The sequence below is a fragment of the Peromyscus californicus genome, unplaced genomic scaffold (genome assembly GCF_007827085.1).
Source record: "Peromyscus californicus insignis strain IS unplaced genomic scaffold, ASM782708v3 Scaffold_20__1_contigs__length_68692818, whole genome shotgun sequence".
In the NCBI taxonomy this organism is placed as follows: Eukaryota; Metazoa; Chordata; class Mammalia; order Rodentia; family Cricetidae; genus Peromyscus; species Peromyscus californicus.
In genome coordinates, this window is record NW_026294503.1 from 38,582,401 (window position 1) to 38,850,789 (window position 268,389).

Consider the following 268,389-nt stretch of genomic DNA (forward strand, 5'->3'; position numbering starts at 1 on the left):
ATGGTGTTCACTTGTGGTGGCAGAGGCAGGCAGATCTCTGTGAGTTCTAGGCCAGCCTGGTCTACATATCAAGTTCTAAACCAGCTAGGGTGACATAGAGATCCTTTGTCAAAATGCTATTTTACTATCACATGATAGAACTGATGATCCCTGTAAGGTGTCCCCTGACCACACATGACATAGAATGTACACACACAGTGTCAAGTATTTTTAATTTTCAAGTAAATAAAAGGACTGAGGGGTAGTTGAGCAGTAGAATGTTACCCTAATACACCCAAGGCCCTGGCTTTGTCCTTCAAAGCACAACCAAACCCAACCAAACCCAACCAAAACCAAACCCACTCCAAGTACAGAGGCACATACCAGAGGCAGAGGCAGGCACACACCCTCATCCTAGCATGTAGGAGGCAGAGGCTGACAGAGCTCTGTGAGTTCCAGGCTGGCCTGGTCCACATAGTGAGTTCCAGGACAGTGTGGTCTACATAGTGAGTCACTGTCCTAAAAGGGGTTAGGGGCCTGGAAAAATGGCTCAGTGGTTAGGAGTACTTGATGTTCTTGCAGAAGACCCAGCTTTGATTCTCAGTACCTAGACAGTGGCTCACAACCATCTCTACCTCCAGTTGTAGGGGACTCAATGCCGCTTTCTTACCTCCATGGGAACCAGGCTGACAGGCGGTACACATCACTTCCAGGCAGACAGAACCGTCATGCACATAAAGTACAGTAACTTGTAAAAAAGAACTAACACAAACTAAGACCTCAACATAGCTTTCCCTAAGAGCTGGGACACCAGGCAGGCACGATGATGGTTCAGCTGGTAAGGGCATGGCTGGCGACCTGAGTTTGATCCCCAGAACCAACATGGCTGACACCATGAAGTTGTCCTCTGACCCCCACAGATCATGTACATATACTTACATACTCAAAGATTTTTTAAAAAGATTTAAAAACAAACATCTCAAAAAAAAAGACACAAGAATTTCACGTATTTTATTTTAAAAATGTATTTTAAAGATGCTTGTTCTCTTCCAGCTGAATAAGTGCAATGAAACCCCATGTGTTCATCAATTCCTCTGCCAGCTTTTCAGGTAAGAGATGGCTCAGAGGTTAAGAGCACTGGCTGCTCTTCCAGAGGTCCTGAATTCAATTCCCAGGAACAACATGGTAGCTCTCAGCCATCTGTAAAGAGATCTGGCGCCCTCTTCTGGCGTGCAGGGACAAATGGAGACAGAACACTACATACATAACAAAGAAATCATAATACATATATACATAATAATATGTACATAATGTATATACACATAATAAATAAATAAATCTTTAAAAATAATACACTGAAGCCATAGGTCACTCTGACCAGGGAAACAGGTAGACTAATTGCAGATCTTCACCTCTCCCTCAGGTCTTCCAAATCCAATCCCCCAGTCTCATCCCCAGCTCTGCAGCAGAACTGCTTCGAAGGCCTCCATTACCGCCCCCATCCCCTGTCAGTCACAAGGATCTTCTCCTCCTAACCTCCCTGCCTGCACTCACTGATTTATCCCAGCCCCCAACTGCAGCAGACACTCTCTGGGAACCTGCAGGCTACTCTGACCACAGAAGCAAACAGGCTAACTGCAGATCTTTGCCTCTCCCTCCATTCCTCCAAGTCCAATCTCCTCTCATTCCCAGCTCTAAAGCAGACCTTCTGCTGTGGCCTCTCCTCACTCTGCCCCCATCCCCAGGGAAATAAGCAGATCCTGGTGAATACCCTGCTTTCTTCTCTCCTGTGGACCCACTCGGGCCCCTGCCCCAACCCATCCCCATTCCTAAGTATCAGCTCCCAGTACTCAGAAACACATTTTACCTGGAACTGTGTTAGTGGCCACACCTAACAGGATCCCTGAAGAATTCTCTACCAGGTATCACACAGCTATCACTCTCTCCTAAGAACCAGAGAGGGCAACAGAAACCAAGGAACAAAACACCCACACAACAAAGACAAGACCAGGTATCAGCACCTAGAATTACAATCTTCCTAAAACCAGATGCCTAGATGACAGCATAAAAACACTAACAACCAGGACAATATGTCTCTACTAGAGTCCAGCAACCCTACCACAGCAGGACCTGAGTCCCTCAGCACAGCTGAAGCACACGACAGTGACCTTAAAATAGCCTTTGTGGATATGATAGAGGTCCTAAAGAGGAAGTGAATAAATCCCTTAAATCTATCAAAACACAAACAGTGGAAGAATATTAATAAAACAGTTCAAGACCTGAAAGTGGGAATAAACTCAATAAAGAAAGCACACACTGAGGGAAATCTGGAAATGAAAAATCTAGGAACTCAAACAAGACCTCAGGCAAACTTCGACAAAAGAATACACGAGATGGAAGAGAAACTCTCAGGCACTGAAGACACAACTGAAGTGGATGCCTTGGTCAAAGAAAATGTTAAATCTAAAAAAAGTCTCCTGGCACAAAACGTCAAGGAAATCTGGGACACTATGAAAAGATCAAATCTAAGAATAGTAGGAATAGAGGAAGAAGAAACCCTGGTCAAAGGCACAGAAAACATTTTCAACAAAATCATAGACGAAACTTCTGTAACCTAAAGAAGGAAATGTCTATCAAGGTACAAGAAGCATACAGAACACCAGATAGACAGGACCAGAAAAGAAAGTTCCCTTAGCACACGTGGTGGTTTGAATAAGAATACCCCCCCCCCCAGGCTCATAGATTTGAATGCTTGATCACCAGGGAGAGAGGCACTATTTGAAAGAATTAGGATATGTGGCCTTGTTGGAGAAAGTGTGTCAATGCGGGCTGGCTATGAGGTTTCAAGGGCCCAAGCGAGGCCCGTGGGTCCCTCTCTTCCTGCTACCTGCAGATCCAGACCTGATGTAGAACTCTCAGCTACCATGTCTGCCTGTGTGCCGCCATGCTCCCCATCAGGAAGATAATGGACTAGACCTCTGAAGTGTAAGCAAGCTCCAACTAAATGCTTTCTTTTAAAAGAGTTCCTGTTGTCATGGTGTCTCTTCACAGCAGTAGAACACTGACTAAGACAGCACACAAAAATAAAAACACTAAACATACAGAACAAAGAAAAAATATTAAAAGCTGCAAAGGAAAAAGACCAAGTAATATGTAAAGGTAGACCTATTAGAATTCCACCTGACTTCTCAATGGAGATCCTAAAGGCCAGAAGGGCCTTGAGAGATGTGCTATGGATTCTAAGAGATCACAGATGCCAGCCTAGACTACTATACCCAGCAAAACTTTCAATCACAATAGATGGAGAAAATAAGACATTCCATAATAAGACCAAATTTAAGCAATATCTATTTACAAATCCAGCCCTACAGAAGGTACTAGAAAGAAAACTCCAACCTAACGAAGTTAACAATACTCAAGAAAACACAGGAAATAAATAATCCCAGACCAGCAAACCAAAAGAGGGGAAACACACACACACACACACACACACACACACACACACACACACACACACTCCGCCACCACCATCAAACAAAATAACAGGAATCCACAACACTGCTCATTGGTAATTCTCAACATCAATGGTCTCAATTTTCCAATAAAAAGACACAGTCTAACAGAATGGATGTAAAAATAGAATCCATTTTTCTACTCATCCAAGAAACACACCTTAACATCAAGGACAGACATCACTTCAGGGTAAAAGGATGGAAAAAGAAATTCCAAGCAAATGGACCTAAGAAGCAAAGCAAACCCTTATCCAAATTAACTAAAAGCTGAAAAGAGCATATCCAAATTAACAAAATTAGAAATGAACAGTGGGCTGGGCAGCGGTGGCTCACGCCTTTAATCCCAGCACTCCAGAGGCAGAGGCAGATGGATCTCTTCCGAGTTCAAGGCCAACCTGGTCTACAAAGTGAGTTCTGGGACAGCCAGGACTATTATACAGAGAAACCCTATCTTCAAAAAAACCCAACCAACCAAAGACACAAACAAATTTTTTTAAAAAAGGGTACAGATCTAAACACAGAATTCTCTCTCGTTTTTTTGAGATGTGTTCTCTGTGTAGCCCCAGCTGCACAGCCACTTGGCTCAACAGAGAATTCTCAAAAGAGGAAACTCAAATGACTGAGAAACACTTGAAGGAATGTTCAACATCCTTAGCCAGCAGGGTAATGCACATCAAAGCTGCTTTACTTACACCTGTCAGAATGGCTAAGATGGATGAAACAAGAGACAAGCCTGGTGGTGGTGCTCACACCTTTAATCCCAGAACCCAGGAGGCAGAAGCAGGTGGAGCTCTCTGAGTTAGAGGTCAGTCTGCTTTGCAGAGTGAGTTCCAGGACAGCCTGGGCCACACAGAGAAACTCTGTCTCAAAAAACCAAAACAACCAACCAACCAACCAAACAAACAAGTGACATCTCATGCTGTAAACACTTATCCATTGCTGGTGGGAGTACAAACTCGTATGACCTTAGGATTCAGCTATACCAAGGCTGAAGAGATGGCTCAGTGGTTGAGAGCACTGGCTGCTCTTCCAGAGAACCAGGTTCAATTCCCAGCACCCACATGGCAGCTCATACCTGTCTGTAACTCCACTTCCAGGGGATCTGACACCTTCACACCAATGCACATAAAATAAAGTTAAATTATAAAAAAAAAAAAGATTCAACTATACCACTCTTGGGTATATATCCAATGGATGCTTCATCCTACTACAGAGACATTCGCTCAACCATGTTCATAACTGCTCTACTTACAATAGCCAGAAACTGGAAACAACCTAGATATCCCTCAACAGGAGAATGTGGGGGAAAGTGGTAAATTTATACAATGGACTATTACTTGGCCATTAAAACAATGTCATCATGAAATTTTCTAGTAAATGGACGGAACTAGAAAACAATCATCCTAAGTGAGGTATCCCAGAATCAGAGAGACAAGTATGGTATGTATTCACTTATATGTGGATATTAGCTGTTACGTCAATGATAATCAAGCTACAATCTGTAGAACCAGAGAGGTTAGGTACAGAGTAAGGGACTAGGGGTTACAGACAGATCTCATTAGAAAAGGGAAATACAACAGAAAGCTATGGATGGATGGAAGGATCAAATAGGTAGTGGAGAGGAGGATGAGGGAAGGAATACAGGGAGAGACAGCTAAAATTAAGGACCATTTGAGGGGTAGTATGGAAACCTAATACAGTAGACGCTTCCTGAAATATATACCTATATGAAGGTGAATTAAATGAAATCGCCAAATAACGGGAGAGACAGAGCCCCACCTGGCCATCTCTTGTTAGCAAATGAAGCTTCCAGCACTGGGACTGGGTAACATCTAATTGAGCTGTTGGCCAAAGGGGTCCCATGGGAATTCTCAAACTACCCAGGATGTTGCCAATAGGTTGCTTTCTGCAAACTGACCGCAAGACCCCATTGCTGAAGATAACACCTGCACAACTCACCGAACATGGGAGAAGTCGAGCTGGTGCCTGCCTAGAGTCTTTACCCCTATATTCTAGCATCTCTGGTATGAGAAGATACTCTGCATTCTACCCAAGGAGAATTGCAAAGACCAACCCTGCCATGAAAAACCCTATGATCAGCAATGGTATCCTGCCTGCAAGATATGCTAGGGCATGGTAGCACAAAGCTTAAGGGAGTTGATTTGACTTAAGGCCCACTCTATAAGATGGAACCCATACCCAACAGTGCTTGGGTGACCAAGAACCACTGAAGCCAGGGGTGGTGGCTCATACCTGTAAGGCTCACCACTTGGGAGGCGAAAGGAGGAGGATTACTGTAAGTATGAGGACAGCCTGTGCTACATAGCAAGAGCTTGTCTTAAAAAAAAAAAAAAAGCTAAAAAAAAGAAGAAAACCCCCTCACTTCATAGGAGACCCTGTGGAACAAGCCAGCAAACAAAACAATACAGCCACCATTCATGAAGGCAGCAAAGGCCGCAGGCTGGGAGAAAGTAAGAAAATAAATGCCTCACCAAAGACTGGCATGCTGATGCTGACACCCAGCACCCTCCCTCTTCTTGGTGCTAGGGAATTGAACCAGGGGCCTCCCACAGGCTAGACAGTGCTTTACTACAGGGCTACACCCTCATCTCAGAGTCCAGCTTCAAAGAGAACAAACGAAGTGAGGCATGATGCACCTGCATGCCTGAAATCCTAACACTTGTGCTAGAGGCAGGAGGACCAGATCAAGGTCACTGGATAGCCTCAGCTATATACTGAGTTTGAGGCCAGCTGGACTACATGAGACTGTCTCAGTTCCTATTCCCCTCCCTACCTCCCCCCCACTTGCCAAAACAAAACAAACCACCACCCACCTGGAAATGGTAAAACAACAGGCACAGTAGCTCATGCCTGTTACCCCAAGATTTGGGAGGCTAAGACAGGAGGACTGTGGCATGCTTGAGACCAGCTGGTTCCAGTTTTAACTGACTCACCAACAGGTCTATTAGGTAAGCTTGTGGTGACATTTGAGCCACGGAATATTTCCACGAGGAGGAATGATTTCCGGTACACGAAGTAAATAGGCATTCAAAGCTAGTATTCTGAGGGAAAGAAGCCAGAAATGGAATAGCATAAGAGAGCAACACACAGTCAAAGCGCTCTTGTGGAATACTCCTTTACACTGTGCGAAGATGTGTCACTGTGACTGGTTTAATAAAGAGCAGACTGGCCATTAGCTAGGCAAGAAGAGGCTAGGAGGGACTTCCGGACACAGAGAGCTCTGGGAAGAATAAAGGCGGAGTTGCCAGCTGGACTACAAGGAGCAAGACATGCAGAAGTAAAAGCCATGAGTCACATGGCAACACATAGATAAAAAGAAATGGGTTAACTTAACTTATACGAGCTAATGGGACAAGCCTAAGCTATAGGCTGAGCTTCCATGATTAATAATAAGTCTCTGTCATTTTTTGTGAGCTGAGGGCCCAAATAAATACCTGTCTACAAAGTGTCCAGTCAGAATGGATCTACCTTGGTGGAAAAGGAGCATCCTAGGGCCTGTCTTATTCTCTTCCTTCTCACATTGGCGCTAGCTGGGTATGCCCATCTGAAAAAACATTCTTGCAAACATTCACCCAGGTGGTCCTCAGGTCTTTTTGTGTAGTCTAGGCTACTCTTAAACTTGGGATCCTCCAAACTCAGTCTCCTTGACAGCTGAGATTAGCTTGTACTACCATACATGGCTACTTAAACGTTCCAACTCCTCAAAGTTACATCCCAGGCATTGGTAAGGACACCCAGAATGTTGGCTGTCTCCTGGGAAGTGGTACTGGGGGCACAGGACTACTGGGGTTCCACTGTTTGATCTGTTGTGATCTGTTGTGTAGGGAATTCCTTTGTGAAGGCTTCGGTGAGCATTGCATTTACATGCTCTTTTATACTTACTTCTTAATTTAAGCAATATAAATTGGAGAGCTCTGAGGTCTGTGAAGAAGCCTCCATCTCTCCTGACTAGGCCACTAGGCATGTGGCTTGCCTCCATAGGTAGTTGTATGGATAGGCAGGCAGGATCAAGTGGAGTCACTTAAGACCTGAGTGTCAGATGAGTCTTTAAACTTGACCTCCCCATCATGTTCAGACCCCAAGGCTGTTCAATGAGGGCTGTGAATGGCTTCCACATGGCCCTGTCAGGTCCATGCACCACATCTGTCCTCTGGCCACACACTGCTTCAGCACCTGCCTCCACCTGTTCTCATTGCCAAGGTGTCTTTATCTTCAGGGCACAAGGTGTGAGACTCACCTGTGACCCTGCCTTAGAGGAAAAGCAAGGTGAACATTAGAAAATCAGTCAGAAGCAAAGGTGCCAAGCACGGTGAGCCCTCTCCTGCTGCATCATGAGAGCTCAGGTCAACTCTGTCTCCTGGCACATCTGGCAGAATCTGGAGATTTGATGGTCATAGCAGAAAGGGCTGGCCTCTGATGGGTGAGGGGCAGAGACACCCTCTTTTATACATGTTATGCAAATACTCCCACAGAGCTACACCCCTATCTCATACTTGCTGTCTTAAAGATAAAGATGAACTCTGGATACGCCACAGCTCAAGAGGCTGACAATCCTTGATCCTTTTTTTCAGATGACCTATATGTCACATGTCCAAAGAAGGAACTGAGTTTGCTCTTGGGAGTTTCATGTTTACCTGGGCATTTGCTCCACACTCCCTGGGGACCTCTGTCACTAGTCTTCTCCCAGAGTCCTTCTTCTGTTTGTGGCTCCTATCAGGAAGAGCCTGGGAGACCAGAGTTAGCAATTCCCTTACAGAGTGACCCATGTACAGGCAGCTTCCTAGAGTCTAGATGGACTATTACATACTGAAGACATCCAAAGGGAAGTCTTCCTCAAGTTCATGGCCTTTTTTCTTTGTATTCCTAAATATATAATACAACCTGCTCAGTCTTTAAGTTACTTGTATGATGAATGTTTTCGGAGCTGGCCATTTGGTGTTAGACAACCAATTAGTGTGCTTCCCTGGGGGAAGACTTTCTCCTGATCTCAGCATTTCTTAGTTGCCTGTAGTTCTTTGTGTAGAGTTGGGGCCTGCGGTCTTTTCCCACCTATGTTGGCATATCCACTGATGTCATCCATGTTCAGGTCTTGGTGAGGCTTCATGTGTATAGCTTCTGACATTCCTAGGAGACACAATCTGACAAAAAAAATTCCTGTTCTTCTGGCTCTCAGTCTTTCCACCCCCATTCTGTAACGACCCGAGCCTTCCATGCAAGAGTTGTTACATTTACCCATGGACTGCACCCTCAACTCTGCATTTTCATCAGCCATGGTTTTCTGTGATGGTCTCAGTCTGTTGCATACAGAAGTTTCCTTCATGAGGGGTGAGGACTACCTTCCCTATGTATATAAGGACAAAAGCTTAAGAGTATAGTTAGGGATTATATTGGCTTAACAAAGTGGCAATTTTAGGTTCTCCTCCAAGATCCATGACTTCACTAGCCAAGGTGTTTTTCCCCACTCCTTCCTTTCCTAGACAAGGTCTTTATATATATATATATATATATATATATATATATATATATATATATATATATATATATATTTCCCCTTGGCTAGCCTAGAACTTGCTATGCAGACCAGACTGGTCTTGAATTTACAGTGATCCACCTGCTTCTGCCTTCCAAATGCTGGGAGTTCTGCATTTTTGAATCAAGACAGAATGAAAGCAAGACATAGTGACTCATGCCTATTACCTACACACTGGAGAGGCTGAGGCATGAGGACTGCCATGAGTTCCACACTATCCTGGGCTACAAGAAAGACCAAATTGAGGCTAGTGAGCAGGCTCAGCAGGTCAAAGCATTTGCAACAGTCTGACCTGAGATTAGTCTTTGGAAGCTATCATAGAGGGGGAGAACTGAGTCCTGAAAGTTGTGTTCTACACTTCTGTATGAGCACCATCACACACACACACACACACACACACACACACACACACACACACACACACACACCCCCACAAATGAATGAAAAATTAATAAAGTAACAAATACGTTCTAAAAACCAAACCAAGCCAGGCATAGTGGTAACACACTTTTAATCCCAGCACTTGGGATGCAAAGGCAGGCAGATTTCTGTGAGTTCAAGGCCAGCCTGGTCTACATAGTGAATTCCAGGACAGTCAGAACTACATAATGAGACTGTTTTGGAAAACAAACAAAACAAAATAATAACAACAAAAAAAACCTAATCCACTCCCCCCCCCAAACCAAAACCAACCAAACAAAAAACTAACCCTCTTTAAAAAAAAAAAAAAAAAAAAAAAAAATCAAGGCCAGGTGGTGGTGGCACACGCATTTAATCCCAGCACTCGGGAGGTAGAGCCAGGTGGATCTTTGTGAGTTCGAGGCCAGTTTGGTATACAGAGCAAGTTCCAGGACAGCTAAGACTTGTTTCAAAAAAACCCCAAAAAAAGGGGCTGGAGAGATGGCTCAGTGGTTAAGAGCACTGACTGCTCTTCCAGAGGTCCTGAGTTCAATTCCCAGCATGGTGGCTCACAACTACCTGTAATGAGATCTGGCGCCCTCTTCTGGCCTGAAGGGACATGTGCAGGCAGAACACTGTATACATAATAAATACATAAATCTTAAAAAAAAAAAAAAAAATCAAAACCAAACAAAACTCCCTAAGCCCCTGACAGAGTGGAACGGCATGTTAGGCTGGTCTGTTGTCTATGGTGGAGTCCTCCACTTTCGGACAAGAAAAAGGAAGAGACCAGTGATGCATAAAAGCTCCTGCAAGTGACAGTTTCTCACAGATTCCCTCATCAATTTTAAATGAAAAGACCTCCCCCACAAAAAAACATGCGACAGCAACACAAACTTTACTGGCGCCACCTTTTTAATAGGTCAGAGTAACTGTACAATTCATTATATTCTTCCTGAGAATAATTTATATCCCCCGACAAACTAAAGGGAAGGTATGCTTTCAAAACCATCTAACAGAACGCATGGTGTGACAAGCGGACATCTAAAGAGAACCACACCCCTGTCTGTCCTGCGGGGTCCTCCCTGGGAAGACAGACGCAATGAAGATCAGTTAGCTCCAGTGGCTGTAAGAGTCAACATGGCTTTAATCATTCTTATAAATTATATAAAAATGGAGAACAGGGATGGTTCCGGAACCTCGATGCAGCTGGGAGTGCTCTGGTACAAAGCATTTCTGCTCCCAAGAAAAATTACATTGCTACAAAAAACTGGCACAGAATTCTGGTGAGGAAAGACAAGAGTTATCATCAGTTCTACAGAGAGTTCGCAACTCAATGCTTCAGTATCCACGGGAAAGAAAAGACAGGGAGAGCAGAAGTTTTCTTCTGAAACCACTGAGTCTTCAAAATATAGCTTTTATGCACTTTCTCTGTAAATGAGATTAGCATACTGGAACCCAGGAACTCTGGCAGGAAGGATGGCCAGCCTCCGTGGTCTTGGGGAGCCCTCCCTCCTCAGACACTCCTCTTCCATCTTGAAGCCATGGTCAGTAGGAATTACCACTTCTAGGAGCACACGTCCCAATTCCAACACCAAGTCTATTTTAAAAGCTTCTTAATGTACAATCTTCATTCTCAGAAAAATGCTGCATTTTTGGATCCAGACTTTTCTGAACATTATTTAGAAAAATAACAAAATCAAAACCACACATAAGTGGTTAAACTTATACGAGAGACTTTCAGCTAGCTGTCATTCATTGGAGTTGTGAGTGCGGGCGTCCGAGGACACGGTTACTTCCTTGTTGCTGGTGGAATGCTAGAGAAGATCTCCCAAAGGGCAGAAAGCCGTGTTCGATGGTCAGTGGCTCAATGTGGCCGTGTCTGCCCTAGCATTTTCAGTCTTGCTTGATCAATAACATCAAGGAGGTTCTTGGCGTCCACAGCCAGGGCATGAGCAGCTGTCAGCATCTGCTTCTTATACTCCTGCTGCAAGCTGGTCATGACGTACTGCTGGGCCAGCTTCATCTTGCTGATGAGCTCACCCAAGTCGGAGTTCAGCAGCTTCTGCGCCATCTCGATCTGGGAAGACAAGAGAGGGTCAGGAGATCAACTCCCAGGCATCCATTCTGAGTCTTTCTTTGGGCCTCCAAGACAAAATAAAACTTTATTTCCCTCGAATAAACTTTTTTTTCCTTTGAAGTAACAGGATAAGTTGGTCACGGTGGTGCAAGCCTTTAATCCCAGCACTCAGAAGGTAGAGGTAGGAGGATCTCTGAGTTCCAGGCCAGCTTGGTCTATTATAGTAAATTCCAGGCCAATCTGTCTGTCCACTTCGGAAATTCAGTGACTGCAGTGTGGTCTCGTGTGCCTGCATGCCTGCATATGTGCATACATGCGCCAGCAGCCTTTCCAGCTCTCATGCCTCCATGACTGACTCCCCTGTTCTCTGAGCTTGCTGCTTGGTCTCTAACTTCAGTGTGTGGTAGACTTTGCTTCATTTTATAGTCACAGAATGTGACAGAACCTGAGGTGATCTATTCCAAGCATGCACACTCTAATGTAAATATCTTAATACCAAGTGACCTGATGGGGGCCACGCAGGATAAAGATCAAGGTCATGCTTTCTTACTATGCTGACTCTTTCCAGACCTTTTCTTGTGTTTTAATATTTAAAAAAAATTATGTGTGTGTGCATGTCATGTGTGTGCAGGTGACTAATGAGGCCAGAAGAGGGCTTCAGATCCCACAGAGCTGGAGTTACATTTGGTTGTGAGCTAGCATGTGGGTGTTAGAAATTAAGTGAGGATCCTATGCAAGAGCAGCAAGTGCTCTAAACCACTGAGCCATCTCTGTAGGCTTTCTATATCTTGTCTTAGTAGTCTAACTATAGGCTTCCTATATCTATTGCTTCCTATTGCCAGAGTCAGGGGACATCCTCAAGCCACACTCTGCTGGGCTAGCTGGGGCCGTGGAGCATATGCTGCCCTGCAGGGCTCACAACTCTTCCTGCTTGTTTGAGACAGAGTCTCTTTATGTCATCCTGACTGGCCTCAAACTCACAGATTCACCTGCCTTGGCCTATGGAGTACTGGGATCAAAGGTTTGCGCCACCACACCCAGCCCTTCCTGCTTATTCAATAAATAGTGACTAGGACTGAGACATCTGCTCTTTAATGATCCCAGGGCAATGACTAATTTGTGCTGTGGATGAAGGAGGGAATTAGACTTGGTGGGAGAGGCCTGCAGGGAGCTCCTGAAGCTCAATGGATAATGGCCACAATAAGTAGCACACAGAGAGCTAGTCCTCTGCCTCAGAAAGGCAGAGAACAGCTGGATTTGGACTAGACTGCACAAGTAGAGCAGCTTCGACTACAAGGACCATGCCAAGCTGAACTCCATCTTACTCAAGGTGATATGAACCACTGGGGAAGGAAAATGACATAATCTAGAGGACTGTTCTAGAAAGATGGCTTTGATAGCAGGGTGAAGGTTGAATGTAAGGATGGGACATGAGAAGCTATCAGTTCAGGGGAAATGACAGGGCTGTGAGAATGAGATGACCTAGAATTGACACATGTGTGCGAAGTAACTCACAACCAATAGGGGGTTGCCTACTTCACTGGGCCGGGAGTGTTTTCTATAACAAGATGGGGCATGAGGGCTGGGTGTGTCAGGTGATGCCACTGCTTGGGGAAGGAAATGGGGAAAAGCATGCAGCACCCATTGGCTGTGGCAATCAGAACCTGGGCAGTGCTCCCAAGAAGAAATTAAGAAAACAAAAACAAAAACAGAAGAGGAGAAGGAGGAGGAAGAGGAGAAGGAGGAGGAGGAGGAGGAGGAGGAGGAGGAGGAGGAGGAGGAGGAGGAGGAAGAGGAGGGGAAAGAGAAAAGATGACAAGGGGTTGGCCGTGCTCAAGAGCAGCAGAAGAGCCAGTGAGAGGCCTGGCAGGAGTGAGTGAGGAAGACTATAACCTGAGTGGCCACTGATACTTCTAGAGCAAGTCATTGCAGAGAACTGGGCTGAGCATAGCTGTCTGGCAGGTGGGAGAGGAGGCAGTGGAGAAGGGAAGCAGGATCAAAGAAAGGCTCTTTTAATGTCACACAGTAGGGATGAACCAGCAGCATTTGCAATGTGAATTGCTCCAGCTCAGCAGAGCACCTCAAGTAGGACTCAACATGGCACATTCAGAGCTGCTGGCTAGAGCTATGGGGCTATCACTTAGCAGGACACACATTTATACAATCCTTTAGCCTGGGCTACCAAAAAATGCCAATGTCAACTGGGTATGGCATTGCACACCTGTAATCCTGGCTCTGGAGAGGCTGGGGAGGAGGGTTTCAAGTTCAAGTCAACCTAGACCATATAGCCTGGACCTGCCTCAAAAAGCTCTCCTATGCTAGTGAGACTATGGATGTAGCTTCTAACATTCCTAGGAGACAGTCTCACAGCAAATTCCTTGTTCTCTAGCTTTTACTGCTGCCTAAACAGGAGCTAAACAAGGATAATACCAATAGATGTGCTAATGTGGGAGGGTGAAAGCCCATGAGGCCTCATCCCTACACGAAGAACTATAAGCAACTGAGGAATGCTGAGAGTGGAACAAATAGTCTTCCCCAGAAAAGGGCAGACCAACTGGCTATTCAATGCCAACTGGTCAGCCTTGAAAACATATATACAAGTAACATATAGACTGAGCAGGTCATATTTATGTATTTAGGTGTACACACACACACACACACACACACACACACACGCAACAACAGTTAAAGAAAAAAATGAGGCAAAAAAAAAAAGTTTTCCACACTCCAAAATGTGATGCCATACAAGAGAAGGAGAAAGGAGCCTAACACCTTCCAGGGGAGCAGAGGTTGCACAGAGACGGGGGTGGACAGTACCATTCAACACACAACCCAAGGATCAGAGCTTAAGGCTGCAGGGTGGGTATACAGTAGGCCATCGCCGGTGTCAGGAAAGACCCACCGGTGTTCATGGTTAGGGTGCACACACAAGTGGACAGCTTGGAGAAGGGCTGACGTGGACAATGCACTTCAAGGGATGCTTGAACGTTTTCATTACTAATCTGGCAAGTTTTGTAAGTGGAGACACGGGTCAGCAGTTACCGCACCGATGGCTCACAGCCATCGCTAACTCAGGAGGTCTGACTCTCTCTGCTGGCCTCCAAGGGGACTGCACAAGTGCAGGCAAAGCAGCACGCAACATAAAAACATTCTGTTGTTTTATTATAGAAAAAGAAAGAAGAACAACCCAACCAAACAAAAAGCCCAGGCAGGACAGGTTGAAGGATAGCACATAGTACCTAGAAAGAGGAAAGGGAGCCAGGGGATGGTGGCACACGCCTTTAATCCCAGCACTGGTGAGGCAGAGCAGTCTGTTCTACAGAGTGGGCCCCAGGATAACCAGGGCTACACAGTGAAACCCTGTCTCCAAAAACCAAAGGAGGGAAAACGGAAAGGAAAGGAGAGGAGAGGAAAGGAGAGGAGAGGAAAGGAAAGGAGAGGAAAGGAAAGATAGAGAGAAAAGGGACGAGTGGAGGAGGGTTGTGGCTCCTTTCATTTAGAAGTCATACAAATGAGACCACTACTAAAAGGCAGCCAGAGGTGGGCATGGTGGCAGTTGCCTGTAATCCAGCACTTTGGCCAGTGGAGCAGGAAAGAAGTTTCCATGTGTAGCCAGTCCAGGCTACATGTACCTGTTGCCAGGGGCAGTATCTTGGGTGAATTTTTGGGTCCCTAAAGCAACTGGAGACACATTAAGAGGACTTTTATATCTCCTTTACAGGGAATATCAACACTACTTGGGAAGCTGAGACTTATGGGTAAGGAGGTGGGGCCTGGTGGGATGAAGGTGATCACCCAGAGTTCCAACTCAAAGGTGTGTTTTGGCCTAAGACTTGCTTTCTCCCTCTCCTTCAGACTATCAAGTTGTTCCTTCATGCCATCCGCCTCTCAACAGTACAGAAATACTGGAGCCAGGTACTCACAGGTTGAAACCTCTGAAACTGAAGTTGTTTATCTTGGGCACTTGGCTGACTAAGCCAGCATCACAACTGTCCTCTAGCATGACCCCACCCCCAGCACTGTGGCCTACCTCTCGATGCGTGCTGGCTGGGAGGACAGGAATGGTCTCATCCACGGTGGCCAGTAAGGTCCGCAGAGCCAGGCCGACTTCCTAAGACAAGAACCACAGAAGGATTAGGACATACGAAGATGTCAGGCCAACACTGATATTTTCTCTCGGGCACATACTTTACTGTTTTCTTTTCTGCCAGTTGTAAGGAAAATTTCTTTTTATTTTAGATAGGGTTATCACTCTGTAGCCAAGGCTGGCCTAAACTTACTGTAATTTCCACTCTTCAGCCTCCCAAATTCTGAGATTACCACCATGAGCCACCATACACAGGTCATATATAAGGAACACATAAATCTGTGTTTGCTTGAGTACTGATTGGTGTTACATGTTTGCTAGGTTCCCGTCCCTGAAGATTCACATCTGACTATCCTTTGTGCTCATGCCCAGAGCAGATGCTCACATCAGCAGCTCCCACAGGCAATGTGAAAAGTAACTCTTTTCCTTTTTTCCCCCACCTGGCTTCCAAGAAGATTGTGGCACCCTCACAGTTCAGACAAGCTGACAAAGGGTGCATTGAATCTGGCTAAAGAGAAGTTCCCATTGCCTGAAGGCAAGGTGGGCCTTATTTGGGAGCCCATTTTGAATTTTGCACACCACCCAAAACTAAGCAGAAGTTGTAAAGAAAAGAGCCTAGGTGCGGGGACATTCTCTTGTAATTCCAATACTTCTGAGGCTGAGGAAGGAGGATTGCTCAGAGTGTGAGACTAGCCTGGGTTATATGAGACACTTTTAGAGAGAGGAAAAGGGGTTGGGGATTTAGCTCAGTGGTAGAGCGCTTGCCTAACAAGCGCAAGGCCCTGTTTGGTCCTCAGTTCCCGAAATAAAAAAAAAAAAAAGAGAGAGGGACAGAGAGAGAGAGACAGAGACAGAGACAGGGAGAGGGAGAGGGAGAGGGGGAGAGGGAGAGGGAGAGGGGGAGAGGGGGAGAGGGAGAGAGAGAGAGAGAGAGGGAGAGGGAGAGGGAGAGAGAGAGAGGAAAAGAGGATAGAGTGAGGGAGAGGAAGAGAGGAGAGTAGGGAAGAGATCTGAAGATCTAGTACGTCAAAACAGTGAGCCAGGCATGATGGCTCACACTTGTACTCCCATAACCTCAGTACTTGGAGGATAAGAAGGATCTATGATGTTCATGCCCAACCAGAATGGGTTATAGAGTGAGACACTATCAAGAAATGAGTCTCCTGCCTCTGCCTCCAGAGTGCTAGGACAGTAGGCACATGTCACCATGCTGTTTACAGGACTAGGGATGGAGCCAATAACTTTGTGCATGGTAGGCCAACTACCAGAGCTATATTTCTACTTTTTTTTTTTTTTCTGAGTTATAGATGGTTGTGATCCACCATGTGGGTGCTAGGAATCGAATCTGGACCCTCTAAAAGAGCACCCAGTGTTCTTAACTGCTGAGCCATATACATAGTTCTTTACTTTTCAAGCTTGGCTGTGGGTTCACATAGGAACTTCAGCCAGGCCTTTTAATGAAGCACAGTGGATTAAGTGGCAGTGTATCTCGTCATCAGCTTGGCTAGCACTGTAAAGAACATCTGCACCTACACTGAGATTGTGTTCCATCCCACAGCTCCACCAAAAAAACAAAAAGATATTATTAAGATAAACACAGGCAAAAAGTGAGCATTTCTCCAGATAAATCTATCCAAATGACCAAAAAAGCACATGGAAAGATGTTCCTTTACATTTGCTGGGCAAATCAAAACCAGTGAGACAAGATCTCATACAGCAGGATAGCCAAGTCAACAACATCAACGATAGTACCTAAGACAGAAATGACACCCTTGAGTACTGTGGTAGAAAGTACAACGGTGCAGCTGCTGTGGAGAGGCTGCTCCCCAAAAATGAAGTGCAGGTGGAGGAGATGGCTCAGCCAGTAAAGTGTGCGCTGTGAAAGCATCCCATCTCCAACAGCCAAGGTAGAAGGAAGCTGTGCACAGTAGCATGTGCTTGTAATCTGAGTGCTAGGAGGCAGTGCAAAGGGCTCACTTGGCCAGCTAGCCTGGCCTATTCTGTGAACTTCAGGCCATGAAGGATGGCTCCTAAGGAATAACACCTGAAAACCACACTCTCTCCTTTCCCAGGATCCAGTATCACTGTACACCACCTGGGAAATTGTTACTGTCACATACCTTTGTTTCCTTATTCTTTTTTTTTTTCTTTCTTTCTCCTCTCAACACAGGGTTTCCAAGTGTAGCCCTGGCTGTCCTGGAACTCACTGAGATCCACCCACCTCTGCCTCTGGAGAGCTGGGAATTAAAGGTGTATGCTACCATGCCCATCTTCCCTCTTCCTTATTTTATTTTATTTTTCCATGGTTTTTCGAGACAGGGATTCTCTTGAACAGTCCTGGCTGTCCTGGAACTCACTCTGTAGACCAGGCTGGCCTTGAACGCACAGAGATCCACCTGCCTCTGCCTCTGGAGTGCTGGGATTAAAGGCGTGCGCCACCACCACCCGGCCCTTATTTATATTTATTTTTCTTGAGAAGGGGCTTTCCATATTTTCCAGGCTGGTCTAGAATTTTCAGGATTCAAGAAGTTGTTCTGCCTCAGATGAGTAGATGGGACCACCAGGACAGGCTTATTATTACTTTTACTCACATAAAAGTCCACTGTTCAGCTTAAGAAAACCACCACAGGAGTAGGGCAGATAGATCAGGCAGAAAGTACTTGATTTGCAAGTAAAAGGACTTGAATTCAATTCCCAGAACATATTTACAAAACAAGGTGGTGGCACCTGTATAAAGACAGCTGAAGATGTCCCCTGGCTTTCCTGAAGCACTATCAACACTACTTCCTTAGTCAGACACTGAACAGTAACTTTATATAACATTCCACACAACCTATGTTCTAAATTTAAAAGCAACAGTAATCAGAAGATTCTACTGCTTCAGTGTGTATTCCCAGACTAGTGCTTGCGGATAGGAGCAAGTGAGAGCTACGGCAATTTCTAACGATGCTTCTCAGGGGCACTGTCACCATCTGGTGGTGCCTTTATACCCGAAACATCAGCTCTGGCTTCCCTGGGAAAGGCGGCCATCCTCACCATACAGTGACTGCATTTTACCTTCACCATAGGGACGTACTCCTCTGGAGGAGCTGGCTGGATTTTGCTGGACATCTCGATGACAGCTTTCACTAGACCCGTCACGTTCTCATACACCTTGTCATTGGACCGGTCCAGGTTGGCAGTGGGAGGAGGGCTGATTTCCTGGGGCTGAAGCTGATAACACAGAAGCTGGTCATTTCCTGCTCCCCAGAAGATAGTGAGGTATCACCACAATTAAGTTAGAGGGTCTTTAAAAGAGATCAAAGTAGATGCAGAAGGTAATGAATTTTCTTGTTTGTTCAGGACATAGTTCAGTTTGAGGATGACAGTAAAGCAAGTCATCCAAGAGACAACACCTGAGACAGTGATGTTCTCCAACTTTGAGCTCAGTTAAAGGAAATGAGACGAAATCACATACATTAAAGTCTCCAGATTCAAAGAGGCAATTAAGTGTCCCAGACTCCCAAGTCATTCACAAGGGAAATAACCCACAGCATTTATAACCAAGGAATTACTGGATTTTAAGGAAAGTGACTGATACATCAGTCACTAAATGATCAAACACTCAGCACCTACACTAAGGATCTCTGCTGGTTTTAAGTTCTGCTCAGCTTTGCTGCCTTCACATACTAACAGCAAAGGGCTCTTTTCACAATAAATGTGGACTCACATGCATTTGCTTTAGGCAGACACCATCTGCTTGCATAAAGCTACTCACATTCAAGTAACAGAGAAGGGACTTCCTGCCAGTCCTATGCTGACTGTTGGGTAAACCAAAGCCAGCAGGGCTCGGCTCCTTGAGTAGTAATAAGCATATTAAACCATAGACTGCAAACATGACACAGGACCTGGGCACAGAGATGCCACAGATATTACCCATGATATCCTATGTGCTGAGGGCAGAAGGACTCGGGGCCCCTAGGAAAGGCTGAGTAGTATTTTAAAATTCAAGTTGTGTGGGTACATTTTAGAAAGACTAACTTGTATAGTATCTATCCAATTATGGGTCTGCTATGGTCCTCAGGCTACGCTAGATTTCTGGATGCCTTGGCAAGGCACACTGGAGCAGATAGTTGCATCTGAGTTCACTGCAAAGCTGGTCATGTACCAGTCTCTGGAAAATATGAACACACTTTTTGGCATCTGTCTGTCATGAGAGGTGACAAACAAAGCAAGTGTGCCCTCCCACAGGGCTATCCACATGCTAGTCCAGAGTCACATGCAGAGAGCTAGGTGTGATAAAGCGATCCAGACAGACACACAGATATGATGTGCTTACCCTCCACGGCTATTGTCGAACAGAGGTGAGGAAAAGTTAAAGGAATTTATCAGAGAAAGGGAAAAAAGAAAAACAATATTAATAAGGCAGCAGAAAACTCCCATATAACATATGAGCAGAACACCCAGGCACTAGCTACAAGCCTGCTGGGTGGTCTCTGCTCACTGGCTGTCAGAGGGCCTGTGCCTGCCATCAGCTCTTTGCATAGCACATTACTAGAGCCCTGCTATGCAACATTCATTCCCATGAGATAAATAAGGGCAGCATGCAAAGCCTGTGAGTGGCAATGGGCAGTCGTGCAAGAGTCTAGAGAGCAAGATTCTTTGTGAGCGAGGAGAAGGGCATGTGTAACCAGTGATCTGCCATCTGACTTCTAGGAGATTGGCAAGAAACCTCTCCACCCTCAGTCACCGCACATGGTCTCTCAGCCTTCAAGTCCTTGATGTCTAAGATGGACTTATAGGTAGGGGCTATGTCTAACTACTTCAGAAGCTAATTTTTAACTCTCCTTCCCACACATTTCTGTGGTTGTTGTTTTGTACATATTCGTTTTTAAATCTTTTAAAGATAGGATTTTATTACATAGCCCAGGCTAGTCTCAAACTCTCGACTCTTCTGCCTCAGTGTCTCAAAATGCTTGGATTATAGATGCTGATCAGGCTGGCATTTTTGTTCTGTAGACTGAGTGGCTTTGCTGTTTTGTCTCCTTAGTTCAACCCCTAGCTATCTTACTGTGAACAGACTGGCATGGGAAATGCAGCAGCCTGCCACCTATACACCTGTCTAAAAGTCACCATGCCACTCTAAGTTTCACAGAGCCTTCAGATCAGAGCTGTATACACCCAGAGGTTTCCAGGGCACTGAGGATCACAGTGTCGTTAGTTATCTGTCTCTTCACAGGAAGTGCATAGGAAGGTGTGTGGGCTTCCTGGAGGGGATATCTAAAGAGCATTAGCATCAAGATATAAAATAACTGTTTAGTGTCAGCAGGCCAATGGAAACTTAGTCTATGCTGCTTAAAGCTTCTTCTCCTTCTGCATGACACAAACCTTTGCTCAAGCAGTCAAAGGAGAGCACTGTCATAGTGCCTCTAGGACCCTTTATGGGAGCACAGAAGTCAGAGCTTGGCTGGAGAGATACCTATTATAGCTTTTTTTATTGTTCAAAGATTTGATAACTTAGAAACTCCTGGGTTGGCAGTTAAAAATCCATTACCTACTATAGATAGTCAATTCCTACTCTGCTTAAAACTCAGAGAAAGAAAAATAGGACATGTGAGCTCAGGGTGAACTGCCTGCCTAGCATGAATAGTAGGAAACAACAGAACTACAAAAAGAAAAGCCTACGAAGAAAATTGGAGACTATTTCTGGATAAATGTTATTTGGGTGAATTATTTGAGTTATAAATAGTTCAAGGCAAACTTCTTCATATAAAAATATTCTTAAAAAATAACAAAAAAGCCTAATATTATTCCTTTAGGATGGGTTTAACTACCTATACTAAGCAGATAATGAAAAAAGAGATACAGGGGCTGGAGAGATGGCTCAGAGGTTAAGAACATTGGCTGTTCTTCCAGAGGTCCTGAGTTCAATTCCTAGCAACTACATAGTGGCTCACAACCATCTATAATGAGATGGTGCCTTCTTCTGGTACGCAGGCATGTGTGTAGGCAGAACACTGTATACATAATAAATAAATCTTAAAAAAAAAAAAGAAAAAAGATACACACATCATCTTCATCTAGATGAAATAAGTCTATTTCTCTCACACAAGATTTTTCCCTATGCAACATCCTATATTACGGGTATTCTCAAATATACTTCCTCATGAGTACTTGATGGAGTAAGATGGAAAATGTCAGGACTCCAGGCCAGCTATTCATTATAACACAAGGCAGTTCTAAGGTCTGCTCTTGTCTGCTTTTGAAATGAGAATAGTTCATTGCTCTAACTTTTTCTTTCTCTTTTCAGATTTAAAGACACGGTATTAGGAAGATTTCTGTCTTTACCAGTTTCTTCTCCAAGAATACCCAGTGTTGCTGACAGCTGCTGAGAAGTTGCCTGGTTTCATGGAGCTGACAACAGCTAGCATGTGTTCTAGGACTGATCCCCTTAGCAGGGGCACCCTAGTCCAGCTGTGTTTACTCAACATAACTGCACGAGTATGCTAATCTGTGCCACAGTAAATCCATGCTGTTCTTGTCATTGGGGAATGAACAAGGCAATGGTGCCCTCAGAGCCACAGACCAACTTGCCCTGAGCATGGTGAAGATGTGCCCTCTTGCCTCTCTCTCTGAGATGACATCACATCACTCTGATCACTCCAGAAGAGGGACTTTCAGTGTGCAGTATAGTACCCACAGTGACATGCTGGTCCAATCATTGGCTCTTAGTGACCTTGAACAAACTGTTCCACTTCTGTGAACCATGATTATCTAGTATGAAAAATGTAACCACTACCAATGTGACCACTACCAACCTTGTGAGACTGATAGCAAGGATCAAATAATATGGAAGTCTGTCACTGCAAGTAGCAGAGGCAGCACTAGAAAACTACCCATACTCATCAGATTTAAGGTTTCATCCATTATAACAGGCACTTTTTTTTTTTTTAAATAAAGACAGTCATGTTATGTAGCCCAGGCTGGCCTTGAATTCAACCTTCCTGTTTGTTTCCTGAGTGCTGGAATTACAGGAACATACCACCACATGAATGATGCATCATTTTGTATGTTTGCATGATTTCATGCATATGCATGGAGGCCAGAGGTCAACCTCAGCTATTGCTCCTCAGCTGCCACCAATCTGGTTTTTATTTTACTATTTTGAGACAAGGTCTCACTTTATATATAAAGTGCTGGCTGTCTGGAACTCACTTTGTAGATTAGGCTGGCCTTGTACTCACAGATACTTGCAGCTTCTGACTCCAGAGTACTGGAATCAAGGGCTTGCAACACCATGCCTGTCTATCTTGTTGGTTTTTGTTCTCCCCTAGATAGTATCTCTTATTGGGATGATTGTGCTAGGGTAGATGGCCAGTGAAGCCTAAGGATCTGTCTGTCTCTGCCTCCCCAGTACTGAGATTTTGAGATGATACCACACCTAATATTTTGACATGGGTTCTGGGGACTAAACTCAGGATCTCATGCTTATGTGGCAAGCACCTTACTAACTAACCCACCCCTCAGTCCCTTATTAAAAAGGCAAAGCAAAGCAAGCAAACAAAAAACCCAAGACAAAAATCTAAACCACTAAGAAATAAATTCCGCCCTTATTCTAGAGCTATTAAAATGCAAAACAATGTATATAAGATTGAAAAATGGGACACAGGGAGAGGGAGCCTGTCACCGAGTGGGGTGGGGTGGTAGGGTGGGCACTTTCTCCTGTCCTCAGGAGACAAGGGAACCAAGAGAACCAGACAGTCATGTTTGGTGACACAACCCTAGGGAGAGACTAAGGAGTCCCTTCAAGAGGAAGCTCGCAGGTGTGTCTGAGTCAAAGGCTGCCCTTGGTTTGAGCAAGACTCCAGCAGTCCTTTTCTGAGCTGAAATGGAAAATACTTTTCCACAAAGCTGTATTTATAAATATGTGTAGACAACAGCAAGTACCCACTTACCCCAGGCATCCTGGTTTCATGTTTAAAACAAGATGCATCTACCTCATTTATTCCTATCTGGCAAGGGGATGCTGGTATAAAGTCCCTCAAGTCTAGCATGCTTAGTCAACAATAGCAAAGAGTCCAGTTAATACTTTTCTGAATCTTGAGAGGTTCAGAACAAGGGGTGCTAAATCCTGGGGCTTCTTACAGTCTCCTTGTCAACATCCCTGACCACTACAACATGAGTGCCACATGCTGAGGACTCAGTGACCTCCCCCAACTTGGAACAAACTATGCTGCACAGGCTTAGATGCCCACCTTGACACCCTCATTGTAGCTGTCTGCAGGGCTGCTAATGCTTGCCAGGTTGCTTAGGTGGCCAGGGGCTCCAGGGCGTGGTGGTTTCTTTGGTGGAGCTGCAGGATCTGGAAAAGCAAAAAGGTTCCCATTACACATTCTTGGGCAGACTTCCAGGCACCCCCAATCCTATCACTACTAGCATTGCTATAGCATACAGGAGGCCCGTGTTCTAAGAAGGGCCTCTGATGATTTCTGTCAGTAAGCTCAGCTTTCCAGTACTCGAGGTGCAGACCTAATGTCAACACCACACGTGTGCAGAGGAAGACTGAGCATTACAGGACATTTCACTTAAATCCTACTCCTAACAAACCATACATACTTCCTCACACACAATGCGTTTCTTCACTTACCTGGTTTCCCCACAGGCTGATAGATGTGTTGGTTTCCAGTCTGTGGAGAAGAAAAGTTCAGTCAGTGTACTGCTGTGTGCCAGATGTAACAGCCCACTTCCTCTTTCCCTGTTCTTCACCTTCAACTCTGTGCTGGAATCTCAAGATGCCTGACAGCCTTAGTTGAGTGTAAGAGAGCAAGTAACCAATCTATTTGGGATACCCTGAGATTAAACGCAGTGGTCTCAAATTCTCATTGTTCACCATTAAAGGTCTAAAATTCGAGGCCTTCAGAGTGTGTGTTCATCCTGCTGGCTGCTTAGGATTCCCACCTGTCCTCTGGCTGATCACTCAGATCATAGTAAGGATATAGTCAGAACAAGTATAGTAGTAGACCTGGTCGTACTAGTTGCTAGCCCCAGAGGTACCCAATATCACTGACTCCGAGACACTGTGTTGTCGGGACCCAGTGTTATCTAGGCTATTGCACAGGCCCACTTAGGAAATCCAGTTCACAGACAGTTCTGAGTCTTTTTAATCCATCAGTGGATAAAAAGTTACCTAAGACAAGTTTTTCGCTAGCTGTACTGTCTAAAACTGTATAAATGTATGCCGTCTAGGCTGTTTTTTTCTGTTTTGATTTTTTAAGATTTATTTATTATGTATACAGTGTTCTGTCTGAACGTATCCCTGCAGGCCAGAAGAGGGCGACAGATCTCATTTGTAGATAGACGGTTGTGAGCCACCATGTGGTTGTTGGGAATTAAACTCAGGACCTTTGGAAGAGCAGTCAGTGCTCTTAACTACTGAGCCATCTCTCCAGCCTGTTCCCCCTTACTCCTTCCCCCCAAGACAGGGTTTCTCTGTGTAGCTTTGGAGCCTGTCCTGGAATTTGCTCTGTAGACCAGGCTGGCCTTGATCTTAGAGGGATCCCCCTGCCTCTGCTTCTCGTTAAAGGGGTGTGACACCACCAATCTAGGGTGTTTTTAAACTTGACCCTCCTGCTTCTACATTCCAAGACCTGGGATAATAGGTACATGCTACTACACCCAACTTCTGAAACTGCACCTGCATTAATCTATTTGCTAGGGTTATAGCCAAATCTATAGCTAGGGGTATGCCTGCTAGCATGTGTGAGCATCTGGGCTGAATGCCCACCACTGGAGAACAACAAAACTACACCCAAGTCTAAATGTGATGAAGCTCTTATCCTAATGTACATATACAGCTGTGGTGATATTTTATTTGTGCTGAAATGTGATTTTATTTGTATGTTAATAAATAAAGTTTGCCTGGAGATCAGAGGTCACATAGCGAGCCATAATCCAATCACATGGCAGGCAGAGTCTCTGTGTGGTCAAGGACACACCCAGTACCAACCATAGAGACCTGGAGGTCTGTACAGACAGGCAGTGACGAGGAACTGATGTGGTTGGGCTTAAAGCCAATGAGAAGGCAGAACAGGAAGGCAATAAAAGCACAGTTTAGATAGGAAAAAGCTCTCTCTCAGGGAGCGATGGCGAGGTGGTAAGCTAAGGCTAGTCGTGGCTATTCGATATTTCTCTGATCTCTTTGGCTATTACCCCTGTATTTGGCTCTGTGATTCTTATTTAATAAGACTGTTTAGAAATTCGTCTACATACAGCCACACATACATATATACTGTTTTATTTCAACTGGAATAAGCACTTCTTTAAAACACCAGAGCCACAGAGTAGCACACACAATTAAAATTATTTCGTGGCTAGGAATGTAGCTCAGTTGGTAGCATACTTCCTCAGTATCCTATCAACCACGGTGACACATACCTGTAATCCCAGCAGATAGAAGCAAAAGATAAGAAATTTAAGGTCATCCTTGCCTACACAGCAAGTCTGAGGCAAATGTAGGCTAGCTTAGAGACACTCTCCCCCCCCCCCCCCCCGCCCCCCGGGGAAAAAAAAAAGATGAAATACAAGACTATTTCTACCTAAAATTAGTACAGTTTAATCCCTGGCCCACTCTCAAAACTGTTTTATAACCTTGTCTCAGAATCACAGTTGTTTTTTTTTTTAAATGCTATTTATCTTGACTTAAAAAAAAATCATTTATTTGAGTATTTAAATTATTTAAATTGAAGGTATAGTTGTCTAAGTGCGCATCTCCCTCACAGGCTACAACATGTCTCAACACTTGGCCCTTATCTGGTGGCACTGTTTGGGGACAGTTCAGGCCTTGTTATAAGTGTGGCCAGGTGGTGGTGGCACATGCTTTTAATCCCAGCACTTGGGAGGCAGAGGCAGCTGGATCTCTGTGAGTTCGAGGCCAGCCTGGTCTACACAGAGAAACCCTGTCTCAAAAAAAAACAAAACAAAAAAAAGAAAGAAAGAAAGAAAGAAAGAGAGAGAGAGAGAGAGAGAGAGAGAGAGAGAGAGAGAGAAGAAAGAAAGAAAGAAAGAAAGAGAGAAAGAGAGAGAGAGAGAGAGAGAGAGAGAGAGAGAGAAGAAAGAAAGAAAGAGAAAGAAAGAAAGAAAGAAAGAAAGAAAGAAAGAAAGAAAGAAAGAAAGAAAGAAAGAAAGAAAGAAAGAAAGAAAGAAAGAGAAAGAAGAGAGAGAGACAGAAGTGTGTCATGTGTTGCAGTTGTGGTGTGGCTTGGTCCTCTTGTGGGAACTCCTGGGGTGGGGGTGGGGGGCTGTCTCTGACTCTGTTGCCTCCTCTGAGACCCTTTTCTCCTGCTGGGTTGCCTCATCCAGCCTTAATAGAGGAAGAGGTGCCTAGTCTCGCTTCAACTAGATATGACGTTGCTGGCTGATATACATGTGAGGCCTGCACTTTTCTGAAGGGAAGAGAGAGGAAGTGGATAGGAGGTGGGGAGGTTGGGGAGAGGGATTGGGAGGAGAGGAGGGAGGGATAGAGAAGGGAAACTGTGGTTGGGCTGCGAAAAAATTGACTAATTAATAAAAAAAAAAAAAGTGTGTCACTGGAGACTGGCTCTGAGAATTTACAGACATCACATCATTTCTAATTTGCTTTCTCTGCTTGATGCTTGCTGTTTTAGCTGCCTGATGCCATGTTGTCCCTACCATTATGGACTCTAACCCTCTGGAACCATTAAACCCCAAATAAACTTTTTCTTCTATAAATTGCCTTGGTCATGGTGTTTTATCATAACAAAAAAGTTAACATGGTCCCCATGGGACTCATGGGCACATTAATACCCACGAGGCACTGATTTGCTAATTTGTTTTCCCATAGAGCATAACGTTCCCCCAGGGTGTCAGTGATTTCTGGAGTAAGTTTAAATGGGTCATGCTTTATTCTTTTCTTCCTTCCTTCCTTTCTTTGACATGGAATCACTATGTAGCTCTGGCTGTCTTGGAACTCACAGAGATCTGCCTGACTCTGCCTCCAGAGTGCTTGGATTAAAGGCGTGAACCACCACAGCTGGCCCCCTTATTCTTTCTTAACCCACTCACAATCCATATTTCAGAGAGTCCTCACAGCAAATCTTCCAGATGCCTCAGTCCTTATAGTACAGATGAGATGAAACAAGTCGGGTGATGTATCCAAGGTTATATAGTGAATAAATAGTGAAGGTGTCATATCTAAGTTTGGATCTGATTGAACATTTTTTTAAGTGTTCTTACATTATACTTTTTCTTGAATCTAGCTATGGATATTTATTTATGCTTTAGGAGAATAAGGGGCATAGAATAGAAATAAAGTTGTAAAAAAATAAAAAAAAATTAAAAAAAAAGTTAACTAATATGGTTGGTTTTTAAGATAGATTCTACTACACTGCCTAGACAGGGCAGGAAATCCTGAGCTTAACTGATCTTCCCTCCTGCCTCACATCATTTTTTTTTAAAAAGATGTTTAAATTTTACAGTGTGTATGTATCTCTGTACATAAGTGTATACACACACGTGTGACAGGTACCTGAAGATACCCGAAGAGATCCATTGGAACTGGAGTTACAGCATTTGTGAGCTGCCTGACATGAGTGCTGGGAACTGAACTTGAGTCCTTACAACAGAACGGTAAACACTCTTAACCACTGAGCCATCTGCTCAGCATCTTAAGACTGAGACTACAGCTATGTGTCACCACACCTAGAGAAACCCTCTTATTTTGGGTGGTTCTGGGGAACCACCCAGGACACCTCCTGCATTAAAAGGGCATACCCTACCACTAAGCTGGGTCCCAGACTTGCAAACTCCTCAGTGCGGAGGGTATGAAGAATGATTTTCTAACCACTTGCTTTTGCACAGTGCTTTTTATTTCACAGCCATCCACTTACTGAATGTCAGAGAAGTTACTAAGCCCCTGCTCTGCTCTTGGCACTGTTGTGGGCACAAAACCGATTCTTTGTCTTATGTGGCTGAAGCCAAGTGAAAAGAGACAGTGGACACATGGAGCACACCATGAATTCTGAGCTGAGCCCTGAGGTGAGGACATGCACCACTTTGGAAACAGAAGTGCCTGGGGAATATCCAGGTGTCTTGTATGAGAGGAGCCACAAAAACAAGGCCAATGTGGACAGACATTTAATGACAGTGTTTGTGGGCTGCACTGTACTCACAGGCCCAGTAGTAAAATTCACGCACAGTATGAAAGCCTCTGGGTTGGGAGTTCAATGAAACTAGGAGCACTGTGGTATCATCTAACAAGGTACACCCATGTAGAACAGCACTGGTAGGTAGTTGTTTGGATTCTAGCTGTTTAAAGAGAATTCAGGTGTTTCTGTCCTAACACCCAGAAAAAAGATATCTTGCTTGAACAAGTTTTCTATGACTTTAGGAAAATTTGTGGTCATGTCCAGCATGATGTGGCACACCTGTCATCCCAGAAAATGGAGGCAGAAGGGAGTTTAAGGCCAACCTCAACTATTTGGCAACTTTGAGGCCTGTCTTGGCTACATGAGACCCTACTTTAGGAACCCCAACCAAACCAGAAAACCGATAAAAAGCTGGCAAATCGCCGGGTGTGGTGGCGCACGCCTTCAAGCCCAGCACTCGGGAGGCAGAGGTAGGCAGATTTCTGTGAGTTCAAGGCCAGCTTGATCTACAGAGCAAGATCCAGGACACGCACCAAAACAAGAGAAACCCTGTCTCAAAAAAAAAAAAAAAAAAAAAAAAAAAAAAAAAAAGCAAATCACAACTGTGTAGCTGTTACTCTAATCCTTACAGTACACAAGTTCAGGGTAATGCTAAAAGTCTGCATCAGCAATGGAGCAGTAATGAAAGAATCTGGTACACGGCATAGTGACAGTCTTAGATAACATTCATGCTGGGCAGTGGTGGTGCACACCTTTAATCCCGGTAATTTGGGAGGCAGAGGCAGGCGGATCTCTGTGAGTTCAAGGCCAGCCTGGGCTACAGAGTAAATTCCAGGAAAGGCACAAAGCTACACAGAGAGACCCTGTCTCTAAAAACAAAACAAACACACACCACATTATTTACAGAAGGGCCATTCTATCCTATATCATGAACGATCGTCAACATGCCTGGATGTCTTACAATTCTTACAATAAATACAATCTGTAAGGCTCCAGCCCAGCAGAATTTGAGACCAAGCTCTGGGGAAAAGTACAGGTGGGTGCTTACCGGACCCTGAAAACTCCCGTCCTCCCTGTCGATGCTGCCTCGAGAGAGCCTCACGTCAGGTTTCTAGAGATTAAAACAAAGGCCAAGATAATTTCATTTGGTATGTGTATGTTATTGTCAGATATCTAGACTTACGTCTGTCGTTTTATACCCAACTCTCAAATAATGCGGCCCTAACCCCACTACAGTAGCAGTGTCCAGCTGGTCTTCTTGCCTCTGCCCAGCACCATGTCTAGGAGAAACACCATGTCATTGTGCTGTTTGTGTTCCCAAGTGGTAATTATTTCTTGGGTCTGTGACAACAAGCTCATAATTCTTTTCCTTTTTGGTGTTGGGAATATAACTGAGGTCCTTGAACATGTTAGACATGTGCTCTACCAGTAAGCTTATGCCTAACCAAGCCACAGTGTCAAAATTTAGGTGCACCTTGGGTGATTTCTATCTCCTTAAATAGTATCTTTAATTTTATATATTTAGTGTATATGTGAACATGTGCATATGTCCATACCATGGTACATGAGTGGAAGTCAGAGGACAACCTGCAGGAGTTGATTTTCTCCTTCAACCATGTGAGTCTCAGGGATCAAATTCAGGTTTCCAGGCTTGGTATCAAGTGCCTTTATCCACTGAGCCATTTTTGTGCCCCGTCTTTTTAATTTTTGGGGTAAGGCCCTGCATTTATTTCTTCTTCCAGTACCATACGCCTGGTCAGAGCGGCCCTCTGATGACTGGAAGGGGATCTTCTGTACAGTTTGGGGTCTTGCACTGTTTCTGTTTGTTGCTCCCACCTGTGTGGCACTGAATCAGGTTCTAGGGACACAGTAACAAACAGGTCAGCTCCTGACTCTACACTTGTGTTGCTAAAAAATGCCCAAGGCTTTCAACACAGAGGCCCTTTCCCAGGAAGTCTGTAGGGAGGCCAACGGCTGTCGGAGCAGGCTGTTCTCTGGCAGGCAGCCCTTTGTTACTGTGCCCCAGCTCCCTCTTTGGTTTTCTTTCATCAGGACTGCCTGGGTCCACTGTGTGAGAGGAACACATAATAGGCTTTATGTAGACAGGACTTCCACATTTTAAACTTTATAAAAAGTCCCTTTTTTAGTACAGTACTGTGCACAGTAGTAAGAAGCCAAGTCACTATTTTAAGCAGTGCTCAGAAGGAAAACAAGATTTCTCATCAGACTGTAGCTCTGCTCTGGCTGCCAGCATTCTAGAAAAGGAGTTTATTAGCAAGAGCTTTACAACAGTGATTCACATGCACAGACCATCTAAGAAAGGTCACAATCTTGAGCTGGGGATAGGAAAGGGGGCACAGCACAATGGAGAGCATTTGCTGTCAAGAGGGCATGTGACCTCAGGCAGGAGCTATGGTCACTGAAATTATTCTGTGCAGGACTATGATCTGAAGAAAGACCTCTGACACACCCAAACACCTGATAAATGACTCAGTGGATGACAGTAGCAGCTAACTGCAACCTCAAAACCTAGCTTGAGTTCTGGAAACCTAAGTCTTTCAAGCAATAGTTATTGTGATCCAGTGGGAAAAAAAAATTGGATAGTATTATGGACAGAACCAGTCAACTTTCAAGTAACAGAGTCTGCCTGCTCATAGTGGGGAGTGCAACCCACAAATGGGGCCCAGTAAAACCACAGGGGACATGGTGGATGCTTTCTGAAGCTTCCACAGCCAGGAACTTTTTTTAGGATGCCAGAGTTTATAAGGCAGCCTGGGCCAGTGAGACGGTTCAGGAAGTGAAAGTGCTTGCTGTGACAAACCTGAACCTGAGTTTGGTCCTTGCATTCCATGGTGGAAGGAGAAAACCAGCTTCTCAAAGTTATCTACATACACATCCATAGTACGCACAAACATGTCCGAATTCACACGCACACACAGGTACACACATGACAACATTTAAAAGAAATAAGGAGGTTTGGCTTGCATATTGTATTTCTTTAGAAATATCATTTTTCTATTAATTGATTTTTATTTCAAGAGAGTATTGATATATAATGGTCTACACACTTGATTAAGACTCTCATTTCCTGCAGACACAGCACTCTGAGAGAAACACACTCCATTTAGAGTGCTGAAGCCTTGAGGATCCAACAGAGGGCAACTCCTGTACTGTCTTTTAGCATGGTCTCTGAAGTGGCTGCAAACCCTCACTAGTGCCTCTGGTTCAACAGATGTTCAGGGACTGGACACAGGTGCAATGTGCTCCAAGAAGGTACATGGCTCTGTGGTGCAGGAGTCTACAGAATGCAGTCTCATTCCACTCTCAGGTCATGTCTGCTCAAGGGCGGGTGTATGGACCCAAATCTCAGCGGTGGCCTTCCAGACTGTATCTCTGCCCAGACACATGGACAGTAGGAACAATCTGCCAATTCAGATGCAGAAGCACAAGAAAAGGCGTGAGGTAAGCACTGCTTACTGACTCCAGGGATTGGTACCTTCTATACTAAGTACAGGGCCTGAATGGTGATGGGAGGGACACTGACTGTTCCCAGGAGCCCTCAGTTTAGCAGGGAAAACATGGAGCAAGAGTACAGCATTTCAGAGACCATTTTATTACAATTAAAATGGGCCAGTAGAGCTTACTTGTCACTCATCTCACAGTTTCTCACCACCACCTACTTGGAGCTCAAGAGGGAAGCCCTTAGGCTTGCCTGCTTCCTCCTTCTACCCTGTATGCTCTGCTCTTCCTCCTTCAAGGGCTCTACACAGAAATGGGTGCAACTGCAGCCAGCATTCTGAAGATAGCAAGTGGAGATACTTGGATGTTTTATGGTTGTTGTTGTTTTTTTCTTTTACTAGATTAGGATAAGACAGTGTCCATTCTGTGCCCTACCCTGCAGGTTTACCCTGGGCTCTGCATCTGTTCTCTCTCTGGGGTTGAAAGGCACCCTTCTCCAGATTCTTTTCAAAGCACGTAACTCTCCTCTGTCCACTGCTTCATTAGCTGGATGCTTTCTCCTCACCACAGGCAATGGGCACAGCATCTGCCTTACTGTTGTGCACAAAGTTGCTCATCAGCACATGCTGAGAGACTGGATGGGCCTGTGAGGCACCTGATATGGCTAGGGAAGGTGTGAGGGTGGCAGGACTCAAAACTAAGAGGATCTGGTGACAGTGAGTATGGGAGAAGGCAAAGAAGGGACAACACCTCAGCTTTACAGGCTAAATGTATAAGGGGAACGTTAGGAAAACCAAACAGAAAGCTAATAGAGTTAGTTCAGGATCTGGTGACTTTGATGTTCTGGTAAAACAGCCAGGAAGGTGGGGGGGGGGGGATGAGAGGAGAAGGAGGGATGGAAGAGGAGGGTGCCTTGAAAACACCCCCACCAGGATATAATCACTCAACTGATGAGCATCAATCAAAGCTCTGAATGAACTAGTACAAAGCCCAGCTCAGCAGCCGCAAACATGCAGATTTGTCTGCAGAGGGCACCCAAGCCTATGAGACGCTTCCACTGGATTTGGAAGGCCTGTCCAAAGCTTCCTCTTACGATGAGAATGTTTAACACATACAGTCATGCTTCATGGAGAACAGACATCTTTAAATGAAAGCAGACAAAGCACACAAGGCACAAGCAGGCAATTCTTCAGAAGAAAAGTACTGTAACAAGAACTGAAAATGAAGAAAGAAAACTTAAGGAGGTTTGACACTGGGTCCCAGATTATAGCCCTGGTTGGCCAGGAACTCAAAGCAACACTGTCTCAGCCCAGCTGAGTACTAGGATTATAGGTATGTGATTTTTTTTTTCTTCCCTATACCAAGGACTGAACTCAGCACCTTACACATACTAGTCAAGCATTCTTACCATTGAGATACATCCCCAACCTAATTTAAAAAAAAAAAAAAAAAAAAACTGAAAAAGCAACTCAGTTGGGCATCTAGAAAATCTAAGTGGACAGTCAAAGAAAGCCTTCACAAGGTGACTGTTAGAAGGCAGAGGGCAAGCTGGGGGTATGCTGGCTTAGGCCTGTGATCTCAGTTACTCTGAGGGAGGAGGGTTGCAGTCTTGGAACCTTCTAAGCTACACAATGAGTAAATCCAAGGCTATCTTGGACAATTTAGTGAGGTCCTGTAACAGCAGCAGCTAAAGTCCTAAGTAACAACAGAGTGCATCACACAGAAATGCACAACTGGGAAGTTCAGTGCCAAGGAGGAGCTGAGAGAGGTGAGGCTCTTCACAGATAGACAGCACTTTATTCAGGCAGCAAAGGCAGGGACCTCCTCAGAGATTACAGAACCTATACCGGATAAATTAGAATTGAATTGTAAAGACACTCCAGCAGGCCCTGCTGCTGCACATGGAGGGAGACTCATCAAGGTGGACATTATAGTCAGAGGCTTGGGGATGTGTCATTTAGCTCTGTAGATGGGCTATGCACACACACTTGAGCTACTCAGAGGCTGGAGATACTCCGCACAGAGTTAGGCCTTCACCAGAACTCACCATGGGCTTCAGAATGAGAGGTGCAGTACATGCACATATACTCAAAGAAAACCAAGCTTGCAGAATGCAGGCACCCCGAGACTTCGGATGAGAATTCCCCAACTCCCTCAGGAGATCAGCTTGGGTCACATCTGGCTAAGCCAGTCCCATGACCCCACGTCAGTACCCACGCTCTTCCCACTGCCTGGAATGTGTTTCCTGTGCCTGTTTGCTCTGCAAATTCCAGTCTCTCTTTTAAGCCTTAGTTCACACATCATCTGGACTCTGCTGTCTCCTCAGCACCACAGGAGGCCCAGGGCTCCTCTTTTCTTCTGACCTCAGTTGACACAGAAACCTGGTGATAGCATTCCACAGTGACCAGCAGCAAACCTCTGCTCAGTGGAGCCACATACACCAAACCTGCACTGAAACCTATCAGCAAATTCAAGTAATTTCTTTTTAAAATGCAACATATGGGATTGGGGATTTAGCTCAGTGGTAGAGGGCTGGCCTAGCAAGTGCAAGACCCTGGGTTTGGTCCTCAGCTCTGAAAAACAAACAAACAAATAAATAAATAAATAAATGAATGAATGCAGCATATGCTGTGTATGTGTGTGTACACGGTGGGGAGGCTTTCTGAACAAAAAAAGCTGAAGATATAGGTCAGGGAACAATGAGTGTATTCTTAGATTCACTCCCAAATTGACTACTCAGATTAGGAGAATTAAACCACAACTACCATTACTATTATTTTGTGACATGACTTAAAATCTAGATCTGCCTTAACTAACTGAAGATCCTGAAAATATAGGATACTCTTTTTCTCCAAAGGGATATAAAATGTAAATCCATGTGATAAGGGACGTGACAGCTCACCATGGTAAACCCCAGTCCCACAGAGAAGAATATGCAGCAATACTGGAGGGCCACTCTGCATGGAGCATAGGTTCCCAGTGCTGACACACCACTGCTCTGTATCTGCACCTTACCTCAATGAAGAGACACAAGTCCATTTATTCAGCCTTACTCCCAAAATCTAAACTTTTTTAGTTTAAAGGTATCTGATTTAGTAGTAAGACCTGACCAAAAAAAAATAAATTATCTTTATTTCCCTGTAATGTATTTGTATTTTGTGTAGAAATGTTAATGGTTGACTCTGGTATTTTAATGGAGAATTAAAACAATAACTTGTGTCACACATTAAGTTTCTTAGTGGTTGAAAAAAACCAGTGAATTCTGAGGCACACATGGCACCCAAGGGGTTGGACAAAAGATTAAGATTAACATGTCCTAATTGTACAGGGTACCTGTGAAAATTGAATGACTTATACAGGAACATTATATAGAAAATGCCATATGAATATAAGCAATATTGCTACTGTTTACTGTCCTATTTCTCACTGTTAACTTTGCTAAGAACATGTGTTAAGAGACGATATACTGTTCTGAAGGGGCAGACATTTGAAATATGACATGCCAGAGCACACTCAAGCCATGCCCTCCCCCACAAATGTAATAAAAAAAAAAAATAAAAACAAATACTGAAAAACAGAATCTTCCCAGTGTGATCTGGCTCTCATGCCCGCAACTGCTGGCTGTTCCCTTAGTTGGCCCTAGGACTTCTCCAAGAGTACACTCAATGCACTAGCTGTCTGCACAGGCTAAAGCACATTCCACCAGCTTAAGTGTAAAAGCTTTCATTGTTTTAACTTTACTTTAAACAGAGCAGCCTTTGCATTCAAGCTGGTGGAATGTACTTTAACCTGTGTAGATCAGTGTTAGAGCAATTAGCTAGGATGCATGAGACTCTCGATTCAATTGTCAACACAGTGCAGACACACCCCCCCTCTCAAAAAGAGAAAGCTATATCCAACGAATGAAGTTAGAATCACACCTTGATGAAGTCTGCAGAGTACAGCTTGAAACCACTACCTTACAATACCACCACTGGTTGATTTAAGTACTTCCTGCCATAGACCTCAAAGAGTTTAGGACAAGAATTGGCTCCTGCCCTCTCTGTACCTTGTCTCTTAGCATAAAGGGCAACACTAAGGTGGTATCTTAGGTTTCTATTTAAGATAAAACACCATGACCAAAAGAAACTTGGGGAGGAAAGGGTTTATTTCAGCTTTTAACTCTCAGGTCAGGCTCCATGTGGAGGCAGGAACTGAGGCAGAGGCCATGGAGGAGTGCTACTTTTTCTCTATAGATTGCTCAGCCTGCTTTCTTACACGATTGGAGACCACCTCCTGGGTGTGGCACTGCGCCCAGTGAGCTGGGCCCACTCACATCAATCATTATTAAGAAATGCTCTACAGAATTGTCTACAGATTCATGAAGAAATTTTCTTAACTGAGAGTCCCTCTTCCCAAGTAACTCTAGCCTGTATCAAACTGACAAAATCTAATCAATTGGTGAATAATGACTCAGCCAAAGCATGAGAAGCCAGGTTTGGGTTCCCCAGGTAAAACTACTAAGAAAGACTTTGTGGAAGTAAGGAATCCTGGTTCTTTCTAGCTACATTTTTTTCTAGGGCTGGAGAGGAGAAAGAACAAGTCTCACAAACCCCAGTGCTGAGGCAAGGACTCAGCAATCCAGAAGGATCAGACAGAGAGCTCTCTGTCCCTGAGGGACTTCTGAATGAGGCTGTCAGCAAGAGCTGCCTGAAAGATCATTCTCTTCAAGGTCCAGATACGTCTGTCAGACATGCTACAGCAGGGGCAGTAGGCAGACAGGACGTGCAGCTATGTTAGCACACGTCTAGAGGGCTGAGATCAAAGTTTTACCTTCACACTAACATTTTCTGTGTAAACAATGTGGCAATGGAAAAAAAAAAACCCAGAGAAATCTCTGAGCCATAATACACTACAAAATTCTGGAACTGGATTCCTAAAATATCATAAAAAATAACAAACAGCCCATGATGGCAAGGGTTGGGACCAGATGTAAAGTAAGCCTTTTGCTTTAGAAACAGAGTTCTGCAGTAGTGTGTGAGGTAGACCTGGATGGGGCTGAGTGCTCTGCAGCGTGGTTACCAGAAATCGCTCTTCCTTCTCCAGCCAGCGCTGGTCCTCTTCCATTTCCTGCTGCTGTCGGATTAGCCGCTCTTCCATCAGGTGAGGGGGAAGCACCTGACCCATCCCTCGAAGGTCCAAAGCTGCTGAGTCCTGGAAAAGACATTGTCGACAGAACACTGAGTTTCCTGAGTCCGTTCTCATATTCCTACTTTGTGCTGTGGGTCTTTCAAAACTGTTAAGTCAAAGAGCAGTGGACATACTTCAGCCATCTCTCTGAAGGCTGAGATTTACTGTGTCTAATATTCATGTGTATGGGCTGCTTCTAAGAAACTGTTCAACACACAAAAGAATACATTAGCACTTAGGGTAGAAACATAAAACTGGAAAAGACTGAGTAGATGGGGCATCTCTCTCTCTTTAAATTTTAAAGATTAATTAAGATTTATTTATTTTTATGTGTATTGGTGTTTTGCCTGCATGTATGTCTATGTGCAGGTATCAGGTCCTCTGGAACTGGAGTTACAGACAGTTATGCACTGTCACGTGGGTGCTGGGAATTGAACCCAGGTCCTCTGGAAGGGCAGCGAGTTCTCTTAACCCCTAAGCCATCTCTCCAGCCCCCTACATTTGCCTTTATTATTACTATATATGTGTACCCATACATGTGGATAGAGTTAGATGAAAACTTTCAGGACTTGGTCCTCTTCTTCCACAGTGTATACTGGAGATCAACTCAGGTTGTCAGGCTTGCTCTGATAAAGTGCTTTTATTTGCTGAATCATCTCTTCAGCCTTTGTTTTGTTTGAGACAAGGCCTGGCTATGCAGCTCAGGTTGGCCTGGAACTCACTCCTCCTGCCTCATCTGGAATTCCTGGTATGGACTGATATAACTGGCTAAATGGGGTATCTAGATTTTAGAATTAAATAATCACAATTAAGCAATTTCAGATTTATAAATAACAGGTGACTTAAACCACACTTTGTCTGTTAACTGGTCATAGCAAGAACACTCTGTTTACCTCCACACTGGGCTGCCACATGGACATCTCCTGAGGTCTGTGATTCCACAATTCTGTCTGGTCCAGAAGAGATGCCTGACCCGGGTAAATGCTGCCAGCCATGGCTGGGATTCCATGGGAAGCCGGGTAGCCAGAGACCTGTGAGTGATTCAGGAGGCAGTGTAAGCTTCTGATAGAACAGAGCTTCTGCTAGATGCCCAAAACCAAACAACTCCTAATAAGGAGAACACACACACAGTAGGCAGAAAAGGCCCCAGATTCAAGCTCTGATCCTCTGAACATGTCTATTCTCTGATTTGACAAAAAGGACCTTATAGATGGGCCTCTAAATCATGGACACAACTGGAGACTCAAATTATCTGGATGGGTCCAATATAATCACAAGGGTCCTCAAGTGCAGGATAGAAACAGAATACTGAGATATGATCAACTATGAACTCGGAATAAACATGGAAGAAGGTGACCAGGAGCTCAGGAATGCAGGTAGCTGATAGGGCACATAAACGAAGTTGTTTGTTTGTTTGTTTGTTTTGAGACAGGATTTCTCTGTGAAGCCCTGGCTGACTTCAAATTCAGAGATCCACCTGCCTCTACCTCCTGAGTGCTGGGACTAAAGGCGTGTGTGTGTCACCAATGCCCTGATGAGTTTTTTTTTTTTAAAGCTGAATTTTTTTTTACTTTTATTATTTTAAAATTATATATGCTTCTGTGTGGTTATGTACATCAGAATACAGGTGCACACAGGCCAAAGGCATCAGACAGGCAGTTGTGAGCTGCCTGATGTAGATGTTGGGAACTGAACTAGAGTCTTCTGCAAGAGCACCATGCTTTGAGGCATCTCTCCAGTCCAGAAACGGGTGCTTAAAGAAACTTTCAGGTAAGACAATTTTCTGCTTCTGCATTCGACAATGAATCTGAGCATATCCCAGGACATAAGGAGTTAGTTACTTCTGATGCTAGAATGCTAACTCAGTTGGTGAAGGTTGCCTTACAAGCATGAAGACCTAAGTTTGACTCCCAAAACACAAGTAAAAATGCAGGGCATCGTGACACACACTTGTAATGCCAGTGATGGGGATCCCTGAGGCTTAGTGGCCAGGCAGTCTATGCTAATTGGTGAATTCTGGGCCAATGAAAGGAGGAGGTATATGGCATTCCTGAAGGTGACACTCAAAGTTGTCCTCTGACCTCCACATAAACCTGCATACACAAGGACTGGTGTGCATGGACACACACCCACACACCCACACCCACACCACACCAAACTCTTTTTTGTTTGTTTGTTTTTCAAGACAGGATTCTTTGTGTAGCTCTGGCTGTTCTAGAACTCGTTCAGTAGACCAGATTGGCCTCAAACACAGACATCCACCTGCCTCTGCCTTCCAAGTGCTGGGACTAAAGGCGTGTGCCACCACCACCCAGTTCCACACCATATGCTCTTAAAAGAAGAAATTATTTTATTTTGGAATCTGTACATCATAGAAGTACTCAAGGTCACTGGATATGAAGGTAATAGGAGCCACAATACAGTTGTTTTATGTTCAGCTCCAGAATTTGCCTTTCCCCCCCAACTCAACACCATGCCCCAGCAAGAGCTACAGCAACCATGAAATACCTGCTGGGCATCGTGGTGAAAGCATGTAATTCTAGCACGTGGAAGCTAAGGCAAGTGGCCAAGACTTTGAGGCCAGCCTGGGCTTCAAAGTAAGCGCCTGTCTAAAAAAACAAACAAATAAACAAACAAAACACAACCCCACCAAACAGTAGAGCTGAACATGGTGGTATATGGCCTATATTCCTGGCACTTGTAAGTCAGAGGCAGGAGATCCTAAGTTTGAGGTCAGCTTGATCTACACAGTGAGTCCCAGGCTAGCTTACAATCACATATTGAGATCCTGTCCCCAAACTTCCAAACATGCCAGGTGTGGTGATGCACATCTTTGATCTTAGCACTTGGGGGGAAGAAGCAGGCAAATCTCTAGGAGTGTACATTATGAGTTCCAGGCCAGCCATGGCAACATAGTGAGATCTTTTCAAAAACCCCCAAAGTTACAAACTCACTCCAAACAAGGATAAAAACCACAACAAAAATCCAAAATGATTTTCTCCGGTGAACAAGAGGCTGATGGTGGTGGGAGAGGCCATGTCTTCTATTTCAGAGAGAATGTTCAGGGGGACATGATGACAAAACCCAGACACAAGGAAAGCAGAAGGTCTCCTGAAATGGCTTCTCTTCAACTGAGAGAACAGGGAGCAGACTCAGGATGTCATATGGCCAGAGCTGCCAGTCACTTGGTGAGATGAGATAAATGCATGTTGAAATTCACATTCCCAAACATCAACATGTCTGTCCTTCAGCAAAGGTTTGTCCACATTTAGGTCCCTGAGCACTGGTAAATGCTCAAACTTCCCAGGGACAGTATCTAATAAATTAAAAAAACCTACTGGATACTAGTGCAACACCACTGTTTTTTTGTACTTTTATATATATTTATGTGTGTGTATGTGCCTGCTTGTCTGTATGTGCATCACTTGCGTGCAGGTGCTAGATGCCAGAAGAGAGGGTTAGATTCCCTGAAATTACAGTTACCAGCAGTTGTGAGCACCTGATGTGGGTGCTGGGGACCAAACCTAGGTCCTCTGCAAGAGCAGTAAGTGCTTTTAACTGTTGAGCCATCTCTCGAGCCCCACACCACTATTTTTTTTTTTTTGATTAAAAAGTCCTACATTATTAATAGAACTTTCAAAATTTTTTAGAAAGAAGAGGTTCTCTGTAACTTATTGCAGTTTTCTAAATAATCCTCAGGGGCTTCCAAAGTAGTGGGATCAGACCCTTGCAAACATGTCCTCAAGCCTGTCCAGTTTCCTGCATGCCTGTGAGGACACACAGAACTGTTAGCTACCCCAGAAAGCAGATGCTGCTGCTGCTGCTGTCTGTCTGTCTATCTCCCTGTCAGGGTCAGGGTCAGCTGAGCACTGACCTCCAGAAGAGCCAGGTAGGTAGGCCCTGGCTCTTCTGCAGGGTGGCTGTGCGTATGCCAGCACCTGGTCTCTCATTAGTCAGAAGTGAGTCTGTCTGCCTTCTTTAGCCTATCCACACACCTCCCACTGCTCTCATCTTTGTTCTGATCAGAGATTCAGCTCTTCTGCTGAGCTGGAACATACTCCACTATGCATCCTTCCTGGAGGAGTGGGAGACTTCCTTTTCATGTTCTAAGTGCCTACATAGTAGATGAATACACTTGGGGACCTATTCTCCTTGCTCCAGAGGGTGACTATCATTAAGGAGTGTCTCCCAGAACACAGGCCTGACTGATCACCCCTCAACTAGTTCCTAGTGATGGGAATCTTCTTTGGCTCTACATGAGTGTGTAGAGAGTGACACATTGTATACAGAGTCTGAAACTTACCCAGTAACCCATTTTCCTAGACTACCACTTATGGCCTTTTGTTTTCTATTAAGAAGCAGTGCCTACCTTCTCCCCTAGGACCTTAGTACTGGCTAAGCATTTTTTCTTCATATTGGCCCAAGAGTCCTTTATGTAAACCTGCTCTCAGGAACCCTTGGAATGTCCTCAGTAAACCCTGTCACAGACAAAAACCTGACCCCTCAAGCACACACCCCACTCCACTTACATCAGACTCCGTAACAGGCAAAACACACCTCTGCTAGCCAGGTAACAGAAATCAAAAGGGTGGTGACCTCTAGGACTAGGTTGACTGGCTGGGAAGGGCACAAAGACGCCTTCTAAAGAATGGGGCCACGGTATGAACATTGACACTATGGTGTTAGCATTCTTTAGCAATGGGGCCTATCCAGGGATTACAGTTCAATGTTAATGTTCTTCCCTTGACTAACTATTCTGCTCCTGGATGGCTGCTTCAAACCCAGCACTCCTCCACACACTCATCTGCAGGCCATCTATCTCATCTGCCTTCATTTACAGCGACAGTGCTTTATATTTCATTTTTGTCTTCTGAAAAAACTACAGTTCAGTATTAGTTCTTCCTTGCCCCTAAGAGGCAGGCGGGAAGAGAATGGATCTAAGTACTGCCACAGATGCTGGCCTGCCTGCTTTAAGATGTGACTGATGAATGTTGTAGGCCTGTGTAAGGTTGGAAGGGCATGAAAGTCAAGGCAAAGACCAAGGCGACTAGCTTCTTAGCTTCCACTCACCAAAATAAATAGACAAACCAGAGAACAGAAATGAATTCAGCTTCTTCCCACCACATAAGTGCTGACCAGTCAAGTAACATGTTGTATATCTGCTACAACTCATATACCTGGTAGTGATTGGTCTGGACCATGTGCTGTGGGCTGGGATAAAATCCTTCACTGGACCTTGGGCTAGGATAACCAGGTCTGCTGGGCTGTGAACAAATCAACAAAGCATCATAAGGATGAGTCTTCTGATTCTGAAAAAACAATGTCTCACAGTAAAGATATTGCTAATACTACTTGAACAATCAAAGGAAGCCAAGACACTTCAGCAAGGGAAGAGTCTTCAACAACTGACCCTTCCCCACAACTTACCTGACAGTTAACTCAAAATGATTCACAGCCTAAATCTAAGAGGTCAAACTGTAACAGCATTAGAAGGGAACAGGAGCAAATCTTTTCAATCACCTGATGGGGAGTGGGAGGGGCATGACACCAAAAACTCAATGGACAAAAGGGAAATCATATATAAAATTTATATCACCAAAATGAAAAACTTGTGTTACAAGTGGCACCATAGGAGGTAGGCCAAACTGAAGATTAAAAGTACTCAGCAAGACAAGAGTTCCCACGGGTGAGCACTAAAATAACAGCCATCTGATTAAGAGTGGACAGAGCTGGCAACACAGAATAGACCCCGAAAGAAAACAGACTGATCCAAAAAAGATGCCTAACACCTTTGGGCAATTTCCAAACCACAATGAGTGACTGTATTATGACCTCTAGGATAGTAAGAAAGAAGACACAAATAAAAGTGAGGTGAGCAGTGGAGGAATCAGCCTAGTGTACTGCTGCTGGGAACATAAAATGGAGCAGCTGATATGTAGAGTACTAGGCTGATCCCTGAGAAAACAAAACATAGAATTACCATAAGACCCAGCAAACCCACCTGAGAAATGAGGATTTAAGCCCACATAACACATACATGTTCTTAAGAACACTGCTCATAAAAATTAGAAAGGGCAAGCAATATCTTCTGCCAACTAATGAGTGGCTAAACAGAATCAAACAGCTCAGGAAGGTGGTGATTAAGAAAATGATGTAGTGCATTAACTGTATGGGATAGGCTTCTAAAGTCAAGATGGGACAACAGTTGTATGATAGTTATCCACTTAAATGTAGAAAGTGGCATGTAAAACACTCGGAAAAACACACACTTGTGGCTTACGCAGTGTATCCTGTATACACTGAATGGATCGTTCTGTCAACAATGCTGTAAAGTCGTATCACCATCCTTACACTGAACTTTAAACAGGCTCAGAATAGTCAGGTGCAGCAGAAAGGCTCACACAGTTGACATTAGTGGGAACTCCAAATCTTCTGTGCCACAATTCTACTCTTCTAGCAAATACATTTATGCTTCACCAAATAAAAAATAACATGAAAGAAATCAACCTGAACAAGGCAAAACCTCTACTAAACATCACACAGTGAGTCATTCTTTTAAACAATTTTTGGATTTACTTTATGCATATGAATGTTTTGCCTGCATATATGCATGTGCACCATGTGTGTGTGCCTTTGTGGGTAAGAAGGGGGTGCTGTGGGATGTTCTGTATGGCAAATGTGTTGCTGATTAGTTGATAAATAAAACACTGATTGGCCATTGGCTAGGCAGGAAGTGTAGGCGGGACAAGGAAGAGAATAAAGCTGGGAAGTGGAAGGTTGAGTCAGAGAGACACTGCCAGCCGCCATGATGAGGAACAGCATGTGAAGATGCCGGTAAGCCACGAGCCATGTGGCAAGGTATAGATTAATAGAAATGGATTAATTTAAGCTGTAAGAACAGTTAGCAAGAAGCCTGCCACTGCCATACAGTTTGAAACCAATATAAGTCTCTGTGTTTACTTGGTTGGGTCTGAGCGGCTGTGGGACTGGCAGGTGAGAGAGATTTGTCCTGACTGTGGGCCAGGCAGGAAAACTCTAGCTACAAGGGGGTATCAGATCCCCTGGGGCTGGAGTTGTCAATGGATGTGAGCTGCCATATAGGTGCTAAGAATCAAACCCAGGTCCTTTCCAAAAGCACTAAGTGCTCTTAACTCCTGAGCCATCCATCCAGCATGAGTCACATTCTTAAATCAAGTAAGCTAGGATAGCTCTGCCTCAGGCCTCTGCACGAACCAGCTCCCTTCTTATGCCTTGCGCTCCTCACAGTTAGGTGAGGACAGTGGCAGTTTTGTAAGAACAAGAAGACATCACCTGGTCTAGCAAGCTGAACTTGATCATTGAAGCCCTCTCTGGAGTGAACAGATGTCTATCTGTATCTCCCAGGAAGTTAACACAATAACTTCTAACAATCACATGTTAATGTTGCTGTGACACCTCCAAAACAGCCTATCAACCTGGAAATTATCATGGTCAAGGCGCTAAGTTACTCACAATTAAGAATTTTTGCTTGAAAATTAAAGTTTTAGGAATGGTTTTCATTGAAGTGAGGGCTTTTACTCCCTTTATTTTATGAGAAAATGTCCATCAAGTTCACCAATCTAAATAGCGTGCTGGGCAGGCCTTCACTCGACATGGCACCACTTCATCAGGGCTGCTCTTCCATGAACTGTGAGTTTTTCTCAGGGTATGAGCGTGGTGATGGTGGTGGGGATATAGTGTTCACTGGCGAAGTTTGTTGACACTGACTAATAGTCCCACTCATTCAACTGTCAAAGTAGTAAAGCAGGACTAGGAGACCATCTTTGGTCCGAAGGCCTACACAATGGCCACATGAGTGCGTGAAGCTGTGTTCCAACAAAAGTGCAATGAACTGGATCAGGCAGCATTTAACTGACCTCTGCTTTAAACAAATAAATGGGTGGGGGTGGGGGTCGGGTGGGGGTGAGAAGAATCCTGAAGAATGCCTCAGAATGTGAATTTGGAAGCACCACCAGTGGGGGAATTGAGTACACACAGGAAGGATACTTAAAAACTTATGAGCTAGTCTTTTTACTTATGATCCAGAAGAAGCCAAACCACCTCTACCACATGAGCCTAATTTAAAATAAATCTGTCAAAATGAAAAATTTAAAACCCAACATAGCTGGGCAGTGGTGGCGCATACCTTTAATCCCAGCACTCGGGAGGCAGAGGCAGGCGGATCTCTGTGAGTTCGAGGCCAGCCTGGTCTACAGATAGAGTTCCAGGACAGGGCTGTTACATAGAGAAACTCTGTCTCAAAAAAACAAAAACAAAAACAAAAAACAAAAACAAGAAACCAACAACCCCAAAACCCAACCAAAAAAAACCCCCAAAACCCAACAGAGTATTAGGAAAAGTTAAAGATACCTAGACACTGGCAGTTTGAACTCTGTGGCAGAGCTACTCTTAGCTTAGAGAAGTGCCACCGGGTGCATTTCCAACAAGGTCTCCAAGAGGCAGGAGTACTAACATCTCCGTCCTATAAACTAAGAGAATGAGGTTTAGAATAATGCACCCTGTCATTAGACTGTTACCAGCCAAGCCTCAAATGAAGAGATTTGCTTGACCTCAGGCCTGAGAACTAAGTGATGAGATTCCTCTTGCCTCCCAATATGGGACTACTTTGCAGTTGTCACAGGAAATCGGGAGGCTGAGGCAGGAGGCAAAAGACAAAAATCCCCAAATCAAATTAAGACAAAAGAAAACAAAAACTCACACACAAATGGTAAACAGCCCATACGGAGGGTCATTAGTTCTGGGATGAAATGTTGGTGTCTTTTCTGTAGGTAAGGAAAAAGTTTGTTGTTGCAGTTGTTAAACTGGGAACAACATCTGGTTCTTCAATGCCTGTCTCAAAGTATCACTCCCTCAGGCGGTGGGTTTTTGCCGTCTGTGAAGAACTAGGTTGATGAGGCTTTTTTAGACTGATCTGAGCTCCGCATCTATGCTCACTTCCAGGGAGTGCCAGGTTCACTACTTCACAGCTCAACACGGGATTGCCATATGATTTCAGACACCATGATAAAACACCTGGTACAATACTCACGCAGTTTCTGTGTTACCAGATTCCTACTTTTCAAAACAAAATAATTTTTTAGCTAACAAAGTATATCATATAGCAGGGAACAACTTTAAAAAAAAAAGCCTGTTATCCTTTTACTTTTCAGAAAAAGGTCTGAATTAGATTATTTATTCAAGTTGGTGTATAAAGAGTCTACCCCATCCAAAATCAAAGGGAAGTGAAGACTTTTTTACGGTGTGCAAAGTGGCAAAGGCCATCTGGGTCCCAAACCCTCACCTACTGGCCGGCTATTGGAAAAGGCAGCAGCCTTCCTCCCTAGGTTAAAGGACATGACAAGAGAAGGCCAGGTGTCGTGTCATGCCGAACGTGACAAAGCTTGAGAGCAAATGCAGTGTCCCTCCACCACCTAGCCAGCAGCCACAACTCAGGAGCAGCACATAAGGCTCCGGCAAAATCAAAGCAAAAGGGGTGCAGGTGGGTGAAAGCGTGCTTATTTGAAATACCACAGACCCTAGTGCTCATGGTCTAGTCTGGTGTTTTAACCCTGACTGACCGGGAGAGCTCTAATTCTCTTGCCAACAAGAGAAGGTTAAGTCCCACCTAAACCTCCTGGGAGCACCACGAGGAAGGAAAGGCAGTTTCACATCAAGTCTCTCATAGCTGCTGGCTTACCCAGCTTCTACAGGGTGAGCTGCACACTGAGCAATTTACAGAGAAGAGGGTAAGTATGTTACAGTGCCTACTCCTCCAATGACTTAGGGGCTGGTCGCAGAGACAAGTCTACTCCCAGAGACTGCAGTTCTAGAGGACTTAGTTCAAGAGGACTCTCAAAGCTGGGGCAGGAGTGTCAGCTACCTTGGGTGGTGCTTCATCATTCCCTCCAGATTCCCAGGACACGGTCGCCTGTCTTCTGGACTCCATCCTCATCCGTTCTTCTTGCTGAACCTTCTCTTCCTCCAGGATTGTGCTGGAGAAACAACACATTTTGTGTTAAGGGGAGCTGACAGTCAAATCACCCGCCCTTACTCATCTATGGGACACCAGTTACTCCCAGTAGAAGACAGTCACAGAGAAAGGAGCCTATATACACGAAGTGATCAGGTTTCTAGCCCTACACAAAAGGATTCTAGAACAGCCATGGTATCAACTGGCAAGTGTACTTAAATAACAGCCATAGGTAAGAAAGACAGTTGGTAAGAAAAAGATCCTGATGAAACAAAGGCCAAACAAGATGAACTGTATGCACGCTGGAGTTTATCCTGCGCAGAACAGAAGGACCCTGAGAGATCCCAAGCACCTCTGTATCAAGTAGCTACATGTCTCTGGCAGATTGCATGAAAGCAGACTCCCACATAGCTCCAACTCACCAGCACATGATGATCAACTCACAAGGGGCCAAAATCTCCCCACTAGTTCAGTGCAATAGTATACTAACTCTCGCATCAAGAAAACAAGGAAAACTGCAACAGTACTTACAGGTGCTTCTAAAGCACTGCCTGCTCTAAGCTAGAAATGCCCCACTTACCACCACCAGGCTGCACAGCGGCCTCCGTGGCAATGCGGGCGGTGTCTCAGTCCTGGCTGTGTGCCATCCTGTATACGCCTTAGAATGCAGCCCAGGGAGCGTGGCCAGCCCCCCTACTCCTCACCGCCTCCTTGGGGCTCGGTAGGCGGCAGGTCTTTGAAATCTTCGCTTTAACTGTGGCAACAATCGGCTCTTCCCTCCATGCCTGCAACCTGGAGTCCTAATAATGAGGCTCATTCACAGATTCTGGCCCTTGGCAGCCAGATACAGTAAATAACCACCCAGAATTACTCAGGAAATAGTGACATCAGCTGCATAGACTCCTTCTAATCTGGGAAGCTGCCTGACTGTTTAAAAAGACATTCCTGCCGGCTAGAGGCTGGAGCCTGCTCCTCTCAGTCACTTCCCGAATCAGGAACAGACAGACAAAATTCATTCCATAGCTGGCCTTGAGTCAGCAAGCCACCACTGCAGCATGTTAAAGAAGGTTTTCTCTCAAAGGAAAAGGGACTATTTTCAAAGAAAATCCACTGTCTCTTTAAAAAAGTTACAGTCATGAGGCCCATCCTTCCTCCAAGACGATTCTAGTTTCCTTTTGCACCAATTAGGAGGAGCAGTAGAACAAACACATATACACCAAGTTACCTTAAAATTTAAAAATTCCTCAGCAGCACAGGATGCAGCTTAGTGGAAGAGCACTTGCTTAACAAATGTACAAGGCCCTGGGTTCAATCTTTATTATTCCTTTCTCTTTACAGGTTCTGAAACCTGAGAAACTTTTTAAAGTGGATAAAACTATCACAACTTCTCATCAAGTAACGTCCCCAGCAGCCATTGGCTACCTTGCCCACAAGGGTCAAAATACAATAAGACTTCTAAGTATAAAAGGGCAACTATGTCTTGGCAAATTCACCCGCACTCCTATCTCCAAGTCTGCAGTCAATTTTCACAGGCCTTCGATGCAGCCATTGACATGTGCCTTTTAATGCACTGCCACACTCAGAACATGCATCATTTCAACAAGAGCTAGTAAGGCTTCACTGGGCTTCATGAGCTCATCAGTGGGAACATGGGCAGTTCAACTTAGATCATAGCTTTCCCAAGGCTAAGGGAGGGCGTGTGTAGGGATGAGTGGAGACCTGTGTAGAGTAGGTCACTGTCTGGGAAAGGGGGCACTGACCTGGGCTCACAGCTGGTTAGAGACCACTTTCTTGAGGATAGCCAATGAGATGGAGGTCCAGTTTGAAACCAGAGAGGAGCACATTTAGGTAAGATCTCCAGAGCCCTGCTCTCTTTCACCAACACTAGATAACAGATCCTGACACTTCACAGCTTTGTTTGTTTGTTTGTTTGTTTGTTTTTCGAGACAGGGTTTCTCTGTGTAGTTTTGATGCCTGTCCTGGATCTTGCTCTGTAGACCAGGCTGGCCTCGAACTCAAAGAGATCCGCCTGCCTCTGCCTCCCAAGTGCTGGGATTAAAGGTGTGCACCACCACCGCCCAGCTGCACTTTACAGCTGTAAAATACCAAAAAGCCCAACAAAATCAAGGTAAAAAATTTAAAGTCCTTTTTTGAACCAAACTAAAATATAGGTAGGCAGCAGGAAGGCTAAGTGGGACCTTTCTTTCAAGCAATGAAAGTCCCCAAGGCTTTCTACTTTACATGCTTTATGAAATAGATTACCTACTGTCCACCTATCCGCTGAGACCTCACACAGGTGCTGTGAGGGGCTTTGCTATCAGGATGTTCTCAGACTCCACCAGGCCAGTCTCTTCTGTCTACAGTTACTGCTCCCTTTCTCTGATCACCTTGAACGTATTGCCTGAATCTTCCTTTCAGTGCCTAATCATAGAGGGTAAGCTTTCTGTGTTGTTCCTACAGGGCCTAAGCCCTCCTGGACAACTAAAGAGCATCTGCACACCAGTGAGGCTCCAATGTGTGATCAAGCACGCCAGACTTTTGTCTCAAAGAGTGCAAAGATAACTGAGAAGCTATTCCTTCCAGCACAACATTCACTCTCACCCCAGAAATAGCCCTATCAAATGCTCCTGAGAATCCATAACTTGTTGTTCAGAGAAGCCAGGAATATAAATAAACCCTAAAGATCTATTTGACATTGGGTGGCTAGCCCACAGATGGGGCCCCTACAGAGTCACTCTCTGCAGCTGCTAAGAGTCAAGGCAGCAAAAGAGGACGTGTAGGGTCATGGAGGTCAAACTGCAGCATATTTTCCCAAACTCACAATATTTTTAATAGTGATACATTCCACTGGAAAGCTTTCAGCTGCCTAATGTACATGGGCAATGAGCCCATGGTTTTTCCTGGATGGAGGTTTACAAGTTGTTAACTTGCAAATGGATGGAACAAGAAAAACTTGTCACTTAAAAAACCTGATGATTATGCCTACTTATTTGCAGACCACAGCTAGGAAAAGAGTCCTGAAAGGGGAAAGGAGAATTTTATTTAATATTAAATTTATTTCTTGTTTTCCTCATTTGAGAAGAAAAAAGTCACCAAAGCAGCCAACACACTGTCAAAGCCACAGAGACTTTAAGAACTATTCTGACTTTCTTCTTTGGCCTCACAACCCCACTGGCAGGCAAGTCCAGGAATCTTCTCATTTCATCTTCGAGAGCAACCAAATGGATGCAGAACAATGAAGTGGTCTGCTATGCTATGCCCGTGTTTCCAGGAGAAGGACAAGTCCCTAGCCAAGGATGTTTCATAAATGCTGAAGGCCACACGGTCTTGTTGGCTGGGGTTCAAATTCCTTTGCTTCCCCAAAGGAAAAGGTAACACTGGGGAGCTATTCTCCCTAGCAAGTTGTTCTATCATTCACAATCAACAAGAGCACCGTGGCGGTGGTGGCGCACGCCTTTAATCCCAGCACTCGGGAGGCAGAAGCAGGCGGATCTCAGTGAGTTCAAGGCCAGCCTGGGCTACAGAGTGAGTTCCAGGAAAGGCGCAAAGCTACACAGAGAAACCTTGTCTCAAAAAACCAAAAAAAAAAAAAAAAAAAAAAAAAAAAAGAGCACCATGATGGAGAAACACAAAGGTGAAAGATGAACATCCAAGTAAATCCAAATTGGTTCCATGCTCTTCCTGCCTTAAAGCCACTAGAAAAGAAGGAACTTTTACACATCCCTTTCACTCTTTTGTGGTACTGGGGATAGACCCCAAGGCCTCACATGTGCCATCCCTGACCCCATTTCATCTCTGAAGTACCTAGGCAATGGGTCGCTATGGGTTACTAGGGTACAAACTTTTCTCTTAGAAATTATAAAACATTTATTTTTAAAGATAATACACACTTTGCTTTATCTGACATGGGGAAAACTTTTTTAAAAAAGGATTAAACTCTAATCACCAAAACAAAGGGTTGGGATCACAACATTTGCTTTGGATACAAACTCAGTCTGGGTTTTTTAAGTGGGTCTGGAAAATACCCAGAGAAAGAGCAACAGTAAATCCAAAGGGAAAGGTTAAGGGAAGGGCTTGCTCTGGCAAGTTCACAGGAACAGCAGCTCTGAAACATGATCTCTTACAGTTACTAAACACTGCCTCACCACAAAGGAATGGACTTGACCTTTCTACAACCTGGGGGTGTCCTTGCAGGAAACAAGTCTACAGCTTGAGCTGGGCGTGTGAGAGCAGACAGACAGCTCCAGCGGTGCTGGCACCCGGTAACTGTCTCTTCTCTGATGACGGAACTTAAACAGTGGGAAACAGGCTCTGCTGTTCGCTTGCTATATTAACCACCTCAAGGTTGTTTTTCTAATTAAAATACTTTAACTCTTTTATGTGTATGGGCATTTTGTCTGCATGAAGGTCTGTTTACCATGTGTGTGCCTATGGAGGCCAGAAGAGGATGTCAGATGAATTGGAATTAGAGTTACAGACGGTTGTGTGGGTACTGAGAATTGCACTTGGGTCTTCTGAAAGACCAGACAGTGCTCTTAGCGGCTGAGCCACCTCTTTAGCCCCAATACTATTATTAATTAATTAAAAAAGAAAAGCACTTCTATTAGTGTCTTATTTGGCACAGTGTCCTCCTAGTTTTAGGTGCATCTAAAAGCCTTCTTGGATCCAGATCACTGCACTGGAACTCTGGACAGACACACAACCATGTGGTGGCTCAGAACAGCCAGCAGTGGCAAGGAGCTGACAAGCAGCTGGGTAGACCCCAGTTTTTCATGGCGACAGCTAGAAGGTGGATCTGGGTCCTCTGGGCTTAAAGAACAGAGAGCTGAATTTGGAACAAACGCAGGTGATCGAAAATGAAGGAAGAATCTCAGAAAGAAGAAAGCTGGAAAGTCATGCTCAACTTCTGAGTAGAAATTTTGCTAATATCTCTGACAGACCTTAGAGCTATCCATGTACACAGACTCCAAGCAGCCCAGTAAGGGCTGAAGAACAAGAGAACTGACCTGGGACACTCTCACTCATAGGGAGAGTTGGTAATATGAGGTCAGTCATGGAAATACTTTTGAATATAATCTAAGCATTCATAAGAGGAATGTAACTGAATCTAGAATTTCCACAGCCAGTTAGTCATAATGTCCAGGATGTAATTAATCTAGAGTAAACATGAAGATGTGACTCACAAACACACCTTTTTTTTGGCACATATAAGTATATGTAGTGTATGTGTGTACTGAAATGCATGCAGAGGCCAGAGATTGATAGTGAGTATCTTCCTCAGTGACTCCCCACCTATAGTGCGGCAGGGTCTCTTGAACCCAGAGCTTGCTGGTTCAGCTAGTCAGCTTGTTTGTTCTGGAATCTTGTCTCCCTCTTGTGTACTTATCTGGGCCTGGGGCTCCAAACCCTGGTCCTCACATTTACACAACAAGTACCAGCCCTGTGACCCATTTTAAGGAGAAAAACCAAATAGAAACCTTCAAAAAATTGAAGGAAGTGGACTTTAAAGAGAACTCAAATGTAATTAGTAGATAATGATTCCAAAGAAGCTCAAGGGTATAAGAGAAAAATTGTTAAGAGTTTTAAAATGAAATAACAGGAAATGTGAGAAGAGTTAAGTGATAATTCTGCAACTGGAAGATACAATATCTGAGATAGAATCTCAACAGGAGGTGAAGATTGGTAGGATAGAAATGACAGGAGTTAGGGAACTTGAAGAAATGACAAGCTGAAAGACAGGAAAAAAAAGAATGGAGGAGAGGAAGGGAGAAGAGGAAACCACTGACAGCAGGAGAGGTGCTGGACCTGGACCTGAGGACACTATCAAGAGGTTTAGCCATCTGTGATGAGTCAGGCCTATAATCTCAGCACTTGGGAGGCTAAGGCAGGCAGGAAGAGCTCTTTGAGTTCAGGACCCTATAGTGAAGTCTATCTTATCTTAAAAGCAAAACCCACAAACAAGTGAGCAAAACAAATTAACCCAAATAACATGTAACTGGAATTTACAAAGGAGATGAGAGTGAAATGATACAGAAAAACATCCTTAGAAGATTTTCCATATTATTTGTATGTACATGATGTTATCTGTGGGCATGTGTGAAGGCTAGAGGCAAATTCTGTGGAGTTGGTCCACTCCTCCTACCTTTATATGGGTTCCAAGATCGAATTCGGGTCTCTAGGCTTGCATGACAAGTTCCTACACTGGCTGAGGTATCCTGCCTGACCTAAAACAATGTATCTTAAGAAACAATGTGGGGGTAGGGGGAGAGATGGCTCAGTGAATAAAGAACTAGTGACACCTCTCTCTCTCTCTCTCTCTCTCTCTCTCTCTCTCTCTCTCTCTCACACACACACACACACACACACACACACACACACAAATACATACACATATATAAATGAATAACAGAGCATAATAGATTAAGGTGGTGGTAAACTAGCGTCTGCATTTCCTTTTTTCCTTTTGGTTTTTCGAGACAGGGTTTCTCTGTGCAGCCCAGGCTGGTCTCCAACTCACAGAGATCCACCTGCCTCTGCCTCCCAAGTGCCGGGATTAAAAGTGTGAGTCACCACTACCTGGCCTGGCCTCTGCATTTTCATGAAGTCTGATTATTAACTCCATATAGACAATGAGATGTTAAAGATGCATGTTACAATTCCCAGAGTGAGCACTAGAAGCAAAACATAAATTTGAGAGAGGAGAGTGAAGGAGATGATGGCTTCAGAGGGCCCTATCTACTCTGGCCACAGAGAATTTCTTTTCTGGTCAGGCTTCAGGATTTCCTTCTCCCTCCACACACCCTCACAGGTTCTCACCATGCAGACCAGGCAGGCCTCAAACTTGCAACCTTTTTGCCTCTACCCCAATGTGCTCAAATTACATGCTTGATTTTTCATATTTCTACATTCCTGTACTTGTACCATCTCTCCATCTAATTTAATTTCTCTACCCTGTTGGCAAGCTCAAGTATAGGAGAAATCACCTAGAGAAGACTCCAGTACTTCACTTTCCAGAAAGGAAGAAACACTAACTCTCGAGACAAAATCCAGTATATTTTATCAAGGCAAACTAAATAGTATGAGGAGAACGAAAACTATGAAAGAACTATGGCAGCCACAGGAGATCAGTTTGATGGCTTCGATGGGGTTCACAAGATGGCTCAGGTGGTAGACAGCAAATGCAAGTCACAGCTGAGATCCCACTCCATCAGCCAGAGGTCTCCTGCTGCAAATCAGACAGGCAGCGGGTAGTGATCAGAGCAGAGATAAATATAGGAGAGATGGGGAAACTTGAGGATGGGTGCACTGTGGACGGGGCAATAAAACAGAGTTTTTGGAAGGTAAAGAAGGGCGAACCTTGATTCTGCCCTTTGGGAGTTGTGTAGGCTAAGACAGGTCACATGACTTCGAGGCCTCAGGCTCTTAAATGAGGGGTGAAAGTGTCTATCCTTTAGATGATTTGTGCAATCCAAGAAAGCAGTACCTGCAACATGGTCTGGAGTAGCGGTTCTCAACCTGTGGGTTATGAACCCTTTGGGAGTAGCATATCAGATATTCACATTATGATTCATAATAGCAGCAAAATTACAATTACAAAGTAACAACAAAATAATTCTATGGTGTGGGAGGGGTCCCCACAACATGAGGAACTGTATTAAAGGGTCGAAGGCTTAGAAAGGTGAGAACCGCTCATCTGGAGCTATGGAAGTACTCAGAATTAAATACTATGAAATCCAAGTCTTATTGTCCTCAAACCACACACTAAGCCACAATAAGGGCAAATAACCAGGAAGAGAAACACTGTGACTATTTAGGTGTGGCAGAACCAATGGAGGGAAACAATTAGGTAAGATACATAATTTTTAGAGGAAACAATTTAAACTTTGCATGAAATTGCTGCTAAATCCAGATGGACTATTTACATTTCATTTCTGGGAAGGCTGAGGATGCTGCAGGCATCTGAGGAGATAAGAAGGGCTCAATGGGAAACAGACGACAGACTTTTCTTTTGGATAGTAACTGGCCCCCAGATGATGGTACCAAGGAAGAACCTACTGGCATGAAGACTAAGGAAATGTTGGTGAGACACTGTCTTTGAAACTGGGAATTACTTTAAAAAGTGCACAGTACTTTCTACCATTAAGTCAATACAAGCACTAGATTCAAAGCTTGCCAAGTGGAACAAGTGGAGTACCACAAAGGGCTAGAACACTGCTTTAAGACATTGTGTATCTGGGCAGTGGTGGGGCACATCTTTAATCACAGCACTTGTGAGGCAGAGGCAGGTGGATCTCTGAGTTCGAGGCCAGCCTGGTCTACAGAGCAAGTTCTAGGACAGCCAGGGCTACACACAGAAACCCTATCTCAACCTGCCCCCTTCATACAAAAAAAAAAAAAAAAAAGACATTGTGTAGCTGTTCCAGTACCAGTAGCAAGAAAGGCTTGCCTTAAAATTATATTAAATTCTAACATGTGTACCTCGTAACTTTGGATCTGAAAAAAACTTTGCTGTTACTACTGCCTACCAGGCTGACACCATGTTGTCTACACTTGCACAAGGAAGGTTTTGATAAGCTGTCTTATTTCATCCTAAAAAAAAAGTATCTGTGATCCTGCTCCTACAGAAAAACTAAGTGACTTGTCACAGCTTAAGTATTTATTGAAAATTTGCACCCTCACCCCTCTACCTTACCTCAATTAAGCTAGCACTATGCAGCAGCCTCTCAGGCCAAGTGAAGTTGGCAGTGAATTTCTGAGGTGTCTTGTGGGCATGACACCAAGACACAATATGGGAAAAACTTAAGAACTTTTTGCCTGCAGCCATCAGGCTAAGTTGCAGTCCAGACCAAAAAGACTCTTCCAAAAGAGCTGATAAAGCTGAGCGCAGAGTTGTACAACATAAAGCTACACAAAGACTCCAAAGCCCAACCGTAAGTCATAGACACAGCCCAAATTCCCAGTAGCCTCAAGCTGGAACCAAGGCTCTGGACAAAGCATGCCTTTAGAGTAGGCTCCCAGCCTGCATGAAGTCACTTCTGTAGACTCTACTTTGTCATCAACATCCACATCTGTGCCCCATTGTCTGAGATTAATGGGGCTGGAGAAAGAAAATGTAGCATACTTAAGACTGCCAAGAAAACAAATAGCACACAGCAAACACCCTGAAAGTGGGGGATGCTGTCGTGCCTTCTAACACTCACTATGCAAGACACGAGGAGTTCTGCAACATCTGCCTTCCTTTAACCTCAACATCAACTGAGTGCTCTCTGGTCTGAAAAGAAAGCACCTTAGCACCTGCTAGCCATGCGATATCAAGGTAGTAGGACTGCTTACACCAGTGGCCTCTGATGGCCTCCTAGTTGCAGGCTATGCTCAGGTCAAGTTCCTAACTACAGTTTTCTGTTTGTTTGCGGGGAGGGGAGAAGTTGAGACAGGGTTTCTCTGTATAGTTCTGGCTGTCCTAGAACTCATTCTGTAGACCAGGCTGGCCTTGAACTCAGAGATCTACCTCCCTCTGCTTCCTGAGTGCTGGGATTAAAGTCTTAAGCCACTACCGCCCAGCCTAATTACAGTTTTAATCTTTTGGTTTACAAACTATCTGGACAATGCTGACTCCCTCGGCAAGGGCAGCAAGAACAGCTTGTGGCACAATGTTAAGGTAACACAAAGTGCTCAATAAGTGTCACTTTTTTGTTTGTTTGTTTGTTTTTCAAGACAGGGTTTCTCTGTGTAGCTTTGCGCCTTTCCTGGAACTCACTTGGTAGCCCAGGCTGGCCTCGAACTCACAGAGATCCGCCTGCCTCTGCCTCCCGAGTGCTGGGATTAAAGGCGTGCGCCACCACCGCCCGGCCAAGTGTCACTTTTTGATGTTGTGACTATGAAGTTCACTACAGATGCTCTTTTTGAAGAGCTCGGTGACAGACAGCGGCTCAGAACACACACACCTCCTTACTCAATGGGTACTTGGTCTTCACAACACAGACGTCCTGGTAAATTGTTTTACACATCACTTACAACCTCTTACTTTGTGTGAATAGGGATTGCTCAAATAAGTGACAGTTTCCAAAGATTAAAAAACAGAACAAAACCTGAAAGAACAACTAATGCCACTAAAATCAAGTTCTGCTCACTGCTGGGAGCAGTACAGGTGGTATGTTCATTTTGAAAACTGTCAATATCAACCTGTGCAGAGCACACGTACATCCTCAAGCTTGTGAGCATACACAGCATAGCCTCCTGTTCAAACACTGCTGCGTTCATGAGGTACTAGTCTTTCAGCCCCTAAATGAAAAGCACCCCAACTTCCACCATCAACAAGATGCTCAAATTAACAATGGTGCATTCATCATTCAAAAACAGGGCTCTACACACCAGTAACAATGGCATGGGGGAGGGGACAAGACTACCAGAATACCACAGATGACCACACAGCTAAGCTTTAAGCACAAGAGACCACCCATACACCTTATGTGCTTATTGATTCCCTGAATATGAAGGTTAAAGCAGGCAGAAGCAGCCACTGCTAGAACAGTGGCAGGGAAGGGCAGCTCTGGTGGCGCTCTAGACTGTGAATCTTTGGACACTTGTTCCCAGTCATGTCCAATTGTGAAAATGTACTGATCACTGTTGAACTCAGTGTTGGTGTGTTTACTCTATCAATAAAACCCAAGGGGTGCATAGGAGCTATGGTACAAAGCTAGACTGGTAGTTTCGCTTGTCTATTGCCCTCACTATCTACAAAGGACTTGAGGAACTGGTTATGAGTCTAGCACACTCACAGATGCTGTTTATTATGTGGAACAGATGCTTCATTCCAAGATGTCATTGCTAGGAAATACTCATTTTGAGCAGAAGCTCCAAAAGCTATTTATTATGGTTCCTTGGCACAGGAAGGATTTTTCCAATACAAATGTTTAACGCATATTATATCTGCCAGTCACAAAACAACAACAAAATGCTGGGAGCAAGCACATGAGAAATTTTACTGACCACGTTAAAACACTGCCATTGAGGAACTGCTCATACCTTATAGAAATGCCAACAACAGCTAATCTCATTCTGCATCTCCATGGGTTCACCCCATGAGCATGGAAAAGGACACAAGAGGATAGCTTCCTTGGATCTCAGGGGCCCACTCAAGAAAGTCTTGCTAAGCCTTGGGCTAACAAGCACCCGCAGGTACCCTTTCTTAGCTCTCACAGTCACAGTGAATACACAGGTCAGTTATGGACAATGCAGTGATGAATCTGCTCAAAGGGTTGCTTGAAAGTATTTGAGGGGCTAGATTTGGGCAACATGTTTGATTTCTCAGTGTAGCGAAGGGCTACCTGCTTCTTTAATAAAGCCTTGGATGTAATAAAAATGAAGCAAACTTCAACAACAGAACTTATTTAATTATTGTGGCACATTGCTCATGGAAAATACAAGCAATAAACTGTATTATAAAGTACACACTATAAATGCTTTATGTTGGCCATACTATAAATGTTCCAAAGGTGAAGTCCAACTCGATCGCAGATGTGCTCACTGCATACAAGATAGCCATGGCTACAGTAGAAGCACGTGTGCACTGTGCTCCTGGCGGAAGGTGAGTATGACGATCCCTGTCCTCAAGGAGCCTCAGTCTAGTAGGAAGGAGACATACTAGACTGTGAGCTCCTCGAGGGCAGGAAAGCGCTCCATCATCTGTGCCCCATGCCCAGCATCTGAGCAGTGCAGGTGCAGCTGGCTGGAGCACGGCTAACCCAAGAGAGCTATGAGGACTTGAAGAACAGGCTGAGAAGTCACAGAAGGGCCAGGGACAGAAGCCAAGAAAAAAGAGAGGGTTCTGCAGGTAGAGGAGACATTTCATGTGTATAGAGAATTTGGCCTTGGTGAGAGGAAGGGATCAAGAAAGATATTCTCAGGCCCTAAATGTATCCTTTCAGCTTTTGCCTGGATACAAAAGGTCACAAGAAGTCAGTGGAAGGTGCTTGAGCAGCAGTATTACTTTCTTAGAAAGCTATACTAAGCCCGTTAGTACCAGATAGATGAAAAGGAGCTGAGGGCATGGGACAGAAGCTGGCTTAAAGAAGGCACAGCTCTGTTTCTTGGACAGTATGATGTCTTGTAGGCAACTTACAGTGGAAATTTGGGACTTGTGAGAAGCAGGACAAGCCCAAAGCTATAGACAGAGGGGGAGGCAGTCTATGAGTAGAGCAGACAGTTGGAAATAGTACAGACAGCACAGAGGAGGTGGGGCAGGGAACTGGCCAGGCTAAGTACAGGAGGTGGAATATCATATCTGTAAGGAAAGGAGACAGTGGGTAGTCAGAAGGCAGAAACATCAGGCTAGTAAAGTCAGCAAAGAAGTGGGTACAGAGAGGGCAATGGATCTCCCACCAGAAAGTGGAAGATTTCAAGACCAGGATCTGTCAAGATTGAAGAGAAGTTGAGCAAAAAGCAACAAGCCACACAAACACAACTGTTGAGCAAAGCAGCTGTAACAGTGACAACATAGACTACAAAACAGTTACTCAGGGTTTAGGTGGGAGAAAACTCAGAAAGGCAATATAGAGCTGTCACAGGGTGGGGAACCATACCCAGGGCTGTGAGTTGAGGGGACCAAGACAGTAAGTGGTCTTGTGGAATGGGGCCTCACTGCACTAAATGAGCACAACTGCCACTATTTCTTCAGTGGGCTATTGAGCTCTCTAGGTTGAGGATAAAAATGCTCTTGGCAAACATTGCTCACTGTATTAACTGCCTACTTCTCCTATGGGGCCTGACCTCCTTGACACACTCCCACAAGGAGCCTCCCTCAAAGACTGAACTTCTAAGGACCTACAGCAGTGGCAAAGAAGGTAGTTAGATGAACATTCTGGCCTATGATAGTTGGAGATGTTTTTGAAAAAATACAGCAAGTAAATAAAGAACTCAAACTCAGGGAAGTCCCCTAAATGTGAGAGAAGGTGACAGCACATACTAAGCCAAAGTGTTATTTGTGTGGTCAAGCTGCACATACTTGCAAATTATATTAAACCACAGTCTTATCAAAGTGCTAGCTCCATCCAAACAGACTCAACAAACTTCTTTTTCAGTCACTCAGTGCCCAGTTCTAACCCCAGCACCGAGCTGTAGAAATGAGTAGGACATGGTGAGTCATGCTAGGGACACAGACACGCCATCAGGTAGTCAGTCTGCAGATGCTTCTTTGAGGTGGTCTCAGCACAAATCTGGTTACTGTGTGAGTTTCCAGGGGCCTGGAAACTCCTAGAGACCTGATGCCTACCAGCTCCTGGCACAGAATTCCTGAACAAACAATAGATGTTTTAAATACAGCAGCAGAAGATCTCAAAGGTGTCAAAGTAAGAGCTCTCTCTTGGGGAGGTGGGGTTGGTGACGGAGGTTTATTGGAGGAAGGAACATCTCAGCTAGATTCTGAAGACTGAACAGGAGGTAATCAAGTAGCAAAGGGAGACCAAGAATACAGCATGTGAAAAGGTCTTGAGCCACAGCAGGAGAATTATAAAACAGTCAGATGTAGCTGGTGCACAAAGTGCCAGGGAGGGATTGTGTGAGAAGAGATTGGAGATGCAAGTTGGGTCAAAATAATGACAGGTTTGATAAAGCCTTGCTAAGTCAGAAGCTAGGGGATAGAATTGAACTGTAATCAGAGCTTCAGTAAGAACTGAAGATCTAATTCACTAACAGCTCTAGTAAATTAACAAGACATACAAATCAAATCCCAAAGTATCTGTATCCAGAAGAAGCAGTTCCAACTTAGATACAACCATCTCAGAGCTATGATGCAGAGGAGGAGAAGCAACAACCTGCCCCCGCCCCGGCCCTTGCTGCCCCACTCCTACCTGAGCTGAGCTTTAAGTTCAGTAAACCTGGGCCGCCTGCTGGGGTCATAGGCCCAGCATTTCGTCATAAGGCTGTAGAGGGTGGGAGGACAATTTGGAGGCATTGGTAATCTTTCCCCATTCTCAATTCGACCGATCACATCATTGTTCTTCACTCCTTGAAAAGGCTTCACGCCATGCATCAGTATCTCCCACATACACACACCTGTGGAGTGGGAACGAAAACAGTGCAGTGAGCTCAGCACCCAAAGAGAAAGGTCCAGGCTAAGGGGACCAGTTAGGCAGCTCGCAGATCTGGGCAACCCACCTAAAAGACGGTGGCATTCAGTCAGTGCCCAAACATAGGAGGATAGCAACTAGTTCATATGGCATGAAGAACAACGTAAGAGTCAGAACTTTCTCAGTGGCTTATTTCTGAAAATTCTGGATTAGCAAGTAGCCCACCAGCTACTGTACTATAAAAACCAACCAACCAAACGAACAAAAAACAAAACAAAAAACCCCACAGAAAACAAAAAACAAACCTCAGTGATTTTTTTAGACCTGCCTCACCACCAACTTAGGACCATACTGATTATAACTACAGTCACTTAACAAAGAAGTCCTATGTTTAAGCCTTGAGCTCAAGAAAGCTTAGATTCCTCACCAAGGTGCAAATGGGTATTATCATCTTGTTTATACAACACCATCTCATCTAAAGGCCATGACTAGACCTCAGAAGGTGCACCTACTCTCTAACCCTGGGAATCAAGATGATGGTCTTTTTATTCACCAAAGAATTTATCTTCTAAACAAGTGAACAAACCTAACAGCACTGACACTAACAATGGTGGCATGAGATATCGACATAATACAGGGGAGAGGGGTGCAGGTCTTTTCTTAGCATCCCACCAATGTCACTCTGTATTCTAGCCCTCCTGATATCTTGTACCTTCTGGATAGGCCAATTCTAAGGCGCCTTCCCTGTGTCTCACCCAGGGAAGTTATGATTCTTTTACATCTACTTCTATGCTCAAGCACATGTTTATAAATGATGCCCTGGGAGGAGGGTACAGACTGGGCAGTGTGAAGTTGGTCTCTAAGGAGGCAAGTAATATTATGTGTTCACTGTAACCAGATTCTGAAATTGGCCCCAAATTTAGTTCACAGAAATAAAGTTCTAAAGAGTCCCTGACAAAAATAACATGCTGCTACAGAGTTGTTCCTCACTGGGGACCAAGACAATATTATCAGCAAGTTCCAGAAGAGCCGGGGCTATACACTCGAAAAACCAAAATCCAAAATAGCTAAAAAACAAATCTATGGGGGCTGGAGAGATGGCTCAGAGGTTAAGAGCACCGACTGCTCTTTCAGAGGTCCTGAGTTCAATTCCCAACACCCACATGGTGGCTCACAACCATCTGTAATGAGATCTGGCTCCCTCTTCTGTGTACGTAATAAATAAATAGATCTTTAAAAAACAAAAAAAACAAATCTATGATGCCACTGATTATAAATAGTAAACACTACTCTTTTATATGACAAAATGGAAAAACACTGCCAGTGTAGCTATGCAATAATCTTTTCTTACTATTTAGATTTTATTCTTACCAAAAGAACACTTTAAAAACAATCATACATTGAAAGTAACAATACAACTTAAACTGACAAAGTCTACATGAAGACAGAAAGTATAGCTGCATTAAAATGTCCTGCCGGGCAGTGGTGGTGCACACCTTTAATCCCAGCATGTGGGAGGCAGAGCCAGGCAGATCTCTATGAGTTTGAGGCCAGCCTGATCTACAGAGCGAGATCCAGGATAGGCACCAAAACTACACAGAGAAACCCTGTCTTGAAAAACTAAAAACTTAAAAAGTCCCAATGAATACCAACTCTAAAATCTTAAGATATTCCAAAAATGCTAAAATGTGCAGTTAAATTATGAAGCAGAGTGCCCTGAGAAGATGAGCATCTTGCCTTGTGGTTTGCATAGCCAAGTCCAACTTGTACCTGCACTGACTGGACCCAGAGCCTTGCTAACCCTGCCGAAGAACTAAATGGATTCACAGCAATAGCATTGAGACAGAAGAAGTAAGAACGCTTATTTGATATCTATGACTTTAATTTTCTTTATAGAAGTTTAATAAACTTAATTACATTTCTCCTCTAGAGCAGTTTCACACTTTACAGACTACCCACAAGAGCCACAGGGGAGTACCAGTGACAAAAGGAAAAGTAGAGTACAGAGAGACACCTGCTATGTGAAGCTTCCTGAAAAGGGGTACATTAAGTTAGATGGGGTCCAGCTGGAGAAGAGGGTGCAAGAATGAGGTGTTTCTGGCAGAAAGACCAACATCAGGAAAGATGGTTCTGGAGACAGTAAGAAGAGTCAGTCACTAAAATCACAGACAGTGGTAAGCAGACCACACTTTCAATACAATACAGCCCACAGAGCAAGGAGGGAGGGGGTGTGTTTAAAGGCCAAGTCACAGGAGATGAAGGGCCAGCTCCTAAGCCTGGAGACAGGCAGCTTCAGGGCAAGAGACAGAAGTACAGATGCTCTGGGCCAGCAGTGTCTCACAGAGCCAGAAGAACCTATGTGCTGGGAACAGTAGAAGAGCATGACAGAGAATAAGAAGAGGAAACAAGCAGCTGTTCCTTCTGAGGAAGGCAGAGAAGAGAAGGAGCATGACAAGAGACCATACTGATCAGAGGATGCTGCAACAGCATCCGACGAAAGAGATGCTCATTTTGAAGAGATGATGCTAGCTTTATTTTGCACAATATAGCAAAGTTTATTTAAAAAAAAAATACTCACCAAACATCCACACGTCACTAGCTGAGGTAAAACGTCGAAAATTGATTGACTCTGGAGCCATCCATTTAATAGGCAATTTTCCTTTGGAAGCTAGAAGATTAATTTTAGAAAATGAATTTTCTTTGTTAGCTGCTTGAGTACCTAACAGAGCTAGCCAAGATTTTCAGCATCAAAATAAAAAAGCATCAGCTCTGACCCATAGGCATCCATTTCTTTGGGAGACTGACTCATTTACTTGGTGCTTTGAGAGTTGACAAGTGGCTAGCATGGGGTAGGGACAGAAAACTTGAATGCCTTTCCCCTCTTCATTTGAGGAAGAATCTGTGAATGGTGGTAACAACACACAGTCCATTACACAGGGCTTCATAGTATACTGGAGTTCATTCATCTGCAGTTGGGATCCTTGCTCTACAAATGCCCCATGTAAAGAATATACATTCCACTCCTGCTGGGCAAGTTGTGCTCTTCCAAGCTAGCCCAGATACAGACCCTGTGCTCCCAGGAAATACATAAAAACACATGTTGTAGAGATTAAACCTTAAATCCTAAAATAAATCATGTTCAGGGGTTCTATTCTTTATAAAGAGGGCTCAAACCCACAGCCTGAGGTTACTCTACTAATAGAAGCTGGAGTTATGCTCTGCCTCCTGACCAAGTCCTCTAACTCAGAAAGAACTCAGACCTCAGATGGAAATGTACAGCCTGGGAAAGCTCAAAGGTTTTACTGTCCTGTGCATGCCACGAATGCCTACAAAATCATCTCAAGAACTAATGTGGAGTTATAAACTTTAGCAAAGAGCTGAATGAACAAAGCTGGAATCAATGGAGGATCAGGATTGATGACACCTTCATCAATATGTGCAGAGCAGGAAGAAGCAATGGATGAAAAACAAATGTATCAAAGCAACCCTGAAAAAATTCTTTCCTATGAGAGGTGAGGCACAACCTCACTAATTCTCCAGTTGCTGAGTTGAACACACAGTACCTTTCCTCAAGGGACTCTCACTCCTGAAGGCAGGCAAAGAAGCATAGTCAGATGTGGTACCAGCAGGAGTAACAGATAAAGAATAGGCCAACTGTCCCATAAAGTGAGGAGAAACATGGTGGGGAGCACAGGACGGGCAGGGCACAGAGCAGGTAGGAACAAGCACAAGCTCTAAAGGCCTTCCTCTGTAAGTAGCAAGCCTCTCTGTAGACCTTCAATTCTCAGAAAGGGAACATTTTGAGAAGTCCCAAATCTTTAGGGGTTATATACACTGACCATTCTAAGAAATTTATATGAATTTGACAGCTAACTATCTTAAATGTTCAAATGATGTAAAATCTTGGTCCTCATACAAAGGAACTTGGAATTTAGTTTTATAGTGAAATTTTAGGATTCAGACTAGTTAAGACTTGAACTGGACATGAAACGTATTTCAAAATAGTGAAAAATGTAGTTTAAAATCACCAAACTACTTTCTTATGTTAAAGGATCACTGTCAAAATACAAACAGTTCATGATGTGCCAGGTCTACTTAGTAGAGAACTCTAATCTGAACTGAAGGGAGCTGGGGTTAGTGAGAGCTGGGAATCAGACCAGGGCCTCCCATATGCTAGGGAGGCAGCCCATCACTGAGCTGCATTAGCATTTGAGGTTTGGTGTGAACCCAGGTCTTATTTCTCTGGCATCACTGCCCATGAGGCAACTGCTGTGTCATACTGGGAGCTGTGTGATCAGTTCTACACCTTTTCATTCTTGTCAGCAAGTTATGAATGATGAGTTTCTCTACATCTGTGTCCCCACTAGGTATTGATACTACTTTTTCTTTTAGCAATTCTGATGAGTGTGCAGTCCTATCTCATGGGGCTTGAACTTTCATTTTTCTAGTGGTTAAGACCACGAACAATCTTTGTGTACTCACCTGCCACCCATCTAGTCTCTCCAGTCTACTATGTATACTCAGAGTTTTGATCAGGTTCGAAATGCCTTGTTTACATTTTAGAGCTCTTCCTATTTTCTGGAGACTAGTATTTGTCACACATATGCACAGCAAATATTTTTTCCTGCTCTGTACTTTGTCATTCATCCTTTACAGAACAAATATGGTAAATTTCAACATGGTTTGATCTACCAAGTTTATCTTTTAATACACCTTGTTTTTGATGGCATGTCTATAGGCCTCAGCTTAACTCCAGATCCCAGAGGGTTACTAGGTTGTTTCTTCTAAATTTTATAGTTGCATGCCTTCATAACTAAGTCTTAGGCTGTTTTGAGTTTTTTTTTGTTTGTTTGTTTTTGTTTTTGTTTTTTGTTTTTCGAGACAGGGTTTCTCTGTGTAGCTTTGCGCCTTTCCTGGGACTCGCTTGGTAGCCCAGGCTGGCCTCGAACTCACAGAGATCCACCTGGCTCTGCCTCCCGAGTGCTGGGATTAAAGGCGTGCGCCACCACCGCCCGGCCTGTTTTGAGTTATTTTGAGGTGAGGTCTGGGTTAAGATTGTCCAAAAGTTCCAAGCCCCACTGTCTGACAAGGTCATCCTTCCTCTACTAAACTGGCCTTGGACTTCAGGAAAACACATTCTGACACACCTTGCATTAGAATCTTGGTGTGTTTGTTTATACCCGTAATTAAAGCTGAAGCACAGGATTACAATGTGAGACCAGTCCATGCTACAAAATGAGACCCTGTCAAAAAACCAACTCTCCCCAAAACAAAATCCAAAAATTAACGATTCATAGCTTATTTCCCAGTAGTTACCCTTGTCTCTCACCTTTATAGTAAGTACTGTCTTCCATATATCGGGATAATCCAAAGTCTCCTAATTTTACACAATCATTTGAGGATACCAGAACATTTCGAGCAGCAATGTCCCTAATAAAGAAAAATTGGGGACAGTAAGCACAGCAACAACAAATGCCATCAACTCATGATTATTACATACAGATATATAGGTAGGTTATTTGGAAAGAAGGCTTATACACAACATGAAGAGATTCATAAATTGTTGCACTTCTTATGTATTTCTTCTAGAGGATATTTATAAGAATGAGTTGATGATCCTTATGAATAACGACAAAAATATTCTCTCAAACACTGAAAATACTCATCACTTTGATAAAACTCACACAGTGATGGCATTATACTGACAAGCAGTAGATACATGGTCAGCATAACTGAAGATCTCCATAAACAGAATTCCCTGCAAGCATTTTTTCTGAATAATTTTTATGATGCAATCTGCTGTAATAGTCGACATCAAAACAGTAACTCTGCTGTGATCCTTAGAAAACACATTATAGGGACTTTCACTTGTGTTCCAACCCAAAGCTGCAAATTCTAAGTAGCATTCTGAAGAATGATAACAAATGTCACAATATTTAAGCATTCTGCAAAGTCTCAGGTCTGCTTTGGGGCCACTTCCAGACATTTACTGTTTCATAAGCACAGGCTCTGGATTATGTTTGGGGAAGGAACATATATCTTGAAAGCATAATACAAGAAAAGGGACAGAGGGAATGCTTGCAGGGGCAGGCTGAGACAGTCTCACTGCAGCCTGGGCTGGCCTAGAATCCACTCAACTCCCCTAGCATCAACCTCTCAGGTGCTGGGATTAAATGTGAGAGCCACCATGCCTGGCTAATGAAAATCTTTTGTCTGCTAACAAGCCATGGCCCTTCCCCTGTGAAAGGACATAATATACCTTGACTCCCCCTCCACCATCCCTTCAAAACAGTTTCACTAAGTAGATTAGTCTGGCCTTGAACTCACAGAGGTAGAGGCTCCCAAGTACTCAGATTAAAGGCATGCAGCACCCAGGCTGACTCAACATCATCACTTTTTTATGGGGGGTGGAGGTGGGGTTTGAGACAGGGTTTCTTTGTGTAGCCTTGGTTGACCTAGAACTAGCTCTGCAGACCAGGTTGGCCTCAAATTCATAAGAGATTTGCCTGCTTTTGCCTCCCAAGTGCTGGGATAAAGGCATATGCCACCACCACCCAGCAGCACCATGACTTTTTAATGACTCAAGAGTAGGCGTAAATGATATACAAACATCTTGTATGGGGTGCAGAAAGTAACTTCCTTCCTTGTTTCTCACTGTTAACCATTTGGTGCTGAAATGGCCTCCACTGGCACATGTGTTTGAACACCTGGTTCCCAGCTGATGGTGGTATTGTTTGGGGAGTTTGGAACTTTTGGAGATGGGACCTAACTGGCAGAAGATCACTAAGGCAGGCCTTGGTTGGTTGGTTCCAGGCTAGTTCCTGACACTACAGACAATGGCTTCTACTGCCATTCCTTCCCCACAACAATGGCCAGAATTCCCCAAAACCAGGAGCCCAAATAAATCCTTCCTTCCTGAAGCTGTTTCTGTCAGAGATAAGAAAAGTTAATACACTCTAGAACTGCTTACCCCCATTAGTAGGCAATGCAGCAGCTTCATGAATGCCTTACCTGTGAACAAATCTTTTGCTCTCCAGATACGCGAGTGCTGTACTAAGCTGATAGGCATATAGGATCAAAGATGCCAGATCCAAGCTGTATTTTCTTACTTGCAAAAATGACCTTAGCTTTTGAAACAATGGCCAAGACAAAAAAGAAGTAATCAGAGACAGAGTATAGCTATTAAGAGCACAAAAGATACACTCAACTACACTGTGAAGGTTCCCAAATAAATTTTTTTTTTTTTTTTAAATGAGACAGGGTCTTACTATGTATGTAACCCTGGCTAGCCTGGAATTCTATGGGTAAACCTGGCTGGCCTCCAACTCATAGACATCACCCCGCCTCTGCCTCCTGAGTAGGATTAAAGGCATGTACCAACATGCCCAACTCTCTAAATGGATTGTATTATACTTTAGTTTTTCTTTGGTAATGATAAAACAATTATTATTCATTTGAAATCCATTTAGAATTTAGAATCTTTGTGACTACAGACAAATTTCTAAAACATGTAAAAGATGGGCCTGAGGAAAAGAAAAAAGTATGCTGTAAAACACTGCTAAGCAGTAATACCCAGATAATGAAAGGACAGTTACTACTGCAAGCACACGGTGGCTCCATCTGCCCCACTGCTTCGTGCTGTGCTTCAGGGAGTGTTTTAGGGTAAGACAGGCGGAGGAGGAGTCCACTTTCATTCCTCACCCATGGTTTTGATACAGAAACCTAAAATGGTGACACACTGGGTGTTTCTCCCACTGGGAGTCAGTCTCATCACTGACACCACTCATGAAGCTAGATGCTGTAATACAGGATTTTATCAATTTCTAAAAAAAAAAAAAAATCAATAAATAAAAGGGAAGCATTTAGCAACAGTATTAGCAAACTCCTCAAAAGCAAAAGCATGAAAAAATACCTGTAAACCAAAACCATACATTACCCTCCATCTGATTTGGAACTACAGACAGAGAGAAGGGAAGGGGAAGATGTAAAATGAATGCTGGTTACCTCTCTGCCCAGTTAAGAGTTTGACTCAGGGGTTGGAGGGATGGCTCAGAGGTTAAGAACATTGCCTGCTCTTCCAGAGGTCCTGAGTTCAATCCCAGCAACTACATGGTGGCTCACAACCATCTATAATGAGATCTGGTGCCCTCTTCTGGCATGCAGGTAGAACATTGTATACTTAATAAATAAATCTTAGAGAGAGTGAGAGAGTGTTTGACTCAGGCCAAGTGGTGGTGGCATATGGTTTTAATCCCAGCACTTGGGAGGCAGAGGCAGACAGATCTCTGTGAGTTCGAGGCCATTGAGGCCAGGCTGATCTACAGGATGACCCAGGGCTCCACAAACAAACCCCGACTCAAATCCAAAAAAAAAAAAAAAAAAAGTCTGACTCAGCAACCCAGGTGGAGCTCAGGATCTGAGGATCTGCTTTTCTAACAAGCTTTCCATCCCACTGTGTTCCAGGTGAAGGTGATGACTAATTAGTTTCCATGTTTTGGAGAATGTCAAACAGGGCCAATGACACTCTGTTACTCATAGTTTTCACAGAAACTGAGTAGTAATAGGTGAGTCTGAAAAACTACAAGTGAATTCTCAAAAGGATTAGGAAGCTGATTAGATGCAGCACTGTCTCTTTCATCCTCAAGTTACTGGGCTAGTTCTTCAGGCAAAGCCGTAAGAGGAAAACTACCTGGTTATCTGCTGCCACCTGTTCCAATAACACACCTAGATGGGAAAGAAACTGTTGAGGAGGGAACCTTCTGGGATGTAAAGGTGAAGATTTTATTTCATTTTATGCTCAAGATGGGGGTCTCATACTATATTGTCCGGATTGGCCTCAAATTCCTGGGGTCATGTGATCAACCCTCTTCAAAAAGGGGAGACTACAGATGTATTCCACCTGGCTCAGTTCAATAAAGAAGACATTTATACCACAGCTTCTGAATGAAAAGCATATATAATCCTCAATGATGTAACCTGTATATTTGTGTTATGCAACTGAGGGATATCACACAGCAGGTACAAGGCTGTTACCACCATGGCTAGACAGCCTGGGGTCTTGGTACCTCTCCAAGCGTGCACAACTCCATGATTATCCAGACAGGATTCTCTGTAATGACTCCAATCAGCTTCACGATGTGAGGATGGTCAAACTGACGCATTGTTACTGGGGGGAAAGTGGTCTCCAGTTAATCTCCTAGCTCACTTCATACACAAGACTGAATCCATAAAAACTTTGTGCTCAATACCACAGTCAATCCCGGTTGTATGTCAATGAAAGTTTGCATGAAAAAGGCATATGGCACTATCAGGGCACAAGATAAAACCCATTCATGGGAGAAAATAAGGTAAAAGGGGGTTCTAAAGCTACACCCAACAGGCAACCACAGGGACTTCTATCTTGTGGTCTTGTTTACCAGAGTGTAAATGGCTGCTCTCAGGGCCCTAAGACCACCAGTTCCCACACAGCAGTGAGGAATTGTGTGAAAGAGAAACACTAAATGCTATCTGGCTGCAGCACTTTTATCAGGAGGGACCCATGCCAAGTGATGTTCACAGAAATCATAGGGCTTGACCACCTGACTGAGCCCAAGACCCAAAATGTACCGCACACACACACATACCTATGTATGGCCCATAACCATTCAGAATTTCTACTACTCTCTAGCATCATAAAAAAAGCTAACCTTAAGAGTTACAGAACTTCAAAACAACCTCCAAATACAACCAGTTAAAGGCAACCAGTTCAGTGGCCATAGAAACAAAGGACTTCAGACTGCTAAAATGGAAAAAAAACAAAAGTAAAAACAAAAGGATGTCAAGCAAGGAAATATTGTAACAGCAAATTTATCTGTCTATGAGTCAGCATGCACATGTGAGTGCAGTTGTCCATAAAGGCCAGAAGAGGAAGACAGAGTCTCTGGAGCTGGACCTGCAGGTGGTTATGAACCATCTGATGTGGGTGCTGGGACTGAACCCAAGTCCTTTACAAGAACAGTAGTACACGTGTTTAACTGCTGAGCCATCTCACCAGGTCCTGCTTGTTTATTTTTAAAATGGAGAATGAAAACCTAAAGTATATCATTAAATTCTGTATTGTTAAATTCAGGTCACTGCTTAATCGCCCTGTCATCTTGTGATAAATCTCCAGGTACCAGGGTATCTGCTGTCACCTCTGGTTTGACATGATCATTACACACAGTTATCATGACTTTTGATTTCCTTTGAAATAATTAGTGCAGATAATATAGAGCACAGAATGAGAGGGTCTTGTAGTCACAGGGAAACTGTCACACTGCACTAGACATCACAGGTTAAGTCTAGCTTGTCATTTATCTATTGGGCAGTAGATGAAGGACCAAGGGCTTCCACCTGCTTACAAAATAAACTCATTGCAAACTTGCCTGTCTGTGAATTCCTGTATGTACCTGTGTTTCTGCAGCATAGTGTTAGGGCTGGAGAGTTTGGATGGAAGCTTCATTGTCATCAAGGCTGAAATCTTTACTATCTGGCTCACAACTAAAGTTTAACTATTCCTGGCCTGGGCCATGTTGCCCATCTCACTTACAGCCTGTTACAGTCTGAGTCAGTTATACTGCATCTGTCACATTCCCTGAAGAAGCAGTGAGCAACCCTTTCAAAGAAGGAAACAGTCTTACTCTAATGTGGCTATTTCTATAGAAATATACAACTGAGTCCTACAGTGGTTTTCTCCAAAATCACAGCACAGTAACTGCTTAGATACATGCACTTGTGAAAAAGAGATAATGCACAAAACCCTCTCCAAGGTAAGGCAGACAGGAAGCTAGGTCTGAAGACTGGCTGGTCTGTCATTCCCTGGCTTAGGTACTTGAGATAAAAGCCACTGGCCAGATCTCTTTTTATTCTCAAATCAGGGATTAAGGAATATGACTAAAGATACAGTGAACAGATGATATTACAGTGTGAATTACTCTGTGGTGACTGATTAGATAGTTAGGTGGCATGAAATGTAAAGAGGAAGAGATCCATCGAATGTTTGTGTACTGACCATCACTGGAGTTCTGCCCTATGCTGATTGCCTTCCCCAGGCCAAGCCCTACAATGGTCCCTGTGCAGAGTGATGAGTATATGGCCTTTGTCCCCAGAGAGCTTAAAGTCTAGAGGGAGAGACAGATAATAAGCACATGTGATCATTGTATGTATTTAATTATGATCTCTGAAGAGGAGCAGAATGCGGTCCTGTGGGTGACAGTAGTGGGCAGGAGGAAGGAACTTGAACAGAGAAACCCCATGAGGAGAGAATGAATATCAGTGTGCTTGATGTGTACAAGCTAGACAAGATCCTAATCTCCACCACTGTCCTTTCAGGAGAGAGGGTCCATAACGCACAGCTCATCTGAGACAGCCTCACAACCAGAATGTACACACCTAGGCCAGAGGGCTGGGGGTGGTAGGGAGAATCACTTTTAGATAAAGTCACCCAGGAAGCTGTCACAGGAAGCCTCTCCTAGGGCTTCTGTCTGACTCTGTAGGGCAGGAAGCTAGTCATGATCCTGACTCATCTGTAGCTTATGGGCTCCATCAGGACAAAACTGTGTTGTCTTGGTTACCACTGTACTCATGGGGCCTGGCAGGATCTGGGTTAGAGATATTTATGCAAGCACCAACTCCAGCACAATGATGCTGAATGCTACAGGAAGCAAACAATAAAGAGAATGTACCATCTTCCTCTACATGAAAACATGTCTGTCTGCCTATGGAAATCTGTCAGATTTGAACATTAATTTGCAAGGTGAGTAATAATGTCCTGTGAAAGTATCTTTCTTGCAAAGACAGCTGGATTCAGGCAAAAAGTCAACAGGAGTTCCACAAAAGTTTCAATGAACTTACAGGCTTCTTGAAGGAACTTCTCTCTCACGCTGTCCGAAGTACAGTTTTTACATGTTTTGATTGCAACAGCCAAAGCTGGATTCTCCTGTGTCAGGGAAATTATAGAATCACACATACATGCAAAAAGTTCTCTGTATTAGTATACATCACACACACACACACACACACACACACACACACACACACACACACACACACACAGAGTTAGTTTTCTAACTGTGGATTTGTGGTCAGACAGAACGGGAACTATAAAATCAGAGTTAAAAATATTCTGTATGAAATTCCAGAGTAAAATGGACATGTATGTGAAATGCCACAGGCAATCTCTTAGGCATGTACCAAATGCTAAGTATGTGTGCACTATGGTAGTAATGTTCTAGGTTCTTGAAGCACATCAGTGAAAAACAGATGCAAGGGGCCCTGCTTTGGGTCAGCTGGCATTCCAGTGTGAAACACCAACGATAAAGTCAGTCATTTCACAATGTGTTAGAACAGCATTTTAGAAGACAGGAATAGATTAGGCAGGACAAGGGGGACAAAGTAGTGGCAGCTGTACAAGGAACACTTCACTGAACAGATGAGAGGAAGACAAAGATCCTGAGAAGAGGGAGCTAGTCATGGTGAAATGGGGAAGTGACATGTTATTGAAGGAATGGTGAACATGCAGCTCAAAGGAACTGGGGGTGGGGGTGGTGCACCAAGGTTACAGCAGCAGAGTGTGTAAGGACAGAAACAATGAGACGGGAACCTAGGATGGAGTGGGGCGGGATTGGGGAGGGTAGTCTCAAATTAGCAGCACTCCTGCAGCAGCCTCTCCAATGCTGAGATTGTAAGCATGAGCCACCATGTCTAACTAAACCTGTGGCTCTGATCATTTGGGTTTAGAAGGGGCACTCTGGCTCCATCTGCTGCTGAGAGATGATATAGAAGGTGAGGTCAGGCATGGAGAACAGCATAGGTGGTTACTGGTGCAAACCGGGTGACTAGCTATGGTGGCCTGTGCAGTGGGCAGCAGTGGAGAGGGGAGGAGGACTCGGCATCTGGGTTTTTTTTCTCACGGCTGGGCAAAGGTGCCCCTTGATGTGCTAGGCGAGAGTGAATTCAGGTGTTGACCAGAGAAACTAATAATGTGGAAGGAGAAATCAGAAGTTGAAGGTCTCTAAAAGTGATAAGCTGGGACGCTGTTGAGACACCAGAGGCTTCAGGACAGTTCAATCTTTGGGACTATGCATCACTAGAAGAGACTACAGGTCAGGACTGTGCTTTATACCTCCACAGCAATGGGAAAGTAAGAGAAAGAAGGGAAAATGGTAAAGGAAACTACGAAGGTATGACCCACAGAACAGGAGAAAACCAAGAAAATGTGTAGTTCTGAAAGTCAAAGTTTGTCTTCAACAGGTTCAAAGGAAAGAGCTTAAGAGATAAAAGGAACACAAGGGAAGAAATGGTCTGTAATTTTAAGATAATCAAGGACACAGTATGGATGACAATGGGCAGACATTGTATTTGCCAAAATTATTTGTTCACCTTACTGTAATATGCCTCACCCCTGTTACTAAGCAAAGCAGAAAAGAGAGGAGGAAAGTAGAGCAGAAGGAGCTTTACAAACGCCAAGTCACCTCAGTCCCATTGTCTCTACTGCTTAACTCCTGTCATCATCCTATGAAATGTGGATTAATAACCCAGGCAAAGGCACACCTCAGGACAAAGACCATGGTATAACGCGTCTGTGAATCCTTCTTTGAATTCTTCTACAACCCCTTGCTTCCTAAAAGCAGCTAGATGTGAAGAGAACTGTGCTATCTGGTCTCCTCTGGGGCTGTGTGGTCTGTGTTTGGTTTCCTCAGCCAGCTCTGAGCACTTCTGTGATCTCTGTAGGTTTCCCATTGGGCTATGCTATCTTCTTCTTGAGAATGGACTAGTGAGACCCAGGACCTGTATGCTGAACATGAGTCAACAGCTGTCAGAGGGCATAGTAGGTGCCAAGCCATGCTGGTAGAAGGGCAGCTGCTTAAAAAGTCAATTGGGGCAATTCAGAGTCACCAAAAGCATCAGTTACAAGCAGCAAGGACTGTACTCAGAGAGCTGAGGAAAAAAGATGGCTTCATGCCTTTTCAGTGTTGGGACATGCTGGAAGACAGGTTAAAGCCACGAGCCACGTGGCAATACACAGATTAATAGAAATGGGTTAATTTAAGTTGTAAGAGCTAGTTAGTAATAAGCCTGAGCTATCAACCGAGCATTTATAGTTAATATAAGCCTCAATGTGTTTATTTGGGAACTGCTGGCAGGATAGAAACTTCCTCCTACAAATGGTGTTCCAATGTGGGGTTGGAATTTCCACATAAGACCTGACAAAACTTAAAAAAGGATTCTAAACACACAAAAATGGAGTCAAACTCATCTTCTTGGTAACTGATTTTTCTTGTGTAGACACTGTTTGTTAGCAGCAAGCATAGGCGCAGCTCCTTTAAGAGACTGCTTCCTGACTTAGTGCTAGTGGCAAAAACTGCTCAGCTCCTTTAACAGGTCTTGCTACCAAACACTTAAATGGGATTTATGAACAGCAGGTAGCAGTGTGAACCACCAAACACTCCAGAATTGGGGTGATAAACGTGGTTCTCGAGCTGGTACTTCTGCCATGAAGTTCATCTCTTAGAGAGCCAAATGGGGCAGAGCCAGCCATCAAAACAGAGACTTTGGTTCTAGCCACACCACTTCACAGCTTAAAGACTCATGTGGTCAGAAAAAGATGACAGATACACAATAAAGATAGAGTCAGATGGAAAAAAACTCTAAATAGGTTACTGTGTGTTTAAAAATATACACAGGCTTGGGAGAGAAAAGAGCAGGTATGAACAGTCACAGAAAAAATACAGTTTAAAAATAGTAAAGTCCTTAAAAAAAGATATAGGGTAATAAAAATATAATAAGCCATGTAAAGATGGGAAATACACAGAGTCTGGATCCTATGTTATTGTGCTGTCTTTGAAATTTTTGACTGCTAATAAACAAACGATAACTGCAAAGACACACTAGATTATGAAAAGTGCTGGATTAAACCAATCTATATATTTAAAAAAGCCTTAACTTCAAAATGGAAGTCAAAGGATATGTTGCTTTGGGAAAGAGGTTATGCTTTTATCTCCACTGGAAACGAGAAGCTGTAGATTCATTGTTGGTTAAAGAAAATCAGGTATGATCAGGGAAGACCCCCTGAAATCCTGCCTACAGACATTAAAAAAATATTAAACCTAGAAGAACTACAAGACGCGAAACATATATTTTACCTGCTCAAATATAAAACAAAAAATCATCTGTAACTGATTTGTGCATACCACATTTTCATACTTGTAATGTATGTTACCTTTAAAGGTTTATGTATTTTCAGAACAAGGGGACTAAACACCAATGAAAATGGATGGCCCAAGTGATCCAGCCTCTCAAAATGCTTCTGTTACAGTTTTCTCAGAGTTCTGCAGCCAGAACAGCTTCAAGGATGCTGCCTGAGATAGTCCAGCCTCACAAACTATTCCAGCCAAGACTTAGTCATTATCCTGAATTTTCTCAGGGTCCTCCAAAGATGCCAATGCCCCCAAACAACAGGAAGTAGTCTAGAAAACGACACTCACATTCCCAAAAGATGGGTTTTGGACGTTTATTATCATTTAAGGGGGGTTGGTTACAAGTTGTTATTGGTAATGGTCAGTAAAAAAGCTAAACAAGGGAGGTTAGATTCAAACAATTTTTTTTCTGAAAAGAAAAGCGGGGAGGTATAGAAATGTTAGGCTAAAAGGGTAGATTACTGAATCTACTTCAATCCAAAAAACAACTATTAATCTTAAATATTTTACATTGGTATGGATTTTAGTTTATTGATACAAATTTAAAGTGAATTTTGTTATGCTGTATGTATATTTCTACTCTTAAGTATTGTGCTTACACAGCTCATTTAAAAATATAACATATAATTAAGAAATACAAATTAATAGTCATCTATAATAGTCAAACTTATAGTCATGTTAGGTATGTTTTCAAGGTCATCCACAGATATATTTAAATAGATAGATGGTCTTCAAACACTTCAAAGACCTACATAATATGGCATTTAATATGTTTAATAACCTAAGTCTTTTCATGACAGTGAGACTGCTCCTGGCAGCACCAATCTACTTTAGAGAAGATGATGGGCAGAGAAGAAATTCTGTATAGAGTTTGCTTTCTTTATGGCAAAAGCTACCATATGAGCAAAGAAACTGTCCTTGCCTCAATTGCTGACAGTTATTGTCCAAATTGGACCAGCAGGACACAAGAAAGGTGACTGCCAAACTTTGTCAAGACAAGGTAGGACAGTCCTGCAAAATTCCCTGCTTCACAGTAAAGTCTGTCAGATATGCTAGATCTGTAGCCCAGAGTTGGATGCCCCAACATTGCAGAGGAACTTTGGGTGACTGTCTAGGCAGCCCAATGTCCCTGCCATTAGGTAACATTTCATTCTTTTGGGGTCTTTGATGGAGTTAGAGACTAAATAGTTACGTATAGTTTTTCTTTAGTTATGATAGAAAGCAAATTAGATATAAAACTTTAGACTCACCAAGATAGAAAATAGAGTATTTTCTCTAATTTTGCCAAATACAAAAGACTGAATATTGTAACTACAATTCTTACATGATAACTGTTTTTACTGTATATAATCTTACTATGTTAAAGTTAAAACCTTCCTTTTTAATTACACAAAAAGGGGGAAATGCTATGGAATAATGCTTTTGTACACTGTGAAGATTTGTCACTGTGCTTGGTTTAAGAAAGCTGACTGGCCAACAGCTGAACAGGATAAAGTTAGGCAGGAAAGCCAAACTGAGAATGATGGGAAGAAGGGCAGAGTCAGAGGTGTCGCCAGGGTCACAGAGGGAGCAAGACATGCTGGAGGACAGGCAAAGCCACGGGTCAAGTGGCAACATATAAATTAATAGAAATTGGTTAATTTAAGTTGTAAGAGCTAGTTAGTAATAAGTCTGAGCTATCAGCCCAGCATTTGTAATTAATAATAAGACTCTTCTGTGGTTATTTGGGAAGTGGCTGCCCAGATAGGAAAACTCTACCTACAGGGACACCAGGATTCAGCCCTCAGTTAACTATTCTCAAGCACTTAACTATTTACTGTGTGCCTTAGGACTTTATGATACTGACAAGCTGACCTTCAACTGGCACCTTTTGTCCTTACTTTTCCTGTGAGCCTAGACTCACAGAGCAGAGCCACTCACTTCCTGAGTCTACTTGAAGGCACAAAGTTATTTTTAAGGTGGCATGATCTAAACAGAACATTAGACAGCACACGATGAGGGTGAATTTTATGTGCCCTTTCAAATAGGGCATGAAGGAGTGAGACATGAGCCAGTATTTTTTGGTTGAGAGAGAGAGAGAGAGAGAGAGAGAGAGAGAAGAAGGAGGAGGAGGAGGAGGAGGAGGAGGAGGAGGAGGAGGAGGAGGCGGCGGCGGCGGCGGCAAGGTTTCATTTTGTTATGTGACTAGGCTGACTTGATCTCACAATCCTGTCTTGCTTCCTTGGGGCTGGGATGGCAGGTGTGTGCCTCCATACCTGGTTCACCAATGAGTTAACATTCAGGTTGTGAGCTGCCCTTTCCAATGTGTGGGCCTCAGACTGAAGATGCCCACAAAGAAGTGGGAACTGAGATATTTATTGTTTTCTGGACTTAGACCCACTAGTCTCTACTTTCTCCACTTTTGGACTTTGGACCACACCATCAGTTCTTCTGAGTTTGCTAACCTGAGGTCTTGGGACTTGACAGCTTCCATCATTACAGAAGCTAATTCCTAAACTTGTATCTCTCTACACAGACCCTATGCTGTGTCTCTAGAGAAGATTGTCAAAGCTGTGTGTTCCACAGTCTTTTTCATCTCTGAGATGAAACCATAGTCACAGCTGTTTAAGGAAGACATCTTAATGAAGCTTTTGAACTTTTGTTTCCCTTACCCTTATATCCAACAGTTTAGGAGCAGGTCCTGCTGTGCCAATACACAGCACACATCCCACTAAAGTTGTTCACTAGAGCACCCCAGGTAGCCACTGCCACCTTGCTACAACACTCTCTGCCACAACTCTGAATAAAGTAGGAAGACATTTTTTAAATGCAAGATGGGATCTCACAATGTCCAATTCTCTTTCCTGCAGGCTTCAGGTCCAGCTTTCCACTTGGATCTCTGGTGCCCAGTCCCATCTGCTACACTCAAGCTCTCTTTCCTGTTGCAACATACATCAGAAAGGGATTCAAAAGAAGGTGGCTCTTGCTATTGTTCTGAACACAGCAATTCACATTGCAATTACAGTAAATGCTAGACTGAGGACATAGGATTGTCATATCCAAGACAGACTGATTTGTGAAAAGAAAATTATGGCTGGGGATGTAGCTCAGGAGTATTGCATTTCCCTAACATGCACAAGTCACTAGGTCCAAACTCTGACAGCACAGAAAGGAAAAAAAAAAAGGGACTTGGGGGATGACAGGGAGGGAGTTCACCAACTCTGTGTGAGACTGATGAATAACAAGTCTGGAAATTTACTTATCAGAAGCTGTAAAAGGAAAAGGCAGACGACCTGATTTAGTAACAGAAATCCATGAGCCTCATTTCCTATCATCTCAGTCAGGCAGAGCCATGTCTAAACTTAGGTCTTCTACCCAATTAAGACCCAGGCTCCCTTTTGCGTATTTTACCCTCAAAAGGCAGTTAAGACAATGAAAAAAATATACATATATACATACATATACATATTCATAATTTATATGCATTTTATATGAAACTGAAGAAAGAAAAAAGGAAAATTGTATAATATAATGTTGGGACACAGTCCAAGAACAGTTATGTGAGAATTCTGCATGCTTGTGAGAAAACTCCAAGAAAACAAGACAAATCTTGTGACCTGTTTCTTCAAATCATAGAATTGTTCTTGAAATGTGTTTTCGTGTTCCTCCCAGGTGTAGTGGATAGGAGTGAGTTTACTTCAGCTGTTGTTATTCATGTGCCTCTATGGAAAAACATGTTTTTGCCACATGTAGCTTATCCTTGTGACTGAACACCTTACTTGTGTGATTCTTCTTAACTCTCAGAGGAAAGGCATCAGAAGTGGAACCTCCAATGACATGATGTAACAAGCAAGGAGCACTCCCTTATATCTGGGTAAGAAGTACTGAAAAGGGCAGCTAAGGAGAAGCATCTCTCAAGTTCCCACACCAAGGGGTGTCACAACAGCCAATTTCCTGTGCTGTCATGATATTATCATAGCCATCTCTGTGTATCTATCAATATTCATTTTTAAAAGTTTCTTCGACAGGCAGTAGTGGCACACAGTTTTAATCCAAGCACATGGGAGGCAGAGGCAGGCTGATCTCTGTGAGTTCAAGGACAGTCTGGACTACAAAGTAAGTTCCAGGACAACCAGGACTGTTACATAACAAAACTCCATCTCAAAAAACCAAAAAAAAAAAAGTTTCCTTAGCTACTATATGAGGAAGCTCCACATATCAATGTTCAATAGCAGCACTTAATAACCAAGCAGTATAAACAACCTAGATGTTCATTAAGTGGAGAATAGATAAATGGAACATGGAGTGATGGCTCACTGGCTAATAGCACTTGCTGCTTTCCCAGAGGACCCAGCCTCGATTTCCAGCTCCCACATGGCAGCTCACAACTGCCTGAAATTCCAGTTCTAGGGGATTCAACACCCTCTTTTGACTTCCTTAGACACCAGTAAAGTACATGGTGCACACACATGCAGGCAAAGCATTCATACACATAAAATAAATAATTTTTAAAAAGTTTAAGTAAAAGGTGGTATATCTATACAAAGGAATATTATAAGGCAACGAAGAGGAAGAAGACAGCATACTGTATGATTCCATTTATATGAAACAGTTCCCTCAACAGGGAAAGTGAGAGGCAACCGAGAAGCAGAAAGGAAACAAGAGGCTGCCACAAGGCTACCAGAGGCTAGGGAGGGATGTGTAGAATGAACTGTATCTGCTGATGGGAATTAAGTTTTTGAGGTGAACAAAGAGTTCTAAAACTAACTGTGGTAAACACTAGCTTTATACACTTAAACAAAAATCAGTCTTGATTTCTGATAGTCATAAGGACTTACTGGGCTCAGGTACACGCCTTGATGTACATCTCCAAACTGACCTTCTCCAATACAGCGTCCAAGTTCTATTCTTTCCCTCTGAATCTCATAATCCCTGGCTGCAAAACAGGATCCACACATAGATAAACTGGCACAGAATTCCAAATGTGGGTACAGCAGGATACATACATTTATCTAATTATTATTCATGAATACTTTTTCATTTGCAAAATATCAACATTAAAAAAAAGTTTGAAAGAGTGGAACTCTCTTAAACATCTTGCAGATTATCAGCAATCAGTTATGGTATTAGCATAACTACTAAACAATGAGTTTGGCTGAAGGTAGGTTTTTTTTTTTTAGCCCATAACGGGCTTAGGAATCTCTGATTTATTTGGTATCATATAATTTTCTAAATAATTGCTCTAAATACTGAATTATATGCTTAATTAATAATTGCTATTGGTTTAGGTATTAATATATGAAGGCTATAAAAATTATTTAAAGCAATTATTTTTAAATAACTGAAACTTTAAGTATTCAAGCAATATTAAACTGTTACGAGTAAACTACATCTTAAAAGTTTAAGAGTTTTCCACTTCATTATGATCCTATCTCTAGATTATTTATGGAGCTAAAAGAGTTTAAAGAGGCAGTTTCTAGAAACTAATTTCAAAATTAGATGACTTTGAATTGAATATACCAGCACAAATGTTTGAGAGTATGTGTTCCAAAATCATGAGTTATACTGAGTTATTTAGTAGGCTGGTGAGGCACATGGAAATAAAATATCCGCTAGGAACACAGAAAAACCAAACTCAGTTGGATTAGTTACTCAGTCTTCAAGCATGAGAATCACCCCATGCCACCCTGCATGTGTTCCAACTGTGGCATCACCAACACAACAGCCAACAGATTTCTGGGTCAGACAACTAAATCCGACAGATCACCCAAGTTTTAGAGAGCTGTTTTCCTTCCTCTTTAAAATCGATTTAGCTAATAATTCCACTGATTTAACAGTATGAGTAAACCAATGACAAGTTTGAAAACATATTAACTGAAACGGAAACACCCGCATCACTCCATGGTGGCAATTGCAAGCAAATGCAGTTATGTCAAAGGATCCTGTTACCTTCATCTATTCCATAGCTTTCTGTATTGCAATTAAGAGAGGAAAAAAAAGTGGAAGACCTTAGAAATTGCTAATAGCAATTAGGTTAACAACAACAAACTTGGAGAGTACATTTCAATAGTATTTACTTAATTATTTTAAGCATGATGAATAAAAAAGGAACAAAACACACATAACAACTAAACATCTTTGAGTTAACTCAAAGGCATTTAAATCTGTAAATCGTAAATTCTGGATAAGAGATGTTTGCATTTCCTCATCTACTGTAAGTAACAAAAACACAAATGTAGATTCTCTGAAGAAATGACTAAAGGCTAGTCAAAATGGCAAACCCAAGTTGAACTGATTTTCCAAGTTGCTATTGGCAACCCAAATCTATGTACCGCATCTCAGCTCCTGCCCAGATGTTAAAGGGACTTTTGAAAGGCAGGTAGACATGCACAGGGACGAACAAGCCTCAGAGGCTTGCCTGTTTTCTCTTTATTTTGGTAATGTCTCCTGATTGCATACAGAAAATCCAAAGGAGAACACTTTAAAAATATTCCACAAGAGTATAGAATCTACTTCTTCTGAAATACATGAAATCAGGTCATTTGGACTTCAAGTTAATTTTTAAGGCCTAGATGTGGAATTTAATTAATTAATCATTGATTTGTACACTAAAGTGAAAATTCAAGGACTTATCCAATTCAAGACATAGGGAAAATATACTCTCAGGCAGGGTCTGGGATATGCAGATTTTCTTCCACCAATAAGGTGCACAGTCACTGGGAAAAAGAATATGTTGGTATTTCCAAGCTGGAATAGGTCATCAAGGGTTCTGTGCTGTGCTGTCCTGCTCTCTGCAAGCTCCTCCCAGTGTGCTGCTTGGATGGAGGGCTAGTATCCACTAGTGAATGGCAATAAGGAAAATTGAAGGAGAAAAGCAAGCCACTCAATGTGTGCAAATGTACATTCGAGCTCAAAATAATAATACTCATTTTCTATAAAGGCAAAATAATCAATGAAGGCTATATTATCATAGAACCAGAAAATGGGATCACAAAAATTCTACAATTAATTGAATGAAATTATTTCTGGTATCTACATTTTAGGCTCCTGACTTTAAAAAAAAATAATTTATATATTTTTATTCTATGTGCATTGGTGTTTTGCCTGCATATATGTCTATGTGAGGATGCCAGATCTCCTGGAACTAGAGTTACAGACAGTTGTAAGCTGCCATGTGGGTGTTGGGAATTGAACCCAGGTCCTCTGGAAGAGCAGCGAGTGCTATAATCGCTGAGCCATCTTTCCAGCCCCCAGGCTTCTGACTTTAACCTAGGCATACAGACTTCTACCTAAAAGTTGAAAGAACATTTCTGTTAGGTGCTCAGATGAAAGATGTGCTCTAAAACTTCTCATTGTGAGAAGCAGCCTACTCACTCGAGGGCATGGTGTATGTATCTTCCTCATCGATGATCTCGGCATAGTCATCTGTCTCTGGAAGAAAACAGAGAGGTTGGGCGAATTCAAATGCTTGACCACTTGGCCTTCAACATAATTTCAAACAGCAGGATTCTGTGCCCCAAACCCACACTGTGCAAATGTTCTCCTCAGAATACTAGGATTCAGATTTTGCTCACATGTAATTATGAAAAGAAAAGGGTCATTGTAGCCAAATATGTCATCATATACACTTGTTTATATCATCACACACACTTGTTTATCAGAAGGCAAACAGGCTAATAGTTCTCATGAAAACCAGGAAGATGTGAATTAAGCACTACAGAATTCAAAGGAGATGTCTGTTTAGCCTAGAGCTCTCCCTCGACTGCACCAAATGCACATCTGAACCACGCTGTGGCCTGATGGGAGTTCACAAGTGAGACAGGTGTCTTCAAAGTCCAATTTGCTCCATTTATCCTACAAGACAACTGTGAGCTTCTCCTCAGAGAACATACAGTGATCCAATTTCTGAGGAGACTATACTGGGCTGATTGATTGCATTTATTCTGGGTTAAGAAACACACATTCCAGCAATTTATCTTTTGGTGCCTTTTTACCCAGGCAAAAGATCTGATAAAAAGAATAAGAATAAACAAACAGCATACTAAATTAAGTTATTATTTAGATAAGGTGGATAAGTTCATACTTTCACTAATTCCTTTTGATAAATGCAGCAACTTAACCCACTATGATAATACTGGGAAAGTTAAAAGAACACTCATGTGGAGAAAACTGCCACTGCTGAGCAACACCAGTGCTGTGAAGGCCGTTGAGTGGATCTGCCAAGCTGCTGATAAAGCTCTCAGAGAGCTGGCTTGACACCTACCCCAAACCCCAGGGGCTACAAGTGCACTACTCTTGTTCCCCATTGAGATCAAAAGTCAAGGGAACTCCAGAAAGCACACCCTTTCCAGTGGTGAGGACGTTAGCCACTGCATGCACTACAACAGAAAATCACTGCCACCAAACCTCTAAAGCAGTGGTTCTCAACCTGTGGGTCACCACCCCCACAGGGGTCACATATCAGATATTTATATTACAATTCATAACAGTAACAAAATTACATTATGAAGTAGCAAGGAAATAATTTTATGGTTGGAGTCACCAAAACATGAGGAATTGTATTAAAGGGTTGCAGCATTTGGAAGACTGAGAACCACTTCTCTAAAGGGAAGAATGCAGTTTTTTAAATTCAGTTTAGTATAGTAAGCACCAAAAGGGATTAAAAATTAAAAAAAGAAAAGAAAAAAAAGTCTAGCTGGGGGAAAAAAACACCATCAAAAAATCAACTCTCCTAAGTCCTAGATGCTAGGTGAATATACTATTTTCATATGTTTATAAGCATTGTGTGTACAGAATTAAAGACAAAGTTTTTGTTTTGTTTGGCTTTCTGAGACAGGGTTTTTCTATGTAGCCCTGGCTGTACTGGATCTTGCTTTGTAGACCAGGCTGGCCTCAAACTCATGTAGATCCACCTGCCTCTGCTGGAATTAATGGCGTGCACCACCACACTCAGCTTTTCCTTAAAAAAAAAAAAAAAAAATTCACTATTTGTTTGTTTGTTTATTTTGAGACAGGGTTTCTCTGTGTAGCCTTGGCTGTCCTGAAACTTGCTCTCTAGACCAGGCTGGCATCAAACTTACAGAGCTCTGCCTGCCTCTGCCTCGAGAATGCTAGGATTAAAGGCATGTGCCACCACAGCCCAGCTTAATTTTTACAAATGTTATGTGTATGTCTGCATACCATATACATGCCTAGTGCCCACAGAGGTCAGAAAAGGGCATCAGATCCTGGAGTTGCAGTTACAAATGATTGTGAGCCACATGTAGGTCCTGGGAATCGAAGCTGTCCTCTGGAAGAGCAGCCAGTGTTATTCTCTGAGCCATCTATACAGCCTCTAAAACAAAGTTTTAATGAATCTGAAATGTCACCTTCTCCTCTTGCCTCCCTTACTAGGTTCTCAGAGATTTGGCACCCTGCAGGCCTGCCACTTGGCGTTTGTGTAAGACAGCCTATAAAAGAAAAAAACAAGAGGGTGGAGGGAGCTACTCAGGCATCTCTAACAATAATTGGAGTCCACTCCAATAGTTGAGACTTTGGAAGCAATACACCACTCAGACTGGTCTCTGCCAATTGCTTTCTTTTCACTCAAAATGCGGTAGACTTAATCACCACATCACCCTATAAACTGAATGAACCAAGGCCACTGCAGTACAACTTCCTGGGTAGCAGAAGACCACAGCAAGCTCATCCCAAAGTCAATCCTCTCAGGTAACTGGAGTCTACTGTCTGAATGAAGGATGTGAAACAGAAGATGACACCAACAGCAATGACCTCAACTGAGTCTTATACTATATCCTAAAGCTCACATGGGCTCACAGCCAGTTTTGGTTTCTGCTACCATGCCTTGCTTCAAAATTTTCCTCAAATTAATTATCCCTATTCCTTGTTCTTAATTCCCTAATGCTGTCCTTTAACTACCTCACTAGTTTGCTTCTTCAATACTGATCTGCACACCTATCCAGAGTAGGGTCTATGGAGTAGTGTCCTCATGTGTCCTTTTCTCCTCAGTGTCCTCAGCATCTAGCACAGTGAATGCCAGGTACAAAGCAGGTGCTCGGGAGCTATGTGCTAAGCAATGAGGATGAAGGCATGGTGGCAACACAGTGAGGACAGTAGCTACCCAGGACCTGGGAAACTTCTTCAGGGAAGCACAGATAGCATGCAGCAGAGCATTCTGTACCTACTGGTTTCCCTGCCTATGCCACAGCCATGCATTCATTTGTACAAGAGAGCAGCATTGCACCCATGGGGTTATGACAGGAGATGATGGTCCAGGCATTGAGAAATGGCAGGCACTCCTGATGCTGCTGTTCACGAGGGCTACCTAAGGACCTGAAGGCAAGGAGTTCTTGTCTGCAGACCCTTTCAGTCAGTCCTCATTCAACTCAAGTGCCTCCAAAACAAGCTCATAAAACCCCAGGAGATGTCAACCTTGAAACAATTCAGAGAGAAGAAACGGAAATGACTTATATTTGAGTGAGTCCTCATCTCAAAACCCCCAAAACAAAAAGTATTTATAAATTCCCCAGAAAGTTATTTGAGTTCTACATAAAATCTATGGGGACTTATGAGAGCTGTGTGTTGCTTTATGGACTGATTCACACAGAGCATACAGTGGAAGGAACAGAAACCAGGCAAAGTCTGTATCTTTAGGAATTGTGGGACAAGTATGATACTGGTAACACAGGTGATTTACATGTTCAAGATCCCTGGGCAGCTGTGGAGAAGAGTCAGAAAATGCCGAAAATGCCGCTCCCCTGCCGCCGCCGCCGCCCCCCCCACCCCGTCAAAAAAAAAAAAAAAACCGGCAATACAAGAATAACAAAGGAAGGGGGAAAAAAAAGAAAGGCTTGGAGATCTGGACACCAAATTAAGAAAAGAAAAGGGGGGGGGGGGGGAGCTGGATCCATATTCTCCACTGGAGGTGATTGGGACAAGGTGCCTGAGCTGACAAACGTTGGGTAGTATGTGAGTAGTCATGCACCACCAGCCTTCAGCAGAACCCTTGTTCATACACACAAACTGAGGGGAAAAGTGGGTCTCAGCATGGCTCTCCTACATCAGCTTTTATTGTCTTTCAAAATGTTTGGAGCCGGGCTGGAGAGATGGCTCAGTGGTTAAGAGCACTGACTGCTCTTCCAGAGGTCCTGAGTTCAATTCCCAGCAACCACATGGTGGCTCACAACCACTTGTAATGAGATCTGGTGCCCTCTTCTGGCCTGCAGGGACACATGCAGGCATACTGTATACATAATAAATAAATAAATGTTAAAAAAAAAAAATGTTTGGAGCCAGGTGTGGTGGCATACACCTCTAATTTCAGCATTTGGGAAGAGGGTGGTGGATCTTGGTCTACAAAGTGAGTTCCAGGACAGTCAGAGCCACATAAAACAGAGACCTTGTTTCAAAAAGACAAGATAGAAACAACAACAAAAGTGTTTGGAACTATACTTGTGAGATCAGACAAACCTCTGCTTTAAGGCTATTAAAATACCTATTTTGGGGCACGATTCTGCTCCAGGGACACTCAAATTCATCAGATCTGTGAACTGGCAGACAATTTTGGGATCATCAGTCCGTTCAAGGTTCACAAGTCAGGTACATACACTTGTCATCCTAGCTATGCATGAGGCTGAGGTGAGAGGATCACTGGGTCCAGGAGTTTGAGGTCAACATGGGCAACACAGCAAGCTCTTGTTTCAAATAAATAAAAATACAGAGAGGGTTGCGAATGTAGCTCAGTTGGTATACCTAGCATACGTAAGGACCCAAGTTTAGTTCTCAGCACTACATGAAACTGGGCAGTGGCACACACTCACAACTCCAGCATTCAGAAGATGAAGGCAGAAGGATTAGAAGTTCAATGTTCATGTTATCTGTGGTTACAAAGCAAGTAGGACACCAGTATGGGCCAGACAAGACCCTATCTCAAAAATAAGATGAAATAAAATAATTTTGAAAAATAAGTATTGTAAAAAGAGGAACTTCTAAATTTGGGCATTTATTGTAGTTTATATGTTTCAGTATCACAATCTGAATGGGAAGGTCATAGCTCAGAAAATGAGAGACAAGTTCTCATGTGACAGCCCAGTAAAAGGAGACAAAGCCACTACTGAAACTGCCAATATTCATCAGTGGCATCACAGGCTCACACCCTGGCACACATGCCCCTGGAGCTGCATGACTAAGCTTGCCTGGTGTTTATAAGGGATGCAGTGGTGCAGCATGGATACTGTCCTTGGGTCTGCAGAACTGAAACTGACTCCTGGTGTGTGGGACAGGACATACAGCTCTCCCCCTATCTCTTCCTAAGCCCCAGCAGACATGTCTGCTGGAGCAGGCAGACACCCAAAACTCCAACACCTGTTCTCTTGATTGGCTTTCCTGCTGCCCCTAGCCCTTGGGAAGTGGTTCCTACGTGTGTGTGTGTGTGTGTGTGTGTGTGTGTGTGTGTGTGTGTGTGTGTGTGTGTGTGTGTGTGTGTGTATGCGTATGCTGAGCCATGTACTAACATTGCCACAGGGCTGGTTTATTTAGGTAATTTGGGAGGACTAATCAACCTCAGGCTCTCATTCTGCCAGGTCAACACACATGTCACGAACTCCGAAGAAACCATGTAACAGTGCAAAGAGGTCTTTTTCTTGGAGCCACAAGGCCACTTTACTCAAAATCTTAACCAACTACGTGACCTAGACCAAGAAGTGGAATACCTTTTCTGTAAGGAGCCAGGAAAGAAGTGTTTTACAACTGTACTCCTGTGGCAAGGACTTGGCTTTGCTGTTCAAACCACACCTTGGGCAGACAGGTACCATGCCAACAAATAGGAGAGGCTGTGTTCTAAAAGAACTTTAATTATGGACACACTCTAGTTTGAGTTTCATGTAATTCTGATATCATAAGTGCTAGTTTTCTTTTGAAAAATTTCCCTCAACTATCAAGGCATAGAAACATTGTTACCTAAAGTGGCAGTACTAGAACGGGTGGGCCTTAGTATCTTATAGATGTCAGTCAAGACCACAACTCTGCTACTCCCTGTAAGATGGGGTATAGCTTTGCTCTGGCTAACTCAGTACCAGGAAATTTAAGTATGAGGAAAGTACACATAAATGCTTGCAATGCGCCCATCTTGGTAACCACTGCTTATCTATATAGTTGTCTGCATCTGTGCCTAGCAGTAATCCTCACAATGACTACTAGGGCCTTTTCTCCTGGGGAGGCAGGGTAGGCAAGCTTGTGACAGAATGGGAAAGTGGAGAAGGCCAATGGAGCCCAAGGCCCAACTCTGGTCTCTCTCTGCTGGTTAATGTCTCCATCTGTGAAGTGTGTGGGCTGATAAGGCACAGGAGGGCTGGCAGGTAGTCTAAAACCACAGGAAACACTCAAGAGTAGCAAGTAGGTGCTAGTACCTGACTATCATAGAGCACCCAGAAGTGAAGCTCCACAATGGCTTCAAAGTCTATAAGGAACATACTCTTTTCTGGAATTATGCTAGTTACAAACTCTCTGAAGACTGTTCGCTTACTCTCTGTAGGTTTACATCTCCATCTCAAAACACATAGGAGTAAAAATCTCCACTGAAGGTATTCTGTCATTCAACCATAAGGAAAACTACAAATTTCCCTCTATTTTAGCTTATAAAACTTAATCTTCTGGAATAAATATACCACTTTTTGTGTAGGAGCACGAGAATCTTGACACTAAATGTAATTTTAAAATATCACCCTGACACTAAATGTAATTTTAAAATATCATCAAATGTGGAGAAAACAGTAATAATTACTATTGCTAGTATTTCCCTAATTATCTCTGTTGAACGATTGTTAAAGATCACTCTTTCCTTTTGAATACCTCACTTATAATTAAGTTTTATACATGCACTACATGATTATCTCACAGCAGCAACACAAATGTGAAAATAAATATTACCGTCCCCACTAATTTCATCTGCAGATCCAGGTGGCATGCAAAGAAAGGAGAAGTAGGGAACAGAGGGTAGGAGAGACAGGAAGGAAGGAGAGAAGAGAAGGAAACACACTATTAAAATGACAAATAAATCAAAGCTTAAGAAAATAACAAACTCATCCCAAGGTTCATTCACAAGATAACAAAAATTGTACTAGTATGTTTACTGGAGTTGAAGACCATTAAGCCAAATTTTAAGCTGCCAACAGATTGTACACAGTTACACAGGAGAACAGCAAAGCTTAATTACTTTCTACCACACTAGGCAAAAGCAATTTGACTGCCTTTCATTGTTAAATGCTAAACAAGCTTCTACTTTCCTTAAGGACCATTTGCATCTTTTAGATACAAGTGACAAGAATCTCATCATTATCATGTAAATAAAGGGTCACCAGGAGATAAGCCTGTGACTCATCTCTCAATGAGGTGATAGATTTAAACTCCATGATAGATGCAGGCCATGTCCACATTACCATGAAGGGCAAGTGTAGTTCTCAAGGCTCTGATAACAATTCAGCCTCCCATTTGAATTCATACAAAACTACTAATTTTCAGACATTAAAAAAAAAAGTTTTAATAATTACAACAACAACAAAATCACTGCTTTACTAGAAACCCTCCAAATGGCACAGGCAGTGCCTTATCTATGCTGCATTCCTGAACATCTGCCTCCCAGAATACAGAATGCAGACACCCAGGGCTTATATGGACCATGTCCCACATGCTACATTAGAAAATTCACAAGGCCAGAAACATGTCTTGACAACCCTTGTAGGAAAACAAGACAACAGAAATGCCACCAAGAAGCTACTTCTTGCCCTGTCATGCATTTGAAAGTCAGCAAATGGGCAACAAAAGATCATCTAAGTAAGGACAGTGGCCCAACTGTGTCAATTACAAGACATAAAACCTGCCCCCCAAGTTATCACTTCTGGACAGTGAACAGCACATACACTGATATCAGTATGGCTCTGAACTGCTTGGGACAATCTAGAAGCATCTAGCTAAAGTTAGTTTCGGGAGGTGCCTTGGCTGACAGGAAAGCCTGTGCAAGTGCAGTGCAGTACCGGTTGGAGGAGGTTCAAGGGAACAGAAGACCAAAGGGAGAAAGCGCCTAGCTTTCTTAACTTTATGTTGATTGACTCCTTTACAAAGAGGCAAGAGAAGAAAGAGAAAAACAGAAACAAATTATTTCAATACAAAAAAAAAACCCAACCAGTTAATTTTAAAACTATATCTATAAGAACAAATACAAAATTGAAATGCTTTTATTAGACCATTGGTATACTTTATTTTTTACTATCATTGATTTGTAGTTTAAAAGAATTATTTGTTTTTACTAAAGATTAACACTAGATACAGAAAGAACAAACGATGAACAGCTAGGAGTTCTTCCAGGCCAGTCAAGTAACAAATAACACAACTAAAACAAAGGAAAAAAAACAAACAAAAACAGTAACAAAAAACAAAGACTGGTATTAACTTAAGGATCAAGAACAGTCTATGTGTTTGTGAACATTTAACATTTGTCCATAAAGAAAGAAATCTTAGAAAACTGTAAGAGTTTTATGAGCAATTACAGTACTCATGATTTAGTGTATCTTAGCATAAACTGGGGATGAGGATATCCAACTACAGAAGCCACAAAGATGCATCATACATTCATTCATTTGCCCATCCCAGTGCTTAAAATTTACTGGAGGAACTCACCCTCTATGTAAAGCAGTGAGGACACAGAGTACCTACAGTATAGCAATGGTAGTAGAGCACACACATCAGACTGAGCCTTTAAGATGTATCAGACAGCCTGGCGGGGGTGGTGCACGCCTTTAATCCCAGAATTTGGGAGGCAGAGCCAGGAGGATCTCTGTGAGTTCGAGGCCAGCCTAGTCTACAGTGTGAGATGCAGGACAGGCACCAAAACTACACGGACAAACCCTGTCTCAAAACATTAAAAAACAAAGTATCAGCCATAGTATGACAGTATACAGAGGCACAGGGTGCCATCAGTAACAGTCTCGACTTGAAGTGTGGGCCCATGGAGAATGAAGGTCAAGATAGTTTGGTCGTCAAGAAAGCAATAATCTCAGTATCCACACATAAAGAAGAGAAATGAGAAGAACTGAAATGTACAAATTAGCAGCATTTTTCAAAAGGCATGATTTTGTTTCAGTGACAGTGACTAGTTCATCTTAGAGCTTGATCTGAAAAGCCACTCTCAGTTTCTGGACTACTTACATGATGGCTCTAGCCAGACAATAAAATGCTCCATTTGATGTTGGATGGATTATGGACTGAGGTGGGATGGGGAGGATCAGAATCGAAGAGCTGTGCAGGACATTACTGCAATGAAATAGTATGGACTGTGGATGATAATATCTGTCAGTATTAACTCCCTGGTTTTAAGAATTATGCTCTGACTTCATAAGATGACGTCTGAAGCCAGGTATGGAGGTGCATGCTTATAATCCCACAGCTTTGGAGGTGGAGGCACTAGAGGCAGAAGGACCAGGACTTGAAGCCCTGTCTGGGCTATATAGGATGCTATGCCAAAAAACAAAATAAAGCAAAATATAAAAAACAAACAAACAAAACTAACATGAAATAAACTAGATTTGAGTAAAAATACCTAAGTGTTCAACTCACAATTCTTAGAACCATTCTCTAAGAATGTATGGTGAAAATGAGAAACATAAGAAGCTTTGGCAGTCTGAATTCAGACACCAACTCCACTACTCTAACACCGACAATTTCCACTTCTTGGAGAGAAGCCAAAGCTCCCTCCAGTGAAGAGCTGAGGGAAGAGGCGCTGGCCAGCTGGCACAGTGACCACTACCCATGTCTAGCTGTTCTTAGTTCTCTCTTACTTTATTTCTAAACAGGTAATATTGTTTATCTTGACTTAAAACAAGCAGCTTTTAAAATGTGTTCCTTGAGTAATACGGAGACTAACCTGCTTCATAAAAACACAGAGTTTTAAGGCTTCTTAATTTACGGATGATAATAATTTTTGTTACATATTTTGAACATCTGCCATGAGTAAGGCACACTATGTAGGAGATAGTGTTAAGCAAAATAGAGTTCTGGACTTGGGTCTTTAAACAGGGAAAGATAAGTAAACTACCAATATGCACACAAGCACCATGAGGGCAAACCCAGCAGAAGTGATATGGGGGGATGTTTGTGTAGATCTGAAACTTTCAATAGAGCTATTTGAAAGTTTGCAAAGACATCCAAAAGAACAGGAAGTGGGCATGCCCGTAGCAGCAGGCACAGGCAGGGAAGAGCAGACATTCAGGCCACATCTCTGCACAGACCAAGAGGACATTGGCAAGGAGCAATGAAGAGTAAGAACAAGTTGACACAGACTTCCGAGGATGTGAAAGATGGTAGTTAGTGAGCACCAGAGAGTGTGGCTCTGATAGCTAATGCTCAGGCTCTGTCTTTTACTCTGAGTGACATAAAGAAGGTAAGGAATGGCGGTAAGGACTATACCACAGCTATCTCACTTTAACAGGCTACCTGGGAGCAGACAAAGGGAGCAGGCAGAACAGCAACAATCCAGGAGAATGAGGCAGTGAACAGGGGAAGTATGGGAGGTGGAGACAATCAGGATCTGCAATGCACTGAACTGGAAGGAGAGGCAGAGGGCCAATAGAAAGAGGGAAGTCACTTAGGGAATTGTGGAGGCCCAGGATTCAACTCCAATGTGCTAGGCATGAGGTGCTCATTGAATTTCTAAGAGCAGGTGGTAAACAGGCAGGCTACACACTGAATTTGGGCTTAAGAGAACAGCAGAGGCCAGGTCACATGGTATCCCAGCACTTGGGAGGCAGAGGTAGGCGGATCTCTGTGAGGCTGAGGTAGGCCAGCCTGATCTACAGAGTGAGTTCCAGGACAGCCAGGGCTATCACACAGAGAAACCCTGACTCAAAAAACAAACACACACACACCCAAAAAAAAAAACGAGTGGGGGGGAGGGAGGGAAGGAGAGAAAAAGGGAGGGAACAGTAAAGAGGCACAAGTTTAACTATAAAAAATTTAACTTATAACTATAAGCCATAAAAGGACACAGATCCCACAGGGGAGGTACAAAGACTGACAGCAAGTAACCCAAAGACTCAGCATTAGGTCCTTGGCGTGCAGAGTGGCCAGCACGTGAGGCATCTAGTAGCCAAAATGTACTGAGTTCTCAAGAGGTTGGAGAAAGGAAGAGTTTGGAAGGGATGTCATACTGTCCTAGTTTCACTTCTGTTGTTGGGATAAAATATCCCTATAAAAGGCAATTTAGGGGAAGAGGTTTATTTCATCTTACAATTCCAGGTTACAGTTCATCACTGTGGGAAGTCAAGGCAGGAACTGCTTGAAGCAATACTTTTATCCACAGTCAAGAGCAAAGATACAACAAATTTGTATATGCTCATACTGCTTAGCTCCCTTTCTCCATTTCTGTCCATTCAAGACTCAAATCTAGGAAATGTTGCTGCCCACAATGGGCACTTCAATGAACATAATTCAGAAAGTTTCCCACAGGCCTTCAAGACTTTCTTTCCAGGTGATTCTATATTGTGTCAAGCTGACAATTGAAACTATCACAGCCAGGGTGTGGTGGTGCGTGCTTTCAATCCCAGCACTCTGGAGACAGTCAGGAGGGTATCTGAATTCAAGGTCAGCCTGGTTTACATAGTTAGCTCCAGGACAGCCAGAACTATATAGTGAAACCCTGTCTCTAAAAACAACAAATCAAACTGGGAAATGTATGAAAAGCTGTTTTCCTATCTCTCAAGCAGGAAAACTCCCTGAGTTTGTAATGCAAAGTATTCAAACCAAATAAAGGAAGGAGTGACAATAAAATTTACATGTTGTCCCTTTGTGGCCAAGGTATGCATGTCAAAAGCTTCCAACATCAGGTGAGCCATTCACAGAGAACATTACAGAGGACATGTTTGAGAGTAGCTAGGCCCCAACCCACTGATCAATTCCTCCCTCCCTCCCTCCCTTCTATTCATCCATTTATTTATTTTTGGTGACAAGGTCTCTCATATATAGCACTTCATAGGTGGCCTATAACCTGCTTTGTAGTAAAGTGAACATGAACATGAGCAAGCCAGCAGGCAGCACATAATTTACAACAATGAACTTTTCTCCGGTAGTACCTAGGATTGAACATAAGGCCTTGTACATGCCAGGTAAGTGTTCTACTACTAAGATACATATCCAGCTTAAAACAAACAACAAATATACAGCCTCACTTAAGCTTCTTGCAGAGGCTGGCCTCAAATTTGTAATCCTACCTCAACCCCCTGAGAAACTGCGATTGTAGATGTGTGTAACACATCTGGCTCCCAAATAAACTTCTTGTACTTCTTTTTTTTTTTTGCTTGTTTCCATTTTTTCGAGATAGGGGTTGTCTGTGTAGCCCTGGCTGTCCTGGAACTCACTCTGTAGACCAGGCTTGCATTAAACTCAGAGATCCACCTGCCTTTGCCTCCCAAGTACTGGGATTAAAAGCATGTGCCACCAGGCTTAGCCCAAATGAACTTATGTACTAATTTGCAATACTCAGTTAGGGAACGGCCCCCCCACTCTACACCTATAAATTCTGAATAGTCTTTAAATCAAGCATTCAGAATCATGGTGGTACATGCCTTGTAATTCCAACACATAGGAGGCTTAGGTAGGAGGATCCCAGTGAGTTCTAAGCCAAGCTGCGCTATAGTAAATTCTATCCAGACTAGGCTTCAGAATGACACCCTATCTCAAAGTGTGGGGGGAGCATTTGGCAGCAGAACAGGCAACTTTGGAAAGCGTGGCACTGTCACAATGGAAACTAGATGGTAAAATTAGGCATAAGTAGCTCTTTCAAACTGAATAAAAGGCAGACTTTTGAAATCGAACAGAAAAGCCAGTACTTTATTATTCCTGCTAAATGGGAAGAATTTCTATAATGGAATCACATGCTAAAATATTACTCCCCTACACACATCAAGATTCTGCAATGATAAATGGTGTCTAATGAAAAGAGAAGGAGTTCTTGGAGTTCAAGGTCTAGGCTTCCAGCGGACTCTATTACTCACTGCTACATGAACCTGACCAAGCCACTTAAATTCCCTAAGCTTGTAAATAAGTACTTGAATTTGCTAAGCAGCAGCACAGCGATCAATGAACAACAGACCCAGTCTACAAGAGCGGACATGGAGAGAGATGAAGGGATGATTACAGACTCCCAGTCTGGCACTCCTCAGACCTGTGCAGATCACAAACCACTCAAACATATATGAAATGTTCTAGGATCTGAAATGAAGCGGGCTGATACAAACATTTATTTTGTTAAATGTTTTCTTGGTAGTTAGAATAAGTTTCAGACACTAACTCAATATACCTAAAAGTAATCCTATATAATTATGTGTAATGAAATAATCTGTTACAAATTTTTTACATGTGCAATAAGACTTTAAAAAAAAAAAACTCATCTCAAAGTAGTACAGAAGGATCAACAGAAATAAATAAATACTTCTGCCAGATAAAAAAGACCACTGCAGCCATTTCCATAGAGAAACAAAAGAGAAAGAGTGTAATCTATAGTCTGATTTTGCATGGTCCAAATATCACATGAGGGCCACAGAGTAACAGAATAGCAACCATCACGGACTTCTATTCACACTTGAGGTTTGGGGGCTCAATCAAGAGCCTGCTTATTCTTAGAAAATTCAAAAAACAAAACAACAACAACCCACCAAACACAGTTAAGTCTTTAAAACACTTAAAATCAGCTTTACTCTATGATCTGGGAATGTCCTCACATCAACACTGTTCCAACAGCAAGCCAAGACCAAGGGCCACAGTCACTCAGGGCATACTTGTAGATCCCTGAGGATAACCTGGGACACTGGTCTCATAGAGAGGGCTGATGTTCTTCTACCTGAGCTCACAAAAGGCATAAAAACCAATGATTAGTCTTTAAAAAAAAATCTGCTTAATTCTAAGAATAATATGCCTAGGGAAAAATATTATTCTAGTAGGTATCTTTGTGAAACTCTGTAAATCTCATTTATATATAGAAATAGTTGAAATTTCAAAGGTTAACCCCCTCCCCCAAAGATGCTGGAGAAGGTCTAACCTAGGGCACCTGACACAGCAAGCATCTGCTGAATGCATTCAGTCCACCTGGTAGAGTGTGTCATGTAAGTGAGGCAGGGTGTAGCAGGAAAGTGAGCACACAGACCACAACCCACTCCACTGGCCTACACAAAGCAGGGTCACTGTGGCAACAGAAATGGAAGGCCACAGGCCCAGCAACAATAGGATTTTAGTATAGAGAGTCAGCATCTCACTCCACATGGAAAACAAATAGTAAAGTCAAGAAATAATCTTGGGATCTGCTTATAGCACAGCACTGTCAGCTAGGTATCACATTAACAAAAACATTCCCAGGGAGTCTGTGCACAGGCTCCAGGAGAGGTGGGTTCTGCTTTACAGCCTGTGAAGACAGGATTTACAAACCTGAATTTGCCTAGGAGCAAGCAGTAGATGGTGTGATCAACAGGGCTAAAAACACCAGCTCTGTCACTGATCACTTGTGTCTGCCTGGGTTTGGGAACTGAGCAGGGATGGTCAACAACCAAAGCACTGCCTATCAGTTTTTAGGGATGGAAAGAAAGATTGTTGTGTAAAGAAGGACAGAACAAGATAATGGAATAGTTCTGAAGAGAGTGACCACAATCCCTAGCATAATGTAAATGAGAAGCAACATGGCTGAGGAAAAAGTCGAGAGTAGAAAGGCAGGCTGAGACTAAGGGATGGCATGAACAGCTGAGCCAGGCAGAGGCTGATAGAGTCTCAGTGTTATCTGGTAGACACAAAATTTTTACTGATAATTTTTTTCTGAAAAACATAACTCAGAGAAGGGAACACGATTCCTCCTTAGACACCCCAGGAGAATAAAACAAAGGCAGAATCCTAAGAAATTAAAATGGAGTTTGAGGCTGATACCCAAGTTTGCATAGTGATTCTATTTTTGCTCACATGTATAACTTCAGCACATTTTGTAACATCTTGGGCTTTAGTTCCCTCATCTGTAACTAAGAAAGATGATCTCAGCAGTCTGTTAGAGGGATTTCATGAGTTAATTCATAGAAAAACAACATAGAACATAAAGCAAAATAGAACACAACAGTGCTCACTAAATTCCAGCCACTCAGGCAACACACATACCAATAATCCTAGGATTTAGGGGACTCAGTAGGAACATCAAGAACTTCAAGACAGCCTGGGCTACAAAGTAAGATTTAGTTTCAAAACAACAACAACAAAAACTGGCCAACTTTTTCTTTCTTGGGGGCAGGGTGTCAAAAAAGAGGGGCTGGCTGTGAGGTAAAATGCAGAGCTTTGATGCTGATCAACTGTTGAAAGAAAGTGAGGCTCTAACCTGAAGAATGAGGATATAAGAGCTGTAGGGCCTAGGACTTCTATAATACCCAGAGGTAAACAGCAGAATGATGTTCTCTAGCCCAAGAGGAAGTCTGAGCTCACTCCTGTGTCTGGGCAACTGTGGGGATGTGGCAAACACAGTCACCAGTACCTGAGCTTCTCCTGCAGCCTTTCTACAAGGCACACATATTTCAGTGTCTGATGATTAAGTGGAACTCAAACCTCACCTATCTATCCTACAGACCACACTGAAGATTCAGCCTCAGAGGCTTAGGGGCTGCTTCTTTCCTCTGGACTCCTACTAAGGCATGTGAGCCTTTCTCCTTCTACAACATTAAAAACTGTGAGGGCCTGATGAGTCCACAGAATCAATCACCATAAACTGAACAAGAACTGTATAAAAGGCTGATGACACCCAGTAACCCTTCTAGAAGTCTGGGTTTGTTCCCAAGTCATGATTTAGGCTCTCAAATGACTGACATGTCCTGGAAAACATGCAGTAGTCCTGACACTGTCCAATGAGACCAAATCCAGAACCAAGAGCTTCTCTGTACTCTGCCAGGAAGTAGCTATTGGCTCTAGGCCATCAGAGCACGACAGTGTTGTGCACTAACAGAGTGACTCTGCCTAAGTGTATCACAAACGAAAACACCTGTGGAGTAAGGGGCTGTGGGATGTTTGTGGTCAAGGAAGAGAGTAAATAGATACATTCGTATGTTGTGCACCAAAAGGGAATCCAGAAACAACTGGGCAAAAATACAAAACTAAACTTCAAGAAAAACTGACTCAAACCAAACAAACAGGAATCCAGTCTCATCTGTCACATACTGAATGTACCAGAAGGTATTATTTTAGAACTATACCCTTTATGTTCACAGGCATAGCTGAGAACAGATGGTATGTGGTAACGTATACACAAGAGGACATTATGTGCATGTATGACAGTAGGGTATATGTATGTTAACATGAACAGCTGGGGCCCTTGGAAAGTGTCTTTTTCTGTCCCTCCCTAAAATTCTTCTATCCTCCACATTTTTAGATGAGGGGAAAAGGGCACAAACACTTTGAAAACATAACAAAAACATCACCACACAAATAGTTAAGATAATGCTTATGCAGTACCTTGACTGTATTAAATAACCATTATGTTAACCGTGAAAGACGAAAACCATTTAAAAATCACAGATTTTAAACTTCAAACACACAATACAAAGTATATTCTGTTAAATCCTGCTGAAATGTAAAGATAAATTATAATGACAATTTCAAAAGTGAAGGTTTTCACTCTAAACAGAGCATGGCATTGAAACAATCTGAAGCCCTACATACCCTGGTGAGTAACATGGTAGGGTCACATGCAGCATCTCCAATAAAATCTATATGGACAGCTACTTCATGACCGTAAAACCACACAGGTGCTTCATGTTCTAAGCAGATGAACTGAACGGAGTGCCATCCACACCTTCCACCCTGCACTTTGCCCTTCTAGGTCTCTACCTGAAGATCCTTACCTGACACAGAGACTGCATGTGTCCGCATGCCTTGCTTTTCGCTGTTGGCCAACCTGCAACAGAGCAGACAAAGTGTAAGTGCTGTCCTTCCCAGGACCCAACACCTGTCCCTGTCAAACAGGCATCTGTTCCTAAGACTCGAAATTAAAACAGACAACTGGGGTAGGGAAGGTAGCTCAATGACAGAGCACTTGTTTAATACATTTGAGACTCTGGGACTCATCCTCAGCATCTCAAAAAAAGCAGATTAATTAATTTAATCAATCGAAAGAAAGAAAGAAAGAAAGAAAGAAAGAAAGAAAGAAAGAAAGAAAGAAAGAAAGAAAGAAAGAAAGACCGACCACAGAAGTGCCTGGAGAAAGCTGCTCACAAAGGTGACTTAGAGCTATATAATACTATGTAATATGTAATGTAAAGGCTATGTAAGTTTTCTGCTTAAATGTCAGATTGTAAAAAACTGCCCAAAAGTTATAAAGAACCACGCAACTAGAACTGAGTTTTGCTCTTTAAAGCCTAAATTGAGGGCCAGGAAGATAGTTCAGCAAGTAAAGGCTCTTGCCACCAAACCTGATGATCTGAGTTTGCTTCCTGGGACCCACATGGTGGAAGGACAGAATGAATTCTTACATGCTGTCCTCTGATTGATACAAGTGCACTGGGGCACGTGTGTGCTCACAGATGTACACACACACACACACACACACACACACACACACACACACACACATACACACGAATATAAAAAATAAAAACTAATTTAAAACATGGTAGCATTTGAACCTTTTGAAATGTATAGCATATAAAAAAGTTTAAGTACATGCATATATTGCTATTATTGACAGATTGAGATAAAAAAATATTTAATGACATTAAAAAAATATAAACATAGTTTAAAATTCTTGGAAAGCACCAAACAGGAAAAAAAGGACTCCCACATGCTGGGGAGATGGTTCAGCAGGTAAAAGTGATAGCATTGCAAGCCTGGCAGCCATGTTTGGTCCCTGGAACCTATGTAAAGTGAAAGGAGAGAGAAATGACTTCACAAAGTTCTTTGATCTCCATGCTGGTGTTGTGTGACACGTGCCCAGACATACACATCATGTGGGGACATGCACTCACACACAAATAATAGTACATCTTTTAAAAATAGGAATTCTACATTTGTCAGCTGTTTCCTTGGTTTTTATTCATAAAGAACACTCCTCTTCCTACTCCTTAAGCAATTACTATACAAGACCAAATGTGAGGAACAACAAAACTAAGGCTAGAGGTGTCAGCAAGTCAGAGAAGAGCTTTATTTAGGACAGTCTGGTGAGTCAGGGGCTGAAGTAAACAGGAGGGCTCAGTAGGTGTACAGGACAGAGCTGACAGGAGGTATATACCTGACCAGCTCCTCAAACACCCTAGCACGAAGTCATCATGGACAAGCCTTTATACATGCTTAGGATCTCAGTGTATCCTGTGGGACTCTTGGAGATTTTCCTTGATTTCCTTGGACTCTGACTAGACCCTTTCCTTTCTTCGGTAGTAAGTCATGCTTTTCTGACTCCAATACAACTCTGGGCCTGAGTGGGCTTGGGGTCCCCAATACAGCACCTACTGGGATAGCCTGGATAGGTGATGCTAACTATGAGGGATAGGGGAGGAATGCTAGGAGGCAGACAAAGCACATTATTGGATGCATTTAGCAAGGAGAAGAGGAGGATGTGGCTAAAAAGAGAGCACAAAACAGTACAAAGACAAGGCCAGGTTTAACCCTCCTTGTCCTAGGCTTCCACGTCTCCATTGCTTCCTAAGTATCTGAGATTTAACAGCCTTCTACTGTTCAGCTGCCTGTTTGTCTAAATGTATAGAATTTTTTACCTTCATACCTTGGCCCCAGTTCCTAGCACGCTAAGAATTCAGAAGTAACAATGTAATTTTTTTGCATTGCTATTTGATTTAATTATATTATAGATCAACATACCTTATGGAATTTGTAATGAACAGCAAACTATCAGTTATGTCTTTCATTTTCCTAGTTGTAAGAGGATAATGCCTATTTTCACATTTTTAAAAAGGTGATGACACCATGAAGTGAATGGTGTCTAAGCCTCTTTCATAACCATCTTTAGATCCCTTATTACTAAGTTTGAAACTTCTTGATTAAATCTACATTCCAGGCCGGGCGGTGGTGGCGCACGCCTTTAATCCCAGCACTTGGGAGGCAGAGCCAGGTGGATCTTTGTGAGTTCGAGGCCAGCCTGGTCTACAGAGCGAGATCCAGGAAAGGCGCAAAGCTACACAGAGAAACTCTGTCTCAAAAAAACAAAAAAACAAAAAAACAAAAAAAAAATCCACATTCCATATCTAACTTACAACTTATGTGATTCATGTTTGGAAATGTTTTATAGGTCCTTGCATATAAGTAGAAATTTAATTTTTCAGGAAAATATAATAAAGCCTAATGATTTTTTTAAAGTTTCTAACAAAACCAAGTAAGGAAATGCACAAATGAGCACTTACTTTGGTATCGATGGCAACGCCCGTTCACCTTCTGGGAGGAAAAAGGAAAGATACATGAGTGGCATCTTGGAATCCATTAGAAGAAGAGTATGCATGTCAGTCCAGGAAGGAGAAGCCTTATTCTGGTGTTTAGTGACAGTCCTTTATAGCCAAGCCATTACACGATTCTATTTTAGGTTTTTATGGTTTTCCATCCAAAACTCACAACAAACATAAGTGAGTTTGAATTTGCATTGTTTAAAGATATACCAACTCCTAATAAAGAGATATGACAAGTTAATAAAAAATAGTCTTTCCAATTGATTAAGGGATTAAGGAACTCTTAAAATCAAAGTCTAGGTACCTTGCCAAAAGCCTGAACATTCTGCTTTGAGAAAATGATTTACGAGTACATTTGGAATCTACAAAAGAAGTACAATGTGTGCACCTGCAGAAGAATTCAGAGATGAGAAGGGAAGTCCCTAGAGCAGCGGAAAACACACATTTCCAATGGTCTTAAGAACCCCCAACCGCCGGGTAGTGGTGGCGCACGCCTTTAATCCCAGCACTCGGGAGGCAGAGCCAGGCGGATCTCTGTGAGTTCGAGGCCAGCCTGGGCTACCAAGCGAGTCCCAGGAAAGGTGCAAAGCTACACAGAGAAACCCTGTCTCGAAAAATAAAAAAAATAAAAAAAAATAAAAAAAAAGAACCCCCAACCATAAACTTATTTTCGTTGCTACTTCATAACTATAATTTTGCTACTGAGCAGTGTCTCAGTTCCTAAGCCCATCAGAAATGTGTGTTTTCTGATGGCTGTGACCCACAGGTTGAGAACTAATACCCTATAGGACACCAGAAGTAGCATGTCCACAAAGGCAATTGAGACCCTCCCATCTATCCCTACTGGATGCCAGCTCCCATAAGTGTCGTGGTCCTCTTAATGATGGTCTGCCTTCAGTGGAAACCTTTTTTCCTTATAATCCAGTTTCATCCTCAACCCTTACAGGAACTTTCCTGGGAACTCTGTACGCTGCTTAGCCCTCTCATGTTTCTGAGCCCCTCAGAGCACACTGTCACAGACTGTTTACCCTTCCCTGATCATCTCCAGGGTACCTGGCCGTGAGGCAGCTCTCCAAGAGCTGTATGGTAACTAGCCTGGGGTCTACAGAGTAAACACAGTTCATGGCAGGACACACAGTACATGGCATGAGCTAGTATGCCGCCAAAGCCCAGGCTCTCCTTACATTCCACTGATCCACTTGGACTGTTTTCAAAGACTGCTTCAGAAATCCACATCCTCAGGATACCCTCATCCTTTGCACTACACTTACAAAGTTTTCCTTCATTCTGAGGTGATGGAGCCTCGTTTCTAAGGACACATTTTTATTCACTCATATCTTTGATTGCATATATTCACATAGAATTTATTTTGTATGTCACCTACTCTAAGCTTTTCAAATGTACAGAAAAACCAAACCAAAACGAAAAAAAAAAGGATAGAAACTTCAACATGAATTACAAGGGACACTTGAAAAAGAACTGAGGAAGACAATCTCCAGAGCTGACAGAACCAATGGTAACTCAGGAGCTATTCTAAGGGTTAATCAAAGCCCTATACTGTCACAGTGCACTCCAGTTCAGTTTCAAGTCTGTGGGCTCTGACTTGGACCACTGTCCCTAGAAAAACAAGCACTCAGGTCACAACAACCCCTCTGGCCTTCACGTTTGCAGTGAGAACCTGGCTGCTGGGGTGAGCTTGTCTTACCAGTGCAGCAGGAATGAAAACAGAAACTCACCTTTCTGTGGTCTGATGATGAAGGACTGTGTGGCTCCGTTTACCAGCCGGCAGTATCCGTCAATCAGGTCGGCCATGTTCTCTGCAATGGTTAGGGATGGTGCCGTCACTGTCAGAGGCTAATGGGAAAGAAAAAGAAAGAGACATTATTGTTCTTCCCAGTAATCAAAGGGACAGCTGCACTATGACATCACAACTCTGCATACACTTGAATACAGAGGAGTAGGAATGAAACATTTGCCAGATTTAAGTGAAGAAAGGAAGTTTGGTACTTAAGGACATCATTCCTGGGATGTGTGACAGGAGACACACTCAGAGCATAAGATAAAAAGCACTGACACTGAGGCTCACTTTTACAAAAGGAGGCAGAAAAGAATACTTTTCTTTAGAATGTCTGGCTCCTTGGGCACACTCTAAGAGAAGAATTCAAGTAATAAGCTAAAGTACAACTTATTTTAGAGACTAACATACAATAAACCTTTAATCAATCATCTTATTTTTCTATCATTAGAGGAAATTGATAAAATTTCAGTCTTTCTGCATTTATAGCATGTTTGCCCAGAGGCTTAAAAATCATTTTCACATGAGGCAGGCTGTACTGGGTAAACTGCCTAAAGACCTATTTCTAAGTGTTATGTGAAGACAACAAAAACTGTATTTTATTTTCACATCCAAGCATGTCCTGGTTCACATGGTTGTTCCAGTCATTCCAAATGAATGGCTTGCTTCAGAGAGCAGCTTCAGTGTGCACTGGGATCTCTGTAGGAAACTGATTTGCAACAAGTTTTCTATACGCCATGCTAGGATTTGCTAATCTGATAAACAATTTCTAGATGTCAACTTCAGATGTCAGTGACTTGGGATCACAGGGCAGGACACTGGTGAAGTAGCCTGGCGAGGAGAGTTGAGCCACAGGCAAAGTTGCGTGCACAACAGCCCCAACTGCTTTTCAACATGCTCTGTCTGGAGCTCAGAGTCTTGTGTAGCAGAACAGTACTTTCTTCTATCACTTACTACTTTGTTTCTATTTTGTTTTCTTTTTTCTTCATTGGTGGTTTTGAGATAGGGTCTTGCTATGTGGTCCATGCTGAGAGCTGTCCTGGAATCCAGAGGGCTGGAATTATAGCAGTGAGCCACTGTGCGCTGCTGCCTATTTTATCACATCGCCCAGAGAGTCTTGCAACACTGTCTGGAACAGCAACACTCACAGTGCACACAATTCTAACTGACTTCCTTCTCACTTCACAGTGGTCTCTGATTATGGCAGTATTCCTGATCTTTAAAATCTACTCCTCTCCTATCTTGGAGACGTTTAACCACTTTTTCAAATCTTTATACATGAAGAAATTGTGAGTCTGATTACCCATGAACACTTCATCCTTACCCCAGATAAGTCATTTCTATACTACCCCCGGATCAGTTGTTTTGTTTTGTTTTTTAAATTAAATAAATAAGTTCTTTTCAGACAATATATTTTGATCATGATTTTCCCTTTCCTCCAACCCCTCTCAGATCCTCTTCACCTCTCTACTCATCCAACTTCTCTTCTGGGTCAGATTCTTAAGGACAAGAATCCCTTACCTCAGGGGCGCCAGCAATTTTGAGTTGTAGCATTCCTTTCCTGTCTTTGTCTTCACTATTTGAATACTGAATGGTCTGCACTTGGTTGAAGTCGGCTAGGTGTGTGGGCTTTGGGAAGGAAAAGAAAAACTCTTAGGTCATAGAGGAAATCTCGGTGTCTGGGGTCTGCTAGTTGTTACATGATTCTTTCTGGACCCAACCATCAACCTGTTCTCCTCAAGACAGCCTTCCCAAGTCAGAGACACTTTCCTTTGGTGAACAGTCATGCAAGGGCCCTCTGGGCTTCCTTCCAGGTTTGGGCATGCCTGACTGTAGTAACATCTTAAGGAGACCCAGATAAATGAGGGGGCAAGAGAAAATTCATTCCACAGAAAGGAATGAAGAACTATAAACCACTTGTCCACTTCAAGAAACAGGATAGAATTCTCGATAGGTGCAGATACTTTAAAAGTTGAAAAAAAATATACAAGTTACAAATATAGTAAGCATTTACAAAACAATGCAGTACTATAAAGGAGTGGCTTGTGCATTTATATAATTTACAATAGGAGCTGTAAGCAGATAATGGAAGAACAGGATATAAGGTCCTTAACATAATAATAGGAGCTACTCACAATGAAATCTAATCAGAAGACCAAAGAGTTTTTTGCTTGTTTGTTTGTTTGTTTGTTGACATTTAGCCCAGGCTGGCCTAGAACTTCCTCTAAGAGCCCAACCTGGCCTCTAACAGTCTTTATACCTGCCTTCATTTTCCAAGTGCTACTATTATAGAAATAATATGCCTTCCCAGTAAGAATTCACTCCACACGCTCAGGAAAAGTTCTTTAATAATAGCATACATCTGGTTCTAGCTAATGCCCAAAGGGAAACTGGCCTCAAGCAGAAAAATTAACCAACTTATATAGGCCTTAGGCTTATGCATTCCACATATGCTGTCATCCTTAAATGTTTTTCAGGTCACAGCACCAAGTTATACTTTAAACAATTTACAGACAGGAGGGTATGAGAGCAGGAGAACTGGTCCCACTTCTTGTTGTCTGCTACACTGGGTGAGCTAGCCGGGGTAATGCTAGAGAGCTTACCTGGGGGTTGATGATGAGGGAAAGCGGGCAGGCTGACCAACCCAGCCACCACCCAGGCCCAGAACCAAGACTGAGAGGTAGCCAACCCCAACACCCACCTATGAACTGCTAGAACATGTTAAGGAGCTATACCTACGGATCCAAAACTACAGGATCTCCATTACACAAGGCAACAATAAGATATCTAAGAGGAGTCCCCATGAGGACCCAGTATCAAGGGCATAGCAGAAGCCAGAGGCCTCGAACCAGACCAATGCCTCATTGCAAGGAATACTTACAAGTAAAGATGTATGGACTAAAGGGTATATTGTGAGACTCACTGAACCACACTACAGCTTCATGCTGATATTTTTGTTTTTGTTTATTTTGTTTTGTTTTGGTTTGGTTTTACTTTTCAATTTTGTTTTGGGGGGAGGTTGCAAGGGCAGTGGGTGGAAGCAAGGGGATGGAGAGATGAGTGGGACAGGGATGCATGATGTGAAATCCACAAAGAATGGATGAAGGAAAAGGGGGGGGGGGGGTGCGCAGAGGCAGAGATACAAGAGATTGCAAGAGTGGCCATGGCCACTTGGGCACATAGGAGATTTACACAGCAAAGATATTCTTAAGTACACTGGTGTTGTCTTTTTCAAATAGTTGGTACCCAGGGTCATCTTGCCCACCTGGCAGAATTATGATTTTCCTGATAAGATACAGGGGACTTAAAGATAGACTAGGACTTAATGGTGGCTGTGACCCTGTGTTGCCTCTCTGAGGCAGATTATTTGATATGGAGATGAGTCTAATGGCTGGTTATAAATCAGGGTTGTATCCTTTTGTTTTTGGAATTGGGCCTAATCAGAAGGTCAATCTCTGATAACTGAATAAAGTGAGTAAACATTAGCAGACACTTTCTCAGCAAGCCTAAACTTCAATAATGGCACAAACTTTCTTTCTTACAGTTTCTAAGTCTGGCAAGTGCACTACTTACCTTCCAATTAGATTGGAGGCAGTGCTCCTTTAACCAAATTCTACATTGTACAACTTCATCTTTCCTAAGCAAGTTTATTAGTAAATCCTTTATAGCAATTTTACTGCTTCAAGTCTCTCTTGTATGACTGGGATTACAAGTGTGTACCATCACATTCAGTTTAGAGGGTAGAACTTAAAAATATTAAAGGCATGTTATTAAAACTTAACAAGAACTGTCCTATAAAGTCACACTGTGTGTGTACAGTGCTGGAACTGCAGTGTTAGGTAAGGCACTGATCCACAAGCCGAGCTCTAATGACATACTTTCCATTAGTGAATTAAGATTTGGTTCTAAAACATCCAAGGAAAAGGACCTACAGAGAATGCCATACAGAAATCTATCAAAAGAGTATCTCTGAGCCAAACACCAAACCACAGCAATCACTTGGGACAGTGTGTTATCAGGAAGAGATACTGGCATCAGTAGGGCAGAACAGGAGAATAAGAAGCAGAGAACAAAAGTAATGGCCCATTCAGAGGTAAACAGGTTAGATCACTTATAAATGTCTGTGCTGCATACTTAGCTGCTCACCTGCAATATGCACAACAATGGCTGAAACCTATCAACAAAGGTGAGCATTTTCCATAGGCTTATACTGTACAAGGACAGGAGATAAGTACCTCAGAAACTGCTAAAGAGAAAGGAATGTAGGGCAGAAGCAGAGCAGAGTGGAAATGGACAGCAAGGAGTACATGTACAAAGTCATACCAAGCACAGATAACAAACTTGTGATCAGAAATCCATACCAGTGAAAAGGCACACCTGCTAGTATGAGCCCACAAGGAAGACCTCAGAACAAAACTGCCTGACCAACTGTCCACACCACAGGCTTACACCCTCAATACCATAACCCTGGCAGGCCTTGCAACTTGTACTCATCATACCGCACAGATTCCATACATACTTTCCTCCAATGCCTGACTGTAAACTCCATCAAAGAGCTCCAGTCTGTTTGGCCTTCTTTGCAAGCCCCTGGCCAGCACCTGGAACAAGCAAGTGCTCAGCAGCTTTTATGCTGGAGCACAAAACAGGAGGACACAGCAGTGAGACAAACTGAGGATTTCTCTCTCCATTATTTTTCCTCAATGAGGTAGTAAGGGCAACAAGGATTCAGAATTTAACATTATGATTTTTAAAATTAACACATAAAGATTAAAGAGTAGGATATCAGTACAAATATACTAAAATCACATCCAGAAGTTAGTTATAAGGCCTCATAAGGTAAGCTGGAACAGCCCCATCAGTTTTCACTCACCACCTAATTTGCCTTATTCATTTCCCTTCAAGGCTATGGAATTCCAAAGGCAATACACTTAAGTTTAAGTGTCTCCCATACCCGACCTGAGCAAGAAGACCATGCAATGATCAAGTTTCCGTGCAGAATGGAGTCTTTCATGGGAGTACCCTGTCCAGTCCTTAACTTCATTCCTCTGTGCCCACAACCAAATCCATGAGTCCTCCCCAAGAACAGACTTACATTGCAGCCCTTGTCTGTCAGGTAACTGATCCCTTCTTCTGGGCCAATCGCCAGTTCCACGGAAATAATCCAACTTGACTTTGGAAGATCAAACAGGTGGGAACAGGAGAGCCAGAAGAAAAAAATGATTTTAGAACTGGAGTCATGAATATATCAAAAGACTTGGGTTGGGAGAAGACTTGGTTTGCTGTTAATCTATCTAATCAAATAAGATAAAATATTTATAACTTCACTGACCCAAGATGTACTGAGTCTGGACAAGATTAATTACGGTCATTCTTCAATCTGGGAAGCCACTGCTTTCTCTAGGAAGATTATCTCAACAGGCAAACTAGTCCTTGGAGAACAGCTAATCAAACTGCAGGCCAGAATAAAAACACCTACTTATGAACAGACACACTATTATGATTTTATTATCTAACTAATATATTTTCTTCCTGCTTTTTCCTTATGCTTAGTGTTAAAAATAGTATTTTTGTTTATTAAGAACTATGACAAATTAGTTTTCCTTCAATAGATACACATGGATAAAAAAAAAGCAGGAGAAATTCAACTAGTCCCCATCTTCCAAGGTTCCACACACTTACCCCAAGGGCACACTTGAAGCATTCTTTGTCAAATCTGTACACCGGAGAGAGAATCTCAAAGAATTTCAGGATGCTTTCTTCTCTATTAAGGTTGGCAAACTGCCTAAACGTTTGCTGGATCAGTTTTCTTAGTGTTTTGGCCTGAATAATGAAGTGACAGAAAAATATGTTTTCACATCAACCAAGAGAAAAAAAACTCCAATCATACTCATACCATTTACATTACTACAAAAATTCACTTGCCAAATAACTAGCAGAGCATTAACTGCTGTAAAATCCACATTAACAAACATTGCCCTGTGACCAGTTTGAAAGGTATAGTTGAGCAACACAGGACTTCACTCCTTCAACAGAAGCTTAAGGCAACAGCATGCATATTACACATGCAACACAGAGTCATTAAACCATGCACCACAGGGGCATGTGGCCCAGAAGCAAAAAGGGTAAATGCGCACACAGCACTCACATGTTCCAATACCATTTCTGAAAGTGCATTAAATAATTAACTCTAAAAGGCCCTTGTTCTTGTACCTAAAAAGTGAAATTTCAGGACACTATTCTTTGTAAAGATTCAGCAATAAGGAGGATCTTCAAAATCGTTCATTCACCATATGGAATAATTTTACAAACTGTGGTGTGTACTTTAACAACCAATATTCTATGCAGTGTATAACCCATTTTATGGAACTAGTTTAGGGAGGTTGAAATCCTATCTTATTGTTATACAACAAAGAGAACAAACAATCCGTATGTGCAGAAGAATAGACATTTATAGAAGAGAGCTCATTTACAGGCTTCATATACATGTGTGTAGGAGGGAGAAAAACCACTACCTACAGGGCCTTTTTACCTTGCATGGACAACCATTGGCTTCTGCTTCTTTTAAATTTGAATGCTGTCCTCACACATGAATACCTGGGAATGGAGCAAGAGCTTCCCAGGGAGCAAGCTCCTGATTTTCAGTATGTGAGACAACAGGGAGGCAAGGAAACAGTAACCTCCACCTTGAGGTCTGAGGAGGACCAATGTAGGCATGAACTTAGCTTCTATGCTGCTAACACTGATTCTACTTCCTTGGTTAACCTTGAGTGAAGAAGTGGTGCTTTCTGAAGTAGGTTTTTCGCAGGAAAGCCAACAGCAGGGGGGGAAAAAAAAGCTAAGTTGGAGATTTCCCACTAATTCAGGCAGGAAGCAACAGTTTATGTAGATAGAGAAGTAGAAATGAAATTAGAGATGGTCATACTCTGATTGTATCTTGGAATGTAAGATGCTACAGGCAAGAACTGGTACTAAATTGACAAAGCAAAAAATGGGAGGAAACACTTGGCAGGCAAAGTTGGAAGAATACCAGGGGCTATCAGGAATCCAAGTGGACCCATCACACAAGCTGCTGGACCTGGAAGTAGGGATGGGCAGTGGCCAACACAGCCCACAGAGGAAATACAAGTCAGGATTCTGGTGTATCAAGGTCAGTAAGACAGGCTAAGTGATCTGCTGAATCTTGACAGTAAGGAGGAAATAGAATAGCTGAGGCGCAGACAGAGTGTAGTTGCTAAGGCAGGTAGGGGTAAGGAAACCAGGAGAACACAGCCTGCTCTAGTAGGGTAACAAGCGAAGCCTGCTGAAGTGACTGGGAAGACTCTGGAGTCAGAGGAGATATTGCAGAAAATGAGCTAGGACAACAGGAAACGTGGTTACATGATGAAGAGTGCAGTTATTTAAATGAAAATCAGAGTGGGAGGCTGAGGAAGGAAAAGAACAAGATACCAGAAGAAAAGTGATCATGAGCTGAGAGAACAGGTCGCTAAAACGTCACAGAGGACATGTGACCTACTTTAGATGCCCATACTGCTTTTGTGTATACGGGGTGGTGAGCAGGAAGAGAAGAAGCAGACAAACCACATCTGGTTACACTCCAGCAGGCCAAGCAGGCAACCAAAGGACTGGTGAAAAGGCTGACAACTGTGCACAGCAATGGTTGAAAAAGAGGCTTGAATGACTTGGGGCATGGACAGGACAAACTCAGGTAGTTACAGACACAGCATCTGCCAATCAAGTGGACAGGAAGGAAAGAAGAGACAGCCAGGAGTTGACAGTTAGCTAGTTTAAAAACACTGGAGTTCGGATGGAAGTGAAGCAGAAGGGGAACAAGAAAATTCCAGTTCATCTGAGCAGAATTAGTTCTGGCTTTGGATCAGGCTTGAACTAAAGAGAATTAAATATGTGCAATGTCAATAGGACCCAACTATAAAACGCACTGTACAGATAATCATCTCCGAACATAGGGTGCTTTTAAGGAAAAAGTCGTTCTGGGAATACCCAGCAAATGCTGGCCTTGACTAAGACAATGACAAAGCCCACTTCTTGTCAGACTTAGAAATCAAGTCATCTACCTAAGAGCACTTCATTATGATACCAGTTCACACGAAGAGAGCAATTATTTTGAATGTGTAAGAGTATAATTAAGATACACCATGCCGGGCGGTGGTGGCGCACGCCTTTAATCCCAGCACTCGGGAGGCAGAGCCAGGCGGATCTCTGTGAGTTCGAGGCCAGCCTGGACTACCAAGTGAGTTCCATGAAAGGCGCAAAGCTACACAGAGAAACCCTGTCTCGAAAAACCAAAAAAAAAAAAAAAATTAAGATACACCACCAAGAACTGTTGCTCTTTAGTCATAGTAATCTAACAAATCATTTCTCATTAGTCAACTTAATGATTATCAGATGCTGCTAGTCACATGGATGACTAGAGTTTCTCATATAAATGTGTATGTTAGGCTAAAAAAAACTGCTATAAAACAATGAAAGGCTGAAGACATATTAAAGAATCACATGGCACCCTTCTATCTTTAGGGCCTGGACTCAAGGGTAAGTGCCTCAAGCTTTCACTCATTATTTGCTTGTTTGCATGGTTTTAAGATAATCTTGATATGTGCCTGGACTGGCTTTGAACTTGAGATCCTCCTACCTCAGCCTTCCAATTACCTAGGTCATTGGTATGAGTCACTGTGCCTCATGCCAACTCACATCTCCTAATGGTGTTCTAGGAAGCCATGTTATTGTATCACTTGGGAACAGAATAGATCCTTAAGACCTCTCAACATTTGTAGTTTTAAAACTGGATTTCTGTTGTGAGTAATACAGAAATACATTAAGGTTTGACTGTTTTGACTTGCTATCTAGGTTCAGGTCTACTGAAGAGCTGCTGAGATGGTAGGCAGAATTTTATCAGTTCTGCACCTTGTACAGTCAAGAAATAAACATCGGCCGGGCGGTGGTGGTGCACGCCTTTAATCCCAGCACTTGGGAGGCAGAGCCAGGTGGATCTTTGTGAGTTTGAGGCCAGCCTGGTCTACAGAGTGAGATCCAGGAAAGGCAAAAAGCTACACAGAGAAACATGTCTCGAAAAACCAAAAAAAAAAAAAAAGAAAAAAAAAAAGAAAAAGAAATAAACATCACTATGACACAATTCACTGAACCCGAGTTAACACAGAACTCACCAGTATCCATAACCCATTCCCCTCCTACCCAGAGCCTATACACATTTATGTTGCTAGTTTCCTTAACTGAGAGAGTGCTGGCCTATTCATCACTCATGACCTTGGTACCTTTGAGGAGGAATGATGAGAACTGTAGACTACCCCACCCTTTATTAGTGTTACTGGAGTAGTGACTTTAATCAAGCATCTGAAAAGTAAGGCACCTTGCCTGTTATTCTCAGCATTCAAGGCATGTACAATCTATTCTCTGTTCTTGGCACCATCACAGCTCAGTCAAATTCTACCAGGATATGATAATCTCTCAACCATGCAATGATGTTAACTACAAACAATCTTCTAGAAATTTAAATCTAAGGCAAGTAAAACAAAGTGACTTTGAGAACAAATACACAGACATAGCCTGTTTATGGGAAAACTAACATCAATAGACCTAGCCATTCAATATGGCTATCTCCAGAACAAACAGGAGCTCAGGTATATATTTCTTGTTGGTGCTGTTTCTGAAGGTGGGACTGGCTACAGCTACTATGTATAAACAGGGCTTTACAGCAGCACCAGAATCTAGAGAAGTCTGATGGAGCTGTCAAGGGGATTTATGTAGCATGGGGAGAAATCTTGGCCTAAGGCTACAATCTCTCCTGATTAAGCTATTTAAGAAATCAAACAATATTTAAATTAAAAAATTAAGCAATTCCCTTTTCAATTAAAAGGGGTGAGGCTGGAGAGATGACTCAGAGGTTAAGAGCACTGGCTGCTCTTCTGAAGGTTCTTAGTTCAATTCCCAGCAACCACATGGTGGCTCACAACCATCTGTAATGAGATCTGGTGCTCTCCTCTGGCCTGCAGCACACTGTACACATAATAAAATAAATAAATATTTAAAAGGTGGGGCATGTGAAAGTTTCAGTTGGTAAAGAGAAATATTATGCTGGCTAGTTTTATGTCAACTTGACAGAGGTAAGTCATCTGAGAAGAGGAAATCTCAACTGAAAAAATACTTCCACATGATCAGGCTGTAGGCAAGCCTGTAAAGCATTTTCTTAATCGGTGATTGATATAGGAAGACCCAGCCCATTCGAGTATTATCACCCTGGACTGGATTCTGTAAGAAAGCACACTGAGCAAGCCACAAGGAACAATCAAGTAAACAATACCCCTCCATGGCCTCTGCATCAGCTCCTGCTTCCTTCCAGGTTCCTTCCCAGTTTGACTGCTGCCTTGGCTTCCCTCAATGGACTGTATCAGGATCCATAAGTCAAATAAACCCTTTCTTTCTCAAGTTGCTTTTGGTTGTGGTGTTTCATCACAACAATAACTCTCTAAGATATAAACAAGCCTGACAACTTGACAACTTGAGTTTAATGCCCAGGTCTCATATGGTAAAAGGAGAGAGTTGTACTGTGATATCCATGTGTATTCTGTGGAATGTACAAGTATACACAAGCATGTGTGCATGTATGCACACATATACAAATGCACGCATGCAGCACATACTAATAAATGTAAAAGAATTTTGGAAGACAGCATATAAGAAAATTGTTCTCAAAACCTTCATAAGAGAATCTAGTAATGGTAGCTAAAAATTACCTCTCCTTATATCCAAATGTCCAACAGCAAAAAAACACAACTGCTCTGATTCAGCTTTCTATGCATCCCTAAGTCTTTCAGTCATCTCCAGCCATCTAAGCATGACCACTGCTCTTCAAATCTCCCTTGATCCTCTTTCTGCTTGTTTCTTGGCTTCCAATCTGTCTTGCAGAGTGCTGTCTGGTCCTCCTGATCCCCCACTATAAAAGCTGCAGACCTCTTGCCTCAACACTTAAGCCCACAGAGAGCACTGGCTGTAGTGATCATACATTGACTTTAATCAACTCAAACTGTAATCAGGGCTGAATCCTCACCATACTGCCAGATGCAGCTCAAGATCCCAAAGAAAAGCATGCTGGAGTAGATCAGGACAAAAGAAGCCAAGAAGGGTAGAGCTGGGAAAGGCCTGCAGAATGTGACAGCAGAGAGCAGGCATTCCTGGGGTGGCATGCAATCCCATTATCTTCTCAAAGTCATACTTAACCCTGTGTTTATGCCCATGTCACATGTCCCCCTCTCTGGATTCTTCTCCAGTATTTTGGATTTTGTTTGTTTGTTTTTCAGATTGCTGTCCATTTTTCATTCTTTCATTTAAATAAGATCTATCATATAAGCTATGTACCTGGTGCTAGTCAAACTCATTGTGTGAATATATAGTATATGAAGACAAATACAAACAAGTCAGTAGCTGCAAAATTACAAATTCAGAAAGAAAAACAAGCCCCTTAAATGCTGAGCAGGGTCTAAGATAGGAGAGATGTTTTCCATTTCTGCACGGATATGGAAGAGGGAGGCCAGGGCAGGAGAACCCAGGCATGGAGAGGCTCTACTGAGCTTCTATCAGCATCTGCCTAATAGAGGCACTCGCCCATGGCCTATACCCAAGTCCCTGTTTTGAGTACAATGATTGTTTGCAAACCTAAAACAGTGTCTTAGACTCCCAAAGACAGCAGTGACATTCATGCTGTTTTTTACACAGGAAAATCTGAGGAGATAGCAGTTTTCAGAGGCCACCAAAGGCCTCATCATTTGAGAATCACTGATACATGAAACACAGCCATTAAGTGAATGTTGGCTAAGAACATCTTCCAACCAATAGCAATACCAAGTTGTAGGTGCTATGGCTTACACTGTTTCAATGTCTCCACAGTCCTCCTATTCCTGGGTTGTATCAGGTTGGGGTAGGGGAACCTTTGCTTCATGTCTTTGTGGTCTTCATACTCAACAATCCAGATAAACTGAGGCTCTTCCTAATCCAGGAGACTGCCAACACTCCCAAGGAACACAACTGCCATTCTCCCTGATTTAAAGTTCTGTTCTCTATCCAAATCTACACCAACTTTTGAAGAGTACAACATCTTCTACATTTGTACTCCCAGCCTCTGAATCACTTACAGGATTGGGTTCTGTAACACAGAGGCACTGGAAAGAGTTGGATTCCCAACAACCTGTTCCAGTGCTTCACTAACACAACAGAAACTCAATGGAAAATTTAAAAGTGCAATAGCATCCCCAAATGCTACAAAGGGTACACTTTCTTATTGCTCTCATTAAGACCTGCTGCATTTTGCAGAACCCTCTGAATTTATTTTCCCTGTGATATCACATAGAAGCTGTGTAGAAGGAAGCATGCTATCAACCCCAGAAAGGGGGAGGAGGCTAGACCTCAAGGCACCAGTGATAGGCCTGAAAGTGGGCAGCACCCAGGTATAGACATAGGGCTTTGTCACAGACTGCACTTGACAAATGGCACCAACACAGTGACCTGCCAGACCACTGGCCAGCACTGACTACATTCAAAGAACAGAATGCAGCTCTACTGGCAAAAAGTGTATGCCATTGAGTTCAGCCCTACACTAAGAGACGTAGCACTCAGTCTTTCACCATGCTTGGTAACAGGATGCTACCACTCCTCTCATTCTAGACACATCTGCATAGATCATCTTCTGAGAATGCAGACATTGACTAACTGGCTCTTCACATAAACATTATGTGTCAGAAGCTGGTTTTATGTTGAGATGTGAAAACTGAAAAAGATTCAGTCACTTATCCAAAGTTATGTGTGATTTACACTGAATCCAGGGCTATTACGTTGCAGTTTAGCTGTGGGGCCAATTTTCTGAACCAGAATATGATATTATTTCATATGCATGCCTTATTCTGTGTGAGTCTCAGGTAAGAGAATGTAAAAAAGAAATATTTTTGTAATAATAATAAAAAAATAAAACAACAATAACTGTTGTTTATGAATTGCTACCTGACAGGTATTGTGTTGATATATACATGTACTTATCTGTTACATGTTAGTGTCATCCGTACATAACACTCTTCACTGTGGAAATAAGAGGCCATGCCCCATACTGTGAGGCTGGCAAATGGAACCCTTCTTGGACCAAACTCTGTTTTTTCCCACTGTAACTGGATATCTGGAGGTGTGCTCTGGATTGGATGGGAAACAGGACTCAGAGCTCTTCTCTCTGTCTTCAATGATAATCCTGCTGGAGTAGGACTACATGGAACCTACTTCCAAAGTTACCAACAGGAAAACCACATGGTAGAGACAGAGAGTACCATTAGGAATATGTACACATAGAGTGCAATGATGCATATTGTGCACACAGGAGAGAATGACATAGACAATGCAGCAATATACACAAACAACAAATAACACACACACACACACACACACACACACACACACACACACACACACACCCCAATGTGCACCCACACACATATCCCACAGAACTCAGTGATGTGTGCATACTCTCTCTCACTCTCAGACACACACCCCCATAGGACTCAGTGATGTGCATGTGCACACACAAACACACACAGAGGACCCAGTGATGTGTGCATGCACACACAGACACAGGATGCAATGATACATAGAGGACCAACAATGTAAATGCACGTACACACAGTGCTCATGATTCGCCATGATCCTTTAAAACAGTATTCCTTTTGTTCCATGTATCAAAACATTCCAGACTTTAAGAACCTTGGCTGCAGGGCTGCAGCATGAACTATTTCTAGTTTTGCACTTAGGTGGTTATTACTCACAATCATCAAGTAAAGCTATGGTTCTATGAAGAAAGGCTGAATCTGTGAAAATTTACTTGCCTAAAGTTAACATGACTCACACAGTCAGCTTTTGCCATTGCAGTTTTACCAAGTAAGGGGGAAATGTACCATTTCACTTTATCAAAGGCAAGTTTTCAGTAGGAAAGGGATACAGGCAGAGCTTCATATCTGATTATGATAAAGGAGACTCTAATTACCTTGACAGAATCCAGTAAACTCTTAGGAAAAAATCGCTTTAAACCAACATCTTTTCTGAAATATAAAAAGAAGCATATTAACAAATAACAGCATCAATCAATAATAACATACTTGAAAGAACACAAAAGTAGTTTATTTATTCTTCTGTTTGTTCAGGAAAGAACGAACTATAATCAAGCTCCAACTGACCAGCATATTCATGGGAGAGGATAAACTATTTTGTAGTTATATACAAAAACATGCTTACAATTTATTTCAGTGGAATCTTTATTTCTTTCTCCTTTATCATGGAGGCCCCATTGCATCCATGAAATACTGCCACATTGCAAATGGCAGCATGTAATAAAACTGTTCTTCTTCAGGTGTGGCACAGAAGTTATCCTTAGACACATTAGTTCCTCCTAGGTAACTGTATTTTAGAGATAGCAACTGGCCTAATTAAGACACAAACTGTCGAAACACAGTCCAAAGAATGAGTTGTACAAGGGGAATTCTGAGAAAACGCCAAGCAAACAAGACGAGTCTTGTGACCTCAGTTTCTTCAAAAACAGGCGACTGTTCTTGGAAAGTGCTTTTGTGCCCCTCCCAGTGGAGCAGATAGGAGTAAGTAGCTATTGTTATTGGTTTTTATGCCTCTATGGAAAAACTTGTTTTGCCATATGCACCTTGTCTGCCACATATAGCTTATCCTTGTGATTGGACACTTTACTCATGTGACTCTTAACCCTCAGAGTATAAACTGTCGCTGCTCTAAATAAAGTTGGCTATTGCATGAGACTTTAGTCCACCTCATTTTTAGGTTCCACTCTCCTATGTTCACACCACATGTAGCGCAGTAAACAACAGACTCTTCAAATTTATCTGAAAAGATGACTGCTTCTTCTCCTTGACTTTTTTAATTTAGGAAGTCATTCCCTAATCATATTTCATCTTCTCTATTTCACAAAATGGGGGGAAAGGGGTGGGGGGACCTCAAGTTATTTGTCTTGGTTCAAAATGTGATAAATTCCAGAAATTTGCTAAGTTGGGCCATAAACTCGGGGCAGCCATTATTATTATTAAAAACCTTGGAACACTCAAGAAACAGACTGGAAAAAACAGTTGGACTTGCTTTTGAAATTTACCTCCCACTTTGGGTACTGAACTAGAAGTTTGTCCACTAGATGGCACTGTGTTCCAGGATGATGAAATGTACCTTTGAAGACAAAGGATCATGGAAAAAGAGAAAGGGATCAAGGAGAAAAATGAAGTTCAGGTAATGTATAGGTATCTTTTTCAGAGTCAAATGGGGGTGGGGGTAGGAACTAACTGAATATAAAGTATAAATAAAAAGGAGTTGTTTCACAATCACTATAATCAAAACCCCAGGAATCATGTCAGTTTGTATGGTTGACCCTCCATGCAATTATGTTCATTAACCTATAACCTGAACAGGCAGCACCTAAATCAATGGACTCCTCGATAAACCCATTTATTACACCGAAAAGTCAGTGTCTTGGCTCTGGTGTGCTGTCTTCTGACTGTACCTGCTCTAACCCCTGAGGTGCTGCTTCTCTCTAGTCACATATAAGTCTCCTTCTTTCCCTTTTCAGAACTCCTGTGTCTAATATGATTGATTAGTGGCTACGATCAGTGGCTATGAAAAGGAAAATGTCTACCAAAGCCCTCCCTTTTCTTGTTTTCTCCTTAAAAGCAGAGTCTCTTCATATGAAGAACTTTGACACTAAACTTCAGCAGTACTACTGCTGGCATACTTCAGGGGCCAAGCCATCCTCCGATACTTGTAAAGGAGAAAATAAGTGCTGCATATAAAAACAAATACTGTGCGATCTTGAAGGCATTCTTGGTTGCTGTGATTCTAAGCCAAGAGTCCCTAACAGAAAGCCTGTACATTCACAGAAGAGCTCTGGGTCTGATCTTACTGATGTAGGGCAGCCTGCTAGGAGGAAGTAAGTCTGCCCATTCCCATCACACACACTGGTTAAGTGAGTGTGTTCATTAAAAACTCTGAAGGGCAGCTTTTTTCCCTCTGAAAATACCCTGGAAGCCCTTCCAGTCAAGAGAGCTTTGGCCACTAGTACACCTGTTTGGTGCAGGAGGTGTGACTGATCAAGAGCAGGCTACAAGTGACCCAGGAGACTCAGGACACAGTGGAGTACCTGGATAGGTAAGAAGTGCATGGGAGAGAATGCTGATACCCTGGCATAGGCAGTGAAGGCAGAGGATGCCAACAGTCCCATTTTGGATGAGTTCGGCTGAGCTAGGCAACTGGTTAGGTCCAGCTAATGGGGTGAGGAAAACCAGAGCAAGGGTAGTCTATGACCTCCAGTGAGTCACATATTGATGCTTCTCAGAGACAGGGATATAAGAACTCATCAAAAATGGAAGAGTTATCCTGAGTGAGGTAACCCAGACTCAGAAAGACAAACATGGTATGTACTCACTCATAGCAGGATACTAGACATGAAACAAGGATGACTTGTCTGCTACTCACATCACCAGGGAGGCTACCTGGAAAACAGGACCCCAAGAAAGACACAGGGATCGCCCAATGACAGAGAAATGGAATGAGATCTACATGAACAGCCTGGACATGAGTGGGGGTAATGAAAGGCGAGGGTTGAGGGAAAGAGAGCTTGGGGGAGCGGGAGATCCCAGCTGGATCAACAACAGAGAGGGAGAACAAGGAATAGGAGACCATGGTAAATGAAGACCACATGAGAATAGGAAGAAGCAAAGTGCTAGAGAGGCCCACAGAAATCCACAAAGATACCCACACAACAGACTGCTGGCAATGGTCAAGAGACAGCCCGAACTGACCTACTCTGGTGATGGGATGGCCAAACACCCTAATTGTTGTGCTAGAAAACTCATCCAACTACTGAGGGATCTGGATGCAGAGATCCATGACTAGGCCCCGGGTGGATCTCTGGGAGTCCAATTAGCGAGAATAAGGAGGGTTTATATGAGCGAGAATTGTTGAGACCAAGGTTGGATAAAGCACAGGGACAAATAGCCAAATGAATGGAAACACATGAACTATGAACCAATGGCTGAGGGGTCCCCACTGGATCAGGCCCTCCGAAGGGGTGAGACAGTGATTGGCTTGATCTGTTTGGGAGGCATCCAGGCAGTGGGACCAGATCTTGTGCTCATTGCATGAGTTGGCTGTTTGAAACCTGGGGCCTATGTAGGATTGTTTGGCTCGGCCTGGGAGGAGGGGACTAGACCTACCTAGACTGAGTCTACCAGGTTGACCTCAGTCTGTGGGGAAGGCTTTGCCCTGGAGGAGATGGGAATGGGGGGGGGGGGGGGGGGGTTGAGGGTAAGGTGAGGGGGACGGGAGGGGGAGAACAAGGGAATCTGTGGCTGATATGTAGAACTGAATTGTATTGCAAAATAAATTAAAAAAAAATGGAAGAGTTAAAGAGGAATAAGGAGAGATATAGATTTAAAAAAAAAACAACTTGGGAGCGTTTTTTTTTGTGTGTGTGCAAAAATAATCAGTAAGTTACCTTCTACTCAAGGTAAAGAAAACTCCATTATTTGTTTAAATATTACTTTAATAACATTGTATACGTGTGTATGTTTGTGTGTGTTTAGAGTGTGTGCTCTCAAGCACGTGTATGAACTTGCAATTCTCTCCTTCCACCAGGTGCATCTCAGTGGCTGACCCTGAGCCTCAGGCTTGGTGGCAAGGCCCTTTATGCAGTGAGCCACTTCACCACCACCTTCTTTAAATTTCGAAGTGTAAAGACAAGGTTTAAGGTGTACCCAGGTTTTCTGTCCAACTAGTTTTGAATAATAATGAATTTGTAACACTGATTTGTACATTAGAACTCAGTTTACTATTTAGCAATAAAATAAAAAACGAGCTGGGCAGTGGTAGCACAAGCCTTTAATCTCAGAAGTCGGGATGCAGAAGCAGGTGGATCTCTGTGAGTTCAAGGCCAGCCCTGTCTACAGAGCTAGTTCCAGGACACCCAGGGCTACACAGAGAAACTCTGTCTCAAAAAACAATAAATAAATGAATGAATGAATGAATAAATGAGCCTAAAAAGTAGTGGGAAAACCTCAACAGCATTACCTCTGGCACACTTCGGGTGCCGAGCCAGCCTCTGGTCTGCAGCTCCCCTGTCTGAGAAGCACCAAAGGCAAAGACAGACTATTACAGCTATCTAAATTTTAACTCTCTCTCATGAAACCAGGCAGGGATATGTATATCATCCACCTTCAATGAGAAGTTGGTTCTCTCTGAGCTGTATTTGGCCATAGCTTAGACATGACAAACTGTTCTGTAACAGCTTCACTTCATGTCTTGTGCCCAAATCCTATCTAATTGTCCCATATGTAAACAAACATACACAACATAAACAAAACCACTGGCTTTTACTATAACTCAACTATATTAGTAGTTACCAAAAAAATATATCCAGAAGGCATCTAAACTCATCAGATTAAAAAACAAAACCACAGCAACAAAACAAACAAAAACCTAACTCAAAGGACAATTTGAGGATACTGCTGAACTCCAATTCCTTGGGCAAACCATTAGGGTATTAGGCTCCTTCTTTGCTTCAGTGTGACTATGGAGGACACACACACACAGATGATAGGCTAATAATATCAGAGTTAGAGTGGGGCTGTACAACACTGTAGCAAATGGCTACATATAAATTACCTAAACTAAAAGTTCTGGTCCTGGTTTTAGCAGCTCTATCTCCAGGGCTCAAAATTCCCACATGTGGATAATGCCTACTGACTGGACAGAGCAGGGCAGACCCAGAATGGTTCCACCACCCTCAGCAGAAGGCCAAGGCACATGGCTGTGTCAAAGTGGTGACCGCAGAATTTTCAGCACCCTTCCTGTCCTGTGCACCTGAAGGCTTCTCAGTAAGGGCAGAGATGAGTAAGAATAATACTGGGCATGGAGACAGTTACCATGGGGTCAACCACATAAGTGCTAGGGTTCCTCAAATAGGGGAGCAGGCATAGAGGGATGTGGCAAGCTGGCCCACAGTGCTGAAACAGCATCAAGACAGAGAGCCCACAGAACTGTCCTCAGCCTAGAGCCTTTTCCTGAAAGCACTTACAAGTGTTTGACCCTGGTAGCAAAAAGGGTTCCTACTGACCTGTGTTCTACATTCACATTATTTTCACTTAAGCTACAGGGAACCTGTGCACATCTGGTTTCTCCCGACAGATGGCCTCATTTTGGTTATTGGTCTTTTTAAAAGATTTCTTGGTTTGTTTTTCTTTCTTTCTTTTTTCTTTTCTTTTCTTTTTCTTTTTTAAGACAGTCTTATGTAGCTTATGATCCTTCCTCCTAGGCCTTCCAAGTGCTGGTAAGACACCTGTGTGCCTGGCTTATACTTTTTCTTTCCTTAGGTGACACACCAAGATAAACAAACAACTAACCTGCTAGGGTGTGAAAAGTTCTAAAAGCTAACATTGCTCCAAACCATGATTCTGTTCTCTCTGCCTCTGTCAACCTCGAAGCCCTTTCACTTCTGCACAAATTGTCCTGCCACTCAGCAAGTGTGCTCATGCTTGGGGAGTTGTAGTCACTGTGTCAACAACTCAAAGCCTTGCCTTCCTCACTGACACCACACTGGCATCCAGAATGAAACAGACAGGAAAGCAATGTGTGCAGGAGGACTCTTTTCTAGCCACAATACTCACAGTGTTCCAGACTTATGGAGCTATTCAAAGCCTGAGGTCTCATTCTGCACATATATGTTCAGGTCCACAAATCACAGCACAGTAGGCCTTTGGTAACCTCAGATTAGACTAAGCACTACTTACATATTAAAGAGGAACTAAGTGTGAAAATGAATCCTGCATCCATGTAAACCCCACTCCTCTTTCATCAGTGTTTCTGAGGAGTCTAGCCTTGTCTGGTGACTTCAATACTTGTGCAGTATTGAGTGCCCCATCCCCAAGCCCTTACCTCAGCTAACTTTAAGTCACAAACTTATTCATGGGATACAGAATATCTAGTAAGAGTTGGATGCTCTGTTAAGTATAAGGAATTCAGGCAGATCCCTATGTTGATGCTGCTCACATTCTCCTAGGGAAAGAAACAACAACAAAAACAACATAGCAAAATAAACTACATGCAAAGATGATTAAAATGGTTTAAAAGGCAGAAGTAAAATGTTGCAGAGGGAAGAGACATTTTTCTCAGTGGTGCAGCCACTGGGAAGTTGCCATGTTCTTCCTGTAAGTAACTCCTTACCCAAGTGCTTATAAGTATCCCTGACTGGTTAAATTCTCCCTCTCCTCAAAAACAGCAAAGTGAGAAGTTAAGGGTTCCAGTTGGTAGGAGTCCACCCTCACAAACACCACCTCAGAAGTCTGCATTTTAACAGTGCATTACACTTGCAGTGTGATCCATTTCTCTAAGCCTGTGGCCTCCTGCTGCAGCCACCTTCTACTTATTGGCTCTCATTTTCAGATGTACATGGAAGTCTCATCTAACTTCTACCCAGTCGGTTCCCCAGGAATATGAAGAGGCAAGTGAGGCTGGACCCTCACTGCCACATTACTGTCTACCTGCCAAAAGAAAAGGTACCCATTCTGTCATGCTTAGGATGACAAGAGAAAGCAGTGAAATCTTTAGTTTGTAGAACACACACACACACACACACACACACACACACACACGAAGTATTCAAATAGTGTGTTCCTACAATTAGAGGCTCATCTTTTTTTTTCCCCAAGACAGGGTTTCTCTGTGTTATTTCAGTGCCTGTCCTGGATCTCACTCTGTAGACCAGGCTGGCCTCGAACTCACAGAGCTCCGCCTGGCTCTGTGCTGAGTGGTGTGCACCACCACTGCCTGGCTTCACCTTATTATTTTAAACATAATCAAAACTATTCTTTTGAAATGTGGTAAAACTGAGGGGCATTCTGTATTAGGCTGTAAATCACCACACATATCTTTAAATTTTCTTCTAGTAGTATCTGATGAAGTATATGGACTATTTAATGACTTTTCTTTTTTGTTTGTTTGTTTTTGTTCTGTGTTTTTTTTTTTAAATGCCAAATACTGTTTATCGAAGGAGGGAAGAGGTCTTAAACATAGGCTTACAGCACAATGGGAGAACCCCGGAGGGCAGAAGTTTGCTACCGATGTTTTACAATCTTGCATCTAAGCTGTTAACGCCATTTATGCAGGATACACAGACAAGGAACTTCCCTTAAGCATTCAGGAGGGTGGAACCCGGCAAGGAATTAGCATCAAGGTCAAGGTCAGTAAGCAAGGCAACAGTTACCCAAAACGGGGGCCAGGGCCCTACAGGTCCCCCTTTTACTAAAAAAATGAGCTTCTGACTAAGGTTGTGTAGGAAGTCAGCAGGTCACCTTACCCATCATGGAAACGCCTGCCCAGGCCACACAGGCACTCTGTCTTAGGTTGGTGAGCACCCCTCAGGCATTACCCGTCTCTGAATACTCTTAATGACTTCTCTTATGGAAAAAGAAAGAGAATCTTGAAGCTGGTAATGAATAGGCAATATTCCAAATCTGCAGGGTTTGGCTTTTTTGTTTTTGTAATGAAAAAGTATATAAATTGTAAATGGCTCTGAGGTACCTACCAGCAAAAAAAAAAGTGGAGAAAGCAATGCTGAGCCTGACCTGGATGGAGGAGAGGTCAATTCCTAGGCACAGTACAAGCCAGGCATGGCAAATAAAAGTCACAAGCATCCCGTTAGCCAACAGACCAGCTTATGCAATACATATGAACAATGGAAGATAAGAACTAAACAAGGTGTCTGTAAATATCCATGAAGCACTGAGGAAATTAACTATTAATCTAGAAATATTAACAATATTCCTTTCAAGAAACGAGGGGAGGAAAAGATTCCAAAATGACTGAAAGAATTTTGCCACCAAACATTGCGTATAAAATAACTTCTACGGCTGGGCATAATGACCTTGTAACCCCAGCACCTGGGAGATGGAATGGATCAAGGTCATTCTAGGCTACACATCAAATCCAACATCAGCTTGAGACTAGCTCAAAAAGCCAAAACTAACAAGTAAACAAATTAAAATACACATACTTATAAGTAACCTACTTTATGAAAAAGGAAGACAGGAATGGTGGAACATGTCTACAATCCTGGCGTCTTTGAAGCTGAAGCAGGAGGATCCCAAGCTCTAGGCCAGTCTGGATTCTGGAAGTGAAACCCTGACTTAAACACACACACACACACATACACACAAGTAATGAATAATGTCTACAAGCAGACTGAGATACTGTAAAGATGGTTTGGTTGGTAGAGTTACTACAATGTGCAGGTCTGCAGGATGCCCTGACTGTATACATAAAGCCCCGTGGGACCCTCTACTGAGATTCGTGGCTAAAGCTATGTGTATTGAGATGAGTAAGTCTGAAATTTGGACACTGAACTGGGAACTGAGGGTTGCAGAAGTGGTGCCATTCCTGGCTCTGCTCAGAAGTCACCACTGCAGTGTTCAGAAATGAAGCCCCTGCAGCCAAACTCACGGTCTAGGATTAGTTGGGGGCCTAAATGGGAGTCAAGAGTAGCAGAAGACTTAAATAGCCCTAGCATGACAAGACTAGTACTAAGTACAAAACCCAAATCAGCTATGCAAAAAAAAAAAAAAGGTGAGGAAATAAAACTGAACATGCACATATGGACACAGAGGTTACTGAGAATGAAGGAAAAGCTAGCACCACAGAGCCTGGACTTGCAGTGGGAAGGCTCACAACCATCTGTAACTGCCGCTTCAGAGCATCTGACACCCTCTTTAGATTTCTTCAGGCACCAAGCATGCATATGGTATACATATATCCATACAGGGAAAGTATTCCTGCATATGAATTTCTTTTAAAAATCTAAAACAATGGATAAAATAGACTCAGGCAAAAAATATCAAAACTAAAAAATTATTAGACAGAGAGATCACTATATAGAATTTTTAAAAAAGACTTATACATTATGTTTTTATGACTGAACACAGAGCCTCCAAACAGAAAGCTAACATTTAGACCCATGAGAGTAAACCAACAAGGCCATTATGATAATCGTGTATTTTACTTTGCTTCTTTTAATGTTCTGTAAAGACACAACACACAGTACATGTAGTAAGAAGGCTGAGTACAAAATAAACACACCCATGCACATTTATATGTGTGCAGTAAATACTGTGCATGGAATACAAGCCTTGGAGAGTGTTGGGCTCTGAGACAGATCCCTAGTCAAAAAATGAACTTTTTAATCCAGGCTAAAACACTTATAAATGTTGATGATATGAAACAAATAGAGAATTATGTTAAGTGGAGATTGTGTGGAGAAACATGAGTGAGCAATCACTGTACAATTCTCTCCATTCTGTCATGTATTTCATGCATTTAGATAACAAAACATGGTGGGGGTGGTCTTAACCTATCCATTAAGATACATTCACTACATCAAGGGCACTTCTCAGACCATGCTCTGACCAGATACCATTAGGATAACAGGGAACCTTTAAAAAACAAATAAACAAAAAAATAAGCCAGATCTGGTACATATACTGTAACTTGAGTTGCCTCATGAGACTGATGCAAAAGGATCATGAATCAGTCTGGGCTATATAGTAAGACTTTTTTTTTTTTTTTTTTTCAAAAAACTAAACATAACACGAAGTAAGCAAACACACACATTAGAAAGGTAAGAACAGAAATCAATTTGCTGATTTAATTTTTCTTTAAGAATTTTTTTTTTTTAATTTTATGGGTATGGGTGTTTTGTGTGTATGTATTTCTGTACATATGTGTGCCTGGTATCCAAGAAGCCCAGAAGGTGTCAGATCCCTTGGTACTAGAGTTACAGATAATTGTGAACTACTGTGTGGGTGCTGGGAATCAAACCAACATCCTCCGAGGAACAACAAGTGCTCTTAACCACCAAACAATCTCTTCAGTCCCAATTAATAAACATTTTAAAACAAACATTTAACAATCTTTTCTTTAAAGTTTTTTTTTATGTATATATCTGTGCGGGTATCCATCTAAGCGTATGCCACATGTACGTTTGTGCCCATGGAAGCCAGAAGAGGGTGTCTTCTAGAGTTAGAGTTTTAAGTGGTTGTGAGGCCTTTCACCAAATGGGTACTGGGAACCAAACTTGGGTCTTCTGAAGAGCAAGAAGTACCCTTAACAGCTCAGCCATCTTTCTAGCTTCCACATTTAACAATCTTAAGTCACTGAACATCTTAAAAACAAAGATACAAGCAAGCCCACCTCATTTCCATCCCTTGCCACAAAAAGTACAATAGGAGACAGGTCTCAAGATGAGAAAAAAATAACCAGACTACTAGATTAAGAAACATAAACCCAGCAATTGAGGCACAGGCAGGCAAGGCCAGCCTGGTCTAGTAAGATTCAGGACAGCCAGGGCTACAAAGAGATGCTGTCTCAAAAAACTATTTAAAAAAACGAAAACAAGCCGGGCGGTGGTGGCGCACGCCTTTAATCCCAGCACTCGGGAGGCAGAGCCAGGCGGATCTCTGTGAGTTCGAGGCCAGCCTGGTCTCCAAAGCGAGTTCCAGGAAAGGCGCAAAGCTACACAGAGAAACCCTGTCTCGAAAAAACCAAAAAAAAAAAAAAAAAAACGAAAACAAACAAACAAAAAAAAAACAGACAGACAAGTATCTGTATGATGAGTGTCACATATACAAAGGGGACAGGGAACATGCACAACTGACACCGCAGACACAGGGCTAAAGTGGCAAAGATTCAAGACTAATAAAGAAAAGCAGATGTATTAGAAATGTCAGCAAAGCATTGGAGCACACACCTGTACTCCCAGAACTTGACGGGCCAGGCAAAAGGACAGAGTGCTGAAGGTCAGCCTACGATACAAACAAGACCAAGCTCACCCAAAAAGAAAGCAAAAGACATAGTCCCTATGTAAGAGTAAGATAAAATAGGTACAAGTGAGAGGTATTTAATTTCATCAGTAATCAACATATCAAAAACAAGCTATTGCTACAGATGGTTGCTATCCTATAGAAAATAATGAACAGCCCAATACCTTGACAGGCATTACATGTTACTATCAGAACTAGTGTGTGATCAGATGAAAAACAGCATACCAGCCTGATGAGTCCTGCACTAACACATTTCCACTTGGCAACATGGAAAGACTGGTCTCTTATTTTTTTTAAGCAAAACTGGAGTTTATTAAGGTCTTAGTTTTTACACAGATTAATACAGGTTAGTTAAGGGGTTGGTCAGGAAGCAAGGGAAGGGGGAGAAAAGCAGGGGAAGAAGGAGGAAAAGAGGAACAAGCTTAAGAAAAGGACAGGTGTATACACTCAAGGATGGATGTGGGCTTCTTCAGAGAGGATGCCCTAGAAAGACACCTTCAACATAAGGCTGGATGAAATGGCAGGGTTCACCCATTTTGAAAGAATTAAGTTCTTTATTAAGACTGAGAAGGTGTTAAGGTAAGTCCTGGGATATAAAGGATTGTTTTTCCCACTATTTGACAATGTAATTTAAATTTTCTCTAACTAGAGAACATTTCATTACCTTTGAAAAAAACTAGATCCATTCAAAGGTGCTCCTAATTAACCCAACTGATGAGCCCTACACTCTTACTCATTTTTGCCTGTGTTCTTTGGAAAAGCTCTACACGGTTAGGTTTTATGTTGGCTGATCATCTCCCCTCTGCACAGAGGTGAATACAGTCAACTCACACTCAGTGCTGGGATCATGATATACAATTCCCTGCTGATATCAATAGGTAGGCACCAGCATGACCACCACGTATACCTCTCAAAGGGCTTCTGGAAGTAGCAGGGAAAGAGCAAGGCCTGGAGCCAAGCACTCTGCACATGCAGCCACCACTCAGCCATCACCAATCCTTGGAGGTGGAAGTGACATCAGACACATGATTTAACTGCTTAGCCACTGTGGCAGGAGGGCAAAAGCTCAGGTGTTTAGAGGTGAAGCACAAACAAAGGAGCAGCGCAAACTTACAGTCATAGGATGTGAGACTCCCTTTGTTGCAGTAGCCACGTTTACCTGGGTGATCACCACACATTTACACAAACTGATCACTTCAAACTGTCATTCAGCCATGTCCTCTACATGGGATCTGATTTACATGCTTGTTCTGTCTCTCCTGTGTTCAAGTAGTAATAAATACAAGCCCTGACCCCTGTAATCTCCACAGTCCATTTTTTGATTTCTCACAAAAACACCACACCACAATTTTCAAGGTGCCAGGTAAGACCCCAATTCTTCCTCTTTTGTTACTTTATTCTCCTGTGACCTGATTTTCTCTCATTTCTAGAAGCCAATTTTACATCAACTGTAGTACAAATCTTGGTTCATTTCTAATTTAGGAACTTGAACCTAAAACTTTCTCCAAATATTTCACCCAGATGAAAACCTGTAATCCCAGTACTTGGGTGTGAAGACAGGAGGATCAGAAGTTCAAGGCCAGCAGGCAAAAGGAAACCCTATCTCTTACAACCATGACCACCAAAAAACAAAACAAAAAACCTACTGACAAGCAACCTTTAATGATTTCTCTAATTCTGGAAATATGCGTTTTAAGCATTAAGGAGTCTTTTAAGGCTGAAGAATGTAGCTATTTTAAATAAAATACAAACTACAGTGAATGCTAGACCTAAACTATCCAATAAAGGGCAGTAAAAACTCTAAGTGACTTCTTTTGTACTCCTCTCATCAGTTAGTGGACACAATGCATGTGACATACCTTTATAACCTATGTATTGTCTGCTATGCATACACTGTCATGAACCGAAGGAAAGGTATCTTTAGGCTCGTAAAGTAGAAGCTGCATGAGCTGTGGGCACTTTGAAACATGATGGACAGCTTGGACCTGAGGAGGCTTACCAAGAGCCAAAATGACCCTGTTCTATCTATTACTAACAGTGAGTGATTGCTTTGCAAAATATTTCTACTTTTCTTTTTCTGTGGTCATATCTGCCTTGCAACCTCCTTGGGGGAATATTAAACTCTCATACTATAAAGACCTAGAAAGTCTAAATAAATCTAAAACCATTACAGTCTTCATTACAACAGAGGAGCTCTGGATGACCTTTGATATTAGTTTAGCAAATTTCTCAAAATATCACAAAAACTTCAATCAAATACAGTCAGAAACAATAGTGGTAAATGATAGTAAAATGGAGCTTCACTCAGACACAATAAATATCAATTGCCTTGCTGATTTCATTATCAACAAGATAAAGTGTAGAATTTCTATCAAGACACAAGGTCCAGTTTCCCTTAGACATATTTAAAACAACCAAATACAATACACTAATATACAAATTAATATCATTACCAGAAATTTTTTTAATATTCTTTTATTCTCTGATACATGAGTAGTAAATAACTCTCATTTCTCCATTTGTTAAAAAAGAATCTTTAAATGAACTGCAGAGAAAGTGAATGATTAATAACCAATTTATGGGCAATTCTTTTTTGGGAGGTGAGGGTTGGGGGTTTGAGACAAGTTTTCTCTGTGTAGCAGCTCTGACCATCCTGGAACTCGATTTGTAGACCAGGCTGGCCTCAAACTCACAGAGATCCACCTGCCTCTGCCTCCCAAGTGCTGGGATTGAAAGCGTGTGGTGCCGCCGCCACCACCACCACCACCAGGCTTTATGGGCATTTCTTAATTTCAATATAAAACAGAAGCAAAGTATCATCTCAGTGAAATTATTGTATACTTTAAAAAAAAATACATTTGTGTATGCATACATGTATGTATGTTGGTACACATTAGGGCACACACATTATTAGCCATAAGGCATTTATATCAATATATTTAAATGTTTGTGAATAAAATTAAGGCCATCAAGATTTTTTTCTTAAAAGTCCTTTCTCCTCCAAATATAGACTGGGAAGTCCATCATTTCAGGCAATTTCTAAATAGAGATGAGCTGGGAAGGGGTGCATTCAGAGTCTGAATGGACAGTTCAAGAATGCAGTACTTACTCTAACACTTCATAGTTGGACTTCTTCTCTAGGGCATTGCCCCGCATCTCCCAGTAGGATCTCCTGAAATCAGGGAACACAAAAACTGACATGTGTATATAAGGAATGCTTAGGCTGTTGAATAATAAACAATTGAGAAAGACAGATCCAAATAATATTTAAGTAATATGGAAACCTCTCTCAATTTAATCACAATTTTACTGGTAATTTTATAAAGAAGAAAGTACCTAGAAAACAAAACACAGAATCAATGTACTGTTACCACCTACCTAATTTCCAGACAACCCAACTTCAAAGCTATTTCTTGGTCTACTTGATCGGCTATCTCTAGCATGTAGTCACTCTTCACCTGAAATAAAGGAATGGGGAACATGAATGTTTGCAATATGATCAGTCTCTAAATATTTGCTGAATGCTTTTTATATATTTGTCCACATTCTGTCAATAATTGTGCTGAATTCTGGATATAAAATAAGTAATGTCAAAAATAACTAAAGACCTAAGTCTTCTATGCACATGCACATGCATATTCTAAGGTACAAGTGTGCAGGTCAGAGGAGAACTCTGTGGAACTGCTTGTCTCCGTCTACCTTTACATGGGTTCCAGGAACTTAACTCAGGTTGCCAGGCTTACATGGCAAGCATCTTTACCAACCGAGCCTTTTACCAAAGCAGACTTTGTACAGTTTAAGACTGTTTACCTGTGTGTAGCTTTGAATAAGTGACACATCACACTACAACAATGCTCTACTGCAGAAATGAGCACCAAGAGCTACATTTCTACTAAACTGCTGCACAATTTTTCTCTGAGCAATAACCCCAGTTCTCAAAGCATTTGGGGGGCTCAAAGCAAGGGCCACAAAAATTCATGTACTTCAAAACACACCGTGCAACCTCGAAGTCCCCACCAAACTGTCCACTCTATGTTATTGATTTGCAAAGCAACACACATGTATTCTAACATAAAAGAACACTGGAGATGCCTCTGACAATAAACACACGCAATTAAACACAGAGCCAGATGTAGTAACACAATCCTGCCATCCCACAGTGAGTCTTTATCTCAAAACACTAAAAAGCAGACCAGCAAGACGGCTGAGCAAATAAAAGCGCCTGTTGCACAGGCCCAATTACCTGATTTGGATCCCAGGAATCCACAGTAGAGAGAGAAAAGGGACTTCTGAAAGTTGTCCTCTGTCTTTCACACACACATTGTGGCACGTGATGCCAACATTCACACATATAAACCACACACATGCAAATAATAAATTTAAACACACACACAGCACTCATGAATGACATCAGTACATCTGAATACCTGTCAGCATGAAGACATTTGCAAAGCTGTAATGCACACAATCTCCTCACAGATTTGCATTTAAGACACCAAAATCTGCAGTTGATTTTGAAGACAGGAGTCATGTACTCTGAACCTAGAGTGGAACACTGTCTGCCCTCCCTCACAACGTATCTGTATTACCAAAATCTATAATCAATTACATTATGAGCAACACCAACACAAATACTTGTCAAAACTGGTTTCTTCTCTTGCTATACACCTACTTTTTCATTGTCTTCAATTTTGTTTTTTGGTCTTCAAAGCCTAAATATTCACTTTCTGGCTCCTTGCAGGAAAAGCACATTGACTACTGCCCCAAAAAACTTTCAACTATTATCTCCCAGTCTACCAGATTCTAGCTCAAGGATCTTGATCCCATTCATCACACAGCCATCACTGTGATCTTTCCTTGCAAAACCTCCAAGTCCCATGTCTGCCACTGCTTACCTACTTTAATTGCTTGGGCAAACCAACCTGTATTGAGTTCGAACGCCCTTTCTCTAAGCTTACTGCTGAGCTGCTAGAATAATGCAGTATAAGCTTCACTTATTCACAACTCCCACAGGGACTTCCTACTTTCATAGAGAGAGGAAAGCCAAAAGACAGTTCAGTGGCTTTCAGTCACCCAGGGCAGGTTTCAGAGGCACCAGTGCAGACTTTCAGTGCCATAATGATGATAAACAGAACATTAACCGAATGTCCAGTGGATCAATTACTGCAATTTCTAAGCACATTCACAGGCAGGAAAATCAATCCAGTGTACTAAGTCACTCATTAAAGCCAAGTGTATATTTAGTTGCAGAGGGAGGGGGAGCACGAGAGCGCAAAGGAGATAATGTTAACAATCTTCAGGGGAAACACCCTCACATATCAGTTTTACTCCAAAATTCAGAGCAGTCAGTTCACAGCCTGAAACCACTTGTGGTCTGAAAACACCCATGTATTCTTCAAATAGCTTAAGAGACTTTGTGCAATGTCCCTCCACTGGCACCCTACGTCACAGCACTGCCTGCCTTCTGCTCCAGTGTTCTCTGCAGCCACTGAGCACAGTCACATCCCGAGGTTGTGCTGTAGACTCAGGATTCTTACCTTCACTGTTAATTTAAAAACTACAACTCTATTAATCCCATCAGAATGAATTGCTTTCATTTGTGAAATAAAGCAGATTGATCAAGCACTTCAGTAAATTATATATATAAATTATATATATATACACACACACACACACACACACATATACACATACATATAGTCATATATCACAAAATGACATTCCAGCCAATAAAATGACCACAAAAACAGTGTTTGTTCCTTAAGACCTGCACGGTGATACACCCATCTTACTTTGTGCAAATATTCTGTGATGTTTGCACAATGACAAAATTGCCCAAAGATGAATTTTTCAGAATATATCCCCATTATTAAATGATGTAGACTGTACCATACTTCAAACAGTATCTATACATACAGCTATCCATTCTCACACTGAGTTAATCCATTAAAATGTTCATTCAGTCTGGACACCAGCATCTTCATAATCCTATCTTACTGCCTCAGAGAAAGCCTGAAGGTTACAGATGATCACAGAAAACTCACTAACTATTTAAGGAACATCTACTAACAGTAGTGTTTTATATAAATCACTTCTGAATCTTGCAATTATTCAGGGCAGACTTTATTAGTCCTGTTCTATATACAAAAAGCTCACAAGACAATTTACAAAGGGTCTCAAAAACAATTAAAAGAGACAGAGCTTAAAATCTAGATTTATCAATCTCCAAAACTCAAGTTTTGATCGCACTTTCATTTTCTTGTGCACTTACACAATGTACCTGCGACTCTGAATAATCAAGGACACTGGCAAAACATACAGGAAAGGGGGTGACTGCAACAACATCTGTCACTTTTGTTTCTTTTAAAGTGTTAGGTACTTGGTGAGCTATCATAAAAGCAGACACACACATAACAAGATAGTTTACTGGACTTTCTAAAGGTATGCTAATGATTTAGCAATTTTTAAAAATAAAAAGGGGTGAATAAGAGAACTGCAGACAAGTGTTGACAACAGACTGGAAGGGTCATAGAAACACAGAGATGATGTGTCATCTCAGAGCACCAACTCACACCTGCTGTGTGGTTAGCAAATGGGAATGCTTGATCTTCAGTGGCCTGGCACTGTCTCCAGTCAGTGTTTAGAATGAACAGCAGGCACATGGTGAGGCCATCTAAACCTCCAGACATCAGACATGGCATTACAGGTTTTTGAGTTTGCCCTGCTGAATTTCCATCTTGCTTTGGTCCAGTATTTCACCACTATGTCCCCTTCCCCACTTTTGGAATGGTAATGTATATTCTGTGTCACTGTTGTGCTGGAAGTGTGTAATATGCTTTATGAGTTTACAGGGGTTACAATTAAGAGGCTGCCTTGAGTCTCTGAAGAGACTGAGCTTTTAAACTGCACCTACACTAAAAGATGATGGAGACTTTTGAAGGTAGACTAAATGCATTTTGCATTATGATATGACTATAAGCCTATGGGGGCCAGGGAATGGAATGTGGTAGCAGGAATGAGAATGGCCTCCAGAGACTCATTATGTTTGAATTCTTGGCCCCTAGTTTGTGGAAGTATTTGGGAAGGATTAGGAGGTGTGGCCTTGTTGGAGGAGGTGTATCACTGGGGGTGGGCTTTGAGGTTTCAAAAGCTCATACCATTACCAGTTAGCTCTCTCTGCCTTGTACTTGCAGATCAAGATATAAACTCCCAGCTATTGCTCCAGAGTCAGGCATATCTGTTTGCTGCCATGTTCCCCACCAATGGTCACTTAGTCACCCTCTGAAACTGTGAGCCCCAAATAAACTCTCCCTTCTATACATTGCATTGGTCATGGTGTCTTATCACAGAAAAAGTAAAGTAACTAGGACATGCCACAAGTAATTGCCTTTGGCTTTTTTAATGAGAAGTCTCATCTTCCTTTATTATGAAACTTGGCACGAAAAATTATCCAAGTTCACTGATAGCAATTTCTACATGACAAACTGACTGATGTTCAGGCACAATCACTGAACAGTGGTCAAGGGCCTACTGTCCACATACAATACAAGTATCTTTCAAGACGTGCCCAAGCATACAAAAATTCAAGAAGTGGAAAAAACAAGTTTTCAGGAGCTAACACCCTCTTTTAACACTGAACTACTCCATATTTATAGTCTCTCAAATACAAGGTTTAATATTATTCTAAAATAAAAACACAAAATAAAGATGATTCAAAGAAACAAAGCAGCATATGAAAGTTTTTAATACCTGTTGATAGAAGAAATTCAGTGTTGGTTTATCTTCAGTAAACTGGTTTAGAAATCCTTTTGGCAAGTAACGAATTCTTAACTCATATCTGAAAGATGATTCACAAAATACAATGATTAGAAACAAATGATTTTCTCAATTTATAGTCTACAACTACCTTATTATTTTGAGTACCTCACTGCCAACTAACTTAGAAATACAATTTTGAAAATAAGATCACAAACAATATTTCAACGGACAAACCTCGTGTGCCTATGCAGCAGGTGCTACAATTCAGTCACTCTGTGATAAGGCAGAGCATGAGAACAATGAAGGCCTGCACCACAGCTCACAGTCACAGCTCACAGGTCACAGGTCAGGTGCCCCAACTCTGTCCCATGCTCAAACACCCCCACAGCTAATTTACACCAGGGACTGCATACTATGTTTGTAGTGTCTGGTGTTTCATTCAGCAACATGCAAATAAGAGTATATGCAGCTAATAGCAGCAGTTCCATCCTCTTTGGAGGGCATACAAAAAAAGGTACGACACATTATTTATCCTCAAAATTGATTGTGGCCATGGGAACTGTTTCAACCTTTTGACTGCTAGAATAATGCTACTATGAAAACTCACTTTTATTTTGTTTGTTTGTTTTAAGATCTGACTGGAGCTCACTATGTAGAGCAGGTTGGCCTCAAACTCACAAAGATCCGTATCTGCCTCTGTGAAGTCCTGGAATAAAAGGTATGTACCACCACATCCAGATGATTTCTAAAATTTTTGTATTGGTTTTTTTTTCTGTGTGTGTGGTTTTATGAGACAGGGTTTCTCTGTGTAACAGCTCTGACTGTCCTAGATCTCGCTTTATAGACCAGGTTGACCTTGAACTCACAGAGATCCACCCGCCTCTGCCTTCCGAGTGCTGGGATTAAAGGCGTGCGCCACCACCGCCTGGCTAACGGTAACTTTTGAGAAGAGTTCACTATCTACACACCAGGTCACCTGTAATCCTCAGAGGCATTCTGAGGCACTGACCCCTGACTATGAGCTGAAGGAAGTGAGGAAGGACGCTGTAGGTCACTTGAGAAGGCCAGTGCAGCTAGAACAGAAGCCAAGTCTGAGCAGAAAAAAGGACCCAGAGAGAAGTTGGGTCGCACAATCCCCTGCAAAGCCTGACTACAGAGCTTTCTCAAGGAGAAAGGAAGGCACTATCATGTCCTGAGTAGAGAAACGATATCACAGGGTTAAAGTTTCTCTTGACTAGGCCCACCATGAAGAGGCAGTATGGGCCAAGGAGGGAAGTGAGAGGAATAGGAGGTTTGCAACTCACTAAGAAATACTGACAAGTTAATATTCACCCATTTTCATACACACACACACACACACACACACACCCTGCACAGTCATGTGCAAATTAACTATAGCTATTAGGAAGCAATAAAGAATGTAGATGTAGAATTCCTCTCCAGTAAAAACATGTAAGTGTGAGCAAGAGCAGAATAAAACAAGAGACACTATGACTTCACCCAAAGAGGAACTAAATCCACTTTGCTTATTGTAGAAAGGTAAGGCCACCACTAAAGGATTCTGTACTCTGTTTGGACACAGTACATTCAGTGTATCTTACAAAAACTCTTTTTTCAGAGTGCTCTAATTTAATCCCAGTCTTATTTAATTCCAATCATTAGTCCTTAGCCTGTGACACAAGACACCCACATCCTACTTCCCCATGCCTCCTCTTCATAAAACTCAGAGTTTTCTTTACACTTCTTTTACCATGCTAAGAGCTATGTTGCTTCTCCATGGATTTCCAAAGACCAGTTAAATATAACATGCCCCAAATAAAGTTTCCTTTGTTACTGCTTCAAAGCAATCTGTCCTTGTAGTGCCACTGGTATCTTGCTTCCTGGATCTCACACCAATTGTAAGCATAAGATGCCTACAAGTTAAGCTATTTCAGAAAAGCTAAAGTGCACTAAAAAGATCTATTAGCCCTGATACTAAGACAGATTAGCACAAAGCACAGCTAAACAAAGTATTAACAATACAGATAACCCTCACAAGCAATACAATATGGTGTGCACAAACTCATTCTTACATATCCAATTAAAAAAACAAAACAGAAAGGTGGAAACGCAAACACCCATCTAGTAAAAATTAACATACCAATCACTGCAAGGCAGACTCGCTAACAGATGCTCTGACTGATGGATGATAGTGCAATGAAAACCACGCTCTCTGCATGGTCTCAGTGTCTCACAGAGAGGAACAATAACAGGAGAAACCTGAATGTCCCCACCACAGTCTAGTGATCCCAACAGGGCTCCCTGGTAAATTTACTCTGCCAGAACAGGAGGGTCTCTGTGAGTTCAAGGCCAGCCTGTTTGACATAGCAAGCTCTCCATGTCAGCCAGGGCTACATAGAAAGACCCTGTCTCAAAAAATCAAAACAAAAAGAACACCTTGACTGTATAAGCTTTAAAAAACAAATAATCTTAATGACAAAAAAGCAGACAAACCCAAATCAAGGGCAGTAAAAACAACCTAGACAGTGTTCTTCCAAAGTGTCAAAGTCAGTCAGGGCACAGGCAGACTTAGAGCACTGAACTGGCACCATGGTACTCCCTCTGGATCATGATATGTTACTGACAAGAGAAATATAAGAAAAAAAAATGCATGTGTCACAATGTGAAGTATGAATGAGGATATTACAACCTTAAACACAGAATCAGAGGCAGGATGTTTAAAAAAAAAAATAGTTGAATACATTAACATGTCATTTCCAAGCAGACTAATAATATAAACAATATAATTAATGTTGGAACAGCATAAAAATAATCGTGTGCAGGGACCCACAACACATTCACTTCCCATTACCTTTTCTTGTTTGTTTGTTCTGATATAGGGTCTTGCTATGAAATCCTGGTTAGCCAGAAATTCACTAGTAGTCCAGGCTGGCCAGAAACTCAAGGCAATCCTCCTGCCTTGGCCTCTCAAGTACAGGGATTAAAGACATGTACCACCATGTCTGGCCACACAACTACATACATTCATTCCAAAAAGGATGAAGACACCAATTAATCTCTGAAGGACAAAGACTCATCTGAACAGAATAAAAAAGTATCATAAAAATGTTTACTTTTCTCATCTGGTGTGGTGGTATGCCTTTAATCTCAACACTTGGGAGTTATAAATGGGGGAATCTTTGTAAATTCTAGGCTAGTCTGGTCTACATAGTGAGTTCCAGGCCAGCCAGGACTACACACTGGGAGGGAGGGAGGGAGGGAGGGAGGGAGGGAGGGAGGGAGGGAGGGAGAGAGAGAGAGAGAGAGAGAGAGAGAGAGAGAGAGAGAGAGAGAGAGAGAGAGAGAAAGAAAGAAAGAAAGAAAGAAAGAAAGAAAGAAAGAAAGAAAGAAAGAAAGAAAGAAAGAAAGAAAGAAAGAAAGAAAGAAAGAAAGAAGAGAAGAAAGGAAGGAAGGAAGGAAGGAAGGAAGGAAGGAAGGAAGGAAGGAAGGAAGGAAGGAAGGAAGGAAGGAAGGAAGGAAGGAAGGAAGGAAGGAGGGAGGGAGGGAAGGAAGGAAGGAAGGAAGGAAGGAAGGAAGGAAGGAGGGAAGGAAGGAAGGAAGGAAGCTGCTCTTCTCATGATACCTGAGAACAAGTCAACATCCAGTACTGAATAAACACTTAAGAAATCCTCTGGTTGATGGGGAAAATTCAAGCAAAATCACCATATTAAATTAGAATGACACTATCAATATATTACCTTACTCCATTTTCATTAAAGTATATTTTACTCTAGACCAATATAATCCCACGCACAAACAGAGTGATGAGTATGACAGTTCCTGAGGGAGAAAGGTGAACAAACACAGACTCTGGGGTGGTAACACAGCTGAGCACTCAGAAATCAAAGCAATCCACCACCCGCTGGCATGGGGCAGTAGAGTATATTCACACTCTTAGGCAACACACTTGATGTTTTATGAAAGCCACTAAGAAAGCTAGAGGCTCAAATGGGGCAAGTGAAAAATCATAAAGGGTAAAAGCAGAGGAGGACGCAGGATCAAGAAAGTTAGAAAGAGATGGAAGGCTAGCTTACTCTACAAGTACCAAAGACAGCATGAAAAAAAGAGACTCAGATTCTAATACAGGTTGATGAAAACACTCGCACGCTACACTTAAGAGTTTAGTAGACGCTGAAACCTGAGAAGGACCACTGTCAGCAGAGCAGAAGGAGGAGAGGAGCAGTAGGAGCCAAACTACAAAACCAGCAAAACCTCTGGAGCTGGCCCTGCACATAAAGAAGCTACACAGGGCATTTCTGAGCAGAAATGTCTCAAACGTTGAAATTAGACCCTCAAGAATCTTTCTAAGCACTGCCTTGAAGACTCTTGGCCCCCATCCTGCTCTTCTCTGTCCACCAACTTTAGGCTTTTGACACAGATGACTGCAGTAGTTTGCTTCTGGTTTCTCTGTGCCCCATCCAAGGACATGTGAAGACTGAATAGAGAGCAGAGGCACAAGCACAAGCATGTACACATACACATTCCACATCTACATCACAAGGGCGAGAGGGAAGGAGGAGGTATATTACATCTTTACATTCTTTATGCCGATGAGTCTGCTTCCTCTGGTCTTCTCTACAATGTTTTCAGCAATATTCAACTCTACATTCATGTGTTACTAATTTTTCAAACATCGAATCTTGTTTTACAAATAGTAATTTCTACTCTATTTTACTTGATTTAAGGTAAAATTAATTGGCTTAGAAGAACAACAGAAAAACTGGTGCTCAAGAGACTGAAATTCCCTGAGCATAAATTAGGAGAATGAAGTTTCTCCCTAAGGTGTCTGTGCAAAAAAAGAATGTAACATAATTGCAGCAAGTGAAAAACTGACATTATTTTTATTTGACATTTAGATATTTAATTTTTAAACACTAAATTGTCTGATTAAGTGTTTAGAAGTCAAATCTTCCTTCCATATCATTTGATATAAACCAACCTAATTATATTCTCCAGGAATAGCTTGCTTACCCCAGTTATCTGACAGATTCAAAAATACACTGCATTCTCTGATGAACTATACAACTGACACAAAACTGTATAAATTTGTATTTCATCTAAATAAGCTGCCTTTTCCTGTTGATCCAGGACCTTGTTTAAGCTACTGACTTTCCTGAATGTATATCTAAGGGTACAACATGGAAGAGGTCCACTTTTTAAAGATATACTTCTCTCAAAACTAAGTATTTTAGATTTAAGATTTTTCAACTAAAAAGATTCACTTACTCATAAAAATTAATAGGTAACAACAGGAAAAGGATAAATGCCTGGGAATTCTTTTACATCATCTTAAAATAACTTCAGTTTTATTCCTGTTTGAGCAGAAATCACTAAAAGCTCACTCCCACTGCCATCCTATATGTGAACAACTGTGCACCATTCTTTTCAGGTGAGGTTACTGGACACAGTATGCTCTCAGGCCACTGATAAGACCATCCATCAGCTATGATCTCCTCCTGCCAAGTCAAGCCCCACTATATGAGAAGTCAACACTGGATCATAAAGCAGCAGGCAGAAGTGCAAGCATCAAAGCACTGAGAACAACTGTGATCAACAAAGACCATGGTGACAGAAGACAAGGAAAGGAAAGAGACATGTTTAACTACATATTCTAAAGAGATCGCTGGTTAGTAACTACTAGTCAATCTCCTCTATACAGTGATCACAAGCAACACAAAAGCTGACACACACATTCGTCCTCTTGTGCATATTTTAACTCACAAAGTAATCCAGCATAGTCACACCACAATGAATTAGACTCTTACTTCCATTCCTCTGGTGGGTGGGCGAGTTCATATTTCTCTCTCACACTGGAGACTCCCATATCCACATGCAGCCAGTGAACTTCCTCTGATCGCAGATGACTGAGGCGAAATCCATAGCAGGCTACATGCTTTACTTTGTGACTGTCCACTATCTTCTGAATGATGCCCTAAAACATACCCCCAGAGAAATGATGGTTACAGATCAAAAAAAAAAGTCCAGTAGTTAGTTATGAGAAATCTTAATAAGCACATCACATAAAATAAACTGTTACTTAATCCCATATTGGAATTATTATTTCTCATGCAGCAATATTTTTATGAACAAGAAAACTTTGAAGGAAAAAAACATAAAAATATTCTCTTCCCAATTTTTGTTTTGTTTTGTTTTCTTTTTTTTTTTTTCGAGACAGGGTTTCTCTGTGTAGCTTTGCGCCTTTCCTGGGACTCACTTGGTAGCCCAGGCTGGCCTCAAACTCACAGAGATCCGCCTGCCTCTGCCTCCCGAGTGCTGGGATTAAAGGCGTGCACCACCACCGCCCGGCTTTCTTCCCAATTCTTTATTGGCAATATAAACATAAAACATTTCAGCAATTCTACCTTCACATCACCTCAATTCTGTCAGAGCAAACCAGACCTCTTAAGGTTCCACTTTCTGAACCAAGATCTTCTGAAAGACCAGGCTATAACATTAATATCTTTCTTTAAAAACAAAACAATAACAACAACAAAAAAACCTATGAGGTGTTCGATGAATTGGTCATAATCAATTTGATCTGCTTTGTACATTAGCATGTGGCAATTTTAAATGCCTCCAAATCCACTGCTTCTAACACTTACTATGCTCTCTGAGTTTGGGAGACAGATGCCTTATAATATGTCAACTGGGAAGGAGAAATTCTTTCTGGGGCTACGAGAAGGCAAGCTTTAGAATGGTCTTGTTCCTTGTACCCACTGTCATGGGGAAGCCCAGGAAAAAGATACCAAAATGATTGCAAATGTGTAAGCTGTGTAGGGATGAGATTGAGTTACATGCTGCACTTTGTGTACAGGACATACAAAGTACAGCCCACTGTACTATCTCTCCAGTGATGAAGAAAAATTTCTTAAAGGAAGCAGACATAACCATTAAAATATCAACAACAAAAAAATACCAGTTTTTAAAACTCTGCAAGATAACTCAGCAATTAAGGGCACTTGTTGTTCTTGCAGAGAACCTGGGTTTTGGCTCCCAGGAAAACTCACAACTGTCTGTAACGTCAGTTTCAAGGAAACTGATACCTTCTTCTGACCTCCTCAGGCACTACAGGTACATGGTACAATAACATGTATGCAGGTAAAACACTAACTCACGTTTTTAAAAAGCTTTTCTTTTAATTTAGAAATTAACTGACACTTTAACTTTTAATGTAAGGCAAAATTTTAAGTTTTATACTTACTAAGGAATTTATTATGGTCCAGTGCTATTAATAATACAATAAAAGATATTCTCAACAGTGTTGGTCACCATTCCATTACTGCGACCATGACCATGGCAACTCTTATAAAAGAAAGCATTTAACTGGGGGCTTGCTTACAGTTTCAGAGGTTTAGTCCATTATCATCTCTGTGTCATGCAGGCAGATGCTAAAATGGCATGACTTCTGAAACCTCAAAGCCCACCAGCAGTGATGCACTTCCTCCAACAAGGCCACACACACTTCTAATCCTTTCAAGTAGTGCCACTCCCTGGTAACTAAGCATTCAAATGTACCTAGTTTTTGGCATAGAAAGTAGAGATTCTAACTCAGTTCCTCATGCTTGCACTGTTACTCACTGGCCATCTCCCAGGCCCTCAACCTTCTCTATTGAAGAGAGGAGAGGAGGGGAGGGGAGGGGAGGGGAGGGGAGGGGAGGGGAGGGGAGGGGAGGGGAGGGGAGGGGAGGGGAGGGGAAACAGGTACCATAAAAAAACAGTTAGGGACAGTGAGGCTGTGTGTGCTATTCTGTGTCACGGGACCTGAGCATGGCAAGCTCTGAGACTCAAGTGGATGGGGTCGGCTAACTCCCTTTCCGATCTCCCAGTATGGAGTAGGAGGCCATGATCAACACGGGGAATGACAAAGAATGGAAGAGACAAGAGAGATTAGACAGGACATCAGAGGAAACAAACAAAATAACAGGCTGCAAGAGTCTAAGACATATTCATAAGGAAAATGGATTCTCACCAAGATAAGAAAATGTCTTCAGTCTGCAGACCTCTGTGGAACTCAGACAGGCATAAGATAGCCTTTCTGATGTAAAACCTAGAGAATTCCTGACAGCTGCTATAAATGATAGGACAAGTTGCATCCTATACAAAGTTATACAACCACAGAGGGCCAGCTGGAGCTGACCTAGCCCAAGTTACAGTCTTAAATCCTGTGTTCTGACTGGGGGTGAACCCAAGAAGGAACATAGGCTAACCTTAGTGACTCTCAAATCAAAGACCATTTGTATAGTTCTTCCTTACTAACCCAAGTCCCTCAGCTACAAGGTGCTGCTGCTCCAAAATACCTTAAAGGCACTCTTGTCTCTCTGTGCCAACTCTGCTATCTACACCAATGTATACTAACACTAGTCACACCAGTACATCACAGGCGTCACATCACCTCCTCGCAGCTCAATCATATACACTCCATGTGTCAACCCAGCTCTAATCACCCTTTCATGTTCAACTGTCTTTCCTTCCTCAACTCCTCTGTTAGATATAAAGCCCTGCAGAACACAAATTATTTCTTACACTGATATTTGTCACCATTTACATACTACAGGGAATCCCATTCCAATGGGTGATGTCTCCAATGATCTTGTTAAAAGGTCACCTTCATATCCTTGTAGCTCATGGGTACCTACAGGAGCCCACTTGTAGCAAACCAGATTTAGTGAGGAACTTAGTCCAGTTCTGCAGTGAGCACTGGGAGAAAGCAGGCTTCTAGTCTTGGTGTTTTATGGAGCAGAAAATGAGTCTGGTCACATTTGGTCATGCTGTCTGAAGAAACCCAAAATGAAATCAACCTGTGTTACACAATAATAACGTGTCCCACACTACAGCATCTTAACGAATCACAGTTCCAGTTTTCACTCTCCAGGAATCAGTCAAAAGCAGCAGGCATACAGAAATTTCACTTTTGTCCGACCTCTTTGCTTTTCATTACACTTCAATACATACATCATTTTCCTCATTCTACCAATTTCTCTGGGCAGTGACAGACACTATGAATATACATCACAAGTTCCTAACTATGCTGCTGAATGTGCATACTCAGTAACCCAATGAGTAAATCGGAAAACCAAAAACTTTGCTCTGGAGAACTCAAGTATTGTTGACAACTGCTTGTCAAGGAATGTATTCTCAAGACACTGCACTGCTGCTTTGCAATGCTCCCATCACCACACAACACACACAAACACAAACACAGGTATTCTGGAACACAGGAATCATGAAAAGTGGTTTTAAGAGTATGCCACCGAAATTAGTTCACGTCAACTTTAACTTCGCATCCTAGTTTTACAGGCCTTTAGCCATTTAGTCCTACGAAATAAACCATACTTGGCTACTATGAAACCTTCATTTCTCCATTTATGCCAGGATTCAAAAATATGAGTTTTCTGGGCTAAATACTAATAATAGATATCTTAAAAGAATATTTAAAGTTGAAAATAAGACAATGTTTGTGTCGAACTTTTTCAAGAGCACAGCACTGAGTACATGTAGTCCTTCACTAATGGACTGTTGTAGTGAGAAAAGGAGATAGAAATGGAAAACAGTGTGGTGATACTTTGTGCTCTAACAAAGCTTGCCTGACGATCAGAGTGTGGAGCTAGCCACTAGAGGCCAGGCGGTGGCGGCACACACCTTTAACCTCGCACTTGGGATCTCATGCCTTTGATCCCAGGAATTGGGAGGCAGACACATTTAATGCTGAATCCTAGCACTTGGGAGGAAGTGATATGACTGGCAGACAGAGAAAGTGATAAGGGGGATGGAGTACAAAGCAGTACTCACTGAGAATCTTTCTAGCTACTGTCACTCATGGTGTACCACCAGCACAGGACAAAAGCGGCCCATCGAAACCAAAACATCATGTTAAGTACAACAAACTGTACTTGAACAAATGAACCAATCACTTCATACAGGATGTTAGAGACAATCCTCCAACCCACCTTAGCAACACATAAAACCAACCTTAAAATGATTGTCAGTGTGGTGAACAAAGCTAAATATCAAAACTACCATGTACACACTGTCATAACTGTCATCTCCTTAATCATCCATTAGTTACAATGCTCTCTCTTTTTTTGTCTTTATGATCCCCGGCTTAGTTTGGTGTGCTCATCAGTCTTTTAGGTATAAGACTGTTAGAAGTGATGACATCCCTTCCTGCATGCTTACTCTTGGCTGGATTAGCTCGTTGAAGATCCACAGCACCCACTCTCTATGTGTATTATACTAGGAACATGATTGGCAGCAGTAAAGTTCAATTCTTACCCACAAAAGGTCTGAGTTTGACAACAGAAAGGCATAAGAACACATGCAAACAAGCACTAACTGTTGTGTGGGAAAGGCTTCCCCATCTTCTCATGCTTATTTTCTAGGTTCTTTACTAGAGGAACTACCAAAAGCCCCTGTTAAGACTGCTGCTCACTTTACTCACCTCATTCTACTCCTAGTATGGGCAGTGATCTCATCTCAATGTCCCTCCTTCTTTCCTTCCTCCCTCCTTCCTTATCCCACTCCCCCTGCTAGTTATCCCACAATAAGGATGTAGAGAGGTTGGGGATTTAGTCCAGTGGTAGAGCGCTTGCCTCGCAAGAGCAAGGCCCTGGGTTCGGTCCTCAGCTCTGGGGGGAAAAAAAAAAAAGATGTAGAGCCTCAGATTCTTCAAAACCCGGCCCAGGAATCCATCTACAAGTCCCTCTAAACCAAAGAATGCACTTTATCTCTGGATAGTCTACAACCACAGCATTAGCTCCCTGCTGGTGCTGTAACAAATCACCACAAACTTAAGAGACATAAATGACACAACTGTATTATGTTTTGGGTCTTGGAGAAACCAAGTCTTTTTTAAAGAGTCTTGCTAGGCCAACTTCAGGTATTTACATTTAAGTCCCCAAGTCACTATCTGTTACCTAGAGGAATATATAAATATGAGATCTGGGGCTTAGAATGAGGATCATCTTTAGAGACTAGCCTTCTGTCTGCCAGAATCTCCCTGCCCAAGAAGACCACAGTGAAAGAGAATTCCTTTCCTTCATGTTCTGCCACCGCACATTCTCCTTAGCACAGCTTTTCCTCTACTTTGTTCTTAACACTTTCTTTCTCACCTTCCTCTCCAGAAGAAAAAGTCTAAGACCCATGGAATCTTTTCAAGTTGGACTCACAGTAGTCAGCATTTAAAAAAACATCCTATCTTGAACACATATGCACCTGCTCTTCTATCAGAGAGAAATTATACAGTGATGACTGGTAAAGTATCAGAGATGACACCAAGCAAACACTGCAAACCTTCAACTGCTCACAGAAGACCTTCCAGGCTTGTGGTGAAACTCAGGGAACCTGACCCAAAGAACCTTTCCCTTTGGCTCCATCATTTTTCACACAGCACAACTCTGCTCATACAACTCATTCCCCTCACCCCCACCCCTATCTCTAACCCCACATTCTAGCCACTGAAGTGTTTCCCATAATCAGAATGCTAATTTTAAAGTGGTCACCAAATGCTATGATCTAATGTTACACTTTCTACCAAGAAGCAGACAATATCAAATAATTAGTGATCATCTAACCGTAAGCACCATTTAGCAAACTACACAAATTTACTTACTTACTTACTTACTTACTTACTTACTTACAATTACAGGTTCAAATAATACCAGCCATTCCCAAGTGGCTTGTGAAGCATACTAAACCCCAAATGTGATCTATGGATTTACAAAAGTTTCATGTACCACTTATAAGTTTAATGTGCTTTGAATGTGGCAGTAATAATACTCAATGGCTAAACGGTGTTTTCTCCTCGGGCTTCACTTTGAAATCAAAATAAGGCAAAGATCTGGTACACTCCAAGCCCACCCACCCACAACAGCGAGAAGCTAGAGGAGGAGGTTTGTAGGTCAACATAACTACTCACATTCTTTTCAAACATAAACTAGAAGGGAAGGAAGTTTCTGTCAGGAAGACTCAGCTCTGCATAGGCATGAACTGGCCAATGTCATCTTGGGCATGTAGAAAAGAAACCCCTTTTTGCTTAGCAAGACAAAAATGATGCTTCCTTGGCCTTGCAAAGTCCTCTAGAGAAGTACAGGTGTCTGCAGAAGCCAGAAGAGGAAGTTGGATCCGTTAGCTAGAGTTATATGTGGTTGTGAACCAATGGTCTTCTGCCAGAGCTGTACACTAGTAACCTCTAGACCATCTATTTAGCCCTATGTTCTTTGAGTTTATTTTATTTTATTTTTATTTATATATATTGTGTGAATTTGTGTGTATGTCAAGTACATGCAAGTGCCCACGGAGGCCAGAAGAGGGCACTGGAATCCTAGAAGCTGGATTCTTCTGAAGTACAGCAAGCTCTCTTTAACAGTAAAGCACCTCTTTAGCCCTGTTCTTTGAATTTTGAATGAAGCCAGACACTGGCTCTGCCTCCCTAACTATGAAAGTCCTGGATGGCATCGTCTACTAGAAAGTAGTTTCATTTACATTAAAAAGTCTTATTTAGCCTAGCGACCTATCTAGCTTGGTCTTCTGGATACTGTGCTATGGCTTCTAAGTCAGCACTTACTACTTCACTAGCTTCACACTGACAGAGATTCTGCTTTCCTTAAACTTCCCGAACCAACCTCTGCTGCTTGCAAACTGCTCTGAGGTGGCCTCTTCTCTCTCAACCTTCACAGAATCTGGATCGGGCTTTGTCTTGAGGGAATATTATGGTTGGTTTGAGCTTCTATCCAGGGCACTAGAATTTTCTCCTTATTAGTAATAAAGCTACATCACTGTCTTATCACTCTTGTGTTAACTGGAAAAACTTTATCTCCAGAATTTTCCTTTGTATTTACAACATTACACTGTCTGGCTCAAGAGGTCTAGCTTTTGTACTAACTTGGCTTTCCATGTGCTTTTCTCACGAAGCTTAAGCATTTCTAGCTTTGGATTATAAATGAGAAATTTCACTTGTACCCCTGGAGACCACTGAAAGATGATTAGCTGGCATAATTTCAACAACATTACATCTCAGGGAACAGAGAGCCCAGAGAAGAGAGGCAGTATGTGACCAAGGTAAAGGAGGCACACATACACATAACTTATCTATTAAGTTTGCTTTCTTATACAGGTGTGGTTTGTAGATCCCCAAAACAATTTAAACAAACATCTGTCGGTGTTCTGTTTTGCGTGGGTCCATGGAAGAATTTTAGGCTTTAGCTAAAGCAGCAGGGTGAATCATCTTCTGGTAAACTGACACCTTTGCTTCATAAAAGCCTAAAATTCATCTAGAGTGACCCTAATTCTTCCGTCAAGAGCACCAAATGCTGTCTGTTTTCCCTGGGTCTGTGGAAGAGAAAGGCCACTCTAGGATGAATTTAGGCTTAGAAAAAACAGCAGGGGATCAGCCTCTGACTGCCTGTGGCTTTGCAAAAAGCCTTTTTACTGTTACCCAATATACACCTTTAGCAAGCAATTTCCACATATCAAAACCTCTTATCTGGAGTTGTTTGAAGGAAACATTTACCTAAGCAATTCCCCTGGTTTTCCAGGTTCTCAAATAACTAAGTTATTTAAACTGTTTAAGGCTTAGGGTCCTTCAGGAAGGACTCATATAAGAATGAAACACTTCAAACAAAAGGTAAGAATCACAAAAGGTAGTTCAAAGCCTAGGTGCTAACACTCTGGAATTCAAGTCAGATGCAGTATCTCTATGGGATCCCTTGCTAAACATCACAAATCAACAGAATTCATCACAACATATAACATAGGAAAAAAAAGTTTAGAGTAGTGTGAGAATTATTGAATGAGATACAAAGAAATGATGAGCACACTTGCTACTGGGGAAAATGAGCCAACCAATACTCCCTCCAGGGCTGACATGGCCTTTTTATCTGCTTCTTGGCTTGTTTGTTTGGGGTCAGCATGACTACACAGAAAGCATAATAAATCAAAGTACTATGAAGGGAGGTACAGTGACCAGGACTATGGATGGAAATTTAGACCAAGGCTCAATACAGGACAGACTGGGTAGAGTAGAGCAAGATCATGACCAAACCCTTAAGAGAATGTGACGACTTGGGGATGAAAGATGGCTCAGTAATTAAGAGCACTGGCTGCTTTTCTAGTGGAGCCAGGTTCAATTCTTGGCACTCACATGGCAACTCACAACTATAACTACAGTTCCAAGGGATCTGACACCCTCACATAGACACGAGTGCAAACAAAACATCAATGCACATAAAATAAAATTACAAAACTGTGAAGTGGGGGTGGGATTGGGGGGGAGCAGAAGAAGGGGAGGGAGTGGGAACAGGGTTGGTATATAAAATTTAAAAAAAAATTTTAAATTTGAAAAAAAGAAAAAAATAAATTGTGAAGATTTAAGACAGGTACAAAAGAGACTACATGGGTGGGCCATGGATTAACAATGCCCTGCCACAGTCTTTTCTGGGCTCATTCTACCACATAAAGTTCTTCCAAGAAAGCCTGTACTACTAACTTTTCACATCCCTGTTCCTCCATAGGCACTTGTGGGTCAGAATCCTGAGTGGACAGTTCATCGGGTATCAGTTTCTGAGAGACCAATGACTTCCATAAGCACTCTAAAGACGCTATTGTGGCATTTTCCTCCATCTGGTGTTACAGAAGAAAACTGGGCAAATGATGTTTTTTCTTCTCGGGAAGAAATCTTGCCGGGTGGTAGTGGCACACGCAGGCGGATCTCTGTGAGTTTGAGGCCAGCCTGGTCTCCAAAGCGAGTTCCGGGAAAGGCACAAAGCTACACAGAAAAACCCTGTCTCGAAAAACCAAAAAAAAAAATCTTTCTTGAGTTTGGAGGACTTGAAGTTTTCTTTGTCACTATTCTAAAGTATCACTACAATGTTCCTGGGTTACCAATTCTAATACTGCACAGCTTTGGTTAACGTTTACCACTCTGAACTGACCGAACATTTATTTATCTTGTAGATTTGTACCAATACCTGCCTGAAGTTCTGAACGATGTATATGCTATCTACCAACAGGGGCTCCTCAGTTGTTTAAAGCTGAACAAAACAGAGTATCAGAAGTATTTAAAAATCATGGTTGGATACAAAGCTTGCACCTAACTTTGGTTAGCATTTGAGCACTCATACACATAGCAAATACCCATGTGCCCATCTCACAGATCATACCACCAGGAGACAAGAGACTTCCTCATACTGAGGTGCTACACATAACACTGGAGATGGTCTTCAAGATAGGGAAGACTACTCCAGTATCTCCATATCCCTCCAACCCACATCATGTTCCTTTTAATAATTAACCCATCTACATAGTCCATCAACAGAGTAATTATACAGAGGTAACAGAAAAGTATAACTCACAAAAGAATTTAGCTTTAAATCAAATCTATCTATTTGAATAAAACAGGAAAGAAATCTAAACTAAATAATTATGGTTAAAAGGAAAAAAGGAGAAGACTTATCTAAGCCAACCTTGTCATTAGAAATGTCTGTTCTCTAAGACTGAATACAGATAAAAGGAGAGTTGAGAAGAGGATTGCTTCTTCAACACCTCACCACAGCAAATGCCTCCTGGAAATCCACACTGACTCCATTTTCTGAAATCCTTATGCTACTTTCTCACACCTAACATTCAGAAACACTTTCTCCTTTGCCTTGCCTGTCTCCTCCCTAAGTCTCTATCACTAGGTCCCCTTACAAACCCAGGGACCTTTGTAGTGCTAGCTCCTCCATTTAGGTACTGGGCCTACCTTTAAGCTTCCCAGCACCCAGTAAGCCTGCTGGAGAGTATTCTATACTATGCCACATCTCTCCCCTACAAATTCTATGCTGTAAAAGCAAAAGGGGCCTTGCTATGGTTAGTGCCTTCTAACCTTCTAGTATGCTTAGGGATCCTCCTAGGAGGTGGAGCTAATGGGAAATCTATAGGTAGCTAGAATATCCCTGAGTGGAACTAAACGATCCCAGCAGTCTCTTCTTCCTTTCTCTGCTTCCTGGCTCAGAGATACTTCTACTATGTTATGTATAATCCTACCCTGCCAGAAGGCTCAAAGCAACGGGACCACTTTCATTACTAGAATCTCAAAACTAGGAGCTAAAAATCAATCTTAACTGATTCAGAATTTCATTACAGTGATAGAAAACTGACTTATATGGACCTTTTGCATTCCTACAACATAACACAGTGTTTTAAAACATTGCATATTCAGCCGGGCGATGGTGGCGCACGCCTTTAATCCCAGCACTCGGGAGGCAGAGCCAGGCGAATCTCTGTGAGTTTGAGGCCAGCCTGGGCTACCAAGTGAGTTCCAGGAAAGGTGCAAAGCTACACAGAGAAACCCTATCTTGAAAAACAAAAAAACAAACAAAAAAAAATTGCATATTCAATGGTTTTTAAGGAAATTATTCTATCTGAAGATATGGGGGCACTCCTAATTTTACAACTAAATTAAAAATTATTTTATTTTACTAGATCAGAAGTTATTTTAATTACATTGGTTCTCTGGATCTTCCCAGGGTTAAAAAAAATTAGGTGGGAAAACAAGTAATTTGCAGTACATAATTAAAAAGCGATTCAGTTACTATTTTCCTAAGAAAATAATAGTCATATATTGGCAATGTCCTACCTGCCAAATGCTGGGGAAGCAGACTCAAGGCCTCACGCTATTAGGCAAATGCTCTAACACTGACCACCTCTATGCCAAGCCCTTTGGGTGTATATCAGAAAGAAAAGGTCAACATGTCTGCAACATGGAAAGTACTAAGACGTTAAATAAAAACTATTTCATCTTTTTTTTGCAGAGAAGGGGATTGTATGCCATTGAAACATAACTGTTTAAAGATGTCATGAGCCAGGCAATGGTGGCGCACACCTTTAATCCCAGAACTCCGGAGGCAAAACCAGGTGGAGCTCTGTGAGTTCGAGGCCAGCCTGGTCTACAGAAAGAGATCCGAGACAGGCACCAAAACTACACGGAGGGGATGGAGAGATGGCTCAGAGGTTAAGAGCACTGGCTGTTCTTCCAGAGGTCCTGAGTTCAATTCCCAGCAACCACATGGTGGCTCACAACCATCTGTAATGAGATCTGGCTCCCTCTTCTGGCCTGCAGGGATACATGCAAAACAGAATACTGTATACATAATAAATAAATCTTTAAAAAAAAAAAAAAAAACATGGAGAAGTCTGGAAAAACTAAATATAGATAGATAGATAGATAGATAGATAGATAGATAGATAGATAGATATAGATAGATAGCTAGATAGACAAGCCATGAAAAAGACATACTTACCCTGACATCAGTAGCATCTCCATGCCTGATAATACTGGCCCAGGTGGTTGGCTCACTATTGCTTTCAAAATAATGAAAGACCTTTAATACTCGCTCCATTGCACCAGGGGACCGTTCCATGCCAGTACCCAGGTGAGTCTTAGTACTTGAACTTGGTGTATGATTCAAGTTTGGATCAAGATAAGCAGCTGCCATTCTTTTGCTAGATGCTAGGTATCTGTCATATTCTGTTGAGGGGGAGAAAAATGAAAGAGTTTTTTTTTTCAGTGTACAATGAGTAGCAATTACAATCTCACAATTATGTTAGCAACACTTTATTCTAGTCTCTATTCTGCATCCCATGCACAAAGTACTTAAGGAGAATAGGGACTTAGCACCTGACACAATCACTGTGCTCTCTATACCCAGGGCCTGATATAAGAGCACCTTAAATGCCTGCTTTAAAAAAAAAAAAAAATTGGTTAAAGGACCAGGATTCCTATTTAACAATGTCAAAACTTCACTGACTGATTTAAAAATTATGTGACGTTAACATCTCTTCCATTTTTTTTTTTTTGTTTTTTTTGTTTTTTTTGTTTTTGTTTTTTTTGTTTTTTCGAGACAGGGTTTCTCTGTGTAGCTTTGCGCCTTTCCTGGAACTCGCTTTGGAGACCAGGCTGGCCTCGAACTCACAGAGATCCGCCTGTCTCTGCCTCCCGAGTGCTGGGATTAAAGGCGTGCGCCACCACCGCCCGGCCCATTTTTTTTTTAAACCTACTCTTCATTTGTAGGAATACATCACTGCAAAGGCAAACGTACCAGTTTGCTGCCTACTTTTTAGGAACTTACATCAAAGTTTTTTCTTTTCTTCAAATAAAACTCTAGACTTTAAACACACTAAATATGGGCAACTAAAAACAATAAAACAAGGTAGAGCTAAAGACATAGCTCAGTAGGTAGTAAGAACACCTGCTCTGAAGTCAGTACCTGAGTTCAAAAACCTAGCACCCAAGTAACAAGCTTGGCAGAGCTATACATGCATGTAACCCTAGAATTGGAAAGCAGAGACATGCAGATTCTCAGTACTCACTGGCTGGCCAAAGGGTCTCTCTCAGCTTCTGAGTCAGTAAGATAACTTCTCGCAAGACAATAAGGCGTAAAACAAGAGAGAAAGACACCTGCTACCCTGCTCTGGCCTCTGCCTTACCATGTACACAAACACCTACAGCCATATTGTTCAGATATGGTATAGCTTCCATATGATTTCTAACTGAAAATGAACTTCCTGTTCCTCTAGGTATTACAATCTTCCTGCCCCCTCTTCCAAATGTTCCCTGGGCTTTAGGTGTAGAAGCTGTGTTGTAGATGTATCTGTTTTTTGGGGTCCCATCCATAAACAAAGAACTATAGACAATTAGTGACTGCTGAGCAAGGGAAATTTATCTAATACAAAACAGTCAGCCCCCAAAATCATATATAAACAGGTCATGCTAAACAGACTCATCAAATTGTATTTATACACTTATACATGCATGCATGCATGTACACATGTGTGTGTGTGTGTGTGTGTGTATGTAATAATAATAAAAAAAAAGAGGCCATCAATCTGAGAGAGAATGGGAGTAGGAGAAGGGTTGGAATGAGGACAGGTAAGGAGAAAAGCAATATAATTATATTTTAATTTAAGTTTCAATTTAAGGAGTAGACAACACAAACAGAAAACTACATATGCCATATACATCATAGGAAGTAGAACCAACACCCTTAATATTTTAGAAACTCTTTTAAGTCGTGAGAAATTCACTTTTTAGAAAAGATACTACCTGTGTTGGCAAGAATACAGAACACAACACAATCAACACGAAAGCAGACTAACAGGTCCTCAAATGGCTAAACAGAACCACTATATGATCCCAAAATTTCACCACCCAGTGTACTTCCAAGAAACTGAAAACACACATCCAATACTTGGTCATGAATGTTTGAGAAAACATTGTCTATAACAGACACAGAGTTCAAGTGATCCAAACCTCAAAACCTTCCCCTAGTGACCCACTTCTCCACCAAAGCCATACCTACTCCAGCAAGACTACGCCTCCTAGTCCTTCTCAAGTAGTGCTACTCCCAAGTGACTAAGCATTCAAATATATGAGAATATGGGGGCAATTCTTATTCAAACAATCATAATCCCTGTACTAATGACTTCCAGGACATACTGTTAAAACCAAAACCAAAATGTAAATGATGACTGGGGGATACTCTCTGTATAAAAGAAAAAGAAAACATCAATATATTTGCTCCTACATGCAAAAAAAAAAAAAAAAAAACCCACAAGTTGAAGCTGGAGACTAGTGAGACTGGACACACATGGACTACATAGAGCAAAGAAAGAAAGAATTAATAAAAATATTACTATATAAAACTAACCAGGGGCTGGAGAGATGGCTCAGCAGTTAAGAGCACTGGCTGCACTTCCAGAGAACTCTGGTTTAATTCCTAGCATCTACATGGCAGTTCACAATTGTGTAACTCCAACTCCAAAGGATGTGATACCCTCACACAGACATACAAAACATCAATGCTCATAAAACAAAAATAAATAAATCATTAAAAATAACTCTAAGCAAACAAATAACCTGAATGAATAAATTCTATGAAAAATAGTAGATTTACAATGAAAATTCTTCCCACAAAAGGATATTTGAATTCTTCCAATAAGTTAAAAAAATTTAGCCAGGCAGTGGTGGCGCATGCCTTTAATCCCAGCACTCAGGAGGCAGAGTCAGGCGGAGCTCTGTGAGTTGGTGAGTTCAAGGACAGCCTGGTCTACAGAGTGAGATCCAGGACAGGCACCAAAACTACACAGAGAAATCCTGTTTCGAAAAACCAAAAAACACACACAAAAAAAATTAATCTTACAGATATACAATAGAGAACATCTGAAATATTTATGAGACTCACAAAAAAATGATACAACAGAGCATGTTGGTATACATTTTTATTCCTGGCACTCCAGGGGCAGAGACAGGCAGATACATTTGTAAGTTTGAGGCTAGCCATCTACATAGAGAGTTCAAGAACAGCCAGAGCTACATAGAGACCCTGCATCAAAAATAAATAAATAAATATCAAACAAACAAAATAAAACTTGACAAGGAAGACTACAAGCCAATCTTTCCTAAAAGAATAGAGACTATAATAAGTTATTAGGAAATTTTATCTAACAATATTTTAAAGGGATGCATCACGGTCAATGGGAATAAGGGTATCATACATTCAATTTTTTTCAGGGTCCCCTAAAGAGGTCGTCACCACCACCACCACCACCCCAACAGCAGAAAGTAATTTTAAGAACACAACATCCATATTTCCAAGAGGTGGGGCGGGTGGTTTTTGGTCGTTCAGTGGGTTATGGATATTTGTTGTTGTTGAGGGTGATTGGTTACAAGTTGTTATTGGTAATGGTCAGGAAAAAGGCTGGACAAAGGAGATTAGATTCAGGGTTCTTGTTTTGAAAAGAAAAAAGGGGAATATAGAAGTGAAAGGATGAAAGGGTAGATTATTGAATCTACTCTGAAAAGAAAAAAGGGAGATATAGATAATAGAATAAAAGGGTAGACTATTAAATCTACTCTGAAAAGAAAAAGAGGGGATATAGATCTGATATGATGAAAGAGTAGATTATTGAATCTACTTTTAAACCATAAAAGCAACTACTAGTTTTAAATATTTTTACTTGGATATTTACTTTAAATATTTGCTTGGATTTTTGTATACTGATATAAATTTGAGGTTATTTTGGTTAGAACATACTGTACATACATTTCTACTCTTGTTCAAGGTATTGTAACCATATAGCTCATTTAACAATGTAATGCAAATTGCTAGTCCTTGAAAGTTATTGTTACAAACTATTTAGGATAATAAAGAAATTCAGGTTAGTAGCTACTTACCTATTACAATCAAACTTATAGTAATATTAGATACATTTTCTAGCTCAAACAGATATATTTTAGGTAGAAAGGTGGTCTTCAAACACTTCAGAGACCTACAGAATATGGCATTTAAGATGTTTTAATAACACTGATTCTTTTTTTTAAATGACAATGAAATATGTCTGCTCCTGGCAGCACCAATCTACTTCAGAGAAGATGATGGGCATCAAAGAAACTCCACATGGAGTTTACTTTCTTTGTGGCAAAAGGTAGCCACTGGGCAAGAAAGTGCCCTTGCCTCAACTGCTGACAGTATGCTGTCCAAATTAGACAAGCAGGACACAAAAGAAAGTGACTGCCAAATTTTGCCAAGACAAGGTAGGACAGCCCTTCAGAATATCCTGCTTCACAAAAAAGTCTGTCAGATAATTCTAGGCCTGTAGGCCAAAGATGGATGCCCCATTATTACAGAGAAACTTTGGATGACTGTCCAGGCAGCCAGATGTTTCTGTCATTTCTCACATTTTTTGGAAATTACTTGTTTGCACTTCCTGCTTACTCAGGTAATATTATTTCCTTCTCGGGTCTCTGATCAAGTTGAGGACTAGACAGTTATAGTTTTCCTTGTCCTTGTTAACAAATTCAGATAAGAAACTCACTAAAGAGGTATAAGTGTATAGGGTTGAGAGACATCAAAAGATAGTTTTGGGTTGGTAATGCAAATTAGGTACAACCAAGGTAGGATAGATAATGGAGTATTTTCTCTGAAACTGTCAAATGCTAATGGACTAGACATTGTTAATGCAATGACTGCCCATATGTATTTGTATACAGTTATTGTACTTATTGTATATAGTTTTTATATGTTAGTTATAACCTCTTTATTTTAGACAAAAAAGGGGAAATGTTATAATATTTTGTGTTCTGACAAATAAAGCTTGTCTGAAAATCAGAGGGTGAAGCTAGCCACTAGTTAACAGTAGAGGTCTGGAGGTCTGGACAGACAGGAGACAGGAAATGATATGGCTGGGTGGAGAGAGAAGGTGATAAGGTGGGGTGAAGACAGGAGTCGGGCCCTTTTTGGTCTAAGTAGCCAGAGAGGTAAGAGGTGACTGTGCCTGCTCCTTTGCTTCTCTGATCTTTCAGCTTTTACCCCGATATCTGACTCCGGGTTTTTATTATTAAGATTAATGAGGATCGTGCTTCATTCTAGTGTATGTATCTATTAAAATAGCTAGCTCAATCCCTGGAATTCCTAAAACTTGACTCTCTATCACACCTTTTCCCTTTGTATTGATTATGAGCTATCAAATAGCATCAAATTATGAGGTCAAGCTCCTAGCAATAGGGTGAGACACAGTAGAGTAAAAAACTAAGTGAACTTCCTGTTCTGGTGTGTGCTTGCTAGCCCTATTTAAGTTAGAAGAAACTGCCTTACTGGGTTACTTTCACTTTGTCAGTTCTTCCTTATTCTTTTTAACACTATGGAACCTTGTCTGCAAAAGTAAGAGAAAGACTAAGGAAGAAAACAGACACTGATCTCTGACCTCCACACACAGTACACATATATGTATACCATACACACTGGCCTGGGTGGGAAACTCAAAGAAAGCTGCTAGAACTGACAAATGAGTTTAGAAAGGCTCCTGGATGCCTGAGTGAATTTTTGATCATTCCAGCTTTCTCTTTCCTCCCTACATTAGACCACTAAGTAAGGCATAGTATCACTTGGTGGTGGTGGTGCATACATACAGTCCTAACTGCTTAGGATAATGGGAATCACTTGAGCCCCCAAGTTTAAGGTCAACCAGAATAAGACAGCAGATCCCATTTTTGAGAAAATAAAATGTGAGAGAGACCATTAGTAGGTATCAGGAAATATCACACACGCCAAGGAAAAAAAGCAAGGCTAAAAGGATGACACTGCAAATATATATCTCTGTGTCCCAAACTTGCTGGCCAAGCCCAGCAATGACTTCAAAAAGGCCAGGCATTTAATTAATAAATAAATAAATAAGATAATGCTCTATTCCAGCATTACCAGGAGAAGCCATTTTCTATGATAGAATGTGACTCTGTCTCAAGGTTAACACTTGACAAAATTGAAAAGCACTTCTACCATCCGTCTTTCCAGGCAGTCTGTTGGTGACATTCCTGCGTCTACCTGTAGGTTTGTTTTTCTGCTAGCATACAGACTTCTCAGATCCTGACCTCTTGGGGCACTTTCATGGATAGCTCCAGGCGAAGTCTCAGTTACAGGAGTTCCAAGTCCATTTCTCCCAACAGACAGACCCCTCTGCCTTTTTTGTGTGGTTCTGCATTTGTTTCTGACCCTCTGCTAAAATTAAAAGTGGGGATACCAATTCTCTGAATGCCTCTAGTGAAAAAGATCTCCACCTTCCCTCCACAGAACTATGGTCTTTCACAGGGTGTGTCCTACCACTATTCTCCTGAATATGCTGGCAAGTCTCCCCTTTAAGCACTTCTCCATATTAACCAGCCACAGGAATGAGTTACTTTTATACACTGCAAAAATATCTTCTTCAAAAGCTTTCTCAAGGGCTGGAGACTTGGCTCAGCAATTAAGAGAACTTGCTCTTACAAGAGGACCCAGGTTCCCAGTACCCACATGGTGGCTCACAACTGTCTGTAACTCCAGTTTCAGGGGGTACAACACCCTCTTCTGACCTCTGCTGATACCAGACATGCACCTGGTACACAGACATACATGGAAGCAAAACATTCATACACATAAAATAAATGAATCTAAAAAAGAAAAGAAATTTTAAAGTTTCTCAAAGAGGAAATCAAAACTTGAAATTAGGTTTACACTTAGTACTCTCAAACTATTTGTGATAAAGGACCAAGCTGTGTTTTTAATTTTAAACCTGTCAAAAACCATTACGTGGTGGTGGTTGTTGTTGTTGTTGTTGTTGTTGTTGGTGTTGGTGTTGTTGTTGTTGGTGTTGGTGGTGGTGGTGGTGGTGGTGGTGGTGGTGCTAAAAGCTGAACTTACAGCCTCACACAGGTTAGTATGCTAAGCAAGCACTCTACTCTCCACTCCAGAACAATACTTTTACAAAATATAATGAAGAATGTCTAGAAAAGTGAACTTAAGCTGGGCAGTGGTGGCGCACGCCTTTAATCCCAGCACTCGGGAGGCAGAGCCAGGCGGATCTCTGTGAGTTCAAGGCCAGCCTGGGCTACAGAGTGAGTTCCACGACAGACTCCAAAGCTACACAGAGAAACCGTCTCAAAAAAACCAAAAAGAAAGAGAGAAAGAGAAAGAGAGAGAGAGAGAGAGAGAGAAAGAAAGAAAGAAAGAAAGAAAGAAAGAAAGAAAGAAAGAAAGAAAGAAAGAAAGAAAGAAAGAAAGAAAGAAGAAAGAAAGGGAAGAAAAAGAAAAGTGAACTTAAAAAGAAAAATATCAACCAGGCAGCAGTGGCACACGCCTTTAATCCCAGCACTCGGGAGGCACAGCCAGGCGGATCTCTGTGAGTTCGAGGCCAGCCTGGTCTACAGAGCAAAATACAGAGAAATCCTGTCTAGAAAAACCAAAAAAGGGAGGGAGGGAGGGAGGGAGGGAGGGAGGGAGGGAGGGAGGGAGGGAGGGAGGGAGGGAGGGAAGGAGGGAAGGAGGGAAGGAAGGAAGGAAGGAAGGAAGGAAGGAAGGAAGGAAGGAAGGAAGGAAGGAAGGAAGGAAGGAAGGGTGCAAAGTCTGTGAACTGGCCACTGTGGTAGTGTATGCAGCCTATTGCTTGTATGGGATTTCCTCAGGGGCCTTGCAGACAACTTTCTGATTGATATTCCCATGTTTCACCTAACACTGTACACCTAGTGTACAGGTCAGTTTCACCCCAGGCAGCCGTAAACTTTCTTTGCTCACCATGTCTGTGGCCTGCTGACCACAACACACATCAAGGGTTATGATTCCCTATGCCTCAGCAAAGGCCCAGCTGCAATGTATTATGGCATGGCCAGCAACCACACTGATTCATTCATCTTGTCTCTTATAGGCAAAGGAATAGGCCACACCTTCCAACAGACTAACAATATTTACTAAGCCACTAATACACTGTAGAGGGCATGCATACACAGAAAGTAAGTGAGTTGCATTTGTGTATGTGGTACTATGGAGTGTAACCAGGGCATTGCATATCAAGAGAAGGTCTACACCTAATCCAAATAATTAATTAAAAGTAAAAATGAAGCAAAACCAGATACACCCAAAAGAGTTTCAATCTAGTTGGGAGAAAAACACAAAAGCTTACTGAGTGCTATAGAAACAATTATACTTAAGGAGTCAAATGTCATGAGGAAAGTCGGAGAGATAGCTGGGGATCCAGTACTTAGGAAACTGATTCAATCCTTTGGTAACACAAAAGCATAGTTGAGAAACATTTCCCCATTTGTTTTTTGAAACATCAATACTTTGATAATGACAATCTGATGAAATGACCACAAGAAGAAGTTAGAAACTGCTATCCTTCATGAATAGACAAAAATAATCTAAATAACATGTAAATATACTGAACACTACAGCATAAATAAGGAATAGTACATTATGTTTGAGATAGAATTTATTCTCAGGAATGCAAAGTTGGTATCTTAGTCACTGTTCTATTACTGTGAAGAGACACCATGACCAAGGCAACTCTTATAAAAGAAAGCATTTAATTGGGATTTAATTGGGAGCATTCTTACAGTTATCATCATGACAAGGATCACAGCAGCACACAGGCAAGCATGGTGCTAGAGAAAGAGCTTTATATTCTGATCCACAGGCAGCTGGCAGAGAAAGAGACATTCCTCCTCCAACAAGACCATACCTCTTAATCCTACCCATTCATCCACCAGCTGGGAACCAGGCATTCAAATATATGGAGACTGTCTCATTCAAATGACCACATTCCATTCCTTGCCCCCAACCCCATAGACTTGTAGCCATCTCATGATGCAAAATGCATTAAATCCAGATTCAAAAGTCCCCATAGTATACCAGTCTCAACACTGTTAAAAGTCCATAATCTCTTCTGATACATAAGGCAACCTCTTAACTGTAACTCTCTGTAAAAATCAAAACCAAAAAGCAGATTACATACTTCAAACATACAATGTGATAGAATATACATTACATTCTAAAAGGGAGGAAAGGAAGCATAGTGAGGAAATACTGGAGCAAAACCCAGCAGGACAAACTTCAAACTCTGTACGTCCATGTCTATGTCAAAGCACTCTTCAGATCTTCCTATTCCTTTCAGCTTTCCTTTCCTTGACTCTGAAGCCAGAAGCACGTGGCCAAGGCTGCCAAGTTCTTTGGCTTGCTGAGGCTGGAACCTGGGCAAGCTTCAATAACATCTGAATCAGTTTTCTGTTGTTGACAAGTTTTCTTCCCTGTTTAAGCTTTCCTTTAATTCCTTTTCACAAGGTGGAAGCATAGCTGGGACTTGCTCTAAGGTCATCACCCCCTTTATTCCATTTAGTATTAGACTTTTCTTTAAACTTTTTATCTCCTTGAACATAGGAATTTCTGCTGTGGGATGGTCTGTATGTCAAATGTGTTGCTGATTGGGTCTGTATGTCAAATGTGTTGCTGATTGGTCAATAAATAAATCACTGATTGGCCAGTGGCCAGGCAGGAAGTATAGGCGGGACTAACAGAGAGGAGAATTGAGAGAACAGGAAGCTGGGTGAGGGAGACACTGCCAGCCGCCATGATGACAAACAGCATGTGAAGATGCCAGTAAGCCAGGAGCCATGTGGCAAGGTATAGACTAATGGAAATGGGTTAATTCAAGATAGAAGAAGTAGTTAGCAAGAAGCCTGCCACAGCCATACAGTTTGTAAACAATATAAGTCTCTGTGTTTACTTGGTTGGGTCTGAGCGGCTGTGGGACTGGCAGGTGAGAGAGATTTGTCCTGACTGTGGGCCAGGCAGGAAAACTCTAGCTACAAATTTCTGTCCTCAACATTACATTTTCTGGTGTTCTCTTTTCCCCCCTCAAACTGTACACTTTGTCTTTCTCTTTGCCCTGCTTGGTTTTGGTTTTTTTTCCCCATTATAGATCTGCATAAGAGTGATCACTAATAACCAAGTGACACACTCAATGCTAGGCTGTCTTGAAATCTCCTGTCAATACCATTAATCCAAAATTCTTCAAGTTAGCCTTTGGTAGATTTTTTTGAACAAGGGCAGAAAGCAGCCACATTCTTTACCAAAATATAACAGAATGGTCTTGTTATTGGCCACTTACTAATATTTCTCCCCTTTAAAACCTCTTGATCTAGGCCCCAATGGGACACATCACCCTCAGCACCACTGTCTTCCATGCTGCTACTTCAATGGCCCAATAAATACTGCTTAGTTCAATTACTTTTCTAGTACAAAGTCCCAATAGTCTTTCTAGTCCAAAGTCTTTCATATTCCTCCAAACCACATGATCAGGCCTGTCATAGCAATACCCCACTTTTGGTACCAACTTCATCCTTAGTCACTGTTCTATTGCTATGAAAAGACATGACCAAGATAACTCTTTTTTGTTGTCGTTGTTGTTTTGTTTTTGTTTCTTGTTTGTTTTGTTTTTCGAGACAGAGTTTCTCTGTATAGCTTGTGCCTTTCGTAGAACTCACTCTGTAGCCCAGGCTGGCCTTGAACTCACAGAGATCTGCCTGCCTCTGTCTCCCAAGTGCTGGGACTAAAGGCATGCGCCACCACCGCCCGGCCCAAGGTAACTCTTAAAAGAGAAAGCACTTTACTAGAGGCTTGCTGCAATTTCAGAGTTAGTCTGTTATCATTATGGTGGGGAGCATGGTAGCAGGCGTAGTGCTAGAGAAGTAGCTGAGAGCATTACATCCTGATCCAGATCCACAGGCAGTGGGCAGAAAGAGAAAGACACTGGGTCTGGCATGTGTCACTGAAACTTCAAAGCCTATTCCTCCAACAATGGGGACATATACTCCAACAAGTCCTCATCTCTTAATCCTTCTCAACAATCCACCAACTTGGAACTAAGCATTCAAATATGAGTTTATGGGGGGGGGGGTGTCTTATTCAACCACCACAGTTGGCTTAACCCTCAAAACTTTATTTTTATATATCTCAGACTGGGGTATATACCTTACTGCTTCAGCATTAGCCTAGCACCTTCATGACATGGGTTCAATCCTCAACACTATCAAAATATTTTTCAAACACCATAGATCACATTGTGATCAATAGAGGTAGAAAAATATTTGACAAAATTTAACATCTTTCTCACTATAAACCAAAAATAACCCCTATGAAATAAAGAACTAAAGGGAAACTTTTTCAATTAGTTAATAATAATAATAATAATAATAATAATAATAATAATAATAATGATTTAAAATACAGATAAAACTAAAGCTAACACTTTTAACACTGAACACTTTCTTCCTGAAATCAAAACAAAGACACTTCTTCCCACCATTTCCCCACAGTCAAAACAAATACTGATAATGAGCCAGAGGAAAGAATGAGATGAAGACATGCTAATGCCCACTACAATATTATGGTGAGGGGCTGCTGATATGTTCACAACAGAAAAGAGGAGGGAGGGCACAACAAAGTTTTCCTGTTAAGATATCAGAGGCAACATCCACCTGCTTACTCCATCAGAAAGGACAGAGTTGTGTTTCCTAGGGAAAGACTACTCAGAATAAAATGATGAACTTGTTGTGCATGAAAAGGAAAGTCAAAGAGGCATGAGAAAGTGTGTGGGAACTCAGTGTATACTAAGACAGGGAAGGTTTGGGGTAGCTAAGAGTTCCATCTCTGAAAGGTAACTGAAGTTATGCATAATACAACTGTACACACCAAGAAGTATAGCTATTCTAGCGTAGAAGAGAAGGAAAGATGTACTGCACATATGGACAGATGGATAAACACATAAAATTTAAAATTTGTATGCAGAGTAAGTGTGACTTCAACCTCATAAATCAGAAGTACATAAAATCTCTATTACTGGGGAATAAAATTAAAGAAACCAGAAAACATACTTTTTCCTAACAATCAAACCTCTGATGTCACTATTGTAATTGCCAGTCTTTTTCCAAAATGATGGAACAATGTAAAACTGATAATTAGAAAACCCAAGTAGGGTTTCCCCACCCAATACTTTGCAACCTCATGTCCTGAGAACATTTACACTCGGTATTCTTAATTAATACATACTTATGCCTAGGAAATCATAATGTAGGTACATATCTTTTAAATATTTTTAAATGTAATCTTCTTGGGTGATTCTTCACACCAAATTCAACAATACCCTAAACTATTAAAGAGCAGATCCCCGAGCATTAAGGGTACCTTGAAGATCTACTTCAAAGTATACAAATATAGGTCTGTTCTATTTTTAGCCTGCCCTGGTAAGAATCTTATGTCTTTTTAAAACTGGGACACTGCTATGTTTTGAGGTTAATGTGACTAGTTGGATCAAATGCATGGTTTAGAATGTCCATTTGCAGGTCAAGATTTGTATATTCTTTGGATCTGAGCTTTTTAACTTTATCTACATACTATAATTGTTATACTCGAAATAACCAAGTCAGCTAATTACTACACACTGGCATCTTTGTTCTTAACACGAACAGTATTAACAAGCATGGAGACAGGTCTCCTGCCTTCTTGTCCTAATGCAAGAAAGTAAAACAAGCAGTCAGGGAGGAAATTTAAAGACAGCTGCACTGGGCAATCACTGCAAAGGCATATGCTCAGCTGAGAGGGCAAGATGACAAACTCCCCACTTGGACCACCACAGCAAAACTATCCAAGAGAGGAGGAGGCAGCTGGCTCTGCATGTAGAGATGAAGCCCACTGTGTCCCTTAATGTGCCCCATTTCCCATCCTCTGCTTTAAAAGCTCTGCTCCCCTCACCTAGTCTGTCATCTACCAAAAGGTACATTTTAATTAAAAAAATCAGCTATTAGTATTTTCTCTAATAGTCTGTAAACACTTAAAAAGGAGGTTGCTTTGATCAGTTTCTTTGTGGTGAGCCAAAACATTACTATATCTTTTCTGTCAAAAGTTCTCATTTCTAAGGCCAACTTAAGTAGGAAATGCAGTTGCTAACTATTCAACACCCCGTTGGTCTAAGTCTGTAGCTCTTGGCTAGCTACAGTCTGTGAGGTAACCTGGATGGCTTTACTGCAGATGCTAAGCACCATCATATTATGGAGGTGGCATTCTGTATACCACCTACAAATGCTTCAGGAAGGCTGAACTCTGCCTCAATTATGTTCATTTGCATTACATGGTCCTCATGTCACAAAACTACAATAGTAAGAAATCCTTTACAATTTGAGAGCTTCAACTTAACTGGATAAAATCTTTACTTTGAGTACCTGTGTAATAAAAGTGATGGGTGCTTTATTCAGATACCGTCATACTAAAACAGATCAAATACTGCAAGTTTTAGTGTAAAAACCTAAAAAGGAATGAATAAGTAATAAAGACAACTCAATCAATGAAAAATAATCTTGAAAACTGAAGTGTGATGCTAACACATCCTAGTCTAGAGGTACTAATAGCTTTAGCCTAAAAACTAAACTGAATAAGCCTGTAGTTCATTCATCGAAGTGTAACTAAGTAGATTAGTATAGTACCTAAATACATCTCACATAGCGACAACAGTTTTATAAAATCCTTCATTAAGTACGTTAATGGCTTAAATATTCACCACCATGTACAGCAAAGCAACTTATAGTTGAATTTGTCTGTCTTGAGTTACGCATTAATTTTACAGCTTCTTTAACTTAACTATGCTTTCTAAATGCTGCCTTGAATGCTGGAATGAAAATGTCCTACTTCATATTTATACTGCTACATGAATACAAATTCTCACACTAAAGTAGAAAATTCTTCACTCACAGTATTTTTGACCTGTGGTAATAATCTCAAAATAACAGAGCTTCAAGTTAAATACATAATGCATGTAGACAATAAAGAAAACCCATTTTAAAACAACTAAGCCCACATTACCCTTTTCTCCTCTGGTCTTATAGTTAAAACTAATCATTTTGTTCTTTAAAAGTCTCTATGGCACATAATAGATAATGGTGTCCTGAGTAAAATGAAAAGGCCAAAATACATGACTTACACACAGGACAAGCACAGAAAAATGATTTAGATCGCTTAAGAGCAGTTCCATACAAACGTTTCATTTTCTACTTGCAAAGCCACCTAACTGGTTTTATGCACCAGCTGTAAACCTATACCACATCTTTTTTTTTTCTCAAATGTAGCTGTAACTCTAAGTTCTGAAAGAACTATTATCTAGCTTTTTTTTAGAAAAAAACCGTGAACTGACAAAAGCACACACTAAACAGATCTTTAAGTTGTTATACCTTTAGCCCAACACACTGGAAATGGACTACAGCCGCTTTTCTCCATACAGATGGCACCTGTAGGTCTCAGGGCCTCTTGGCCTGCCCGCTCCAACAACATACACCCAATCCTATCAAGATCAAGCCAGGAGTCCGCACACAAAGTCCCAGTTCATCGCTCCGACAGCATTTGCTTGGATCCAAAGCAAGACTAAGCTTCCCCTGTGCTCCTTTTCAGAGCCTGAAGCAAGGTTTGAGAGGTGCTCCTTCTGTAATAGTTTCCAGCAGCTCCACGGTGGACTCTCAGTTACTGAATCTTCTGTTTCCGCAATCTGAAACACAGACCGTCCTGGCCAGATTATGCCACTGAACAGAATAAAACCAGTTAGTCATGCGACCCTATGGGTCTGTGTTTCTAGATTCATTCAGGAAGAGGGAGAAAGGGGAGGAGAAAAGAAGTCCTGGAGCCAGCACCTTATGAATATGCTAATGCCACCCTTCTGTTCACTTCATCTGGCCGACTTCTGTTTACAAAATGACAGTCGACTCTAAAACTGAGTAAGCTGGAAATCCAGTCTGACCCAGATCAACTGTCCGTAGATGGTTCCTAAACAATTCCTGTCTTCAGAATCACGCCTTTGGCACTTTACCAGCCTAATTCTGGTCTTAGACTAAAAATAATTAACGAAATAAATTTTGAAAAAATACCATGCTCAAAATAAAAATCAAATGTGGGGGTGACCCATATGAGCCCAAATACTCCAGAGGTAAAATATTTTCCCAATACACCTATAAATACACATAGACTATCTAGAAAACATAAACCAGAATTTAAGGTAGCCAATTTATTTTAAAATATGCTTAAAGCATAATGAGAGATACAAGATTTCTTTTTCTAGCCTCAAAATATGAGTACTATCTCATACTCAAGTAGGACAGAAACTACTTTTACAATCTCCACCAGCACCTTTTTTTAAAAAAATGCAAAACTACTTACTTTTTCCATTCAGACTGAGAGAAAGTCAGGGTCATGACAAAAATCAAGCTATCTGAACACATTACATGTAAGAATCAGAGCAGCAAGTAAGGAGTTCCTGGTACCTTGTCCTCTGATCATTTGTAGTACACACTGAAGCTCCACAGTTCTAGCTTGCCTAGTATGTGGGTGAACCTTCAGTCACACAATCCCACAAACTAAGCCTAACTCAAGCACTGGCCGTGTGTGTCAATGGTCAAAGTTTTTCTATTAATTCACTAACTTCTGAAAACAGGAGCTGAACAAATACTTAGAACAATAAGCATGTTTGTACCCAGCAATGTCCAGGACGGTTTTCTTCTACCTGTGATAATACATGCTTTTGACTCCAGGCTCCACTCAGACTCTAATAGTTGCCAGAGCTTCAGTGACCATTCCTGAGCCCCGCTGAAAACACATTATTCCCAAGCATGAACTATGACCCTAAGCAACACTAAGAAGAAAGAACTGCAGAAAAGCATTGTAAGCAGGCTGGAAGAACAGAAGAAGCTAGCAAACAGAGCCACCAGATCAAAAAGGATATCCTGGGCCACTAAAGAGGAGGAAGGATCATGGAGAACTGACTATTACCATCCTGGAAAAAGCAAGCACACCTAGCAAGACCACCATCTACTTCACTGCATAAGCATGGCTTGGAGTTTAACTTTAGCCATCACTAAAAGCTGCACAAGTCACCCAAGCCAAGGGTGAGTATACTGGAAACTCGTCACTACCATTACAAGCTACTTCTACTGCTAGACTACACACTGCACCCACTGCACCTAACTTCAAAACACCTACTGAGCTAGAGCAGCGCTACTGCACAGCCTCCACCATGAGGACAGGGACACCAGAGACGAGGCCCTGCCAGGAGGGAGGGCCCTCATGCTCAACTGTGATCCAGGTACTCTGAGTCACCCACCTAATCCAGGAAGCATTTTTTTGTTTTGTTTTGTTTTTGGTTTTTCAAGACAGGGTTTCTCTGTGTAGTCTTGGCTGTCCTGGAACTCACTCTGTAGACGAGGCTGACCTCGAACTCACTGAGATCCACCTGGCTCTGCCTCCCGAATGCTGGGATTAAAGGCGTGCGCCACCACCGCCCAGCCCAGGAAGCATTTTTTAGCCTAACTTAATAACTGCCTCAGGACTCCCAGAGCAGAATGAAGAGTGGTCCAAGCAAGGGATGAGGAGATTGGAGCTAAGGCACTGGCGGTGGAGGGGATAAATACAACCCTGAGAGAAGGGACTAGGAAGAAAGGGCAGGGTGAACCCAGTTTCTGGTTTTAATCCATGAATGGGGCTCTCTCTGCATCCTCCCACTATATTTATTCAATGTCCAAATATCCCCCACTTCTTAATGTGTAAGTTTTTTAAGGGGTGGAAAAGTTGGATATAAAAGATGATTAATTTCAATTTTCAGCAGAAACAAGTACTCACTGGAACTGAGGCAGTAGTTACAGAAACCTGAGAAACAAACCACTGCCCCACTAGGAGTCATGGGGCCAGATGATAGCTGGAAATCAGTGGTGGGGGGTCAGGGAGGATGTACCACCAGCGATCAAAAGGACTACCTGAGGGCCGGGCGGTGGTGGCGCACGCCTTTAATCCCAGCACTCGGGAGGCAGAGCCAGGCGGATCTCTGTGAGTTCGAGGCCAGCCTGGACTACCAAGTGAGTTCCAGGAAAGGCGCAAAGCTACACAGAGAAACCCTGTCTCGAAAAACCAAAAAAAAAAAAAAAAAAAAAGGACTACCTGAACCTTTTCTAAAAACTGTAGTTATAGACAAACATAGTGTTATAAATCTTTAATCCCAATACTTAAGAGACAGAAGCAGAAGGATCTGAGTTTGAGTCCAGCCTGGTCTACATAGAGATACTGTCTCAAAAATCAAACAAAAGCCTATAGTTATAATCAAAATAAGAGCCTTAGTCTATGAGACAATCCCAAGAGATAACTGCTTCCTCATTTTGAGGATTCAGAGGGGTCAAGCAGCTTGCCTAGCAGGGGGAGGGGGATGAGAAGGAGATGATTACTTTTGAATGGTGCTTGTTAAATATTAAAAACAAATTATGCTTTTAAATTCCTAACCCACGCTGGGGCAGTGGTAACACACCCTTTAATCTCAGCACTTGAGAAGCAGAGGTAGGCAGATCTCTGTGAGTTCAAAACAGCCTGGTCTACAGAGTGAGTTCCAGGACAGCCAGGACTACACAGTGATACTGTTTCTTGGGGGTGGGAGGGAGCACAGAATCCTAACCCAGTAACATCTTTTTAAAAGAACAGATACAGACCATAATGAAATCTAAGTGAAAACATTAAAAAGTCCTCTGTTCTCTATCTTGTGAAATATACAGGGTCAGCATTCACGAAAAATTCTGTGATGTTCCAATTAAATGTTTGGTATTAGCATAATTAAATGCAACTGTGATAAATACTACTTCACAAGTAAAACCCATTCAACTAAAATTTATAAGAAAAATAGTTACTATTTGTAGAAACCCCAAACCCTCATCCCTAGTCACTCTTGCTTTCTTGCTTCAAAGTGATCTGTCAGAACCCTCACCACTACCTTCAGAACATAACCAGTGTCTATGCACTTCTCACGGCCTACTACTCACATTCTGGCCCAGGCTCCTACAGGACTATAGCTTTAGCTTCCAATCTGCTTTGTTGGATTATACCCTAACCCAGCAGCTGCTGATGCTCTCAAAAGAGCAAGCGCGTCATTCACTCCTCTGTCTGAATCTCATCAACAATTTCCCAATTTTCCCAAGATAGGCAACCAACATCCTTAGCAGAGTCTACAAAGCCCTGTGTAATACAGCTTCCCTGTCTACACCTTCATCTCACACTTATCTGTTGGTCTCCTTAGCAATAACCACTGCACTGACCTTCCTGATGCTCTCTACCCATCCCAGCACCTCTGTACTACCTGTCCCTCCATGTGAAATGACCTTGCCTCAGTTACTACAGCCATGCCCTTCCCCAAGCCAAATGTCACCTACTATCAATGTGTCCTGTCCTGAGCACGACATCTGAAACCATGTGGCCTATCAACTTTTGCATTTCCCCACATGGTTTACTTATACATCATTTATTGCTCAGTTGTCCCCACTACATGTAAGCTCTGTGACAGGAGGTAAAGGTGTCTATTCTAGCACAATCTCCAGCATCTTACTACAGTAGCTACCACAGAGGTGTGGAAGCCATGATCCACCTAGCCTCCATTTGCCTCAAGGCAATAAGAAGATGGCAAAAGAAATTTATGTTTTCTTCCCCAGGCCACAGAAAAGATGTATATATAGTAATGGTATGTTCTGTCTCCATCCTGGATACCATGTCACCTCCAGGGCCCACTGGTCAGAGGCTTAACAGTTACAGAGTGAATATGAAAAAGAAAAAGCAACAGAGAGCCTAGGAAAAACTGCAGACTGTCTATATCCCAGCTACACAATAAACCACACGTGCAGTGCTCTAAAATATTCCTCCTAAACTCTCACTGCTCAAGTACCAACTGCAAAATTAAACTGAAAAAAAGATGAGGACAGTAAACAATGCTATGAGCAAGATTAGTATGCAGAAAGGTAACTCTAGAACCTTCCAAATGTGCACAATCTGTCCAACCTGGCCTGCAAGTCACTGGGAATCAACTATTTTTTTAAAAGATTTATTAATTTTAATTATGTGTGTACAGGTTTTCACAGACTCCGGAAGAAAGCATCAGATCCCCTGCAGGTGGACTTCTGAGCAGTTGTGAGCCATCTGATGTGGATGCCGGGAAGTGAACCCAGGTCTGTAAAAACAGGATGTGTTCTTAGCCACTGCACTTTCTCTCTAGCCCCGAAAAAACTTTTTGTTTGTTTGTTTGTTTGTTTGTTTGTTTGTTTTCGACACGGGGTTTCTCTGTGTAGCTTTGCGCCTTTCCTGGAACTCACTTGGTAGCCCAGGCTGGCCTGGAACTCACAGAGATCCGCCTGGCTCTGCCTCCCGAGTGCTGGGATTAAAGGCGTGTGCCACCACCGCCTGGCTCCAAATAAACTTTTTCACAAATGAAATGCTTATAAATGTCAACAAAAATATGTCATAAAAATAAAAAATTGGTTGTCATGGGCTGGAGAGATGGCTCAGATGTTGAGAGCACTGATTGCTCTTCCAGAGGTCCTGAGTTCAATTCACAGCAACCACATGGTGGCTCACATCCATCTATAATGAGATCTGATGCCCTCTTCTGGCGTGCAGACAAACATGCAAACAGAACACGGCATACATAATAAATAAATAAATCTTAAAAAAAGAAATTAGCCGTCACATTTCTTATAATGCTGTAGTGGCTTTATCTATTAGTCTTACCCACAGACACATCAGAATAATTTGAGGATTAATAATAAAGATAAATAAATGCTCTTATGACAGCTGACTAGAGGAATATCTAGGAAAAACAATATTCAGACTACACATGTGTATTTCTAAGTCTGTGACCCTTCCTATGTTTTCATGGGGAATTAAACATTTAAATAAACACAACACTTCCAATCAGCATCCAATATTTATAATATATGACAATTTTCCAGTGGTAAGAATCTCATACTAAGCTTATATCTGCTAAGATTACTAATTATCAGCTGGGCATGGTGGTGCATGCCTTTAATCCTGGCACTCAAGAGGCAGAGGCAGGTGGACCTCCATAAATTGGAGGCCAGCCTGGTCTACAAAGCTAGGGCTGTTACACGGAAGAGAAACCCTGTCTTAAAAAACAAAAACAAAATTTTAAAAAACAAAAACAAAAACAAAGCCAACAAAAAAATTACTATCATTTCTCTCACTGTGTCTCATTGTTTCTACTGTAAGACAATTCTCTTAGAAAATTATGGCCTGACAAACGCTAAGGTTCTTTTAATGAAAATAAAGGATCTAATACCTTCTGAGCACGGACAACAAGTTTCCTAGCACAACAAACTCCCAAAAACGCTGGTAAGATCACTGTTCACCTCCCTCCCAGGTTTGTAACAACTGCTGTATTTCTCTTCTGTCACACTGCAAGAAGCTGAACAAGGCACTGAATTTGTGGTAACTACCTATGAGACAAAGAATGAATCATCACCAGCAGGAACCTCAGTTTCAGTGTCTATAAAACAAGGACACTGCTAACACCCATTCTCTCTACCCAGCACTAACTGCATGCCAGCCAGCCACAACACTAATCTGAGTACCAAGTTACCATTTGCTGTGTGCTAGACCTTGCTCAGAGCACTTTTAAAATGTCTGTTCCACGGTTTTCACTAACAACCCAAGGAGGCAGATACCCCATTTCCACCACCCCAACCTTGTGAATGTACAGCCATACCCAGGCACCATAGCCCCAATATGTGTTCTTCCCCCGCTGGCAGCAAAGCTTATGGAAGTTTTCTCAATTAATACTTTCAGCTACACAGATGCTATTACTAGGCCTGTGGCACACTAACAACTGAAGAGAGAAACTGGGCAGCTCACCTCTTATTAAACTAAGAGTCAGAAGCCTAATAGGGATACTCAAAGGTACCAGGCCCTCAGAAAGCACAGAATACACAGAAGTCATCACCTGTAACATTGCCTAACTCCAGAAATCACAAGGATTCCAGAGAACAGGCAGGAAACAGGCCCTGTTCTCAGGCTTCATTTTGCCTACAGAGGACAAGTGAATAATAATGAAGACTAAAGGGATAAGAAGGAAGAGAACACACACAGTCTTCTTCTACCCTTCAAGAGGCTCATGCTCCAAGGTCAGTGTCAAAACCCCTCCCCCACAGCACAGCTAGCCAGGCAGCTGGGATTCCAGCATGAACCAGAACCACCAGAAATTAAATAAATACAATTTATTTAATTTACAAAAAAAATTACTATCATTTCTCTCACTGTGTCTCATTGTTTCTACTGTAAGACAATTCTCTTAGAAAATTATGGCCTGAAAATAAATAAAATACAACTGTTAAATTAAGCAGAATTTAAATATAAAATAGACGTGAAAATACAACTGTGACCAAAATTACTTTTTTAATATTTCTATCCATCAGGTCAGTAATTATCTTTAAAATGCATACTCTCAACATTTACAAAATAATTAGTATAACAACTAATTCCTGTCATTATCTAAAAAGGCAGAAAGAACTCTGATCTCCCTACCTCATCGGTACTAAAGCATTTCCAGACTCTATTTAATGAGCAGTTTTTGTTCCTGCTCTAAGAAAACAAAACTATAGTATAGATGTAAAGACCTGAACAGTAGATTGAAAACTATGCACTGTCATATGTAGTGGAGAAACTATGTAGTATACGACAGGATAAGACCCTAAACTCAGAAACTGCAACATATCTATATATGCTCTAAAACAAAAGAGTCTTTCCTTATACTGACCATATATCAAAGAGCAATCAAGTAGTTATTTAAATGTTAACATTGCTCGGAGCAAGTTTAGAGCTCTGACTGCACTGGAATGCACATAACCACGCCCAATTTATTTTAACCCTTCATCAACAGGAGTTGGTTTTGTTTTGTTTTTTCCTTTTTTCTTTTTTTTTTTTTTTTTTTTTGGTTTTTCGAGACAGGGTTTCTCTGTAGCTTTGGAGCCTGTCCTGGACTAGCTCTGTAGACCAGGCTGGCCTCGAACTCACAGAGATCCACCTGCCTCTGCCTCCTGAGAGCTGGGATTACAGGCGTGCGCCGCCGCCGCCGCCGCCGCCACCACCACCCAGCTTGTTATTTTTTTTTTTTAATTCATTAGTTAAGCATTATTAATGTGTGTGAATGACATACATGTGCAGGTGCACAAGTGCCAGGTCACACATATAGACAACAAAGACTGGTTTTTTCCTTCCATCTTTACATAGGTCTGGGGGTCCAACTCAGGTTGCCATGCTTCCAAAGCAAGTGCCATCCTTTACCTGCTGAGCCATCTTGCCAGGCCACCATAAGATTTTTATCCTACAAATCCAGTTCATCCAGAGTTTGATCACTCTTCCTGCTTAGCAAACACTACAATTGTGATGTTCCAAGTCAGGAAATGGAAGCATTGAGAACCAGATGCTGTAAAAGTAGGAAAATCTCCTTTGCCATTAGGACAACTATACAGTAGTTCAAGGCCTGATGGGACCCAACAAATCTCAGCAACTGACCCTCATCCTCTGGTTCCAAGCTGCCAGCACCATTCTGCACAGGTGCATGCATCAAATGAGGCATAGAACAGCTTCTCTCCTCCGAAGCACAGCTACCCTGAAGCTGATGGCCTTGATTCTTTCCCTTCTGCTTTGTCATGATGCTATTATCTACAGATGACTCCAATTCACCAAGAAATTTAGAGTAACTTGTCCAATTCTACATGAAAATTTTATTCATTAAAAGATGGGAATGGGAGGGGAAACTGTGGTCGGCATGTAAAATAAATGAATAAATTTAATTAATAAAAACAAATTAAAAAAATAAAGTTATTGGGAGCTGGGAGTGGTGGCGCACACCTTTAATCCTAGAACTCAGGAGACAGAGGCCAGCAGATCTCTTTGAGTTCAAGGCCAGCCTGGCCTACAAAGCCCCCCCCCCCCCAGTCTTGGGCGGGGGAATTATTGGAACTAATCTAAGTTCTTATATTTACATATCAACTTTAGAGTCAGTTTATTAATTCCAACAATATTCAGTAAAATTTTGACTGGCATTTTGACCTGAAATAAAGAAATGTCAAGTCTGAATTAAAATATAAAAGAAGAAGATGGGGGTGGCTAGAAAGAATTTAGCAGTTAAGAGCTCTTGTTCAGTTCCTAGTACCCATGTTGGGCGGCTCACAATTTCCTATAACTCCAGTTCTGGGGGAACTAATGCTCTCTTCTGTCCTCCATGGATACCCCCACATATGCGGCACACACTCAGACACAGATACACACATACAAACACACAAATAATAAATAATAAAAATCCTTAGCATCTGCAAGGTTCTGAGTTCACTCTCCAGCACCAACCACCAAAATAAAACAATAAACAAAAATTTACAAAATTTATTGTCTATATATGCTAATTCACTAATATTTTTAGCTTTCACATAAAACATGTTTAGCCAATTTAAGGCCAAACTACTTTATTAAAAAATCGAATTTTTATTTTTAGCAAAGTTGACATTTTTCACATATTCATCATGCTACTCTTCAGTCTCAAATTCTGCTCTATTTAATATAAATATTGTCACCTAAATGCTCTGGTCATTTCTGTTTTTCTAGATATATTGTCTTCTCCTTTTCTCTTATGTTTTCAAGCCATGTGATTGTAAGCCTCTCTATAAGCAGCACACGGCTCGGCATCCAGAAAGAAGTTCTGTCTTTCACTGAGGTGTTAACCTGTTGACATTCATCATTATGCTTTGGTCTTTCAAACCTTTTGACTTTAAATGTTTCTTGGTAGTCTCTATTGCTTATTACCTAGATTATATTTGTGTTTCTTTCCTTTTCTTTTTTCTGGTAATGTGAAAGGTACAGAGATGATGCTCAATGTAATGGTGCTAATTTACTGTTTTAAAAAGTAAAAATGGGGGGTTGGGGATTTAGCTCAGTGGTAGAGCGCTTGCCTAGCAAGCACAAGGCCCTGGGTTCAGTCCTCAGCTCCGGAAAATTTAAAAAAAAAAAAAAAAAATGTAAAAATGGAGTTGGATGTGGTAGTACCTACTTATAATCCTAGTATTTGGGAGTGGTGACAGAGGGCTTAGAATTTCATGACTAGTCTTGGCTACACAGTGAGTTTCAGGCTGGCTTGGGCTATATGAGACCCCCATCTTACACCATAAAATAAATAAAAATTGGATTGACTCATATTAGTTCTGAAGGTTAATCTTAAAAAAGGGGTCAAAACAAAAAAAGCCAAAAACCCAGAAGCATTGTTGGAGTAAGCACTGGTTGTCACAAGAAGTCTACTCTAAAAGGCAAAAACTCATTTGATTTAAAACTGTTGACATTTTTATGTAAAAAAAAAAAAATAGTGCTATATATCAGGCTTAAAATTTTCCTACTTAGGTTTCCTTTTCATCTAATAAATTTTTACATGACTCCAGGTAAACAGATGGATAACATCGGTATGCAAGCCAAATGTTATCATAAAGAAATGTGTTTTAAAGCATTTTTGGTAGACGATATAATTAAAATAATAATAATAATAATAATAAAATCTGTAAACTCAGTAAAGTGCTTGCACCTGATTTAGATCCAGAACCCATGTGAAAAAAGCCAGGCACGGTGGCACACACTTGTAATCCCAGCACTGGGGAGGCCAAGACCCTCAGGCTGACTGGCCAGCCTACTTGATGAATTCCAGACCAATGAGAGACCCTGTCTTTTTTTCTTACTTTAGCACACTAGGAATCCATTAATGCTTTCATCAGGTCAAAGACCAATACCTACTTCTGGAAATGCTCTCACAGATATACCTGAAACTTGGTCAATAACCCCCCTAGGCATTTTTTTTTAATTGAGACAGGGTCTCACTATGTATCTCTGGATGGTCTGGAACTCACTGTGCAGACTAAGCTGGCCTCTAAGTCACTTGCCTCTAGAGTGCTGGGATTAAAGGCATGGGCTACCATACCTAGCTGCCTAATAAAATCTCTTAATCCAGTCAAGTTGACAATCAAGATTGTCACAATGTATGAACCTTGAGGACATGCTAAGTAAACTAGGCCAAAAAGACAGATACTGTAAAAGTCCAAATGTGTGAATTATTTTAGAGGGTCAAGCTCATAAAGACAAAAGGCAGAATGGTGTTGAGAAGGAATTTAGGCATGGACAAAATGGAAGTTGTTGGCTAGGGAATTTTCAAAATGAAAGAATTCTGGAAACATGTTCACAAAAATGAAAAGTGCTTAGTATAGTAAACTGTAAACTCAAAACCTGCTAAAACTGGACCAATGAAATGCCTCAGCATATAAATGCAGTTGCCATCCAATAATGCAAACCAGATAATCTGAGTTCAATCTCTAGGAACCAAGTAAAGTTGTAAAAGGACAAGATGGACTTGAAAAGCTGTCTTCTGCTGTGTTCCATGGCACACACACCCCATATACAAATCATACATACACACAGTAATCACAATGGACTTTTTAAAATTGGGTAAAATTCATGCTTTGGGAGTTGTTTGTTCTGAGACAGGGTGTCACTTACATAGAGCAAGCTGGACTGGAACTGAAAATCCTCCAGCATCAGACTCCCTTGTACTGAGATAAAAGGAATGAACCACTGTACTTCATTTTTAATTTTTATAACAATTTTGACTTCTGTTTTTATTGTTTGCATGAGGCAAACAGGTAACTCTGGCTAGTCTTGAACTCACCAGTAGTTGAGGATGACCTTGAACTTCTGAGTCTCCTATATGTATGTACCACATCAGTTTTATGTAGTTGAGATTCAATCTGGGGCTTTATGTATACTATGCAAGCAAGCACTCTACCCACTAGGCTACATACATCCTCAGCCCCAAAAATTTTTAAAACATTATACAATGTTAAACAATAAAACATTTTATAAGGGTAATTTTTGCTTATATTTTATACCAAGCCTACAAATAATGAGAAGTTCTGATAGTTAGGACCAATACTAAGAGGATGAAGCAGAAAATGAGACCATGACCAAAGGATTAACATTGCAAAAATTGTTATACTACAGGGATCTACAGAGTCAAAGAAACCCTTCAAAATTCTAGTAATATCGTCACAGAAAATAGGGAAAAGGGCAGGGAGATGGCTCAGGAGGAAATGTGATGGCCCACGTCATCTGTAATCCAGCAGAATGGGAAGCAGAAACAGGAAGATCCAGGGATGGCTGTGGTCAGCCTATCCAGGAGTAAGCAGCCAACAGCAGCAGAAAAACAGCAGCAGAAATGAGAAACCTTGTCTCAACAAGGTAGAAGATGAGAACCCACTGTAAAAATTGTCCTCTGATCTCCGCATGAGTTTCACACACACACACACACACACACACACACACACACACACACTCACTCACTCACTTAAAAAAAAAATAGAAAATCCAAACAGCCAAAGCAATTCTGAGCAAAATGAGCAATGATGATGGTATTACAATATTTGATTTCAAATAATATTACAGAGCCATAATAGTAAAAATAGCACACAGTACAGGCACAAAAACCAACATGGATATTAAGGAAAAAAAATATCAGACCTAGAAATAAACCCATGCAAGTCTGCTGATTTTTGACAAACATAACAAAAATAAAAGTTGGAGAAAATACAGCTTCTTCGGCAAATGGTACAAGGAAAACTAAATAACTACATATTTAAGACTGGAGCTAGATTGATATCTCACCCCATGGGGGGGAAAACACCTACAGATGCAGCCTAGGGAAAAGCACTCCAATAGCCCAGGAAATCACAAGAGCTGACAATGGTATTGCATCAAACTAAAGAAACAACCAACTAAAGAGAAGGTCTGAAGAATGGGAGACAAACTTTGCCAGCTACTCATCCAACAGTGGATAAATGTCCAGGAAATATAAAGTAAAAGGTTAAACACCAAAAGAACAAATAATCCAAACAACAAAATAGACAAATGAATTAACCAAATATTTTTTGAAGTACAAATAGTCAATAAATAATCAACATTCTTACCCATCAGGGAAATGCAAATCAAAATTACAATGAGATTCCATCCAATCAAAATAGGTGTCACCAAGAAAACAAAATAAATGCTGACCATGATATAAACTAATGCAGCTACTGTGGAAATAACTATAGAGAATTAAGAAAATAAAGCAACCATACAATCCAGTTATAACATTCCTGAACTGAAGTTAGCATAGCACATGTTTACTATAGTATTAGTAACAAAGCCATGTTATACAACCAGCCTAGATACCCATGAAGTAATGGATAAAGAAAATGTGGGAGATGTACGTAACAATTTTATTTGTCATACAGAAAAAGAGAAGTATATAACTTGCCAAGAAAATGGATAGAACTGGAAATCATCATATAAAGCAAAACATGCCAGACTAAGGGAAAGAAAATACTACACTTCCTCTCAGACACAGAATCTATATTTAAAATTAGACTTTCGAGGACAAGGAAGACTGTTTGAGAGGAGGGAGAGGTTCAGCAGAGGGAGCAACAAAAGAATAAAGATGAGGTCAAGAGACATAATCAAAGCTCATGAGAAACACCCAGAAAATGTTAATGAAACTCATCATTTGGTACAATGACCATGTGCTAATCAAGAGAGAATGGGAGTGACAGACCATGGTCAGGTACTAAGGACTCAGTGGCAACCCAGCACTGTATGCAGTGCAGTATGTCTACATTTTAGAATCTTGAATCCTCTAACAAGCTATAGGATACTTACTAATACAACACTGCTGAGGTTTAGGAAGGTAAGGGACTACAAGATCAGACTCTGTGGAAGTAGAAAAGTCATGGGACAGCAAAGTCCAAATCATCTCTTGTCCCACTACCACCTTAAAACTCAAAGGTACATTTAGCAACTGGGTTCAAAACTGGACCCTAAATTCCACAACACAGGAAATGAATGACAGTAACTCCTTTGGTGAAAAGCTTCCAAAAACTTAAGTTTTTCTCCACAGTTAAACTCATTAGCATCTATCAACTGCCTCTGGTGGCACAGGCTGTAACCACAGTACAGGAAAAGCTGAGAGGATTATGATGAGCTTGAGGCCAGCCTGACCTGTCTCAAGAAAAAAAATGGCATGTAGATTTCATAATTATTTTGAAAATTAAATAACACTATTAACATAAAGAGCTTTGAGAGTTCCTGGCACCTAATAATGGCTATTGTCCCTTCAAGCATCCTGCTGTGTGCTTCTTCTGTGTTTGTGCAAAGAACTAAGCAATAGAGACCACAAAAGAACTAGGCCAGAAGAAGTTCACAGCTCACAAAAAGCAGAAATCAAAGTGCCCATGGTCCTAGAATGTGGGAGGCAGAGATCCCCTCAACTGGTGCCCAAGGTGTAAGGATTTGATCCTCAGAGAGATTAAGAAAATTCCTTTTTTTTTTTTTTTTTTTTTTGGAGCCTGTCCTGAACTCATTCTGTAGACCAGGCTGGCCTCGAACTCACAAGTGCTGGGATTAAAAGCATGCACCACCACTGCCCGGTCGAAAATTTTTCTTTCAATAGAAGTGGAAGATAGAAGTCGGTTCTCTTACCCAACGAGTTGTGACTGTCAGAGTGAAGTACCATGGATTCATCTCGGTCCTCTGAGGCAAAGCATTTTATAAAATTAAAGGTGTTTGTTTTTTGTTGTTTTGTTTTTCTAGATCTCATTAGAGATGGTTGTGAGCCACCATGTGGGTGCTGGGAATTGAACTCAGGACCTCTTGAAGAGCAGTCGGTGCTCTTAACCTCTGAGCCATCTCTCCAGCCCTAAAGGTGTTTGTTAAGATCCAGAGGATCAAAATACTCAGAGCAACAGCTCTGCAAATTTGTACAAGCAACTGTAAAATTCAATCCTTGATTTCCTAAACAAAGAGCCACTGATAATGAAAACTGGAAGCACATAGGAGCTAATATAAAAAGAGCCCATGAAAGGGGTGTCATGGTTTGAAAGAAAATGGCCCCCAAAGGGAGTGGTACTATTAGGAGGTGTGGCCTTGTTTGAGAAAGTCTATCATTGTGGAGGCTGGCTTTGAGGTCTCATATATGCTCAAGATACTGCCTAGTGTCTTAGTCCACTTCCTGCAGCCTGCAAGATATAGGATTCTCAGCTACTGCTCCAGTACCATGTCTGCCTGAACACCACCATGTCACACCATGATTGTAACAGAACAAACCTCAGAACTGTGAGACACCCTAATTATGTTTTCCTTTACAAGAGTTGCCATGGTCATGGTGTCTCTTTACACTAATAGAAACCTTAACTAAGTCAGGGGGGAAAGGGCTGCAGAGATGGCTCAGCAGTTAAGTTTGACTCTAGAAATTACATGGTGGATGGTGGCTTACAACCATCTGTAGATGGTTCTGATACCCTCTTCTGGCATAAAGGTAGGAAGGGAGGGAGGGAGGGAGGGAGAGAGGGAGGGAGGGAGGGAGGGAGGGAAGGAGGAAGGAAGGGAGGAAGGTAGGAAGGGAGGGAGGGAGGGAGGGAGGGAGGGAGGGAGGAAGGGAGGGAGGGAGGGAGGGAGGAAGGGAGGGAGGGAGGAAGGGAGGGAGAAAGGGAGGAAGGGAGGGAGGGAGGAAAGGAGGGAGGGAGGAAGGAAGGGAGGGAGGGAACGGAGGGAGGGAGGGAGGGAAGGGAGGGAGGGAGGGAGGGAAGGGAGGGGAGGGGAGGAGAGAAAAGAAAGAGACAGGGAAGATAAAATCCCTGTCTATTTTGCAAGCTGGACTACAAGTAATACATTGCTTGGACCCTCTTCTCAGGAGGATGATACCAGCCACATCTTGGCAGGTCTTGGCAGGGTAGGCCAAGTGAACCCACTTGGGCCAGGCTCTCGATCTGACCGGAACTAAGAGCCCTCTGAGCTATTTGGTTGACTGCACAGATCAGCAGCCCTTTGCTTCTTGGCCCTTTCCACTGCCCTGCCATGGCCCTTTCCAGAAAGGAATCTGAGACCTGAGTTTGGCTGAGCAGCAGGTACCTCAGACCTCTCAGCCCAACCCTCCCTTCCCCAACCCTCACCCCACCCCCAATCACAGCATGAGTACCAAGGCTAGACTGCTCCAGAGCTTAGTTTTCTGTTTTCCCTCACAGCTGTAATGGCCCAGTATAGATTGATCAATGGCCCCTTTGTGGGAGAAAAATTAAAACAGGACCAGCAACTAGGGCATATAGAACCTTCAGGTAGTCCTTAGAACTCCTCTATTTTTGTAATTCATAAAAGGGCAAAAAATAAATTTTGGCTGTTACATGATCTCAGGGATATAAATGCTACTATGAAAACAATGGGGGAGGGGGGGCTCCAGTCAGTGCTGTACAATCCTACTACTATCATTCCTCAAGGACATTACATTATTATACTTGACTTAAAAGACTGTGTTTTCTTTATGTCTTTTCATCCTGATGCTGGCCAGCTAAAGTCGAATTTACTAGACAGGCTGAAGAGACTGGAAATAGCTACAGTGGTCAAGACCCCCAACCCTCAAGAGACTAGGAAAAGCTAAGAGGCAGATATGAGTCTTCAAAAACCAAACTCTGCTGTTTAAAATTTCCCATGAATTTTGAAGATTACCAAATCTTATGTAAATGGTCAGGGGTTTAAAATCTTTAAAAGTTAATGACCTGGGGGTGGGGGGGACACGCCTTTAATCCCAGCACTCAGGAGGCAGAGGCAGGAGGATCTGTGAGTTCGAGACCAGCCTGGTCTACAAAGCAAGTTCCAGGACAGCCAGGACTCTGTTACACAGAGAAACCCTGTCTCAAAAAACAAAACAAAACAAAACAAAACAAAGCAAAACAAAAGTTAATGACCATTGTTAATTAAGTAGGTTTTGTTTGTTTTTAGTTTTGTGCTTGTCCTTAGTCTGGCATAAATGAGCAGACTCTGGCAAGAGAGGAAGTTAGAGGAGGCTCACGAGAGCCTGTCCTCTATGGAAGACATATTTTACACAGTATTCCAAACTTCTAGTGCATAATTAGCAGTGGGTGGTTCTCACATCAGCTTGACATCTGGAACTATGGCTGTCTGTCTGAGGCCTTCTCTGTTTTCAAGTATGTAGAGACCTGTGCACTACAGGAGTGCATAGTGCCCCTCCCCAACTAGTCAGCTGCAGAATACTACCCCAGACCCCAAATACCATTGTGTCATATCTGGAACTTGACTTTGTCAAACAGCTCTTTATGCATTTCCTTTCTAGGACTCCCATCACAACTAAAAACTGGTAATGGTCCTACTTATACTAGTGTGGTAGTGTGTTCCCCAAAATATTGTGTACCCTAATAAACTTATTTGGGGTCAACAAACAGAACAGTCACTAGATACAGAGGCTAGAAAATGGTGGCACTCACACCTTTAATTCTAGCATTCCAGAAGCAGAAATTCCTCTGGATCTCTGTGAGTTCAAGGCCACATTGGAAACAGCCAGGCATGGTGACACACGCCTTTAATCCCAAGAAGTGAGCCTTTAATCCCAGGGAGTGGTGGCAGAAAGCAGAAAGATATATAAGGCGTGAAGACCAGAAACTAGAAGTTTTTGGCTGGTTAAGCTTTTAGGCTTTTGAGCAGCAGTTCAGCTGAGATCCATTCCGGATCAGGACACAGAGGCTTCCAGTCTGAGGAAACAGGATCAGCTGAGGAATTGGTGAAGTGAGGTAGCTGTGGCTTGTTCTGCTTCTCTGATCTTCCTGCATTCACCCCCAATAACTGGCCTCAGGTTTGATTTTATTAATAAGAACTTTTAAGATTCATGCTACATACTAGCAAATGACTTAAGGAATTTTGCAATTTATGGAATATTAATCATCTTATTGGAATCCCTTCCAATCCACAGGGTCAAGCAACTGTAGAATGACACCAAATATTCAAATGGCAAAATTTTAAAAATAAAAACAGGGTATATAAACCCATCTAAATCCCCACATACTATGCTACATTTAGCCATGCCTTTTTTTTTTTTTTTTTTTTTTTCACTTTAAAGGATGCTTCTGCTGCCCAACAGCCTTTCTCCCTAAAGGAGACACAGTCTAAAGTGTATGTTAAATGGAAAGACTGAGAAATTAATAAATAGAAAGGGCCTGGTGTTTTTCTAACATCAGGGTGAGGTTATGCTTTTATCTTTCCAGAAATGAATGAAGTTCCAGAGGGCTCCCACTCTGATGTATCCGATTAAGACAGCATTCCAAAGTCCACTAGACAAATCAAATGTCTGCAAATAGACAACAAACCCATCAGGAGGAAACGTCCCAAGAATAAGCTAATGACTTAGGGAAACAAGGACATAATATATATGTCTTTTTATATATATAAAGTACGTAAAATACATAAAAATGATGCTGTTATGTCTACTGACTACATGTTAATTCTCAGCTTGTCAATACAGAATCCAAATGCTTTTTATTGGGGGATAAAAGGCACACCCAGTAAATAGGAGATGGTATGGTATTGTTTTACCATGCTAAGCATTGTTTTAAGGCTTTTTTTTTTTTGTTTTTTTTTTTTTTTTTTTTTTTTGGTTTTTCGAGACAGGGTTTCTCTGTGTAGCTTTGTGCCTTTTTTTTTTTTTTTATTACCAGTCCCAGGAATGATTACTGAAATACAAAAAAAGGTTCAAAAATGTCCTGTACAATTATAAAACTACTAATATTACAGCAAAAATATGAGTAGATATTAGTCAAGAGATAGGTGAATTAACAACCAATTGTAACCGGGCAGTGGTGGCTCATGCCTTTAATCCCAGCACTCGGGAGGCAGAGCCAGACAGACCTCTGTGAGTTCGAGGACAGCCTGGTCTACAGAGTCACCTCCAGGACAGGCACCAAAACTACACAGAGAAACCCTGTTTCAAAAAAACAAAAACAACAACAACAACAAAGAACAAATTGTATAAAATAGCTATTAGATTATTTGCTGCTCAAGAATAATCTTAGTCAACAATTTGGCATGTGTCAGATTTTCCATCATACTATCATTGGTCAAAGTAAGGTTTTGTATAAATAGATAAAAATCTCTTTTTTTAATTTATTTATTTTTATGTGCACTGGTGTTTTGCCTGCATCTATGTCCATGTGAGGATACCAGATCCCCTGGAACTGGAGCTACAGACAGTTGTGAGCTGACATATGGGTGCTGGGAATTGAACCCAGGTCCTTTGGAAGAACAGCCAATGCTCTTAAGCACTGAGCCACCTCTCCAGCCCCGAGATAAAAATCTTTCCAGTGACCTTCGAATGGCCATCATGGTTAAGATGGCTTTCCCCTTTCCTTAGTCCTCTGTTGGTTATTCTTATAATTCTATTATGGCTGCCATGCAGACAATGCATTCAACTTTGGTCTCTATTACAGCCACAATTGTCTCTTAAAAAATAAAAATAAAAGCCGGGCGGTGGTGGCGCACGCCTTTAGTCCCAGCACTCAGGAGGCAGAGCCAGGCGGATCTCTGTGAGTTCGAGGCCAGCCTGGGCTACCAAGTGAGTTCCAGGACAGACGCAAAGCTACACAGAGAAACCCTGCTCGAAAAACCAAAAATAAATAAATAAATAAATAAATAAAAATAAAAATAAAAAGGGAGCCAGGCAGTGGTGGCGCACGCCTTCAATCCCAGCACTCAGGAGGCAGAGACAGGCAGATCTTTGTGAGTTCGAGGACAGTGTTGTCTACAGAGCGAGATCCAGGAAAGGCGCAAAGCTACACAGAGAAACCCTGTCTCGAAAAACCTAAATAAATAAATAAACAAACAAACAAACCAACAGGGAGATATAGGAGAAACAGAGGTTCTTGTGCTCACAGAATACACCAGATCCTCCCCCAGACCCTTACTGTGAGCTTTTCAATCAATAGAACTTGTTTGTTTTTTTTTTGGGGGGGGGGGCAGGGGGAGCTCGAGACAGGGTTTCTGGCTGCAGATGACACAGAAACAGAAACACACACAAACACACACACAGGAACTCTGTCCTAACAAGCCCCCAAAGAGGGCCAACAGGATGGCTCAGCAGGGCAAAGGCACTTGCCACAAAGCATGACGAAGTGAGTTCAATCCCAAGACCCACATGGGATGGAAAGAGAGACCTGACTCCAGCAAGTTGTCCTCTGACCTCACACAAACCATGGCATGCATATATGCATTCACACAGCCATACACACACAAATAAAAGAATAAGAAGAAAAAAAATTTTAGGTAGGGTCTCACTATGTAGTGGACCAGGATGGCCTCTGTTACCTGAATACTGTGATTAAAGGTGTGCCCTACCATGTCCAGTTTAAAAAAAAAAGAAAAGAGAAACAGGAACAAGTTTTTAATGCAATTAAAGATTAAGGCTTTACGTGTGTGTGTGTGTGTGTGTGTGTGTGTGTGTGTGTGTGTGTGTGTGTGTGTGTTTAATTGTAATACTGGAACAGTATGAACAACCTTCATGCTATAATGGAGTGAAATAAAGATTACAATGTGAAATGAAGTAATTGACAAGGAAAACGTTCATTAGTGAAAAAAATAACATAATACACAAAGAATAAGGTAGCCCCAGACTTCTATGGAATATTACTTTAACTATGTAAAGGTTAAATTTGTTGCATTTGTTTAACTATGAAAAGATGTGTTGCTACTTCACGTTGCCTACCTAAGGCACCTGATTGGTCTAATAAAAAGCTGAATGGTCAATAGCTGGGCAGTAGAGAGATAGGCGGAGTTGGCAAGCAGAGAGAATAAGTAGGAGAAGGAATGTAGAGAGAATGAGGGAAAAAGAGAAGACACCCAGGGCCAGCCATCTAGCCTGCCAAGAAGCAGTCAGGTAGACAAACACAGAAGAAGCAGAAAAGGAGGACATACAGAAGGAAACAAAGGTTAAAAAGCCCCCAGGCAAAACATAGATAAAGAGAAACAGGCTAGAAACGAGCATAAGCTAAGGCTGAGCATTCATAACTAATAAGTAGTCTCTGTGTCATGATTTGGGGGCTGGTGGACCAAGAATACCTGCTACACATCACTGGCCCACTAAATGTCTACTCTTTTACCTTAAGCCAGGGATATATGCACAAATCCTCCCCCATGCAATAGAAAAGAAGTCAGACAAAAACTAATATAGTGCTCCTCTGTACTGGAGCATAATGTAAAAGCATCATATGATGTAAAAGTCACTAAGTAATATCTTTATTTTTTAATAATTTATTTATTTATATTTTACGTGCAATGGTGTTTTGCCTACATATATGTCTGTATGAGGGTGTCAGATCCCCTGAACAAGATTTACAGACAGTTGTGAGCTGCCATGTAGGTGCTGGGAACTGAACCCAGGTCCTCTGGAAGAGCAGTCAGTGCTCTTAATTACTGAGCCATCTCTCCAGCCCCTGTCTTTATTTTTAAAAATTGGAATCTTGCCGGGCGGTGGTGGCGCACGCCTTTAGTCCCAGCACTCGGGAGGCAGAGCCAGGCGGATCTCTGTGAGTTCGAGGCCAGCCTGGGCTACCAAGTGAGTCCCAGGAAAGGCGCAAAGCTACACAGAGAAACCCTGTCTCGAAAAACCAAGAAAAAAAAAAAATAATAAAAAAAAAAATAAAAAAATAAAAATTGGAATCTTAGCCAAGCATGGTGCTGTAATTCCAGCACTCAGGAAGCTGAGACAGAAGAATGTAGAATTCAAGGCTAGCCTGGCTACAGAGTGCCTGTGAAACCAGCCTGGGCAATACAGTAAGACCCGGCCTCAATGATAATTATAAAAGTAAATAAATAAAACATGGAATCTTGTTCATCACAAATTTTTCATATTTATTTTTCAATGTTAAAAGAACTATTTAATCTGGTTACTGACTTTGGCTTTTGGCTTTTTTTTGTTTTTTTTTTTTTGGGGGGGGGGGTTATTGAACTCTCCAAGGATGTGTGTAAGACAAATGAATGACTCAACCCGGACCCACTTTTTCCACACCAGACTCTCCACATTGCTCTCCCAACTGGCCCCCTATGCAGGCCTGGCCCCTGTAAATTATGTGCAATACAAACATTACTGTCCCATACAACTTTTTTTTTTTTTTTTGGTTTTTCGAGACAGAGTTTCTCTGTGTAGATTTGGAGCCTGTCCTGGACTAGCTCTGTAGACCAGGCTGGCCTCGAACTCACAGAGATCCACCTGCCTCTGCCTCCCGAGTGCTGGGATTACAGGCATGTGCCACCACCACCCGGCTGTCCCATACAACTTAAACAGAAATAATAAAGATACTTAATTGCTTTCCTAAAAGCCAGAAGCCTCAGTAATTAAATCTGTCAAAGTCTTACATACTTTGAAACAAGTACAATGCATTTTTATACTCTGAACCAATTCACATGAAGTCTCAACTTCAAAGAAGAAAAGCTATAGAAGTTCCGTGATAAGACCTAGTGATCAATAGTTACATTGCCCAGACATAGCAGACATTGTACATTCACCCACTGCTACTCCATCGAAGAGCACATGCTGGTCACAGAAGCTCAGACCTACTAGCTACTCAGCAGGACAGAGCAGATGGCTAAGAGAGGAGGTTTGCCAATCACTCACTAATTACAGAGGGCACAAGCACACTCTGCCCTGAATAACTTCTTTTCAGTAAGGGACTCATGTTTGTTAACTGTAATGTCAAAATAGAGCTGAGATTTCTGAATCAAAGACAGAAGCAACAACTAGCAGCAAAACAGCACTTCCTCTAGCAAATCAAAGAAGTTAGTAAAATATATATGAAGTCCCCTGGCAGAAAGACAACAAGGAGCTCCTAGGATATGAGAACAAGAGGTGAGAGCACTAGGAGTTGAGGGGTGATGGAGACTCTCCCAGAGCTACTTTTACCTTCAGTACTCATCTGCTACGTCTAGGAATAAGGAGGAGGCTAAGAATTGGGGCTCCATACCCATAAAAAATTCCTGCCCAAAGACAAGAAAATTAGGCAAGGTTTTGACAGGCAAATGTGCAGTGTCTCCTGGGAAATATTACTCAGCAACAAAAGGAATAAAGCACTGAGACCTGCCACACCATGAGTGAACTCTACCAGTAATGCAGAAGACCATGTACTATGTAAGTCCTTTCCTATAAACCACCCTGCACAGACAGGTGACAGACAAAGTGAGTTAGCGGTGTCTTTGGCAGGACTAAGAATTATGGACAGTGACTATTAGAGGGATGGTATTTCTTGGGGAGGTAGGAGGGGAGACAGTACAAAGGTTTGAAAACTGATAGTGGTGACATATTTTAAAAGATAAACTTGTTTGTGATTATATTTAAATTTAAAAACCTAACTTCAGAGCTGGGGCTGTAGGTCAGTGGCTGAGTACATGCCTGACGTATGTGAGGTCCTGTGTCTAATATTCAGTACTACCAAAAACAAAAACACAAAACACAAAACTAGGGGTGGAGAGATGGTTCGACAGGTAAAGTACTTCCAGCAGCACAACACTGACAGCCTGCCTGAGATCCCTGGAATCCACATAACAAGTGAACTGTAGGAAAAGTGTCTCAATACATCCATACAGGGAGAAGGGAGGCCAACACAGGAACATCCCAGAGGCTCATGGGACAGCAAGCCTCAAGTACACAGCCACAAATAACAAGAAACCTTGTCTCAAACAAGGCAGAAGGCCTAACACCTGAGGCTGTCCTCTGACCTCCTCATCTAAGCTATGGCACACCCTCCCACACAAAAAAAAGCACACACACACTCTGTGTAGTTATGGCTGGGCTGGAACTTGCTCTGTAAACCAGGCTGGCCTCAAACTAAGAGATCTGCATGCCTCTGCCTCTTGAGTGCTGAGATTAAAGGTGTGTGCCACCACCACCTGATACACACACCTAAAACTAAAAAAAAAAAAAAGCTTCTAAAGAAAAGTGATGAACTTCTAGTTTTAAAAAACTAAATAAAATTCCAGACAAAACCTGGAAAACAAAGTTAACAAATAAACTGCATGTATTTAAAATAACAGTGTGGTGGTATTGTTTTCCCCAAAATATTGTGTACCCTAATAAACTTATCTGGGGTCAAAGAACAGAACAGCCACTAGATACAGAGGCTAGAAAATAGTGGCACTCACACCTTTAATCCTAGCATTCCAGAGGCAGAAATCCCTGTGGATCTCTGTGAGTTGAAGGTCACAATGGAAACAGCCAGGCATGGTGAAACACACCTTTAATCCCAAAAGTGATGGCAGAAAGCAGAAAGGTATTTAAGGCATGAGGACCAGGAACTAGAGCTGGTTAAGCTTTTAGGCTTTTGACCAACAATTCAGCTGAGATTCATTCTGGATGAGGACTCAGAGGCTTCCAGCCTGAGGAAACAGGATCAACTGAGGAATTGGCAAGATGAGGTGGCTATAGCTTGTTCTGCTTCTCTGATCTTCCAGCATTCACCCCAATACCTGGCTCCAGGTTTGATCTTATTAATAAGACCATTTATGATTCATGCTACATAACAGGGACTGGAGAGATGGTTCAGAGGTTAACAGCACTGGCTGCTCTTCCAGAGGTCCTAAGTTCAATTCCCAGCAACCACATGGTGGCTCACAACCATCTGTAATGAGATCTGGTGCCCTCTTCTGGCAGGCAGGCATATATTCTGTATACATAATTTAAAAAAAAAAAAAAAAAAAAGACCATTAAAAAATAATAATAGCCAGTAGGGTGGTGCACACCTTTAATCCCAGCACTCAGGAGACAGAGCCAGGGAGATAGATGTCTGTGAGTTCAAGGCCAGTCTGGTCTACAGAGCGAGATCCAGGACAGGCACCAAAACTACACAGAGAAACCCTGTCTCAAAAAACCAAATAAATAAATAAATAGATAGATAGATAGATAGATAGATAGATAGATAGATAGATAGATAGATAGACAGATAGATAGATAAATAAATAAATAATAACAGGGCTTAGGTGGATGGTGGCAGCTCACACCTTTAATCCCAGCACTCAGGAGGCAGAAACATGTGGATCTCTGAGTTTGAGGCCAGCCTGGTCTACAGAGTGAGATCAGAACAGCCAGGGCTACACAGAGGAAACTGTCTCGAAAAAAACCAAATAAGTAGAAAATAATAATAATAATAATAATAACAATAACAATAACAACAACAGGGCTGGAGAGATGGCTCAGCAGTTAAAAGCAATTACTGTTCTAGAAGACCCAAGTTCAGATCCCAACACCTAAGTCAGGTGGCTCACAAGCACCTGTAATTCCAGCTTCAGGGTGAACTGGTCCCTCTGGCCTCCAGGTACCAGTACTCATATGGCCACATTCACATGCAGAAACACACACAATAAAAAATAAAATAAAAGCCACTATTTGTTATACAGGAACAAAGTTTTAGTTAATCAAGAAAAAGATGTAGATACAATTCCTAAAGAAACTACAAGCACTGTAGAAATTATAAATCTAACATTGTTTTGTTCTAATCTTAAAAACACAAGAAAATATAGTCAAGCATAGTAACATGTCATTAAACTCATCAAGGAGGTAGCCCAAACTCCGAGGTGAGGTTTTTTGTTTGTTTGTTTGTTTTGGTTTTTTGTTTTGGTTTTTCGAGACAGGGTTTCTCTGTGTAGCTTTGCGCCTTTCCTGGAACTCACTCTGTAGTCCAGGCTGGCCTCGAACTCACAGAGATCCGCCTGGCTCTGCCTCCCGAGTGCTAGGATTAAAGGTGTGCGCCACCACCAGCCGGCCGAGGTGAGTTTTTAACCACCAGGATTTATCTTGAGTATATTCTGTGAAGTCTCTGCTACAATGTTGGTGAGATTCTCAGACCATCTGCTCCAGGCCTATTTCTATTTTTTACATGTAAACTTCACTTCTAAAAACAGCCCTCTCTCATCACCCCTCCCCCTTCTCTAAAAAGATGCTTTCTTTTCTACCGATTTTGATAATGACTTGTATTGTCACCTTTCAAACGGAATACTGATAAAAGATCTTCTTAAGCAAAAATTTTGCCTTTGCTTAGCAATAACAATTATCTCTTCAAAAGCGGTAATGCTTAATTTGGCCCAACTTTTTTTTCCCTTAATTAAAAATTTTTTTCATATAATATATTTTGAACATGGTTTTCAACTTTCCCAACTCCTCCCAGATCCTTCCCTTGGTCCAATATTTAAAGTAAGTTGCTTGCCTCACAAACTTTAGACCAACAGCTGTGGAACTGCATGAGACTGGACTAGGCCCTCTACATACAAGAGACAGCTGTGTAGCCTGGTCTGCTTGAGGAGCCCCTGGCAGTGGGATCAGGATTTATCCTTGGTGTATGAGCTGACTTTCTGGAACCCATTACCTATGGTGGGACATCTTGCTCAGCCTTCATTCAGGAGGGAGGCTCTTGGTCCTGCCTTAACTGAATGTACCAGGCTTTGCTGACTCCCTATGGGAGCCCCAACCCTTTTGGAGAAGGGAATAGGGGGTTTGGTTAAGGGGGGGGGGGGGGGGAGGAGGGATGAGAGGGAGATCTGTGGTTGGTTGTAAAATGATTTAAAAAATTCTTAAATAAAAAAAGGGGAAAAAAGTAAGTTGCTCGCATATATGCAAACTCATGTTTCCAAGAGTTATGATAACTTTATTCAGAGGCAGTTTTTCAGTGCAGCATGTGATCTGAAGCCAAAGGCCTACTAAAGCACCCTGTAGAAAGCAGACCATACATATGAGAAATTTCTTTTCTTAAGAGTAAAACAAATCAAATACATCAGTGACACCTAGTGAATGAATGGTGGCAATCAAAATACAGGGATATGCAGGGATACAGTATGCCAGCTCGACAGAACCATGGCACTGTAGTTGCGGGTGTCACTATAATGTTCCTCTCCTGCACCAATGCCCATTCTGCACACCCACTGGTGTGGACTAGTCCATAGGCTAGTCCAAGAGTCTCCCTAAAATGAGAAGAAAGGAGAAAAAGGAAAAAGAAGGGACAACAAATATCAATGAAGCATGTGTCAGGCCTGGATGGTCACTGCAGGTGCACAACGGACTACATGAACAAAGAGAAATACCTAAGGCATCAGTGAAGCATACCTCTGCTTGAGTCTGCAAGGACCTTTCCTGAGGATTCACTGAGGGAAGACGACTTATCCTGAATGTAGAGGGCACCATCTCATGGGCTGTAGTATTGATGAATAAAGTACAGAAAAGGAGAAAAGACTGTTGAACTGAATATCAGTATTTTTTGTTCTCTGCCCAAGTAAGCTCCTACTGCCATAGCTGCAAGCTGCACCTGTGGCCATGTACCCTCAAACCATGAAAATTTTGCAAGACATAGGGATTTGGAGTTATATAGCTCTGGTTCTTTGGACCTAGAGTCACAAGCCTCTGAAGGGTTTCTGTTATTTTTTTTTTCATTCTTTCTTATAAAACTGCCTACAAAAATTTAACAAAATCCTTTTTTAAAGATTATTTGAAGACACTGAAAAGTCAGCCAAAGCAGGCCAAACCTTCAGAATGTCCTCTTGAAAATTCTCGTAGTATCTGGCATGTGCCATGATTCTGCACCCTCTTGCCTGGCATCTTGCCCTGCTCTGGACTTCAGGACTGCGGATTAAGCATCTGGCAATGTAAATGATATGCTCAGAGCATAAGCTGCTACAAATTTAAGGGAAAAGTGGAACAAATAATATCAATATAAATCTATTTTTTAATTTATTATATTTTATTTACTTACTGTATGTGAGCGCACAATTGCATGTATCACTGAACATGTATAAAAGTCAGAACAACTTGCAGGTGTTGGTTATTTCCTCCCATCACGTGGGTTCCAGGGATGGAATCAAGTCATGAGGCTTGGTGTCAAGCACCTCTACCCACTGAGCCATCTATCTCCTTACTCCCATCTCTAAATCTAAATGTAAATCTGTGGTAGACTGAAAAGATACTGTAATGGTCCAAATTCATTGTCAATTTAACAAGATTCAGAGTCACCAGGGAAACATAGCTGTAGGTATGTCCACCAAGATGTTTCTAGAAAGATTTAAGTAGAGAGGAAGATTCACCTGAATATGGGTAACATCGCTCTATTGAACTGGGGTCCTGGGTTGAATAAAATGGAAAAAGCAAACTGAGTACTAGCACTCATCTCTATTTCCTGGCAGTGAATGAAATATAACCAGCCACCTTATGTTCCTGCCACACCCTCCCCACCATGATGTAATAAAACTTTCAAACTAAGAGGCAAAAAAACCCCTTCTTGTTATTTTTTCTTGGGTATTTATTTTGTCACAACAACAAAAACTAACACACATGCACTACAACAGGAGACTCCAAGAAGCCAAGGCAACCTCCCTGGGAGGAGGAAAACAAAACCGCTGCAGGGCTGCAGATACAAGATTCCTAGATTAGTCTGTGAGTCCACTGCCCTGTGATTCAATGCTCCCCAAGCCAGCCAGGCCCAGCTCTAGTGACAAAAGCCTTACTGACATGTAGCTGAAAAATAATTTGGAAGAGGCATTCCAGAGAAGGCAACAACAATAACAAAATCCATACTCCATCCTTATTGTCTTCAATAGTTTTAAGGCAGGGTTTTAAAACGTTGCAAGTCGCTGGGCGGTGGTGGCGCACGCCTTTAATCCCAGCACTCGGGGAGGCAGAGCCAGGCGGATCTCTGTGAGTTCGAGGCCAGCCTGGTCTACAGAGCGAGATCCAGGATAGGCACCAAAAATACAGAGAAATCCTGTCTCGGGGAAGAAAAAAAAAAACCTAACTCACCAAAATCATCCCTGTGGGTATTCTGAAGCCACAAGTTTGAATCTTCTGAAAAACCCACAACAAGGTTCTTGAGTGTGTCTCAGCCTTTCCCTGAGTACCTTTCTATTAATTTCTGCTGAAACCCATTAAACCTCTTCTTAATAAATTTCAAATCTGCTTCAAATTGGCCTGTCATGAAATTCTTTCCTGTGGTGAAGTCAAGAATCTCATCTTTACAGTTTCTAAAAAGAACTCCTCAGGCTGCTGGCAGCACAGCTGTCTGTCTAGTTCCTGACAGGACTGACTCCCTTGACATATGCCTTTAGTCATCAAGTTAATAGAGAAGAGAAGCAGCAGCAGTGCAGATTTGTTCCATGTACTATCCTGACCCTAAGGAAGACCCAATATCCTCTCTGGGACAGGTAGGCTAAAAATGAATAACTTTGATCCAATCATCAGAAAACCTGATACAAACCCAAATTAAGGAAAAGCCTAAAAACAGCCTATATCCTTCAAAATCATCCACGCAGAAAAACATACCTCAAGTGAAAAGACTAAGGAAGCAAAACTGGATATTGTCTGTGACTGGACTGGACCCTGTATCAAGGGGAAGAACTTCTGTGTTCTCTCAGGGTTAATGGAGGAGATCACTGCATTGTGATTTCTATCTTGAAACTTTTGAAGTAGATACTAAAGTGTTCTATATATGTGACAAATACATTTAGTGATGTTTATTTTGTAGACTTTTTATTTCTCCTATGCCTTTTGTTCATTTTGTACAGTGATAGGTATTTTCCTTCTGTAGTGTATAGAATGGTATACCCATAATCTAAGTGGTCCACTGTTTACTTAAATATCAGGCAGTGTGTTATCATACTTTTCAAGTAAGGTTATCTGTAAAATGGTAGTGGGTTTTTGTTGCTGGCTTTGTTTTTCAGATTTTCACAAATTCCCTTGAGATATGTGCCTGTAATTCTTTTTTGCTTGGATGTTAGTAATGATTCAGGGATACATTTGAACTTAGATTCCTCATGTATCCACCTTCTGAGTACAAGTCCAAAGGTAGATGATGTACTCCCATCATGTATGCTTTTTTCAACAAAATTTAACTATGTTAATGTTATAATGCTTAATGGAAGAGAATAAAAGAAACATTAAATACCGCAAAAAAAAAAAAAGAGAGAGACACAAAAGGGGAACTGGGGAGATGGCTCAGGGGTTAAGAGCATTGACTGCTCTTCCAGAGGTCCTGAGTTTAATTCCCAGCAACCACATGGTGGCTCATAACCATCTGTAATGTGATCTGGTGCCCTCTTTCTGGCCTGCAGGGATATATGCAGGCAGAATACTGTATACATAATAAATAAAGAAATCTTTAAAGAGAGAGAGAGACAGACAGACAGACAAATGGCTGTTAGACACAGACTATACTGAGGCAAAAAAGAGGGAATGGGGCAGAGGAGATTCCAGAGATTAGCACGTAAGAAAAGGTGGCAGCAGAGGAAGACTGGAAGCCCGACCCAGCTAGGCTTCATTTTGTACAATTTATGGTACAAAGACACAGGAACATCCAGTAGCTACCTTCCAGACTCAAAACTGCCTATAACAGCCGGGCGGTGGTGGCGCACGCCTTTAATCCCAGCACTTGGGAGGCAGAGCCAGGTGGATCTCTGTGAGTTCGAGGCCAGCCTGGGCTACCAAGTGAGTCCCAGGAAAGGCGCAAAGCTACACAGAGAAACCCTGTCTCGAAAAACGGAAAAAAAAAAAAAAAAACTGCCTATAACAATACCACAGATCTGCATGTAGCAAATGTAAAAATTTTTTAATTTGACAATTATTTCATTGGCGTTGTAAAAGCATCCTTGTTGCCAGCAAACATTGACTGGGGTTTTTTAGGGTAAAGTGCATGACGTCTGAATTTACTCTCAAAGAGTTCAATAAAAATAAGTACTTATGGGGCTGGAGAGATGGCACAGAGGTTAAGAGCACTGGCTCCTCTTCCAGAGGTCCTGAGTTCAATTCTCAGCAACCACATGGTGGCTGACAACCATTTATAATGAGATCTGGTGCCCTCTTCTGGCTGCAGGCATACAAGCAGACAGAACACTATATATAATAAATAAATAAAATCTTTAAAAAAATAAATACTTAACACAAATCTATATAATATGTAAATGCATATTTAAATGGAGGGGAGAAGGAGTATGTGTGCTTAGATGACAAAATATTAATGGCTGGTGAGACATTATTACTATTTCACTTCCTGAGTCTCCTCCAACAAATGAAAAAAAAGTTTTCAAAATAAAAAAAACTTCCAGAGTCAGGCTTAATGGCACATGCCTATAATCTCGGGGGCTTAGGAGGTAAGAGACCAGAGGATCATTGTCAGTTTGAGGCCAGCCTGGTCTACCTAGGGAGTTCCAGGCCAGCCAGGCTATATAGGGAGGTCCTGTCTTAAATTATAAAATAAATTAAATAACAAAACAAAACAAGGTAGGCAAGCAACTAAAAGGGTTGCTGTTACCAGCTTTTAGACCATGGAAGGCAGTCTTAATGACCAGAGGGTCTGTCTAGGTTTGTGCAGGCCTGTGTCTAAGGGGTGATATCTTTATTATTTAATTGTGGTGGGAAGATCCCCACTGTGGGTGACACCATTCCTAGGCAAGGGATTCTAAACGCTGTAAAAATGAGATGAGCACTAACATACATACATTAATTCAGTGCTCTCTAATGTAAGTGGCTAACCACTTCCAAGTCCTTGCCCAATGGTGGAATTGTAGGACAAATAAACCCTTTCTCTGCCCAACTGCTTTTATTGGCATATATAATCACAGCAAAAAGGAATGAAAAGACACTGAGGGAAAGGTACAGACTATGAAGCTTGGTATTTAATCCAGGTCTTCACAGTGAGGACCCTGAAGGCAGAAAAACTAAAGTGAGGTTGGTATCTGTTTTGCAGTGCTGGGATCAACCCCAGATTTCATGTGCGTTAGGCAAGCATTCTATGGTAAGTTTTAATACATTTTATGTAAGGTCTGTTAAAATTCTTTTCTAACATAAGAAATAAACTTTTTTTTTACATTTATATTCCACCTCTTTTTCCTTTCTTCTCTATAAAGTGTGTTGGGGCACTGAGACAGGTTCTCATGTACCCCAGGCTGGCCTCAAAGTATTAATTCTCTAGCCTCTCTCTCACTACTGGAATCACAGGAGTGTACCACCACACCCAGCTACTAGCCCCATCTTTATTTTAGTACCACTCTGCATTTATGCTAGTCGTTCAATGAAAATAGGTCATAATGCAACATTTTGGAAGACACTTTAAATGGTGATTAACTCACTGTGTGCAGTACACCATCACACACTAACTCCAACTGGATCAATGTAGTATGTGTGGTTATTCCACACTGCAGCTGCAGGCAACGACAACCGCAGTGTGACTGCCACCTGGCTGAAGCAACTGCCAGTGTCTTCAGACACACAACATGCCTTAAGCTTCCAAAACTAAAATTAATGCAGCCACCTCCAGGGGAAAATGCTTGACAGAATGAGACAATGCACCGTGTAAAGCAGGATCAAATTGTCATCACCTTCTATTCCCAAATACCAACTGTCCGAGAGGCTATCAGCAAGTACCTACAATACATCATCATCTAACTATCCTACACTATGGCTACATCAGCACACAGCGAGCTAGAGATATAAGGCAGGCTGCACACAGAGAAGCAAGTGCACTGTGGAAGTAGAACCACCCTAAGAAGTCCAACTCCAGTGTGCCTCATTGTCTTGAGGACTCTTCTCACCACACCACACATTACAGTGCTGCCACAGCCTGGTAATAAAGGCTCGACATTTAAGAATGACCTTATTTCCAAAAGTCAAATAAAGAACTGATTCAAACATCGGTTACACACATATTTTCTAATTCTTCTCCCACTCATTGCTGTGGCTTTTAAAGCAACATTTTATGAGGGGAAAATGCTACATAGTTGCTCAATGGAGTACCAAAAACTACCAAAAGGAAAAAAAAAAATCAATAAACTTTCATGAATATTTTTAAGAATTTCAATTCATCCCCAGCATTGTGACACACATCTTTAATCCCAGCATTTGGGAAGCAGAGGCAGGCAAAACTCTGAATTCACAGATAGCCTGATCTACATTGTAAGAACCTGTGAGTTCAAGGCCAGCCTAGTCTCCAAAGCAAGTTCGAGGACAGCCAGAGTAACTACACAGAGAAGCCCCCCACCCCACCCTAAAGAAAGAAAGAGAGGGAGAGGGAGAGGGGGAGGAGGAGAGGGAGAGGGGGAGGGGAGGAGGGGGGGAGGGAGAGAGGGAGAGAGGGAGGGATCTGTCTCAAAAAGAAAAAAAGGGAAGGTAATTAGTTAAATGTGCACCTGTAATTAATTCTTAGGTTCAGGAAGGTGTACTTCTTGCTATGCATTTTCTCACTTCTAGCAATTTAAAGATAATTGTGTTCTATTACAATAGCTGATTAACTGAAGACTGTTTGATTATATTTATCACATGAATATCAGAAAGAATATTTTTATTAACTTAAAGCTGGCAAAACATCTCCAGAGCTACCACAGCTTAAACAACACAGGAGAATCCTAATATAATTTAACTTCTAAAATACCCATCACCTGTGCTAATTAAAACAGAGCCTCCATAATACACCATTTTCTTACACCTGAAGAAATGCCTTTCGGTCAGAATGAATCAGATTACACAAACCAAAGAAGCACTCCGAAATTACTTATTTTCAGAAGGCATGTCTATGCTGAAAATTGTCCTATGCAAATAATACAGGAAAAAGTCTATTTTGATCCAACTGGAAAGAAAAACTGAGTTCAAACTACTCTGTTCACATGTTAATATCCACAGAATAAGTGACTTGTGTTTAATAAATAACATTCTCCAAGACAGGCAGGCGAATCTCTGTGAGTTTGAGGCCAGCCTGGTCTACAGATCGAGTTCCAGGACAGGCTCTGAAGCTACAGAGAAACCCTGTCTTGAAAAAAACAAAGGCCGGGCGGTGGTGGCGCACACCTTTAGTCCCAGCACTCGGGAGGCAGAGCCAGGCGGATCTCTGTGAGTTCGAGGCCAGCCTGGGCTACCAAGTGAGTCCCAGGAAAGGCGCAAAGCTACACGGAGAAACCCTGTCTCGAAAAACCAAAAAAAAAAAAAAGAAAAAAAAAGTAAATAAGTAAATAAATACATAAACAGATCAACAACTAACATTCGCCCTTTTGTGTTTTCTTTTGATTTTTGTTCTAGTTGCATTTTGTTGCTATGATGAAACATTCTGATCAAAAGCAACTTCAGAGAGAAAGGGGTTATTTGACTCACACTTTCAGGTCACAGTCCGTCACAGGAGGAGGCAACAATTGTGGAAACATTGCTGATACTAAGCTAGCCTTTTTTTAAACAGACATTTATTTATCTATTTATTTTGTGTGTGCCTGTGAGTATGGATAGGTATTTTCATAGAGGTGAGCACGGTACTGTGAGATGACAGAGATAAGACAACTTATTAAGAAGAGTCTGTTCTCTTCTACTATGTGAGTCTAAAAGATTAAACTCAGGTTGTCAGCCTTGGTGGCAGACGCCTGTCCCCATGAGCCATCTCACTAGCTTTCTTAGACAACCAGTATCATTTAGGGATGATAATGCTGGGCCCTCCTCCATCAATTAATAATCAAAACAATCCCCCATGGATTTGCTCACTGCCCAATCTGATCTAGGCAATTCCTCAAGCAAGGATTTCCCCTCAGATGACTCTAAATTGTGTCAAGTACACAATTAATTCTAAGTAGGGTATTGTTTTCTGAGACTGTCTTATATACAGTCCAGGCTGACACCAAACTCTCAATGATCCTCCTACCTCAGCTCCCCAAATTCTGGGATTATAATGTATACCATCACACCCAGCCACTGTTCCCTTTTTTAAAGGCTTGCCTCTCTGGTAGAGCAGTTCCATGGTTTCTGACAAACACCAGTGCTGAGGAGCAGCACACTGAAGACACAGGCTCCTCTCTCTCACCCTAAGTACTGCCTTCACAACCTTTTTTACAGGTTCCCCTCAGTACCTGACAGTCACTGATCTGCTCTTATGGATCAGTCAGATTTATTTACATAATTTATGTATATGAATGGTCGGTCTGCATAATCAGATCACATTATAGATGGTTGTGAGCCACCATGTAGTTGCTGGGAATTGAAGGTTCTGGAAGAGCAGCCAGTGCTCTTAACCTCTGAGCCATCTCTCCAACAGAAAGTCTTTTTTTTTTTTTTCTTTCTCTGATCAGTCTTAAACAGAACCATCATCACACAATGGTGTTCCTTATAATAGTTCACCCCTTCTGTTGTTTGCCATTAACAGTTAACTGCTTGGCACTGCTAAATCGTTTCTACTGTAGGGCTGTACCAAAACACTTGGGAGCCAGAAGCATGCAGATCTCTGAGTCTGAGGCCAGTCTGGTCTATATAGTGAGACCCTGTCTCAATTAGAAAGACAGAAAGTGGGGGAGGAGGGAAGGAGGGAAGGAGGGAAGGAGGGAAGAAGAGAAGGAGGGAGGGAAGAATATGCCCTACAGGCTTGCCTGTTTGCAACCTGATCTTATGGAAGAAAATTCTCAGTTGAGGTTCCCTCCTCTCAGGTGACTTTACCTTGTGTCAAGTTGACATAAAACTAGCCCCAACAGCAGTTATTCCAGATGGTATTTTCCCCAGTAAAAATGGTATGACTGACCCTGAGAGAAATTACATGACTTGTAAATTGTTAAACTTGTGAAGCTTTGTTTCTGTTTCACATTTGGGAGATTTGTAGACTTGCAATTGTATTATGTTGCTGCTAGATCTAGTATTAAGTCAAGAATAAGTATGCTGATAAGGGATTCATAATCTCTCTTCCAGTGTTGGTATCAGTGAATATTCGGTTTTATTTTTGTTTAAAAAATTTTATATTCATTTTGTGTATGTATATGTGTGTGGGTGTGCATGTGGAGGTCAGAGGACAACTTGTACAAGTCTGTTCTTTCCTTTTCTTTTTTCTGTTTTTAGTTTTTCCACACAGGGTTTCTGTGTAGTCTGGGCTGTCTTGCAACTTACTCTGTAGACCAGGCTGGCCTCAAACTCACAGATTCTCCTGTCTCTGTCTTACAAGTGCTGGAATTTAAGGTGCGCACCACCATTGCCCGGCATGGTTCTTTCCTTTTCATGTGGGTCTTGAGGCTCAAACTCAAATCATCAGACTTGGCAACATGTGCCATTACTCACTGAACCATCTTGCCTCCCCAGACATTTGTTTTTAACGTTTTGTATAATTCTAGACATGAGAGCAGAATAGAAGCTGTGCAGAGAGAGAACTATCACAGAACAGTAAGTGTATAAACTAAGGAGTTTCGTGGACATAGATCCATTTCTTTTCATCAAAGATTAATTATCAGCTGGTTGTAGATTCTTCCCGGACCCTGGGAGGGAACTATCAAGGAGCTGGACCCCCTTAGTCTCCGATGTTTGTAGCAGGAATGTGGGGGACAGTTGAGGTAGTTTTTAGGTACAGACCTGCATTTCTCTGAAACAGGGAATGTGGCTGTCACTGGAGTGTGGGAGAAGGTACTGCCAAGAGTTGTAGATGTGCTGGTAGCAAGAGGTTTGTGGTTGAGGAAAGGCAAAACTTTGCAGCATAGAAAAGTTGGTCCTGGAATGATGGGCTCAGTTGCAATTGGTGAGAATTAAACTAGAATATGCCTGTTTTTAAGGTAGTAATGTTTTGTCTAGTGGTAGCTCTCAGCAGCCCATATAGAATCTGGAAGGAGGCCCTGAACGTGCATTGAGTCATGGGATGGGCTCTTTCTAGGCTGATTGATTGTAGGGACAATAAGAGCTGGTGCTGTTAGATGGTGCAGTTAAGTTCAGGAAATGTTTGCTGAGTTCATATTAAGTGCCAGTCCCACGGTACTTTTAATTGCTTTAAGTAGAGACATCAAGAAACAAAACAGGATTGTCTTGAACAGAGTGGTAAAGCAGCTAATGAGCTGTGACCCTAAGGAGTACTCCATGTTATACACTGGAAAGTGAGGACAGTGGGGGAATTTATGCCATAGTTTGTAGTTAGGGTTTGAGGCCTACATAGGATGGTCACAATAATCCTTGATGCTAAATGAGATGTGAGCCAGATGTGGCAGAGATGAATGTATTAGCCACATAGATTCATGGGAGAAAGAACGTTGTAGTTGAATGAACAGCAGTGCAGACAGAATGTGCAATGTTAGGTGGGCTGAGTCATTCTTGTTGAGGGAGTCTGATTGACTCAGAGCTCATGACAAGATACATTCACTGAGATGCTATGGAGGGAATCAGGTGTGAAGCAGAGGTAACATGGGCTAGGGCACTAGCAATCTAAGAAGTGGACCTAGGATATCAAGACAATAGAATTGGTTGGTAGCTTGTGTGTGGGCAGAAGAAAAGAGGTAGAGCTGAGTGTGAGAGAGACTTATGATCTGGGTATACCCACTACTCAGGCATGCAGTCACTCCATGTGTCTGCTAGGTGCTGTGCATGAAGCCCAATATATAAAGTGCATGGTATTATGACCACTGTGTGTGAGGAAGGTCAGGTTGAGAAAGCTGCTTTCCTAAGAATGAGTAGGTGGCACATGCTAAAGCTGGTAGTGTGTGTGGATTCCAGCTGTCTTTGAGAATATCCTTTATCCTGTGTCACTCTGAAACCTTAAGTGAGCAGCACTCTGTGCTCTTTGGCCTTTATTTCCTAAGAAACTTAAAAATAGGGAAGGAGGGGTTAGACAGATAGCTCAATGGTTAAGCACTGGTTACTCTTTCAGAGGATCCAGACTCTATTCCCAGCTCTCAACCATTCATAACCCCATTTCAAGGGGATCTGACACCTTTTTCTGGCCTCTGTGGGTACTGCCACAGTATATATATATATATACACATATATACATATAGGCAGAACACTCCCATCACATAAAATAATACGAATTTTAAAAAATTAAAATAAATAGGAAAGGATAGTATGGTTTGGTCCTAGGAAATTACTTGTATACTATTTGAAATGCCTCTGCTAAACACTTCTGCAATGGGTTTTTTTCAGTTTGTTGTAATCATAAACCCTCCTTTCAAATGGTGCATGTACTTGGATCAGAAGTTGGATAGTGCTGAAATGCCCAGACAGAAATAGGAGGCTTCTATCCTGCCCACCAAGAGTTTCCAGAGACTCTCGGATTCAGCTCTTTGTTTTAGCTGTTGCTTTCAGCAATTTCAATCCCTGTTCCATTACAGGAATTCTGTGCTTGTTGTCGATGTGTCAATCTTAATGCCAGGGCAGGTGGGGGAGTTTTTATCTATAATTTACTTCTTTTTTGCATGACATTTCTGAGATGTACAAAAACACCAGTTGATCACAATAGGACACTGACAGACAAAAGAAAAGTCACTATGTAGACCAGGTTGGCCTCAAATTCACAGCGACCCTCCTGCCTCTGCCTCCGTTTTCCTAGGATTAAAGGCATACACCACCATACCCAGCCCAAGTAATCATGCTTAACCACTTAGCCATCTCTCCAGGCCACATACCTAGCTTTTTACATGGAGTCTTGGCATTTGAACTCACATTTTTATAGTTGCTTTTCCCCAGCTTTTACTTAATTCTATATAGCAGCCCAATAAGGTAGTGATTTTATGTTCCCATTTTGTAGATAAGAAACTGACTCTAGAGTTAAAAAATATGCCCAGAGTTCCTTACAGCCATGCCAACTTCTCTAGTCTTTTTCATCAAAGCTTAAGTTTTGTGCTTACTCAACTATATAGGTGGTAGTCACACTTTTAACAGACAGGAGAACAGTGTCATTTACCAAGCTACTAATGTTTCTTCTAATTTGCATTTCCATTTTGAATGCATTTTGAACTTATTATCATGTCTGTAAAGCTTGCAAATAATGCTCAGTTCCTTGTTTCTGCTGACAGAAGAGTGTAGCTTCATCAAATACTTGTAAACATCAAGCACGGTAGTATGTGCTGTACGCCCAACATTCTATGCATATATAAAATTACAGACACACACACACACACACACACACACACACACACACACACTTATATCATTATGTATATAACATACATACACTGTGCTGCGTGCGTGCGTGCGTGTGTGTGTGTGTGTGTCTGTGTATGTATATATATATATGTATAAATATAAATATAAGTATGTATAAATATAAATAAAAGACAGGGTCTCACCATGTACTCCTGGCTGGCCTGGGCTGTCTTTAAACTCACAGAGCTCTGCCTGTCTCTGTCTCCTGAGCACTGAGGTTAAAAGTGTGCATCAGTACGCTCTGCAGTTGTCCGTATCTTGAGTATAGGCACATTGTGACCAGCTGCCTCATACTCCTGCCACTGTGCCTTCCATTCCATGATGACTGTACCTTTACTGTGAGCCATAGTAAACCCCTTTTCCTTGGGCTGCTGCTTTATTTATTATTTTTTAAATTTGTATCATGTATACAGTGTTCTGTCTGCATGTGTCCCTGCAGGCCAGAAGAGGGCACCAGATCTCAATACAGATGGTTGTGGGCCACCATGTGGTTGCTGGGAATTGAACTCATGACCTCTGGAAGAGCAGCCCATGCTCTTAAACCCTGAGTCATCTCTCCAGTCCGGGTTGCTGCTTTTTTTAAAGAGATTTGTTTTATTTTTGAGATTATAATATAATTGCATCATTTCCCCCTTTCCTTCCTCCAAACCTTCCCATGTATTCCCCCTTGCTCTCTTTCAAATTCACAGCCTCTTTTTCTTTAATTTTTGATGTTTGTGTGTGTGTTCCTAAACATATAATACAACCTGTTCAGTCTGCATGTTTCTTGTATGTATATGTTTTGAGGACTGACCATTTGGTACTGGATAACCAATGGACATGCTCTTCCCTGGAGAAGACGATTTCTCTCACTCTCAGCATTTCTTAGTTGCCTTTTGAGTTGTTTGTCAGAGGTTTGTCATAGTAGTAAGAAAGCAAGCAAGTCTCAGCTTCACAGTGAGTTTAAGGCTGGCCTGGACTATATCACATCCTTGTACAAAAAGCAAAACAAATGCTCAAAGTGGGGACAAGTTTCCTTTCCTGACCCTAGAAGTAGGCAGGCTGCATTTTCTAGGATTCTTACATTCAGGTTGAGAGAGGGGCAGAGATGTGCTTTTTTCTTTCTCCTTGCTTTTGCACAGTGTGCCATATAGTTATATGGAGCAAATAGTATTCTGCAATGGTAAGGAGGCACTTTATTGTCCAGTTCCAATGAAGCCCATAAACTTTTCAACATTTCTTTATCAATAAACTATCAAAATCATGGTCAAGGTCAGTGATTGATGGGGAAGGGTCCAGCCCATGTAGGTGGTACCACCCACCACTGGGCTAGTGGTCCTGGTTCTACAAGAAAGCAGGCTGAACAAGCCAAAAGAGTAAGCCAGTAAGCAGAACTCCTCCATGGCCTCTGGATCAACCACTGCCTCCAGGCTCCTGTCCAATTTGAGTTCCTAGGTTGGCTTCCCTCAATGATGAACTGTGATAAGAAGAGTCAGTGACATAAACTCTTTCCTCCCCAAGTTGCTTTTGGTGTTCTATCACAGCAACAGTAACCCTAACTAACACAACTGTTAATGATACCAAGTGCTGAACATATATTACATGTATCTCACAGGGTCTTCATAACAATCTCCTAAGAGAAAAATCCGTAATAATCCCCTTCGTCCAATGAGAAACTAGGTTTAGGTAAAAAAAATAACAATAATAATAATAACTCAAAAGTGGGGTTGGGGCAATGGCTTAGTAAGTAGGCAAAGACTGCTTGCTAAGAACCTGAGTTTGCATCCCAGCACCCATGTTAAAAAGATGGTCATGACCACATGTGCCTGTATGTACGTATAGGAAAAAACATAACACACATGTGGTCTGGTCCTATCTGCAATTTCAGGCATCCACTTGGGGTTTAGAACTTATGCCCCAAATAAGCAGGAAGATATTACAAATAATCTAAAACAAAATCTGAAGTCGGCCCTCATGAAAGTAAAACACCAGTAAAGAACACTTTTCTAAAGCCACAGTTGCCAGTACCAACACTTACAACTTGGAAACTGTTAACTTCTCTATTATGAGTTTATATAAATGTGAAACAGAGAACAGCACAACTTGCTCCTGAGGTGGCTGTAAGAATTCAATAAGTAACTATCATTCAGAGTGTTTACAATGTCCAGAGCCATTTCCAAGTACTGTTCTATGAATAATATTAGACACATACAAAGAATCCACACACAAGCCAGGCAGTGTTGGCGCATACCTTTAACCCCAGCTCTCGGGAGGCAGAGGCAGGCGGATCTCTGTGAGGCCAGCCTGGTCTACAGAGCAAGTTCCAGGAAAGGCGCAAAGCTACACAGAGAAACTGTCTCGAAAAACCAAAAAGAATCAACGCACAACTTACAGGTCTTTCCTGACCCTACCAATCAGTTATATTCTGCTGTTGCTGCTGTATGTCAGAGACTCTGGACAAGGGAAAGAAAAAACAGAAAGCAGCACCAAGACACAAACATAGTCAGAGAAATACTCACAGCTCAGAAGGCAGCAGTGACTTTGAGAAGAAATCAAATAGCTGTTTTTAAAAATACTCCTAGTATCTGTTTCCTCTTTTCATTGTAGTCCAGAGACCTGGAAGAGACAGGATGCACACATACATAAACATCTCTATTTCACTGCTATTTACTTCTTTATGTAACAGAGCTAGTAATGCTGGGTGAGTGCTCTAATACCAGCTTAACCATCCGCCCATTTCACTCCTCTGATAAAAGTTCTACCATGCTCACCTTCTTGTTCACAGTTCTCTTCCTGTCTACCATATAAACTGCTAGACAATGAGTGAATTTAAAGACAAACACATGGAAGCTATCTACAAACCTGAACCCAGTGAAGAGGATACACACAAGTAACTGAAAACTATTAGGTAATCAATAAGCATAACCTGCTGAGAAAAATGGCAAGGTTCAAGATAAGCAACAACATACAAACCTGCTTGTTCCCACTAAAACTAGGCTAAAGAGATAAAACAAAGCTCAAAAATCAAACACAGGTCAAAGAGAATTAAAAGGAACGAAAACTCTGATAAACTGAAAAAACTTCAAGACATTAAAACAAATAGGAATACAGGGGAGGGACAATATTCTGGACAATAGACAGACAATTTTAGACAGGTTTTTTTTGCGGGGTGGGGGCGTCAAGACAGGGTTTCTCTGTGTAGTTTTGGTGCCTGTCCTAGATCTCACTCTGTAGACCAGGCTGGTCTCGAACTCAGAGATCCACCTAGCTGTGCCTCCTGAGTGCTGGGATTAGAGCCGTGAGCCAGCAATTTTAAAATGGGAAGGCCAGCCAATGACTTACCAGACCATAGGCCAGCCACTGAAAAGACAAGGCACTAATTCCATTTCCACAGCAGAGTGAACCAAGGGTCAGAAGCAGTAGCATTGAGTGTAGTGACCTTGGGGTGTCAAGACTGCCCATGCTGCAGAGAATTTTGAGGTGTGAAGACTGCCCATGCTACAGAGAGGGCCCCAGAAGCCTGCCTCCAAATGATCCCCTCTCCCCACCTAAGAGAAGACCAAGAGTCACTCTCTGGAAAAGGCAGAGCACCTTTCACACAGAGGTAGACTGAGTCACTAATTCCAGCTCTGCACCACATAATACACTCAATCTGGCATCCAGAATCTTTATCCTGTAGGAAGGAAAACTGTTAGCCAAATAGGAAAGACTAGACACCAACACCGGATTCCCTGACAGAAGGTCTGTATAGAATATCCTGATGCAAAAACTCAAAGGCCCACACACATGCTTAAAGCTTCCAAAGAAGTTCTGAATTCATCACAAGGAAATAAAGATATAAGAAAAAGACGCCTAATCAGAAGATAGAGACAAACACAAGGAGTCGAGAGTCTAGTGAGGGCAACTTGGAAGAAACAGAAAAAGACACAAACTTTTAGTAACCTAGAGGTAGGACTCTGCCATTATGCAACAAAGACATAGGTTGTTCCTTGCATGAGCTCTCCACCATCCACACCAGGTGTGTATGATCTTGTACACGCAGGCACAACCACTGAGTTCATGTGTGCAACAGTACAGTTATAGCTATGTCCAGCAAATATTGTTTTGCTGCAGCTGTCCACTGCCTCTGGCCTGCCCCTTAAAAGCTACCTGCTCCAGTAGATGGTCCTATACCCATGCACATACAGACAATATTAAATGGATTAATCGGTTTGTTTGATTTAAAAAAAAAAAAAAAAGGCACAGAATGTCCGGGCAGTGGTGACACACACCTTTAATCCCAGCACTAGGGAGGCAGAGGCAGGCAGATCTCTCTGAAATGGAGGCCAGCCTGGTCTACAGAGTGAGTTCCAGGACAGAAAAAAAAAAAGCACACAATAAGTTATGAGGGAAAAATTGGAGGAGGGAAAGAGAATAAATTGGAGGGGATGGAATGGGGAATAGATCTGATCAAACATATTACATATATGCATTAATGAAAATTCTCAAAAAAAATTTAAGAGGATCAATCAACATTAAAAAAAAAAATGATACAGGATTTCTTTGTGTAGCCCTGGCTGTCCTGGAACTCACTCTGTAGACCAGGCTGTCACTGAATTCATAAGGATCCACCTGCCTCTGCCTCCCAAGTGCTGGGATTAAAGGCGTGAGCCACCACCGCCCAGCACTCTTTAAATTTTTTTAAAAGGTCTAATAATCAGGGGCTGAAGAGATGGCTCAGCAATTAAAACATACTCTTCCAGATGATCCAGGTTCCATTCCCAGCACCCACATGTCAGCCAATAACCAACCATCTGTACCTACAGTTCTGATTACCACAGACACTGTATACAAGTGGTATACACACATATACATGTATACACACATATACAAAACATGTATACACATAAAACATAAGTAAATCTTTTTAAAAACTAGTAACAAATCATAATCTTTCCCAATCCTACTGTCAAAGACATAGCTCAAGAACATTGTGCGTACTCTAAACTATGCTCCTTTACTGTTATTATGCCTCTTTCAATTTAACTTCTACCTCAGAGTAGTAAGTAAATGATATATTGGCTTTGTGTCTTAAATTTTTATGTCTATTTTCATCTTTTTTAAAGATCTATTTATTTTATATGTATGAAATTTTGTCTGAATGCATGTGTGTACACTACATGCAGGCCTTGTGCCCAAGAAGTGTCACCCAAGAGGGTGTCAGATCCCTTGAAACTGGAGTTATAGACAGTTGTAAGGCTGCATGTGGTGCTGGAAATCAAACCCAGGTCCCCTGGAAGAGCAGCCAGTGCTCTTAACCGCTGAGCCATCTCTCCAGCCCATAATTATTTTCTTGATTTTGTACTGTAAATAGAGATTAAGCAGTAAGAGCACTCCATTCTAGCAGCACTAAGGCCACTGAATACTTTCTATTTTAGCCAGGGGTAACTTCAGACATGTTATGTTCTAATTGTTCCTTAATCCAATCTTATTTAAGAATATAAACCAGTATATTTTAACTATGAAACTGGTAAAAATGTCAGTATGAGCTAATTCAAACAGGGCCTAAAATAGATAGTCTCTAAACTGTGTAATTAAAATGCTTACATTCTTTTGCTCCAGGTGGATAATGAAAAACCGAAACTTGGCTTATTACACAATGAAATACATTTTCAACTCTCCAAAGCTATCTATAAAATAAGAGTCCCTACCCTTTTTTGAATGAGTATATTTTAAGAGGAATACAAGCAGATAGCTGGGGTCCTAGAAATTCTTCTCTCATACACACCTTTTTGCTATTGCCACCATGCTTTGCAAGCTTCTCATTCTAATGCATAATTCACTTCAGACAGTGTTCCTACCATCTATCACTCACTAATCCATGTAACCAAACTAGTATCTACCATGTTAGCACTAACATGTTCAAGTAGTTGGCATGTTCAGTCCACTAATGCTGCTTCAATTTTACACAGAAGGAAATTAATGTTAAAGAAGCTAGCAAATTATCTAAGGTCACATGATAAACATGGATGAAATTAGAGATACAAGCACTGATTTCTTAGCACTGCTATTCTGCGTTCCTATATAAGCCACATCAACATTTCTGTTAAAACAAGTATGAGATGGAGAGGTGGTTGAGCACTGGCTGCTCTTCCTGAGGACCCAAGTTCAATACCCAGTACCCACATGGCAGATCACAACCATCTGTAACTCCAGTTCAAGGAAGGGGTGGGTGGGTGGGTGAGATCTGACATCCTCTTCTGGCCTCTGTGGACACCAGGCACATGCAAGCAGGCAAAACACCCATGCATCCTTTTTTTTGGGGGGGGGAGGGGGGGGTGTCCAAGACAGGGTTTCTCTGAATATCCCTGGCTGTCCTGGAACTCACTCTGTAGACCAAGCTGGCCTCAAACTCAGAGATCCACCTGCCTCTGCCTCCCAAGTGCTGGGATTAAAGGTGTGCACCACCACCACTTTTTTTTTTAACTTTCTTTTTTTTTACCTTTTCCCCCACGCACTTTTTTCAAAAAGTGCAAGCTAAGCTTTACAAAGAATCCATTGACAGAAGAGCTCTTCACAGAGGTGAGCAACATTGTCATGATGTACTGACAAGTTATAAGCTATCTGGCTGGGATTCAGCAAGTACGATTAACCCTTAGAAAAACATTTGGTGCTAACTGCTAAAGAAGGGCTAAACTCACGATTTCTTAACCAGTAACACCCTTTCTTAAGTCATTTTATTGGTGGCAGAAGGAGAGGCAAACCAATGCTGCTAGTTGTGTAACCTGAGGAGCTCCTTCAACAGACTTCTACTCGGGTAACAGAAACCCTGAGAATAATTTCAGAACCAGTCACTGTGAAGCAAAGCTGGGGATGGTTAAGAAAAGGAAATAGACACCCAATGGGTAGGTGAAGGCTGGGAGAAAAGGAAGCAGGGGAGAGGTGCTTAAATATCTTGAATGTATGTCATCTTATGGCTTTTGAAATTACATTGTTTAAAGGATTTAATTCATGACTGAGTCAAAGATTAAGTCGTTTTTAAAGAAAAAAACTGATATATTTCTTTTATCTTAGAATTCCCTCCAATAAATGAAATTGTAAGGTAGTTTAGGCTGTACACTGTCCAAGTTTACCAAAGAGAAAGGCATGCTGATAAGATTAAACTCAAAATTCATATACATTTGGCCTTAAGTATGGTTTATTAGTTATTTTAATTCCTTTTCCATTCCTCTCAGAAAAGTTTGTCATCTCTATATAGGTGTGGTGATTTATTGTTGATTTGACACAATCTAGATCTACTGGAAAGACCATTTTATTAAAGGTTTAACTAGGGGCTGGAGAGATGGCTCAGAGGTTAAGAGCACTGACTGCTCTTCCAAAGGTCCTGAGTTCAATTCCCAGCAACCACATGGTGGCTCACAACCATCTGTAACGAGATCTGGTGCCCTCTTCTGGCCTGCAGGCACACATGCTGTATACATAATAAATAAATCTAAAAAAAAAAAAAAAAAAAAAAAAAAAAAAGGTTTAACTAGATCAAACTGGCTTGCGGGCATGTCTGTGGGAAATTGTCCTGATTAGGTTGACACAGTGGCACCACCCCTAGGTCTGGATCCTGGGCTGTAAGAGTGGAAACAGTGAATTGAGTAGTAAGCATGCCATCATGAAATCCTCTTCTTCTCATTTTTGAACGATGTGACTAGCTGGTCCTGTCACCTGGACTCCCTTGGTATGATGGACTATAACTTGGAATGTGAAGTAAAAAAAAAACTTTCTTCCTCCAAGTTGCCTTTTTGTGGTGATACAGTATTATGAAACTATCTCTTACATTCTAAGAGACTGAAACTTCTGCTGGACCTCAAAACCCAGCTAATACATACTTTGAGATCACTTAAGACTGCTCTCCTGCTGTGTACTCAGCCTGTTTGTTTAATGTGCCTTTAAGAGAGCAGTGTAACAACCAACATTGCTTGTCTTGGATTTCTCATGTAATCAATTTTAAAATATAAGCTAATACAACATAGATTTAACTTTAAGTTATGTACTGTTCCTTGTCCCTGACCCAAAGTAATACATGTGCATACATGTGTGTATTATAGCAATAATTTGCTAAAAACTGCAAAACAAGTCCAAAGTGGCCTTGTACAATAAATATCCAACATTAATGCTGAAAGGAGCATGGATATAGTCTGTATGTAGTGATGTTTACAGCATTGTTTGTTATCTGGATCTGCTGGAATCCATAGTTTCATGCCTGTAAAACTGTTAAAGATAAAAAAAAAAAAAAAAAAAAAAAAGCCGGGCGGTGGTGGCGCACGCCTTTAATCCCAGCACTCGGGAGGCAGAGCCAGGCGGATCTCTGTGAGTTCGAGGCCAGCCTGGACTACCAAGTGAGTTCCAGGAAAGGCGCAAAGCTACACAGAGAAACCCTGTCTCGAAAAACCAAAAAAAAAAAAAAAAAAAAAAAAAAAAAAACTGTTAAAGATTTCTGTAAAGTACCCCTCATTCTTTCTCCATGTGATGTTTTCTGTGCTGTTCAATAAAAGAGACAGCAAAGCCCTTTATTAGGGACGGAGTCACAAGACAGCATTCAGGTACAGCACAGATTCAAACTCATACAACAGAGTACAAACAGGCCAGAAACCATAAACCACAGACAGATGGAAGACAGGGGAAGAAGAGGAGAAAACTTGTTCCCTCTTGGTCAAACTATCTTTTTTTTTTTTTTTTTTTTTTTTTAAAGATTTATTTATTATGTATACAGCATGTGTGCCTGCAGGCCAGAAGAGGGCACCAGACCTCGTTACAGATGGTTGTGAGCCACCATGTGGTTGCTGGGAATTGAACTCAGGACCTCTGGAAGAGCAGTCAGTGCTCCCAACCTCTGAGCCATCTCTCCAGCCCCCTTGGTCAAACTATCTTAATGCGGCACTAACAAATGTTGGTGCTTCTGAGGCTATCTTTAATGTATTTAACGGACTCATTTTTCTTGTGGAATTTTATCACAGCAACAAAAATGAAATTAGGACAGCAGGTAATCCTGACAGCAGTTCTGGTTTTGTCAGTTGTATAAAAGTCTTGACTTTTAACCACTAAGAACTTTAAACTAGATTCCAGAAGATCCAGGACCTCTTCTTTTCTCATGTTCCCATCATCTTTTCTTTATTCTGCCCCAATCTGTGATGCTCTCCACTGTCCAAAACAAACTACCACTTCATATGAACTTCCTGTCTAGGCTTAGTCTACCAACTTCTGTACTTAGACAAGCTCTAACCTATATTCTTGCAAGAACATAGGTCAGAGGCGATGTTCTTTAAAAGAAAGAGAGAGAGAGAGAGAGAGAGAGAGAGAGAGAGAGAGAGAGAGAGAGAGAGAAAGAGAGAAAGAGAGAAAGAAAAGAAAGAAAAGAAAAAGGCAACAGATCTAGTAATGGCAGGGCAGTGGTGGCACAAACCTGCACTCCCAGCACTCAGAAGGCAGAGGCAGAGTCTCTGTAAGTTCAAGGCCAGCCTGGACTACAAAGAAAGTTCCAGCCCAGTCAGGGCCACACTGTGAAACCCTATCTGAACCCACACCCAAAATCAATGTTGGTATGGTTATGAAAATCACCTGGGCAAACCAAAAGTTCTTTATGCTTCAAAATTAGTTCCTAGCCAAAAATATTCGTGGAACTTGCCATGGTCAGAATACTGTGTGTCATTCATCATATGCCAGGGTTAGTACAGGGACTGCCATGCAATTGGTACTGGGCCACTGACCAAATAAATACCCTAAGCCAGGAAAAGAAGCTATGAACTTACTGACTTCTGAAAAGCGAGTATTAACAAGAAGATGCTCGTTCTATATGCAGAACAAGTGACATAAAAACCACTTTCTAGTCCTTGGAGTACTGAGGGTCTGGAAGCAACTAAGACTAGGAGCTGCCCTTGTTTAATACCAGAAAGATTCTGCTCTAAAAGTAATAGTTTTTAATTATTTATGACTATCCACAAACTAAGAACTAAATCTATCAATTTATAAGCAGTATGAAAATGTCTACATAACAGAGGTTACACAGTAAGTTCAAGACCAGCCTGAACAACTCAGCAAGACTTTATCTCAAAATAAAAAGTAAAAGAGTGCTGGGGTGTGATACCAAGTATCCATAAAGCCCAAAGTTTGATTCCAAGTACTTAAAAGATAAAAACAAAAAGAAACATCTTATTGAAGTAATTAATGGACGCAGTATGTTTCAAGACAAGGCCACTCTTCAAGCATATTCAGAACTAATTGCTGTCACAGTATATGACAAGGATGATGCCATCTATATCAGAAAGACAACAAATAAAGTCCTATAAAGAGACATCAAAAGAAGGGTCCACTTAAAGATCAAATTTAACAAGTAACCAGAGGACCTCCTGTATCAACTGGGGAGGTAACTCATCAAGGAACACAGATTGTTTGGACATCAAGGTCCAGCTAAAAAACGGAGACCAGCACCTAAGGCAGTGAGTGGAACAGTCTACAAAGTGAAGGGCTCCAGGTCAAAGTGAAGAGGTCAGCATGCTCCCTCCACCTTTTGCTCTCCTGGAAAGGAAGAACAGAATGACTAAAAACACTATTTTCATTTATGGAAAAGTAAACAGCAGCAGTGAGTAAGAGAAGATTGGAATTCAAACAATCACCACCAGATCAGCAGATGTAAACAAGACTCAGACCCTTCTACCAAGCTATTCAAAACATGGGAGATACAAAACAATTGTCCTCTGCCTAAGAAGAACCAGAAAAACTCAATTCCCTTGGCAAAGGAAGATTCAGACAAGTCAACCCTCTGATACTGCAGATGTGAGAATTAATTATCCCGCAAAGACATTACAACAGTTACGACACAAATAATCATATAAATAAGCACACACACAGTATGCTCAGCATCACAAATTTTCTTCCATTATCTCTTCAGCCCAACCATGTAGACTCTCACTCAAGACTACCAACATAGCTAAGCCCAATGGACACTACTCAGTCTGTTAGGAGATGCATCATCTTCTCATCTTCTCTGGGCTTCTTTGCATCCTTGAAGCAGTTCCTCCTTTCCTCCCAAAACTGTTCTAGAGCTCCCCAAGGCTCTATCCTTCCATCCCTACTTCTGCTTGCCTTGTAGGCATTACCACTTGACATGCTATCTGCCATGCTCACACCATCTCAGATTTCTCTTCTGAACCTGTACACCCAATTGTCTGTCAACACTACATCCATCCATACTCCACCATTTGCAACAGAGACGTGGGAGCCACATTCCAGAAACTCCCACTTTCTACAAATCAGTCAGAGCTAACAGAGAAACTCTTGCAAGATTGGTAAGATGAAAGGAAACTCTGTTCTTAGGTTAGTCAGTGTGTAGAAAGGAAATTAATAAAGAACCAAGACCTTATGTAGCCTCTACTAAGAATTCCCAGCAGCCTCTGAGAAATACCCCAGGAACCACAGCAACCAGTAATTGCTGAAACTGCCCAGCAAAACTAACCCCACAGGTACTCCTGGAAAGTGCTAATTCCCCAGCCCTATCACCTCTATCAAGGGAAGCCTAATTCCATGTATTTAAAACCAGTCTATGTTAGTTTCTATTTTCCTGACTAAACCTGAAGGACTGACTCTGTATTTATAAAGATCATCCTTAGACCCCTTAAAGAAGTGCAGCATCATTAAAGATGAGTGGACAGGGCCAGGTGGTGCTGGCACATGCCTTTAATCCCAGTACTCGGGAGGCAGAGGTAGGCGGATCTCTGTGAGTTCGAGGCTACCCTGGTCTACAAAGTGAGATCCAGGACAGAATCCAAAGGTACACAGAGAAACTCTGTCTCAAAAAAAAAAAAAAAGAAAGAAAGAAAAGAAAAAAAAAAAAGAAAGAAAGATGAGTGGACAGAACGTCCAACAGGTATCTCAAAGATCAGTACTGATCTTGCCTTCCAAATCTTTACAGTTCACACCAAAGGCACATAATGAGATCCTGTCTCAAATAAATAAATAAATAATAAACCTTTGGGGGCTGGAGAGATGGCTCAGAAGTTAAGAGCACTGGCTCCTCATCCAGAGGTCTTGAGTTCAATTCCCAGTAACCACATGGTGGCTCACAACCATCTGTAATGAGATCTGGTACCCTCTTCTGACCTGCAGGGATACATGCAGACATAACATTGTATACTAAATAAATAAATAAATAAATAAATAAATAAATAAATAAATAAATAAATAAATCTTTAAAAAAATAATAGAACTTTACAGTTCACTACCTCAGTTTACAGTGTCCATTTCCCATCTAGATGCCCAGGCTAATCCTTGACTCATCTCTTCCTCCCACATTCCCTATCCAACCAACCTTGTCAGCAAGTAACATTCTTCCTGCTGAACTGCCCAGCAACTGTCCTTTGATGCAAGTATACACCCCTACCACAATGAGCTCTACCTCTGTCCAATGAAATCTAACAGCATCTACTACAGGTAGAGCTGATGTGTCAGTTTTCCCCCTCGCCTTCCATTTTACATTTAGGCTAGATAATTTTTACCTACTGAATTATCACCTTACAACCTGTCAAAATGTTTTATAATCCCCCAAAATGAGCCATTTCCCAGCATGACGCCTATTCTTAATTCAAATCCCTAAAAGATATGTTAGGACGGATGTCAAATATGACAGACGCGCCGGGCGGTGGTGGCGCACGCCTTTAATCCCAGCACTCGGGAGGCAGAGCCAGGTGGATCTTTGTGAGTTCAAGGCCAGCCTGGACTACCAAGTGAGTTCCAGGAAAGGCGCAAAGCTACACAGAGAAACCCTGTCTCGAAAAACCAAAAAAAAAAAAAAAAAAATATGACAGACGCACTTAGAAAATCATGCTCACTTGTATAAAAAAATAAGTAATTTTTTCATTTTGGGGGGTTTTATTTTGGCGTTTGTGTTTGTTTATTTTGAGGTGGAGTATCATTGTGTTGCCTAGTCTGGTCCTAAGCAATCCTACTGCCTCAACCTCCTGAATATATGGGACTACAGATATGTACCACTATAGACAACAGCTTCACTTTTTAATTTCACAGTAAATGATACCACACATAGCTATGGCATATTCTCTACCAAAAAGAAAATGATTTCTTGAACTCTTTAAAGAAATAATTCGCTTTTCTAGGGCTGAAGCACTAAAGGATTGACTCTGTGTGTGTATGTGTGTGTGTGTCTCTGTCTGTCTGTGTGTCTGTGTGCACTCATGAAAGAAATAATTCGCTTTTCTAGGGCTGATGCACTAAAGGATTGACTCTGTGTGTGTGTGTGTGTGTGTGTCTGTCTGTCTGTCTGTCTGTCTGTGTGTCTGTGTGCACCATTTGTATGCCTGGTACCTGTAGAAACCAGAAAGGAGTCTCAGATCCCCCAGAAATGAAGTAACAGTTATAAGCCATCATGTGAGTACCAGGAATTGAACCTGGGTCCTCAGAATAACAGTCAGTGCTCTTAACCCCTGAGCCATCTCTCCTGTCCATACAGGATTATTTTGCCCAAAGAAGGGTTGGAGCCTTTGCCTAACTACTAGGAGGGAACATTAAGAGACAGAGGCAGGCAGATCCTCCAATCTCTATGAGTTCTAAGTCACCCAGGGCTAAATAGTGAGGCCGTGCCTCAAAAATTTAAAAAAAAAAAAAAAAAAAAAAAAAAAAAGCTGGGCGTGGTAGCACACACCTGTAATCCCAGGACTGGGGAGGCGGAGGCAGGTGGATCTCTGTGAGTTCGAGGCCAGCCTGATCTACAGAGTGAGTTCCAGGACAGCCAAACATACACAGAAAAACCCTGTCTTGAAAAATCGAGAGAGAGAGAGAGAGAGAGAGAGAGAGAGAGAGAGAGAGAGAGAGAGAATTTAAAAAAATGGAGGAGGCTGCATGGCGGAGTCTCAAATGCATATTAATAAGTGAAGAAACCAGTTTGCAAAAGCTATAGATAGTACTTCCAATTCCATTGAATTGTGGAAAAGACAAGGCCAGGGAGATAGTGGCCAGGCCTGATAGGGAGGATCAATGGTCAGTCTGCAGGAACTCTGTAAAGCCATGGCATGATCTTGTAGGACTCAATAGCATGTGGCACTCTGCATTTGTCAAAACCCACAAAATTTAAATTAAAAGATAAATAAATAAAAGCTGTATCTGTTTACCTGAGGACCTTAAAGAACTGGATTCCAGATCTGCTCTCAGAAATGGTAAGCCATTTCATTTATGACCCATCTCCCCTAACAGGAACCCTGGACACCATATCTCAGGTGAGCTTCTAAGGTAGGCAATTCCATGTAATGCTGCCATATACTGATGGGAGTGAGCACTTTGCTGACCACACAACCCACGAAGAGGGCAGAAGGAGCTCACACAGGTCTCTCCTGGACTCTCCTGGTGTGCTTTCCATTCCTGATTTTAGGTCTGTACCCTTTTGCTATAATAAATGATATAATAAACAGTAACCCTGATGCCTTCTAAGGACAGTACACAGCCTGTCAAGTCTCATGTTCTGAAACCCATAAGGACAAGAGCTTTTTTTTTTTTTTTTTTAGCTTTGTGAATAGTTCTTGCAAATAACTCAATCTGTGGCAGTTTGAAGGCCCTCCAAATTTTACAATGCACAGCACTAGAGCAGTATTTTTCACACTGCAGGAATGATCATTTAAAATCGTAAGCTAGCAAGAATGGTGCATACTCAGCACTCAGGAAGGTCGGCCAGAAAGATTACAGGAGTTGGAAGCCAGCATTGCTACAGAGTGACAAGAGCTGTCTCAAAAACAAACAAAACAAAAACAGCAGGGCATGGTGATGTATACCTTTAGTCCCAGCACTCAGGAGGAAGAGACAGATGGATCTCTATGAGTTCCAGGCCAGTCACACAGAGAGACCCTGTCTCAAACAATAACAAAGTCAAAATACATTAAAATAAAATGTAATGCAGAGGATCTGCTACTCCAGCAGGCATGAAATGTGACAATCTAAGGCTGGCTGTAGTGTATATACTGCTGTTCATTCTCCCAACAGTGAGTATCAAGTACACTACTCTCTGAACCACTCGTGAGCCCTGAACTCAAAAGAAAGAGCTCTGGGCCCTAACTTTAATCCTCAGCTTCTAGCACTAGAGCCCTTCAAGAAAATCCTTTAAGATAGATTAGATAGCTAGAGGCTGGGTAGTAGTGGCACATGCCTCTAATCCCAGCACTCAAGAGGCAGAGGCAGGCGGATCTCTGTGAGTTCGAGGCCAGCCTGGTCTACAGAGTGAGTTCCAAAATAGGCTCCAAAGCTACACAAAGAAACCCTGTCTCAAAAAAACAAAAAACAAAAACAAAAAGATAGATAGACAGACAAGTAGATCAGAACTAGCAGTATTTTAGTTATTTTTAAACAGGGAATTGGGATCAGAAAGGTAGATCAGCAAGTAAAGGCACAAGCCTGGTGACCTGAATTTGTAGTCGGAAGTTTTCCTGTGTCCCACCTGGTCCCGCAGACCATTTAGCAATTCGTCTTACTTACATGAGTTCAATTCTTGGAATCCACATAAAGGTGGAGTGAATTAACTCCGTAAAGTTGTCCTTTGACAGCCACATGCATGTCACAGTACATGCCCACAAATAGACACAAAAACAAAATAATGGGGAATATATGACTGTCTTTTCAATACTCATGATAATGTGGAGATTAGTGCCAGGAACCAGAGGAAAGAGTTCAATAACAGACTCATTATGTCTACTTCTGTCTATTGCCAAAAGTAGCAATGGTTCCAATCTCCTCTTTGCCTTTCACAGGAAAGCATGTTTCACAAACTGTGTCATACTCATCCCACCACTAACAGGCTCTGGCTGAGCTGTGAATCAACAATCAAGATTCTCTGAGTGATTTCCCCCTAATTCACACTGCCCTCTCTGGTTTATCACCTGAACTCACAAGAAAGAGCTCTGGGCCCTAACTTTAACTCTATCTCCACAATTCTAGACTACTTACAGCAATTAGGATACTGGGGGAAAAAGCAAAGCTGGAAAAGTTTGAATGTTTTCCTATAAACTAGCAAAAAGCAGAGTTTTAGGACAGATGGAATCAAAGACACCAACTCTTTGCCAAACACCGAACCAACCATGAAATATCAAAAGATAATTTCTACATAGACGATACCAATTTAAACCAAGTCACTTTTGCCCTCTGGTTCCAAGTGCATTCATTCCTATACAACTAATGTTACTTCTTCCAAATAGAAAGCAAAATGCAAATTAATTTTCCATCAGACTAAGCACAGTAGATTGTCTTTTTTTGTTTGTTTTTTTTTTGTTTTTTTTTTTTGTTTTTTGTTAACATTAAGTCACAACTATGCCTAGGCCTGAAATCTGAGAATGACATCTGAAACCATACAGGTCTACTGTGACTTCTATAACATTACAACATTCAATCATTTCTTCTATCTTTGCAACCCATGACCTGTTGTCCCTAATAGAAGTTAGGAGTCTGAGACAGCACTTCTCCAATCTCTCCTCCCTAAATTCTACCCCAGGTAGGATAGGTATCTCACATCTTTGCAGGGATGGCTACTATTTGTGCTCCAATCCACTGACTGAAACAGCTTGTATCTCAACAATCGCCACCAGCTGCCCTATTGCCCTGCTCTAACCTAGGGGCTCTCCAGGACATCACAAATGTGTTGTTTTACATTTCACTGGTATATATTTCTAATCTAATCTGAGCAGCCAACATAGCACTCCAAAAGAGATACTATCTCACAGCCATGTAAAATTTTAGACTACTCTTAACAGTCTATAACCCTTAGCTTTGTCTAATGTTCCACATCATGCTGAATATAGTCCATCAAAGCCCCAAACAGCTGGCTGGCCTATGAGACACCCAAGTTGTGTCTTTTTACCTTTAAGGGTAGAGGTCCAAGGGGAATTAAAAAAAAAATGTTTAATTGTTGATTGATACATTCCAACTTAGGACACAGTTGGTGTGTATGAGTTTACCTGACAGCTTGGGCTTGATACAGACAGCTTTTTTTTTTTTTTTTGGTTTTTTTTTTTTTTTTTTTGGTTTTTTTTTTAGACACACTTTCTCTGTGTAGCCCTGGCTGTCCTGAACTAGCTTCATAGACCAAGCTGGTCTCAAACTCACAAAGATCCACCTGCCTCTGCCTCTGAGTGCTGGGATTAAAGACGTGTGCCACACCCCTATCCCCAGGCCCAGACAGCTATTTTAAAGGTAACTATCTGGTCTTTCCTCAGGGACACTGCTCCAGTTTGTCAAGTAAGTACAGCCTAACACCAAGGAAGGTCACACTTCTTCTCTGGCCTCCCTTCCTGATGAATCTTGAGGTACAGGAACTCATTCATTCATACACAGTTCTGCTTATGGTTTCAGGGGTTCAAGGTTCTGGAAGAGAGCATGCCTGCTTCAGAGCAACAGTTTACAGTTTCACCCCAGAAGGGAAAGGAGCCAGAACTTCTTGAGGTAGTTACCAGAGTAGAGACCAGGGAACTGCCCTGCTGTCTCCTAGATCCTTGGAATCTTGACTTTCTTTTCATGGTCAGAGCTTGCACAAACAGGTTCAAAATCAATCCTTCACTGTTTCCCTAATTAAGGCCTTTTCCTGCACAACATAATCACAAAGCTACAAGAACATATCAGAGCTCTGAACTCTGCCCCCTTTGTCTTGCTAACTAAGACACAGCAAAGTAGCTATTTACTCTATGAAGATGATGATAAAGTATGGGTCCTTCCCCTTCTCAGGTAAGTGACTCTGTGACACCTTCCTTATGAGCCCTGTGACTCCAATGGAACTATTCTGATATATAAACCTCTTCCTGTCACTCTGGGGCCCAAAGTTTCTATCAGAATCAAGTGCAAACTGCTCCAATCCTGTCTGATAGAAACTTCTCAATCTAATCCAACCTGTACCATTCCAGACATGACCAAAACTTTCAGTCCACAACACCCAGCTTCTCACACCCCCATGCCCTTGTATGTGAGCAGAATTTCCTTTCCCAACTCCCCTCTCCAGGGTACTAATTTCCCCCATACAGCCTAGTCATTTCTTTATGGTTCCTGGGCTAAGCATGTTCATGTTTAAAGGGTTTTCTTTGTTTTTAAAAGAAATAGGGATACATGATAGCAAAAATAAAAAAGTGGTGATAGGTCATATGCTGCCTACAAAAACTGAGTATCTGCCAAACCTTGATGCGCTCAGGCACCACTTCCAGGTTCCCGAAGCACTGCTGGGATAAGGCCACTGCACACATCACACAGCAGAGCATGGCACACTGACTACTAAGCTGTGCCAGTCTCACTCCTCACAAATATACCTTCAGGACAACTCCTGTCCTGGGCACAAAACATTTAACAAACGTTCAGCAAATGAATTAACTATTATAAGTACAAGCTAGTAAAGCCCACAGGAGAGAAGAATGAATCTCTAGTATTAAAATGCTAACTAAATGTGGGAAAGACACTAACTTCATTTACATACCATAACATTTCATATAGTAACTATACAGTAACTTCAAAAGCTGGCATCATAAATACTGTACATAAAAGGTCCTGGGATGAACAGAAACCAAATTAATTTATCAAAAGTCAGGGTCCAGGCCAAGAGTGTTTAAAAACAAAACAAAACAAAAAAAACACTTCAGTCATTTAGTTAATGACACCAAGAACAATAGCAGTAAAAACAAAGTTGGATGGTGGTGACACATGCCTTGAATCCCAGCACTCTGGAGGCAGAGGCAAACAGATCTCTGTGAGTTTGAGACCAGCCTGGTGTACAGAGCAAGTTCCAGGACAGTCAGGATTGTTATACAGAGAAACCCTGTCACGAAAGACCAACAAAAAAAGTGTTTAAATGTAATACTTAAACTCAGGTCTATAGTTCTCAGAAACACCTTTTCTGGCCAGGAATGAAGGCTAACATGTGTGACCTCTGTACTTTGGAGGTGGAAGCAATATGTAGCTTGAGGCCAGTTTAAGCTTTAGAACGAGATCTTGTCTTAAGAAAGTGAGAAATGCTTCTCCTGTTGATATTGGTTTCACTTTTGCTGCTGTGATAGAATGTTCTGACAAAAAATGAGTGTAGAAAGGGTTTATTCAACTTACAATTCCAGGTTACAGTCCCTTCAGAAGTCAGGAAGTCAAAGCAGGAAGTAGCTAGCCACGTCCAAAAACAAGAGCACAAAGAGAGAACGGATGCATGCTTTTGCACAGCCTACTTTCTCCATTCTTAACACAGACCAGGACTCAACCCAGGCAATAACGCCACCCACAGTGGGACGGGTCTTCCCACATCAATCCAACCAAGACAATCCCCTATAGACATCTCCACAAGCCAACTTGGTCTAGGTCATCCCTTGTTGAGACTTTTGAACTGTGTCAAGTTAACAAACAAAACTAATCATCACACTGTTACAGATCTTCCTTTCTCTACAAACTGTAATATCATATCTTCAATACATAGAGTCTGACATAGAGTGGGGAGGTATTTAATTTCTAACTCATTACTTAACTGAAATATTTCAAGTTAATGCTACTTCTTATGGGGAGGGATACAATGGATATCCAAAATACAACTAGGCTATAGCTCTAGAATAATTACAAATGAAATATTTTATTTCTTCTTTTTTTTTTTTGTAAGAGTCAGTCCTTGAGAAATCAACAAAGATTAAACAGCTTAATTAACAAATGCCACTGAAAGGTAGGCAGCTGCAGCCACAGCATGACCCTCACATGCCAGCTAAGCTGACACAATGCCAGCTGAGGGAATCAACTTTCGAGCTTCAGTGCAGGTAGAATGGAGTCCAAAAGCCAACAGTGCACATTAACACCTCAGCTTCAGCCAGGAAAAAACACACATTTTCATGGGCAGATAAAAAATAGAAGAAAAATTCTATTAACTTAAAACAACTAACAAGCAGTTTTGCACATGGGTTGCTGTCCATTGCAGAGCAGTAAACCATCACCTGCAGGCCAACCTGGCCTCACTTAACTCTGTTATTAGATTTTTACATGGTTATTAGATTTTTACAAGACTAAAGGAATGATAACAGTGTGTCATTCATATGAAAATTATATGAAATTTACATTTCAGAGTCCAGGAATAAAATCTGGTTGTTCACAATCAGCTGATTCCTTTACTAGCACCCTTCTGCACTACAAGAGCTAGGCACTGGTGATGCAGGTAGTCTATGACCTGAAAAGCCAGAAACATCCATTGTGTGGCCTTCATGCAGGTAGTCTATTAACCTACAGCATAACTGGGGACTTAAGCCGACACCACATCTTCCTTCCTCTGAGTTCTCAATGCTTTTTTCTTTAAAAAGATTTGGTTTTTAGGGCTAGGTGTGGTGGCACAAGCCTTTAATCCTAGCACTCAAGAGGAAGAGGCAAGTGGATCTGCATGTGTTCAAGGCCAGCCTGATCCACATAATGAGGCCCTGTCTCAAAAAAAAAAAAAATGGCAAAAAAGATTTATTTTATGTAAGTGCTTAGCCTGCATATATGCATGTGCAGCACATAAGTGCCTGGTGCCTGAGAAAGCCAGCATAAGATCCCTTGGAACTGAAGGGTTTTTTTTTTTTGGTTTTTTTTTTTTTTTTTTTTTTTTTGGTTTTTTTTTTTTTCAAGACAGGGTTTCTCTGTGTAGCTTTGCGCCTTTCCTGGAACTCACTTTGGAGACCAGGCTGGCCTCGAACTCACAGAGATCCACCTGGCTCTGCCTCCCGAGTGCTGGGATTAAAGGCGTGCGCCACCACTGCCCAGGTGGAACTGAAGTTTTTGACAATTATAAGCCAACATGTGGGTGCTGAGAACCAAACCTGGTTTTTGGTGGTGATGTTTGGTTTTTGGCTTTTAGAATTTGAGACAAGGGTCTGGCTATGTAGCCCTGATGGCCTGGAACTCAGCACATATATACCAGGCTGGCTTTGAATGCACAGAGATACACCTGCCTTTACCTCCCAAGCACTGGGATTAATGGTATTCATCATCACCACACTCAGCCAAGCTGGTTTAGTTTTAATCAAATATGAAGGGGTGAAGTAAGATAGAAAGGGAAATAGCCAGGGAAGGGAGTCCCACCTCAGTGTCTGCTGAAGTCTCTTGTCTGCTCAGAGTCAAGAACTCCAACACAATTAAATTTGCCATTCAGATTGCCCACATAAAACCTGGTATAGCAGCACATGCTTGTCATCCCAATACTTGAGAAACAGAAGCAGGACAATCAGTTCTAAGTCAACCTGAGCTACATGGTGCCTTATCCAAACAAACAAACAAAAAAAAAAAAAAAAAAAAATCCTGACACAGAGATAATACTCCTTTTATACAGAGTTTTTCAAGTAAGAATGTTAAAATGGCATTGAATCATGCTTACAGCCTGAGCACATGGGGCCTGACTTCTTTCCCAACTGTAATCTTGCAATTAGTTATCTGAGAATCTGAACCAGGACTATAAACTTCATCTAGATTGGAAGCATTTCAACTCCGTCTTGACCCACAGTTGACCTTCTCATCATACTCCCCCCACCACTGCACCTTAGAACAGTTCTACGACATCACTGGAAAAAGGGAAAGAGGGGCACTTTAGAAATCCTTTAGATAATATAACTTCAAATGTCACCAAATCACCATGGCTATTACAACAGTTGGGTCAGCTCTCTTGAGAATAGTACACTCGCATTTGGGTGTGTCAGCCTCCATGTATGTGAAAGTTGTTTCTTAATAAACTCCAACTCTACCTGATACTGACTCACCCTGAAATTCTCTGCCTGCACACAATCAAAAAAGCAGTTTCACCTGAATGCAGATCCCTGAAAGAACTACTAGGCCACTAAGGAGTCAGCATGGAGCTACGTCCCCTGACACTCCTGCATGGAAGGGAAGGGCACCAAACAAGGCCCTAGCTAAAGCGCCAGGTCTGTTTAGGGACCCACTCACTGCCTTGATTACAGTGCTGGGTCATTAAGACCCCAGGTGGTCAGTGGTTCAATTCTTTCCCTCTCCTTTCTAAAGAAAAGTGTCATTAATTGTATTTCATTTGAACAAGAGTACCAATGTTACAGCATATATGCTTCCAAAGCAAGTTGCTCTGTTATATCTCAGTATAAACCAGAATCAACAAAAAGAGTTAGCAATACTAAACAGTAAATAGTGATGATAGCTGAAGGAGATGAAACCAGAGAAAATATGTTACAACATTCTAGGGTCTTTGTGAGGTACGGAGAGGTGTTTGTTTTAAGTCCAGGTCTCATATATTCCAGTCTAGCCTGGAAGAATGCAAATATCCCACTTCCTTTGCGCTGCAATTTAACAAACAGAGCAAAAATTCACAGATGATTGAGCACTTTCAAAACTAACTTTTAATGTAAGCATTTACTTTTAATAACTGTTGTCTTTTGAGAAGATTTAATTAGGCTAATCACTACACCATCCTGGAGTATGACAGACAATATCATTTAATTCTCTCAACAAATAGCCTAGGGCTCTATAATTTGGCCCATTTAACTAACAAGGAAATGCAAATGAGAAAAACTAACAACTGAGCCCAAGACCCAAGGCCCTAAGACTGCCCTTTACCAAAGCCTCCCCAACGGTTATCCTACTCAAACAGATTCCCCTGACCACCTTTACTTTCAACAGCAACCTTGTTACTCACAAGGTGGGCCCACAAGCCAACAGCTCAGGCACTGTCCTAGCCATGTTTCTACTGCTGCAATAGAGACCACGGGGAATCTGCTACAGAAATGGAAGCCAGCCGGGCGGTGGTGGCGCATGCCTGTGATCCCAGCACTCGGGAGGCAGAGGCAGGCGGATCTCTGAGTTTGGAGGTCAGCCTAGTCTACAGAGTGAGTTCCAGGCCTGCCAGGGGCTGTACAGTGAGACCCTGTCTCAAAACAAAACACTGACACTGGTTTGCTACTGGACATACCTCTGGGCTTCAAAAGAGTGTCCTACAAACCATTTAGATCCATTGCTTACTTTAAATCATAAACAGAAAAACTAACTCAAAATGGCACTGGCAAGATGGCTCAGTGACTAAAGTACAAGACTTAGGATCTTAGTTCGATCCTCAGCAGAATGTTCCACAGTTGTCCTTTGACCTCCACATGCACACCATTGCATACATGCGCTCTCACACAGATTTTTTTTTTAATTATCTCAAAATGAATTAGACCTAAATGTAAAACTAAAACTCTTTTAAACCCATATAAAGGTGGGGGGACCTTTGTGAACTAGAAGTGAGCAATTCTTGACTATTTACAATAAAAAACAATCTATATGCCAGGCATGGAAGCACATACCGTTATCCCATCACTCACAAGGCAGAGCCAGGGCTAATTATCTAGGTGGTGTTGGGAGCGGAGGAGATTCCAGCACTCAGATTTAGAAAGAAGAAATCAGAGTTGAAGACTAGTCTGAGTTAACTGTGAGCGACTGCAAAGTAAGTAAGAAGGGCTAGGAATATAGCTCAGTGGGGGAAAGGGAGGGAAGACGACAGAGAAAGAAGAGTGAGAGAAGGGAAAAGACCAAAAAAGGGGAATGGAAGAAAAGTCAGAATCCCAAGCATGCCTGGCTTTCCAGTGTTTCCAGGCCTGCCTAGGCTATAGTCTGTGAGACCATCTCAAAACAATAGAAAGATGAAAATTAATTAGGTCCCTTCTATAAACTATACACCAAAAACAATTACAAAGGAATTAGAAAGTTAGAGGTGAAAAGCATAATTATACATCATTACAAAGTAAAAATTTTGTTTACAACCTCAGGGTAGGGAACGATACAAAAAGCACCAACTCTAACGGAAAAGGCTGAGAAACTACACTCATTAACCTAACTTCAGTTCATCCAAAAACAGCAAAGACGGCTCAATGAAAATAATCAGCAAAGAATGTACATTCTGAATATAAAAAGGAAGCTCCAAGTCAATTTTAAAAAAGACAAGAACCAATTGAAAATACGGGCTAGGTGGTCAGTAAGTGTATAAAAAGATGTACAGCCTCATTATTACCAGGAAAGGAATATTTCAAGTCCCAGAGCAGTGACAGTACAGAAACCACCAGGAAGAGTGGTCAGTCAGAAGCAGAGAAGAGACCAGGGAAGAATATCCAGTGAGAGAAAGGAACTTAAGCACAGAGCCACTAATTCACAATTACTGAAAAGCTCTCTGGGCCAGGCATTCTGAGGACATTTCCAGGGGCCGCTAGGTACCACTGACTGTAAATTATAACTTCAACTCCACTGAATCAATTTAGACATAAAGAGGCTGTTCCATGTGGTTTTCTTGCCATCTCCTTTCTGTTATTTTTGTTTTCACTGAGTTGATGAGGGATAGGAGCAGGCATTTCACATCCCACCTATTGTTTAAATATGGATTGCATGACAATTTCCTGTTTATCTCTGCTCCTTCTCTACCTTTGCAACCACCTTGATACTCTAAAAAGTCACTTAGACCAAAGTCCTACAAAGTCCTCTAGTCTTTCTGATAAGACTCCCTCCAGACAGACGGTCTTCTAGAAACTTTCCAAAACTCTCTTTATCTTTACTCCCCAAGTATCAACACACTGACAAAGACCCTGGTCATACATCTTTTTCCGACCACCACCACAGTAGCATGAGGAAGGGATTAAAGAACACAAGAACAACAGAGTCCCAGCCACTAAGCTTGTGACCATCCCTTCCATAGATGCACTTAATTCTACATAGGGCATACAGATAAAAGCAAACCATTCATTTTCATCTCTGCAGATTTTTTAAACTTTTATCTAGCCTTTCATCTAAAAAAAAAAAAAAAGGTGGGATGAGGGTCAAAAGGCAAAAGAAAATATACTAATAAAAGTGTACCCGCCATCTCAGCTGAACTGAGAGTGAGGAAGGAAAGGGGAGGAATCAGGAAAAATCAGAAAAAAGGATCATAGGGCACTTTGGTCAAGTAAAAGTAGGAGGACGAAAGGGAGGAAGAAAGAACAGTGGAAAGAGAGAAGAGAGGAGGAAAGATGGAGGAGTAAATTAATTAAAACTTACATATGAATTCAATGCTAGGCCTAAGATCAATTCATACAATACTGCTTCCTTAGTCACTCAGAGGCTTGACGCTAGTAAATGCCAGCCAACTTTTCAGACCAAAACAAAAGCATCGGGGAACTTAACTTTTCCTTAAGCACCAACATGTACACTCTCTCCTATTTCCCAAAAACCACACACACACCCAGGAGCCACATAAACTTCTCCTTCAATACAAATTGTTAATTTAAATTCTAAACCAAGACTCAAAAGACTAAGTGGTCTCAGAGTAAATCATGAAAAATAGAAAAATAGTTGAGAGGTATTCTCAAGACTGAAAAAATCCTAAAAACAGCCAAGACTCCTGAAACAAAAGCAAACTCATCAGCACACACATATCTCAAATCACGGCCTGTATTTCAAATTGCTCTAATGCAGAGGTTCATAACCTTACTGTCCATCAGAGTTCCCAGATAGCAAGCTTAAGCAGCTTAGGGGCTATTTCACAGTCATACAAGATTCAAGGTTAGTGGTTCTCAACCTTCCTAATGCTGTGACCCTTTAATACAATTCCTCACGTTGTAGTGACCCCCGACCATAAAATTATTTATGCTGCTACTTCATAACTGTAATTTTGCTACTGTTATGAATCACAATGTAAATACGTGATACACAGGGTATCTGATATTCTACCCCTGTGAAAGGGTCATTTGACCCTCAAAGGGGTTCGAGACCTACAGGTTGAGAAATACTGTTCTGGGTGAAGGTAATGTTTCTATGCTGTCACCACTTGAAAACAGCGAAAGACCTAGCAGGGCTGGAGTGTTCACCTATGAGTTTCCTCTGCATAGTACAGCAATGCTGAGGGAGGCATTGACTGAGACAGACCAAACAACAACCTCTAGAACAGATTATTCTGTAGCCAAATGCTGGTTTCCCTTAGCTGTAAGGGAATTGTTACCTGACACTCAAAACATTGCACCTGGACAGCATCCACATGGTGAAAGACTTGTGAGCAAGGTCACAGGTGCACTTGTACGGTGTGTAACTGCCACATTCCTTTACATGACTACAGGATATGTCAAGCCCTTGAAAAAACATCCAGTGAAGTCAGCTGATTAGCACAGACTATCCTAGAGCATCACAGGTCCTTTTATTTTTTTTTTCATTTTATTTTCTGAAGTGCTGGGGATTGAACCCAGGGCCTTGCACACACTAGGCAAGTGCTTTATCACTGACCTACACTCTCAGCATGGATCCTTTCTAAATCCCACTCATTCTGCATCACTTTGAACAACTGCTCCTTTCAAACCTGAGTTGAATCCTAATGTGTAAGACTAATTCCTATAAAACCAATTCCTATAAAGAAACTTTCAAAACTGTCAAATGACAGAGCAACATTTTTCCTGATCCCAGTAGATCTGAGTGACCCAATTCTACAATAATGAATACACCTGGGTTCTTCCAGTCATGCAAGACTGCACAAGACTATGTGATAGTGCAGTAGGAAAGAAAAGGGAGCTTCTGTCCTCCTGGAGGACACTGAATCCTCTAATAACACAGAACACACAGAATCACTCACAATGATCATATGGCACTTTGGTCAAGTAAAAAGTAGAAACTGCAAGTGCCTACAGTCCAAACCACATGATGATAGAAATTTTAACAAAAACTGTGGCAGAAAGGAGACCCGAGACACAGACAATCCACAAGCAGAACTTCTGAAGTCCTTTTGAGGTCCCCTGACCCCCCTAAAATGGAAGAGTATGTCTTAGAAGCAGGATGGAAAATTTCAGATTGGTGATAATGAATACATTCACTTCAGAAACCTTTACAGCAATGGTTCTCAACCTGTGGTCTGATACTCCTTTGGGACCTACATATCAGATACCTACCTTGCAATTCATAACAGTACCAAATTACAGTTATGAAGTAGCAATGAAATAATTTTATGGTTGGGGTCGCCACAACGTGAGGAACTGAATTAAAGAGTCACAGTATTAGGAAGGTTGAGAATTACTGCTTTATAGGGACATAGTGTGTTAAAAATATAATTTCCTGGGGTTCTACACAGGGTTCATGCCTCTGAGAGAATCACAGTTTTTCCTTACTTTCTATAAACTGTTCCCCTTACACACACAATAACCCAAGAAAAATCATCCACAAAAAGCCTTGGGACTGTGTTGTCACTAAAGCAAGTAAGAAGCATCAATCGCTACTCCACTCTTACGTATTTGTATTTAACTAACTTTTTAACTGGCTCCAAACAACCAAAATTTTGATACCATCAGAAGCTCAAGTCCTAAAAGTGTCAATAGAAAACCTACTTATGGGGGCTGGAGAGATGGCTCAGCGGTTAAGAGCACTGGTGCTCTCAGAGGACCTGGATTCAATTCCCAGCACCTACATGGCAACTCACCACCGTCTGTAATTACAACTCCAGGAGTTCTGACACCTTCACACAAACACACATGCAAGCAGAAACACCAATGCACATAAAATAAAAAATAAAACAAGTTTAAAAAAAAAGAAAGAAGGGGCTGGAGAGATGGCTCAGAGATTAAGAGCACCGACTGCTCTTCCAGAGGTCCTGAGTTCAATTCCCTGCACCCACATGGTGGCTCACAACTATCTGTAATAAGATCTGGCACACTCTTCTGTGTACATAATAAATAAATAAATCTTAAAAAAAAAAAAAAAGAAAAGAAAAGAAAGAAAACCTACTTATCTAAACCTCCCAGACACCATCACTCACATTCTGAAGACTAGTTAAGCTCCCCTCCTGAATCTTGCCCATATGGGCCAAGCAACCTCGGCAAGTTACTCTAATTTCAATCTCCAGGTCTTCTGTGTACACTGAGGATGGGACAGCACCTGCAGCCCAATGGTTCATAGGTGCAGAAGACTGAAGAACCCCCACTCAGTCTGGGAAGGAAGGGCACCAATCTAATTGAAAGTCCAGATCCTCTCTGAGGTTTCCCATAAGAGCAGCCACACACAGGGGGCCCAGTGATAAGATCACTTCCCTATTATAAGATCACATTCCAAGTATGATTCCAGTCATTTTTTTTAGCAAGGGGAAATACACATCAGTGAGGTCTGCACAGAACTACTTTAATTAACTTTAAGGCTGGTAAGGAAACATCTTCATGACCATAAACTCTGGGCAACACCACTAGTGATGCTCCCCAGGCTTCCAGCTCCAGCAGCACACTCACACAAACTCCCATTTCCCACTTCCAAGAGTGTGCATGCAGATTAGACGTAACAGCATGAGCTAAAGTCCACTTAAACTGAAAGCTGAACCACACAGACTTCTCTGCATTGTATTTCCATACTAGAACCCAATAAAAATACAATTTTTTTAAATATTATAGATTATAGGCTTTATAATTGGCAATCACTTTAAGGAGTTCTGAATACAATCTGGCACAATTCCTAGAAATTAGTACCAGAAACTGGGATGGATAAATTTAATTTCTTGTGCACGAGGCTGCTTTTCTTTCCGTAGTCATAATATAAAATAAACCTCTGCCAAAATGATGTAAAGAAACAAAGCCAAAAAAAGATCAAATATCCACTATTATTGCAGTTCAGAGACAGTGGTCAAATACACCTTTTCAATGTAGTTTAGTGAGCCTCGGAACCCGGAGGAGCCTAGGGGCATCAGGAGGAATACCTGACAAGTGGCTCCACTCTTAAGCAGCCTAGATTATATCACTACCACCACACACACACACACACACACACACACACACACACACACACACACAGAGCCACTCACTTTGCCCACCTTTTAAGTTTCTTGCGTTTTAAGTAATTCTAAAGGCATCAGTAAAAGTCCTCAGAGATTCCAACAGCAATCTACTGCTGATTATTTAAGGAATCTTAGTGGGGGAAATAGTAATGAAAATATGTACTCAAAATGGCAGACTCCAAGCTTTAAAGCAAAGTCCACAAAAACCAAAACTGTCTGGTTATTTTGCTCTTTTGCAGTGCTGGAGCTCAAACCCAGAGCTTCATGAACACTCTCTACCAGTGGGCCACATTCTCTACGGTTTCTCTAAGTGAGGTGACTACCACCACCATCACCCACCACCACCACCACCACCACCACCACCACCACCACCACCACCACCATCACCCACCATCACCATCACCAACACCACCACCAATAACAACAACAAAAATCACGTCAAATATTAACATAGCAAAACCTTTCATGTAGGCTGGAGAGATGGCTCCACAGAAAAAGGCACTTGCCTGTACATAAGCCGGGCAACCTGAGTTCAATCTCTGGAACCCACAGAAAGGTGGAAGTCAAGAAGTGACTACACAAAGTTCCTCTAACCTCCACACTTGCACACACCAACCTGCACACACATCACACACACATAAATAATTAAAAAAATTAACTTTTAATGGGATTGAAATTTAAAACAAGAAGTGATCTAGGTGAAAGTTCATCTAAACTGAAAATGTCTAATCCAAACTAAAAAGATGTACACACTATATTAACATGTTGAGTCGTATCTTTTGTAACTCAGACAATTTTAATTATTTTCTCAAAATTAAGATATCATAAGGGGAAAGGATTCACTGCAAAAATTTCTGTGAGCAAATATACTACTTTTCTCACTCAAATTAATATTCCAAGAAAGGAGTGTTTTCACAATTAGTTTTACTGTATTATACAGTGTAATATAAAATCCTTTCCTCCACAGGATCAATCATCTTTCAAGCAAGTAGCTTTAACACAACTGTCTTTTGGAGAGGACCACAGTGCCACTGATCAAACACGGAGCCTTTCACACTTAGCATACATCTAATGAGCTAACTCCCCAGCCCACAACTGTCTTTTGGGTATTTCTCCAACTTCCTAGTGAGAAGAGTTATCTAACCAGCTCCAGAACAGGGTTTTGAGGACTGATGGATTATGTAATTCTCAACAACAGGCTCAGAGCTCCAAACTACTTCACATACCCCATGTCCTCGCTTCAGCCTCCTCCCACTCTTCACTGCTACAGCTGGAACTCCACCCCCAACACTTCCTCGTTTAGTGGGCTGCTAGTCTCAAAAACAGTAGGTCCCATATACTCTAGGGAGTTTGCCCCAGCACTTCCTACCCCACACTAAGGATTCTGAGCCAAAAGGACTTACCTGTCCAGGTATCATCTTTGCATGATTCGAACTGTACTTAAAGCTGTGACTTATGGGCCCCTCCCAGACACAAGCCACCTTTTCCTGTAGATCATGAATAAATTGGATTAAACGACAACGTCTCGAATAAAATTCTTTCCAGGAAAATGTACTATTGTAACGTTTTAATAAATTCAAGTGTCTAGAGAGAAGGCCAGGGATCGGCCCACCGACGATAGCCACAAATATAAAACAAATGCACTCATAATGATACTGGAACTCCTCGTCCTTGTCCTTAAAGTTTCCTGTTTGGACTGGGGGCGTGGCTTAGTAGCCCAGAACTAGCCACGTGAGAAGCCCTGGGTTCCATCCCCAGAAAGAAGTTCTTGTTGAAATACTACACAGATGGAAATATCTATAGTGTACCTCCACAAAAATATGCAGCATGCTAATGTTATATGATTTCTTTTAATGTCTGCATCCACATACTCTGTCCCAGGTCACTGCTCAGAGACCAGTCTTTCAAAAGAGAGACCTTTCATTCCTCGATTTATAAACAGAGAGACAGACACACAGACACACACACACACACGAATGAGACGCTGGTATTTCACTTCAAGTAGCAATAGCCTATTATCACAACCATGATAAAGCTTCCATTCTGAATAGAAATGCCAGCGCTGGTCAAGATTTAAAACAGACCGGCAAACTCTCGCAGTGCCTTCAGCTCCAACCTATTTCAACCAGTCCCCATAATCACTACAGTATTGCTATTATCTTAGTCCCACTGCCAAACTCCCAGCTGCAGTTTAACTATGCAAGAATGAGACACTGTTGAAATGGCTTTCAAAAAAAAAAAAAAAGGCAACTTTCTCCTCAGTGCGTTTCTACAAAAACCTTACAATTAAACGACACAAGTGCGCGCACACAAGACACCCTCGCTCCTTAGAGCGGTGCCACAAAAGCAGCCGGCGAGGACCGGCGGGGACAGGCAGCGCGCCGCGGCGGGGCTGGGTGGGGGCGGAGGGAACTTGGACAGCACAATGACTCCGGGGTTCGTACGGTCGCCCTGGAAGCCACGCGCCGGCCACCCCGCGGCTGGCCCGCACTCCCGCTTGCCACCCCCTTTGTTTTTCGGCTTTCGGGCCTCCCGGGTCCCCGCCGCGCCCGCCCGGCCGTACCGGACCCCGCGGCCTCCTGCACCCCGGCCCGCGGCCTCCTTAGCCCTCGGGCCCGGCTGCCCTGACGAGGAGCGAGGCCGGGGCGCGGCGGGGGCCGTGTCCGCCGAAGCCCGCACCGCGGCCCGCGCCGCCCGTCGCCCTGAGCCCGCGCCTCCGCGGCCGCTACCCGTGGCCCGCGACCCGCACTCACCGGCCGCCGCTGAGCGCGCGAGGCTGAGGCGGACAGACGGCAGCGGGGCGGCGCCGGCACAGGCGGCCGCGCTCTCTCCCACGCGCACGCCCGGCGCACGGCGGTCCGGCCGGCGGCGGTAGCGGTGGCGGCGGGCTCGCGCCCTCGGGCCGTGCTGAGTCGGCGCGGACCCGCGCGTGCGCCGTGGCGAGGAGCGCGCGCCCACACCTCGCGGCGCGCGGCGCCTCACCTCAGCGCGGAGCTCTGCGCAGGCGCGACCCGGCCCGCGCCTGCGCAAAGGAGGGCGGCGCGCCCCGCTCCTAGTGAAGTCTATCCCAGCTGTGCGGGCGTGGCGACGTCCGCGGATAGAGCTGTTCCGGGATGACGAGGTGGCCGGAGTGGCCACAGCTGGGGCGGCGGGCTAGGCCCGGGTCCCACATGGTCACCGGAGCTCCTCGGCCGCTCACACGCCCACCCTGACCTTCTCCAGCCTTCACCGCTGCAAGAGAGAAAGGTTCATGAGCCTTCTGTAGATGGGGAAACTGAGGCGCAGGGAGTATTTTCATGGATCTCGGAAGGCGGTCCGAAAGACTGTTGAGAGCGCCTGGGGCGGCTCACACTGCAGCCCCCTTCCCCTGTCCCCTACAGGTCTAGGAAAGCCTTCCTGGGACACTGGGTAGACAAGAGGGCGCAAACTTAGCCACCGTGCCAGTCTGCTGGGATAAGAGCCCGTTCCAGCGCACAGCTTACCAGGAAACGTGAGAGACCGGGGGACACTTTAGCCTGAATCAAGCAGGTGGTGCTGGCCTTGTGAACTGTGCCTCCTTGCCTTGAGTTTGTGTTTATGCGCAGGGACACTATGGAGAGTCTTAAGCAGGAAGTGGTGACTGATTTGTGTTCTCTGAAAAAAAAAAAAATCACTGGCATCCTTGCGGTAGGAAATGAAACCAGAAGCGGGGGAACTTTCATTTTTAATGGTGTCATTTTGATCTTCACCACAAGCGGGACAGGCAGTGAAAGGTGAACACGGAACCACCAACCCTTACATTCCTGGGAATTGTAATTTACTCGGAACAGAATCGGGTATAATAAAACGCTTTTGGTTGTCGGGATTTTGCCATATTTCAGTCCTTTTTTATTGTTTTTTAATGACGTGTATTAAGCTTGTATTGGGGATAGTAGTGATGGTTATCAGGATTTTTTTTCGAGGTTTATTTTTTTGTATTGTGTGTGTATGAGTGTTTTGCCTGAATGTATATATGTATATCACACGCATGCCTGGTGCACATAGAGGTCAGAAAAGGGTATTGGATCACTCTTCTGAAGTTAGGGATAGTTACGCGGCACCATGTTGGTGCTAGGAACAGAACCCAGGTCCTCTGCAAAAGCAACGAATACTCTTTAACCACTGAGCTATCTCTCTCTAGCCCCAGTGTTTGGGGATTTTTGAGACGTGGTCTCATGTAGCCCAGGCTGAACTAAAACTTATATGTAGCTGAGGATGACTTTGAACACCAGATCTTTCTACTTCCATCTCCCTGGTGCTGGAATTACTGGCTGTGTCCCTATACCCAGCCTATGGTGTTTATCTGCACTTAACATAAGGGATTGTGTCTCTGCATCAGCTCAGGGCCCTTGTACTTCTTGTTGACCCCTATCTTAGTTGTCACTTCCCTAATGTCAGCTGACCACTTTGTAACTGCCACCCATTGCCCTGCCGTCCTCCCGTCCATGCTCCCCACCAACTTACTCTGTTGTCTCCAAAGCTCCTATTGTTCACACCAGCTCAGCACTGCTCTTGTCTGTTTCTTGATTGTCTCTACTCTGAACTACTAGATTCATGGAGCAGGGACCTTTGTTTTGTCCACTCGGCCGTCCCTGCCACATAATAAAGATCTGTTGAGTGAGTGAATGAAACTTCGCATGATGTGAAATGGGAGATTATTATCAGAGGAGTAGGGGAGACTGGAAGAGCATGATGACACAAAAGAAATGTCTGTGAGGACAGGTAGCACTCTGTGAGAGACTAAAAAGGGCCACCAAGTCTTTGACAGGCCTCCCAACAAGAGACAGAATCTGGTTTTCACCCCTTGAGTCTGAATAGGTCTCACAATTTGCTTTGACCAATAGGATGCATCATGGGTGACATGGTACAGATCACAGGCCACTCAGCTTCCTTAACCCTGCCAAAGGAGCCTCCTGAACAAGCCATGTGGGACCCTGACAACAAGCTGCCAGCCACCAGGATTGTGAGTGAGGCATGAGCTACCCAGCCCCAGCCAGATGGTCAGCCAATAGCAGCTACATGGGACTATCAGAGACCAGTAAAGAAATATCCATCGGAATCCAGTCCAAACCTCCGAATTGTCTTAGTTGCTTTGTCAAAACACCATGACCAAGGCAACTTATAAAAGATGGCAATGGGGCTCTTAGTTCCAGAGGATTAGAATCCATGACCTTCATGCCAAGAAGCATGGTGCTGGAACAGTAGCTGAGAGCTTACCTCTTGATCCACGAGTGTGAGGAAGAGAGACAGCTAACTGGAAATGGTGCTGGCTTTTGAAAACTCAAAAGACTGCCCCCAATGACACACCTTTAACAAGGCCACACCTCCTAATCCTTCCCAAACAATTCAACCAACTAAGGACTAAGCGTTCAAATATATGAACCTTTGGAGGCCATTTTCATTCAAAGCACCACTGTAAGCAAATAAAATACAAATTATTTTAAGCCCCCAGACTCTGAGGTAGTTCATTACATAGCAATAGCTAGCTGAAGCATTCCTCTTCCTTTTGATGACATCTAAAATTCATGTACATGAAGGGCAGCTTTGATTATTCTTTTTAACAAATTAAATTGGGAAAGGTGGGTGGTGCAAATGAGACACTCAGATGAAAACTCTCAACTAAGGCAACAATGGGTTGTACACCCTTATCTTCTTGACATACTTGGAGTGCCTAAGAGCTCAGGTGGAAGAATCAGGTGACTGTCAGTTTTGACCCAACCTCAAGTTCAGCATTCACCAACTGTTGGGCTCTGGGCACGTGACAGGATGTCTGCCTTTTTAAACTGGAACTTACACAGGATCTACAAAAAATTGTGTTGCTGAGGGGAAGAAAGGAGCTATTATGAAACAGCAGAGAGTTTTGGTGTGTCATTGTGATGCCACGGCATCACAGTGTGGCTGACTAGTCCCAATGGGAATTTTTAGATGGACAGTCAAAGCACCACCAGGGTAGTCTCAGGAAGGCTGTCCCAATACATGCTGTCACAGCCTCAACCCTGCCGGGGACCACCTATTATCAACAGGTCCATTTCACAGATGTGAAAACTGTGTCTCCAGATAAAAAAAGAGCGAGTCAGGTAGCAAGGCTGAAATTCAAGCTTGCTTCCTTCCAACTGCATAGTCCTGGTGCCTGCTTTCCTCTGCCTGGGTAGTCATCTTCCCTCAGCCCACCCCCACTCTCACCCCTAGAGCGGTCTGCTGCGCTCACACCCCTTGCAAGAAAACAAAACAGCACAACTTGGCTTCTCTCTTCCTGCACTGCGCCAGATGGGCCAGTACTGCCCCGGCGTGGGAAGCTCTCAGGAAGGGCTTCCTGTATTCTGACCGAGCAGCTGCACAGGCCCCCAAGCAGTTCCCCCTTGAAATGCCCACCCCTCCCCACCCTCGACTGCCCAGAGCTCCCTCCTGGGAGAGCTCTCTCACAGTGGGGAAGCAGAAACAGACCTTTAAAACTAGATGTACGTTGAGGAGGGCCGGAAGCCGATAGGACTAAGGACATGGAGATAGGTTACAGAGTCCATCACAGCACTGAACAGCCTACAGTTTTACCCAAAGAAGCTGCCTGCAATAAGAGACAGTGAAAAACAGGTGCGGGATCACAGTTGGGTCTAATAATGACCTGACTCAGGGGAGGCTGGCCCTTATTATTGACACACTAGGGAAAAGAGAGCTCCAAGCAGGGAGGGCGTGGCCCCGCAGACCTGGCTTGCAGCCCCACCTTCCTCATGTGACAACCCACTGGCCCTGCACTGGCCAGGTCACCCTCTCCGCTCATTTTCTCATCTGTAGAAGGAGGAGAGTAGAGAGGAAGGCTGCAAGCCCAGGAATTGGAGCTGGACGCTTTGGGATGTTGCTTGGGCAGTTGGTAAAAGCTCTTGGTTCCCATCCTTGCTTCTCGGTGGACTGACACCACATTCGGGCCCCACTGTGCTCTATGCGTCTCCCCGTGAGCAGCACCACGTGCCAAAGACCAGAAAACAAGGGTTCGGACTCGGAAGACGGCTCAGTCAGTAAAGTGTCAGTCATACAAGCGCAAGGGGCTGTGTTGGATCCCTTGTTATCCATGTAAAGCTGGACAAGGTGGTACCTACTTTTAATGGCAGCACTGGGGCAGCAGACCCAGGGACATTCCTGGAGCCAGCCAGCCAGCCATTCTAGCTCACTTGACAAGAGCCAGGACATGAGACACTCGGTTTCAAAACACAAGACGGTCAGTGCTTCATGAATGGCACCAGAGGTTGACCTCTGACCTCCATATACATGCACACACACACACACACACACACACACACACACACACACACACACACACACAATTAAAAATCAAGGTGTGAGTCTGTTCAATAAGCACACATCATAACAGGTTTCCACCAAAGAAGGGTATACTAAAGGCAATGTGAATAAGAGAGTATTTTCTGGCCAGGTGTGGTGACACACACCTTTAATCCCAGCATTCAGAAGGCACAGGCAGGTGGATGTTTGCAAGTTCGAGGCTGGCCTGGTCTACAAAGTGAGACCCTGTCTCAAAAAGAGAAAATACATTTTCCTCTGTTTATGAAATAAGGATTTGTATATCTTACAAACTTCTATTTAGTGAAAAGCTAAGTATAATTATGAGTATCATAATCTTATATTAAATATAAATAAAAATGGAGTTTTCTTTGAGACAGGGTGCTGAACTTCCAACAATCCTCCTGCCTCACCCTCCTGAGTGCTGATATTACAGTTCTAAGCAGTTTCTGTGGCTCCTTTCTGCGTAGCTGATGCTTACGGACATGTGTCTGGATCTCATAGACAAGAGACAGAAGAGCTGGGGTGTCTCAAAGAACAGCACCCAGCTTAGCAAGAATAGCACCTCCAGAGCCCACCTGGCTGCGTCTTTGGCTTGGTTTGGTTTGGTTTTTTGAGACAGGGTTTCTCTGTGTAACAGAAGCCTGGCTGTCCTGGAACTCACTTTGTAGACCAGGCTGGCCTCAAACTCACAAAGATCCACCTGCCTCTGCATCTTGAGTGCTGGGATTAAAGGCGTGGCTGCGTCCTTCTATCAGAGCATGCCCGGTGTGTCTTTGCTTTCTTGTGGAGTGTCGAGGAGTCCTGTTGGGCATTTTCTATGGCAGCTCACTAATAGCATTTGTCTAATGTTCTGCCTATAAAAAGACAGGCGTTACAGGCCATTGGGAAGAAGACCCCAAAGAAACTATCATTGTCACAGCATGCTGAGGACGTGCTGCTAACCTGACATGTGCCTGCTGTTATCAACTGTAGCTGCCTGGAGGTTGGTTAGGTCTGTCATTCTCCCCAGTGCCCAAACCTTGTGCTTTGGGAGGAAGTCACTGGTGTGGCCACGCCTAAGCTTGGAGCAGGCAGTGATGGAAATGCACCTCACACAGCCAGCTTCATGCTTCTCCCCAACGTGTTCATTTATCCAGGCCTTTGTATCTGTATGGACTTGTAGGGAAGGGTTGCCTGCTTGGGGAATAATCAGTTACCATCTTACTTATTTTTTGAGGTAATCGTGTTAACATCCAGAACACCTCCAAGTCCGCCACCGTCCATTCAAAATCAGGCTTGTGTTGGCATGTGTAAGGGGCGGGAAGCTGCTCTGGTAACACGCGGTCCTCTCCCCTGCATGTGAAAAGAGCCAGGTGGGCAGCAGCTGGTGGGAAGAGACTGATGGATCTGGCTGCAGAGTGTGAAGCCACTCCTGCCTCCTGAGTCGGCAACATGCAATCTGCGTCCTCATTCAAACCCCATGCACCAAGCCCTGAGCACACAACACCTGGAGCAGATGCTAAATATCGGGTTGTACCTGTCTGGTGGAGAACAGACAAGGAGACAGGTAATTAGGACATGGAGCCACCCAAAGAGTCAAGGTTGGGAAGGACATCCCCGGCTGAGGGAGCAGCAGAGGCACGGGGTGGCATGCGGACTTGACTGGATCATGAAAAAAGCAGACAAAACACGTGTCCCTGTCCATGTGGCATGAGTCTATGGTGAGAGAGCAGTAGAAAGGGAGACAGTGAGGCCTGGCAACGGAAACCAACCTGCACGTACTAAGCCAAAGGAGCTTTACTGCAGAGTGTCTCTATAGTATTTATTTTCGGCAAGAGGGTAAACTCAGGGCTCTGCTCTCTGTCTGTAAATGAACTCCAGACTAGAAAGAAGAGAACAAGCCGGGCGGTGGTGGCGCACGCCTTTAATCCCAGCACTCGGGAGGCAGAGGCAGGCGGATCTCTGTGAGTTCGAGGCCAGCCTGGTCTCCAAAGCGAGTTCCAGGAAAGGCGCAAAGCTACACAGAGAAACCCTGTCTCGAAAAACCAAAAAAAAAAAAAAAAAAAAAAAAAAGAAGAGAACAGAGCTCAAAATGGCCCCCGTGTATTTTCTGCTGTACATGACCTCCATTCTCGAGACCAGCTCACGGCGGTAAAGTTCCAGCTATTACTCCCACATTTCCGAGAAGAGGAAGGAAGGAGAAAGGATTAAGTGGTAGCCTCACCTGATTCTTCTGTATGCATCCCTTCGGCAGGAACTTAATCACCAGGCCCCCAAATCTTTGAGGTAGGCTAGGAAATGATTCTCGGAGCCAGCAAATCACAAGTCCAAAGACAAAATCAGACTAGAGTTAAGGAGCCCCCCCCCTCCCCCAGAGGCTCTCGCCGCAGAAACATGGAGCAGTTTGGTGAGTCAGAAGGAAGCTAGGGACATAAGACAGGAGGATGGGGACTTTCAGGGAGCAGGGAGAACCATGTGAGAAAAGGACCCAGCCATCATCCCAGAGGTTTAACCCTGCAGCAGTCTTAGGTGCATCCAACTGTCAGGTAAAGGTCACGTGACTGCTTGGCTTGGGGAGACTTGGGAGACTTTTCTGGTGTGGTGGAAGGAGTTCTGTGCAGGCCCTTGTAGCCTCAGCATGCGGTAGGGCAGAGGGCGGTCACAGAGAACATCCGTGTTGTATCAGCTACCTCTCTGTTGTCGTGAGAAAACACCATGACCAAGGCAACCTGTAGAAGACTGTTTATTTGGGCTTGTGGTTCCCGAGGGGTAAGGGTCCATCACGGCTGGAGAGCATGGCAGCAAGTGGCCGGCATGACAACAGGAAGCTGAGAGCTTCCATTCTCACACTGGAGCGGGAACCAGGGGCGGGGGAACACAGAAAGTAGAGTGAGGTTATAAATACTCAAAGCCCACTCCAGTGACTATTCCCTCCAATGAGGCTCTACCTCCCAAAGATTCCATAGCCTCCCCAAACAGCCACTAACTGGGGAGCAAGTATGGGGGAGATTTCTCATTCAAACCACCACATCTATGTATCCACCCTCAGATTCCTCTTCTAGACCATCTACATTTAGCAGGATCCAGAGCCTTCCAGACTCAGCTTCTGCTACAGCTTGCCCTGGTCCACTTGCATTCGCTTGCCTACCATCTGTCCCTCTTCTCTCTCTCCTTCTTACCTTCCCAGACCTTTCTGCAGTTTTCCCTTTATCTATAGTGAAATAAAAATAAGTAGTTAGAAAAGAAAAAGAATATTTAAGCCAGGCAGTGGTGGCACACGCCTTTAATCCCAGCACTGGGGAGGCAGAGCCAGGTGGATCTCAGTGAGTTCGAGGTCAGCCTCGTCTACAGAGTGAGTTCCAGGACAACCAGGCTACACAGAGAAACCCTGTCTCAAAAAACCAAATAAGCAAATAACTATTTAAACTCATTGTTCCCAATTCATTGGCTACATGCTGCTCTTAAGTGTGCTCTATCGAGTCCACTGCACTGCATGATGGAAATGCAGTCACAATGGGTCACAATTCTTGCTTCCAGGCTCTACAGGCAAGACCATCACCCTGGACCCAGAGTTGAACCAGAAACACAGTGGGGAAACCAGCAAACACCACCAATACACACCAGCGGGTCACGGGGCCCAGTTCCTCAACTGGGATCTACAGTCAACCCTGAGAAACAAACAAGCATTTAAATCAAAATCCATCTGAAGCAAGCCTGGTGGTACAGGTCTATGAACTCATCTACTTGGGAGGCTGAGGCAGGAGGATGCCAATTTTGAGGGTTCCCCAGGCCACATAGCAATTTCCAACCTTCGTGATTTATCAAAACCTGTCTCGGGACTGTAATGTAGTTCAGTGGTACACCTAGCCTGTGAGGCTCTAAGTTCGATTCCCAGCACACACACAAAAGAGCATGGTTGCTCCCCATTGTCACTCACTGAGCACCTGTAATCCCAGCCTTTGGGAGTCTGAGAGGCTATGGCGGGAGGATGGCCAAGAATCTGAAGTTAGCCTGTGTGACAGAGTGAGTTCCGGACAAGCCTCGGCTACACACTGAGGCCCTGTCTCAGAAAATAAGTGATTTTCAGAGAGCAGGGGCTGGAAACAAAGCTCTGGTAAAGTGCTTGCCTAGCCTAGGCAAAGGTCCTGGGTTCCATACGACAAGAAAAAATCCACTGTCGTCCCACAAAATGAGCTTTTATTCTGTGTGCCTAGCAATTGCTTGCCTGCTTCCTGTGCCTGGGGCCTTAGTCACTGTGGCTATAAGGTCTGCCTGTTAGACAGCTGGCCCGTGAGTCCATATTCTCTCATTGTCACTTTCCACTTAGAAGGCATTATTATCCAATTTTACAGATGAGGAAAAACCAAAGCACGGAGAGGGTAAAGAGACCACCAAGGGTCAACTCTACTGCCCTCTGCCACAGGGCCTTTCCTGGGGCATAACATGTGCCTTCTTTGTCCTAACCTGAAAGACCCCCAGAAGCCGGCAGTTAAGCATCTGGCATTCAGTCTCTTCACATTACAATCAGTCTCCACGCCTGCGTCTGCTCCCCCTTCTCCAAACGTCGTCTGCTCTTTTGTGTTCACCCCTTGCTTTTCATCTCCTGCTTTGTGCTGTCTCTAATTTTGAGCGTGATGAAGCCCTTTTCTGAGACTTTATCTGGACAAGGCCAGTCATGGTTTATAACCCCCGCCAGACAATTAATGCAAAGACAGTCGGGCCACATGCCTCTACAGCAGCTGTGGGAGGCACTCTCAGGCTGTGAGCTACGGGGAAATTACAGGGGTGAGGTCTGCTCCACCCTGGAACACAGCGCCACAGATGGCAGCTCCAAAGCCTCTGACATCCTTGTCAACTGTGTTGGCAACCAGATGGGGACATTGAGGCTAAGCAAGGACCTTCCTGGAGTCAGCAAGCCAGCCCAGTTACAGAAGGCACCTGTTACAGAAGATCCAGGGAGGATCCATGAGAAAGGGGATCATCTTCAGCTGGAGGCTGTGTCCATACGGCTCACTTGGCTGGACCTGGAGTCATGAGGAACTATGCTTGGCTTGGGTCCCTCTGGCCTGGACCTGTGCTTTTATGGCTGGGCAGGAGCCAATGTGACTGCCAGTGCCCACTCACCTGTATCCAAGCCTCTTGGGAATCTAGGCCAATTGCTGTTATGGCATTCCCCTGCTCCAGTTCTCTGGCTTCTCTCCTCTGCCCCAGCTCAGTCCCAGGAAAAGCAGGCATACTCTGAAGATGGCATCAAGTTGTTCTCTTTTTTTGGTTTTTTTCGAGACAGGGTTTCTCTGTGTAGCTCTGGAACCTGTCCTGGAACTCACTCTGTAGACCCAGGTTGCATTTGAACTCACAGAGATCTGCTTGCCTCTGCCTCCCGAGTGCTGGGATTAAAGGCGTGTGCCACCACCGCCAGGCTCATCAAGTTGTTCTTATGGCATTTATGTCCACAGTGTTGGTAGCCAGTGTGATCACACTGAGTTGGAAACTGAGACAGAGCATAAAAAAAATGACTCAATTGTGGGTTCAGCAAATTAACACAGTGACAGGTAGGGATCACAGGCACTACTCTGGGCAGAACGTGGTAAAGAATGGGGACTATCTCCTGCTGAATCCAGTGTTCACTGAATGACTGAATGAAGGTTTCCCATTTCATCACAGTTATGTGTACACATATTATCTCTGACCTTAACTCCATTCTGTATTTCTTGACTTACCTAAACTATAAACTCTTTAGTATAATAAGAGTCAAAGACCATGGGCTCTCTAAAATTGGGTTCCTCAACAGAGATCACTGCAAAGTTTTAAGGGAGATAAATAATGTATATGGGAGATGGTTGTGATGCCTAGTTCTAGAATTAGGGAAGCTGAGGCAGGAGGATTACCAAGAGTTTGAGACCAGTGTAGACTACAAACACTAAGGGATTCTGTCTCAAAAAAAAAAAAAAAAAAAAAAAACCTACAGGGACTCTAGCAGCTCAGTGGGTAAGGAGGGTACTTGCCTGACAAACCTGAGAACCTGAATTTGAATCCCCAGCACCCACCGCTGTATGCGACTGTAACCCCAAAGCTAGGGGCCGAGACAGAATGCCTGGAGCTTACTAGAGAGCCAGCCTGGGCAGCAGTGAGCTTCAAGTCAGCATCAAGGAACTAAAATGGAGCTTGATTGAGCAGGATACCTGACATTCTCCTCTGGTTTCTGTGTGCCCAACAGCACACGGGGGCATACACCACACACAAATATGCACACACACACAGACACTTTTGTTGGTGGGGTTTTTTGTTGGTTTGTTTTGCAAGACAAGGTTTCTCTATATAGTCCTGGTAGTCCTGGAACTCACTTTGTAGACCAGGCTGGCCTTGAACTCACAGAGATCCACCTTCCTCTCTCCTGAGTGCTAGGTTTAAAGGTGTGCACCACCATGGCCTGTACAAGTAAACTTTTTAAAATAAAAAGTCAGGTGTGACTCTTACCTGTAATCCCAGCACTTGACAGGCTAAGGCAGGAAGATCATTGCAAGTTCCAGGCCAGCCTAGGCTACAGAGCTAGACATAAACAACAGTGGTGTGTGTGTGTGTGTGTGTGTGTGTGTGTGTGTGTGTGTGTGTGTGTAAGAGTGAGTCTCTATTCCTGGTGTTTCTGTTCACAGGAACACTGTCTGGCAGGAAGCACTTGAAATGTTTGCTGGCTGGGGGAAAGAGCACATAGATGTTCATGGTCATTATTCCAACAGAAATACCTGGCCGTGGTCTGGGACCCACCCACTGTGCCCAATAGAATGGCCAGCACTCTTTGAGCATTCTATAAATGGTCTCTGTGGACACATCCATCCAGGTTTGTTTCTAAATTGGCTGCCCAGAGCCGCCTCCACTAGAGACGAACTCTGGGTTCACGATGCTGGTGTAATTGCCACCTCCACTTGGAGAAAGCCCAGGTGACTCAGAGGGTGGAAATGCCACCTATGCCTTAGGGACAGGAAAAGTGCCGGGCCACGGCCAGCACCCACAAGGCGTGGCTGCCTGGCTTCCTGTGCAAGATCCAGCTGAACTCTCTGTACCTCACGCCCTATTCCACTCTATTCGGCTTCCCTTGCAGATTGATCGACCGATGACGAATTTGAAAGGGACAGGCAGCATTTAGTCTGTGACAGTCGTTCAGTAGTCCCCTCCAGTAGCTCTCTGATGACAAGGACAAAGCCTTGGGCTCACACAAATGGCAAAGCCGGCAGTGGATGATCAATAACAAATCACTAGCCTCTAGCAGGAGGACTGAGAGCAGGGTGGGCTTTGAGGACAAGCAAAGTTCCAGCCAGGGTTGCAAACTAGCTGGAGTTTTGTGGAGGTGAGTCCAAACCCAGGAGTCAGTCTCAAGAATCAGGCCTAGGGAAGGCACTTTGTGATAAGGATGTGATGAAGGATTCACAGTCCCCTGACCCAGCTGGCATTGGTGAAGGATGTGGTCCGAACCTCCCAACAGCGCTGTGAGATAATTATGTCTCTGACTCCCATTTTACAGACCAGGACATTGAGGCCAGAGCCCAACTCCTAACCACAGCTGCAGCCTCCATAGCTCCTGCCTGTGCATGCTGCTGTGACTTCAGTCCAAGAAGCATGGCAGCCCTGTGAAACACATCAGTCTCAGATTCCTATTTTAAGACAAGGCAATGGCTGAGAGGAAGCAGATAAGAAGGCTGTGCTTTCAGAGCCCGGGTTCAGCTAACCCTCCCGTAGGTGTGGATCAGGGTGACCGTGAGTGGGAGACAGAAGCATCCTGAGAGAGGCCTTCAGGAGGGTGGGGTCGGCTCCTCTCTGCTCTGCCCACTGGAGGCGGAAATTACTAACTAGACACGAAAATATACAAGTCATTGCAGACAAATTTAATCAACACAAGGAAACAGACCAAAGAGGGGAAGAGAGAACAGGTGGTTACAAATAAAAGAGAGGCAGGGAAGGCATTGAGCCTCCTGGGACCGTGGGCTGCAGACTGTCAGTGCGCGTGCGCGTGCGCGTGCGCGCACCCGTGAGTTCAGTATTCCAAACAAGCTCATTCGTCTCTGCAATAATGAAAAGTCCGTTTAGAGAGTGGGTAGATACAGCAAAGGAAAGAATAGCAGGAGAGCCCAGGCAGGAAGGAAACTGGGCTGTGGCCTTGGGGGAAGGAATGGACCATGGAGGTCAGCCAGCACAGCTTTGCAGGGCCACAGCTCTGGGGTGTGGTCCTGCTTTTGGCCCTGAGCCTTGAACCTTAGTCTCAGTCTGGGTAGAGGATCAGCTGGCTGGGGCAGCAGCTCCCAGGGGAGGCAGGTCATCTTCATGGCCACAGTTATTACTTTAAGTGTGAAGGGTGCCACTGAGAAATGGGAACATGGTGGGCCCAGCAAAGTATTTCTATGGGAGACCTCAGCTTCCTGGTTATCCTCCTGGGCCCAGAATGACCCAAGGAAGTGCCAGCCAGTGAAATGTGCAGACTGGAGAGTGGCTGAGCCTGGCTATAACTGCCACCCTGGGGGACAGGCAGGGCAGAGCTTCAGGAAGTGGACAGCAGCTGGTCAGTCTGCATCGGGGAAAACTGATGGGTTTGACTTCTGAGGCATGTGACCTGGGCATCTAAAGAAGGCCTTGGGCTTAGAAGCAGAAATGGGAATCATGACAGTGACTGCAAGTTCCCCAGGCCCTATCTTGAAATTGTTCATGCTTTTATCTTCCAGTCTGTGTGACTGCACATGCTAGAAATTCAGACTCTCAACTCTACATGGGTCCCTGACTACCACCTCCCATCTCCCCACCACTCCAGTCTCCCTACCTCCAGGGTCCTTGGGCTGTATCTAGCCTTGCTTTTTTTTTTTTTTTTGGAGACAGGGTTTCTCTGTGTAGCTTTGGAGCTTGTCCTGGAACTCACTCTGTAGACCACGCTGGCCTCGAACTCACAGAGATCCGCCTGTCTCTGCCTCCCAAGTGCTGGGATTAAAGGCATGCACCCGGCTCCAGCCTTGTTCTTACTCTCCCCTATCCTGGGCCTTGACAGAGAGTGACCTAATACCTTATAGTGTTTAGGGTGGGGCACAGCAGTGGCTCTCTGCAGCTGTACCTGGCATCACAGATACCCCCACTCTGATCTAGGTCCCCATGTGTCTGGATACATCCCTGATGAGCCGCTGGGTCTATTGAGCTTACTTACAGGAGCATATTCAACTAACAGCTGCATCACTGGAATGTTTCACCCTAGCATAAGTGACTACTTCCCCAGAGCTACACAGACGGCGTGTCCCTCCTTCAGCAACTTTTCATCTCTTGAGGGCACAGTGTGGCCGGAGCAGGATTGTGTAGAGCAGGGAGAGGGGCCCAAGAGGTGGAGAGTGGCTAGACTTTCAGGTGAGGGTCGAAGGACCCTCCCACTCCCTTCCGGAAGGGACCATCAATAGACCCCAACTTGTTTAAAGCAACCGCGGCTTTTCTAAGCTGGTAATAATGGCTGTTTTGCCTGCAGGCAGTGTTCTACAGCAAACCGTTCCAGCGACATCCCTCTTGCTACAAAAGGGTCACGTAAAGGGTCCATGGGTTATGGACCTAAATTACTCTGTCTACTCCACAAAGACCTGTAAGGCAAAAATGTTGTCAGAGGCTCTCGGGCAAGTGAAACAAAGGGAGTTAGCGGCTCTAAGAAGGGAGAAGTGGCATTTGTGGCTCTGAGAGGACCCTCCCAAGACGGTGGCACCTGAGTGGAGATGGCAGAGTATACCAGGAACACAGGCAGGCCAGGGTACCACCTGTGTAGCACTGGGCAGATGGAGGGCATTGCCAGACACGCCCATCATGTTGTCTGCATGCTCGCTCTTTCCTTCTGAGGCGCGCTGTCTTAGGTGGTCCTCCGGCATGATGGCCTTGGTGCTCCCTGAAGCCCCAGCTGATAAGGGTCAAGTCGGGAGGCAGCTCATGCTGGGACACCAGCCTGTGGGCTAATGGCAGCCAAAGGCCTGACTCTTCTTACGAAGCTGCCTAGGTGGCTGGCTGGTCGGCGGCTGTTCTGACCCAGGGCATTTGCACTGGGAGACAGTGAGAGAGTCTGGGGGATGGTAGTAGAGGCTGGAGCTGAAAAACAAGGATGCAAGGAAAGCCAGCCCCAAGACAGGAGAAGCCAGGCTGCCACAAGGGAGATAAAGAAGTCAGCTGGAGGAAGCCATGAGTCAGCAGGAGGGGTGGGGAGCTCAGCTGTGAGTCAGGAACAGAAGCAGAGAGGAAGAGGAGCTGGAAGGAGTCATAAAGACTCTGAGTCACCATGAGTTCTGTTGCCCATGGGGGCTAGAAGCCATGGATAACCAGGCCCTGAGGCTCTGTCCTATGACATTCCTGGTTGTATGTGCTATGCCCTGGTCCTCGGAACCAATAAACACAGGGTTCTAAAGAGAGACAAGGCCTGGAGCAAGGGCAGGAAGTAGACATGAGAGGGCCAGCCCCAACTCACCTCCCAGCTCCTTTCTCTCAGGCAGTTCCATCCCGTGACTCCCACCAGCCTCCCCGACCCTCTGTGGCTCTCTCATCCCTGTGACTCGTGAGGGCTGTGACACTGCCCTGGCACCACCAAGGCTGAACAGCTCAGTGGCCCAGACAGCTCAGCTTCCCCCACGTAATGGGCTGGTAGAACTCTATGCAGGGACCCACTGGGTGCAGCACAGCCAGCTGCTTCCAGGATCCCTGCCTCTGTGCCCTCTAGAAAGTCAAGCTGGATCTCTCCAACTGACCTTCTGTGGATCACTTCCACAACTTCAGAACAAACCAGTTCACTAATGCATGCATTCAATAGTATTGGTGGCAACATGGAGCAGGAACAGAGCTTGCTACAGATATGTGTATATCACTTACACAGAACTGTAGATTACGTAGGTCAGTTCGGACACTAGAAAGCAATGTAGGGAAGCAAAAATAGAGTCTGGAAATAGAGCACAGTGGTAGAGCATTTGCCTGGCGTGTGCAAGTCCTCAGGTTCAATCCCCAGTATTCACAAATCAAACCAATATACCGGCAGAAGGTAAAAATACAGCCTTGTAATAGTGAGAGCTTATGGGTGATATAAGGAGTTATGGAAGGACTCTGAACAAAACCAGAACACTGTGAAGGAGCCAGCCATCCAGACTAGATATTCAGTTCATATTCATGCATTTATCAGGGCCATGGTGCTAAATGTGAAGTACTTCATCCCTGGACAGCATCTATCATGGCTTCAAGACAGTAACAGAAACTGCCCAGAAAGTTTTCACAGTGAATTACACTGTAGCATACATTCAGATATAAAAATATATATGTAACTATAAGGCCAAAATTATTCAAGTAATCCCAGCTGCCTTCCCCCTTGGCACATGAAGAATTCTAACCTGATCCCTTGTTCTCTCCTCTTCATTCTTCAAGGCGGATTCTATGCCCAGGTGGGTTCTTTAAGGTCTCACAGCTGCATGAACGAGTAAAAGGGAAGAGAGAAAAGAAGTAGGGATGCTTGGGGGAGTCGCACAAGAGCCATCCAGGACAAAGGTCCATGAGAGATTGGGAAAAACCAGGGACTTTCACCAACCCGTTTATGAACTCAGTGTCACGTTTGTGGTGAGTGACGGGTGTGGGAGAGGGGTTGGAAGGACTGGAGATCGACAGCAGGTGCTGGCCTGTTCTCTGGGGCTGCACCCTGTGAAGGACAGGCTTGTGAGTGCTGTGTCTGCTTCGGTCAGTTGCTCATCATCACCGTGACAAACTACCTGGGAAGGTCAGCGTCAAGGAGAAAGACATCTTTCGGCTCATGGTTTTGGAGGTTTCTGATCTCTGTCACTCAGGTCACTCAGGCCTGTCACTCAGGGCTGTGACGAAGCAAAAGCATCATAGTGGAGAAGTAAGGTGCTCACTGCATGGCAGTCAGGGAGGAGGGAAAGGAGAGAAAGATGCACACAGAGAGAGACGGGGAGAGAACGAGACAGAGACACAGATAGAGACAGAGAGGGAGACAGACAGAGTGAGGAGGAAGAGGAAAAGGAGAAAGAGGAGGATGAGGAGGAAGAAAAAGAAGCTGCCATTGCCACTATAAGACACAACCTTTGGATTAGTTCCTTTTCTATTGCTGTAATAAAACACCTGGGTCAAGACAACTTACAGAACCAAGTTTATTTGAGCTTATGGTTCCAGAGGGCTAACATCCATGATGGCCGAGCAAAGGCATGGCAGCAGGAGGCTGAGGGCTCTTGTCTTGAACTACAATCCACCAGTGAGGTCAGAGACCCGTGATCTGAAAACTGTCCTACTGGCAACCAAGCCTTAAACACACAAGCCTGCAAGAGCGTTTCAACTCCTAGCCGTGACACACATATAGCCTTAGTGTGTTGATATGTGTGTGGTTCGTGGTTTTGTTGTCCAAATTCCTAGTGCATAAAGTATAAGGGCTCTGGAATCCCTCAAGTTCCCTTCCCAGTTTGGGTTCATGCCTTTGTTGGCCATGTTACCCAGGCAAGTAAGTGGCTTTATGGCTCTGAGCTTCATAGGTCAGAGGACAATTACTTTAATGCATAGGTTAGCTGAAACTAAAGGGTTCCCCCACACCCAGAATTTGTCCTCTTGTTTTGTGCAGGGCAGCAATGAGCCCAGGCAGACACACTTGCATCTCCAAAGTCTCTTTGCTGATGGTAGCTGTGTGCCTTGCTGGGTTTTTTTTGTTTTGTTTTGGTTTTTTGTTTTGTTTTGTTTTGTTTTTTACAGGGTGGACATGAGCTTGGAGATAAAGCTGTCATCTTTGTTTGTATGCATCTGGGTGTACATGTGTGTAGTAGTCAGAACTCAACCTTGGATGTGGTTTCTCAAAATAACCTTCCACCTTATTTTATTTCATTTGTTTGTTTGTGTTTGAGACAGAGTCTCACTATGTAGCTATGACTGTCCTGGAACTCACTCTGTAGACCAGGCCAGCCTCAAACTCAGAGATCTGCCTGCCTCTGCCCCTGCGTGCTGGGGTTAGAGAGGTGTGCCTCTACGCCGGGCTCCTTGTTTTATTTTTATTTATTTTTTTTTTTTTTATTTTTTTTTTTTTTTTTGGTTTTTTCGAGACAGGGTTTCTCTGTGTAGCTTTGCGCCTTTCCTGGGACTCACTTGGTAGCCCAGGCTGGCCTCGAACTCACAGAGATCCGCCTGGCTCTGCCTCCCGAGTGCTGGGATTAAAGGCGTGCGCCACCACCGCCCGGCTTATTTTTATTTTTTTAGACAGTGTCTCACTGCCACCTGGAGTTTGCAGATTAGGATGGGCTGGCTGGCCAGCAAATCCTAGGGATCCTTCTGTCCCTCTCTCATGGCACCAGGATTACAAGGGTTCACCACCACACCTGGCTATAAGTGTATGCATACATGTTTTGTGTGTGTGTACATGTGTGTTTGTACAAGGGGATGCTATAGGTTGATGTTAAGTGTCTTCCTCAATCTCAACTGTGCTCCACCTTATGTATTGAGACAGGGTTTCTCCATGGACCTGGAGCCCATGGATTCTGACAGAAGGGCTGGCCAGTGAGCCCCAGCATCCCCCAGCATCCTCCCAGCTTCTCCCCTGAAGTACTGGGATTACACATGCACACTGCTGCACCTGGCTTTTTACATGGGTGCCAGTTATCAAACTCAGGTCCTCCTGCTTGCGAAGCGAGCCCTTTACCAACTGAACCATCCCCCGCCCTTCCTCCTGTGACACAGTTCTTAAAACGTGCCCTTGTTGTGGTGCCCCAAGAGGCCGTAGTGATGAAGTTGTCCAAACACTGGCACTTTCCCATCACTTAAACTCTTCCCAGCATTTGCCATAGAACCTGTACCCAGTAAGACTATCACTGTGACTTCAGACAAATGGAGACGATGAACTACAAGACAGGGAAGAGACTGACACATTCGAGCTGAATCAAGGCTATAAGCGCTTGTCTTTCATTGCTGAAAACCCTGACTATGGAGTTGATGCTTTTCCCACAGATCAAACAGCCACCCCCACGACGAGCCGTCTAGGCACCAGCACTGAGTGGAGGCGGCAAACCAGGGTACAATCAGAGGTTTATAAAGAGGTCGCCCTCCCTTTTGCCCATCAGGTGTCATAGTTAGGGTTCACTGGGGTCTTGTTGGGTTTAATTTACAGACAGAGGACGGCATAAGTGGAACAAGGGAGGCTCTCCAGCCAAGATTTCTGCTTGTATTTAAGGAGAGAACTCCAGGGTTGGGCTCCTCTGCTGCTCCCCAAGCCCAGGGCAAGGCTGTCTTCTGCCAGGTCACATCCTGCTGCTGAAGGGAGATGGGCAGCATGCTTTGAGTGGGAGGGGTGGGAGCAAAGAGAGCCACCAATGTTGTTTTCCCAGGTGCTGTCTTCTGCTGCTCTGATGGTCGTCAAGAGGAGAAAAGCTTAGAGGCTATAACAACAGGACGAGACAGGCAGATGACCACACAAGGAAGTTCTACCAAGAGACTGCCGGGAGGCAGTTTGCAGTCCCCACCAAGCACCGAGGGAGGCACAGGCTGCCCCCAGCTCTGCCTGCAGGGTCTGCACAGCCAGAGGCGTCACAAAGAGCAACCTTCTCCCCACTTCTTCCATCCCTCTCCTCTCGGCTTCCTCCTCTACACCTATCCCACCCTTACGTGGGGTGGTTTGAACTCACTGTTTCCTTTCGTCAGTTTCTGGGAAGTTGTGATGGTTAACCACGATTGTCGATTGTCGTCTTGGTAAGATTGAGACACTGGAGAGAGAAGTAAGTGTAAGTAAGAAGTAAGAAGCTTCAGGGTGTGTCCATGGGAGCAGTCCTAGATCATGGGGGCGCAGGGCTCTGGTGTAATCTACTGATGGTTTCGAACTTGTTCGGAAAAAAAAAGTGTGTGTGTGTGTGTGTGTGTGTGTGTGTGTGTGTGTGTGTGTGTATGAGAGAGATGTGATGTGTGTGTGTGTATGTGTGTGGTGTATATGTGAATGGTTATGTATGGGTATCACACATGGAGGCCAGAGAACATTGTGTCCCATTCTATCACCCTCTACCTTATTCCCTTGCAGGTGACAGGAAGTGGTCTGAGTCACGGGGAATGGCTTGAACATATATGAGACCTCAAAGCCCACTCCCACAATGATACACTTCCTCCAACAAGGCTATACCTACTCCAACAAAGGCACACTTCCTGATAGTGCCACTCCCTTTGGGGGTTATTTTTTCTCAAACTACCACACCTGGCCAAGAACTTGCTATCCAGACCAGTGAGTGAGTTTGTGTCTAAAAACAAAGTGGACAGCATTTGAAGAGCCGTACATGAGGTTCTTCTTTGGCCTCCACACATGCATGCATATATATGTGCACACACGTGCACTCATATCTGTACCAACCTTTATACACTTGTGTGTGTACACACACACACACATACACACATATACACACATGTTATCTAGAGCTAAGCATGGTGGCTCACTCCTTTAATCCTAGCACCTATGAGATTGAGAAGGACTGATGTAAGTTTAAGGCCAGCCTGGGCTACAAATCAAAACCTTATCTGAGAACCAAAAAACAATAAACAAAACACATCATCTGGGGGCTGGAGAGATGGCTCAGAGGTTGAGAGCACTGGCTGTTCTTCCAGAGGTCCTGAGTTCAATTCCCAGCAACCACATGGTGGCTCACAACCATCTGAAATGAGATTTGGCGCCCTCTTCTGGCCTGCAAGCATGCATGTAGGCAGAACACTGTATACATAATAAATAAATAAATCTTTAAAAAAAAAAAAAAAAAACAAAACACATCATCTGGACATTTGCATGGGGAACTAGCCGGTTGGTGTTGCAAGCATCGAGGCCCAGACTTCTGTTTCACTGACCTGTACTGCTGAGGCCTCACCATGCTTTGCAACTGTCCTGTCCCAAATTTGCACTACACCTCCTCGCTTCTGGTTTGGAGGTGGTCTAGGCATTTCTCATTCTTCTCCAGTCTCTTCCGTACAAGATATGGGAGCCCAGAAGGGCCTTCTCCCACACTCTGCAGCCTCCTCTACTGTATCTGCAGACAGTCTGCCCATTACCCTACTCTGAAGCTCTCTGGATGAGAGTCCCAGAAGCTGACAAGATGCATGATCGTCTCTCTTGCACACAGAAATACCATGGCAACAGCAACTCCCGTGACAACAGCAAAGGAAGCCAGACTGGAAGTTGCCAGCCCAGAGTGGCAGACCATCTGGGAGGCCACTCCTCCAAATGTTGCCTGTTCTAAGCACTCATCTCAGCCGGGCTTTCATACGTAGCAGGGGTGACATTTAAGTGCCATGAGGATAAACAATGGTGAACATGAACTCCCTCCCCACTGTACATTTTTCTGCCCTGATATAATGGAGACAATGAGTCAAGGGAACCAAAGAGGGCCCTAGGTTGGAGTGAACGAGCACAGCAACAAGGGGTTTAGATCTGTGCAAAGGGGGAGCCCTTCAGACAACCAGTGGCTCAATCTGTGCATCCATGATTCCAGTTCTTAGGTCATCTTAGAAGCCTGTTTTCCACATAGGCAAAAAAAAAACCTGTGTATGTGCATAGGTTAGTGAAAGGCTCCATAAACTAAACCCCGGGTGCATAGGTTCCCACAAGTTTGCCTTTTCTTCCAAGGACAGTAGTTTCCCTTAGATACATATCATATCTGCTAGGAACTGTGTTAGGCACATTCACATGTACTATCTCATTTAGTCTTGTTGTTGTTGTTGTTGTTGTTGTTGTTGTTGTTTGGTTTTTCGAGATAAGGTTTCTCTGTGTAGTTTTAAAGCCTGTCCTGGATCTCTCTCTGTAGCCCAGGCTGGCCTCAAACTCACAGAGATCCGCCTGGCTCTGCCTCCCGAGTGCTGGGATTAAAGGCGTGTGCCGCCCCTGTCCGGCTTTCTCATTTAGTTTTTGCAACAAAACTAACAGATACAGTTAAGCCGTGTGAAGAGAAGCAGAGTGCTACTGGAGTAGGTGTGAACTCCTATCAGTCATCCTAGCTGGGTACTGTTCCTGGTACTCCTAAGGAGTTCTGCCATGAGCAGGGACCAGCCCATAACAGGAGATGGAGCAAGGCTGTTTGGAGTAGAGTCAGCCAGGATATGCAGACAGCAGCTGTGGTTTTCCTCCCAAAGTGTCAACAGCTCCCTGTTCCCACCTCTCGTATCCCACACAACTGTCTTACAGCCTTTAGCCTGGACCCAGGTGCAGGGGCTACTCAGGGCCTCTCCTAAGATGCAGGCTGCCGGGTCTCTGTTTGGCTCTTGGGTAGAATGGATGAGAACACAGCCATGCCATCCTCTCCGGGTCGGGGTGGGGGTGGGGTCAGCCAACGCACAAAACAAACAGGTCCTAAGATGGATGGAGCTAAAGAGAGTCTAGTGGGAGCCAGCTAAGGGTACCAAAGGTAGGTGGGGCAGGTTTCCAGAACTGAGAAGCCAGTGCTGGGGTAAAGCCAGGGTCACGGGTGGGCTGTGGGGACCTCATGCAGAGACTGAGTAGGATAGACTGGCTGGGGAGGATCGGTTGCTTTCATCGGCTGCCCGAGTCCGTGGGCACTGGGATTTAGGGGGCACTGGGAATGAGGGTAGGCGCAGAGTGCCGTGGGTTTCACAAGCAGCAGATTTAAGAGAGAATGTGGTTAGAAGAGGCCGTGGACCAGGATAGGAGGAGTCATCTGGAGACTGGAGCCAGCGTAGCAAGGCTAGGTAGCACTGGAGGAGTGGTCCAAGTGATGAGTAGTGGCCGGCCATGAGCTCAGGAAAGACTGGGCTGGCCAGACTGGGAGCTGTCAGTCTTCACAGACTGCCCTTGACATTTCTCCTTCTTTCTTACCCTTGCATTTTTTTAAATCGTTGTCGCTTTGAACCTAGGGTCTTACAGAGACTCAACAAGCCCTCGTCTGTCTACATTTGAAACCTACATTCTATTTTGAGATAAGGTCCTAGCGAGCTTCCCAGATTGACCTCAAACTTGCCATCCTTCTGCCTCAGCCTCCCAGGTAGCTAAGATTACAAGCCTGCTATTCCAGGCCGTAGTGGGCGTTCTTAGTTCTGAAGACACTTCTCTGGGGGTCTGCCCTGCCTGCTTAGAAGGCTTCAGCTCTTCCTGCTCCATGCCCCCAAGGCCTGTAGTGTAGTGAGTGCTGCAGCAGGCTGGCCTAGGCTTTCTTCCAATTTTCCCTTCCTCGCCAGGAGCTCTAGGAAGCCATAGTTGCTGGCTAGGACCATCAGGTCCCGCATGCCTGTTTCAGAACTGCCTTGGAACCGGAGACTCCTCTGCTTCCCACCCTCCAATCAGCAGCAGATTCCCATCTGTTCTCCCCCCCAACGTGAGGTGAATCATGCCCTTCAAAAGACTCACTGCCAGCGATTGCCAGCACTTGCTTGGAAATAGGGTCTCAATGATACCAGCTTCTCCCAACCTCAAAAGATTAGTGTTTTCACAAGAAGAGAAGGAGACATATGGATACCACAGAGCAGAGGCGACAGAGAGGCAGACATGGGAGGATGCAGCTCCAAGAGGCCCCTGGGACAGAGACTAGAAGAATAGTCCTCCTGCCAGGGAGCCTCTGACCGTGTAGACTTCTGGCTTCCAACACAAGGTAGTAACTGTCTGCTCCTTCAGGCACCCAGCCTCGTGCTCTGCCAAAGATGGACTGCCTCCCGAAGGCCCTCAAACTGTCTCCTCTCCCTGCCCATCTCGTATCTACCTAGTGCAGGCGTGTTCCTCTCTCTTTCCTTTTCATTTCCTGCAGGCCAGGTAAGTCAAGTCACCTGGAGTGCTCAGAGGGTCTGCTCTGCCCTAATCTTTCCCGGACACTGTCCCTGTGATCAGAGGGTGAACTACTTGTGGCCACCCAGGTCATAGCTTGCTGAGGCAGAGAGACTTATCCTGGGAGATGCCACCCGCTCTGCATTTCTTCCTCTCTGTCCATCTGCTGCAGCCGACCTAATGTGCCTGAACCAATTTAATTGCTTCGCGTCTTTCTGTGCCCCTAATATCTTTCCCTGTCCCTGAGGCTAAGTGACTTGAAAGCAGGAAGTGTGTCCCATGGCAGGAATGTGGTCCGTTCCATCAGTACGGTTTGCAGATGGCTGCAAGAACTGGCTTGGGTGGTCAGATGAGAGGAAGTTTAGGGAAGCTTCAGCGCCCCTGGCTCAGTATGGACAGAGGACCTTGAAGACCTGGGGTCTGCAAGGAGAGACCCTGAAATTGTGGGACCAATGCTCACACTACCAGGTGATGGATTACCTTTAAGGAAAACTATACACCGAGGTGCAGGCCTTCCGGAGGGCTCTGTGTGTATATGTAGAAGGGAGTAGGACTGTGGGCTACCGAGGCTTCAGCTGTAGTGAATTCACTCTTGTTGGGAACAGTGGAGGAAGAGGCACAGCCCAGGGCCGGGCAGCTGCCACTTCCTCCTTGCCTGCAGACCGCTGACCACAGGCGGCACTTTCTCTGAGATTGCTTCCCCTGAGGTCGGCAGGTCTGCATGCAGCTTCCTCTGGCGCTGCCCGCTCCTGTCCCTGCCCTGCCCCTGCCCTCCGAGCTCCTCGTGACCTCTCTACAGCTCTGCAGAGGAAGCTGAAGCATCCAGGAGATTCTGTTTCTGTCACTCACTCGCAGCTGATGACCCGGGAACAGAGTCCTGGCGTATTCATTCCCAGAGAAATTCGCTACAAAGTGGGTTTGGCTTAAGCCATTCCAGAGCCAGGTTTGAGAACAAAGCATCCTGGGAGCCCCTCTGAAGGTGATAGGTCGATCCTTCCTTGTTCTAGCTGCCTCTGCTTCACTACACCTTACCTCGGCTCTCTTTGTAAAAGGACACCTACCACTGGGTTTCAGGGAGATGTCATGGTGAGATCCACCTGTCTCTTCAAAGAAGAGCCCGCCTACCAGGAGCCATCACCAGACACACCTTTGGGTGGCATGCCATTCAGCCCACTCCCACAGGGACAGTGATCTTCCCCTGCCTAGTGGGCTGGGAGAAGCTGGACGGAAGCAGTGGCTGCCGGCTTCCTCCAAATATAAAGTGGGGGCCGCCCACCTCTAATATCAGCAGCAGCCTTCTCCTGGGAAGAGCTTGCCCCCCGGGGTCTTTCTTCCTCTCTTCTTTCCACGGTGGCCCTGCAAGCTCCTGGGTTACTTTACATCACTTTTACAGCTGTGTGGTGATGTCACAGGCTTCCTGCTCCTCCCCCAACCCATCTGCCTCCTTTATAATCCCAGGCCTCCCTCCTGATTTCTAGTCTCTCTCTCTCTCTCTCTCTCTCTCTCTCTCTCTCTCTCTCTCTCTCTCTCTCTTCCCCTCCCCCTCCCCCTCCCTCTCCCTCTCCCTCTCCAGCTTCCTGGCTCTCCTGCTTCCCGGCAGAGGAAACTGCAAAGAAAGATGATAGGAAGGCACTTTGCAGAGCCCTGCTGCCTCTTGGCTCCCTGTGGGGGTCCCGGTGTGTTCCCTGAGCCATCCTCCTCAGAGGGATGCACTGGGCTAAGATCAGGACACTTGAAGTCCTTGGTGAGAACAATGTGAGGGCCCTTGGTAACCCTTGCCACCACTGACAGCCCCAGAAGCTACTGCTGCCTTGAACTCATGGATCCTCGTCCCTGTGTTCACCTGTGTTGGTCCTTCTCGGTGGAAAAGCCCCTCTTTACTGAGGACCACCCAGTACCCCTCATCTTCCGGGCAATACTGGCTACCACCTGCCCTAGCCCCCACTCCAAATCTCAGCAACCCCATCTGGTTCCTTTCTAACGTGTTCTGCCATGGTCAGTGTCTCACCCCTCATCAGGTTTCATGGAGGCAGACTGACTCCATTCTTGCCTCTTGAGTTTTCAATTGTTCCTACCCTTTCTTTCCTCCCTGGGCAAAAGTACCCAAGGTCTTCCTTAGTGGCACAGCTTGCCTATGGCCCATAAGGTGCTTTCCTGAGGAGGTCAGGCTGTACCTTGCTCTAGGTTACTCCACATTATATAAAACACTTGGTATCAGGCTGCCCTTTGCCCTGAGTGACTCCATTTTATAAAACAGTACTTCTCTCCATTTTGACTACAACTGCCAAAATATTTTTTGTGTTTATTTGCTTTTTTGTTTTTTTTGTTTTTGTTTTTGTTTTGTTTTTGTTTTTTGAGACAGGGATTCTCTGTGTAGCCTAGTCAGGCTGGCCACCAACTCAGAGATCTACCTGCCTCTGTCTCCTGAGTGCTAGGATTAAAGGCATGCGGCGGTGGTGGTGGTGGTGGCGGCGGCGGCGGCGGCGGCCGCCACCACCACCCAGCAGGACTCTGAATCTTAAACAGCCACCAACTATCCAGTACAATCTATCTGGCTCAGGCAAATAAATGACATATTTACCAGGAGCTAGGGATAAAGGTCAGTTGGTAGAGTGCCTGCCTGGCATGCATGGCACTCTGGTTCCCATCCCTGGCAGATCAGAAACAGGGCGTGGTATTGCACACCTGCAATCCCAGCACTAGGAGGTAGAGGCAGGAGGATCATGAGTTAAAGGTCATCCTTGGTTACGGAGTAGTTGGAAACTGTCTTAAAAAGAAAGTATTACCACGTACGAATTTAACAAATGAGCACACAGGAACATCAAACCATGTCAGAGGGTCTGAAGAGATGGCTCAACAGTTAAGAGCACTGGCTGCTCTTCCAGAGCACCTGGGTTTGGTTTCCAGCACCCACATGGCAGCTCACAACCATCTGTAACTCCAGTTCCAGGGGATCTGATGCCCTCTTCCAAGCCTCCACAGGCACTGTATACAAGTGGTGTTCCCATATATAGACAAGTAAAACAGCTATATACACAAAAATAAATGAAAATAAAGCATACCAGAAAATTCAGGCCCATAAACTTATCAAATACTTCAGACCAAAAATGGTGTAGCCACCCTTAGCTGGGATGATGAGAGGAGGGACATCCTAAGACAGAGTGTGGCAGACGCTCATCTCTCACCTGTCACTCATCATGAGCCTTGGCTAGGAAAATTGTCATAGCAAATAACCTCCTTGTCTGTTCCCTGCTCCAGCACAAATGTAGTTTCTCCTGCCTATGACACACAGCCCACTTCTAACTGACACGCCAAACTGCCTTCCCCCAGGCCCTGTCTTTGACAGCTTCCTGCCTGGACAGCTCTGTGCCTACAGACTGTAAACCTTCTTATCCAGCCTTCTACAGGGCTACAGAGATGCAGCCTTGTCTGTTTGGCTCTCTGCTTCTGCCTTTGGTGCAGACATGAAGCCTCTGACTCTGTGTGTGTGTGTGTGTGTGTGTGTGTGTGTGTGTGTGTGTGTGTGTGTGTGTGTGCGCGTGTGCGTGTGTGTGTGTGTGTGTGTGTGTCTGTGTGTGTCTGTGTCTGTGTGTCTGTGTCTGTGTGTGTTGCTGTGTGAACTGTAACGCTTGATCTGAGAGTTAATATTAGAAATTAAGGTTGGAGCCCAGTGGTGATGTCACATGCCTTTAATCCCAGCACTGGTCTACTGGTCTACAGGGCAAGTTCCAGGACAGCCAGGCTACACAGAGGAACTCTGTCTCAGAAAAAAAAAAGAAGAAAGAAAGAAAGAAAGAAAGAAAGAAAGAAAGAAGGAAGGAAGGAAGGAAGGAAGAAAGGATGAAAGAAGAGAAGAGAAGAAAGAAAGAAACAAAGAAAAGAAACAAAGAAAGAAAAAGAAAGAAACTAAGGTTGAAATAAAAACCTGTGTTGGGCCGGGCAGTGGTGGTGCATGCCTTTAATCCCAGCACTCGGGAGGCAGAGCCAGGTGGATCTTTGTGAGTTCGAGGCCAGCCTGGTCTACAGAGCGAGATCCAGGTAAGGCGCAAAGCTACACAGAGAAACCCTGTCTAGAAAAAAAACAACAAACCTGTGTTGGGGTCTGGGGCTATGGCTCAATTGGTAGAGTGTTTGACTAGCATGCACAAGGGCCCCCAGGTTTACTCCCCAGCACCACATGAAACAATCAAAGCGGTACTGTAATCCTAGAACTCTGGAGGTAAATGAGGAGGACCAGAAATTCAAGGCCATCTTTAGCAACACAGGGAGTTTGAGGCCAGCCTAGGCTATGTGATACTCTGTCTCTGATGGCCAATGGTCATGTCTACCAAGTCAAACCAGGAGTTCTTGAATTAAAGCTGATGAAATTGGAGAAAGACCTAAACATGCCTGGATATTGGCCAGTTCTCAGGGCTGGCTCTTCTCCAGTGGGCATGAATCCTTGACTGCCTGCCCTGCCCTGCTGCTTCCTGGAGTAGTTCTGGTTCGTTCAGAAGGAAGGCACAAGAACCCAGGCATCTCCTCTCCAAGGGCTTCTCATCTCCATTTCCCAGCAGCACAGCCTGGTGACTGTTGCCTAGGGACCCCAAATGGTGGAGTGAGACAGTACCCTCACCATGCCACACTCAAAGGGTTGGCTATTTACCCCCAGGAGATTAAGGAGGGACCTGAGGTCACTCCTGAGCCTCAGTTGTTTGTGTAAATGTGGTACCCAGAGGCACAGGAGACAGTAGATTCATACCCCGCCCCCCCCCCTTTTTGGAAGGGGAAGTGAAGGCACCAGGGTACAAGCTTGAATAGCCATGGATAAAGAAACAAACTAATATGGCTTCTCATTACCAGGCTCAAAACTCAGGGTCTCTTTTAGAGTATGCCAATGGTTAGTAGCCCAGCATCCAGCTATCCTCCATGACTTCAGTGCCCGGAGATACAGGATGGTGGGGATCTAGGACTCCATTCCTCAACCTCGTCTTCCTTAGATCCTCTCAGCCTGCTCCCACAGGAAGCCCTCCCGGCAGATCATTTCCTACAGAGGAAGTCGCTTTTGTCCTGGAAGGGCAAATCTGGCTCCCAGAGGCCAGGCCTCTTGAGGGCTATTGTTCGGTGTTTCCTTCTTGGCAGCTGGCCATGGACTCCTGGGCCCCTCATTGCCTGGTGTACAGTCCTGGCTCTTCCAGTGGCTGGCAGCCTAAAAGCACCGTCAGAGCACCTGATTACGCAACTAGAACTTCGTTCCTGCCCTCTGGGACACAAGGGTGTCAAAATTTTTCAATGCAGAGTCATGCAGAACTGCCCAGAATCATCTAGAATCATGCTGCAAAGCCCTTCCCAAATTCCTCACACTCAGATACTATGAGAGATAATACAATGATTGTAGCCTTTGTGTGTGTGTGTGTGTGTGTGTGTGTGTTTGCATGTGCATGCATGCATGCACTACTGCTGCATTGAAGAATGACCTCAAGCATCATCCTCAGAAACATGCTCCCCACTTTTTGTTTTTATTTATTTTGTTATATTTTTTTTTCCGAGACAGAGTCTCAAACTTGTTATGTAGCTAAGGACAGCCTTGAACTTCTTCTAATCCTCCTGCCTCTATCTCCCAAGTGCCTCTCTCTAAATGCTGGGATTACATGTGCATGCCACCACACCCAGTTTATTCAGTGCTGGGAACTGAACTCAGAGCTTCATGCTCCCTAGGCAGGCACTCCACCAGCTAGTCTGAAACTTTTGGGCCTGGAGCTCACCAATTAGGTTAGGGTTGGCTGGCAAGTGAGTCCCAAAGATCCTCCTGTCTCCACCTCCCCAGAACTGGGGTTACAAGTGTACCACCACACCCAGAATTTTTACATGGGTTCTGGGAATCCAATTCAGGTCCTTATGTTTTTACCAGGCTTTGATATTCCACCCACCAGGCCCCGCTTCCACCTTTTAGCTACCATGAATAATGCTGCTTTAACCTGTGTAGATAAATATCTGTTGAAGGTCCTGCTTTTAATTACTTGGGAGTACAAACCGAGAACCAGCATTGCTGTATCATAGGACAGCTCTGTTTTTAATGCTTTGGGGCTTACAATGTT

General features: G+C 42.8%; 1 protein-coding gene and 1 long non-coding RNA gene across 32 annotated transcripts; both read right to left on the reverse strand.

Annotated features, from left to right (window-relative positions):
- Window positions 1–10,338: 10,338 nt before the first annotated feature.
- Ptk2 (protein tyrosine kinase 2) lies at window positions 10,339–239,144 on the reverse strand. 31 transcript variants are annotated; one of them, XM_052747961.1, is made up of 37 exons: window positions 239,016–239,144; window positions 210,041–210,137; window positions 169,153–169,463; window positions 154,874–155,100; window positions 143,363–143,529; window positions 137,550–137,637; window positions 133,179–133,258; window positions 132,910–132,972; window positions 118,916–118,970; window positions 110,548–110,688; window positions 109,961–110,038; window positions 106,390–106,497; window positions 104,810–104,927; window positions 103,035–103,065; window positions 100,530–100,582; window positions 91,656–91,733; window positions 90,553–90,570; window positions 84,001–84,057; window positions 82,576–82,596; window positions 81,465–81,562; window positions 73,304–73,388; window positions 70,498–70,598; window positions 68,444–68,559; window positions 66,762–66,862; window positions 64,011–64,100; window positions 61,214–61,418; window positions 47,277–47,388; window positions 42,556–42,642; window positions 38,272–38,409; window positions 37,271–37,402; window positions 29,799–29,861; window positions 24,235–24,274; window positions 23,843–23,949; window positions 19,927–19,935; window positions 18,666–18,821; window positions 15,552–15,632; window positions 10,339–11,521 (listed from the first exon to the last, which is right to left on the reverse strand). In XM_052747961.1, the coding sequence occupies exons 3-37, from the start codon at window positions 169,250–169,252 to the stop codon at window positions 11,309–11,311; spliced, it is 3,417 nt and encodes a 1,138-aa protein (XP_052603921.1). In that variant the 5' UTR covers window positions 169,253–169,463; window positions 210,041–210,137; window positions 239,016–239,144; the 3' UTR covers window positions 10,339–11,308. The 31 variants fall into 31 exon arrangements, with proteins under 31 accessions (XP_052603921.1, XP_052603919.1, XP_052603932.1 ...); XM_052747959.1 differs by lacking the exon at window positions 19,927–19,935 and adding an exon at window positions 237,666–237,749 and having other exon boundaries at window positions 239,016–239,070; XM_052747972.1 differs by lacking the exon at window positions 91,656–91,733 and having other exon boundaries at window positions 103,035–103,062.
- Window positions 239,145–256,635: 17,491 nt separating this feature from the next.
- Window positions 256,636–259,631, reverse strand: LOC128116255 (uncharacterized). The gene is made up of 3 exons (XR_008220422.1): window positions 259,396–259,631; window positions 258,201–258,278; window positions 256,636–257,954 (listed from the first exon to the last, which is right to left on the reverse strand). It is a non-coding gene; the product is annotated as an uncharacterized LOC128116255 (long non-coding RNA).
- Between the last annotated feature and the right edge of the window lie 8,758 nt (window positions 259,632–268,389).

What these genes read in the sequence shown, in the direction of transcription:
- Ptk2 (XM_052747961.1), bottom strand. Translation starts at nt 169,252, where the DNA reads ATGTTGTTGGAGCGGGCAGGCCAAGAGGCCCTGAGACCTACAGGTGCC. An exon ending in GCGTTGCCATCGATACCAAA is followed by an intron (nt 100,583 to 103,034) that starts GTAAGTGCTCAT and finishes GCTCTGTTGCAG; the next exon opens with GTTGGCCAACAGCGAAAAGC. An exon ending in TAGTGACGTGTGGATGTTTG is followed by an intron (nt 61,419 to 64,010) that starts GTGAGTATTTTT and finishes CCCACTCCACAG; the next exon opens with GTGTGTGTATGTGGGAGATA.